The sequence below is a fragment of the Lissotriton vulgaris genome, chromosome 1_1 (genome assembly GCF_964263255.1).
Source record: "Lissotriton vulgaris chromosome 1_1, aLisVul1.2, whole genome shotgun sequence".
Taxonomy (NCBI): Eukaryota; Metazoa; Chordata; class Amphibia; order Caudata; family Salamandridae; genus Lissotriton; species Lissotriton vulgaris.
The window spans coordinates 1,009,883,606-1,010,171,963 of NC_141685.1; the positions used below are offsets into that span (position 1 = coordinate 1,009,883,606).

The 288,358-nt window shown below is 45.8% G+C and overlaps 2 protein-coding genes across 3 annotated transcripts; both read left to right on the forward strand.

The window, feature by feature from the left end:
* The first annotated feature begins 16,286 nt into the window (after window positions 1-16,286).
* On the forward strand, window positions 16,287-235,836 carry MAP2K7 (mitogen-activated protein kinase kinase 7). Of its 2 annotated transcripts, XM_086961246.1 has the most exons (12): window positions 16,287-16,443; window positions 80,369-80,416; window positions 106,581-106,725; window positions 107,985-108,051; window positions 115,354-115,467; window positions 116,286-116,405; window positions 118,311-118,418; window positions 122,120-122,299; window positions 153,775-153,855; window positions 182,802-182,944; window positions 228,724-228,769; window positions 229,292-235,836. In XM_086961246.1, exons 1-12 carry the CDS (start codon window positions 16,287-16,289, stop codon window positions 229,427-229,429), a joined length of 1,347 nt encoding a protein of 448 aa, XP_086817372.1. In that variant the 3' UTR covers window positions 229,430-235,836. The 2 variants fall into 2 exon arrangements, with proteins under 2 accessions (XP_086817372.1, XP_086817379.1); XM_086961253.1 differs by lacking the exon at window positions 80,369-80,416 and having other exon boundaries at window positions 16,301-16,443.
* On the forward strand, window positions 210,312-215,505 carry LOC147748409 (uncharacterized). The gene has a single exon (XM_086936427.1). The coding sequence runs from the start codon at window positions 211,087-211,089 to the stop codon at window positions 212,446-212,448; it is 1,362 nt and encodes a 453-aa protein (XP_086792553.1). The 5' UTR covers window positions 210,312-211,086; the 3' UTR covers window positions 212,449-215,505.
* Window positions 235,837-288,358: the final 52,522 nt, after the last annotated feature.

Consider the following 288,358-nt stretch of genomic DNA (forward strand, 5'->3'; position numbering starts at 1 on the left):
TCCTTTATTTTTTTAAAATATATTTATTAAAGATTTTTCCCTCTTTTTTACCCTTGCAGGGCACAGTACAAACTTACTTAAGCAGGTAATGACATACATATAAATGATAACCAATAAATCACAATATACATTACATTGTGACATCTACAAAGGATAGCTTTGCGGCACCGCAATACAAGAGAGGGAGTTTATTCATAACAATTGATAGGAGACCATGCCTAGAAACTGATCTCCTATCTGTCTTTCTAATTATTCATGGGTTCCCATATTTGCAGACCAAGTCTTCTTCCCCTTCTACCCTTCCTTGCGTATATCTCCGTTTCCAGATTATAAAGGGAGAGAAGTCTGGACAACCATTGGTGAAATGTAGGGGGCATTGGATCCAGCCATGCTGATGCCACACAAAGGCGTAACACTGCCATTGCAACAAATATAAAGTATTTAGTAGTACCTTCCCTGTCTACTCCTAAGATAACCCTTGATGGTGTAAGAGCAGTGTTAATTCCCAGGGATCTTTCCAAGAAGGTTTCTATTGCCATGTGCAATGGCTGTAGGCTTGGGCAGGTAGCAAAAATATGAACTGTCCCAGCATCTGTACTACTGCAGCGAGGGCATGTAGTTCCAGATGTGCCCCCCCATTGTGCAATCCTAGCGGGCGTGTAATATAGTGAAAAAATTGTTTTGTAATGTTGTGCCTGTAGTGCAGCAGAACAGAGAATATTCCTTCCTAATTCCAATGAGAGTTGAATGCTGTCCTGCCCAACACCCAGTCTCGCGACCCACTTGTTTTCATGTTTTCCTAAATCGTGCTCTCTGCTTACTATTAGTTCAGAATATATTCGTTTGATCGTGCAGCTCCCTCTGCCTGCAATGCATTCCATGATTGGATTTTTCCCAAACCCAGCAGGGCCCCCCTTTTTAGACATCAAAAAGCTCCTGACTTGCAAATATTTATAAAAAATCTTCGTCTCAAAACCATACAACTGCTGGACGTCCGAGAACTGACAGAATCCATGCAGGCCCATGAGGTCCCCGATTTTCACAACTCCGCGACGCCCCCAATCTGAGAAGACAGAGTCTGCAAAAATTGCTGTAGGAAGTGAATTGTTCCCATACAGTCGTGTACACGCATTATATCTCCCAAGTCTGCATTTTTTCCTAAATGCTGTCCATATTTTACATGCAGCCATCAGGGTCTTACATTTAGTTCTCTTGAAATAACTAGGGTCTGTGTATTTCAAAAAAACGTTAAGTGCCTCTCCCCCTAGCAATACGGAGTATAAAGTAGGAGAACCAGACGTGTGGTGAAGCTCCCCCTATAAGCCCAGACATATACTGCAGGGCCGCCGCCCAGTCTTACATTCTAAAATCGGGGACAGCCCAACCCCCTCGATCTCTAGGAAGTGACATATACTGAAGAGCACGCCTCGTCTTGCTATGTGCCCATAAGAATCTATTTGTCATCTGCTCTAAAGCAGTATACCATTTTGCCTCAAATGTTAATGGGATCACCCTGAATATGTATAACAACTTTGGTAACAAGATAATTTTTATGACGTTAGCCCGCCCCACTATGGAGAGGTGGAGATTGTGTAGTCTATCAAGGTCTTTTTTTGCTTTATTAATTATAGGCTCGATATTCCTAGCCACTACGTTATCCAAATCTGCAGATATACTCCTGAGTCCACTACTCGGCTGTCAGAGCAAACCACCTTATTGTTTTTAATTATTTGTGTTTTAGGTCCGTTAAGGGCATATCCAGAGATCCTGCTAAACACTACAACCTCTCCCTCGATTTCCCTTACAGCCTCTGTAGGGGCCGGCGTGATGATCGCTACGTCGTCAGCGTATGCAAGTACTTTACTTTCGCCGCCCACCGTCTTTACAGGTAGAATACTCCTATTAGCTTCTAGTCTACGCAGCAGGGGGTCCAAATATAGCGCGAATAGCAGTGGAGAACACGGGCAGCCCTGCCTCATGCCTCGCTTGATTTCTAAAGTCTTCGTGTATTCACCATTTACCCGGACACGCGCTGTGGGTTCTAAATTAACGCCTGTATGGCCTGGATGTAATTGCGACCGATACCTGCCCATCTTAACGACGACCAAAGATAGTCCCAGGAGACCCGGGCAAATGCTTTCTCAGCATCCAGCAGCATGACAGACATCGGATCTCCTGAGACCTCTGAGGTGTCGAATAAAGTGATGACCCTACGAATGTGTTGTGTTGTCCCTCTTCCTGGAATAAATCCATGCTGTGTTTGACTAACTAGTGTACCTATCACTTTTGACAGCCTGGAGGCCAGAACTTTAGAAAAAATCTTTGTGTCTGCATTCAGTAATGTTATTGGCCTATAAGACCCAGGGTCTGTCGTTGGTTTCCCTTTTTTAAGAATGATAACAATTCCAGCCCCCGCCCAGGATTTTGGTGTAGAGCAACCCATTTGTGCCTGTTGCAATGTTTCAATAAGAGATTTCTGCCTGAAAAGTTTTATAGAACTCAATAGGGATTTGGTTCAGTCCTGCGGCTTTACCTGCTGGCAAGCTCGCCAGGGCAGTTATGATTTCTTCCTCCTCCATAAGTGAATCTAGCTCGTCTCTACCTTCCTGCGTAAGCAAGGGGGGCGGTATATCTGCCAGATAAGTTTGGATTTGCAAGGGATCCCTTGATTGTTCTTCACTATATAGTTTGGTGTAAAATTGTCTGAACACCTCGCAAATCCCAGCTGTATCCGTTATCATGCGGCCCGTGCTATCTAAAATTCCCTTTATCTCCCCCAGCGCAGCCTTTTGCCTTGTTCGAACTGCTAAGGTGTGACTCACCCGTTCACTACATTCGTGGCAATGCTCCTTCCTTACTACGTACGCAGCTGCTGCCTTGCTAGCAATATTTTCCGCTGCCGCCGCCTTTGCCCTCCCCAGCTTGATAAGGGTTTCGTCTACGGGCGCACCTACTGAGGCCAGAGCTGCCAGCTCCGCCTCAAGGTCCACTAAAGTTTTAGTCAGCTCTGTTAACCTTGTCTGCTCCTGCCTTTGTCTAAATAGACTAAAGCTCAGGGTTTCGCCGTGGACTCCTGCCTTAAAGGCGTCCCAAGTAAAACCTGAGGCAGTGCTACCCCTATTAATATCCCAGTAGTTTTTAATCCATTTTTTCAAGTGGAGGACGTAGCCGCTATCTTTTATTAGTCCGCGCTCAAAAGTCCACTTGCCCATAGGTCTAGTTTTTATTGCGGTATCTAAGCAAAACACTTAGGGATTGTGGTCTGATATGATACGGGGCAGTTTTTCTATCTTAGAGTTTGCTACCAACCTATTTGAGACCAAAACATAATCTAACCTTACACAGATCTTATGGGGAGCTGAAAAGTAGGTTTCCCCGTCGTCTTGCGGCTTAAGTTTAGACCATGCGTCTACTAATGCGTTGTTTCTTGCCAGGCTTAAAATTGCCTGACAAACCTTTTTCTTACGCCCCTGGTATTTGTCTGTCGGCTGCAAACCAAGACCACCTATGCCGTTAATATTAAAATCGCCACCAAGGATCACTAAGGGGGCCCACGCTGACGGCTCTAGGTCTAAAAAGGAGAAGACCTCGAGATCGTCCTCTGTCAAGCCGTAGATTGAACCTAGCGTGACCCAGCCACTGTTGACCATGCATTCTATTAAAACCCACCTCCCCCACGAGTCCTCAAGTTTCTTCCTAACTGGGACCTGCTTATCTTTAGAGAGTATTGCCACTCCTCTGGTTTTGATCCCCTGTGTTTTGAGTGAGCCAAAACGTGACAGCCTAACTGCTCCAGCAGGAACCCCTTGTTTCCTTCAATTTGGTTCTCCTGTAGGCAAATAAAGTAAGCCCTCGAGGCTCTCAGCATTGTTGCTACTCGCTGCCTTTTTTAATACGGTCGTTCAATCCGCAAACATTGATAGTAATTATTCGAGTAGTCATCACTCTGCATCTGGTAACTGTACTAGCCATTCCTCCCGACCAGAATTGCTATTTATATTATTGCCTTTCAAGCCTGCCATATCCCCTGCTATCCCCTTGATCAATATGTTCCTTAGTATGTCATGTCTGTATACCAACAAGTGTCCCTCTGTGGTGTGCCCTGCAACCCTCTCCCTCCCCGCCCCCCCACCAACCCTCCCTCAGAGGCCCCCCTTACAGGCAAATAGGTCAGGCATGACCTAGGTGCGGCAGCTGTATGCCCTCAGGATGTCGCTTCCCACCCCTCGTCATTACCTTCCATTTGTTGCCATTGTGCTGACACCCTACCTTCGTGATAAATATAGTGCTATGCTGACAATAAGAGCTAGGAAACTCCTAAGAATTGTATGGGTGCTCCTTCAGGACATTTACAGTGTTCCGCCATTAACCCCCCCTTGCGCCTTCTTTTCTTTTAACTCTGTCAGGTATGCCTGAGCCTTAATCTCTGAGAAGAACATTCTAACTTGCCCATTAACCAGCACTTTTAAACGTGACGGAAATAACAAAAAAAACTCATGCCCCAGAGACTGGAAAGCCAGAATAATTTGCCTTAATCGCCACCTTCTCTCCACTGTTGCGTGGCAGAAGTCTGGACGGGCAAAGAACGTTTTACCCTCATCCGATTTATTTGCCTCTGGCCTTGCCCTGTCCATGACCTCCTGCCTGAGAATGTAGTTCCCAATGTAGACCAGAATAGCTCTTGGTTTGGAGTTTGCTGCTGCTATATACCCCTTCCTCTGGGTCAAGGGGAATCTGTGTACCCGTTGGAGCTCGATCTCCCAGTTCCATACCGATAACTCTGAGAAGGCGCCCTTAAGTAGGGAGACTACGAAGAAACGGATATCTTGCCCCTCTGCCCTTTCTGCAATCCACAAGAGTCTGACATTGTTACGTATTTGACGGTTCTCGAAGTCTTCGACCTGCGGAGTGTGTGAAGTGACTGGTGGCAAATTGAATCAGAGTGGCCGCGGTCGTTTTGATGTTCTTGTCTTGTCTTGCTTCGTGTGAGGGGGATCAGATTCCTGTGCACGTGCCTGGCTCACATTAACGGTACGCGATCCGCAGTTGGGTAGACTTTTCGGAAGCCTTACTATAAATCTCGCCCACCATCCCTACGGGATGGAATAGACGGGACCTAAAAACTGACTATGAGTGGTACACTGACGGTTCCTCCAGCAGACTAACAGACACTGATTACAGAGCAGGGTATGCTATAACAACAGTAGACACCAAAATTAAATGTGCAGCCCTCCCGCCTGGCACATCTGCCCAGCAAGCCGAGCTGTATGCTGTAACAAGAACATGCATCCTAGCTGAGGGGAAGAATGTTAATATTTACACTGATTCACGTTATGCCTTTGGCGTTATCCATGATTTTGGCCAGCTGTGGCAGTATCTTGGTTTCATAACAGCAGCAGGACGCCCCATTCAAGATGGCCCCTTAGTAAAGAATTTGCTACAGGCAATACTACTCCCCAACAGAATAGCAGTAATAAAATGTGAGGCACATACAGGAGCTACTACTGAGATAGCCAGAGGTAACGTAATGGCTGACACAGCAGCAAAAAAGAGCATGTTGCATCCAGTACAGATGGTGCCTTCAATGGTAAAACGTATTCCAAAAATACAGCTGATTGAGAGACAATTGTTGCTAGCTGATGTGAAAGAAGCACAATGGTCTGCACCACCAGAGGAAGACAGAGCGTGGATTGATGCAGGATGTGAGCCAAATGATGAGGTATTGTGGGTCCACCAGGATGGAGGTCTGTGGCCCACGCAGTATGTTCCTTCCCCTTACAAGGCTTGCCCATGGACCCACTCACATGGCTCAAGGAGGGATGAGTGCTTTGATTAGACAAGAATGGTTTGCACCAGGTATAACAGCTTTCACTGCACAATTCCGCTCCCAATGTCTTGTCTGTGCCCAACATGCTAAAGGTCGGTCCCCCGCTACCCAGGATCACTTGCCAGTACCAGAGGGTCCCTTTACCAACATTCAAATAGACTTTGCCTATATGCCCCCAGTGAATGGATTCAGATATTTGCTAGTATGTGTGGATCAATTTTCAAAATGGGTGGAGGCGTTTGCCACTAGGAAGAATGATGCAGCAACTATTGTGCGATGCTTGATGAAAGATTTAATACCCAGATTTGGGGTCCCCCAGAGCATAAACAGTGACAGAGGGGGTGAATTTGTTGCTGCCATTGTGGAAAAGATGTGTGACTGTTTGGGAATAGAGTGGAAACTGCATGCCCCTCACCACCCACAAAGTTCAGGCCAGGTGGAGAAAATGAACGCCACAATAAAACATAAATTAGCCAAAACAACTGATGCAACAGGCCGGAAATGGCATAAGAGCAACACCATCTAGAACAACTCTCTTGTCCCCCCATGAGGGATTGATGTGGCGGCCTATGTCGGTGGGGTTGAGGTTGTCTGTCACAGTATCCCAAGCAGCACTGCTGTGGACGGATGAGCAGATTTCTGACTATGCTGTAGAATTGTCAGTAGTATTGAGGCATCACCATCTCCAGGTGAAGGAAGCTTTGCCCCATCCTTTTAGTACCTTAATTATGTATGTGCTACCTGTACTGCAACAACCTGCTGACCATCCCCTCATTGCAGTACATGAGAAAGTTGCCCAGGCTTTAGGTCTTCAAAATTGCTGGATTTGTAGAGAATTATCCAGACACCCCAGCGACCCTATTGGACTTTATGAAACACCTGTGCCTATACAAAATTATGCGCAAGGAATAGGATGCCTCATATCCAATGTAACCTGGGATTGTGGAGATGGAAGGATTGGATGGTACCCACGTTGTACCATACTGCCAAACATTCAAGCCCAATACCAAGTGTCTCCTACGGTAGAATACAAAGACAATGAAAAAGCATTTCCTGTATGTTTAAAGCATCATGTTTCAGGATATAACCCAGCTTCAAGATACTTAGGACATTTAAAAAGTAGCCAGTGTCCTAACATATTAGAATTTGATAATATCACAGGGAATTGGAACATAAAAGACAGACAGTTAGTAAGTAGGAACTGGACAGCTAAGGTACGAGGAAAACAAGTAAACTATACTTTGCATTAATGTAGCATCACTGTAGATGGAGAGACACTATTAATAACACCTGATGGTCTTCTATGTGATCCATTTATTGAGCAAAAGAATAAGCATGCTAGGGCACCAAATGTGATTTCTAAAATATTATGGTCTGCCCGCTGCTCATACATGGCACCATGGGCAAATGTTACGCTTATAAATTCTACATGGATTGATTACAAATGGTGTGATCAATTCCAAAACACTTTTCCTGAAGGGGTAGGCCTTCCGCTCAGTAAATATCACACATTAGACACACAGTTACAAGGCGGAATGTATTTTGTTTGTGGCGCTAAAGCATACAAGGTGCTTCCCCGGCACTGGGAAGGCATGTGTGCTATTTCTTATCTTACACCAAACATTTCAGTCGTGCCACACATTGCAGCCCATGGGCCACTAAATTTGGGGAGTTTTGCTCATAGATATAAAAGAGATATACGTGCACCTATTCTGGAAACTAGACAAGGTCTATTCTTTGAACTAATGTGTATATGTAGTCCTGGATATGGGGTATATGATTTAGAATTGGCTCTAGTTAATATGTCTGCTGAGCTAGCTGTAGCATCAATGCAACAAGAGGTGCACTTTAACAGTTGCAGATGGAAATTAACTCAGTAGCCGTCATGACTATTCAACATCGAATAGCCCTTGACCTCCTGACACTACAACAAGGAGGACTGTGCATTTTATTAAATTCCTCTTGCTGTTATTTTTTAAACAAAAATGGAAACATAGCAAGGGATGTGACACAAATTAAGAATGCAGTTCAAATATTCAGTGGAGCAGGGAAAATTACAGATTCTGATAACTGGTCCTGGCTATGGTCATGGCTACCAACAGGATGGTTAAAGCACTTACTTTTAGGGCTACTGGGTATCTTTTTGACAATAGTGATATTTTTGTGTTGTCTTCAGTGTTGCTGCTCAATGGTACGGCAATGGTGTAGTAAAAGCATCCATTCAATTTCCGCAGTTAAAATTATACCTCCTACAGAGCAGGAGCTAGCCTACAAATATCTCCAAATACAACAGGATGTAGAGAAAGCACACAAAGAAACATTTCAATTATTGGCTATAGATATATAATATCAATGCATTGAGTATTAGTATATAATTTTATCTATGTTTGAAAAATGAATACCTCTTGGATGGGTCTACGCCAATGTATGCATGTTCAATCAATCAATCAATCATATCATTTGTAAAGCGCACTACTCACCCGTGAGGGTCTCAAGGCGCTGGGGTGGGGAATGCTGCTACTGCTCGAGAAGCCAGGTCTTGAGGAGTTTTCTGACGGTCAGCAGGTCTTGGGTCTGCCGTAGGTGGATGGGGAGGGTGTTCCAGGTCTTTGGGGCGAGGTGGGAGAACGCCTGAGGTCGCTCTTCGGAAGCGGGGGACTGTAGCGAGGGCGAGGTCGGCGGAGCGGAGCTGGCGGGTGGGGGTGTAGAAGCGGAGTCGTCTGTTGAGGTACGTTGGTCTGGTGTTGTGGAGTGCCTTGTGTGCGTGGGTGAGAAGCTTGAAGGTTATCCTCTTGTTGACTGGGAGCCAGTGCAGGTCTCCCAGGTGGGGTGTGATGTGGCTGCGGCGAGGGATGTCGAGGATCAGGCGTGCAGAGGCGTTCTGGATGCGTTGGAGCCGTCTCATGAGTTTGGCCGAGGCTCCTGCGTAGAGGGTGTTTCCATAGTCCAACCTACTGCTGACAAGGGCCTGGGTGACTGTTCTTCTCGTTTCAGTGGGGATCCACTTGTAGATCCTACGGAGCATGCGAAGGGTGTTGAAGCAGGAGGAGGAGACAGCGTTGACCTGTTTAGTCATGGAGAGGGTGGAGTCGAGGATGACCCCTAGGTTGCGTGCGTGGTCGGTGGGTGTTGGAGCGGTCCCCAATGCGGTCGGCCACCAGGAGTCGTCCCAGGCCGAAGGGTTGGATCCGAGGATGAGGACCTCCGTCTTGTCCGAGTTCAGCTTCAGTCGGCTGTTCCTCATCCATTCAGCAACGGCCTTCATTCCTTCGTGAAGGTTGGTTTTGGCGGTGTGGGGGTCATTGGTGAGGGAAAGTATCAGTTGGGTGTCATCAGCGTAGGAGAGGATGTTGAGGTCATGCCGATGGGCAACGTGGGCGAGCGGTGCCATGTATATGTTAGGGACTAGCCTACCAGTGACTGAGTGTGCAAGTATGCCACCCATCACATTGCTGTTGTTGCAGATGACGTCCTAAGTGCGACAGGTATGCCCAGACGTGCGTCCCTTGCTCACTGTGCCACAGGACTCAAACTATACCTCACTGATTAGACATAAGTAGGTCACTCGTCTGGGTTGCTTGTGCCCCGTTCTAGAGGGGGTCTCATCTGGCAAGTTCTGGAAAAGCTGCTCTCATGAGGAGAAGGGTTGATACTTTTTTTGTGGCGTTTTATATAGAACTAGCCCCAAAGATATCAGAGCACTTTACATTAGCATCAGTTGCTTTGCAGACGGACACATTCATTACGTCGAGCATTATATTGAATATGTGTATGTACTTTGTGGGCTCTGGAGATCAGCCCTAGGGCTTGTATGTTTCTGCTTGGGTTTTTTTTTCCTGTTCAACAGCCTCTATTTAACTGTCTAGATAGAACAAGCATTTGCAATGCAATAGGTCTCGCATTAGGAAAGTTAGAGCTATTGGTATTGTAAATGACAATTTTTTTATTCATGTGTTGGTTTTGAAAATAGCTAAATTAATAGCTTTGTCATTTACAATGCCAATACTTTCAACTTTTGCAAATGTGACACCTATAGCATTTGTAATGCAACATGTTTTGTATTTACGTGATTTTGATGTATTGATATTACAAATAACAATGGCTTTTAAATTTTTTTAATAATTAATACTTAAATAAAAGTTTTTATAATGGCAATAGCTTAAACTTTTGTAAATAACTTTTGTGAAGATTATGTTCAGAACATATTTGAACCAGTTGTTGTTGAATGGTTGCACAGATTGATGCTGTGGTGGAGCGGAGTGATGTTGTGGTGGCGACGAGTAATGCTGTGGCGTTCAGTGATGCTGCGGTAGCGCATAGTGATGTTGTGGTGCCCCTGAGTGATGCTGTGGTGCCCCTGAGTGATGCTGTGGTGGTACCATAGACAGATAGAGGGAGGGCGATAGATAGATAGATAAATAGAGTGAGGGCGATAGATAGATAGAGTGATGGCGATAGATAGAGTGAGGGCGATAAGATAGACATATAGAGTGAGGGCAATAGACAGATAGAGTGAGGACGATGGATAGATAGATAGATAGATAAATAGAGTGAGAGCGATAGATAGATAGCTAGAGGGCAATAGATAGATAGCTAGAGGGCGATAGATAGATAGAGGGTGATAGATAGATAGATAGATAGATAGATAGATAGATAGATAGATAGATAGATGGCGATATATAGCTAGATAGATAGTGAGGGCGATAGATAGAGTGAGGCCGATAGATAGAGGGTGATAGAGTGAGGGCGATAGATAGATCAATAGATAGATAGATAGATAGATAGATAGATAGATAGATAGATAGATAGATAGAAAAGAGTGAGGGCGATAGATAGATAGCTAGATAGATAGTGAGGGCGATAGATAGAGTGAGGGCGATAGATAGCTAGATAGATAGTGAGGGCGATAGATAGAGTGAGGGCGATAGATAGATAGCTAGATAGATAGTGAGGGCGATAGATAGAGTGAGGGCGATAGATAGAGGGCGATAGATAGATAGATAGATAGATAGATAGATAGATAGATAGATAGATAGATAGATGGCGATATATAGCTAGATAGATAGTGAGGGCGATAGATAGAGGGTGATAGAGTGAGGGCGATAGATAGATCAATAGATAGATAGATAGATAGAGTGAGGGCGATAGATAGATAGATAGATAGATAGATAAATAGAGTGAGAGCGATAGATAGATAGATAGATAGATAGATAGATAGATAGATAGATAGATAGATAGAGGGTGAAAGAGTGAGGGCGATAGATAGATGGATAGATAGATGGATAGATAGATAGATGGATAGATAGATAGAGGGTGAAAGAGTGAGGGCGATAGATAGATAGATAGATAGATAGATAGATAGATAGATAGATAGATAGATAGATAGATAGATAGATAGAGGGTGAAAGAGTGAGGGCGATAGATAGATAGATAGATAGATAGATAGATAGATAGATAGATAGATAGATAGATAGATAGATAGATAGATAGATAGATAGATAGATAGATAGATAGATAGAGTGAGGGCGATAGATAGAGTGAGGGCGACAGATAGATAGAGTGAGGGCGATAGATACATGTGTGTGGTTGTGTGTGTGGTTGTATGTGTGTGGTTGTATGTGTGTGTGTGGTTGTGTGTGTGGTTGTGTGTGGTTGTGTGTGTGGTTGTGTGTGTGGTTGTATGTGTGGTTGGGTGTGAGTGTGTGTGTGGTTGGGTGTGTGTTGTGTGTTTGTGTTAGTGGTTGTGTGTGGGGTTGTGTGTGGTTGTGTGTGTGGTTTATGTGTGGTTGTGTGTGTGGTTGTGGTTGTATGTGTGGTTGTGTGTGTGTGGTTGTGTGTGTGTGGTTGTATGTGTGTGTGTGCGTGGCTGTATGTGTGTGTGCGTGGTTGTATGTGTGTGTGCGGTCAGAGAAGGATGTATGTGGAAGAGAGCAGCAGATCAGCACAGCAGAAGAGAACAGGGAGTTAAAGAAGGAGGCGGGTGGAAGAGAGCAGCAGATCAGCGCAGGAGAAAATAACAGGGAGTTAGAGTAAGAGGTGGGTGGAAGAGAACAACAGATCAGCACGGGAGAAGAAAACAGGGAGTTAGAGAAGGAGGCGGTGGCAGGGAACAGCAGATCAGCACGGGAGAAGAGAATAGGGAGTTAAAGAAGGAGGCGGGCGGAAGAGAGCAGCAGATCAGCACAGGAGAAGCAAACAGGGAGTTAAAGAAGGGGGTGGAGTGGAAGAGAGCAGCAGATCAGCACGGAAGAAGAGAACAGGGAGTTAAAGAAGGAAACGGGTGGAAGAGAACAGCAGATCAGCACGGGAGAAAAGAACAGGGAGTAGAGGAAGGAGGTGGGTTGGAAGAGAGCAGCAGATCAGCACAGGAAAAGAGAACAGGGTGTTAGAGAAAGAGGTGGGTGGAATAGAGGAGTAGATCAGCACAGCAGTAGAGAACAGGGAATTAAAGAAGGAGGTGGGGTGGAATAGAGCAGCAGATCAGAACAGGAAAATAGAACAGGGAGTTAGAGAAGGAGGCGGGGTGGAAGAGAGCAGCAGATCAGCACAGGAGAACAGAACAGGGAGTTAAAGGAGGCGGCGGGTGGAAGAGAGCAGCAGTTTAGAACAGGAGAAGAGAACAGGGAGTTAAAGAAGGAGGCGGGTGGAAGAGAACAGCAGATCAGCACAAGAGAAGAGAACAGGGAGTTAAAGAAGGAGGCTGGTGGAAGAGAACAGCAGATCAGCGCTGGAGAAAAGAACAGTGAGGGCGATTGAGTGAGGACGATAGATAGTGAGGGCGATAGATAGAGTGAGGGCGATAGATAGATAGATTGATAGAGTGAGGGCGATAGATAGAGTGAGAGCAATAGAGTGAGGGCGATAGATAGATAAAAGATATAGTGAGGGCGATAGAGTGAGGGCGATAGATCGATAGATAGAGTGAGGGTGATAGATATTGTGATAGATAGATAGAGTGAGGGTGATAGAGTGAGGGCGATAGATAGGGTGAGGGCGATAGATAGAGTGAGGGCGATAGATAGAGTGAGGGTGATAGATAGAGTGAGGGCGATAGATATGTGTAAGGCCAGATTTGTTTTAAGCCACGCCCTTAATTACATTGACCACACCACTTTGAGAGACCCCCCACAGTTCATCCCACTTAAAGCCTTGCTGAAAGGAGCACCCCAACCTGCAGCCTTTATCGTATAAGCTCTGCAATAAATGTGTGCACGTGAGCTCAAGCAAAGCCTGCGGGTTTACAACCACCTTTAGAGTTTCAGAAAGACCACAAGCCCAGCTCTTTCTGTGAGAATGTAGTGCTCCGATGTTAAATGGGAGAAGCTTTGCAGATTTACTGCTGATGATGAGGTTGCCCGGATATTGTTTGTATATTTTGCTCTGCCATGACACCACATCTTCACCATGCATAATCATCAGTCTCTTCCAAAGAAGTTGTCAAACAAGTGGGACATCAAAGTGCTACCCTGTTTGTGAGTTCGTGTGTTTGTGAGTGCATGTGTTTGGGAGTGCGTGTCTTTGTGAGTGCGTGTCTTTGCGAGTGCGTGTCTTTGCGAGTGTGTGTCTTTGCGAGTGCGTGTCTTTGCGAGTGCGTGTCTTTGCGAGTGGGTTTGTATCTGGAGCCCGTGATTGATTGAAATGGAGGGGGGAGGGAGAGCGGTGGGTGAAAGCAGAACCAGCGCGCCGCTTTGAAGTCCCCATAAAGCCTTTCATGACGGATGCCAGCAGCGCCGAAGGATTGTTTGTTGCCTTAGTAGCTCATGAGCTTAGAATCCTCCAGGAATATGATGGATAAATAAAAATCCATCAGAAGAATCATATTGAAAGTGTCTTTCGGTTACCAGTGTATATTAGTGTTTAATAACGAGCGGGGGAAGTGGGAAATGTACCTCTCGTATCATCCTGTGGTTTGGCCAGACTCTTTAATTAACCCGTTCTATGCTCATGACGGAGCCGCTCCGTCATGAGCCTCGGTTGATCTGTGCTCATGACGCAGCGGTTCCGTCATGGCCCGCTCGGCGCGCCTGCGCGGGGCGAATTTCGCGCCTGCGCTGGACGTTCCATTGAGCGGGCGGGGCCATGACGGAACCGCTCCGTCATGAGCACAGCTCAACCGCGGCTCGTGACGGAGCGGCTCCGTCACGAGCATGAGAGCGCCGCTCGGCCCCCCCGCCCCCTTAGCGCTGCGGCGGAATTCCCACCGCAGCGAAGGGGTTAATGGCCAGTTGTGTCAACATTGCAACAGAAGTGGCTTCCATCTGGCGCCAAGGGTCACAAGCGTTGATTCTTGGGAGGGGAATGAGGCCTTGTCAATTGCTCCCCTCCACCGCCATCCTTGTTGGGCAAAGGGAGGGGCTTAAGGCTGCAGCCAGAGGCCACCATCCTCACAAACACCTAAACCTTGCAAGAAAGAACAGCTATCCCCACTAAAAGCCAAATAAATGTTGTGTAATCGTGCCATAGACGTGCAGTCAAATGCGCTCGCCACTCTCTTTGAAAGCGTTTATATAGGAACACTCTATTAAGTAATGAGCTTTGCAAACTAAACAAGTAGCAGTGCTCCAGCTGTTGGTGGCCTTTTCTTTTACCAATCATCATTTTCGGGATAGAGCAACTGAAGTGGACTAGTACTACACTTCCCAGAATGCTTTAGGTTGCTAATGAAAATTCAGCATTGAAGAGAGAAAGAGTACTTGGTGACCTGTAGTCTTGTGCTACGATTATGCAGAAAAGAGGTGAAGACGCCTGCAAGGGGGTTCGAAGGACACAAGTAAAAAGAGGGTTCTTAGCTTAGAGGGGGAAAATTGAGCGAAAACGCAGCAAATGAGGGCAGGAGCAAAGGAAGACAGCAGGGTGTAAATTGTAGAAGGTGAGGGTCCATGGAAGAGATCCACTGAACAGTTTACAAACATCAGACTGGACAGAGAGTGGAGTATATGAGGCTGCCGAGTGGAAGGAGGGGTTGGATGGGAAGTGGTGAAGAGTAGGGCTCAGGGGCTCCATCACCTCGCTGGATTGCTGGAATGTGTGTGCTGCCCATCATGGCTCCCGAGCACCCCCAAGACCCATAATTATTTTGATAATAAATAAAAGCAGATGCAATGGACCAGGGTGAGGGTTTCGATAAAGAAAAAAATCTGAGAAAACAGAGAGAAAGACGTAAGTGAAACGTGAAAGAAAGAGAATAATTGTACTGGAAGAAGTGACTGGAATACATGGAAGGGGAGAAAATGAGAGTGTGAGAGATTGACAAAGCAGGGTGGGAGGAATCAAGAGACTGAAGTGAGAGAAGTGGGAGGGGAGAAGAGCCGGTCAAACTATAGGAGATTGTGAGAGATGGGGAAAGTAGGACGAATTCGGAATATACAGGGAAAAGGGGGGGTAAAAAGAGCAGGCGTAAAGAGATTGGGAAGGGGAGACTGGTGAGTTTGAGAAGGACAGACATAAAAAAAAAACAAGCTCTTGGCATTGCTGTGGCGGGGGAGCGGCAGCCTTTGAAGTCTGATGCCGAGGCACAGACAAATGGTGGTGCGCAATGTGCACGCAGGGGGCGGGGGAGCGGCAGCCTTTGAAGTCTGATGCCGAGGCACAGACAAATGGTGATGTGTTATGTGGCTGACGATGGGTGTGCACGCGCATAGATCAAATAAACTGTATGCGACTTTTCTATTCCGCTTACTATAATCTCGCCGGAGCAATGCGCAAGCGTATTGGCTCAGGCGAAAACTAAAAAGACCAGCAGGGGTCAGTAAAATACCAGAATCACTTTAGCATTCTCTAGATTCCAGTCCATAGAAATTGTCTTCGACGCGCACCTGTAGGCAATAATATTTTTTTCAAATCTTGTATTTTCAGTGATAGGACCACCGAAGACCCTGATTTAATATTAATAACAGAGCTTTGGACTATAACATTTCCTGCTGAAAGGCAATTTTTCTCTCCATGTGTTTACATACCCGGCGTGTCACGCAGTTTGAAGCTTACTTCCCCTCCATGTAGAAGAACAGTAGATATTTCAGCACCCAGGCTAATATGCTGCTTAGCTTAATACATATAAGGTCGCAAAGGGCTGGATAATGTACGCGCGATATAAAAACGTATAAATAGAATAAAAGGAACTAAACTAAATCCAATAGAATCTTACTGCCATTTTCGTCTTCCTTGACTGTGCAAACAGGCATCAGGAATGAACGTTTGTTTTGAAAACGCTCACGTTGTTCCCCGGCCACAAGTCACACTATTACTATGCCAGGCAAAGGTCAACAGCCACCATTGACCTAATTAAACAGACCGTAGAGCGACACTTACATTCACTAGACTCAGAGAGGCAATGCATGCGTACACTGCACGACCTAGGACAGACTCGTCCACGCAGGCGCAGTCGTTTGCTGCCGGAATGGCAAGTTTCGCATGCGTAGGAGCCGCGTCCGGCCGGGACTCGAGCGTTCGCGCAAGCGCAATGCGCTGTTTGTTTATTATTAGTGCGCGGCGGAAGATGGCGGCCTCCTCTTTGGAACAGAAACTCTCCCGATTGGAGGCCAAACTGAAGCAGGAGAACCGGGAAGCTCGGCGAGGACGGATAGAGCTGGAGATCAGTCCACAGCGATCACGTCCCAGTGAGGAGACGAGAGGGGAGGGACATTAGGGGGTGACAGGGGAGGGCCTTTACAGTGACGGCAGAGAGAGGGTCTAAAGGGATTCTGGGGCTCTGTATGCTATAAAAAGAGGGGTCTAAGAAAATGTACCTGGGGCACGCTTTACGGTCAAAAAGGGGATAGTTGTGGTGGCTGAAGGAGGAGCTTCAAGGAGGTTGTGATGGGCGGGGCCGAAGTAGGGCCTAAATGTGAGTGGCTTGAGGTGTAGCATGAGGTGGGCTCTAAACCGGAGGCCTATTCTATATAGGTCATAGTTGTCAAGGTTTTAGATTGCTCTATGTGACATGTTCATCATTTCAGTGTTATTATGAGTGGCATTCAACGTCTATTAGTGACACTTTCTCGCGAGCAAAATTGAGCAATGAGGGAAACATAAATATCAGAAATTGCATCCATTTGAGCAACGAGTAACTCTTGGAAGATCTTTAAACTGTGCAAAGCACCCGAAATGGAGGGTCACTCTGGGACCCGACTGTACCAAATAGGATGTGAGCATAGCTGCAGAGTTTGCAGATTGTTTGTTTATGTGTGACATTTCCATGGTTTCAGTGCACCTGTCAGTGACATTCTGCTTGCAAATGTGTGACACTCCGAATGACATTTTTTGCAAATAAAACCAAGCAATTAAGTCCATAGAACGAGATAAATATTAGAAATGTTGCCCTTTTAAACAATGAGAAGAGATCAGAAGACCTTAAACGTGGTGCAAAACCCCTGGTTACCAACCCGCTGTCACTTCAAGATATGACATACTTTTTGCTGTTTTATATGGTGTCAAAATGACCCAAAGTAATTGATTGCTTCATATGAACCCCAGTTTCATTACACGAGGTAACATTCATTTTTTAGGTACTGGGAGATTAGATGATTGCCCAGAATCACAGAATGTCGACCCAACGTTGGGACTCAAAGCTGGTTCTCCAGTTCAAAAGCACTGCCTGTAACGTCACATCGTAAATGAGAGCAGTCATCAAATGTGAAGTGTTATGGGTCGAATTGGGATTTTTATTAGGGGAGAAGTGGTGCCTTCTTATTTTCATGCTGCTTTTCTAAAAAAGTTTGTCCTTTTGACATTCATGAAAACAGAAGCTGTTTCGAAAAAACAAACAGCTGGGTTATATTTGGCTGTGATGCCCTGATGATTTTGGGCCTGTGAATATTTATGCTTATGTTCACAGGTATCATGGATCCATAATATACAATTGACACAAAGTTTTAGAGAACAAATGTTTCCCAGATGTCAATAAAAAGATGAAAAGCAGATTATATTTTTCTAAACAGTCTGTGCCGTGCTCACCTGGCTGTGCCCAGAAGTGCGTTCACATTTGTCTGCCAGGCTGTTCATGCTGAACATGGTTTTGAGCAGCGGCTGGGCATGGAGGTCAATGGGCTGCAACAGGACAGTGCTAATTGTACCTGCTAGTGATGATTACAAGGGGGCCGAAATCAGCATCTGGTAGCTGTTGGTCATACACTACAGTGCTTAGGGCTGGCTAGGACTGCTTGTGTCGTTTCCATCCCAAAAGAGGGTGATGTCCTGAGCTGACCCACAGCCAGGAGAGTTGCCCCCCCACCCGCAAACATACCATATCCAAATGAAATAATTATGTCCAGGGCCTGGGGGATTCAGAGAGAGCCATAGTATTGCTCAGTCTCCCCTGCGTCCCTCACGCTGCCCACACATACACACCACTGAGGGGGTGCGGGCATTGCACCACTTGCATGGGCTGCAGGATCAAGTTAAAGACTTGATTCCATTCTAGAGACTGGAGCTGCCACCAGGACTATTGACCACAATTGGCCCAAAAAACAACAGAAGGCTCCACAAGATTGATGAGACTGCCTGGCGGTACTTTTTTATTACCTTTTAACTCTTTCTGTCACTGACTGATGCTGCTGCCGGAGCCACGTGCCCTGTCCCAGAGACCGGGAGACTCAGTGCTAGACCAATTTAATCTAGGTTTAGCATTCAACTTCGTCTGGTTTTGGCATTTTCATCACAATCCATAGTATTGCGGTATTGGTTGAAACAGCTAAGGCAATTTCACAATTTGTGGCCAGAGCAGCGAGGCAGAGATACTTGGACCGCGGTGATCCACTCCCGCCGGGACCATGTACTATTAATTGATCTACCCTGCACAAATTGTGAAATTGCCTTAGCTGTTTCAACCAATACCGAATACTATGGATTGTGATGAAAATGCCAAAACCAGACGAAGTTGAATGCTAAACCTAGATTAAATTGGTCTAGCACTGACAATAATAAACACAGCTTTCGGACCTATTTTCTGAGCTTTTGAATTTTGAATCTTTAAATTGATGGAAATTAAATTCAGCCGTCCATTTAAGAAAGCTCACCACGTCCTGATGACGATCTAAAATTGTTTAGATCGAAACGCTGTCGACCCAATCAAGGAAACTCCCCTACTTCATTGTATATAATTTTGTGGGATATACCCTTGTTTGTGACACTTTGTATATAGTTTTATCTTAATTTTTCGATCAGTCCCTCTAAGCACTTTGTCACCCGTGTGAGCACCTGAAAAATATATGTGTACTAAAAAACATAATAAAGTATTCTATTTATATGTTACCATACAAAAAACTCTCTCCCAGGATTGATTCAAGCAACATAGTCCTATCCTATTCTACCAGGACCTTTTGAGGCCACCACAAACCATTGTTTTTTCTTAAAAATACTGTTGGACTTGGCACTTCTGGCAGGTTCACCCCTAATCTTTTTGCTTTAGATCTGTGATCTGTGTTAGTGATATTTGGGGCTCTGCGCACTTTTTCCCTGTGTCCCAGAGTAAAGTGCATGCATGTAGTTAGGCTGGCCTGCTCTCCCATAGGGATACATGGGGAATGTCTGTGTCCCTAGTAGTTCCTGATGCGTGGGGAGTGCAGACTCGAATTTGGTATGTGCGAGCTCGTGAGAATGAATGCTTCGCAATGATGTATGTGGCATGAGTGTATGTTGTGTTGAAATGCCACTTCTAGGACTTGGCATAGTAATGTAAAATATGCCTGGCCTGTGATTGGCTGGAGCTGGCTGGTGAGCCTGGCTCCAGGGAGGCTGGATGGGTCTGCCCGGTGGTGAGTGTGAGATTAGCATGTTGATGGCTGGGGAGGAGTGCACCTGGTCCCTGATGGGGCTGGACTTTCCCCACACAATGCTGGCTCCACCCCCTGTGGTGCGACTGATGACCCTAGCCCTGCCAGTGAATGAAATGGGTGGTTGGGCTATCAAGGGTACTTCAAAACCAGCTGCGACTGGTTTCCCCCCACCCTGCACCTACAGACAAAGGAATTGACAGTATAAGAAGGGGCTGTGCCCCCATACAATTTGTTCTGCCTTTGGATCCTAGCTGAGGGGGCTGCTGCTGCTGCTGGGGCCAGGAGGACAGCCACTTGGATTGTCTCCCTGCCTGGAGACCCAGTGAGCTCGCACTGGCCCAGACTTGCCCCCTGCCTGCCTCCAGACCTTGCTGGAGCCTTGCTTTTGCCCATAGCACTGAGAGCGCTGCTCTCTTGCCTTTCAGCCCTGGGGAGCGCTGTGATTCCTTGCCTAGCGCTTGAGAGCGCTTTATTTTGTCCTCTGGCGCTGGGGAGCGCTTTACTTTGCTCATAGCGCCTGGGGGCGCTTTATTCGGTTCCTAAGCACTTGGGAGCGCTTTTTGTGCCGCCGGTGCCCACCCGGCATTTGCCTGCTTTAATTGCCGATTTTTGGCAGAGCGAGTGCCCACCTCGCTTTATATTTTATTTAAAAGCCGGTGCCCACCCGGCATTGCCCCGTTCTTGGATTTTGATTTATCACGAGGGAGCCCACTCCTCGGATACTGACACCTCGCCTGCCTGCCTGAAACGGGCCGCCGCGCTGCCCGCGGCGACCCGGAAGTGGTTGGCCGGCCGGCCAATCCCTGTGCGGCCCGACCAAGAGACCCGGAAGTCCCGCCCTCGGCACTGCGGCGCGAGGAGAGGAGAGAGGCTGCCGGTGCTCGCGGGGCTCCCGTGAGGAGTGGAGTGCCCCGCGCTGCCCAGAGGAGGAGCCCTCCCGCCAGCGAGACAGCCGGTGAGTGGGGCTCAGTGTGCAGAATCGGGGAGGAGGGCGTCGGGGCACATTGCCGGTGCCCGCCCCTCCCCTTCAGAGTGAAGAGCCGGGGCTCTTGGGGGCAGTTGTATTAATCCTGAGTCCCCCGTGAGGGACTCCAACGAAGCCCGAATTTGAGATTGGAGCCCCGAGGCTCCTTGGGACAATCTGTTCGTCGAGCCCGAGAGGCTCAGAGCACTCCCGTTTTCGAGCCCAGAGGCTCCCCACGCCCACAGTTGTTCGTCGAGCCCGAGGGGCTCCCGGCCATATTTGTTTAGAGCCCCAGAAAGGCTTACAGCGCCGTTTGTTCTTTGAGCCCCGAGAGGCTCCAACTCCCAGTTGCTTTAAGAGCCCAGAGAGGCTCTGGGGCCATTTTCATTGTGTTAGCGCAGAAGCTCTAAAGTGCCAGCATATTTGTTTTGCGAGCCCTGAGAGGCTCTTAGGGGACACGAGTGTGGTCGGAGCCCCGTGACTCCCACGCTGTGTTTCGCCCACCTGTGTTCTTGAGCCCACGAGGCTCCAACGTTGGCATCATCTGTATTTACACCTGTCCAGCACTTAGTGGACCGTTGCTACGTTTAGGCTTGTGTTCTTGGCTGCCTGCGCAGCCTTCCCTGACATTTGGACTCGGGGCATTTCAGCCCTTGCGTGGCCAGTTGGCCTGAGGGGCAGTTCTAGTGTTGTGCTATGTGCACCCTGCACATTGTAATTTACTTGCTTATGTGATTCCTGCGCAAATGTTCTACCTGCACCTCTGAATGTGTTTTAATGCCTCATGTGCAATTGTTTATGTTTTATCCCCTTTGCTAAAAGTGACCTGCTTAGAGGATTGTTTATGTCCCATTACCTTTGCTAAAAGTGACCTGCTTAGGTATTTTATGTTTTATCCCCTTTGCTAAAAGTGACCTGCTTAGAGGATTGTTTATGTATTACCTTTGCTAAATGTGACCTGCTTAGGTATTTATGTTTTATCCCCTTTGCTAAAAGTGACCTGCTTAGAGGATTGTTTATGTATTACCTTTGCTAAATGTGACCTGCTTAGGTGATTGTTTAGGTTTCCTTCCCTTTCCTAAAAGTGACCTGCTTAGGTGATGGTTTTCCTTCTATAGGTCCTGATGATAAGGTCCTAGTTCCCTGCGTGATTTTCCTACAGTGTTTAGGGTTGCGTAGCAGGTATTTACTCTTTACCAGTGATTACTGGTTGTGTGCTACATTTACTATTTTAGTGCTACAGTCATTATATGTTTATGTGCTAAGTGTTATACCTACAAGTATTATTTCTAACAAGTGCCTACCCCTGACAGTGGTCCATGTGGCCCTGTCCTGTACATAATCCCTTGTAAATTCTGCCCGTGCCTGTTGGCACATTGTAAAGTGTGTGTGTGTTATCTAATGTGTTTTTGCTATAGTACAAAGGCTATTTTTTATATAACCTTGTGTGGAGTTTCCTTTGTGGTGGGCCTTGGGTGTTGTTGCTGGGTGCGCGCGCAAACGCTTTACACATCGCCTCCGAGATTAGCCTTGCTGCTCGCGTCACGTTACCTAGAGGATGAGCAGGGGTTATCTTGGTGTGTAACTCCCTTGCCCTGACCTTAGACATGGTGGTCTCTGACTGACTTTGGCCTGAGCCTTGGCCAGCCCGGGGTCCCGGGTCTAACAAATACCATTTGAAATGGATCTCGCATTGTACGAGTTTGGGCTCTTGGCATTGTAAATGACAATGCCTTTTATTTATGTTTTGGTTTTTAAAACAGAAATAAAAAAGGATTGTCATTTACAATTCCAGTAGCTTAAACTCGCATAAATGGGAGACCTTATTGCATTGCAAATGCTTATCTTCCTTTCTCCCGTCTTTGATGCACTTTTCACTTCCTCTCCTTTGGCTATGGATCGCCAGTTGCTCCACTTTCCTTCCTGGGTAAGGAATACACTAAATTTACTATTATTTTCCTGGCACTTCGTGTCTCTTGTCACCATGGTACCCAGACATGTAGTATATAATACAGCTCACACCGCTTCTTACTCACACTGCACGCCATAATGGCCGGGCATGTCTGTAACACATTATACAGACAAGGAGTGGACCTCAGCCAGCGATACAGCATAATCCGGTTAGAAATAGAGCCAACATGCAGCACCTCTACAGTTTCTGAGGGCTGTATACGTTTTGTTGCACTTAGATTTGGAAGGATGAATCTGACTTGTAGAGGGGTGGGATTCAAACTCTTGCCTCCATAGGCAGCACCTTTATGAGCGGTGAGTCTTCAGTTCTCTGAGCCATCCTGACAGCTCGATGCATTGTTTACCCCACCGCCTTCCCCAGGTACTTTTAAGAAAGCCCCACAGCTGTTTGCAATTTACTTCCACCCACTATTTGCAGTATGTTGACAAGTTGCAAGTGATTTATTCTGGTTCTAGTTGGATGGATGTGCTTTTTTTTGTTTTTGTTGTTGAAGAAATTGAAAGACAAGCAGACTAGTGAAAGTCCTAGAACCAAAATCAATGTTTTTCTACCTGTTGTTCACAGTATAAATATGTGAAATGTAAATAGAAAGCTATCCGCCCAGGTAGTTTAATAGCCACATTTCTTTCAGTTTCACACAGATTTCCTTAAACCAGTCTTAACTGGTCAACGCACTACTCTATCTGTAGGACCTTCTAGTTCAGACCAGAATATGTTATATTATGAGATATGTGTCCTTGTTAGAACTGGTTCTTGGTTACAGTTGGTGTTTTTATGTGAGTAATACATGTCTTCTATTCTTTCTCATATATAGTCAGTACCAGGCGGCCCGACTTATCTATGGCCTGCCTAAATATCATCGGGCCACCCCTTTACTGCAGGCACTGCACTGGCTGCCGGTGAAAGAGCGGGCCCTGTTCAAGCTTGGGTGCCTCACCTTTCAGGCTAGAATGGGCACTGCACCAGACTTCATCTGCTCGGCTATCAAGCCTTACACCCCAGGGAGAGTGCTTCGCTCCTCCCACCTGGCCCTCTTAACTGTCCCCCGATTCAAAAAGAAAAAGGCTGGCGGCACCAAGTTTTCTGTTCTGGCCCCTGTGTTTTGGAACTCCTTGCCCGCGGCACTCCGCACAACACCCTCCTACACTGAATTTAGGAAAAACCTCAAAACCTTCCTTTTTTCTCGTGCTTTTGCTGCCTAACTCTCCTCGTTTGCCATCCCCTCGCAATCTGAAGCGCCATGAAACCGCATGGTATAAGTGCGCTATATAAATGTTTTTAAATTCAATTTAAATTCAAATAGTCAATTACTTGTAACCGGTAATGTGAAATGTACAGCAGAGTGATTTACATTTCATTTACTGAGCCTAAGCTTTTAATTTTATTTACTAAGCCTATTTATTTTCTTTGCATCGTGGCAGAGCGCATCTGACGGGCATATTGAGGAAGATACAAGTAAAAAATGAAATGTTCTTGTGTAATATAATTGGTACTTGTGTAAAGTGAGAGGTTGTGGCCTTGGGGCCCGAGCTGCCGACTTTGGAGCTGTGGAACCAGGTTGGAGCCTCGGCGTCTGCTAAGCTTCCTGAGATTTGGGGCAATTCACTTAATCTCCCAGTGCCTACCAAAACATTAATGTGTCCTTGTGTAACATAAGTGGCGCTCATGTAAAGTGAGCCAATACATTACGATCGAGTTTGCGCTATATAAATCTGCAGAAAAAGAGCACTCCAATCCCTTTGGGTCGAGTTGGCACTATATAAAACTGCTTCAAACTAGAAGGCCTGGGAGGAGCATGAAAACCAACGTTGCTCTCTGGTATCTTGTTAATGGTGACGACCCCAAGCTTTGTCCCGAGAATGTTGTGGTTCGTTGCCCCTTTCATCAGGTACAAGAGAGTCCCTGCTGTCTCCACTTGCCCCGGAAGAGCAATTAGCTTCTGTGGTAGGGCGCCATTCATTGCTACTTAGACGTGTCATCTAGAGACCAAACCGGGCTCTGTTTGCTGGCAGGCGGCGACATTCCTAAAGTGTTTTCGCACAGTCACACCGCGTGTGTCCTCTGCACCGTTAAGTCAGTGCACTTTTACTTCTTTCTGCCCATGTGCATTTGTAAGTACTAAAAATACAGACCAAATCCAGTGGATATTTGTGGCACAGCAAATAAACATTGGAAAGTGCTTGGGCGGGGGAACCCCTAAAAATGTACACCTGAAAAAATTATCTCAACTGTACACCCATAGGTTGATGAATCAGTTATAGAATTAACCCTCAATTTTATGAGGACATGTATTCCAAAGAAAAGGCACCCTACAATATAGCAAAATGCAGTCAATCAAGTAAGCACAGACTCAATAATTGAGTTCTAGGGCAAGAATAAACCGCATTTGCTATGCAATAGGTCTCACATTTGCGAGCGTTTAAGCTATTGACATTATGACAGTGCCTTTTATTTATCTGTTTTAAAAACCAAAACATAAATAAAAGGCATTGTCATTTACAATGCCAATAGCTCAAACGCGAGACCTATTGCATTGCAAATGCTAGTCTTATAAGTCTCTCATTGCTGCGGAAACAATTTGTCCATCACACTTATGCTCATTTTATCATTGTGAATGAGCCCAGGCCGGCAGCCTGGAATAAGCAGACCTAAGTAAATATCATGGGGCACACGGCGACAAAGCAAGCAGCCAAAACGTTCTCTGGCTGTTTTTTTTGTTAATTCCTGCAGTGAATCATTGCACATGAAGGAGGAGGAGGCTATAATGTGTGGCTATTGCATTTTAGTATGTTATATCGTTGGGAAATCTGTTGGAATGCTGGGGTAGATGGCAATGTTTGAGGGGGGAGTTAGACTAGGGTGGAAATTGATATGGGGGAGTTAGCTGTGGCTTAAGCAGGGACTGGGCATAAGCTATAAATTGGGGGTGTTAACTAAGGATCAGAGTGCGAAGCATGAGCAGGTCATTGAAATGGGTTGGCATAGGAGAAGGGAAGGGGGTCCTGATGTTTGCCACTTTATTTGGAAACCATATTTTCAGTATTAAACTGACAGATACATTTTTTTTCACATATCCACTCACCATTCTCTGTAATGCTCATGTATTTATTGCCATGGTTCAAAGATAGCGGTCAAACATCTACATTCTAGTAATGAAAAATATGGTGGTGATCCAGAGAGGATAGTAGGGTCCAGTCAGATGCAGAAACGAACAGGTGGAAACTTTACAGAGCGGGAGAAAATTGGCCCAAGGAACAAAAATAAATAGTTTAACAGGAGGAACATGTTTGTTGGGGAAGTTGGGAGAGGGACATTCAGAGTAAAACCTGTGACTTAAAGAGCACACACCTAAACGAGACCTATTCTGGATTCCTCTTACTACCTACCTCTCCCAAACCTCTCCCTCTCCTCAAAATACTATTGTTACCCACCAAAATCCATCTGATGATGTTCATAAGCCGCCATGATTTTGCTTATTTATCTTTTTCCTTCGATTTTATAACGTTTTATGCTTATTTATTACACGCTGTCAATTGTATACATTTTATTTAAGTTTTAATATCTGCATACAATGTTATATTTTATGAAATGTTCATACTTCACTTCCCTTTTTGTTTTGTTTCCTTTCCCCCCTTGTTTTCCTTTTCCATGATTTAGATATAGGTGTATATTGATTCCGTTTTATTATGCCTTCTCAATTTTATTTTTGTATCTCATATACCTTTCATTGATTGCGTGTATTACATTCTGTATTCTATGCTATGTTTTGGTTTCAATAAACTTGAACTTAAAAAAAAAAGAGCACACACCAAATGGGGACGTAAGGCAGGGAGAGGGTAGCAACGTTGGATGAAAGCTTGTGGGGGATGTAAGGATGTGATGAGATTGAGAGGACAGAAGAGGAGATCTGTTGATATTTTACAAATATTGGTTACCACGCTCTCATTTGAGACGCAAATACAGGCATTGTATGAAAAGTGGTCTGGAAGGCAAATAGTTACGAGGTGGGGGAGACTTCATGGTTTCTCTGGGATCCCAAGATCATTTAATATTGTAGTATAAAGAACAATTCATTTTTGTAGCATGGCTTTTGCTACAAAACGGGTATTTATGAAGATATTGCAGGTATGATAGTGTAATGTGAGGGATAGTATGTGTGCAATATCAGGAAATGTACTGACGGATATAAATATAGCAGTTTTGCATAGTATTCCTTTGAAAACTGCTTTTATGCAAGTTTTGTAGTTCATGCTTAAAGGTCATCTTTTCTCAAATGTCTGGTCTACTGGGTCAGAGTATTTTCCGGGGTATGCTTAGACTAGATCTGTGTCAACACTGTTTTGGGGTGGTGTGATTTCTTCTCGGTAGTCTTTTTCGGGACTGGGAAAATCTTTGGGTTGAAGATCGCAATCTCTTAGTAGGGGGACGTCTAGAAAGCCTTTGGCAGTGTCTGGGTGGGGGTGCATGAAGAGAAGCACAGAAAAAAAGCAATGAAGATAGGAAACATTGCTGTGGTTGATGATAAAGGGTTAGGATTGTTGATAGGGGAAGAAGCTGATGGTGATGACTGGCAAATTACCTCAATGGTGTATTTTCTTTTTGTGACATTTGTTGGTCCTGTGTGTTCAGTTTTCGTTCCGTAATACAGTGATGGCCCGACTCTGCTAATAGAAGGTTTTATATGCGCTTGTTTTGCTCCCACAACACAGTGTTATGCTTGCGCTGGTATCCTGTGTGAAGCATGTTGTAATGTAGATCATCAATGTTCTCATGTGACAGCCCACGTAATAGTGATTAAATGCCGCCCCTCCCTTTTTGGTATCCATTTAAACTGCAAAATGTATCCGATCTAAAATATTCCTATCTAAATTCTTGCTTCACAAATTATTTCATACTGTTACCAGGTTATTTTTATTGTTATAAATTGATTATAGTAACCGTGTGAAAGCTCTTTTTCCCTTTGTTGTATAGAAAAAAGTGCTCAATTAAATAGTCACAAAGTGTGCACCATGAAAAGCTTCTGGTGATGCCATTATTCAAATACACCACAGGTGATTGATTGCCTTTGCTTCTCAACATGTAACTGGGAGTGATGTGCGAAAATGGTGTAATTTGGTTTTGCGTTCTAACCAACATTTCTCATAAATGTGAAATGCAGAAACTGCATTTGGTGCTATATTTTATCGCAGAAAGCATCCTTGCTTCCGTTTTGGGCACAAAGATGCATTTTGTGATCGCAAATAGAACAAAAAAAACACAAACACTGCGAACAAGTAGCCACTCGTGTTCATTTCCTTTGTTGTTCCCGTACACTTAATAGTGAAATTTGTAGAATTTCACATAACAGAAAATTCTGAGAGATTACAACTGCGTGATGTAATTTGCCTGTATCCAGTAACTGGTTTAACACTGATATCTGCCTGCTGAGAAGTGGCACCAGAATTTAGAAAAGCTAAAGAGGGTCTCCGGTTAAAAGCATTTAACTGGCAGTGTATTAGCTGTGCCATTAAAACTATGCACAAGGCAGAGTTGGCTTCAGGGCCACCTTTATCTTAGCTACCATATCCAGAGAAGCCCTCCTCAATGCACCTAAAACCAAGCTGTGCCATTGAGTTGGAGTCCACACCAAAAGCTGTTGCAAGCCACTTTGGTTAACCTTAGATAAAAAGGCCGGAGGGTTGCAGGAGTTGCCCAAAGAAGGTCTATCCCCTTGATTTATGCCAACATTGTGAAGTGTGTATTCGAGACAAAAAAATTGTGTGCATTTTCATAAATCACACAACCACACACAACACACACAACCACACAGAACCATCCACACAACCACACACACACACTACCACAACCAAAGACACCCACAACCAAAGACACCCACGCACACAACCACACACACAACCACACCACACTCGCACACACAAACACAACCGCACACACAACCACATACACACAACCACACACACACACAACCACAAACACACAACCACACACACAACCACACCCCACATACAACCACACACACACAGCCAGAACCAACCACACACCCACAACCACGCCCCCACAGCCACACAAAACCACACACACCCACACACACAACCATCCACACAGCCACACACACACACAGCCACACACACACACAGCCACACACACACATAGCCACACACACACATAGCCACACACGCACACAGCCAGCCACACACACAACCACACACACACACAACCACACACACACACACAACCACATACACAACCACACACACATGCAACCACATACAACCACAAACACACACGCACACACACACAATCACACACAACCACACCCACCCACACACACCCACACACACCCACACACACACACACACACCCACACACACACACACACCCACACACACACACCCACCCACACACACACCCACCCACACACACACACACCCACACACACACACACACCACACACACACACCCACACACACACACACACACACACACACACACACACACACACACACAACCACAACCACACACACCCACACACACACACAGCCACACACACAGCCACACACACACAACCACACCACACACACAACCGCACACACAACCACACATACACGCAGCCACACACGCAGCCACACACACACGCAGCCACACACACACACAGCCACACACACACACAGCCACACACATAGCCACACACATAGCCACACACACAGCCACACACACAGCCACACACACAGCCACACACAGCCACACACACAGCCACACACACACACAGCCACACACTCACAGCTACACACACACACAGCCACACACACACACAGCCACACACACAACCACACCGTCAGTGCACACTTTCATCAGGCACAGACACCATCAGTCGTCAGTGCACACTTTCACTGGGCACAAACACCACCACCGTCAGTGCATGCTTTTACCGTGCAAAAACACCACCAGCTGTCAGTGCACGCTTCCACGAGGCACACACCACCAGCCGTCAGTGCACGCTTTCACCAGGCACACACCACCAACTGTCAGTGCACACTTTCACCAGGTACACACACACCACCAGCCGTCAGTGCACACTTTCACCAGGCACACACACCACCAGCCGTCAGTGCACACTTCCATCAGGCACACACACCACCAGCCATCAGTGCACAATCTCTACAGGCACACACACCACCAGCCGTCACTGCTCACATCAATTGTTAATGCATCCACAATTAACTATTGTAGCAATCGCAGTATGGCACACTTTACTTTTAAACATATTCATCTAATGCGCAGCATGCCACCATTGCTACAAAAATAAATACACTTTTTTGGCCTACAATTTATAGACTTTTGTGGCAATTGGTGTTGCAATATTTAGCAATGCCATTAGCTCAAACTTAATTCATGCGAGACCTATTGCATTGCAAATGCTTGTTAACATTTGTGTTATGCTCTGATTAGCACGGCATCCCCCATTATTGTGTTGGTTGTATCTTTTACCATCTCCATTTGATTTTGTATACTAACTGTCTCAGGTCGTTGTCTACTTTGTGCTGTTATTAATCTGTAGGAGTTAATGGACATCATTAAAGAGCAAGGAAGTATCAAAGAGTTGTCTGATATACTGTGTTATAGTCCTCCTTTATGTGATTGACATTCTGAGATGTTAGTTAAAGAGATTTTCAAAGATTGACTTGGTGTTTCATCGTTTGTCGATATTATTTTTTTGTGCTCAAATTATGTGACTGATTGGGACCTGCAAGATGGACTGTTAGAGGCAGAAGATCTCTCAGTATGCTCGTCTGGTTAGTACTGAGCAGAAAGTAAACATACTGGCATATCCTTTATCTGTGCCATCTAGTTGACACTAATATTCCACACTGCCTTTCATACATTCAATACCCGTCCTATTAAAGAGGAGGGATCAGGTTATTAATTGACATTATATCATATGATGACATGAGGAATGCCAAACTGATACTGGATGGACAGCCCTAAAGACTAGATTAAATGTTCTTCATCTTGTGGATAGATTTACACACTCTGGTAGATATAAAGAACTGTGACTTTATGTTAAATCTGAGGGATCTGGAGGTTAGAGTCCCATATGTAAATTGCCAGGTCTCAGGTCTTCACATGCAGAGTGACAGTAGGTACTCTATAGTGATCATTGAAGAGGTGCAGTTATATATTCCGTTGGTATTTCTAGGTGGCGTGGTTTGATGCTTCCCAGTTTGCATTCAATTTCAGTATCTATCCTCATGGTATGGTGCTTCATAGCTCTTGGCTATGCTTATACTGGTAGAACAATTATTGTTCAGGGTTCTATACCTGGGTCAGCAGTGGCTGTAATTATCTTGGGGCATCTACGTATTCATGTCTTAAAATCTTCCTGGATGATATAAATAGTCTCCCAATGAGTTCCAACGCTTGGTGGCTTCTACTGTGCAGTGGATGCTCCTCTAGATTTGTTATGGTATGGTAGTATGATGACCTGTGATGCTAGCTTGGAGCACCATGCCCTTTTTGTTTGTTTTATTTAAACGTAATTGCCGTCATAGTAGTTCTTCTCCTTTGGGGGTTCTAGGGAAGATGCAGAGTGCTTTCAACATTGAATGCCTAGTGATAGGTAGTCAGTGAAGTGTTTACTGGACTGACATCATGTGTTCTTTCAGGGGTTTAGGAAGAGGAGGAGTCTTGCGCCGAATTTTGGATTATTTGCGTATTATGAAATGGGGTTTCCAAAGTACAGACAATTGTCATAGGCAGGTTTGAGATCAGGAGATTGCTTTTAATTTTTTTTATACAAATCCTCTGCACTTGTTCAAAAGTTAATACATAAAGTTACATAAAATATCACAATGAGGCTTGTCTTTATATTTTCAGATGTCTAGAATTCCAGATCTTTAAGCCTATTTAGCCAACATGTGTTTCGTCACTGTTACAGGGGATTACCCCGCGACTTCTTCAGGGCTAAGGGAATATATAAACAGGTACTTGTTCGTGTATGCAGTGGTAGTAAGAACAGTTTACTTTTCAAATTATTGACAAGGTGACTTGTCTAAATTTCAAACAAGTGAATAGAACTGTGTGGAAATCCATGTGAAACTGGTGTTGTACATGCTTCTCGTACAACTTCTCTGTGCATCCATATATCAATGGGGGAAAGAAAGAACAAGCAAATCCCCCAATCGTTTGTTATCGATATAAAACATACTGGTACAGTTGGTGCTTGAGACTCCCTTATAGGAGTAATCCTGTGGTTGGCAAGGTGCGGGCATGCAATCAACCTGTTTAGTTTTATTATCTATTTTGTTATATTCGTGGCAAAGTAGTGCTCCCTCATGCTGTCACTAAATAGTAAATACATGCTGACTATATTGTGTACTCGAACATGTATAAAATAACGTATTTTGTCCTTATACAATACCTTAGGTCCGTTTTAAATCGTCTCTAAGTAACAGAAAAGGGCACATCAGCTAAAGAGTAGCAGTCGGTCCATTCTATTGAGGTATACTAGGTACCATGAAAGATATCCCTAACTTAATTCCGGTGATAATTCCAACCCGGAAAGGGTTCCTGTAAGTTCTTCTCCTGGAGAGGTAGACCAATCAGTCTTGTGCCCGGAAAGCTAAATATGCTTCCAAATGTAAGGGAGATTCTTTCAGAAGAACTGCCCAGTCCTAACGTAAAATTAACATTGTATTAGCATTTTTATCCCTTAATCCTCTGTCCCGTATTGAGACTCTAGTACGGCTGTTTTATCATTCCTTACAGGCAGCATTAGGTAGAACCCATCGGATCTCCAGGCCGTGGCGTGTTCGCCGTGCAAATCAGCAGCCTGCAACCGGCCACCCCTGCGTTGTCTTAAATATTGAAGCATGAGGGCAGACTAAACCAGTACTGAGCCAATTTTGGGCGCCATCTTGAAGTGGTATATCTGGACCCCCGGGGCACTGGAATCCCGAACCCATTTTGGGCGCCATCTTGGAGTGGTGTATCGGGCCCCCCCTGGGGACTGAAATCAATATTATTGAGAACTAGTGGAATGTCGGTGGCAACAGGCTGGTGGAAAGCCCATAAGATTAAACGCTATCTGGTAGTAATCTGTATCTGCAGGTGCACATGACAGCATTGCGGTGCACTACCAAACAAGTGTAACATTTGTGGCAACGTGCATGCAGTGTTTACACTTAAGTACATACTTGTAAGAAATTTCTCTTGATATCCAAGAGGTTTGTAGTTCTGACCCAAACTAATCAACATGATAGTGTGTTTTGTGACCTGTGACTTGTGACAATATGATAGTGAATTTGGTGACATAACTGGGTGAACCTCATTTAACTATACATTCTTAGACTTGTTACGGACAGTGGCAGTCAGTCTCAATTCTCAATAGTATCAGATTTAAAGCATTTTAGGAAGCCTAATGCAATGTGAAAGTGAATTCTGTGACATAGCTAGGTGAGGACAGTAGCATTTACTCTCAATTCCTTATTAAACTTACTGATAATGGGCGTACTCTATAAGCTGTGATGATGGCATGGCGTAAGCCAGCCAGTGTTTCAGTTCATTTGGACGTGGGTACGGGCTAATCCAGAAGGAAGTATTGAAGTTCATTATGTTCAAGCCCTGTTCAACACTTTAAAGTCTCATAATCCATAGCGCCTCTTTCCTCCTGGGTGTTAATTCCCTATTACCTTCGCTTGGGTCTTTGGGTGTAACATCAAAACCATAAAAGGAGAACGTTCCATCTGTGCTCGGAGAGTTACATTCAGCTAAGTGTGTGACTATCGAATATCTGCTGCCCCCTTGCTTTACAGCCCTCATGTGTTCCCCAGTGCGCTCTTTGAGGCTCCGGATGGTACTTCCAATGTATCTTAGACCACACTTAAACTCAATAGCATATACTACATATTTTGTGTAGCAGGTGATGTTCTCAATTTTGTACACCCTATGGTTAGGTCCCATAAATTCATTCTGTCAGTGGCCCATCTGCACATGGAGCAGTGGCCGTATTTGAAAAAGCCCAGAGTGTGTTGGGTAAGCCAGTTTGGTGTTTGTTCCACTTTTGGGTAGCTAGGGCTGAGAATATTTCTTAAGAATACACCCCTGCGAAAAGTAATCTCAGGGCGTAATGTTTTAAATCTCGGCAGTGTCTTGTCTGCCATAAGTGCTAATTTCTACGCATACTGTGTGTTTGCGTGCTTGTTAAAGTCCGTAATTAAACGTACTGTTTTGTTCTCTCTCTCTTCTGTTTTGATTTTAAGGGTGTCTTGTTGACTGAGCTTAGAGATTCTCTCTTTGGCCCTATGTATAGTTCGCTTAGCATACCCTCTGCGTGAGAATCTAGTGGCCATGCTCTCTATACAATCCTTAAAGTCCAGTTCTGCACTACAATTGCGCCTGCCACATGTGAATTCGCCGTATGGGATAGCAATAATCTGGTGACCTGGATGTGCACTTTAGGCATGAAGGGTTGCATTACAAGCTGTTGGTTTCCTAATTAGTCTGCTTTGGATATTATTATCTAGAATGAAGAGTTCAACATCTAAGAATGTGAGGTTCCACTGACTGTACTGGAAGGTAAATCAGATGTTTTTGTCATTGCTAATAAGGTGTGTGAAGAATTCAAGAAGTTTTTCGGTGGAGCCTTTCCAAACCATAAGACTGTCATCTATGAATCTGCCCCAGAATAAGATAGTCATTCCAGTTACTACCTCATTTACTCCAAATCCATTGTTCTTCCAGTCTGCCCATTAATAGATTAGCATACGAGGGAGAAAACTTTGAGCCCATAGCCACCCCTTGTTTTTGTTTATACCACCCTTCCTTGAAAAGGAAGACATTGTTGTCCAGGATAACTTCTGTCATCTCTAAAAGCATTTCAGTATGCTCCCAAAGTCTGGCCTATCTACAGCCTACAATTTGGCGTAAGGCCTGTAGTCCAAGGTTATGTCTGATACTTGTATAAAGTGCTATGACGTCTAGTGTTATGAGTGTCATACCATCCTCCCATGTAATGTCTGTGAGTGTGCTCAGAATATGCTTGGTGTCCCTGATGTGTGATGGTAGGTTGCTGACAAAGGGCTGTGGGAACGTATCCCCATACTCAGAAATCCTTTCAGTCGGCCTGCTATACCAGGTATTATTGGCCTGCCAGGGGGAAAAGGGAGATTTTTGTGGCGTTTGGGGGTTCTAGGCAGTCTAGCATAAGGTGGGTGTATTTATTTCTGTCTAGGAGGCATTGGTCATGCCATCCCTTGAGTCTGGTGTTGATGTGTTATACATGGGACCAGCTAGGATTAAAAGGTAGAGTAGCATGTTATATCATTGAGCTGGGATAATATATCCTGCTCATAGTCTACACAATTCATTAGGACCACATTGCCCCCCTTATCCGCTTCTCGTATTGTGATCCCCTTATCTGACTGTAGTGCAAAAAGTACCTCTCTCTCTCCCTTTAGTGTAGTGAGGCACACAGGGAAATAAATGAATTTTCATGCAAACTCACCCCCAGCCTCATGTATCTCTGGCTGTATTACAGGACTGGTGGTCTGAGCTCCTCTTAATATTTTTGGGAGCTCTGTATCTGTTTGGGTGTTAGGGGTCTAGTTTCAAACACACAAAGGCAGCATTGAAAGGACAGGAGTGACAAAGTGTGCCTTAGGTGTTTTGCTTGTCAAAATTGTGATGTAGCGCTCGTATGCTGCCTGTCTGTTGTTTCAAAGCGCTTTGAGACACTGTAAGCATGCAGGCACGACAAGACCGGACTCAGAATATACAGTGATAGTGTACTATGTATGTAGGGGTACGGGCTGTGCGGTAATATTGTCACCTAGAGTACCCAACCCCCCTCTGTGGGTTCAAAGCATCCCAGCCAGCAGGATATATTCTGGTTGTCAATCTGTCCACCCCAGCTGTCAAAGTGCATTAAAACCAGACTCAAAATGTCTCTGGCGACAAGCAGCGTCTCTGCAGTGGGGTGGCATATAATCTTGATACACACGGGTCTACCGGCACAGGAGTTGTTTGCTGTTACAATGATCGGGCAACCGTCACAACCAGTCGCTGTTCATGGGGAAGGGCATAAAAGTTAAAAAATATTTTTTTTAAATCATACAAATCTAAAGTTATCTAACCACGTCAAAGGTAATGGTGTTTCACTTCCTGGTAGTGGGCAGGCCACGGAGGAGTGTTGGAACCGCGACAGGCGACCGCGAACACAAGATTCTCAATCAGTGTTCAGTAAAGCTCTCTCTACCTTATTTCTTTGCGTAGATTTGTCTTCAAACAATATTTTGTGTTCTTTATTTCGGCAAAGAGTTTGGTGACGTCTTATCAGTGTGGCAACAGGATAATACATAGAAAGAACATTCATATAGTCAGGTATCTATTTAAAATCCAACACAACATAAAATGCACGGACCACGGTTTTATTTACCCACTCTTGATATGATTTTGAGTTTGCGAAATATTGCAGGTATTTCTTATTTCCACGTCGCGCCAAACAAAGATGGCGTCGGCCTGTCCACATGGGCCTTCTTAAAAGTGGACAAGGCAGTAACCCAAAAGCCTGATGTTCAATCATGCGTCAGCGTTTAACATAAACGCTGATGCAAGCCAATTGAAAACAAGGGCGTGGCTTAAAGTTAGCCTTCCAAACTGTATCGATTCCAAAAGGCCCTCGAATGCTAAATCCAGGTGAAACCTTAAAAAGTATTTATCGTTCTGGATTCGCCATACCCACGTCCAAATGAACTGAAACACTGGCTGGCTTATGCCACGCCATCATGACAGCTTATAGAGTACGCCCATTATCATCGCTACTGTTCTTGGTAGACTATGTACTGTTGCACTACATGACTGTTTCTGTATTAATGAAGTGATTTTCTCGCACTGGATACCTAATTTGCTATAGACTATATACTGTGAGGAATTGAGACCTCAAGACTTAACATGTTGTAGACTATGTACACCATCACAATTTATAGAGTTCTCCCATCATCATCCCTATTTATTTTGGTAGACTATATACTGCTGGAATATATGACTGTTTCCGTATTAATGAAGGGATTTATTTGCACTCGATACATACCATGTTGTAGACTATGTGCAGTGAGGAAGTGAGACCTTGAGACTTAACATGTTGTAGACTAAGCATAATAAGGAACTGAGACTAAATGCTACTGTCCCCACCTATCTATGTCACAGAATTCACTTCCTAAAATGCTTTGGATACGATACTAGCGAGAAATGAGACCGACTGCCACTGTCCGTAACAAGTCTGAGAATTTATAGTTAAATATGAGGTTCACCCAGTTATGTGAAGAAATTCACTCTCATGTTGTCACATGTCACAAAACACACTATCATGTTGATTATTTTGGGTCAGAACGACAAAGCTCTTAGATATAAAGAAAAATGTCTTACAAGGATGTACTTATGTATAAACACTGCATGCATGTTGCCACAAATGCCACACTTGTTTGGTAGTGTGCAGCAATGCTGTCATGTGCCCCTGCAGATACAGATTACTAGCAGATACAACTCAATGGTACTCATTTTATCGACTTCAAATGGATGAAAGGCTGAGATTTGAACCTGTGACCATGAGGTCGAACACAGGCCCCTGCAGTGGATGCATTAGTCCACTTAGCCACCAGATGTGCCATTTTCTGTTATTTAGAGACTACTTGAAACTGACCTCGGGTATCGTATTATAACAAAATATGTTTTTAGGTCGAGCTATTTATAGCTCTGAACTATTGTAGTTGAAACAACCCTCTTCAACAAGTGGATTTCTCCCAATGCATGTTGTCAACTGAAGCGTGAAGCTTCGCCAGGCGCGCACTATGCTTGTTCCCTCCCACTCGCTTGCTCCCCTGCTCCCCCGCCTCCCCACCCGACTTGAAAGGAAGCCTCGCACACCAACATTTGTCTCTCACACCACCAGACATCAAATCCTGCTGCTCCCCCGCCCAGCCACCCCCACAGCAATGCCCATATGCTCTCGCCTCCTGTCTCTCCCCCTCTCTCTCACGCTCTCTTCTTCCCCCCTCTCATTTACTCTCCCTCACACAATTGCGTACGTTTACTCTCCCTCCTCCCCCCCCTCCCATATCCTCTCCCTCCAAGCCCGTGGCCTCTCATTAATGCCCACTTATCTTCCCTTGTCCTGCTGCTTCTTAATCGAGTGCGCTTAATTTACCTCTGATTTTTCTCTCACTTGCCCTTTCTCTCTCTCGCCCTCTTCACAGCCCTCTCTCTCATTAATCTTCCGCTGTTTCTCAGACTTGTTAATAAGACATGCTGCTGTTTTCTTTCTTTCTACCCTCCTTTTCTCTTCTCTCATTTTCTTCTCCCCTTCTATGTTTTCTCTCCCTCGCTAGTCGCTACGCCCTTCACCACCTGTCTTTTTTTCCTTCATCTCCTCTTTCATTCTCTCTCGTTATCTTTCCCTTGTCTCTCTTTCCTTTTCCTTCCATTTGTGTAATTTCCTCCGGTTTCTTTTGGTCTTGTTTGTGTTTTTTTTTTAGACACGGAAAAATGAAGTGATTTGCCCAGAATCACAGGGTGCTGCTCAGTTTCAAAATCCGCGGCTCTGGCGTAAGACATCCTACGCTTTTATGCAAGAGAGCAGAATCTACTACAGATTAGACAGGGACTCTTTCCACTCGGCTATGATTTCTGTCGCTCCCTTTCCATTTTTTTCTCCCATGCAATTCAATAATGCTTTATTGACAATGCCAGAGCGTTTAAAATTCACAAATAAGGGTATACTTCGCATCCGATTTTAATAGCCCTTTGATGGTGCTTCAAAGTGGAAGGTATTTCACCTCTTCCTGCCTCCTTTGAGTTCTTATCAAGAAGTAGACTGCTTTGGATTTATGAAAGTGAAGGCTGGTGTCCCCGTTGTGCTTGTACTCGGACATGATGTCGAGACACCTTCCGGGCTGCCTGGCTTATTGTTATTCTCTCTCCCTCTCTCCCTCTCTCCCTCTCTCCCTCTCTCCCTCTCTCCCTCTCTCCCTCTCTCCCTCTCTCTCCCTCTCTCTCCCTCTCTCCCCCTCTCTCCCTCTCTCCCCCCTCTCTCCCTCTCTCTACACCCTTCAACTCCACCCTCCAACTCCACACTCCAACACAACGCCACAGCACCACTCGGCGTGCAGCATCCCTCAACGCCACAGCACCACTCGGTGCGCAGCATCCCTCAACGCCACAGCACCACTCGGCGCGCAGCATCCCTCAACGCCACAGCACCACTCGGCGCGCAGCATCCCTCAACGCCACAGCACTACTCGGCGCGCAGCATCCCTCAACGCCACAGCACCACTCGGCGCGCAGCATCCCTCAACGCCACAGCACCACTCGGCGCGCAGCAACCCTCAACGTCACAGCATCCCTCAACGCCACTGCATCCCTCAACGTCACAGCATCCCTCTACGCCACTGCATCACTCAGCACCACTGAATGCCACAGCATCACTCAGCACCTCTGAATGCCACAGCATCACTCAGCACCTCTGAATGCCACAGCATCACTCAGCACCACTCCACGCCACTGCACCACTCAGCACCACTCCACGCCACTGCACCACTCAGCACCACTGAATGCCACTCAGCATCACTCAGCACCACTGAATGCCACAGCATCACTCAGCACCACTGCACCACTGAATGCCACTCAGCATCACTCAGCACCACTGAATGCCACAGCATCACTCAGCACCACTGAATGCCACAGCATCACTCAGCACCACTGAATGCCACAGAATCACTCAGCACCTCTGAATGCCACAGCATCACTCAGCACCTCTGAATGCCACAGCATCACTCAGCACCACTGAATGCCACAGCATCACTCTGTGCAACCATTCAACAACAACTGGTTCTAATATGTTCTCTCAATGTTTCAAGATTTATTACAAATGTCACAAAAGGATGTTAATATTTCACTTCTGTTCTTGGATTTTCATCACAATAAAATACACTGAACATTATCTTCCCAAAAGTTATTTACAAAAGTTTAAGCTATTGCCATTATAAATTATATTAACTTTTATTTAAGTATTAATTATTTAAAAAAATCAAAGCCATTGTTATTTGTAATAATAATACATCTAAGTCATGTAAATACAACACATATTGCATTAGAAATGCTATAGGTGTCACGTTTGCGAAAGTTAAAACTATTGGCATTGTAAATGACAAAGCTATTAATTTCGCTATTTTCAAAACCAACACATGAATAAAATATTTGTCATTTACAATACCAATACCTCAAACTTTCCTAATGCAAGACTTATTGCATTGCAAATGCTTGTTATACAGGTTCTAGTAAACAATATAGTCCTTATGTATTAACTATTTAGTGACAGCATGAGGGAGTCTACCTCTCCAGGAGCAGAACTTATAGGAACCCCTTCGGGTTGGAATTATCACTGGATTTAAGGTAGGGGATCCTTCATGGTACCTAGTACACCTCATTAGAATGTACCGACTGCTACTCTTCAACATAACATAACAGGTGTATTTGTAAAGCGCACGTTCACCCCAGCAACAAGGTATCTGAAATAACAGATGTATATTGTTACCCAACTCAGTGGTACTCATTTTATCGACCTCAAATGGATGAAAGGCTGAGTGGACCTGCCGACCGCATGAGGGAGCACTACTTCGCCACAAATATAACAAAATAGATTATAAAACTAAACAGGTTGATTGCATGCCCGCACCTTGCCAACCACAGGATTACTTCTATAAGGGAGTCTCAAACACAAACTGTACCAGTATGTTTTATAGGGATAACCTAAACGATTGGGGGCTTTGCTTGTTCTTTCTTTCCCCCATTGATATATGAATGCATAGAGAAGTTGTACGAGAAGCATGTATAACACCAGTTTCACATGGATTTCCACACAGTTCTATTCACTTTTTTGAAATTCACACAAGTTACCGAAGTCACCTTGTCAATAATTTAAAAAAAGTAAAGTGTTCTTACTACCCTTGCATACATGAAGAAGTACCTGTTTATATATTCCCTTAGCCCTGAAGAAATCAGGGGGTAATCCCCTGTAACAGAGCCAAAACACGTTATGGCTAAGAGGGCTTAAAGATCTTGCATTAAAGACATCCTAAAATAGAAAGACAAGCATCATTGTCACATTTTATGTAACTTTATGTATTTACTTTTGAACGTGTGCAGAGGATTATTTTATATAGCATAAGTGGTCTGCTGGCCACACACGAGGGGATCTGATAGTTTTTCCCTACCTTATGCACCGTGCCAGATTACCTGCCTTAACTGATTTGTACTTGTGATAGACCTTAGAGCGCCATTTTGCCTATTGCTGACCACAGACTGTATTACTAAGCTTTTAGTTTTTGTTGGTATCTCAGTTATAGGAAGATTTTTCACTGCATTGGTATTCTGTAAAAGGAGCCATTTGTGACCTTGTTGGCATTTGATATAAGGGATAGATCTGAGCCCAGGGTTTCTCCCTTCCCTTGACACAACTAGTGATGCATCTAGTTCCTCGTGCCACATGTCAGTGGGCTGCTTTTAATGCCTTTGTCCACAGGTCATGATCTCAATCTTTGTAGTGTTGAGCTTTAGGTGTTTCATCATCATCCATGCTTCCTAGGCACAAATGAAATCGCCAGGTCTTGACTTGTCGAGGTCATCTCAGTTCTCCATTTTTAGTATGATTTGTGTCATATGCATGATTCTAACATGTAAGTGTGAATGATCTAATCGGGTCCAGTAAGGGGGATAGCTAAATGTTAAATAGGAGAAGAGCGATGATTGACCGCTGACCAGTGCCACAGTGTTTCATACAAGGAGTGGATACGAAAGATGATATGAAAGACAAGCTTTGTCTGTCTTTGAGTTATGAGGCAATCGATTTAGGGTGTGTGCAATTTATTTTTAATTTTTTCTCAAAGATAATGTAGCTGCACAGTAATGTACGGCTGTGAACGCTATCAAATACTGCTAAAAGGTCTTGAGTCGTCCCCATACGAGGGCTGACTCTGTGCCTCTACCTGTCTGAATCCAGGTTATTAATCAAAATAGTTATTTTCTGCAGTAAAATTGCAGAGATGAGTTAGTGTTCTTTCAAATAATGTACCTAGGAACAGACTGCTGGCGATTGTCCTGTCGCTTTCTGGCTGGGATTGGTTGAGATTCCTCTCCTTGTAGAGTGGTCTGATAAATGAGGCTTTTAACTGGGGTTGGATCAGGCCTAGTTCTTTCTTAGTTTCTAGCCGATTCCCCCTGCATAGTTTGTGGAAAGATTAGCATTTAAATATTTTGAGGGGAATATTTATCCTAGGTCTGAAAGTGATGCTGATGACCTGCTTGTGTTAATACGATCATAGATTTGTTTAGCAGTTTTGTCCTTAAGGCACTTTTCTGTCTTTTACATTTTTGACTTCAGTTTTGTTGAGATTTTTCCATAGACTGCTTGTAATTTGGGGTCTCTGCGTTTGGCACTCTTGTGGGAGTCTGCTAGTATCTTGTAGCGGTCCTTTGATGTAGGAGCCTGTCATGTTTGTCCCTTATTTTCCTCCACTTTCATTGTAGAATATTGATTTAATATTTTTTGCTGATCTTGTCATCAAGCGATGTGGCTGTCTTCTTTCTGTTCATGTTAGTGGTATCTCGTTGTCTAGTACAGCAGGAATCCTATTGTAGAAGATTCCATATTGATTGGTGTGTTTTTAAGGTGGAAGTTAAGTTTTTAAGTGGTGGAAGGCCCAACATTTTCCTAGTGTCGGTCATTGGATTTGTTGTTTATGGTAGTTGCTGTCTTTAAGGCATTATTATAGATTGGTATGTTAATCGTGAAGGTAATGGTGCGGTGGTTGCTCCAGATGATTGGGGTGTTGTCAGTCACTGTTGTCCCAAGGAGGTGAATGTGATGAACCATGTGCAATTAGAAAGTTAAGTCAGATGTGTTTTTTTGAGGTTGAAAGTCTTAAAATTTGATATGTTAGCAGCAGTTGTTAAATATTTTATTGGTAAACTAAGTTTTGAAGTCTCATGGGATGTATGGCTCCAATATTTAAATGTTGCATTGCTGGGAGGTAGTCTGTAGTTCAACTGGAACAAGTTATGGTTGGACTGAGATGACAGCTTACAAGGATTCACAGTGGCTAATGCTAAATTCTTAGAAGTGAGATATTTGTTAAGGTTTCTTGTGAAGTACTGGTGGTGGAGGAATGGACATGATTATGGATGTCAATCATGAGACGTTGCTGTGATAGATTGCCTACTGGGCTGCATGGGGCGGGAAGGAATGGCAGTGGAACATTCTTCCTGAAAAACTAGTGTTCAAGCGGTTGCACTTTATAGTAATCATAAATAAATGAGAACAGGTACCTATGATCACCATGGATCAGGAGCTGAATTTGAGATTCAAGCAGATAAACACCAATACCATATACATTTATATTTTGTTTAAACCTTGTAATAACCACAAACACAAGAAGTTTTTAAAGCTTTATCTAGTCAATATAATCATCATATGCCATGAGAATGAAATTCACACAGATCAAAACATCTATAACCAAGATTAGAGAAATAGTATAACTATGAATTAAGGTAAGGAGCATCTAACATTTAGGAAAAATAAAGGAAATGGGAAAGAGAAGGAACATGCTAATTTTGTTTCACGTGACTAAAGGTTGGGTAAGAACAAGGGAACATTCTACTAATAAAATGCTGATTTGAGTATACTAAACTATATAGAAGAAACAATTCTCTCAGGATGTGTTATATTTCTGTAGGAAGGGTAACAGTGGAACATATTAGATATGCAAAACAGTTCAATGTTTGAGTAAGGGTAAGGAGAAGATAAGGAACAAACTAGAAAAATACTTTCGTGAGAGTCAAATGTCAGAGATAATTCACATAGGCAAGATTGCTTTATTAAGGAAAAGGAGATAAAGATTTAGATAGACAAACACCCACATATATTTATATTTACCTAGGACAGAATGAGGACTAACCCTGGCCACGGGTCAGGTGGGAAAGGCGGGAAAGGACCCTCAAGGACTTGGAATGCCAGTAGGCGAGCAGGTACAGCTCATGGACAGTCAGGACAGGATCACCCAAGGATTTGGATCAGGACTGGGCTCCCCAAAGGGTACGACCAACACCTGCAGCTTTGGATGCAACGCCTGCGCTACGCCCTCTCTGCAAGGAATCTGCCAATAACCCTGATTGGGTTTTCGAATCTCCCAGCAAAGTGCTTTGCCAGCACTTAAAGGTTTCTCCACCCCAGACTAAGTTTGTGGAAATTACGGACAGAGTGCTCCGCAGCTCTCTGTATCAATCACCTATAGAGTTCGTAGGGTCAGTGACAGGTCAGCTATTCGGACAAGTCGGACAATTTCTCTAGCTAAACCTAGGCCAGTTATACTGTTTTCGGGTCGATGTACCACCCACAAATGTTGCAAGTGAAAGGATCCCCAACTTCGGATTGGACAAGAGAGGCGGTTAGGTCATGACACCACCTATAATTTGAACTTTCCCAGAATTAATATTCAGTTTTCGAACCCACCCCTTACATTCCAGTTCCCATGGCATAGAAATTCAGAAAACAATAGCGTATACATAAGTTATTACAATTGTATCAAAATTAGGTACAAGTCAGCTTCGTCTTGCTGGGTAACAGGTCGATTCCCAGGAGCATCTTGGCTTGGGCTGCCAGCTGGCGGGGTTCCACTACTGCAAGGTTCATTTCCCCCATCACGTGACAAGTACCACACAGGCTTCAAAGATGGAGTGGCTCACCGCTCCTAGGCCCACAATGAGCAATACATGAAAAGTAAGCGAAAACAATTTAGAAACACAGAAAAATTGAAGACACTGTATACCATGATTGGCTTCACTACACCCCTTACTTTATAATATCTATAGCATTAGGAGTTAAGCAGAACGAAACAGCTGAGCAAAAGCAGCGGTGGCAAGCAAAGAGCATGTTAGAACAAAGCGGCCATATTAGCAATACTGCGCATGAGCGAAAAAATCCCTCCAGAACTGCGAGTGCGTCACATCACATGGGTATGACCGACACATGCGCAGACTAGAATCCCGCATAGCAGCGACCATTTTAGCTGCAAGTGTAGTTAGCATTAGTAAAGACATAGGCAAGCCTCATTAGGACACCCACGTGTAGTGTAAAAGTGCAATATTAATAAACAAAACAGGTTGATTATGATATTACATTATGCGAGGTTCATGAGTTCAAGCAAGTCGCGTAACGTGCGAATCCTTGCTCCATCATTCACGACACCGACTTCGTTACTTTCTACAATACTTAACCCAGGAATGAAACCTAAACAAAGGACAAGGCACATTTGGGAAACTAAGCACCACCTTTGAATGGTACGTCTTATGCAGCAATGTTATCTCACTGTCACACCAGGATTGAATCAGGTTAGTTTTATGTCCCTGTTATTCAACTCCTATTGGCGTCCCCTTTATTCAACTCATATTGCCAAACAGTATGTTCTAACCAATCAAAACAAGTAAATGTTCAAAAGGGCATACATTCATGGTATTTTGTGTTTTATTGAGCCACAGTGGGCATTCTGAATATCCTCTTGTTTTCATCCATGATACACAGAACATAACTAATTACCCAAGTAGGCACTCTTTCCTTCAATGGTTGATTTACTCCACAAACTTCCTTACAAGCTGCTGCAATCTCCTCTGTATATAGTGCTTAGTCTCTACCAACAACTCCTACTGTGCTCCTGTAATTCTAAAAATTTGAACTTTTTTTTTACTAAAGCATAGAAATACGTAACATTTAAAAACATTGCATTAGTTAAGAGCTAGCAAGCAGCATCGGAGGTGACTAGCCTTCTTAGTTTTATTTTCCCTGGCTCCCCCTCACTGTCTTTGGTATGGAATCTATAGCACTGTATGTCCTTGAGTTGGGATCTCCCTTATGTGCTTACTTGAAATGGCATGCTGTAGGATAATTTTCCTCTAACTACTTAATTGCCCTAAGATGTTATAGTATGCGCCTGTGCACTGGCAAGATTGTGCTGCTGATGTATGTTTTGGGACAGGGGCAACAAAAAGAGCATAAGCTGCGTTATCTTGCAGTTCAATGCATGTTTTATCTGTACACTCTCATTGGTGTTTGTGCTCAACTCGGTGAGATTGATACTGTGTTCTCAGGCTTTGGACTTAGTGCATTTAGTAAAGCCTATCTTGGGTCCCATGTATTTTATATGATCACATGCCAACTTAAGTACATCGGAATGACCTGCAGGAAGGCAAAAATATGAATAGGGGAACACTGCAACAATATCCGATGTGGCAAGATAACATGAATGAGCAACCGTTTCCACACCGAAAAAGATACAGAGAACGACATGGAGTAGATATTTTTGGAAGCACTAGATCAGTTTGACACGAACGCAGAAAGAATACTCTTTCAAAAAGAGTTGCGATTTGTGTCCCGACTCAGGACCTTTGACAGAGGCCTAAACGATAATATACCCTGGTTGGCATTCGGTAAATAATCAGAAGGTCAGCAACTGAATACAACAAATACTGGTGACTAGTACAAAGCACTTTTCCCATGGAAAAACAGCCCTGAAGTCAACATCGCAGAAGGCCAAATATCCTGTACGCTATACTCCATTACAATGTATAGAACGAGTCACAGCCCAGACATATCCCAGAGCGCCAGTCTCTGCATGAAACACCACAAACATCATGCATTTAGAATTATAAACCTCTTGCGATGATGTTTACCGGCCGCATTTCCAATTTCCACATCCAGAATCAAACGATTTCGGGAACTTTTTTGCCTATTTCCTCACATGGGACGATGTCAAGATACCCATCTCTGTTAACAAAACCGTGGGAACTTATGGACCTTTTTCTAAAAACTATCCTCTATACCCCCCACCTGGGAACAATTCGGTAATTTAGGGAGCGTTTTGTATGGGCTTAAAAAAATGCCCCGTACACCAGGTCATCCTCCCGCCAGGACGGATGAGGACAACGTAGGTCAAGTCACGGGGGACCCATCGATGACAAGTGATTTATGAATTTGTGGAGACGCTGTACCTATCACCATGCTATGTAACTCTTTCGCTACATAATGCATATCTTGCTGCCACTCACGACAGTGTACATCCTAAACTACACAGGGCGGAACGTCTGCGAGACGTTCCTAGTTACCATAAACCTTAATGTTTTACCCTGCTAAGACAACACATCCATGCACTAGCCCTCAAATTTATGTGATACATATTTTTGCTGCCATGCACCATGGTGTACGTCCTAACTACACAGGACAGAACGTCCTCGTGATGCTCCCCTTAATGTTTTACTTTGCTAAATCATCTCATCTATGCGCTAGCCCTCATATTTACAGGATGTATATTTTGCTATCATGCACGTCTTAATTACACAGGATAGAACATTCTTAAGGCACTCCCACTCAAAAACTTAAATGTTTTACTGTACCAAGATAACATGTCTATGCGCTACACCCCCCATTCTTGCGTTTCTTCATGAAAAGAAATCTTGACATTAATGGTGTTTTTATTCTTATTTTTGTGTAATGTATTTTACCGTTCCTAATTTGATATTTTATAAAACTGTTAATTCCTTTACCATCACACTCGGAAAGATTGCCACCATTTCTCATATAAATGTAGATTGCCAGAAAATAACCTCTCCACAGGAGACATTTTCTGATATTTATCAAAAACACGTAGAAAGGTTGTAGTTGTGGTCTGCCATTTTTTTTCTCTTGGTAATAGAATTTGGATTTCCTCTGTTCATTATACAGCGTTCTTGCCATCAAGATTTGTGTGGGTCAGTGGCAGCCATTCACATTTAAATGACACAGAATAAACAGGAGTTTTGAGATCTCTTGAGGGCTTAAAAGTGCAACATAGCTTTGAAGTTATGAGCTTGGTGGTTACCCAGATTGCTGCCACAGGATAATGTGTTGCATGGCTGAACACGAAAAAGGTCTCAAAAGCGAGACCTATTGGCTATGCAAATGCTTGATTTGTGACTCACCACTGTCTGCCTTTGCACAAACCTGGAAAGCATAAGCATACAATACGCTTTCTTGTCTTAAACCTTCATCTGCTTTGCTGAACGCAAAGACACCACAGATAGATCGCGCAGGAATCTGAATCAATTTCTGAACCACTTTGGTGGATTTCCGCTGCATGTTTTATGGAAAATAGAAGATTGTTGGGTGCTTTCACCAACACATGACTGTGTATAATCGTATTAACCTTTGGCTTCAATGTGAATGGACGACCAGACCGTGAGCATTGAGCTCTGCTTCAAAATAATGAAGTCACTATCTGGTGAAATTTCTAACCAGGCCGACAACCTATAATTGGGTGGGGGGGAAACATGAATTTGTTTTCGAGAGCAGAGCAGTTATCTCCTCTGCTGCCTGCTTTAAGGTGCCATGTACTGCAGGCAAAGGTCTAATGGAAACACCAGTAACATGGTATTAATCAATCAATCCTTCATGTAGCTACTGCCCGATGGTAGTCAGTTGGAAGCAAAATTGCAATCCATTGTACTGGTAATACAGCAGAAGGTAGTTTGGAGACTGGTGGGCCCAATCAAATCATCCTTGCAGCTTTTCAACTCCAGACGTAGTGCTTAACTTGTGCCGATGTCTGCGGGTGGTGTGTTTTAACATAAGTTTGACTTGGAGCAAGGAAAAGAGGCAGAAAATGGAGAAAGAAATGAATGTATGGAAAGAGGGAGAAGCGGAGGTTATGTGAGATGAAGAGAAAGGAAGTGTTTGGCAGTGTAAGAAGTCTCAGGAGGTGCCATCAAGACTTTGTGGTCTTGGTATTCAGCAGTCCTTACATTGGAGTCCTAAAAACTTTGAGCCCCAGTACTTATTAGGTCTCGCCTAGCGTTGCTGCACACATGCGGAGCTCGCTCGGCGAGATTTATTGCTAATGAGTAGTTTCAGAAGAGGGCTTGAAGCCCCGCCCCTCATTTCCATTGGCCGGCGTCACCGTTTATGATAAACGGTGGCCTGCCATTGGAAATTAGGGTTTTTGGTTGCCACCCTTTGGCCTGCGATCCAGACTGGGTCGCCTGTTTCACGGCTGTCGTAAAGCACTTTCTTACTTTATGGGGCCATGTGTTTAAACGCATGGCCCCATAAAGACAAGAGATAGATGCTTGGATTTAAGAATAGCCTTCACATACATGACTGCGCAGTAATGGACGTTAGCGCCTCTTGAAGGGGACAATGTGGTAAACAAAAGTACCCTTTAAACTATATCCTCGGTGTGGTACAAGAGGTTACAGAGGGAGCGTCCCGGCCAACCCTCCGATACAATTTGCTCTTTTCTCAGCCAAAGGTTCTATTTAAGAGGCAAACTTTCACATTACATTGGTTATGAAACATAGAGGCACAGGACTTGTAAATAAACCCCAGAATTCGGAGGCAATTTCTGCGCAGAACCTAGGCACGTACGTTTGGTCTTGTGAGAATGCACCTTCCAGACCGTTTGCACTAATTATCTGCAGTGGCTCATCTCAGAGGGAAGCTGGGCAGCTCGTTGTTGTCACCGGCCTCAGAGTGTCACATGCCGTCACAAAGTCGGAAAAACGTTTTGTGAGTAGCTGCAGTGTTGTGGACCCCGTCCCTCCAAGGTGAGGCAGCTCCTCCCTGGGGCAAGGCTGGCACCGGTGTCACAGCACCTCTCCGGCACAGTCACCCAAAGGAGGGCGGCAGGCCATCGGCAGCCTGCCCTGCATGCTTATCAAGTAGGGAGAGGCGTGGAAGTCAGTGCCCGGAGGCCCTTCTCCGCCCGCTGGATAAGTGGGGTGGCCCAGCTCGTGCTGCTTGCACATCTGCGCACACCATGGAGCCCTGGGCGCTGCTCGAGAACGATAAGTGCCCCCCCCTGCACACACACATACATACTTCTGTGCAGGCGGTACCTGGCTCCATTGAGGTGCTTCAACCATACAGCGGCGAGCGCACCGGGGTGAGGGTCAAACCGCAGGATGAGAGAGTATCTCGGGTAGGAGGAAGTGTAGCTCTGAGGGAGAGGGATTCGTATCAATTGTGCAGCTGGTGCAGTTGAACCGGGATCCCAGTGTCCGAAGTGCGCAATGGATCTCAAATATGACCAAATAAGAGGATGTGGGGGCACATTCCCTGGGTTGCACTAGGATGTACAGCATATTTGCTTAGTCAATTTGGCTAGGGTCTCACTGGCGGGAATAAGTAGCGCCTGGTGAGGGTATTGCCCTCTGTGAACTGTATCCTCCTCTGATAAATGAGGGCAAAGGGTAAAGTGGGCAACACTCCTAAAGGGGATCATCATGTTTAGGTAAACTGTAACGCTAGGCAGAAGAGCATGCTGGGAGGCTATGGCTCCAACAGATTATATTTTCACTGGTGCTATTTTCTGAATAATTTTCGAATTCCGCGGAAAGCCAGAAGGGACTCTCCGGTGGTAGCACTAGCAGTTATCGCACCTTTTGGCACGTCGAGGCTGAGACCAGCCTTTGGCACATCCTTAACCCTTTCCTCACTTGGGAGTCTGAGGGCGTCTGGACACCGCTTTCGTGGACGGGCCATGGCCTGTTGAACAGAGTGGGGTCCCGCCTAAGAAGACATGCAACAAGGCTTTGCACAGCTGCCAACAGGTTTGCACCTGGAATCCTGAAGCAGCAATACTAGCAGATTTTGATTGAACCCTAGGTACGGAGGCTGGCGAGGGACAGCAGACCCTGCAGTCTAAATACAAGGCATGTGATACACAAGGCTTTAATGCGGAGTTAATGCCCTACTCTGCCTCTCTGATGAGAGGCTGGACGTGGAGCGGGATGAGAAGGCCAGAAAGGGAGACACTGACACACCTCGCACCTTCAACCGTGGGGCCGTAAGGGCACACTGAGTGTAACCGAGGCACTCAGTTATGGGATCTTTCTCGATATCGCTCCTGTCTGCCCCCATCCGTTCCATCTTTTCTTTCTCACTGTAAGTCTTTCTCTCTCCTTCTTTCCCGCTCTCTCCAGTGTCCACCTCATGAGGCTCTCACTCTCCCTCCCCCCTCTTCAGCCCAGCGTCCACCCTCTGTCTCCTCCGCTCATGTTCACCCCTACTTACCCCATCTCTACTCCGTCTGTCTGCTTCTCGTTCGTCGACTCTCTTCCTTTAATGCTCTCACTCTCATCCTCCACTTTCTCCCGGTCGCTCCACTTCCCTCACCTACTCTCCTCACCGGTCTCCCCCCCCCCCCCCCCCCCCCCACCATTCCCACCAGCTCTTATTTCCTTCACGAGCAGTAAAAATGTGCCAGGGAAAAATTAGAAACCAGCATTGGCATAGCCAATAGGTCTCGCCTTTGGGACCTTATAAGTGTTCAATTTTGCTGAGCACAGGGAGATGAAGTGATTTGCCCAGAATCCAAGAGTGTCCAAGGGAAAGTTATTTGTGGGTTGGTAATACATTTTTATTACAGAGTGCTACCAGGCCCAGACAATGAATGCAGACCGTGTAACATCGGCAATGCGAACACAGTCCACCAGACAGTTCCCAGTAAATTGCACTCTGTACAAAGTCCCAGGCTCCTCGCCCCCTCCCCTCCAGGGTGGAATCTGGGGTTTTTCCTCTCTTCATCACTGTATAAGGGGCCTGGCTGCACTGCACTTCTCCCAGCTGCACAGCACCCTGCTGCTGGTTCATTGCCAGGGAAGACCAGATAGCGCCTTGCACCGAGTGAACCCTCCGGCTTCTTGGAGCTAACGCACTACTGTGCATTGTAGGCGGGCCCACGTAAGGCGAGTGGCGCCGGACTGCAGGAACGGGCCTGAATCTTTCACACCAAGGGCTTAAATTCATTTTTATCTTCCTCATAGTTCCTGGGAGGATGGGTCGGGCGCCTGATTCACTGGAGACCCCTCCTTTCACAGGTAAACAGCACGTTTCCTGTCTTTTTTGTAAAGTTTGTATTCGTTGCTATAGTCATGCATACACCAGAGGCGAATGGTGCACTTGAATCGGTGCCCTAAAAGACGTCTATTTCACCATCACCTTTGATTAGGTGTTTTGACCCTCGGGCTGTGCCTATGCTGTGTTGTATGCCGGTGACGCAACAGGCAGCACGAGCTAGCCAGCCAAAGGATGGATGGCACATAACTGTCCAAAACTAAATGTGCTTAGAGAAAGTCCCTGGTCCAAGGAAAAGAAATTGTGTGCTGGGACAACAAGGTCTGGCCGACCGTCCTAGGTTATTTTCTGTTGGCTAAATAAAAACAAGCATTTGCAATGCAATAGGTATCGCATTCGCGCAAGTTTGAGCTATTGACATTGCAAATAACAATGCCTGTTATTTTTGTTTTCGTTTTGAAAACAAAAATAGAAGGCATTGTCATTTACAATGCCAATAGCTCAAACTCTCGTAAATGCGAGCCCAATTGTATTGCAAATCGAAGTTTTTTTTAATGAAGTGCTGCCCCAATGCACTGTAACTTCTAAAATTCATATTTTTAAAGACTTATCTAAAGCATCCACTGAAATCTAATCAAACACTTTAAACCATGGATTTCTGCACCGCTGAAAGCTTCTCTGGAGGTCTGGACATGCTGTGTTGGGTGGCCTTCAGCAACGGCACGATCGGCAGACAGTGCCTTCTGTTCACCTTGGATATCTGTTTTCCATCTTTGTAACTAATATCTCGCCGTAGACTAAACAGAGAGCGTATGTACTCACCCCGCGATCTAGCCTTCTGCATCGACGTACAATCTTTCGCACTTGTTTTTTTCCCTTCAGAGTGTCTATTGTGGACTGCTGTCTCTTTTCATTGAACTTCCCAACAGCTGGACACGCATAAATGTGCAGTCTTATACATTGGAGAATCAAACATCCTGCTATTTTACCCATGGGATTACATTTCATGAAACCAAGTTGAGCAAGGTCACTGATTTTAATAAGCCCTCTAAAGTCTGATCTTGGCATAACTGTAAATCGCCCTCCTCAATGCAAGGTAATTTGTTCTGCCACAATAGCATGCACATGCTATAAGTTTTGGATGACGTGAGCTGTTCTGTCCCCATAGGCCACCCATTCACTTCACAATATTTGAACTGACAGTCACTCTTTTTCAGATGACTCAAATCCTGGCTTCTGTGAAATTTCTGACCCGGAGTGCAGAGGCGTGAGAGGTGTAGATTTAGATGCTTTTGGCTTGAGGGTACTTGCTTGATGTTTACAAATGGGGCTGCTTAAATGAATCGAGAATCGATTTATGTACGGCCAGGTGAGTGATTTATGAAGTCTGCATTTTGCATCTGATGGCTAACACTTGTAACACGTGTGTGGTATATATATATATATATATATATATATATATATATATATATATATATATATATATATATATTCAATGAAAAAACCATAGGTTATAGGCCATATATAGTTAGGAATTAGCATTTACAAAACCTTATTTTACTCGCATAAAACCATTGAAATTCCATATATAGTTAGCTAACTATAAGCGCTAACTATATATCGCGCACCCGCAATCCACTGCTGATGATGTCACATATTACATCATTCATGACATGGTCAGTGACATCACTGATGACATCACTGATTACAACATCCAGTGACTGTATGTTTCTGTAAAGTTAAAATATGTTTCACATATTGAAGAATGAGTGGATGTATAAGTGTCTGGATGAAGAATTTAGTAGGTGCATGACTGACTGTATGAGTGAGTGATTAAATGTGTCTCACTGAGTGCATGGGTTAGTGACTAAACTGTCTTAATTCGTGCATCAGTATGTTTGTTGTTGTGTAAACTGCTGCTTGTGTTGATCAGTAGCTATAAGAGTAGCCATATGGGTTATTGATTGGTTGCCCAAATATTTGAATGGGAGGCTGAGTGTGTGTGTGGGTGGCTGGGAGGTGCGTGACTCTGTGCATAGATGTGTAAGCAGTTGATTCACTAGGAGTATGAGTTCAAGAGTGCATGTGGAAACAGCTATATGAGCGGTTGACTGTGCATGGGTGTGTTGGTGAGTGAATGGATTTCTCATTGCTACATGTGCAAGTAAGTACGTATGTAAAACACAATACATGTGAGAGTTGAGATATATAAATAACTGAACATAAGAGCCAGTGAATGTGTGAGTGGCTGTATCGATCACTGTGAGCTTGTATCAGGGATTATATAAGAGAGTAAATATGTGTTATTATATGTTTGAATAAGTAAGATGTGTATAACTGTATAGTTGAGGAAATGGAGGTGTGATTGATTCTTTGCATGACTGACTAGGTGTGTGAGTAAGTCCATGGATGAGTGACAGTCTGTGAGTGTCTGTTTATACTGAGTGTATGTAAGGTTATATTAGAGTCTGAAGAGGTTCATTGTATTATCACATGAGTGATGTGATCAGTGATGACAAATGAGATGTCATCAGTGATGTCATTTGAGTTGTCATCAGTGATGTCATTTGAGATGTCATCATTGATATCATTTGAGTTGTCATCAGTGATGTCATTTGAGATGTCATCAGTGATGTCATCAGTGATGTCACTGACCATGTCATGAATGATGTAATATGTGACATCATCAGCAGTGGATTGCGGGTGCGCGATATATAGTTAGCGCTTATAGTTAGCTAACTATATATGGAATTTCAATGGTTTTATGCGAGTAAAATAAGGTTTTGTAAATGCTAATTCCTAACTATATATGGCCTATAACCTATGGTTTTTTCATTGAATTTTCAAGGTTTTGTAAATGCAAATTCCTAACTATATATCCACTATAACCTATGGTTTTTTCTGTGAATTTCATTGGTTTTTTTAATAGCAAATATGAAAAGCTTTAAAATGTCAAGTACGTGATAGATAAAAACATTTTCATATTTATGCACGCTGATGTGCTTTGAACGCTGCCCCCCCCCTCCCCTCTTTTGCCTTTGTTAGTACTCTCTCTTTGCAGATACAGAAGGGTAGTTAACGCAGGCCTTTACCCCCGTTGTAATCCGTCGTACCTCCTTGTCTCTCCATTTGATTGATTGTTGTCCAAGCATTTACTGTTTTAGAATTGGTTCTCTTTGGATCATTCTCTATTTACAAACAAGCACAAAGTCGCAATACTCTGTTTAGTCTTTGCAGATAGTGAAAAATCGTGTAAAAAAATAAAAGTAATCGAGCAAAATCAGTAGGCCACTAATTGGATCTCTTTTTGACCTCGCTAAAATAGAAATATTAGGAACAACCCTTCTTGAGAAATACGAAAATAGTGAGATGAACTGAGCTCCACACCATGAGGGCTGCAAGACAGCTCGGCTCCATCACCCATCCCGCACAAAATAATGACAAACCCTATGCAAATATTAAAAATATAGACAACACACCAGCAAAGAAATAGGGTAAAACATTTTATTAAAAAACTATTTACATAACGTTGGTTTATAAGATGATGTCAGTAGTGGACCGATGTGTGAATAGATCGAAAACAGCACAAGGCTCCAAGATCCGGATAGCAAGCTCCTGGATGTTGGGTGCCATAGTTTAGAGTTCTGAATTTCAGCCTTTTTCAATGCCTGTGCTTTGTTGAATCAAAATGGCGGCTTGACACAAAGCTGACTCAAGCGTTGTTACTGATGCTATGCAGACCAAAACTGGTTTTCAGTTTGTACATTTTTCTAGATTTTTCAATCCAAGTTTGGTTGACTTTGTAGAACGATGGCTTCAGATTTTCAACATACGGTGTAGTGGCGCTGACTGGGAGGGGGCGCTTCGCTCCTGCCCCCTCCCCAAGTAAGATTTTCATACGTGAAAGTACGTTAATGGTTTTGGTCCCCGAGATGCTTCGATGTCACTACCATTCTCAAATAGCATAAGTTCTGGATGTTGGGTGCCATAGTTAAGAGTTCTGAGCAGCGCTTGTAACACTGTCTGAAGCTTATTTCCTCCTACTGCAGCTTCACTATTCTCAAAGTAAGTGAGTGTCGTTTGTGGACCTGACTGCATTAGAAAACAATATGATATGTTACCTTCCTAAACAGCTTGACGGAGGCCCCTGAGGGGCGCTGTGATGGCCATGGACTCGGAGAAGACGCTTGGCTCCGACACCCTCCCCAAGTCTTATAGCACTGGTGTAGCCTGAGATCGCCCCCGACATAGGCGGCCGGCTCCCGGGGTCCGGCGGTACTTTTTGCCTTTTGATGACTCTTCAATTCTGGACCTTGTCCCACAATCCGTTTGACCTGAAGACAAGCTGTAGTGAGGCGCCCCTTTATCGTTTTAGTTGCCATTCCGCCCGCTTTTGCTACACTGTGCCTCTTCCGCCATTCAGCTGTTTTCCGCCCGCTCTTGCGACTACAGCGTCTCGCTCACCATGTAGTTGAGATGCGCCCGCTCTAGCGGTGCAGCGATAGGCGGCTGCCACAGGACTCTCAAAATGGCGGCCGGCTCTTCGGTTTTGGGCCTGGTCCACTAAAATGGCCCTGGGACACCTTGGAACTCGGACGCTTGTCTGCTAGGGCTTGGATCCCATTCTCGAAAAGCGTCCCCTCAGCCGTGAAGATTCTACAAAAGTCATGGGGGCCTCCGACTCCCGCAGGCTTCTGGTGGGGAGCGGCTGCCATGATTGCTCGTGGAATGGCCACGACGGAGCTACGAGATGGTAGTGGTCTCATGCTGACGCCAGCTTTAGTCTGAAACATCCAGAAACACTGTAGACTACCAATTCGATCAGTTCCGGTAGCGCCCCAACATGACCCGGAAGAGAAGAACTTGCCCTCCCCTCTTTGACTGATGGTTCTTGTTGCCTGTCCCCTCTGTTGTCATTTAACAGAACTTTTTGGACTGCTGAAAGGGGTTGTGTTCTGAACGCTGGTTGGTGGAGACATTTAGACTATATTCTTGACCTACGTTGTCGCGTAATGCGTTTTATGACACGCCGCGTTAGCGCACCCAGAAGTGATCCGAGGCGCGGCGCGCAGCGCGTAACGTAAGCATAACAGGTCATGTGACTTGTTAATAAAACTTTTCATTGGTTCATTTTACTTTTGTTAATTTAATGATGAAAAGCTTGGTCATATGACCTAAAAATTACGCTTTTTATTATTTTCGAACAATATTTTTTTTTCAAACATATGTTATAATATTCCAGGCTAATGTACTTTCCCGGAAAATTTACAACTGTCTGGCAAGTAAAATATATTCCTTTTTCGAGAAAAAGGGCGTTTCTTCCTTCCATGACGGAGCCGTTGAGTAAAAGAGATTCGGCCTGCTGTCTTAGTCGCCGATGCGCCTGATTATCAGATTCTTATCGATCACTTTATGTTGCAGACATGAAAAACACAACTGCCCTTGACCATTTATCTTTACTGCGTTCCTACATATTATACCTTTTATCCGTCATGTAATTGGACTGCTTTATTTCACTTGCCTTTTACTGATTCGAAAACAGTCACTAAAAGTAAAAACTTTACAAATGAAAATACTACTACCGTGTTTTGTTTTAAAAACCTTTATTGTGAAAATGTCAGTATACAAATACGGGCCTATAACCACGTGGGCCGGCCACGGAGCAAACTCAAATCGTATATGATGAGGAGACATTTACACTGTAGAAGAACGTAACGAGCAGGCCATTAGGTGACAAGAACAAAGGTGTCTAACAGTTGCGGTATCGGTGGACGTACATTTTGTAATTAAAATACGACAGGGCCACTTACAATAACATTTTCTAGATATACATTTGCGGGCAAAGAGTTACGAGTCCCATTTATACCGGCGCCATTTTGGGCGAGGCCGGGCAGGTCCAAGATATAGTCAAAATGTCTCCACCAACCATCGGCCAGACCAGAACCCCTTTCGGCCCTTTATGTTACAAGATGATGTCTTCCATTCAGAAAATATTGGTGGCAGCATTTTGAAAGGAAACAGAAACAGCCGTTCTCCTAGTGAGTTTCACATTGTTACATTTAGGAAGAATGTTGAAGAGTAGTATGTGGAAAATCTGAAGCCATTTTTCTACAAACTCTCAATCAGACTTGGATGGAAAAAAAAACCTGAAGAATGTACAAACTGAAAACCAATTTTTGTCTGTATAGCACCAACAGTAACGCTTGAGTCAGCTTTGTGTCAAGCCGCCATTTTCATTCAATCAATAGCGTCCCCCTGCACACATTCAGGGACCTGGTCGTGTCTTCAGATGAAACGCATTGTAGGAAAAGAAGCAGAAAGGAAAAGGAAAAAAGTTCCGCCGGACCTAGTGAAGCTGCAGCAGGTGCAAATAAGCTTCAGACAGTCTTACAAGCACTGCTCAGAACTCTCAACTGAGGCACTCAACATCCAGGACTTGCCATTCGGATCTTGGCGCCTTGTATTTTTGTTTTGTTTTTGATGGAAGGGAAAGAACAAAAAACAGACATTGAAAAAGGCTCAACAGTGCAGGGCGCCTTGTGCTGGTTCCGACCTATTCACACATCGGTCCGCTACTGACATCACCTCATAAACCAACGGGGCACCCCACGCCGACTTTCGGCGCAGCATTGTAGGATGGACACACCAGTGCGGCAATTTGATGGACACCACCTCGGTGCCATCCAGATCTCGGCGCGTTCATTCATTCAATAGCGTCCCCCTGCACACATTCAGGGACCTGGTCGTGTCTTCAGAAGAAACGCATTGTAGGAAAAGAAGCAGAAAGGAAAAGGCAACAAGTTCCGCCGGACCTAGTGAAGCTGCAGCAGGTGCAAATAAGCTTCAGACAGTTCTACAAGCACTGCTCAGAAATCTCAACTGAGGCACTCAACATCCAGGACGTGCCATTCGGATCTTGGCGCCTTGTGCTGGTTCCGACCTATTCACACATCAGTCCACTACTGACATCACCTCATAAGCCAACGGGGCACCCCACGCCGACTTCCGGCGCAGCATTGTAGGATGGCCACACCAGTGCAGCCACTTGCTGGACACCACCTCGGTGCCATCCGGATCTCAGCGCGTTCGAGTCACTGTGCCGGAAGAGTGACCGGAACTCAGCTGAACACGCCGTCTTTCGGCGCAGCATTGTAGGATGGCCACACCAGTACGGCAATTTGCTGGACACCACCTCGGCGCCATCCGGATCTCGGCGCGTTCGAGTCACTGTACCGCAACAGTGACCGCAATTCAGCTGGACACGCCGTCTTTCGGCGCAGCATTGTAGGATGGCCACACCAGTGCGGCAATTTGCTGGACACCACCTCGGTGCCATCCGGATCTCGGCGCGTTGTGCTGCCTTCGGCCTATTCGCACATCGGTCCGCTACTGACGCCGCCTCACGTGCCAACGGATTTTCTACGCTTTTTGTAGCCCTATGTCGCATAACAGGTCATGTGACTTGTTTATAAAACTTTTCATTGGTTCATTTTACTTTTGGTTTCCTAAAGATGGAAGGCTTGGTCATATGACCTAAAAATAACACTTTTCATTGGTTTAGAACATTTTTTTTTCCCAAACGATGAAAGCCCCACCTTGTTTCTGGATCATTCAGACTGAAGCTGGCGTCAGCATGAGAGCACCACCATCTCGTGGCTCCGTCGTGGTCATTCCGCGAGCAATCATGGCAGCCGCTCCCCACCGAAAGCCTGCGGGAGTTGGGAGCCCCCAAGACTTTTATACAATCTTCACGGCTGAGGGGACGCTTTTCGAGAATGGAGCCCAAGCCCTAGCAGGCAAGCATCCGACTTCCAAGGTGTCCCAGGGCCATTTCAGTGGACCAGGCCCAAAACCGAAGAGCCGTCCGCCATTTTAAGAGTCATGTGGCAGCCGCCTATCGCTGCACCGCAAGAGTGGGAACAACTCAACTACATGGTGAGCGAGACGCTGTAGTCGCAAGAGCGGGCGGTAAACAGCTGAATGGCCGCCACCTGGGGAGGCCCGTTCACGCCGCCTCCCCCCCCCCCCCGGGCCGCCGCACGCCAATTTTTGGAGCAGCATTGTAGGATACCAAAACCAGTGCGGCAGTTTACTGGACATCACCTGGGTGCCTGTCGTACATGTTGTGTCAGCCATGTGACACTGGACACAGACCGCTACTGACGAGGCCTCCCCCCGCACCACCCGGGACGCCCCACGCTGTTTTTCTGTGCTGCATTGTAGGATCCCTAAACCAGTGCGGCACCCAGGCGACATCACCTGGGTGCCGTCCAGAACTCTGCACGTTGTGCTGCCTTGGGACTATTCGCACAACAGACCGCTACTGACGAGGCCTCCCCCCGCCCCACCCGGGACGCCCCACGCCAATTTTCGGAGCAGCATTGTAGGATCCCTAAACCAGTGCGGCACCCAGGCGACATCACCTGGGTGCCGTCCAGAACTCTGCACGTTGTGCTGCCTTGGGACTATTCGCACAAAAGACAGCTTCTAACCATTGTTGCTTTTTGTGTTAATAAATGTTTAAATGTTTTTAGTTTTTGTTCTGTTCATTATCGTTAAAAGTTAATAAAGTTTTATAACCTTACTTTGTTGGAGTGTTATCTATTTTTTGAAAAACGGGTGAATGGGGCCTTGAATCGGGTTATTGTTATGTGTGGGCTTTGGAAGTGTGCTGCTGCAGGATCGGACATTTCAAACTCAAATGCACGTTCTTTTTCTTACCTTTCCGAAGCATGGAGCGCAATAGCAAGCAGAGAAAGGGTGATGCACGTGTTGAACACTACCTGACCTGGCAAGTTGCTGGCAGTGCCCCCCCGCCCGCTCCTGAAAGAGGGCACACACACACCGCCGCCCCGAGTACTTCAGAAATCTTTAAAAGACCATGCGCTTGTTCATGAGGCTTAAATGGTTTATCACCTCTTCTAGAACCCCTACATCGACCCTCTGACGTTTCATGGAAAAATTACCATGTAACACAATACCAAGCCCTATCAGCTGAAACCCCCAAGGAATCGTGGGGCATATTAGCAAGGGGGTTTATCTCCGCTTTTTTGGCTTTAAAAACCATGAAAGCGGAGATAAAATTATTTCCCTATTATCAAGCTGTCGCTAACACCAGTTAGTGACACCTAAAAGGAGATAGCGACCATCTTGGGCCCGGCTTTGCATGTCAGTGATACTTATCACTAATGACATGCAAAGTGGCGTGCCAAGATGTTAGCGACTGGAAACAGTCCCTAACATCGCTACCTTCTATTACCAACTTTTGGAGATATTCGCACTAAGCGCGAATATCTCCAAAAGCTAACACCTGCCCTGAGCAGGTTTTAGCCATGTTATCCAATGGGAGGTGGATAACATGGCTAAGAGCATTAGGTCGATAATACATGAATATCGCTGACTTTTCTGCGATAATAGCAAGGTTTATCTGCGATAAAAATCGCCGATGTGCGGCGATAATTTTTGTCTCTAAACAAGTTATAGACAAAAATTATCGCTAGTTGTTAGTAATATGCCCCCGGGTTTTTGCTTGCAGAAATCGGGAGGCGGCAGACTAGCACTGAAATCAGTACTCACACGCCTGAATCAGGAGGATTGGCATGTCTGAATTCTCTACAGCTGGGGCCATAAACTACATCCGCAGGGGTAGGTGATAGCCTGGGACCAGCCTGGCATCTAAAATGGCTGCCGTGCACGACAAAATTGTGGCATTCGAAAAAAGGCAAGATGGCGCAGCCGCTGGAAGAGATATATCAACATATATCAGCCTCCTCAGCCACCCTCAGGAAACATAGGGGATTAGGATATGTCTCCCGCACCCCCTTATACCTAGTACTTTAATTAACGAAGCACAAAATGGCGAATTCCCGTTTCGCTACCAGTTTGCGGCCCAGTTCGCGGCCCGTGAAGCGCTTCTACCGTGAAAAATCATTTTTTTTTTATTTTCCCCACGGGACCCTTTAATAACCCCAACAACATTCCTAGGGGGTCAAGAGGGGGATACCTTGCCCCCTTTCATTAAATTCCCCCTTAGTTTTTCACCTTTTCTTCTCTCTCGATCCTACCGAGAGACAAGATGGCGGCCGCTCCGGACTGTCACGCAGCAAAAAAAAATAAAAGCTCACGCACAGCCGCTGGAAGAGATGTATCAACATATATCAGCCTCCTCACCCACCCTCAGGAAACATAGGGGATTAGGATACGTCTCCCGTACCCACTTATAACTAGTAATTTAATTTACGAAGCACAAAATGGCGAATTCCCGTTTCGCTACCAGTTTGCGGCCCAGTTCGCGGCCCGTGAAGCGCTTCTACCGTGAAAAATCATTTTTTTTTTCTTTTCCCCACGGGTCCCTTTAATAACCCCAACAACATTCCTAGGGGGTCAAGAGGGGGATACCTTGCCCCCTTTCATTAAATTCACCCTTCGTTTTTCACCTCTTCTTCTCTCTCGATCCTACCGAGAGACAAGATGGCGGCCGCTCCGGACTGTTTAGAATGTTGACAGACACCGGAGAGCCAATCAGCTTTCTGCGCGCAAAGTTCCGATAAGCGAAAAGTAAGCGGACCGGATCGCTGCCCGGAGCGCTGTTACAGATATATATCTTGATTTAAACGTTAATTTCTCAAAAACTACTGGAGCACATATATTGAGACCTAGCAAAGGCACATCGGGCTAACAGTCCCTACAATTTTGCCAAGTTTCGTGCAAATCCATTCAGCCGTTCGAGCTAAAAGTGAGTCCAACCGCCCTATGGAAAACTCAATGCAAAAAACGCGTTTTGGGACCCCCCTTTTTTCTCAGCCCCCCCTTGACGAAACCCCACCAAATTTTCAGGAGCTGCTCAGAAACAAAATGTGCCATTTTCCTGAAAATTTCAGCCGATTCCATCCACAAACGCCAAAGTTATTAGACATAGAATTTTCAAAAGTCCCATAGGGAATTTATCCTAACTATATATACCTACTGGCGAACGCCAGTAGGTAATATATATATATATATATATATATATATATATATATATATATATATATATATATATGATCCATAGTGAATTGCTGCAAGATCTTTTCGTTTAGAACGAATCCTTCAGGTTTTCAGCAGCTAATCAGATCCTTTCATAATGCTAGAAAGTCCTTATCGTGTATAAAGGTAAATGATTGTTAAAGGAGGGTTCTTATTATGGATATATACAGTTATATATTGGTTACACCACCCACTTACAGATTTCAAACACTGTTGTTTGAAGGAGGCACTCCAGGGATAACATTAAATCGTTTATTTGTCGCAACTTCCACTAGAGTTTTTGCCAAGGCCTTCATTGTGTGAAATATTACAGGGACGTTATAGTTGTGCTCCGATTTCACTCATACAAAACCAGTGAAATTTGGCAGTTATATTTATCTGAACTAACTATAACTTACACCCTGCAATGCAATGCTTATTACCTCTCATATTGCATCACTCATGGCTGTGGTCTGTGACATCACTGATGGCTTGGTGGGAGTAGTAAAGCTCCAGCCAAGCCAAAGCAAACAGCCATGTCCTGGTGGTGGGCACCCCTGGACATAGCAAGGGTGGTGGTCCCCAGGGTCATCTATGGCTCCCCTCCATTGCGGGTCACAGCTAAGCAAGGTGGTGGTCCCCGAGGCTGCGAGGAAAAACGCAGCCCCCCACTTTCATTGTTACCATTGGCCCCGGGGAAGATGCCGGTCCCTGGGGGTTGGGGGCATGGCCCTCCCTGCACCACTTTTTTTTATTTTTTATTTAATGTTCTTTCTTGGACCCGGTTCAAGCTGAGTTCCAAGATTTCTGCCAACACTTCTGGTTTGAAGTGGTGGCAGTCAATCAGATCTCTGCACGAGATCGGAAGGGGTCGCGGATTATGCACGTCTCTAGGTATACAACTGGAAACTTCTTTAAATTTCTCTGCAACTACTAAACAGATTTACACCATTTAACAACAAGCATTTACAATGCAATGGTTTCGCCTTTTGAAAAGTTTGAGCTATTGGCATTGTAAATGACAATTTCTATTTATGTGTTGGTTTTGAAAATAAATAAATAAATGGCGTTGTCATTTACAATGCCAATAGCTTAATCTCTCGCAAATGCGAGACCTATAGCATTTGCAATGCAATAGGTCGCATATTTACGCGAGTTTGAGCTAATGATATTGCAGATAACAATGCGTTTTATTTATGTTTCAAAAACCAAAACATAAATAAAAGGTCTCTCACACTGCTGTCTCTCACACACTGCTGCCTCTCACACACCATGCTCTCCCACACACCATGCTCTCCCTAGAAGACTCACACTGCTGCCTCTCACACACCATGCTCTCCCACACACCATGCTCTCCCTAGAAGACTCACACTGCTGTCTCTCTCACACAGCTGTCGCTCTCACACTGCTGTCTCTCCCACACACACACATGCAGAGAGCGACACACACAGCCACACACATACAAAGAGCCACACACACAGAGAGCCACACACAGCCACACACATACATACAGAGAGCCACACACACACTGCCACGCACACAGCAGCTAAACCCTGAGCAGCAGCTAACCCCTGCACAGCAGCTGAGCTACCCCCTGCATACTAGAGCGAGGCAGGTGCAACACAAGAGCGGAGCCTTTGTTTTCACCACCTGTGTTTCCACACAAGTCTGCAGAGCACGACTGGCGCACTGATCACTTTAGCACAGTAGCTAAAACCTGCACAGCAGCTCTCCTCTGCATAGCAGCTAAACTCTGCACAGCAGGGCGAGGCAGGTGCAGCGCAAGGCTACGGCACTCATTTCCACTCAAACACCCCATCTATTTCTACACAAGTGTGCCGTGCACTGCTGTCTTCCTATCCCTATCTGACAGCAGCATCGCATCACTCCAACATCAATAGTTCACTCCACACTCTGGAGGCAGCTGACTAACTTTGGGCTTCAGAGTAGCGTGGCATATTTTTATGTAGGTAGCCATTCTAGTTAGGTGCGTATTATTTCCTATATTTACCTGATTGTTATTCTTGTCCTATGAAGGGTGGCAGGTTTTGAATTTCCTTCCTGTCCCAGTTTTGAAAATAGTTGAAAGTAACATATCACATCGCCATCTGAAAATTATAGAGATTTCACTCAGTTATCTGTTCTGCGATTAGTTTTTCGTGATTTCTAGAATGAAAGCGATACTATGATGGGTCCAACTGTTTACATGCTGTAACCTGATATAAGTTATTCTGGGACCTGACATAAGTTGTTTTTGGATTTTGTACCCCTGGGCTGCCGCACGTTTTATGAGCATGCAGCACGTATATGCGGTGCTATTGCTGCTTTATACAAGACACCGAATACCATCAGCTAGTCAGCGCTGCTACAAAAGGTTTAAAAAAAAGTACACTTCTGAAAGGGCAGAGCGCCGCCTAAATACAATGTTGCTGTGGGGCGTACTATATACTAAGGATTGTACACATTTATGTACGTCGCGTGCACCCTATGATGGTAGCAGTTGGAGGTGGTAGCTGGCAGCACAATGGCATGTAGCGATTCAACATACAAGTATTTTTTACGGGCGGAAAACCTCTTTAGAAAGTATCACCATGGTGCACTCAATTGCAAGATGATCATAAGCCCATATACGTCAAAAGGACAGCAGCAAAGCGCCGTGCTTGAGAGTCTGTTTACAGCGTTATACAGCGCTTGCGAGTTAGATCTAAAAAGAGCGCTGTGTCCTAAAACTTCCCCTTACCTTTTTCGTTTAGAATGCGTTCTGCTACTGGGTGGTCCTCCGATATGCGCACCGTTGCAGAAACGCTGTGAGGAAGTCACCGGTTTAACAAGCACCTACGAGGACACGGGGGGGCGGGAGGGAGGCGGGAGAGGACACGGACGGCGGGAGGGGGCGGGAGAGGACACGGACATCGGGAGGGGGGCGGGAGAGGACACGGACGGCGGGAGGGGGGGTACCCCTGGGCTGCCGCACGTTTTATGAGCATGCAGCACGTATATGCGGTGCTATTGCTGCGTGCTTATCGCTGTAATCACTTTATACAAGACACCGAATACCATCAGCTAGTCAGCGCTGCTACAAAAGGTTTAAAAAAAAGTACACTTCTGAAAGGGCAGAGCGCCGCCAAAATACAATGTTGCTGTGGGGCGTACTATATACTAAGGATTGTACACATTTATGTACGTCGCGTGCACCCTATGATGGTAGCAGTTGGAGGTGGTAGCTGGCAGCACAATGGCATGTAGCGATTCAACATACAAGTATTTTTTACGGGCGGAAAACCTCTTTAGAAAGTATCACCATGGTGCACTCAATTGCAAGATGATCATAAGCCCATATACGTCAAAAGGACAGCAGCAAAGCGCCGTGCTTGAGAGTCTGTTTACAGCGTTATACAGCGCTTGCGAGTTAGATCTAAAAAGAGCACTGTGTCCTAGTTTAGAATGCGTTCTGCTACTGGGTGGTCCTCCGATATGCGCGCCGTTGCAGAAACGCTGTGAGGAAGTCACCGGTTTAACAAGCACCTACGAGGACACGGGGGGCGGGAGAGGACACGGACAGCGGGAGGGGGCGGGAGAGGACACGGACATCGGGAGGGGGGCGGGAGAGGACACGGACGGCGGGAGGGAGGCGGGAAACGTGCACAGGACAGCGAGGGGAGGGGGGACGGCGGGAGGAGGGACACGGAGGAAGGCAGGACAGCTGCAAGCACGACCCGGCCTGACCAGATTCGGGGGCGTTCCCGGCTTTTGGCTGACGTAGCATGACGTAGCCAAAAGCCAAAAATTCTCGGGAACGCCCCCGAATCTGGTCCGGCCATGACGGACGCCTCTCTGTTCCAATGGCTAGCCTCCATTTATGGAGCTAGCCAATCGAACAGAGGGGCGTATTCAAGAGTCCTTACTGGAAACTACAGATTTCTCTGGAGGCGGAGCTTACGCTCCGTTCCCCAGCGAAACCTAAAAAGGTGCTTTCTGGACCAACCGCTACCTTTCTGCCACATTTGGTGTACTTCCTTTCAGCAGTTCGGGTTGTAGCTGTTTGAAGTTTCTATGAAAATTAACATGGGGAAAATGCGTTTTGGGACCCTTACCCTTTTTAGGTCGAGCCTGGCGTTAGCAGTGCGAAGCACTGCTGTCGCCAGCAAGCTCTATTGTTAGGGAATTGTCTTGGAGATGGGCACGCGCAGAGCTTTCGGCGATTTCAGCAGGTGTACGTGCACGTACAGCCACGCACTGTGCACATCTCCTGTCCCCTTCCTTCAAGCTAGCATGCAGTTTCACTTTCAGTTATTTTTTATGAGAACATTCTTGCCCCATCGTTGGAGCTGCCCGCAATGACAGGTCCGCTCAGGAAACAAATCTGAACACTGTGCCTTCATAGGCACAACCATTAAACAAATGGAGAATCCCCCACTCACCCGGTCTGCTGGGGGGGGGGGGACTCCTCCTCAATAGCAGCTGGCTGCGGCGCTTTTCCTGAGCCCTCCAGCTCCTCTGCCAGCATGTTACGGGGCTCTCCCCTTAGGCATAGAAGCCCCGCAGTGCTATCAGCTGGTCTGGACCCAGGACTTCAGCTCCCACACTTCGCTTTGGCGCCGGGGCTCCCTCTTAACTACGAAAGTTAGAAATGGCGCGCATGTACGGGCAGCCCCCGACCTCCCAGGTCTCCTCCGAGAGCGGATACTGAGCTGCTTTCTGTTTCTGTTGAAGGTGTCGGAGCGCCTGTCTTTAATTTCTGGGACTTGTAGTCTTGTGTTCGAGGCATATGAGCTGCAGATTGTACACTATGCATTAGATCGCCACCTGGTGTTGGGCTCGGATGATTGCAGGTTGTTGTCTTCTTGGAAGAAGTCTTTGTAGTCACGAGATGGGTGACTCCTCCCTTGGGCAATACTGCGCATGGGCATCGGCTCCATCCTCAGATTGTTTTTTTCCGCCACTGGGTTCGGATGAAAGTTTCTCCGCTCCGGCTAGAAAAACACTTTTCAGCAACTTCGAAGTGCAGAACTTCCTCAAACTTCTAAAAACTACCCTCGACATCGACTACAATATTTTCGACGCCATCCGTTCTATTCCGGTCCTCGACGCGGGCCGTTGGGCCTACCGACGCCGTGCGGCCTACACCACATGGAAAGAACTCCGTTCAAAAGATGCCCGGTATGTCGAGCAAAGTTTCCACATAGCGACCACCACGAGGTCTGCAACCTCTGTCTATTGCCGGAACACGACGAGTCGACCTGCACAGCTTGTGCATCCTTCCGATCGAAGAAAACCATCCGGGATCGGAGGGCCCGTCGACACGAAATGAGGAGATCAGCTCCAGCACCGGAAGACATCTCCAACGAAGAGGTTCCCCTCGTTCCCGAAAAAGACTCACCCGATCTCCAGATCGTATCAGAGGCAAACGACTCAGATGACTCCATTCCATCGGGTCAGCCCGTGAGTACTACTGCCCCTGCACCACATATTCTGCCCAAACTGAAGGCAAAGGTCAGCACTCCGCCCAAAGGGCCCAGTCGAGACCGAATACCTGCTTCGAAAGCCCCGCCTTCCAGCCCGGCTCTGAAGAAACCAACTAAGCCTTCTAGTGCCTCGACACTGAGCAAGCCTCTTCCATCGGCACAGATGACTCGGCGCCGAAGCCCAAAGACCCTTCGGCACCAAAGCCTAAAATAGTACCGGCACCGAAACATAATGACGTACCGAAACCGAAAGAAGCACCGGGTCCGAAGTCGTCCACTTCCACATCTTCGGCGCCGAAGAACACAAAGCCTGATTCCGAGGTGCCCAAATCCTCGAACATGCCTACAAAGCCGAAAACGACACCTTCGGCACCGAAAACTATGCCACAGTACTTTATAACACCTCCCAAGGCTAAAGACACACGACAACCTCCCCTGGTACTGAAAAAATCGACGCCCAAGAAGGTTGTAGAGGAGGAGGAACTTTTTCGACCAGATCCTCGACAAAAGAAAATCTACATCGACCTAAAGACAGGTCATTTAGGTGCTACACCTCACAAGAAGAGACCAGCAGATGCACCACCCACACTTGTGGTTCCTGCCAAGAAAAAGGACTGTGCAACATCTCCTATGCACCCTTCCTCTCCTATACCTCCCCTTCCTTCTTCTCCTGTTCCTCCTCACATATCACCTTAAATCTCTCCTGTACATTCTCCTTTATCATCACATTCCCCACAGCAGAATGATGATGAATACAATTTGGGGGGAGGGGAGGACATTCAAGAACCTGATTCATACCATGTAGATGAGGGTATATGGGACTTTTCAAACCCAAAAAAATTGCCTATATGGAACTTTACAAACCCACAAAATGTGCCTGACATTCCTGAACCGCAGTCATACCCATCAACACCTTCCCCTCCAGAAGATACCATTGGTTTTGGTCATCTGTTAAACAGAGCTACTGTTTACCATGGAGTCCCTATGCATTTTGATGACATTGAGGAGGATTTTCTCCTAGATACCTTTGAGCAGTCTCAGCGGTCTGCTCAAATTCTTCCCATGATCAAGGGGGTCATCAAACATGCTCCAGAGGTATTTAAAGACATGTACACACTAGAATATTAAACCCTAGAATCGAGAAAAAATATAGACCGGCACCCACAGATCCAGTCTACATTAAAGGACACCTACCACTAGACTCATTAGTTGTGGCCAATGCTAGGAAAAGGGCAAACTCTCAAACTTCTGGCGAAGCATCCCCACCTGACAAAGAATCAAAAGTAATTGATGCGTCAGGTAAAAGAATAGCTGCACAGGCTACAAACATTTGGCGTATAGCAAATACAAAAGCCCTCCTCTCTCGTTACGATAGGGCTCATTATGATCAATTAGAAAAACTACTTGAGCACCTACCAGATTAGTACAAAGATCAAGCAAATGACCTTATGCAGGAAGGCAAGCTAATATCCAATGCCTCAATAAAATGCGCGCTAGATGTCGCAGACACAGCATCTAGAGCTGTAAATACCTGTTTCATACTTAGGAGACAGGCGTGGTTACGCATTTCAGGGTTTAAACAAGAAGTGCAAACCACCATTTTAAACCAACCATTTCATCAGAACCATTTATTTGGCCCAGAAGTAGACACTACACTGGAAAAAATTAAGAAAGATACCAACACCGCAAAGTCTATGGGGGCTTTACAGTCCACACCAGCTAGAAGCTCCTTTCGTCGCTCCTTCTACAGAGGAGGCTCCAAACAAACTGGAGCAGACACTACAACATCTTTCAAATCACGAACATCCTCTAACAAGGGATACTTTAGAGGAGGATACAGAGGCAATAATAACAAAGGAAGAGGTCGGGGTAACAATAGCAACCGATCCTCTTCCGCCACAAAACAGTGACTTCCCTCTGCTCCCACAACAGCATTCCACTCCTGTAGAGGGCAGATTAACACAGTTCCTGCCTGTCTGGAACTACATTACAACAGACGAGTGGGTAAGACAGATTATCCAACATGGCTACTGCTTAGAACTTGCAGCAACCCCTCCAACTATACCTCCCAGGCAGCGTCCAATGTCTACAGACCATCTGACTCTGCTTCAACAGGAAGTTCTAGCACTTCTACAGAAAGATGCTATTCAAATAGTTCCTTTAGAAGAACAAGGAACAGGGGTTTACTCGCTGTACTTTCTAATTCCCAAGAAGGACGGAACACTAAGGCCAATTCTCGACCTCAGGCTCCTCAACCATTACATACAATCAGATCATTTTCATATGATCACTCTACAACAAGTGCTTCCACTGCTGCAACAAGGCGACTTCCTTACAACACTAGATTTAAAGGACGCCTACTTCCATATCCCCATACATCCTGCCCACAGAAAGTATCTAAGGTTTGTACTGGAAGGACAACACTACCAGTTCAAAGTCCTTCCATTCGGAGTGAGAACGACACCACAGGTATTCACAAAGTGCCTAGCAGTGGTAGCAGCACATCTCAGAAGACAACAAATACATGTCTTCCCTTATCTAGACGACTTGCTCATAAAAGCCAAGTCATTCAATCAATGTGTACAACACACACATCAGACAGTTCAAACGTTGCACGACTTAGGGTTTACAATAAACTACACCAAGTCGCACCTGCAGCCTTCGCATGTACATCAGTATCTAGGGGCTACACTAAACACGTCTACAGCCCTAGCGTATCCCAGTCCTGCCAGGATACAAAGCATTCAAGCCTTAGTCACCACTTTTCAACACCAACAGTCTCTGCAAGCCAGGGTGTTCATGAGACAAATAGGCATAATGGCATCTTACATCTTCATAGTACCACACGCAAGATTGCAGATGCGTCCACTACAAGAGTGCCTAGCACAACAGTGGAACCAAGCTCAAGGTCAACTTAAAGACCTGGTGTTGGTCGACAGCTGCACGCATCGCTCTCTGCAGTGGTGGAACACCAAAAACTTGACAAAGGGGCGGCCGTTCCTCGAGCCTTTTCCGCAAGTAGTGTTCACAACAGACGCATGCCTCACAGGATGGGGAGCCCATCTCTTACATCACACAACTCGGGGTCAATGGACCAATCAACAAAAACTGTTCCATATCAACCATCTAGAGCTGCTGGCGATATTTTTAGCACTCAAGACTTTTCAACTTAAAGTACAAAACAAAGCTGTCCTAATCCGGACGGAAAATATGACAGCCATGTACTATATACAAAAACAGGGGGGGACACACTCTCTGCAACTGTCCCAGCTTGCACAGAACATTTGGAGATGGGCCATTCCTCAAAACATACATCTGTTAGCGGAACACCTTCCAGGAGTTCACAATCAGATAGCAGATCTGTTAAGTCAGCAGTCACAACAGATTCACGAATGGGAACTACATCCGCAAGTTCTTCAACCATTTTTCCAAAGTGGGGGCACCCACACATAGATCTGTTTGCCACCCACGAAAATGCAAAATGCCCAGCCTTTTCCGCCAGGTTTCCACACCCACTGTCCGAAGGCAATGCGATATGGATGAACTGGTCAGGCAGATTTGTGTACGCTTTTCCGCCTCTCCCACTAATTCCATTAATAGTGCGCAAGCTCAGACAACTGTCTCTCACATTGATCCTAGTAGCTCCCACATGGGCACGCCAACCATGGTTCACCACACTACTAGATCTCTCTCTAGTTCCACATCAAACGCTACAGCTCACACCCTCCCTGTTAACACAGAACCATGGAGAAATCAGACATCCAGACCCAAACCAACTGAATTTGGCGATCTGGCTCCTGAAGTCTTAGAGTTTGGTTATCTAAACCTACCACCAGACTGTATGAACATCATTAAAGAGGCTAGGAGGCCTACTACCAGAGCGTGTTATGCCGCTAAATGGAAAAGATTTGCCATCTATTGCAACAATAACCAAATTGATCCCCTGGATGCTTTCATCCAGAATATCATTTGATACCTTTTACATTTACAAAGGTCTAATTTGGCATAGTCTTCCATACGCCTGCACCTTGCAGCAATTGCAGCCTGTCTACAAAACAGGCAACTTCTGTCTCTCTTCAGAGTACCCGCAATCAAAGCATTCATGGAAGGATTAAAAAAAATAATCCCACCCAGATTGCCACCTTCGCCTATGTGGAACCTGAATCTTGTCCTTACAAGACTCATGGGGCCCCCTTTCGAGCCTCTACATAAATGAGAACTGCAATTCCTAACATGGAAAACAGCTTTCCTTGTTGCCGTTACCTCTCTCAGAAGAGTAAGTGAGATACAAGCTTTCACTATACAAGAACCATTTTTTCAAATACATCCTAATAAAGTGGTTCTTAGATCTAATCCACAATTTCTTCCAAAGGTCATCACTCCTTTTCACCTAAATCAATCCGTAGAGTTACCTGTGTTTTTCCAAAACCCAAACTCTGTAGCGGAAAGGGCTTTACACACATTAGATGTTAAAAGGGCTCTTTTATACTATATCGATAGAACTAAATCCTTTCGAAAGACAAAACAACTGTTTGTATCTTTCTCTCCTCCACACAAAGACAACCCCATCTCGAAAGGTGGGATTTGCAAGGTGGATTGTAAAGTGTATACAAATATGCTATATTAAAGCTAAACTTACATTAACAGTTCCTCCTAGAGCGCACTCCACTCGCAAACTAGGAGCCTCTATGGCTTTCTTAGGAAACATACCCCTAGAGGACATATGCAAGGCAGCAACATGCTCTACACCACACACCTTCACAAAACACTATTGTAAATGTGGGTGTACTTGTAAAGCGTACTGTGACTCCAAGGAGTATCCTGGCGCTGAAGACCGCTGGGGAACCCGTCCTGGTTTTCCCTGTGAGATGGTCCCTTTCTGGGTATCTCCAAGGTGAAACCAGGCATCCCCGGCGTCTGTGGGGGGCCGTTGTAGAGATGAGGCAAGCTTAATGCCCAGAGTTGCTGAGTATATTCCCTGGTTAGAGTAGGCACTGAGGCGAGAATTATCGAGTCCGTTTGACCCTGGTCCACGACCCTGCCGCGTCTGGAATTGAACCCTGGTCCCGGGCCGTTCTCTGCTTACGGGTCTGCCGCCTCTAACCAGTGAGCCACACCACTCTACACTCTATTGTGTTGACGTGCAAGCCAAGCAGCAAGCTGCGTTAGGCCAGACTATCCTTAGAACTGTCTTTCAAACTACTGCAACGGATACAGGTGGCCACGGCTAAGGGAGACACTGCTGCACAATCGATGCTTTGTATACAATCTGCAGCTCATATGCCTCGAACGGAAAATGCTATTTACCAGTATGCATCTGTTCTTGGCATGTAGAGCTGCAGAGTTGTACACGCCCTCCCGCCTCCCCGAGACTTGTATCCGTTCCAGTTGTTCATCTTACTTAGATGCACACGCATGGACATCCTTCTTTTCTTTACTTCTACTAACTCCATCATTTCCCATCATGGCGAAAAACAATCTCAGGATGGAGCTGATGCCCATGCGCAGTATTGTCTAAGGGAGAAGTCACCTATCTCGTGACTACAAAGACTTCTTCCAAGAAGACAACAACCTGCAATCATCAGAGCCCAACACCAGGTGGCGATCTAATGCATAGTGTACAACTCTGCAGCTCTACATGCCAAGAACAGATGCATACTGGTAAGTAGCATTTTCCTTAAAGAGCTTCCTAGTCAGGATCGCGCCACGGCTCACTTCCCTGTCAGCCTCGGAGGTTAATGGTTCGCTCTTTTCCATAGCCCCCATATGCTGTGGCTGACTTTAGAAACTGCACGCACTTCACTTTCTACAGTTGCAACGCTGGTACTTCGCACCAGACTCGTGAAGCTGTGACTATAACACATGAGCCCGACTTGTGAAGCTGCACCGACTCCCCTCAGCGGCGACCCTTCCACCTGAGCCCGACTTATCTAGATGTCCGACTGTCCGCAGCAGTAGCCCAGGTACCAGGGCTTGTGTTTTTTTGCCATAAATTGCATTTGTTCTTTGTCGGGGGTGAACGGGATGCAGGTGCTCTTTTAAACGTAAAATAAATCTAACATACGACTTGTTTGAATGACGCTTGGATTTTTAGCAATCGCTTTGAGTTATGTGACATAACTTTAATGGCAGCAGCCCCACTTTCAAAACTGTTCTAGTGCCTATGCCACTGACGCGCAATGTTCAGTGGAGGCCCGCACAAAACCGGTCTCTCGCGCAAACCCCCCCCTCCCTTCTTTACTAAGTATCTCTCCCCCGACTTCAAATTACGGGTACAGCAAGTGGGCAAATGTCTGTCGCAACCGGTGCAGGAGTGCACAGACAGCAGCTTAGAAAACTTCTCTCGTGCACAGAACACTTACAAGGGCGTCCGCTGTGCAAGATTGACTCAAACACACACACACATGTCCTCTACCTCAAGAGCACGCTTCCACAAACGGGCAGTTCCTCTTGAACATTACTTATTTTTAACAATATGTCACTTTAAGCCACAAGACACAAAACCGGTAATTGGATATAACACTGGGACACTTTCGGCCTTGTCCGAGAAAAGTATGTGAATGATTTATTTCTGCTCTTTGACCCCCCTCCAGCAGGGAGTAGAGAGGTTGTGAAGTTAAATTACAACCGAAAGACAGATGCTGTGGAACGCATGGGGCAGATGGATTTGAACAGGTGCTGAAGAAGACTTATGCGCCCTCCTGTGAGGGCGAGTGCTGCAAGAAACATGCTGATTGAAGGGAAACCTGGCAAGTGTAGTCTAGGAGAATCCTGTTTTTTACCTGGCCTTTGATTTTGCTTCTGATCAAGAGTCCAGGAAGGTAGATCGCAGTTTCTGTGTGAGAAAAATCGGTCCTTTTGTAGATAATATTTTGTGGTTTCAAGCCTGTGAATCGCAAAACCAGAGAATGAAACCACAAAATACCTTTTGTGATGTACAAAACACCTTTTGCAATCTGAGGCCTCTTGCAAACTCGCAAAGGCGGTTGTGTGACTCCAGTTTGCAAGTAGGGTGGCACGAATCAGCGATTTGTAACTGCAGTTTTGTTCATAAACTATTGATCAGAAACTGACCTCCGATTTGAGGTGACTTCTGTGTGGGATAGGTTACAATTTGAATATTGCGTGGTGCCAATTTTGGAGCAGCAGATAGTGGTGTAGGAGGACCATCAAATGTCTTCCCAAATGGGAAACAGTTTTTTCTAAGCAGGAACTGGACCTTTAAGGGAGATGGACTGGATTAAGTAAAATAAATGTTTCCTTTTCAGGCGAGAAGCCACTGGGCACCACGCAGGGTGTGGGGGCGTGGCCTGCCGTCTGCGTGCGCACGCGGACGGACAATTCCACCGAGGCTGTATCGTTTATGGCGAATGGCGGGATAATACACTCACATTTAGCCTCTATTTCAGATATGGCGGAATATGCGTAGCAATTGCCGCCAGGGTCGGACTGGACTATAGGCAGCGTCCCAAGGGCTGGTGTTAGTTGCAGATTTATATTGCGGGAACTGGACCCGAAGGTATCAGAGCCTTTACCTGAGCACCAGTTGAATGCTTAATTTGACCTGGTGCTTTCGGTGCTCAGCACCAGCATTGGTTTCCGGTGCTGGGCACGGCATCTAATTGACAACGCCATACTTAGAACAGCCCACCACATGGTGGCACCTGCTCATCTAATTTAGAGATGAGCAGAACAAGAGTAGTTTGGGACTACAATGTACATTAAAATGCCCTCTATCTATCTATCTTTCTATCTATCTATCGCCCTCACTCTATCTATCGCCCTCACACTTATCTATCTATCGCCCTCACTCTATCTATCGATCTATCTATCTATCGCCCTCACTCTATCTATCGCCCTCACTCTATCTATCGCCCTCACTCTATCTATCGCCCTCACTCTATCTATCGCCCTCACTCTGTCTATCGCCCTCACTCTATCTATCGCCCTCACTCTATCTATCGCCCTCACTCTATCTATCGCCCTCACTCTATCTATCGCCCTCACTCTATCTATCGCCCTCACTCTATCTATCGCCCTCACTCTTTCTATCGCCCTCACTCTTTCTATTGCCCTCACTCCATCTATCTATCGCACTCACTCTATCTACAGCATCACTCAGCACCGCCACCGCATCACTCTGCACCACCACCGCATCACTTGGCACCACCACCGCATCACTCGGCACCACCACCGCATCACTCGGCACCACCACCGCATCACTCGGCACCACCACCGCATCACTCACCACCACAGCATCACACCACTCACCACCACAGCATCACTCAAGGGCACCTCAACATCACTCAAGGGCACCTCAACATCACTATGCGCTACCACAGCATCACTGAACGCCACCGCATCACTCGTCGCCACCACAACACCGCTCAGCGCCACCACAGCATCAATCTATGCAACCATTTAACAACAACTGGTTCAAATATGTTCTCTCAATGTTTCAAGCTTTATTACAAATGTCACAAAAAGATGTTAATATTTCACTTCTGTTCTTGGATTTTCGTCCCAATAAAATACACAACATAATCTTCACAAAAGTTATTTACAAAAGTTTAAGCTATTACCATTATAAATTACAATAACTTTTATTTAAGTATTAATTATTTAAAAAATGTAAAAGCCATTATTTGTAATATCAATACATGTAAGTCACGTAAATAACAACACATATTGCATTACAAATGCTGAAGGTGTCACATTTGCGAAAGTTAAAACTATTGGCTTTGTAAATTACAAAGCTATTAATTTAGCTATTTTCAAAACCAACACATAAATAAAAAATGTGTCATTTACAATGCCAATAGCTCAAACGTTCCTAATGCGAGACCTATGGCATTGCAAATGCTTGTTTATTTTTTTCTCCCCATGCTTGACAGATCACCATGAAATTTTCAAGACAGCAGCGGAAGTTAGTGTCAAATTAGTTATGAAAATTTGCGAAGATTCGTCAAACATGACAAAGTTCTTGGCAAGTGAAAAAACGCTCTTCCTATGGAAGCTACATCCTAACTATAACTACCTACTGGCGACCGCCAGCAGGTGATATCTCACACACAAACACACACTGAAATCGAAGTTATGGTTTGTTTTGTTAAGACTTTTGTTTAACCACCCCCAAAATAATTGCAGGGATGATTATGATACAAAACCTAGATAATGTTGAAATTCACCAATAAAAGTGAGCCTCCTTGCTCCCACCACTCTTCATACTCCTCTTATGCCCTTACACTGATTGTGAACTGTTATTGAGGCTAGAGCTAACTTTTATTGTAGTCAACATACTGTTAGTGCCTTTACTAGGCCCTGATTTAAACATGCCTCTCCCAAGTGGCAACTTGGCACGGCCTTTGGCCATGCCCAGCATAATGTGGGGACAAGGTCTGGCCTTCAGCCAGATCATGCACTTCAGCTGAATATTCCAGATTCCCTACGTGCTACCATGATGTAATTGATGTCCTTTTTGATGCAGTCACATAATGTGAATTGTCATTAGCAGTATAGGGTAATGAGGAAGCAGATAATTATGGTAGCATTGCTTATTAGAACTTGTCAACTTCAGTGAATTTATAGCTTTAGTTGTGCAACATCGATTCAACAAAATGTAACTTTTTTAGGTCTCGCCTGACAAAAGGAGCGGATGCGCTGCTCTCGCCATTGAGAGCACCTTTTGCAATCAATTCTGGCAAGGGGCTTTCGTGCACGCATCTGGATGGACAATCATTACTGTTCTTGCCATTTGTCCATAGCAGACAGCATGCGCGTGTCCGTAGGGACTGTGGACAGCCCAACGCCATTTTGCATCTTGCATTTTGATGTCCTAGCATGTCCTAGCAACGGAAATGTAAAGCACTAAAATTTTAAGACTGCCGCCAATTTTAGTGATCGAACACTTCCGTCACCCCTCGGATGCAGTTCACTAAAGCTCACCCGAACTCACAAAGCTCTAACACGATCTCCTTATGTAGTCCACCCCTTATCACCTAAACCCTAAAAATCCGCCGCTCTCCGGGGCACTGTCCGCCTCGCTCCAAGCCCTGCGAGTGCACTACTGGGCCCATGAGCTTCGGAGTGTGCTTGTTCACCTTCTTCGAAACTTTCCGACCCCCTGTGCTCCACACACCCCTCTCTCATCGGCTGCTCTTTACAGTTGTCACCTCAATGCTGCCTTCGCGTCACACACTCTCCTGTAAAAGGCGAGTCTCTTCCTTCCCCCCAGTCCTGTGCCTCAGATCAGCCCCCCGCCTCTCCCTATCACAGGCTTGAATGGTTACGCCCCGGCCCCCGCCACTCCCCCCACACACCACTTTCCAGCAGTTTCTCGAGTGAGTGGAGGGGGGCTCGCCCTAAAACCTTCTGGCTCAGTGTGAGCTAAACTTCGCTGCTCCTCTCGCCTCCTCCCTCATGTGCCCGCCTCCTCCTCCTTACACTAAACTTCCCCTTGAGAGGCAGCGGTAGCATGTGACCCTCCCACCCTGACGCAACCAACCACAGACACAGCAAGGCGGGTGTGGGATCAGCCCGCAAGCCGTTCCCTGCAAGCGCACGCCACTGACAACATACACTCCGGTCTCTACAAGCACACACCACCAACATTCATTCCATTCCCTGCTTGCGCAAATCCACCAACATTCACGCTACTCCCTGCAAGCACACACCACCAACATTCACTCCGCTCCCTGCAAACACACACCACTAACATTCACGCTACTCCCTGCAAGCACACACCACCAACATTCACTCCGCTCCCTGCAAACACACACCACTAACATTCACGCTACTCCCTGCAAGCACACACCATCAACATTCACCCCACTCCCTGCAAGTGCACACCACTGACCACATTCACTCTCCCCCTGCAAGCATAAACCACCAACAGTCACCGAACTCCCTGCAAGCACAACCACCAACATTCACTCCGCTCACTGCAAGCACACACCACTAACATTCACGCTTATCCCTGCAAGCATACACCACCAACAGTCACTGCACTCCCTGCAAGCACATACAGCTGACAAACATGCAAGGCACACTACTCCCTGTGCACTCTAACACGCACAGCACACTGGGATACTCTTTACAAATACATACCTACTCACAGCTGAGGCGTCCTTAGCCACCCACTTTAGCAGCTGGGGGGAGGTGGTGCCAGGTTGGGTGGTGGGGGTGCCAGAAGGTAGTTCTGTGTAACATAACTTTATAACTTTTAAATTGCTGTTTAAGGCCGCGTTGACTTTGATCAGAAGCTCATACACTCCAGCTCTTGCAATGGAAGGAAGGGAGAAATGGTGGGGGAGAAGGAGGAATAAAGAGAAGGATGGGGTCGAAGGAGTGCTATAGAGGAGGATAAAGAGGTTGATGGGTGGATGCCGAGATGAGTGGCTAGAGAGGAGAATGGATGGGTGGTGGGATGCAGCGAGAGAAGCAGGTATTGGGAAAGGGATGGATGGAAAGAAGAGTGAATGACTAGAGCCAAAATAATGGGAAGAAAGAAAGAAGGAAGGAAGATAGATGAAGGAGGCCAAGATGCACGCATAGATAGAAGAAGGAAGGGTGTATGTATGCAAGGTAAAAAGGAAAGGTGGATGACTAAAAAATGAAGTAAATACAACATTGGAGTGTAACAACATTAACTGTTGCATTGCTAAACACTTCTAAGATCCGAAAGGCAAGACCTATTGGCTATGCCAATGCTTATTTTAACAAATGTTTTGCTGTCCTGAGTGACGAACCATGGCTTCTTCTTTCAGCATTTTTCAATGACATTTTTAGCATTTCTAAAGATGTACTTTTGCTTCCTGTGATTACACCTCGAGACCCTACTGTGCAAGGCCTTTGATAGTGCGTAGTAACTAGTTGCTGGTCATACCCTTCGGCAATTCACTGTGCCTACTCATCTTGTCCACAATATTCATCGCGCTCATCCGTTGTTGGGGTTTGCAGCACCTTTGGCTATTGGCTAGGCCTTTGTGTCTCATCCCACACACACTGTTTCCCAGAGGGGTCAAATCCCTGCTCTCCCTCTCTTTGGATACAGAGTCTGCTCTGCACGATCTTAACCTGTGCAGAGCGGCCTTGGATCTGTCCCCTGGACCTCCTTTGTACACCACTGCCATTGCTTGTTCAAGGAAAGGTATGAATGGAAAGCTGAGCTGTGAAAATGTGTGGCATCCTAGAGTTGGCATAAAAGTAGATATTGTAAACTTACATTGCAGACCCAGTTTCGGGTGGGGAAAAATTGCTGTCCAAGGGTGTGACCTCCTCCTCGCCACTCCATCACTGCCAGTGGGCCTCATTCTCATCGCTTGCAAGCCCTGTGTCTGCATAGAAGTTTAATTCTTTTCCTTTTTGGTTTGTTTTTGAAGAAGCAGATTTCTTTCTGTTGTGATTTATCCTGTCTTTTTGTTTCTGTTCCCCCAATCCAGTTATTGTGGTCACTCTAAGCCCAGCCCCCGCTCCATCCCTGCGAGCAGGTACCAGAACTTTTTATCATTGCTGCTTGATGTCTCCTGCTTTACTGAAGGCTGCTATCTCACATCTCCATGTGCCATGTGTTCCTCCTGCACCCAATCCCCCGCCCCGTGGCCTCTCTCCCTTCTCTGCTTCCTTCTCTTAAAATTGTTGTCCAGTTCCAGGTAACATGTAGAACGTGTATCCCAGAAAGAGGAGGGGAATATTCTTTCATCCATCTTGGCCCCCTTAAACAAGTAGCTTTTAATTTTTCATAGAAAAAAATCCTCTTATCCTCTGGATCTCCTGTTTTTTGTTTACTTCTTGCACTGCAGCATGTCCTGATTGACCTCTCTTTTACTACCATCTGCTATACATCACCTTCCTCACTATCTCATGGTTTACTTGGCCTTACTCCGCATCTCCTACTTTACTTTTCTTTGCTCATTAGCCCCAGATTTGGAAGTCCTCCTTCAGTGTCATCTGCGTTATCTTGCATTTTCCACAAGACCTATTTTTTACATCATTCCTTCCTTATCATTTTTCTTTAACTCTCATTTCTTAGCATGTCATCTTTCTTTGCCTTTCCCTGTTTAGTTTCTCTTGCCTTTCTACGCTGTTCCCAGCATCACTTAATCTACCTCTTCTGCTTCACTGCCTCCAGCTTTACCCTTCCTTCTTTAGCATGGTCTTCTTTACCATCACATTTCTACTAACCTTCCACTTCCTAGCTTTACTACTCCTTTTTGATTTCTCTCACGCTAATTCTCTTCCACTAATTACTGCTCTTTTTCTACATAACTTCTATACCTCTAGTCCCGAGGTTTCCCTTCCTTACCCGTTCCTCCGCATCTCCTCCTTCAGTATTGCAAATTCTTCTGTCTCAGCGTTTCTTGCCTTACCACTCATTCCTCAAGATCTCCTGCTTTGCCTCTACGTCTGCATCCTCTTTTGCCTTTCTCACTCATTTCAGTTTTTTCTTTCTTCTTTCATCTCCTGCTCTTTCTCTGTGTTATGAGCTGAGCGTCTTCCAATTTATCTCTCCTTTCTCATCTCATCTCACTTAAACTTTCTTTCTAATCTCTAGCCTTCTTTTTTCTCCCTAGCTTCTGTTTTATCTTTCCTTTCTTACTAGAACATGCTTTGTCTTCTTCCTATATATCGCTTATTTTTCCTTTCCTCCACAGAAACGTCTGCTTTATTCTTGCTTTATATCTTCATTCGAATCACATTATTTAACTCTGCTTCCATCCTCAGCATCTCTTCTTCTCGCTAAGCAATTTCTGCTCAGTGCTTTTCCTTTTACCTGTTCGGCTGCTCACACATTCTTTCTCTTCCCTGTCTGACCAACTCGTCAGCAGTTTCTGCTGTCTTTGATTTCCTATGTTCTATATCTCTCACCTCTATTCTACATGCTGTCTTTACCGAAGTCATACATGCCCCTTCCTCAGTCCTTTGCACTCCTGTTGTTCCCACATATCCTTAGTTTGTGGCTTTTTCTAGTTGTCTATTTTGCCTTCATATCTTATACAGTCACTGCTCCTGTTTTTAATCAACATCTGCCTTAATTCCCGTCAGAAGTTTATACAGCTACTCTGGCTTAATTTACTCAGCTGTATCATCATTTTCTCCAGAGCAACAGGAAAATTACTGTTAAGTTAGTTGTAGTTTAGTGTTACTAAATTACTGGTAAATAATTTGTATCCATGTACTTCATTTTAATGTAGGGATATGGTTAATATCACTGTAATTTGTGGAAAAATAAAGAACGGGTTTGGTTAGAATAACTTTAAATATTTGTTTTGTTACATTTCATTTGAAATAAATTGGGGACCTCTATGGTAATGTTCATTTTAACTTTTAATACAAATACATTGAAATAAAGTGTACACCTGAAACAAAGGATTAGAATAAGGATTATAATTTTAATTTAGGTAAGAATGAATGTAATAAAATGTACTTTGTGTTCATTTGATTAGATGGAGTTTATTTTTCTACTGGGGTACGTTTTGAGTTTAAGTAAGGGTAGTTGGACTCTTTAGGATCACAGTAAGGGTTTGCTTTAATTGAAGTGCATGGATTATGAATTGGTTCACCATTCGTATTAGTGTATTATAATAAAGCTAATCTAAATTAGTGTAACGTAATTTAGAGTTCGATACGTTTTACAAAAATGTATTGTTATTTTTATTAATAAAACAAAGTTGAATTCAGTTTACTGTGGCATAAGCAGTACTGTTATTAAAATGTAATATATTTGAAAACCAGGTTAAGCCATTGATTAGTATTATGAGACAGTTAGGGGACCACATGAAGGTAGGAAAACCCTGGCAGATTTGGACAGAATATTGTTGTGGTTGAGATTCCTCTAGCAGTGTTTTTGGTATCTTTGTAGAATAAGGCCTGCTCAGACCCCTTCAATAATCAGCGCCTCTCTTAGCCACTGATGTTCTTCAGTATCCTGTACCTCTCCGTGTTCCTCTCTTGTGTGCCCCTTCTCGCTTACCATCCTCGTGTATGTGTGTGCCTCACTCTTTCATTACCTTAGTTTTTCTGTCTTTCAATTTTTCACTTCCTAGTTCTAGCAGTCTTTTCTTTTCACGATTCCCCTCACCTGTATGCAATATTGCTCTATCCTTGTCATCCTCTGTTTATTCCTTCCATTTTCTATTCCTTACTCTTTTGGCTACTTCTTCTTTTTCCATTCTATTTGTCATTTTCCCTTCCTCCTATCCTAGTTTGAGAACATTTCCCTTCTCTGTCACTCTTCCGTTACCTCTTCTGCAACCCTCCCTTCCTTCCACTTTTTTTTATTTTCGGAACTTGTGTGGAACCCGTTCCTCCCCTTGTCTCCTCATTTCGCACTCCCTATGATTTGTCCATCTATCTTGGCCTCAGGTTGTTTTCGCTCCTTGTTTGTCCTTTGTGATAACATCTCACTTACGGTGTACTTATGTTCTGCTCTGCTTGCATACTCATCATAAGCGCTAATCGTGTGAGACCCTGGAGCCCCTTAAAAAACCTCACCTTGCAGCATGTTTTTCTTTGATGGGAGATCTGGCAAGGCGACCAGCTAGTGGATGCATGGACGTGTTCTAGTTTAGCATGCAGCTTTGGCATGGAGGCGAAGGTGCATGACCTTTATTCCAGGAACTGGAACCTGAACAGCCAGTGAAGAAAAGAAGCATCCTGGCCTGGGAGAGTGGCACCTAAACTGGGCCCTGCAGTGTCCAGGAGTCCAGGAGTAGTGCTTCTGCAATCTTTCATTGAAATGCAGTGTAAATGTCCCCTGCCATAACACCATTGACTGGATATTATTATTTTAAATTTTATTAAATCTATTGCTTGACTTCATATGTGGCCTGCTGTACCCATCACCCCTCCTTATTTCCCAGAACTTTGTTGTTCATCTTCTCCATGGTTCATTTACTCGGCAGTGGAAAAACTGGGAACTGTATGTTTTGCATCAAATAATTTCCATCTCCTCTGTGCTAAGGGACGTAGATCACTATTCCTTACTCTGATTATGTTGATGCTTCTTAAGCATCTCTTGAAAATAAGGTCAGCAGCTGGTGGGAGACACTGGGTTGGGGGGGGGGGCATGGGACGGGTTGGCGAGGGGCTGCAGACTATTGGATCCGAGGCATTACAACATTTGGTGTTTGCTTAATAATTAAAGGTAACAGTTGAACGTGCATGGATATAAAATACCATCACTTCCAGCATTACGTAGGCAACAGTGGAATATTCCTGTTTAGGAGGATGTGGTTTGACAAATATATTAATGGAATATTTGACTACAAGAAAAATACGACCTAGTGTATCCTGCTCCTCACATATTGTCACATTTGAGCATGCTGGTTTACAAGTTGCCTGCTTATTTCTCCTTCAAATCTGAACTCTTTCATGGATTACAACAGTAGAACTTTGCAAGCTGTGTTTGTACCAACCTTTCAATTTGTAATTGAGATAATACATATATACAATGGTTAGCCATTAAATTGGTTAGATTTATAAACGGAATATAAACTAATGGCTCCTTTGTGCCCCAGGCCTTTACACGTTTGTCTAATTTTTAGGTCTCGCAAACCTAGCGTTGCAGCGCGCATGCGCTGCTCGCTCTGCAATGCTTATAGTAATTGAGGAGATTTCAGAAGTGGAGCTGTAGCCCCGCACATAATTTTGATTGGCTAGTGTCACTGTTTATGCTAAACGCTGGCTCGTGATTCAGAATGAGGCTTCTTAGTTACCACCCTGTCTCCTTCTCCGACGGCACATCCGGACTGGATCTTTTACTTGCAGCGTTATACAGTCTCCTTTAACTAATGAGTAAGTACTCTTTTTATTATTTGGGTAATGACGACAGCTTGTTTCAGTTGCCTTTGGCAAGGGCAGTTGCGTGTTTATTTTTGCATCGCACTTCCACTTAAAGTGAAAGCGTGAAGCAAATATAAACATGCGTCTGCCTTTGTGCAATGGCGAGAGCTTGTTTGTATAGCAGTGCGTTTTCACGTTGACATGGTGCCTGCCGCCCCACTAAGTACTTGCGGGATGCCAGAACTTGCTCTCAGTAAGTGCTCGGGGTTTTTCCAAACTTAATCTTTTCTTTGTCAGATTCTTTTTGGTTTTGTTAAAGCTAAACTTGAGCCTCCATTTTCTCTATTCTTTCATCACTGTTTTGGTTTCTGTGATGCATTTGGGAGTAATATCCTCCTTTAAGAGACCGATGATTACGCCCATCGGGAGTCATTCCACTCTCTTTGTGTTGTATGTAAATGACGTGCTAAAATCCAGACATTAAAAGGGCATCCTAGTATATTTACGTTGGTTCCGCAGGTTTCCATTCATTTAAGGGGCTTTGGATTGCTTTCAATTTGGCAGGTCTTCAATTTAAAAATATGATGTTGATAATTGAAACATCTAAAACATATGCATTTCTCTCGTGTTGTAGATCTTTCCCTTTTTTTATTTTCAGCGCAGTCCTCTTCGGGCGCGCTTGTTTATTTATTTAATTATTTTCTTGCAACGGGCCTCTGCAAGCGGGGCGTGATTACAGGGCTGTGTTTTCCTCGTCCGAGTCAGGTGATCCGCTCAACTGTTGTGCTGTGGTGTCGACATTGCCTCTGGTTTCCTCCGATACTCGGGGGTGCTACCTCTTTGAGTGTGTGGATGTCGGGATCACAATTACTACCTCTGGGAGTCTGTGCCCGAGCCGGGGCACCAGATTCAATGAGCTCTGCCTTGCTTAGCTAATACATTGCCTCAGGCGCTTCTGCGGGTAGTTCTCCTGCTGCGGGTGTTACGAGGGCCTCGGGTGTCTCCTCCTCCGCTAGCGTGGGGATCTAGGCCCATACTGGCTCCCGGATCCGGCGTCACCTCATTCAGGGGCACTGTCCTATTGCCCAAGGAACCGCATGCACCTACGGAGCAGGTCGTGGCGTTCCTGGCTCCCCGCTGGTCACTCTGGCTATTTGGGGTGCTTTCCCTCCACATGGTAACAATCCCACCCCCTGGTCACTAGCCCTCCAACAACCCTGCTCTTCTCGCTTCTAACCACGTGCGGTCCTGGGCCCGAATCGACACTTGTGCCCCAGCCCTTTGTCTTCGCTGCGGGTCACAGGAGCGATCGTGGTCTCGCACTTCTCCCTATGCGGCTGTCTCTGCGATTTTGCTCAGTCTCCCCTGCAGTGAAGGTCCTTGATTCTCTCGGCGACACTCAGCAGCTACCTCCACACCGAGCCTGCTCTCCTGGCCTCCAGTTGTACCGCCAGACCCTCCGGGCCGCCTCCTCACACTGATGTCTTATGTTATCACTGCACCCACTCTATACCTGGAGGTGGGTCAGAACATCTTCCACTTTATTCTGCCGTCTCAGAGGTGGGGGATTTTGGCGAACTTGTATCTGCCCAGCTGGTGCACCTCTCCGTGGTGCTCGTTACCTCCGGATATCGATTATGCCTTTCAGGTCTCCACCTGTTTTGGTCTCCCTTCTGGGTTTTACCAGGTCCGATCTTACAGTGCCGGTGTTTTCTTTCCTCTGGCAGCATATGGTGCCTCTGCCAATTCAGTACGTTTAGTACAACGCAGCTTCAGGGCTCAGCAGGCATGCCACAAGTGGGGCCTTTCACTTTCCCCTGCTGTCACACATCGTTCTTCAGCTTGCAATACGACAGCCTCATAAAGGGCAGTAAGCGGAAACCAGGGTCCACCCGGTACCACAGCATGTGCACACATGTTCAAAATAACCAATATCATTGAAACATGTTTATTTTCACCAACATTGCCTAAGCCTACTAAGTTTAGGTACAGCCGGCCACGAAACACAGGATGCATTAGATATCTTTGAAGATATTTCTCCAATCCTGCAAAGTGTATGTTGTTTTTAATATACTGAATTGAGGATGAAACAATGGTACTGCTATAAGCGTGAAAGCAGATTTTTGTTATTTGAGCAGCTTTGCTTTTATTGCCTTGTCTTTGCGAGCAGAGTGGAGAATATTGGTGTGCCTGTATAGAAGCACTAGGCTCTGGAATGCACAGTGAATATTTTAATGTGCCCATTGTAAAGGCACTGCTGTTAACTAGAGTGCATTGGTGATATTTCTTGTGTTTTGTAAGGATTTAAGGATTGGACTTGAAACAGGTGCTTCCAGCCCTGCAGTTATAATCTTAACTTTTCAGGCAAAAACACTCAATGATTTCTAAATAATAAGTGTAAAAGCATTGATATAACTGTGTTGTTCCTGCTTACACTTCACATGCTTTACATAATCTTCCATTCCCCATGAGCGTTTCCTATTTCCAGGATTTAGTTACTTTTTTCAGTCAGCATATTACTCTTGTCTCTCCTCCCTCATAACCTATTTCCCATTTTGTGGTGCTCCAGTGCTGCGAGGTCATACAAATGGCATGGCAAAAGCACCATGCAAATATCATCACTCCACTGCAAAGAAAAACGAAAGTAAAAAGAATTGTCATTTTCAACACCAAGAGCTCTAGCTTTCATAAATGCGAGACCTGTTGCATTGCAAATGCTTGTTATTTTCAGGCATGCTCCATGTTACTTTGAACATCAAACTTCTCATATGAAGCCAATCAGTCTTTTTTGTTTCGGTGCCATGCAGAGCACCCAAAGTGAAATTGATTTGGACTCCTGATATTTTAGACTCCAACATAACTACATACCTGCAAGGATCTTTGGGAGAAGATTTTTTTATTCCCCCCCCCCCCCCCCCCCCCCCCCCCCAAATCGCAATCATGTCACTGTCGACCACTGAAGACATATTTGCAGTGTGTTTAGAATTTCCTGCAGTCAATGGAATATCATCTTTTGCCCAAACAAGCGTTTGTTTTTTCCCTTGTCCTGGAGAACTGTTACAAAGAAGTGCACAAATGCAGAGCATTTGCTACATTAAGCCACATTATAGGGCACTGTAATATACCAATAGCATGTGGTGTTGCTTGCTGGCATGGCTGTGATCAAATGATACGAAAAGTCTGTTGCTTCTTTTCTGAAAAGTCTTCTTGTACCTACTAAAAATGCCTATTATCCTGCTAAAAAATGTCAGAAAGATCCGCGGAGCACTCCAGGCAAATACTGATATTGTGAATGCTTTCCTAGGGCCTGATGAAAAGTACTCAGTGCCTAAGCCTAGAAATAACGTTTGTAAATTATGATATGTAATCCCTTCCACTAAAAGTTGGAAGTAATATGATTTTTATTTTAACGATTCACTTTAATTCCTGTTGGGGTTCTTTGTAAGTGGACGAGGCCTACCAAAAAGTCCCTGGGGCTTGCTAAAAATCATTGACATTGGTGCAGAAGATAAACCATAAATGCAATACATACAATAACAGCATAAGAATCAATAAAACTCTCATATATCTATATCAATACCGAAAATGTTCAACTGGGAACAATTTTAAAATTAATACCAGACACGATCTACAGAAGCTCGTTTGGACTCCCATATTTTAAGTCCCCAAAAATATTACATCATCATCTGGCTATAGGATTACCCCAAGCTTGTACAAACAAGTAATTCCTTGTTTTGACTGCCACAATCAGAAGACCCCCAAAGGCATGACAATTTGAGTCAAATGATAATAAAATACGACAAGCATTTACAATGCAATGGTTTCGCCTTTGGAAAAGTTCGAGCTATTTGCATTGTAAATGACAAATTTTGTATTTATGTGTTGGTTTTGAAAACAGATAAATAAATGGCATTGTCATTTACATTGCCGTTAGCTTAATCTCTCGCAAATGTGAGACCTATTGTACCCTACGGACGAGCTCAGCAGACAGCAATTACTACCTGACACACACACCCAGAGCCACACACACACACACACACACACACACACACACACACACACACACACACACACACACCCAGAGCCACACACACACACACCCAGAGCCACACACACCCAGAGCCATACACACACCCACACACCCAGAGCCATACACACACCCACAGCCACACACACACCCACACACTAAGAGCCACACACACCCACACCCAGAGCCACACAGTCAGCTGTCAGACGATTAACTGAGTACTACATTATGGCCAAATTAACTTACGTTTTAAAAGTTTGGTTGCCATCAGATTGTGCTGTTTCATAGGTACGAAAATGTATATAACTCATACTCATTTCATTGACCTTGAAATGATAAAATTCCCAGTAGAGGACAAAAAAGTCAGAAAACTATAATCTGCAGAAACCTGAAGATATTTCTGTGGGAAAGTGTCAAATCTGTAGCGAGGATGGAGAAGAGTCCTCTTAATGTTTTAGACCAATGCGAAAAATAAAAGTATATAAAACTGCGCCCACTGTGTGTCTCAAGGAGCCCTACAATTCTAGAACGTAAGGCACTGTATACCTTGGGTCTCTCCTCGCTTGTGAACAGCTCTCTTTGGCTACAATGTGTGCATGCGGATGAGAAATCCTCCATCTTGCTCGCCCGTCTGTTCCCACACTTCGGTCAACAACTTTTTATGAGCTTTTGAAAGGTTATATGCACCCTCGCCGTTTTCCTGGAAAAACCTTAGCGTTCATGCCTAACCAAGTGCGTGCCCTGGTAGTTAGAAGAGGTAGGGTGACTAGGGCTGAACAGAGTCACTGCATACTCTTAACACACACACAACCATTCAGGCTGGCCTGAACTCGGGGAGCTAATGAAGAATATCACAGACCCTCGTCCGCACCTTTCTGAAGCTGCTACACAATCTATCTATGCAAGTAGATTTAGGCAGATCTAGAACCTCTGGCAAGTAATTGTACAATTTAGTGGAGAAAATGCAAAATATTGACAGTCCGAGGGGAACTAAGAAATCAGCTGTAAACTCAGTAAAACGCGTTTTGACAGTCCCTACCTACGAGTTTTGGCTTGAAGGCATATTTGCAAGGGGCAACCTCCTTTGTGGCTTTAACTACCGTTTTACTGCAAGTACCGTTAACGGCCACTGTCGGTGACTGCTCAGACATTCACAATGTTATGGGAAGCCAAATGGAGAGGTATGCAGGGCCGGACTGGAAAGCAGCATAAGATGTTCAGAAGTGTTCAAACCAGGTAAGCGGCAGTAAAAAGGGGGGGGGGGGACATAGGAGCATGGCTGGGACAAGGCACCTCATGCTACTCCAGAAGCCGGCCCTGGAGGCGTGGGCTCATCGCCTCCGGCAATGGTCAGAAAGGCAAACTGCATTGATCTGTCGGAAAGTTAAGTTTACTATCAAGTTAAAGGGTGTCTGTCTCACCAGATTTGCGTTTTATATAATTGGGCAGCTGCCACGCCTTCTTTAAATGGTGGTTTGCGTGAATAATACTATATACTTTAGCTCACGATCCCAGGAAGCCACGTTCCATTTCTATTTCTTTTGACTAAGCTCACGTGCGGTTCTGGTTTAATCACCTAAGGATCATGCAACTTCCAGATATAGGGCGCGAACAAGATGACTCACGACACGGTCAGCGCCACTGCCCGATGACAACAGATTATAATCGCCGAATTTCATTAACACACTTGTTTGCTGATGTGAAATCAGGTAGAGAATAATTCCGTATCCGTTGGAACTAGATGCTTTGAAATGTATAGGCTAACATATTCTACGTGAAATGTATTTTTACCTTATCTCCCACATACCTAATGTGTGTGCCACTGGTCTGTTTGTGTACATCTCAAATTGCACTGTCAGAAAATAGAGTATAGGTGCACCACATATAATACATTCAGGAAAAGCTGATGCGGACCTCCATAGATGCCTGCTTCGACAAGGACAAGTCAAGCAAAACCTCTTCCAAAATGACGGTCTCAGACTGATGAGATGGACCCTGGGATGCGTGCACTCGGACGGGCACACGGACAGCGGGCGGGGGGTCGGGCACACGGACAGCGGGAGGGGGGACGGGCACATGGACAGCGGGAGGGGGGGCGGGAACGGGCTCACGGACAGCGGGAGGAAGGCGGGAACGGACAGCGGGACATCGCGCAACCCACCCCTGCAAAGGACACTTCCAAAATGGCAAAAACAAAGCTTAAAAAAAAACACGCCCACAGCCGCATGACGTGGGCAAAAGCCTAAAATTCTCAGGAACGCCCACGAATCTGCTCCGGCATTGACAGACAGATCTCTGTTCCAATGGCTAGCCTCCATTTATGGAGCTAGCCAATGGAACAGAGGGGCGGGACTACACACTCATACTCTAGACAAAAGATTTCGCCTGCGCGAAACCCTTCTTGCGCAGCTTTCGACAGGCGAAACCTAAAAAGGCAGGACTACGTGTCTGGCTATGACTCTCATTTCGGACTGGGACAATACATCTCTTAAGTATCTTGGAATAACATTTGCAGAAGAACAAAAAATGTGTGCTACCTTGTCTAGCTTAATTATCATTTTGGCCAAATTCACAAAAATCCCTAAAAACTGCCCCTTTGGGAAAAAACCAGCAAGTAGGAAGGCTATTGTGCCAGACTTGAATCTTAGCAGAATTATCTTTCTTAACTGATACCAACCCATGACAGGTATCCATCCCCTTTCAGTTTTTTAGGGGAAAGTGGCAACCTCGTTTTAGAATTTTTTATTCATTCACTCTCCACGTGCACTTCTTAAATATAAAGGGGCCTGGCAGATATATTTTTATCCGCCTTCCTGAACATTTGTAGGTTAGTTTGGAAATTGATCACCCGAGTCTTTTCACAAACATCTTCTATACTTAATCAAGGGATCTGTCACCACTGTTCCAAAAAGAGGCAGCTAGACGGGATTTCGCTGTTCTGGGTTGCTGTGGGGTTGTATTAAAACGATTCCGAAAACAATGTGATGGTGAGATATATTCTGTCCTCCACAAACTCCAAAAATGGCATGCATGTAGAATGGTGGAGCTACTGGAGTACCCACAACAAACTTCGCATCAATGTTTTTCCCTTACTCTAAATAAATTTCACATTTGCATAGCTTAAAATCCCTGCCTCAAACTCACAATGGATATGTATTTGGCTTTTTGTACCTTTAGTTACTAGACTAGTGATTTCTGCTTCATTCTAGCCTTGAGACTACATAAAGCGGCGGCTTCTGACTGAAGGAGAGCATTGTATGTCACCTTTGACTCAAAAGTCATACAAGATACGGCAACGCCTTCACAGAATTAAGCACATTGTTCCCATTTAAATATTTTAGATTCAAAAAGCTAAATGCAAAACTTTTTTTTATAGAAGCTACATTGTTTCGAATTGGATCCCGCGTACAGTTAACTGGTGAATTAGAGAATAATAATGTCAGTGTATAGCAATGGAGGGTTATACTTACTGCCACGTCTTGGTTTGTCCTTGCCACCTCTTTCAAAATGTCTTCCAGGTTGCATTTATGTACAGAGTGAGGTTGAATGGCTCCAAGACGCAACCATTTCGAACCCCTTTCATAGAAAAAAAAATTATATGTACAATGTCCACTAACTGTTTTGGATTCACAGTGTTCTAGTATTCTGCGTATGCCTAAGATTTATCAGTCATGTCAAACAACATAACTGCCATTATTTTGCCCTGTTTACACTGTCAAATGCAGTGGTCAGATCTTTAAAAGCTAAATGCAGACTTTAGCGTAATTCATACCTAGCATGTAAAGTATAAGCAGCCTTTCTATATTTTCTAATCTCTGCCTAGATCCAAGTTGTTTCTCCACAAAAATACACGTCTTGTTGCGAAATAAGCACTCGGCTAGTGACTTTAATTGTATCTTTGTGCAGGAGATGGGGCATTAATACTTAAGATGACCATTGTTTTTGCCTTGTTCAGTGATAGAAATAATGCTAGATTTCGACTGTTAATCTGGTATTGGGTGATATGTCAACATAAAGCTGTTAACCAGAGGCCCCAATGTGGGCAGTGAATTTATAAAGGTGTGTTTATAAAGCCAGTTATGACGAGGGTCCTTTTTACTTAGACCTGCATGTATGGATTGTGGTAACTATTTCTAAGGAAAAAGACCAGGAAGTCATTTGTATTAATGCTACAAAAAACCTTGATTAAAGCAGGATCCATAAAGAGAAAGTGACACTCCAACATAGTTGCTTGAATATTCACATCCAGAGCTCTTTCTCCCTTAGGATATATTGCCAATTGAGTAGCGAGTTCTCAAAAAATCTAACACATTTTTCCTATGAAGGCCGCAATTCCTTTCTCCCAAATTTCTTCTTCGGAGTTCCTTCTCTAAGCAAAATGCAACATTTATATTCTCTTACTGAGCAGGATAATTCATTGGAATCTCTTAGGGCAAGATGTAAAGATTTGCATTTCTTATCAAACCACTTTCTAGTGGCGGACTTAAAGCTTCTGGTAGAATGGGCATTCGGAGCCATAACCACATTTCGTGTTAAAGCGTTGAAGGATAAGATTAGCCCGGAGCCATTTGCATTGTCGTCCAAACATATATCGTAACTATATCCAAAGGCGTGTACACGGTTCCTCTCGAAGTATTAGGTGTGGCACCTGCTAAAATTATTCAAGGTGCCAAGTGGAAAAGCACTAGAAGGACAAATCAAGATGGGCTAGTTGATAAAGCATCTGACTACTGTTAAAATACATACAGGTATCCTGTTGAATGGGGAACGGTCATGTTTAAAAAGCAGATGGGTCTGTTGAAGAGGATCCTGCTGAAAAATTGTTGGGGGTGCTAAAACCATATTGGGGTGCGAGAGGCTGCTGAAAAAGCATCTATAGTGTTCTGAATAAGTATGCTGGAGCATCCGAAAAAGCATCGGAGGGTCTGCAGAGAAGCGAGTATTCCTTTGGTCAGCAGTCAAGTGTCCAGCTTTTATCTATTATTCTACCAAAAAGTATGTAGCAGTCATCTTAAAAGCAGCAACAGCCTTTAGCGGTACTTATAAGTAGATTTTCAATGTGATCTCTAGGTCTTGTAGAGTGAAAACAATACTCCTACAAGCTAGCCTTATGGTTGTGACTAGAAGAAAACGCAGGTTTAAAAGGATAAAACTGAAGAATAATGGTTTATGAACGAGCTTACGTTCTTTTCATTCAGCTAATATAACCGTAAGGAAGAAGCTGTCCGTATAGGCAAAACTTGATTGAGGTTTAATTGACTCGCTTTGTTAGTCAAAGTGCCACTCAAGAACTACTCGCCATTCCCTGTTGGTATTTATTGCTGTACAGGCAGAGACATGTCTTGGGCAAGAAGTAAGAACCGAGAAGTGAACTAAAGATTGCTTGTGGTTATGAGTGTGTGTATGCTGTGTAAACCCTTTTATGTTAACTGCCTCCTAAAATTAAGCTTCCTGCACGTGCAGTAGTGTACAAACTTTGAAAGTATGAGGGTCTGCTGCTACAAGTCTTATACTGGCTGTTTCCGTATTTTGGAATACGAAGCTGTCCATTAGGAGACTCAGGGGGTCTAACTTTATTAAAGATTGAAAGTCCTGAGGATGGCCTTGAGGATTAATCAACAATAAGGCCGAAACGTCGACACATCAGTCCACATCTCTTCTTCTCTTTTTGTTTGATTAAGTTCTATACAACGTTATCTTTGGTTACAGTGACATAGTTTTGTTGTGTGATAACTTAAAAAAGAGTGGACTACAACGCAAGTGGATTGAAAAGAACAATTTATATATGTCTTGTCCACTTGTACATTTGCTGATTATTCTTTATTGCTTTTTAAAAAAAACTGTACCCCATGAAATGAAATTTGATATATAAAACTTTTTTCATAAAACTATTTCCCGTGTAGCATTTTCTATAGTGAGTCGTTACTACTTTGTCAAAGCAATGATTGTGGAATTGGATAAAAAACAGGTTCTTTAATTAATTTAAGTTGATCTCAAAATTACTGCCAGTCAAGCTTGATCAATTTCCTGTTTCCAAAACATTTTTAATTTAACACACACAAAAAAACCCTTGCAAGCAATTTGCATTTACTATATCTTAGCCCAAGCTCGCAAGGGTATATTGGGTCACCCACTTCTACAAACTTTCTGACACTCTAGCGTTATGGTAGTAGCTGTCTCATCCCAAGTTTTCAAGCATTTGTGGATTTCAAGTAACAAAACCGAGATCACTTGTCACATTGTGTAGTTGTATGCTGCAGAAATGAGTCGAGCATCTTAGCTAATCTTTTCTCCACTGTGATCATGGGCCACTCGCCTGACCTTGTGACTTAGTGAGCAAGCTGCTCTCTGCCCGCTGTACGTTGGCCTTGGAAGTTTGAAATGGATTTGATCTAGAACATTGAAGTATGCAGGTCTTTGGTTGCAGGAAATGGGTTTATTAAGCATATATAGAAGTTCCTACCCTTCTTCCTTGTTGGCTTTCTTAATTGTGAAGATGCACTTCAAATCCTGCTCTCTTTGGGCATGAGTGCAAAATTGTATTGATGTTTGATTTTGTCCTTTATAGCGAAAGGAATGAATCTGACATTTGCCCTACCAGGTGTAGCAAACCCCTCACTTATGAGTTTGGGTGGCAAACCAAACCTAGCCATGTGCTTGCTCCTGGCAAAACCTATGTGAGTAAAAACACAAAGTGCTGTGATCCAATCGTCTTTGCCGTACATGCTCTAGTCTTGGCATCTAAGAAATTGGCATACCAACCCTATGATGATCATTGACACTTGTGACTGATTACCTTCCTCTCTACCCTCTGTGTGGCTTTAAGATGTCAAAAGGTTAAAAGATGCTTTATTCAATTTTCACAACTTGATGTGTCGATAAGCACCAAAGGTTTGTCTGGTTACCTCCCATCTCTGTGTTTCACTCCCATATCTAATTCCACTTGTTTACTATCAATTAACATAACGCATGACCTGAATGTTTCCTGTAGATATGGCCCAGGTGTATGATTTTCCTCTTTGGAGAATTCTATTTGGAATATACTTCTATAGCAGGTTTTTATGATCGTAGTAGCCCACCAATACAGAGCACCTGGCTTCTCCTCTATGCACAAGGCATGTAACTAATCTTGATTTCCTAGTTCAGGTTTTAAAGTCTTTATTTCGATTATTAGCAATCATAAAAGACATATTAAAATACAAAAGAATATAACTGGTTCATTTAAAATATCCAAAGGAAATCAATGAACATAATTATTATTTAGACACTCACAAAAATACATAAGTGCACAAACAAAAGAGCATTTCTTAACAAGTGAATAAAACAGGATTAAATTTCAATTAGTGAATAAAAAAAAAACTGAATATTTTATGTAGAATTTAAAAAAATAGGAAAAGACAAAAAATATTTAAAAAGTTAGGATTACAGTTCTAGATCGCGAACAAAGAATGCAGTTAATAGGACATAGTCGTAGGGTGGTTTAACAGGTGTATACTTAAACTAAACAGATTATGGCAAATAGCAGAACGACTTTTGCACTTGGCGCTAAGACGAGCGCTTTTTTAACCTAAGGAGCCAAGCCCAGCCCAAGTACTTTGCCAAGGCTACCACAAAGACCTCTGAGGTGTTAGTCCTGAGCACCTGTATGGCTTCCATTGCTGTTTTATATGGTAAATTTTGGAACAGAGGTTTTAGCCATTTTTTCCGAGGTGCTCCATACCTAGGACAGGCAAAAAGGAAGTGACCTTCTGACTCAATATGACCTAAGCAGCACATACAATAAGGTGATATCCCTGTGGACCATTTGTTCAGAAAGATGTTTAATGGCAAAGCGCCCACTCTAAACTGATGGTACAATTTCTTATCTAGCGGTCGGGAAATAACATCCCAGTATGGCTCTCTCAATAGGTCAATTTTGAATGTTAGAAACCTGCCTGTGAGGTCATTTTTATTGGACAGCATCACTCTTTTTAGGCGGGTAGTGGCCCAATATAGAGATTTAAATTCATCTTTAGGTGGGAAGGGATTAGATTGTGGGGATGACCAAAGATGTTCCAAGCCCATGTCTATCAGAATTGTTTTTACAGCAATGAGCCATGGTATTTTCCCTGAACCCCTGATGGACCTAACTTCTGACAATTCCTTTGCAAAAAGGAATAAGTCTGGGGATGTCCATATTCGTCTCCACAATGCCACTAACCTAAATCTTGCCATTTCATTTATGGGGGGGGTGCCAAGATCTAGGCAGAGAGGGAGCGAGGGTGTAGACTGTGGAAGGCCCACTAGGTTTCGGAGGAATCTACATTGAGTTTTATACAGATTAGACAAGTCCATATGACCCCATAGATCTGCGCCATATAAGATGGCTGTAGAGATTTTAACATCATAGATCTTAAGGGCCGGCAGGACCCGTCTAGTGATTGATTCCTTCTGCTCTTTAACGAGACAGCCAGTAAGCCTAGCAAGTTTGAGTTGTTGCATATTGATTTGATCCTGCCATCTCAGACGGCTATCAAGGGTGACCCCTAGATAGGTCATGGTATCAACCTGTTCAAGGTTTACTCCATTCATCTTCACTGAACTTCGGACTGGGTGGTTTTTTGTGAAGACCATAAATTTTGTTTTCCCCACGTTGACTACCAGGTTGTTGATGGCACAAAACTCCTCAAAGCGGTCCAAAGCCCGCTGTAGTCCGCTGCGTGTTTTAGAGAGGATTAGAGTGTCATCTGCAAAATGAGTAGCGGGAACCTCATCCCTGCCAACATTGGGGCATCAGTGGGAGTATCCAAGAAAAATTTAACAACTTGGTTGATAAAAAGGAGGAACAGGGTAGGGGCCAGGACACACCCCTGGCGGACGCCTCGGGTTACGGGGAAAGTTTCTGTGACTTGTCCCTGACCCCCCCACCTCACCCTCGCAAAGTTGTCCTCGTGGAGTCTTATAATAAGGTCCAATAATTCGGGTGGGCATCCCAAAGTTACCAGCACACCCCACAACCTGTCCCTGGGCACCAGATCGAAGGCGGACTTCAGATCAATGAATGCAGCATAGATGTTACCACCACCTAACCAAACCTCCTTCCAATAGATCAGGCAGAATCTAAAAACCTGATCTATGGTGCTCATTCCCGATCTGAAGCCCACCTGCATGGGGGACAGGATGTTCTCCATTTCTATCCAACCCTGGACCCTTCCCAAAACCATACGCGCCACTATCTTTTGAATCGAGTCGATTAAACTGATAGGGCGGTAGTTTGCTGGAATACATTTATCACCCTTTTTATAGACTGGAACTATTTCTGCCCCTTTCCAGGATTTCGGGACTGTAGCTCCAAGTGCCAAAGTATTAGCTATTCTAGTGATATACGGGAGCCACAAAGTGGGATTAGATTTAAAAAGATCCGCCGGGATTAGGTCCATACCGGGGGCTTTGCCTCGGAGAGTAAGTGCCAATGCCAGCTCAACCTCAGCAACCGTAAAGGTGAGTTTCCCGCTTTCTGGGGTCTGCGTGAGTGGATTGCCTGAGGGATTTGAAGTATCATCGTCCCCAGCTCTAAATTGGGCCGAGTAAAATGATACCCAATCCTCGAGTGGCACATTATTTCCGGGTGTAGAAGAGTCGATGTTTTTGCCCCATTTAACCAACTCCCAAAACCTTTTCTGGTTATTAGAGGATGATGCCTCTAAAAGATCTGACCAGAACTCATCCTCCCACTCCCTTTTGGCTTTGCTAAGGGTTTTTTTGTAATGGAGTCTAGCAGCTCTCACTTTAACCATGTCCCGAGATTTAATGGCAGAGATGAGAGCTGTATGTGCCTCTCTACAGTCCTTGTTATACCATTTTTGGGGCAAGGGATTAGTTTTAGTAACAACTTTCCTACATGGTTTGGATAGCATTGATTTTAAGCTGTCAAAGCACTTAATATGAACACCCATCACACTATTTGCAGCTCCAATCTCCACCCCCGACATATCTATTTGCAACATTTCATCAAGTGCATTTCCTACTACAACATTGATATTATTTAATAAGCATTCATCTTCTATAACCTGTGACCACTTCAATCTCCTCCTATCATTGGTAAGTAGGACATCCCCTGTATAGGGTGCAGATGGTTCCTCCCTTCTATTTAAATCCGGTGTCTTCATCGATAGGGACAGTGGGTTATGATCGCTTTCCGGGCGCTCTAAAACTACCATATCAATTAAGAGAGCCCAATGCTCCATGTCCAGTAAAATATAATCAATTCGGCTTTGCCTATGGCCATTATCAAAAGTGCTTTTTCCCTTCGCATCAGAGGCAGAGCGGGCGTTACATGCCCTGAACCCATTTTGTAAGCAAAAGGCCGTCCAGGACACTGCAGCCTCTGTAGCTTTAGCCATCTTCTCCACTTGTAAGTCTGGAATACCCCAAGCAGAATCATCTGCCATAGTCCATGTGTCTCCCATATCTAGCACAGGTTCTATAGTACAATTTAGGTCCCCAGCAATGATGGTAGTGATACCTCCGACCATTTTCGTTATCATGTGATCAACAAGGTTCAACAGGGGTGGGCATCGACCGCCAGGAAGGCCTCTAGCATAGATGTTAATAATATTCATAGCTTGCTTGTTCCCTTTGTTTAAAACAATGGATAACAGATCCTGATTCTCCACTGGGAACTCTGTTGGGTAAAAGCCCAGGGATTGTTTCACCCAGATTAACAAGCCACCTGCGGCCCGCCCTTTACCTCCTTTAGTTGCGGGTTTGAAAAAGTTAGTATAGCCCAGCTTATGGACAGGTTCCGTTGCCCATGTTTCCTACAACAGGATAATATCGTAGTTGTCCATAAAACTTGACCAATCCGCAGACACAAGGCGTGCCTTAATACCCGCTATGTTCCAGGACAAAATTTTTAGACGGTCATTCAAATTGCCTGGCAACAAAGAGTGTAAGGGCTGTACAGATCCATGAGCAGCCCCTATATCATCATTATCCACTAGATGCTTAACACAGTCTACCGGGGCAGTGATTTTCTCCTCGATCTGGGACCCCTGGGTAACTACGTGTGGTCTAGGGCTGTTTGGCAGATATGTTCGGCCTCCCTCCCCGTCAACTAGATTGGTCAGTTGAATTGGGCATACCACGTTATAATCACTGGGGACTTGGGCAATCACACTACCAGTCGGAGACTCGCTAAAGGGATTGTTAAGTCAATCTATAGCTTCCAAGCCAGAAAGGGGGCCAAAATGATTAAAGAGAAAGGGGCGCTGGCAGTCAATCGGGGTCAGTACCATGGGATGTCTTGCAGCAGGACCTTTACGGAACAGAGGATAGGATTGGAAGGGTATATGCCTGCGCGGGTAGAAGTAGGATAAATCTAGTGTTTGTACATCCCCCTGCCTTGCAAATCTGGGTACTCGTTTAATAGCATCTACTACCCATGAGTCTTTGAACGATATAAGGATACAGTCTCCTTCTAGATCTTTAGCCTCAGGCCCCACCCAATCTACTCTCCTCACATACAATATCTCCGTAGGAGTGGAGGGGGGTAGCGGGCGATTTTTGTTCAGCCAAAAGGTGACTTTATTACGAAGGTCACCATATGATTCCCTAGATCCTGGTTTTAATGGTGCTACGCCTGTCAAAACGATGGTGTGTAAGGCCGCTTCGGGTGGAAGATCAACACTGGGGATGTTTGGCCTTTTACGCCCCCCCTCCCTGCGACTGGTAGAAGCAGTATTTTGAGTTCTTGAAGAAATTGGTGGACGATTTATATTAGATTGTATTTGAGGATCCATGTGTTGGCGCCCAACCATATTTTGTTTAGCCTCTGTTTTCGTTTGGGGCTTTAGTATCTGAGTCTGAGAACTAACACCTGGTTTAGAAGAGATGGTAGAAGAGGTATTGGTTTTTTGACCCCCTTTAGCTATGGTGTTATTTATTCCTGTCGTTTTATTGAGGGAATTTTTGCCGTTTTCCATATTCTTACTAGTAACCTTATTAGGTGCCTTACTTGGTGCTGGTGCATTAACAGTGCCCTTATTATTTAAGCCACACAATGCTTGCAACATTGCGTGGTTTGATTGGATCAGACTCTCCATACTATCGATCTTTGAGGTCATGAGCCTAGTCCGCTCCAGGACTGGTAAAAGTAGTGTTTTAAACATGGCCTCCATTTTTGCCAGCAGAGCCTCATCACTATTGAGGCACATGGGACATGTAGTGGAGGAACCCAAAGCCAAAAGTTAGGGGCATAGCATATTATTATTGTTAGGCACCGAGGGTTTTAGCAGGTTTAGTCGGGGCTCGGGCCCCTGGCGCCATTCCCCTTGGACTGTATTTGCTTTATTGGGTGTCATATTTCTTTCCCCTGACATTCTAGAATCCCGTTTTCTCTTTTTGGTATTGGGGGCAGAGTTGGATATAGGTGAATTAGCCTTTACAACAGGATTAGAGATATTGGATTGATTAAGAAGAGGAGTTCCGGATAATTGGCTAAAATCCTGCTCCTCATTAATCACAGAGTCATTATCCTCCATCCCAATCTCCTGCGTATCTTTAGAGTCGTTAATACTAAGCCTTTTTTCCATTATTCTGTCTCTTGTGGACAGGCTACCCCCAATATTTTCTATATGGACTATTGCGTCCGTAGAGGTGGTATGGACACAATTGAAGGCAGCATGGGGTACAGATGGTGCAGGGGAGACAGATGTAGCTAAAGCCCCCAGCGAGGATCGTTTTCCACTAATCAGGTCTATTGAGAGCCTTTTCTCAACCATGGCAATTTCCTTTTCTAAGATGCCAGTGGCCCGGGTGATAAAAGCGTCCAAGGGGCCAGAGACGACGCCATTAGATGTGTTGATTTGTACAGTACGTTCCTTCCCTGATCTTAATGGCATTTTGGGTGGTCTTCAGAACGTCCAGGGGGAGTGGGCCTGGGCCGGACTCTGCCGTACTCGAACGGCCTCAAACTGCCCGGTCTTCGCCCCGGCCGTTGCCCCGCGCGCGTCCCGCGTGCGCGTTGTCCACACAAGCTATGAAGGAAAAACAAGAGGAAGGGGCGGGAAGAGGACCAGCTGCGGCCGATCCACGCCGCTAGGAATGCTGGTCCTCGCAGTCCCGCCTCTACCCCTGTTGACCAGATGACAGCTTGCAAGGGGCGCGTTGGTGCTCAAAGCACGTGAAGGGAGGCAGAAAGGATGTTCCCCAGAGAGAGTCTAAGCCTACGAGCGGCCCCCGCGAAGCGGGGGCCGCGAGGCGTGGCGAAGTGGCCAGACAGCAACAACACAGGAACAGCGCTTCTTTGCAGGAAGGGTCCCAAGGCTCACTCACTCCACACAGATTTTAAAGGGGAGGAGGAGGGGGCGGGAAGAGGACCAGCTGCGGCCGATCCACGCCGCTAGGAATGCTGGTCCTCGCAGTCCCGCCTCTACCCCTGTTGACCAGATGACAGCTTGCAAGGGGCGCGTTGGTGCTCAAAGCACGTGAAGGGAGGCAGAAAGGATGTTCCCCAGAGAGAGTCTAAGCCTACGAGCGGCCCCCGCGAAGCGGAGGCCGCGAGGCGTGGCGAAGTGGCCAGACAGCAACAACACAGGAACAGCGCTTCTTTGCAGGAAGGGTCCCAAGGCTCACTCACTCCACACAGATTTTAAAGAGGAGGAGGAGGGGGCGGGAAGAGGACCAGCTGCGGCCGATCCACGCCGCTAGGAATGCTGGTCCTCGCAGTCCCGCCTCTACCCCTGTTGACCAGATGACAGCTTGCAAGGGGCGCGTTGGTGCTCAAAGCACGTGAAGGGAGGCAGAAAGGATGTTCCCCAGAGAGAGTCTAAGCCTACGAGCGGCTCCCGCGAAGCGGGGGCCGCGAGGCGTGGCGAAGTGGCCAGACAGCAACAACACAGGAACAGCGCTTCTTTGCAGGTTTCCTAGTTACTTTTCTTAGTTGGATTTACCAGTTAGTCAGTCTGTGACTGGTAGTTGATCTAATTCTTTAAACCGAACTAGATTTCAGGGAAGGTTATTAGGATTAGGATTATTCAATCTTTCTGGCACCCAGAGCATTTTCCATTTATAGGTGGCAGTGGAGCAGTTAGTATTATAGAAGTGAGTTTGATAAACCTGCCTTTTTTTGAGTTTTTAAGGGAGTCTGTTTTTAATGTAGACCTCCTAATTAAAAAGGGTTTGGGGATTTCTGCAGCGGTATTTCCATGTGTAATCTGAGAATTTTATTTTTTTAGTTTCCAGTATGCAGGATAGCTGGAGTAAAAATACGTTCTGATTAGTTCCGGTTTTGCTTTGCGCTGTAGTTATTGCAATCCACACTTAAAACTGCTTTGGGATAAAGCGCTTGACGAACTTTTCATATCTAAGTCCCACTTAAGAGGGCATGGCACTCGAATTTTCAGAAAGCGCCTCAACATGCTTCTGGAAGAGACGGGTCCATTCACATGCTGTGAACTGTTTTCAGCTAGAGATGAGCAGGAAGAATAGAATATCAACATTATATGAGTCCTGGCTGCCCATGAAGGGAATGCACAGATGTCTGAATACATCACAGCAGCAGTGGACACAAGTGAACATGAATAGCCTTAATGGAGCACTGTGATGGTAGGACCTATATTGAATTGTAAGCTGTTATTGAGCAGCTTTCTTGATTTTCTATAAATTATTCAGTGTTCCATTTGAGATTGTGAGCTAAGACACATTCCCCAGTCAGTGGGAGCATACATACATAATTCAGTTGCACATGGTCTGAAGACCGTTTTAGTGTGCATACGTTGTCTACAGGGGGCACTGAAAGCACCAAGATTGCCAGAAAGCACCAATATCCACCCAGTTATAAACTAAACCAGATGGAATGCAGAGGTTTCTGTTTTTGGCACCAGTTTCGATGAATAGCCCATACATGTGGATTATCCATAATATGATCTTGTCTGAATTGTGCACCTAGTCTAAATGGTTGAGTGGTATGAGGCAGAGTTCGGTAAATGACACTGCATGAGTGCACCTCTGACTCCTTGCCTGTTATTTTAACAGCCACTTCGTGAAGAAGTGGGTGTGGTGGGGGTCATGTAAACGAAATTCTCCATATGGTTTATGCTACCAAAGCAGGGCAGGCACACGCAGAGTGCAACATTGTCAGGATGGTCATGTGCACAATAAAGTGTGGGTTTGTTTCCTTGAAAACATATTACTCGAATGGATAAAACGTGTAGCTTTACTGTTCAGGGAATGGAAGTCGTTGGTAGGTATGGCACATAGTGCAAGGCTCCCCTATAGGCGCACAGCTGAGTGTCCGTTCTCCCCAGGAATTATCTCTTTAGAGAGCATTTAAGTTCCTGGGACCTTTTGGCATGACTCCGCCTTGGGATAACTTTGGATTCAGGCTCTGTACACATGCAGGAAGTTCCCCCTCTCCTGTACAGGGAGGAAATTGAATTAAATACCTAATCAACCTTTGACATCCCTATATTCATTCACTCTTGTTCTTTTAGTGCTAACCTACAACAATCACACACAACTGTTATTCGTAAGTAATAACAATCACTAGTCCGCTTCACTGAAACTATTACTTTATTATGTAGCACATAAGGAATTGAGCATCTTGTGTGGAATTGAGCAGTAAGGAGTAGAAAAAAAATCAGATGGCAGTCGCTATCCCTGTTGATTTTAAAATGCATTAGTCAGGCGATTTCCTAAGTGGGTGACTGCTAGAGTGCACTCATGACTACTCGTTAACCAGAGTCTAAATTAAATCTATTGAGGTACATAATCCGTTGGATTGATTGGCAGTGCTGGCTTGAACATCTCGTTTTGGGCACTGACCCATTGGCTTCTCACAATGGAGACTTTGTGGGGGTAGTACTGACTCCATAATATCATTTTTAGGTCGAGCTGACGTAGCATTCATGCAAAAGCATGAATGCTGTCAGCAAGACAACTAATGTTATCCGTATTTAGGAAAGTAGACAGCAGAGTGTCACGTGCTTTCCCAGTGTCGGATTTCACAGCGGGAGCGAGCGCGCTTGCGCAGACCGCAGGGCTTGCATGCAAACACGGCGCGCACACAGGCAGGCCCCATCCCCTGCACGCACAGGCACACGCGCGCGCACACACACACGCAGGCACACACATGCAGGTACCCAGCCCCCCCGCCCCCTCCCCTCTTACCTCACCGGAGTCGGGCTCGCACCATCTGCCAAGGGAGCCCCGCAGAGCACTCGAGCTCCTCTCCCACTCTACCAAGAAGCGGAGCTCTCCCCATAGGCATGGGGCCCTCGCAGTCTCCCCGCTGGTTTTCACCCGGGCCCCCTCCTGGGACCCGGGACTTCATGCGGCACTTCTCTTCTACGGGCTCGCGCTCGTCCAAACGAAACGAAACTGAAGAGTGGCGCGCATGCGCAGGCAGCCCCCGCCCTCCCACTGCTCACAGGCCGGCAAAGAGCTGATGGCAGCGCAGCAGAGGGTGAGTATTACCTCCTCAAGCAAGTCTTATTGGTTGGTGGAATTTATTTCTCTCTCCTCCCGCCTCCTTTGAAGAGGGTGGTCAAACGTGTGGTTCGCGCCCACTGACGCATGGATTCCCCGCCCTGCTAACCCCAAACAAATATTCTGAGTGGATGAGGTCTGGGAAGTAACTGTTAAACTGTAGTCCAATCGGAGCCACACATCATAAGAAGGAGGTAGCAATACGAGGCACACATTGGACAACGCAGATATTATTTCTTACGAACCATCAGCCAATGTTTGAAGGTTGTTGGTTTTTACTACGCTTGAGGTGGGTGGCTGGTAGCTGTCAATGGCGTCCCGCGTGATGGGAGCGTGCGTTGGTCTTCTCTTCAGCCAGGGCTACTCGTTCATGGAGCTCTGGGAGAGGGTAACAGTAGTTTTGACAGGAGCGAAGTCTGCTATCATATGTGTACTTCGTGTATGAAAGACCTGTTCATGTATCGTGCAGGTAGTGGGCGTTCAGACAGCTTACATAATGGGTGTAAACCTCATAGATCCGAAGTCCCACTCAAAACGTGTGCTGATTTTGTAAATAGCAACCTATTTCTTCGAATATAAACGTGTTCTTCCTATTATGCACAGCCCGTTGGCTTCATGTCTTTTTTTTTTTTTCTATAACACACAAGTTCTGAGCTTATTTCTCCTGAGAGCACTTTTCGCAATCTTTTTTTGCTAGCTGAAGCAGTAAGAATTCTCAGTTCTTTTAAGGACTCGGAGGCTAAGATTATTCTTACTCATTCTATACTTTATCTTTTTGTAGCAGCCAATAAACAATCATCATTTCATAAAGCAGCAAATCCTATGATGCTTGCGCAACAAAACTGTGCAAGGCCAAAGTCATTTGGTGTAATGCAGCGGAAGCGTTGGGTATTTTTGTCAGCTCACTTATCCACACCAACCACCAGGGCTCGAGTCACAGGTGTACGTAAATAAAACACATATTGCATTACAAATGCTATAGGGGTCACGTTTGCGAAAGTTTAAACAATTGGCATTGTAAATGACAAAGCTATTTATTTCGCTATTTTTAAAACCAACACATAACTAAAAAATGTGTCATTTACAATACCAATAGCTCAAACATTCCTAATGCGAGACCTATTGCATTGCAAATGCTTGTTTGTAATTGTGCACAACTGTGTGCGCCTTAAGATACGCTACAGCTCATACTCTTATGATTTACAAAATTCTTTAAATCATTACTAGCGGGCAATTTAAGGTGAATGAGATGAAAATTATCTGCATAGATTTCCACTTGTTCTCTTTATGATTTCCTAACTAAAAGTTCTGAGATTTTGACATTCTTGTCTCCCTCACTTTCTCATTGTCTTTTTCTTTGTTTTTCTTTGCCACAGCATTGCAGCTTACCCTAGCAAATGATAACAGTAGCCGCTCACCCTCCTCTGAGAACTCCCCTCCTAACCACACCCACCCCCCTCGACCACGCCACATTTTGACTCTCCCGCAGCCCCACCACCAGATGCAGAGGAGCTTGGAGAGGTAGGGCGAGCCACTGTTTACGCTCGGATATTGCACGTTTATTGTACTTTGCCTGATGTTAAAATAGGTCCTCTCTGACGCCCAGGTTGTGACCTGTCTTTCCCCGAAGAAGTTCAGGAATTCACTGGTTGCTGTACACCAACACCTGTCCAAGCAGTGTACTCCCATAAATAGTATTTGTCTTCTCTTCTAGAAGCAGAGCAAAATACACCTAGTGCAGCACCAGTCATTCAGATGTGCCTTGTCTTACACGTGTTTTACTTGTATATACTATATGTTTAGTAGTGAAACTCCCACTTACTGGCAAGAACCAATTCATCTTGACTCAGTCACAGCACTTTAGTTTTCCTTCCTCTTTATATGTGGTTGACACAGACTGTACGCTCTGTGGCACTCTCCCAGCTCCTGTGTTCCCTTGAATCTTTTCTCATCGCAAGGTTTACAAAGATGGATGTCTTTTTGCAGTTGACGGTGTTACTGAACAGTATGCAATGCTGTCACTTCTGTACAGAGAGATTATTGATACTTTAAACTGTAAAGACTTTGAATCGTAGGAATAGAATCTTAGACAGTTCAAATTTGGTCTCTGAAGAAGTTGGAGCCATGAGGAGATTAAGGCATAGGAGGCTAAAATGGACTTTAACTTGAGAAATGGTGGGCACCAAAACTATGAGAGTCCCTGGTAAAAAGGTTTTTATTATGTAATCATTGCACCCAACAATTTCTCTCTCCATAGAATTTTCTTTTTGGACAATGATCTCCATCTGCTGTGGGTGGAAAGCACCCTTTGTCCAACAAACTAGTATTGTATGTGAACAACAATAGTCATTAAATTGTCACCTCTTGTGGGGCAAGAGTTGTAATTTCTATAAGAGACTATTGAGCAGAAAAAAATTAGGTGGGAATACAGTGGAGCCACAGTGGGACAATGCCAACAGGAGCTTTATGCCAAATATGCCTGGTTTGCCTATGTCTTAGAAAAAGAGCAGGACCAAGAACTTCATGCTTCAGCAACCAGCGTTCAAAAGATTTGATGGCTTGCAAAGTGCGTTACCATCATCTATAAATATCATAAATGTAGATATATGTACAAACGGAAAGAGAAGAATAAGAATATATCATGAACATTATTTAAAATGATGTGTAAACTGGCTTTCTTTTCTGCTTATATTGTAAACTATTATTTTATTCTTGCCAGGCCTAATATTTGTATAATGGAGAAAGTTGATCTTTTTGGTGTCCCTTGTCTTTCCTTTCAGTATTGAGATTGACCAGAAACTTGCAGAAATCATGAAACAGACTGGGTACCTGACCATTGGAGGCCAGGTGAGAAAGGCTTTTCTCAGCTCCTTCCTGCCTGTTGAGCATTTACGCAGCTTACTGATGTCTCTTTGTTTCCTTTGCTTTGTTTTTACACTTCTATACACCTCCAACTGTTACTCACTACTCTTCTCAGGCTCTGTTACTTAGGAGTATTAACACCATAAAGACCACCCTCTGTCCTCTTTAAAGTGTTTAACATAAGTCCAGGAATGCTGTATACATGCCATCCAGCCAGTGCCCTAACCCGAATTTAATTTTCGTAGTCGGGGAGCACCCTGTAAGTAATTAAAAGATTATTCTCCCCTGGACACCCTTGATTTAAGCATATCCCAGTGAATTGCACAATTCCCTCCTCAATCAGTGGATCTTCATTAATACTCCGAATACTCTGAATCATTAGAATATGACCTTTCTTTTCCATTGCTTTGTTTTCTTGACTGATATGATGCAGATGAGTGTTTAGGAACTCAAACTGACTGATATTCACAGGGGATGTACCAAAGCATTCTTTAATAGTAGGCTTAGGACATTGTCAAGTCCAAAGATTTGCACACCAAGCCAGTGTTGAGGGAAAAGTCTTATTGGTACTGCCTTATTTTGAACCAGTCCGGAATCTGATCTCCAGTATTGTGTTGTAGGCAATTATAATCTTTGTCGCCAAACCATCAGACAGAAACCTCTTATGAATCCCACACATGTCCGCCTTTCTCCTGAAAATGAGAAAAATCCTTGTGAATTAGGTGATTTGTACGTATAAATCTTTCTTCCATAATCTGTCCTCATTTACTGAGTTCTTGTTGCACACACTAGATGTTACAGCCTAAAAATGTTTACTGTAAAAGGAGTTCCTTTGTTCACAGCTATTCTCTTTGAACACATGTTTTGGGGTTAAACAATGAAATAAGATTTTGTGTAATCACTGAAAGATTGGTGATCCTGATGGAAATTTATTGTATTCCATACTAACAACATGATCGATAAATAAAGATATGTTTTAAGTAAAGAAAGCTAATTGGCACACACAAGATTAAGGTAATCATTTCAGAGCTGATATGCGATGGATGAAGGTAAATATTGCATCAACATAGTATGCCCATTTTGTTAATGCTTCTAATGTGGTATCAGAGGTCAAATGATGCAGCTTTGTAGCACACAATAAATGATACAAGTTGTTGGATAAATCGATGCATAAAAAAACTGTGTGCAGCAGCTTGGGGCTTCATTATTGAATGCACTCTAGGTGTTAAGAGGATATGTTGACCTTTCCCAGAGGGTATTAAAAGATTAGAAAAAACGCACCAAGATGTTTTTTTTGTGTATGACATCTTTTTCCCTTTTTTGGACAAAGCCTAACAGTTTGCTAAAGACATCTTTGAGACTTTCAGAAAGCTTACCTAAGAATGCATTCCGCCAGTTTCTTACCATTAGTTTTGAGGTTTCTAACTCACGTTTTCTGGCTGTCTGTTTGCTGACTTTGCTTTTGGCTGTCCAACTTGAGTTCGTCCCTCCAGTTGCCCAAAACCTGGTTTACTGTTGTCTCCCACGAACTCGCTTTCTGTAAACAGGCCTTTAAATCTTGTGCATTCAAAGACAGAGGTCAAATGTGAGCCTCTCTTTCTGAGGGAGCTTGGTGTTTTATTTCTCTGACTTCAAATTGAGAGAATGTATGCGACCGTCCTACTGAGTATCTATGTAAGAGTAGAGCATGTACAATTAATTTTTTCTAGCACACAAAAAAAGAATTGTGCTGATGTTTCAGGAAATATATCCGAATTAATACAAATGCAGCACACTTTTTTTTCGTAATTCTGAATTTTGTGGTGGAATCAAATATTTGAATACGATCAAAACACATCAATACAGTAGGTGGTGACATTTGCACACATTGTGTGCAGTAAGACTATTTTGGTGCAAACTTAATCGTCATGTCAGTTGAAAATGTGTTGTCTGTAATGGCAGTGCACTATCACACTGCGAGTACTCCACACTATGCCACTCCACGCGCTTCCACTCTGCCATGCCTCTCCATTCTAAAACACTCCACTTTGCGACTTGCCACTCCACTCCCCTCCAATCTAAGACACTCTACAACACTTCACTCCACTGCAATTTACACCACTGACTCTATGATACTAGGTAACTCTATGCCCCCCACTCCAATCTACCCCACTCTACTCCAGTGTACTCCACCCCACTGCCCTACAATCTACCCCACTTTGCTACAATCTACCCCATTCTATCCCACTCCAGTCTACCCCACTTCAATCTTTACTCCAACCTACTCCACCTCAAATTACCCATCCCGACTTACCTCACTTCACTCTGCCCCACTCTAAGCTAATCTACCCCACTCCAATCTGCTCCATTCCAATCTACCCCATTCCACTCAATCTAAACCAGTCAAGCCCACCACACTCCAGTCTACCCCACTCCACCCTAATCTACCTCACTCCACTCCAATCTACCCCACTCTGTTCCAATCTGCCCATCTACCCCACTCCAATCTACCGGAGTCTACACCAGTCTAACCCACTCCACTCTAATCTGCCCCAGTCCAGTTTACCCCACTCCATTCCAATTTACCTACTCCACTGCAATCTATCAAACTCCTCCACAATCTACACCACTCCACTCCTCCCTACCCAAATCTACCCCACTCCCGTCTACCGCAGTCCACTTCACTACTTTCCAATCTACCACACCCACTTCAGTCTACCCCATTACACTCAATCTAACCCAGTCAACCCCACACCACTGCAATCTACTCCACTCAAATCTAAACCACTCCAATCTACCCCATCAATTCCACTTAAACTGCTCCACTCTAATCTGCCCCACTGCAATCTACCTCAACCCAGTCCAATTTGCCCCACTCGACTCTACCCACTCCATTGCAATCTACCCTACTCTAATCCACCCATTGTATCCCACTATACTCTAACGTACCTCCCTACACTCCACTCTACACACTCCACCCCAATCTATCTAACTTCATTCCGATCTAGACTCCACTTCAATCTATCTATCTTCACCCCAATCTAGCCCACTACACTCTACCCTACCCAACTCTGATTTACCCAGTCTACCCCACTCTACTCTACCCCAATTTACCAAACTCCATTCTACTCTACCCTACTCCACTACACTTCAGCCTACCACATGCCACCAACTCCACCCCGATCCATCTATCTCCATCCCAATCCTATCTATCCTACACCACTCCCATCCCAAACGACCACACCCCAAACTACCCCAATCCAATCTGCTCCAATCTACTTCAGTCTCCTCCACAGTAACCCAATCTACCCCACTTGAACCCACTCTAAATGTCTCCTCTTAACCCCACCCCAATCGTTTAAATTCCACTTCAATCTACTCCACTCCTTTCTACTTCTCTCACTTCAGTCTAACCCACTCTATTCTACCCCACTTCATCCCAATTTACCCTACTGTAACCCACCAAATCAGTCCCACTCCAATCTATCTTCATTCCTCTCTACCCCACCCCACTCCATCTCACTTCGCCCTATTCTACTGCACTCCAATCCAGTCATCTCTATTACTCCCACTGTACTCCAACCTACCCCAGTCCACTACACTCTTCCCCTCTCCAATCAAGTCTACCCCACTCCACCCCAATTTACCCACTCCCTCTCAGTCTCCCCAACTCTACTCCACTTCTCCCCAAGCTACCCCACGCTACCCCTTCCCCAATTTGCCCCACTCCATGCCAATATACCCCACTCCAAACTACCCAAATCTCCCCCCCACTCATTCCGTTCTACTCTACTATAATCCACCAAATCGAACCCCACTCCAGTCTACCTGACTCCAACCTTTTCTTCCCCAATCTCCCCCACCCTCCTTCACGTTTTCCCGCCCCTCCCCAACTTACCCCAGTATATGCCACTCTAGCGTGGTATATTGGGGTAAAATAGATCTGGTAAGTCTCCCCTACTCCAATCTACACTACTCTACCTCATCCTACTCTAGCCCAATCTACCCTATACCACTCGATCCCAATTGACACCATTCCACTCGATCCCAATCAACCACATTCCACTCTGCCCCAGTCTACCCCATTCCACTCTATCCCAGTCTACCCCATTCCACTCTATCCCAGTCTACCCCATTCCACTCTATCCCAGTCTACCCCATTCCACTCTATCCCAGTCTACCCCATTCCACTCTATCCCAGTCTATCCCATTCCACTCTATCCCAGTCTACCCCATTCCACTCTATCCCAGTCTACCCCATTCCACTCTATCCCAGTCTACCCCATTCCACTCTATCCCAGTCTACCCTATTCCACTCTATCCCAGTCTACCCCATTCCACTCTATCCCAGTCTACCCTATTCCACTCTAGCCCAGTCTACCCTATTCCACTCTATCCCAGTCTACCCTATTCCACTCTATCCCAGTCTACCCTATTTCACTCTATCCCAGTCTACCCTTTTCCACTCTATCCCAATCTACCCTTTCTTTTCCACTCTATCCCAATCTACCCCATTCCACTCTATCCCAATCTACCCCATTCCACTCTATCCCAATCTACCCCATTCCACTCTATCCCAATCTACCCCATTCCACTCTATCCCAATCTACCCCATTCTACTCAATACCAATCGACTACATTCCACTCAGTCCCGCTCTATCTCAGTCTACCCCATTCCACTATATCTCAATCTGCCACAGTCCACTTTATTCCAATCTACCCCACTCCATGCCACTAACTTTTAGCCATTTTGAACAGCAACCATACTGGTGTACATAATGGATAAAACACATTGCCAAAGCCAATAGCTCTCTCATAGGCTAGACCGATTGGCTTTCCCAATGCTTGTTTTTTATTTGTTAGTCAAACCTCTGAATTGTTTGTGGCCAGGTGAATGGTTCAATTTAGCACAGCATATCATATGAAGGCTAGCAGACTTCTAAAGAACGACCTAAAGCACAGTCTACTATATGTAAATTGTTGGTTGCTGCTCTTCTCAGAATTACCTCCTGTAAATGAATTGTGCAGGACTAACGCATTGCGATTGGGCCAAACCTTTTCAGAAACTACTCTATGGTTATGGCATTAGCTTTACCACTTTACTCTTGTGGTTCCCGAATATTATTGAAGATTCTACAAAAGAGAAGGAAATGTTACTTACCTGTAATCTTAGCTATTCGTTCTGTGACTTTTCATGAAATTGATGAGCCGCCACTCATCTGCACTGCTCCTGAATCTTGAGAATGTGCGTGAAGTAAATGGTTGAGCTCTGACCAAGAGCTTATTGTTAAGCCGCACATTCTGTGGCTTTAAAGCAGCATAGTTGCTTTGTGAAGTTTTAGTCCCTTACTTTTTGTTTTAGATGTCAGGCTACCTTTCCTTTTTTTGTGTCTGTTTGAACTTGGATTAAAAGCAACTGATCCCATCTGAGGTCCTCTGCACACGCTGCATCATTCAAAAGTATTGCTCCTTCGCTATCCTCCTCTTAACTATAGTCCAGTGATAGAGATTAGAAGAACCCTGTTCCCCTTACACTATTTTGCCTTTTGCAAATGTCGGGTCATTTAAAGAAGAAATGCTGCCTGTAGTAGGTCTGTGCTTTTTAAAGTGTGACTGGAGTGTTTCCAATTGCATTTGCTTGTTCTAATAATTACACATACCTCCTATTAACATATGTACATCACCACTTGAAAATGGAGGAAATTATTCAGTTTCCTTACAACACAAGAATAACCCAACCAACAAAGCTACATTGATAATTAATAACTACTGCAATAACCACTAACTTTGGGCTACCGTGCAGAGTTCTACCTGCCAAAAATGCACTTCAATGCCTTGTCGGGTATTAAGCGCTATATAAATACAATTACAAATACAGTAAGTGTGATGGCAGGGCAACCTACATACTTGCTGATGGTCTCCGTCCTCCATCAGATGTGACAGCACACTTGCACCGCAATGAGAAAAGCAAAGGGCTGAACAGGCCTGTGAGTGGAAGCAAAGTCCGGATCATTACCTCTTGAGTATATAATTTCTAACTGCTCTAAATGTAATTTAATCGCAATTGATTAATCCATAGCATATACTGTGGGGTTTTCTAATGCACCAGGAATATAAGTGTAGACTGCTCCATGCAAAACGTTCACCAGTCTGATCAGGAGCCTTGAACCCTGAAGAATAGGGTTGTTCTTAATTCTTGTTTTTGAAACTTCAATGAACAAATATAATTATTGTAGAGTCTTGAGTGAAAAATGTATTTTAGAAACACAAAATAAGAGCATAGGTCGGCAATTTGTTCCTCTTGAGCTGCTACTAACTTATGCCCCACAGCCCAAAATGCTGCAAAAACCAACACATTTTCTTCTGAATGTTTGAGGTCCTCATTTGTTTGTTGCTGTTAAACGAGATTCGATATGAACATATCCCTGCTCAGGGGAGCATATTGTGAATTGGAACTGGAGAATTTTTTTAAAGAGAGTTTACACTTTCCAGTCCCCAAAACGCACCCACCTAAAATATAAATACTCTTTATTTATAACCTTTCCAAAAGAAGTTGAGGCAAAATATGTCCATGCCAGTATATTTATTTGGGTACACGTCCAGTTAGATTGTGTGAAGGTATTACTAATGCACTTAAGTTCTCCTGTCACAGGTTGTTAATTTAAAGTTCGGGTGCACTATCTATTCCGGACATATGAAGTATAATTCCCATATCCACCTTGGTTTATGATGTAGCATCTCTCCCGTGTGCTTCAGACACTTCAGATTACGGTGTTTCTTTGCTGTCTCCCTTGGAAGGCAGAATTATTTCCATCTTCTCTTATCATGCGTCTCTCTGCACTGAAAGATCGCCTATGAGTCGCTTTCAGGGATGCGTACAGTGTGAGGGTTTACATTTAGTGTTCCCAGGACATCTGTAAGTGACTAGTTATCAAGGCCCTCTTGTTCAACGTTGCCAGCAAGGTTTGGTGGTTTGTTCCCTGTACATGTAAATTGAGATACTCTATTGCATGGTTCCCGTGCCTCTCTTACATACTGTTCCTAAAGGAAGACCACAATGAGCCTGCTTCACAGAGCTTTTTCTGAGTAGTTGTGCTTTACTGTACTTTGGTTAGGGCTAGGAGCAGTTTTCTCATTTCTCATAATTTAAGCCCAATAAAACTAGGAGATGGGTTTGCAGTTGGACACACTAAAGTCATCCAATCTTTTACAGACCTAGGCCATAGTTTCGTCTAACATCTATTTTGGCTATTAGTAAGAAGTTATGCAAAGTTTACTTTATACTGATCATGCACATTTTCTCTGCAGCGGTACCAGGCAGAGATCAATGACCTGGAAAATCTTGGTGAGATTGGTAGTGGGACTTGCGGGCAGGTCTGGAACATGCGCTTCAAAAAAACTGGTCACATCATTGCAGTAAAGGTAAGTGACTAGTCTGCACCATCTTTTAGACACAAGTCCTTATTTGAGAAGCACTACTTTTTGCTGGAGAGATGAGAACGGTGCCTGAAAAGCAGAATTAGCTTGAGCTGCTGCAGACTGAAAAAGATAAGTAAGGTAGGCAGATGGCAGAGGAGATCAGGAAAAATAAAAGCTTAGGAGCTAGAGAGACCTTGATACAATGTTTCAAATCTGCTTGCTTGTTACTAGGGTGCTCATGTTAGACATCTGCCAAGAGCTCCATTGTCAAATTGATGGCTGCCGGAGTTCATGATCGTGGGGACTTCTGCTCTGGTTAGGGTTGCTGCATTTTCTCAGTAGATAAGTTGTAGATTCTTTGTTGAAGGGACATTGTTCAGGAGTACCCACAATCACAATAATGCACAGGAAAACATTATTATAAAGAGATAAAACAGCCAAACTAAGGTTACAGGCATAGTAGAATCACAGTATGGCTGATACACATATTTGACAATACCCTAAGACTCGTGTTCATATCTGTCTTTGTAATCTTTCCACTTGTTCAGAATTTTATGATCAGCATGTTTATACGTTGGGATACTGGGAAATAATTGTACGTTTATCTTGGGACTCTCGATACTGTTAGCACCGTTTCTGATATTGGGCACTAAATAGTAGTGTTTCTGCTCTTGACTGCCTTGGGCTCTTAAAGAGCACGGAATTTCCTAGGAATAATGAGTAACTTCTTTTCCTTTCCTATTTTGGACTCCATGTGTGCCACCTCTTGCTATCTGTTTCCTCTTCGTTTAAAGCAAATGTTTGTTTTTGGATTCTTGCAGCAAATGCGTCGCTCAGGAAATCGAGAGGAAAATAAGAGGATCTTGATGGACTTGGACGTGGTGCTGAAGAGCCATGACTGTCCATACATCGTACAATGCTACGGAACGTTCATTACCAACGTAAGGCGAGCACCGTAACCTTGTCTGTGGGACAGGTGACTTGGAGAGGTGTGGGAAATTATCCCCTTCATAAGGCCGTGTCTGTGGCATTGTGTGTGGGACTAGTGACTGCAAAGTTGATCAACTTGAATTCTTAATGTAAATAAAGCCTTCAGACATTTCTTGCTGTGCTAGAGACTGTGATCTGAAGGAAGTGAGGGTCAATTGTCTTTCTTTACCAATGCTAGGAGAGCCCCCTGGTTCCAAGAGTAACGTAGCATTGACTGTGGGAGTGGTGACTGGGTGTCATGGGAAAAAATCATTAGTGTGAACTGGCTGCTGAAGCATTGTCATTTTGTAGGCGTAGAAGGGGCTAGGTTTTGTGAGTAGTAGGAGGACAGTGTCCTGGTACCACATTATCTCGAAGACTAGTGACCGGGAGTCATAAGGACCTCCATCAGTGACCCAAGGAGAGCACTGAAGCATTAACTTGATAGGTAATAACAAATAAAATAGGAAGGGACCCAAACCATCCTCTGTGTGCTAGTAACTGGGAATTGCAGGGAAATGCATGGACTTTCATCATAATCATAAGAAGATTGTTGAAGCATTTTTTGCATGATACTAACTGGGAGTTGAAAGACACTTCTCGCTAATGCAAGGAAACCCAACATTTGGAGGGCTACTTACTTCGAAAAGTAGGTCCACTGTTTTATTGTCCTTTTAACATATTAGGTGATACCTGTGGCATAAACGATAGGCCTTTTGCCTGGAAGACGTAGAGCCCATAATAACGTAAGAAAGACACCAAAGCATTGTCTGGGGGTGGAGTATAGTGACTTGGAGATGTGAGGTCAGTTAGCATTAACTTAAGCAGAGCCTACAGCTATGCCTGTGGGTTAATGGGTACGAGACCTAAAGATTTCAACTTTATAAAAAAAAGACTGCCAAAATTCAAGGGTTATTTACTGGTAGTTGTGGAGACCTCCTTACTTAAAAACAGGAGCATACATCCGAATCGAGCCGACTAATGACTGTGAGAAGTAGTAGAGCCCATTCAGATTGTCAGGGCATTGAGGGGGAGAACAAAAGTACCTCTACCTTGTTTAATTTGGGGGGGGTGAAGAAAAACTGAAAATGGATTGAGCAGAACTTGAGCATCTGTAGATCTTTGGAAAGGGGAGGAGAAAATCTTGTCACATGGTGAAAGAGAGGAGAAAATGAAATGGTAAGACAAGTCATATATTTTAGAGTGAAGCAGTGCTTTTGTTTTTCTTTAAAGGAAATTTGTCAAGATTACCGATTGTAAGATTTTAAATACAGTAGTCACCTGAGAGTGCCAACTTGGCATGTATAGAAATAAGGTACTTCCCAGGCTGTAATTTAACCCCTTCGGTGCTGCGGTAATTTTTGCCGTGTGCGGCAATTTTCAAAATACCGCGTTACATGACGAGCTCAGCTCGTCATCAGCACACGACACCCGTGGCTGATGACGAGCTGAGCTCGTCATCAGCATCGAAGGGGATAATGCCAGTTGAGCAGGAGTCTAGTCAAGGCCAGAGGCATGCAGAATATTGTAAGTAAGAGTAAAATGCTAGCAGAATATTGTAAACAAAAGTAAAAAAAGATGCAAGCTGTGATATGGATTAGTTATCAGAGAAAATTTGAATGGTCTCCGGTTTAATCTGATCCTTTATGAAACTTCTTAACTGCCAAGTAGGGAAAAGATGTTTGCTGTGACTGAGTTCAACTTGCTATCCTGAGAACTGGATACCATTTAATGTGCTAGTTCTTTGTGGAGTTCTCTCTGCATCATCTTGTGGTGGGGGGTGAATGGGAGAGGCAGCATTCACATTGTCTTCCTTCAGTACTGCACTGCTTTGCGCCAGGAGTGTTTCTAACCATATGTTATTTTTTCCTGACTAGACGGATGTTTTCATCGCCATGGAACTAATGGGTACTTGTGCAGAGAAACTTAAAAAGCGAATTCAGGGACCCATTCCTGAGAGGATTCTGGGAAAGATGACTGTTGCTGTGAGTTTACAGATCCTAGTAACAGTGTACAGGATTCATGTTATGTGCTTTGTCTTCACGTAGGGTTTGTACCAAGCGCAGTTTGGAGTTTTTAATCCACCTTTACAGCTTTTACCAAATAGAAGTTTTCCTTCAATTTTATACTCTAATGGCCCTGTGTTGTGTTTTGGACTTGTGGTGCTTTAGTTTCATAATGCTTCTGCAGAGTGTAGGAAGTCTTGTTCTCTAATACAATGGTGACCTCACAAGGAGTAGGTGTGGAGTCAGTTGACTGCAAAGAGGAAGGATTTTTAAAAAACTTTTTATTAAACTAAACCGCAAAAGACACAGCTAAATAGTTATTATCTTGACATTGGTGGGTTACAACATTGGCATTCAATACGTTTACTTTTACAATTTGAGACATTTCCAATAGTGTGTGCCTACCCCTTTTCATTTGGTAAGACTACCAACCTTGCCTCCCGCCTGTCTTGCTCCGCCGCTGGTGACAAGCAGAATTCGCCTCTGTAGGCATTCCATGCCGCCCATTTCCAATTCCATTTTTGGGGCATCCAGTTTTTAAAGAAGTCTTTCTCCGCTATCATAGCCCTGTCCATGTCTGCCACCCAGCCTTTTCGTAGTGGTGGTTCCCCTTATTCCCCATTTTTGAGCTATATTCCCTTTTGCAAGAGTCCATCCCAAAGAGGCCCATGATTTTTCAGTTTGTGTTTGGTCGGTGTCTTCCCATATGTTTAACAAACAGTTACGTGGTGGCGATTAGTTTTTCCCCCGCACTTTCCATTTTTGATGTGACCGCTACCCAGTATGTTTGAATGACTGGGCATTCCCATATCATGTGAAAGCAGGTTCCCTCATGGGAGTAATTTTGTGATCAATGTGTGTCATCTCTCCGCTTCATCTTAGCCAGGACTATCGCTGATAGGTAGACTGTGCAGGGGTTTGAGCTGAATTAGTCCACGTATCATGGGAACAGCGATTTCCCGGGGTGAGGCAAGTGCATCTCCCCAATCATCGTCCTCTAGGTCACCCAAATCTAGCTCCCATTGTTGCCTTAAACTTATCAGTGGGCCTGGTCGATTGTTAAGCAGTTTTTTGTATATTAGTGAGCTAGCTTTCTTAGGCATAGGGTCCAACAGTAATCTGTCGTCAAGGGGGATACTTTGAGTAGAGGGCCACCCTCCGGTATCACTGTTTTTAGGACATGGCTAAGTTGTAAGTATCTAAACGTTTCAGCTTGCGCCAGCTGATAGTCTTTCTGCAGTGCTGCGAAGGTTTCCACTTCATCTTTAGTTCACATGTCTCTCACTTTCGTAATACCTATCAAATCCCATTTGTCGAATCCGGAGTAAATGCTCAAACGGCTAAGCCGCTCAGCCTCCTAGAGCAGGGTCACTTGTGTAATCTTCCCGTGCCACCCATGTTTTCTTGTGACTGAGTGCCAAATTTCTATTGTGCAGGCCATTGGACCGGTGAGTCGCAAGTGTTAAGAGTTGGTATAGACTGCCCTACAGTATTCTCCCTGTCCCATTAGCCATCTATCGGTACGAAGGAACGGGTCTGTTTGCGGGCCATAGACCCAGCAATTGATGATCGTCATTTGGGATGCCCAATAATAGAGCTTGAGGTCAGGTAGGGCATTCCTGCTGTCATACCATCCAGCTGCTCAGTTCTGTATAGCGATGGCGTGGCGCCCTCCTAGCCCAGAGCAGAGTGTTCATTGCGCTCTCAATGCTCACAAAATACTAGTCCAGGACCTTGACGTGATGCGTCAGTGGTGACATACATTCCCAGGTAGCGGAACCCTTCTGTTGCTGTGGGAATACCGTATTTTTGTGCCAATCTAGGCTTTTCCCCATGTAATATGAATAGGAGGGATTTAGATCAGTTTATTGTGTAGCTTGAGTGGCTGGCAAAACTTCTAAATATTTGGAGTTTACGAAGGATAGATGACGAGGGCAACACCATATACAGCAGTATGTCGTCTGCATAAAGGAAAATGTTGCCCTTGTGGTCCTCTGTCCATTTGAGTCCCCGTATCCAGGGGTCGCCCTTTACCCATATCACTATAGGTTTCAGCACTAGCGCGAAAATGAACATCGACAGGGTGCACCCTTGTCTGGTTCCTCTACCCAGATGAATTTGCTGCGATGTGTGTCATTTTTCCATAATCTGCGCTTGTGGCTCGGTATAAATCCACTAAATGAAATTGGGACCAAAACCCATTCATTCCAATACCGCGAATAGAAAAGACCACTCAATGGTATTAAAAGTCATCTTGGCATCTAGTGACAGCAGGGCTTCATCCTCCTGGATGGAAGGATTTCTTTTATTTTGTTTATTTAATTGACATGTCTTGAAATATTTAAGTTACAACTACATAGTAAATGTCTCATTTGTTACTATTTACCACGTTGGCTCATTTAGCAAGCACGTTACATCATCAGTATACAACTTGTACATGCTGCACTTTTGAAATCCATGTTGCTTTCCCCGCCCTCTGGAATTGGGGCATGCTACAAACACATTCCTCGTTGCTCAGTGCAATGACAAAACTTATATATATATATATATATATATATATATATAGTTGATTTGATGTCTGAAAACATAATGAGATACACATGAGGTCCCCTGTATAGGTTCTCAGTTTTAAACCGGATTCTGCAGCCTGTTATAATCTGTAAGATGTTTTTAATGTTAAGACTTGCACTTAATTAATTTGTTTGATCTGCAGCATCCCAAGGAGGGTACAATATAGGTGCATCAATGTAATTGAGTTGCCTAAATCTGTGTTGATTGTGATTAAACCCACAGGGGTTGAACACTAAAACGATGTGATCTGTTACTGGTTCATCAAAATAATGAAAGAGTTATTTTTGGGTTCAAACATTTTCTACTATTATGATTTTCTTTGTACATAGTATAAAGACTTATACATAGTATAATGTACATATATGAATTTTTGTAGGGGTTTGGAAGTTTTAACTGAAATGTAAATATATGAATTCAATCATATGCATTTTGTATTATAGTACAACCCACAATGTATTTAATATGTATTTATTAAGTGAACCCCAAGGGCACTTTGCCCTTTATTGTTTGATCGGAACCATATAGGATTTCTTCACTGTTTATGGTAACTACCAACACAGCTGATCCCATTTGAGCACTTGCACTTTAAATACCCTTGTTTGTGTCCATGACACGCTATGTGATCAAGCCTCACTGTTGGAGGCGAAACGCGTTATGGTGGTTTGCAGGCTTGAATTTTGGCACGAATAAAAGACACTGAAGAAACTGCACTTACGTGGTGGTCTCGCTCCTTTTGTTGTTCTGCGGTAAGCATATGATGTAACGGCGACTTTTGAAATATATATATATATATATATATATATATATATATATATATATATATATATATATATATATATATATTATCAGTTATGTACATTTATGTGCCAAGTTGTGCTGCTCTTCGCTCCTAACTTGGTTGTGTTAGTCTTGTTGCCATAGGTAGTCCCTTAATGGTTGCCATATGTCCCTCGGGCGAGATGTCGGGGGCTTGAAGTTCTGCGAACAACTCACTTGTGTCGCAGTGTATCATACTCTTAATCCAGCTTTTGAAAGAGAGGAAGGATTTTAATGATGGTGGGATGCTTGTGGACTTTGACAGACCGGAATTGTACTGATTTTTGTTGCAGATCGTGAAAGCCCTATTTTACCTTAAAGAAAAGCATGGGGTTATTCATCGCGATGTCAAGCCTTCCAACATCTTGCTGGATGAGAGGGGCCAGATCAAGCTGTGCGACTTTGGAATCAGTGGCCGACTGGTGGACTCAAAAGCCAAGACCCGAAGTGCAGGTTGTGCAGCATACATGGCGGTAAGCATCCGGGGGAAACCAATGGTTCTGGGCTGCTTGTGACATAGTGAGTCAGCACCATGCTGTTCTTTAGGTAGCTAGGGAGTGAGATGAAAGAATCGAGAAGAGGTGGGAAGGATGTGAGAAAGAAAAGTAGGGAAGGAAGCAGGATAGGGAAAAAAAAACAAGAGAAAAAGGTAGAACTCTTCAGTTATTTATTTTGGGGAGCATGTCTTATAACTGCTTGCCGATAATATTGAAAAGTTCTTCAATTTTTTGGGAAATCCTTACATCTCCGTTCCAAAATTATTTAGGAGTATTTGACTTCAACCATAAAAATGGAGCCAGTAGTTAAGTGAAGCACCAAACCTATCCTTTATTTCAATTCTGAGAGCAGAGTAGCCAATAGGTTTGTAGGAGCTTCATTATTGTCAGTGGGAGTGCACAGTAGGACTTTAGGAGACATTATAGGGAAATACAGGCGTTTTTTAAGAATGTTTTGTGGTCCCAAATTAGGAAGCAATCTTTTAAATGCATTACAATCTGTACAATCCCTTAATTTCCTACGCTAGATGTTCACTTTTCTTGACATAAAACATCAAAAAAGTGCTTCACTGAAGCACCGACTCGGTTGGCATGCATGTTTTTTAGCCCCATTTATGTAAACCAGTAGTCCTATTTGGGCTTTTTTAGCCAGCGTACAAGCCATTTCCTAGGTAGTTGAGATTTTACCTTTGTGGAACAGGTTAGTTTTACATGAGTAATGTTTTCCATTAATTTTCATGTGGATCACCATATATTGTTACCTAGAATCTAGAAATAAGATTTTAAAAAGTATGAAATTGGTGGGTCTTCTGTCCCTTTAACTATTCATCTAGAGGATCTATGATTTGAGAGCACAGTAGCAGTATATCTAGGAGACTTTTAGTTATTCACAGTGGGGGGATATTTAAGACACTTTTAGCTTATCTTTTTACTCAGGAGTTTGAAGGTTTCCCATCATTCAGCATCATTGAATGCATATTTCAAATTTAAAATGCAATTGTGGAAATTTGTGTTAGAGTTTCAAGTTGAAACCATGCAGAAGAACCTTTCTGCACTTGAAACATGTTGTTATGACCTACTTTCCTCAGATTTGTGAAATTTCCCTGTAAGCTGCCTGAGCTTCTGATAATTTGGTGGGCGTCTGCATTTAATTTGATTGTATCGAAAGGTTAAATTAGAACACTGACAATTGAAAAATAGCCTGTGTGGTTCTTGTTTTTGAAATTGAGCCTTTCATCTAGAGAATAGATAGTATTGCGTAGTAGGAAGGTAGATCCTTCTAGCATGGTTACTCCCACTTTTTGCCTAGTGTCAGTGTGGCTTGGACTAGTCTGACTGGGATCCTGCTAATCAGGACCTCAGTCACTGTGCTTTCTCCCTAAAATTGATTGTGGTGAGTACTTTGGTACCTTCCTAATTGACTACTGGTGTACCCTTCTAAGTCCCTATTATATGGTACTAAGGTACCCAGGGCATAGGTACACCAGGGTCTCCACCTTGAATTATGCCACCCATGAGAGACCCCTCAAACTGTGACTACAGTCCTGCCAATGCAGCCTGTGTGAGTTGGTGCTAGCTCCACTCACAACAGATATGTTTCCTTATATCTGAGGTCACTACACTTAAAACCTAGAAGTCATCCCTAAGGCAGACCTTTCAATCCTGAAGACCGGGTGCTAGGTTATAAGTGTGAGGGTGCCCTGCATGAGCAGGACACCCCCTTCAAACCCCGGAGTCGATTCTCCAGTCTTTGTAAGTGTGGTCAGCCATTTAATACATTTAGTCAATTACTAGATGTCGAACTATATATTGGCAACACTGAAACCAGTCGTGTTTGGTATCAAATATGGTGTAATCCTACCTCAACTCCAATTCCAGTGTTGGGTGTAGAATCCCATGTACTGTGGGAGCTCCCCTAGGGAGCACCCCTGTATTCCTGGTACCAGCCTTTCTGTGTCTAACAGTAAGCTAGTGCTGCTGCCGACCACAGACATGATTCTGTCCTCCTGCTGCTGATCTGACCTCGAGCAAGCGAGGGTAGAACAATAGGGTTCCAGGCATGTGGGCTGCTGAATTCATATCTGTGCATAGATCGCCGCCTAGTGTTGGGTCCGGATGATCGCACATTGTTTTCCTGGAAGAGTCTTCGAAGTATCACGAGATAGGTGGCTCCTCCCCTGGACTACAGTGCGCATGGGCATCAACTCTATCCCCAGATTGTTTTTTTCCGCCATTGGGTTCGGATGCTTATTTGTTAACTCAAGTTCGGAATTGATAAAAAACTTTCTTTTTGGCCAAAAGGCCTTTAGTTTATCGTTGGTATTGTCTTGCGATCGGTGCCCAGTTCTGTTCCAGCTCAGTTCCCGATCCGGACATCCAGAGGAGCAGCTTTTCAGCACTGAAGGCCCGGCCGACGCCAGAGGCCTTATCGACGAACCATCATGGAACGAGGCCCGTTCAAGAGATGTCCTGTGTGCAACTCGAAATATCCTCACATCGACGTCCAACCGGTGTACAACAAGTGCCTGTCGCCGGATCACGATGAAGCCAGCTGTATGGCTTGTTCTCGTTTCCGCTCCAAGAAGACGATTCGACTTCGACGCGCAGCGCGCAAGGAAGCCCAGCAGACGGCACCTGAACCGGTGAACATCTTCGATGCCGAGGACGATGAGGGTGCAGAGCGGGAGGTTCGAGAGAACCTGTCTGATCCCGCATCGGAGATCGACTCCAGCTACGGCGCTGATATTGAGATGGTCGATACTGAAGACGTCGTCGACGAGGTAGGAGACGACGATGGGGCCTTTGGGACCATGGAAGATAGCTCAAGCGAGGAGATAGGCCCAAACACTGATACTGGGGCCGAGACACTTAATAAGGCTCAGGTCGAGGGATCGCCACATGGCCTTACCCAAGATCTTCCACTGGGTTCTACAGCCTCGCCTTCGGGCCCGGCTTCGGACACTTCTAAGGAGCCACGGGTTGCCAAATCGAAAGAGAAAGCTTCGGTGTCTACGCAACCAAAAGCACTAGAGGCAAAATCGAAACCGAAAGTGCGTATTGCTTTGGTCGGCTCTAAGTCCTCTGAACTATCGGCACCAACGAAGCATAAAGGTGTTATCGACCCGGTGAGGTCGCTAAAGGGTGTCGAGCCGAAGACTGGAACACCGAAAAAACTGGTCAAAGGCGTCGACCTGAAAAAATCGGCGCCGAAGACCGTCGACACCGATAAAGGACTCGGAGCTCAGAAGGTTCTCGAATCTACGCGTCGACCAGACAAGGCTAAGAGCGGTACGAACCTCGAGTCCACGCCTGGCGGTGGCTCGAAGGAATCCGTCGAGTCGACGCAGCCGTCCGCCTCCTTCTCGAAGCAGGTGTCGGAATCGCTGAAGGGAATTAAGGAAAAGGCTTCGGCTGTCGGACCAAAGGATACTCCACCACCAAAGCCTGCCAGTAAACCTCAAAAAACGCCGGCGCCCATCCAGTTCACGCTGCCGCCGAAAGTGGTACCTAAGGCCTTCACCCCTAAGATGGCCGTCGACGCGTCCAAAAAGGTGTCCACGGGGCCGAAGCCCACAACTGCGGTACTGGTCACAAAGCATCGACCACCCTCGCTTGAAGAGCAACAGGAACAATTCATCGATGGCGACACGGGCAGACTTTCAATTTACAAACAAAAGATCACCCCGGAACAGCCTATGGAGTCATATAGAATCCCATTGAAAAAGAAGAAGGATTCTACTACAACACCCGTTCTTGTCGAACCTATATCTCCACGTGGCCAAGACACTGCTCCTGTTTCGCCAACTTACTCGGATGTGGAGACAGGGGAAGGTGACAATGAGGAGTACAGCTATCCTGTGGACACTGATCCAGAAGATCACAATGAACGGGCGGACGCTGCTGACCCAGGCGATCCACACACTGCCCCGGACAGTCATGTGTGTGCTGTAAAAACATTGCCTACTGAAGACTCAGCGGCGTTTAATGCACTTATTGAAAGGGCAGCCAAAAATCATGATGTCCAGCTCCATACTGACCCTATTGAAGTGGATTTTCTGTTAGACACCTTTTCCACCTCAGAGAGAACTGTCAAGACTCTGCCAATGCTAAAGGGTGTCTTAAAACATGCTGGAGAGATATTTAAAGAGCCCACAAGGGCCAGGGTGATAAACCCCAGAATTGAAAAGAAGTACAAACCGGCGCCTGGGGACCCCAACTACATTAAGGGACAGTTGCCGTTGTACTCTCTGGTTGTTTCCAATGCCCGGAAGAGGGCGAACTCGCAAACAACTGGTGATGCTCCTCCCCCTGATAAAGAATCTAAAGTGCTTAGAAGCATCAGGGAAAAGGGTGGCAGCTCAAGCGGCCAATATCTGGCGCATTTCAAACACTCAGGCACTCCTAGCCAGATATGACAGGGCCCATTACGATACACTTGAGACCCTGTTACAACACTTGCCAGATGAATATGAGGAGGCAGCAGAGATGCTCATACAGGAAGGAAAGCTCATATCAAATGCTTCTTTCAAATGTGCACTGGACGCAGCAGACACCGCGGCCAGAGCCATTAACACAAGTGTCATGTTAAGATGACATGCCTGGCTCAGAATCTCCGGGTTCAAGCCAGAGATACAGACCACCATACTAAATCAGCCTGTAAACCCTGATCATTTATTTGGCCCAGAGGTGGACACCACCTTGGAAAAAATCAAAAAGGACACTGAAACTGCAAAATCTATGGGGGCTCTCCAGTCGCAGCAGTTCAGGGGTGGTTCTTTTCGTCGCTCAAGCAATAGAGGAGTTTCCAGAGGCCAGCTGTCCAGGCAAACACAGTACAATAAAAGTGTCGCGCAAACCACATACACCAAACAAAGTAGAGGTGGCTATTGTGGAAACCGCGCCAAGGGCATAGGTCGTGGAAACAACAGCTCCAGATCCTCCGCCACTAACACAGTGACGCCTTGTCACTGCCCCCGACCATACAATACCGGTCGGGGGGAGACTACAACGGTTCCTGCCGGTCTGGAAATCCATCACCACAGACAGGTGGGTCAGGAAGCTTATCCAGTACGGTTATTGTCTGGAGTTAACATCCACTCCACCCAACATACCCCCAAGACACCGTCCTATGTCCACAGAGCATTTGCACTTATTGCAGCAGGAGGTAGTCCTCATGCTGCAAAAAGGAGCAATCCAGCTCGTCCCTGTGGAAGAAACAGGTACAGGAGTGTACTCGCTGTACTTCTTGATCCCAAAAAAGGATGGGTCCCTCAGACCCATACTGGACCTCAGACCCCTAAACCAGTACATTCTATCAGAACACTTTCACATGCTAACATTGCAGCAGGTTTTACCGTTACTCAGTCAGGGAGATTTCCTCGCAACATTAGATCTGAAGGATGCATATTTTCATATTCCGCTACACCCGTCACACAGAAAATACCTCAGGTTCACCATTCAGAATCAGCATTATCAATTCAAGGTCCTCCCTTTCGGAGTGACGACGGCACCCAGGGTGTTTACAAAGTGCCTGGCGACAGTGGCTGCCACCTACGGAGACAAAACGTTCACGTCTACCCTTATCTGGACGACTGGCTTATCCAAGCAAAGTCGGCCAAGCAGTGTGTCGCCCACATGTCCCACACCATTCACCTTCTTCACGATCTGGGATTCTCACTGAATTATCCAAAGTCCTACCTTCAGCCCGCCCACGTACGGCAGTATCTGGGCGCGACAATAGATACTCTGGCAGCCAAAGCACAGCCGAATTCAGTGAGGATCAACAGCATTCAATCGCTGATACAAAAATTCAGACCGCAGCACTCGCTTCCAGCACGAGTGTTCATGCAGTTGATAGGCATGATGGCCTCCTGCATCTTCATAGTCCCGCACGCGAGACTACATATGCGTCCACTTCAGGAGTGCTTGGCACGTCAGTGGAATCAGGCTCACGGACAGTTGAAAGACCTAGTGTTGGTGACCGGTCGTGCATACAACTCTCTGCATTGGTGGAATCCACAAAACCTTTGCAGGGGCGACCGTTCAGGATCCTGTGCCACCTATCATTCTGACAACGGACGCATCTCTCCAGGGATGGGGAGCTCATGTACTCCACTACACAGTGCAGGGACTATGGACAACGCAGCAAAAGAAGATGCATATCAACCTTCTAGAACTGATGGCTATCTTCATGGCGATGAAAGCATTCAAAGTACATCTGTGCAACACGGTTGTGTTGATCCGGACGGACAACATGACGGCCATGTACTACATTCAGAAGCAGGGAGGTACACACTCTCCACAGTTGTCTCATCTGGCTCAGAGCATGCGGAGGTGGGCCATTCAGAGGAACATCTTCCTCATGGCGGAACACCTCCCGGGCAAGGACAATCGGATGGCAGACCTGCTCAGCAGGTACAGCCACCAAATGCACGAGTGGGAGATGCATCCATCAGTACTCCACCCGTACTTCCAGCAGTGGGGTCATCCAGAGATAGACCTGTTCGCCACAAAGAAAAACGCCAAATGCCAAAGCTTTGCCGCCAGGTTTCCACACCCACAGTCGCAGGGCAATGCGATATGGATGAACTGGCCAGGCATATTTGCGTACGCTTTTCCCCCAGCACCTCTAATACCGCTGGTGGCACGCAAGCTGAAGCAACACTCGATGACACTCATCCTGGTTGCTCCGACGTGGGCACGCCAACCATGGTACACCACGTTTCTAGAACTATCCGTGGTACCGCAGCAAAGGCTGCACCTCACACCCAGGCTTTTGACGCAGAGCCATGGCGACATTCAGCATCCAGATCCGCAACAGCTCAACCTGGCGATCTGGCTCCTGAGGTCTTAGAATTTGGCTACCTCAACTTGCCTCCCGACTGTATGGATATCATAAGAGAGGCAAGAAAGCCCACCACCAGAGCATGCTATGCGGCAAAATGGAAGCGGTTTGTCATTTATTGTGCAGTCGACAACATCAACCCGCTAGACGCATCTACTCAAAACATCATTTGTTATCTGTTACATCTATACAAATGCAATCTGGCCTATGCTTCCATTCGTATACATTTATCCGCAATAGCAGCTTATCTCCAAAACAGGCAGCATCTCTCACTTTTCAGAGTGCCTGCCATCAAAGCTTTTCTGGAAGGACTCAAGCGAGTCATTCCTCCCCGAACCCCACCGGCTCCTGAATGGAACCTAAATGTGGTCCTCACCAGACTGATGGGTCCACCTTTTGAGCCTCTACATTCATGCAAGATTCAGTTCTTAACATGGAAAGTGGCTTTCCTGATAGCGATTACATCGCTGCGACGCGTTAGTGAACTCCAGGCACTAACTATCCAAGAGCCATTCTTACAGATTCACTCCAATAGGGTGGTGCTTCGCACTAACCCTAGGTTTCTTCCTAAGGTGGTTTCACAGTTCCATATCAATCAGACTATAGAACTGCCTGTGTTCTTCCAAAATCCTGAGTCAGTGGCGGAGAGAATGCTCCACACACTAGACGTCAAGAGAGCCTTAATGTACTACATTGATAGGACCAAAGATTTTCGGAAAACAAAACAACTATTTGTTGCCTTTTCGCCACAACACAAAGGCAACCCCATTTCCAAAGCAGGTATAGCCAGGTGGATCGTTAAGTGCATTCAAATTTGCTATCAAAAAGCCAAGCGCACTCTAACGATCCCCCCACGGGCCCACTCCACCCGAAAGTTGGGGGCCTCCATGGCTTTCCTTGGAAATATTCCTTTAGAAGACATATGTAGAGCAGCCACATGGTCTACCACACACACATTTACGAAACACTACTGTGCAGATGTGCACTCCAAACAGCAAGCAGCTGTAGGGCAGGCTGTTCTAAAAACACTTTTTCAAACTGCTGCAGCTGGCACAGGCGTCCGCCGCTAGTGGAGGGACTGCTATGTATTCTATGCACAGATATGAATTCAGCAGCCCACATGCCTCGAACCGAATATGCTACTTACCAGTATGCATCTGTTCTTGGCATGTAGGGCTGCTGACATTAATATCGCCCGTCCTCCTCTCCGGCGCCTGTAGCGGCTGCAGCACTCAGAATCACTCATAGCATGGTCATCACTCACGGTGTTACACTCCATCTTTGCCACAATGGCTAAAAACAATCTGGGGATGGAGTCGATGCCCATGCGCACTGTAGTCCAGGGGAGTAGCCACCTATCTCGTGATACTTCGAAGACTCTTCCAGGACAACAATGTGCGATCATCCGAACCCAACACTAGGCGGCGATCTATGCACAGATATGAATGTCAGCAGCCCAAATGCCAAGAACAGATGCATACTGGTAAGTAGCATATTCGTTTCCTGTAACAGGGAGGTGTGAACACCTCCCAGACAGAACTTAGTGTATTCTGCTGGGGTGGGGGCGCTTGCCTGTGCTACCAGACTGCTTTTAAGGGCACATTTGGTGTCCTCCTTTTATACTCCAATTGGAACTCCCCGTTTTCCAGGCCCTCCTCTGGGAGGGATCCCAGAAGCGTCCCAACCCTTACACTAGGGTACTTAAGGGCTTAGCTGTGGATGGCTCTTCAGATTCTCGTGGGGGAGAATACAGTCCGAAACCACTTCAGCTTCAACCGTCTGGGCATCTTGGACTATGTTGGACTTCTCCTGGAACCAAGACTGCATCAAGGAAGACTCCAGCTGTGCATCAAGAAAGACTCCAGCTATCCTGCTCTCGTCGTTCTGCCAGTCTTCTGCATCACCTGTGCTTCATCCAGGTTCTTCTCCTGGTCTATGGGCATTAAAGATACCCTAAGTAATCGCCCTTGGAGTGAAGGAGTCACTCTCCTGCATCTGCAAGCACCACAACAAAGCTGGCCAGTCTTCTGCTTCTGAGGTGAAAGGCTCGGCAACACATGTGGTGGTTCTGCAACTCCCTTGAGGCCAGCACTGTTTTCTCAGCAAGTTTGAGGCCAGTATCACTCGTTGGAACCAATGGTACAAAAGCCCTTTGCCCAGCATTGATCTGCAGTTGCCAAGGCTTGTTGACTCTGTCCTCCAGAGATCTTCAGGCTACAAGAAGCTCCAGCTTCCAGCATCTCTTCCTACCAAGGTGTTCGTCCTCACCGCATCCTCTGCACCCTGGGCCTTATCTTTGGTGAGCAGCTCGAGGTCCTCTTGCGATTCCTGTGCCTTTGGCCTGTGGGTCCTCTTGAGGATCTTCTTATGCTTTAATTGTATTGTATTGTATTGTAATTGCATTTATATAGCACTTACGACCCCTGACGAGGCGTCAAAGCGCTTTTTCGGTGAGTAGCACGCTACTCCGGGACCCATAGAGGATTAGTGGTGAATTCGTATAGTGAAACATGCAAGAATATTTTAAGTGGTGGATAGGTTAGTCAGTTATTTGGATTTGGAATGATAGCAGAATGATAGAGGAGGAAAAAGGTTTATATTTATAAAGATCTTGTTGACTCATGCTATTCAGGAAGCACATAAAGGATTAGTGGTGAATTATTATGGTGAAATATGAAGTAATTTCAGTGGTAGATATTAGTCAGTTATTTGGAGTGAGAAGGATAGCGGAGGGATAAAAGTTGAAGAAAGGTTTGCATTCATATAGCACTTGTTACCCCTGATGGGTGTTGAAGCGCTTTTCTGGCGAGTAGCACACCTCTCTGGAACCCATAAAGGATCAGTGTTGAAAATTAGTATAGTAAAATATGAAGTAATACTTCAAGCACCACACTCACACCTCCAGATAAAGGTAGTAGCCCTCTACCTTCATGAATGTAGTGCTTGGTGTGCCAATCCCAGTCTAAGCAGAGTGCATTACTGTGAGAAGCCTAGGTCATGGCGCACAAGCATGTTTGCCCATGACCAAATATCAGTACCAAGGGCACTCAGGGTAGAGGTGCCAAGCCATTTACCATGCAGGGTACTTTTCTAATCCAGAACCTTCCCTGTGGAAGTTAGTTGTGATACTTGTGCACTGACCCTTGTAACAGTGCTGGAATTAAAGAAACCATCCACCATATCCTCCCCTATGTGTACAGAAGTCTACTTGTCAGAACTGGTCACTTTTGGTCAATATTCTGCATTGGAAGTGTCACCTACAGCACCAAGGTGTCAGAGGACCGCAAGGCTTAACCTTTAAGAAATATTAACTGGGTTTTTGGGATAATGGCCAATCTTGCCTTAAAAATGGATATTCCTTGAACGTTAAGTGTTAGATGGGATTCTTGAATGATGATGTTATTAAGGCGATTAGCTGCAGCCAATGCAACACCGTGACTTGACGTGAAGTGAAATATCTGAGAGATACTGGCTTTCTTGCGGTCAGTAACTGTACTGAGCAGGCCCGGAATGATGAATGCTCAGCGCATGTGCCCTCCTGGATGAAGTCTCTGCAGATCTACAGTTGCTTCATGTGATCATTCTTGCCATCCAAAAGCAAGGCTGTGTTCGATCCTGTTAAGGTCACTCCCTCATGTCACCCTCCGAACTAACTTCCATCAGCTGAACACTAATCTGTGTTCTTCATGCCAAGGGTCTGCTCCCCTCCAAACAACAGGCAGTTCAACTTCCTTTTATTCCAGTAGATAAAAGGACTGCAGACCTTTGAAAAAGTGTTTGGGTACTACAAGATTGGAGGGGAAGCAGTCAGAGGAATGGTCCTGTACTAGATAAAGTATCTTCTATAGGTTGGTGAGCAAAATCTCATTGAAGTCCAGATGATTTACAAAATATTAGCTGCAAGGCCACATATTGTAAGTACGTTGTTGCTTGTATTAACTAAGTAGCCAGCTTTATTTAAAAATTCAAGCACTCTTCTGGTAAGGATGTCTTTCTGGGAGTAGGAATGGGGCAAGTTCCAGTGAGTCACTAGCAATTGTTTACTAAATCAAGATTTTCTCAATCAACGTGTTCTGCTCGTTAAGTGAAGCTCAGCAAAACACAGGAAGTGGAGAAGAAGAAAACCGGGTAGAGTGTAGGGAGAAAGTGGTCTGGCAGGGTGCAGACAGATTCCCATTACCCACGAACACCTCTAGAGTTTTATTGTAGGCCCCCTGGGCAAAACACATGCAGGTTGACATGTCCACAGAAATACAAGGCAAACACAAGGAGATGATGGACGGAGCGCTGAAACTTTTCAGACACTAACCCCCAGTCTCCGATCTGGGTTGAATCCATCATCATTCTTTAGCTCAATCACCAGATAAGTGTACGTTAGGTTCAAGCAGTACCAACAATTTTAAAAGTCAAGAAAACACAATAAAAAAATGCTGTTTAAAAAAAAAAAGGTTTTGACTGTGCACTGAGACACTGTTAGCCATGCCCAAGTGCATCTGCGCTGTCCCCTAAAACATGTTGAAGCTGGCTATACAGTTGATTGGCATTTTTTACTTACCTGTAAGTCCCTAATATAGGGTGCAAAGTGTATCCAGGGTACACACTAACGTGACAATGAAAAACTTGCCTTAAGGCCTACCACTAGTAACTTGGGTTTGTAGGTTTAAACTGCAAATTTGACTGTTGAAAATAACCCCTTTTGTCAGGTCTAAAACCCTCCTTTGTAATTAGGTTACCCTCTTAGTAGGCCTAAATGCCCATAAGGCGGGGTGCACAACATTTAAAAGTAGGACATGTAAAAGTTTAATGTTAAACATGTCCTTAGAGTGGCAATGCCCTAAAATACATTTTCACTTTATGAGGGTTAGCTGTTCTATAGGAAAGCAATGGGATACATTAATAAAATTACATAATGTCATCCTCGCCTACGAACCAGATAGAAAGCTTATTCTTTGACATTTCAAAATATTTATTTCAAATAAGTTTTTTAAAAAGTCACCCTTAACCTGCCTAGAGGTCTCTAGAAGGCCCATTTGCAGGTGCTTCCAATTGTCACTCAGATGCTGAATAGCTTGTTCCTGAAGTATGAATTGGCTTCAAAAGCTGGGACAAGGGGTTTGTGTGCGTGGGGGAGGGGGAGGGGGGGTAGGAAGGGTGTCCTGTTTCTGTTCCTCTGACAGGAGGATCAACTGAGCAGTGCACCAGAACCTAACTATTTTGTAGACAGAAGCAACTCACACCCGGGCCTGCCCCCTCTGTTGTTTTCCTAGTCAACAAGGCCCCCAAACCCAGTGGGAAAGGAACTGCCCCCCAGAACTGATTTTGGAGTTACCACAGAGGAAGGGTTGCTCATTTCCTTGGGCAGAACTCTAGAGTGAGCATAGGAGCGCTGCACAAGGTAATACATGCTCTACCAAGTTGGATTAAGATAGTGGGGCACTGAGGGAATGTTTGCAATTGGGCGCATTCGAACAGTTGCAGATGTGGGTAGGTTTACCCCTGGGAACTTTTAGTCTGTTAGTCAGGGAGGGGTCAGGAGTCACCACAGCCACAGGTTAGTGACCGGCATATATGTGGCACCCTACGCACCCTCTTCAGAACTCTACTGCAGCTGTGGAAGAGAGTAAAACCCTAAGGGCTGGACCTGCTCCTACTTGCACTCGGGACAAAGAAGTGTTCAAGAGTGAGTTTGGGTGACCTCCAGTTAAGCTACAGAAAAAGAAAGGTTACAAGAAGTCAACTTTCCTAAAGAAGCTTAGCTGACAACTTTCACCTGTACCTGCCTCACACCCTGCTGGTGGGTTCTGATGGAGTGAGTTGTAAACCCAAGTGCTGTTCCTGAGGTCCTGGAACCCCTGGTTGTTTTCAGTTCGTGCTCCTCCTGTCCAAACCTAAACCCTGGGTTGTAGAAACTCTTTCAAGACTTTTCGCCTGGGTAATTGACAGAAGACTGGGACCAACTTGTCAAGCTGATCTTTCAAAGGGCGCATCTCCAGTGGGCCTGACTTTGCCATAACTCCACTCTCCACAGCAGTAAATCCTATTCAGTGTGCCCAATGCCGACTGGCATGTGACTATGTTGAACGCTCTCCGGCTAAAGCCACAATGTGAAAATCTAGCTTTAAAAAAAAGAGTCTAAGTCCGAAGGTACAAATCTTCACTGGGCCCAATGCAGAGAGCAGCATCTAGTCGACATAGCTTACTTCCTGGGTGCAAATTTCAGACTCTTCCTACACTAAGCTTTTCCTACCTTCGTCAGTGGTTACATCAAGTCTTCATACTTCAGCAACTGGTCGTTGACGATCCTGTCTTCAGATCCAGGTTGCATCCTTGCCCTGCTGAGGACTTTACCTTCTCTCAAATTTTCTAAGTCCAAAGGTAACTCTTAGACCGAGAAAACCTGACCCTTGAGTGCAACCCGTGCTAAATCACAGTTAGCCTTAAGACTTACTTTTGTCCCAGTCTAATGTGGCTAGTGGCTCATGTTTGAAGCTTTGCACTTTTTGACGCTATTTTTATTTAAAACATTAAATAGTCCTATCTTTATTTTCCCTTAATGGATTTTTGTCATTTTGGTGTAATTCTGTTCATTAAAATGTATCATATTTATATAAATTGGATTAGGATTTTTTTTTATGTTGTGCTTTCAACTTCTAACTGCTTTCATGCTTCTAAGTGCTTAGACATTTTCTTAAGAATAAATCTCTGTGCCCTAGCTACCAGGGGTTTAGTTCAGATTTAAATTAGTAAAACCTTTACTGGACCTAACTAGATTAGTGATATTTCTACTTGTGATGGACTACCATCAACCTCAGCGAATAGTCCACTTTCTCACAAGAGAAAAAAAAAGAAAGAAGCATTTAATAAGCAAACATACACCAACCCTATTTGAATAGAATATAAGGAAAATTTGAATTTATAAATGTTTAAGACAAAAAGTGCCTAAAACAAAGGGTCACTGAAAAATAACAGTTTGTAGCCAATCAGAACCTAGGTGCAACTTCAGGTTCAGGCTGCCCACAACTGAGCAGAGGTCTGAGACACTGACTGGGTTGTTCTTGTCACACTTTTTACCCATGTAATTAAACTCTGTTATGCAAGTCAAAATCTTCTAGTGGGGTATGGTCCAATGCTAAAGCTGGCAAGGGTCTCTTGAAGCCTGAAACATTGTTAATTCCCCACTAAAGCAATTGACTTTTTTTGAAAACTCAATGAATAAGATGACAGTAAATAGTGAAAAACCTATTTGATCATGCCAAATCATTTCCTGATAATGAAGTAAATATTTTGTCTAAATTGCTTCAGACAAGGTTTTTTTCAAATTGTTAATTTTTCAAAACTGGCCTTTTCAGAGTAGTAACTTAAAATCAGACTTCATCATTAACAAGGACTTTAAATTAAAATGTAAATGAGTGAAAGAAACATTTCTCTATCTGATCCCAAATTGGATTTACCACCTATTAAGTGTAATAAGGTAACATAGTGTTAGTTTATGGGCGCAATAGACTTACAGCAGTGATAAACGACGTATAGGATTTTTTTTTCACTTCCAGGACATGTAAAACTTTGTATACAGGTCTCACCTTTTAAACACCATGCACCCCTCCCCATAAGCCTTTAGGCGGTACTTTAGCAGTGACATACATATTACAAATGAAGGTTTAGGCCTGCAAGTGCTGGCCTGAGACATGTTTTACATAGCTACTTTAGTGGATAGCCCAATGAAGGCTGCAAGCCACTAATAGCATTTAACTGCAGTCCCTGGGTACATGTAGTACCTTTTACTATTTACTGTGTCAATTAGGTGTAGGCAAATCTGACAATGTTCAAGGGAGGGAGCACAAGCACTTTAGCACTTATAATTAGCATAAAGGACTAAGGCACCCAGGTAAAGAGGGATACATTTAGCCAGCCCAGGTGCACATACACTGTGAGGCTATGTTCTTGTCTTTGCATTCTGTCACTTGAAGATCTGAATCTATATTGATAAAAATAAAACAATAAGTACCGGAATGCAAAGCAAAAATCAGCACTGGGTGAATGTCTTCCGCCTTATTTGGAGTTGAGGTAAAATTGAATCTCTGCTCATCAGCACTCTATTTATTTATATATAAAGGGGTAAAATCCACGAAGCCAGCAATGGCAGCAGACGTGCTGAGGTAGAGCTCCGCCGAGGACTCCCCGTTCTGACTGCACTTATCCGACCATATATCTTCGTGCTCGATGGAAACTGACGCTGGGGCGCCCGCAAGCCTGATGCAGCTCCGAGGCAAGCCCTGCCCATATTGATATTGGTGTGCTATGCTGATGCCCTCGGCAGAGTGAAGGACCGGGTGTACCACAGCATGGACTGAGGAAGACAATCCAGGAAAGATCGGGGCTAAACTCCGCCCACAAGGCCCAACTGGTGTGGCGTACTAGGATCGCGGAGATGTTTCTGCCGAGGATCGGAGCCCCACTGCGGCGCAGTGAGTACCTGGGGCGCTAGTCGGGTGTGGGGTCTCATCAAGGCCCTGCGAGGCTGTGGTCCATGCAGTTGAACCTTGCGTGTCTGGCAGCATTGGAAGCTGTGCTGCGCTGGGGCGGCGTGGGGACCGCTCTGCCCGTGAGATGTGCCCTGGATCCTGCCGCTGTATACCTGAGGCCCTCATCAACGGGGCCACACATGGGGGAGTGCTGATTGTGGATGGGGCCTTGATTGGTGCCCTTCAGCGCGACTGACCCGGACCTCTGCTGAAGCAGCCGGGGAAGGAGGTGGGGGTAACGGGAGCAGTGACTCGCGACTGGCGGCGGCCTCTGGGGGTAGCACGTTGCGGGATTAAGCTGCTGGGGGAGGCACGCAGGGGAGGAGGCACCCGGGGTCGCTGCGCCAATCGGGCTCCGCAGACAGACATTTGTGGCCCTGAAGTGAGGAACATCACTACTGGACGTGGCCTGACCATTCTCAGATGCAGGGCAGTGCTCCCAGCAGGAGACTCGCATGGAACACTGGTGATACCTAGAACTGCACAAGCACTGGTGGCAGACGCTGAAGTAGGCCTGGGCCCCCTCTGGATGAGCTTTCATAATAGAGGCATGCCATTGACTTCGGGGGATGTTGTAATTGTGAGGCCTTGGTATACTTCGAGCCTGCGCGATCTCCCCTGTAGCCTGGCGCTGGGTCCATTGATGCACGTGCCGCACGGAGGCTGCGAAGTGGGTGCTAGTACTTGTGAAGGAGCTCTGAGGCGACTGCGCACCTGATGGTGCCCCTGCAACCTATGCAGCAACCGCAGTGACGAGACTCATGTACCTATCTGCCTGAAAGACCTAGAGCCATCCTAGCGTTGGGGGAGCGCCCGTACACCAGCCCCTGCTGTATGGTCCTGAAATAGATCCTGTTGTTTGGAAGACCACCACTCTCATGGCATGATCCTGTTGGAGTACGGGTCTTTTGTATTTGTCCTCCAAGGAAGTGCAATAGACATGGGGTGACTCTCCTGCCCTTGTTGAGTCCCTAGGACCTTGCTTATCCCGACACTGCACCTTCTTTGTTTACCACATTTTTTACCACTGTCAAGGCTTATTGGTGTTCCTGCCCTACAGCGACTACCCCCCGCCCCTCCCACACACACCAGATCTCAACTTCGATGTGGGATAGCTCATGAACAGCTTCTGCTTTGCAACTGCAGCACACGGTCACTGTCCACTCTCCTGCATCTTCCATCATCGGTGGTAAACATCGGTACTCCTCTTCAAGAATCCATCCTTGGATTCCACCAAACTTTCACCTAATTCACCAGTGCCATATTTACTGAAGTTCTCCATTGTGGTCTACTGCGGTTTGCGACGTCACTTCCCACTTATGCGCCCAGCTGCCCTGGTGTAGGTATCCTGGTTTCTGGGGTATCCACGAGTGGGGTGACTCTCCAACCCTCCATCTTCCACAGGGTTCCTTTAGGGTCCTCTGCGAAGGGTCCTTCTTGGAAATGGCAACTGCGGTTTTCCCATTGACTTGTGTTGAGTACACAACTGTGTTTCCACTCTGCACACAGCCTCCGTGGGGTTCCTGGGTACTTACCTCGGGTGGTTCCTTGGGTCCCTAGCTTTCCGAGTCTTCTCGCCCAAGTCTCGACTTCGGTCTCAGTTCACATTCTACTTTCTTAGTATATGATTTGGTCTCCCCCCCCCCGTAGACCACTCTGTATTTGTGCTACTTACCTGTTCTACTTTTGAAATATTGTTTTTTTTATATATATATATTTTCTATTTACCAAGGTATGCACACTTTACATTATACAAATTCATCATGATTATTTTATATATTTCATCAATTCATAACCTTTATACATATACAGTACATATTTATTACATATCTGCCTCAGGGCATTCTCGTACCAGAAACACAGCTAAAAAAACAAAAAACAGGAAAAAAGGAGAAGACAGAAAGAAAGAAAAAAAAAACCTTTTCATTACCAAGATATATACATTTTAACAAACTCTATGGAAACCCAGTCCCTTCTTCCATATGGTTACTGGCTCCCAAATTCTCACATCTCGGCTCCTTCCTCTCCTGCCTTTCCATGCATAAATATTCTTCTCCAAATTGTATGCAGCCAACAGATTAGCCAACCAGGTGTGCATTACCGGAGAGGTTTTATCGAGCCAAGCCCTAGCTATGGTTAATCTATACACTGCCATTGCTACAAACAAGAATTCCCGTGGTGCATCATCCCCATCTGAACCAACCCCAAGAACATTCCAGGGTGAAGTGAGCCTTATTTGGATACCCAGTGACCTACCCAAAAAGACCTCTATATCCCTCACAAGTGTATGCAGTTGAGGACAGGTGGCAAACATTTGCACACTATCTGCTTCTAGGGAATTACAACTGGGACAAGAAATACCTGAGGTGCCCCCCCACTTTGCAATCCTGGCTGGTGTAAAATACAATGAAAATAGGGTTTTATAATGTTGGGATTGTAAAGGGGATGAACACAGAACTGTTCGACCTAATTCCAATGATTCCTGGAACCAATCTTGTTCGCCGCCCAATTTCTCCACCCATTTGTTACAATATTTTTCCAAGTCATCAGTTTTCCCTTTTACCAAGCTTGCGTAAAAGGATCGGATCGTACAGTCCCCAGAGAGCTTTATTTTCTCAAGAATCTCATTCCTACCAAATCCAGCAGGTCCTCCCTGCTTACTGCCTAAGAAACTCCTGATCTGGAGGAACTTAAAAAAGCCTCTGCTATCAATACCATACTTGTTTCTTAAGTCACTAAACTGAACCACCCCCTCTAAACTAAAAAAATCCCCAATCTGTGTAATCCCCCTTGCCACCCACTCTGCCATTGTTAGGTCTGCAAATACTGCTGGAGGGAATGACCTGTTTTTATACAGCCTAATGTATTTGTTGTATCTCCCCAGTCTTGCCTTCTTCAAAAAGGCATTCCAAATTTTGACGGCGGCGGCAATCGTCTTGAACCTTGTTCCTTTAAAATATCCGAAATCGATGCAATTTAAAAAGCAATTTCCCGCTTCTGCCCCTAGAACTACTGAATACACTTCCGTAGAAAAGCTGGTAACTCTTCGGACCAGATTCGCCCCTCCAATTAGCCCCTGCATATATTGTAAGGAATCCGCCATGTAATAAAGTCTAAAATCTGGGGCTCCCCACCCACCTCTCTCTCTCTCGGAAGGGAGATAAACCTATAGGCCCTACGTGTCTTACCCTGCGCCCAGATGAATCTATTCAAAATTGCCTCCAATGCATTAAACCAGCTGGCTTCAAAAAATAAAGGAATAGATCTAAAAAGGAAAATAAACTTGGGGAGAATCAGCATCTTTATTACATTAGTGCAGCCCACTAATGACAGGTGTAAGTTATTCATCCTTTCTAAATCTGCTTTTACCCTTGACATTAGAGGAGCCATATTATTTCCTACCACAGCATCTAGATTTGCCGATATCGTCACTCCCAGGTATACCGCTGAACCAACAACCCTAGCGTCATTACATCCAGAGTACCTATTCTCCACAATCTGCGTTTTCAAGTTATTCAGGCTGTAGCCCGAAACCTGTCCAAATCTTTGAGCCTCCACTTCCACCTCCCTAATAGCCCCTGCAGGGTTGGGTGTCAGAATGGCCACGTCATCAGCGTAAGCCAAAGTTTTTATCAAGCAGCCATTTACACACATTGCCCGAATCTCTGGATTTCTTTCTAATTTGCGCAGGAACGGATCCAGATAAAGTGCAAATAACAGAGGAGATGACGGACAACCCTACCAAGTCCCCCTACTAATCTTAACAACTGCTGAGTGCCCCCTGTTGACCCTAATCTTGGCCGTCAGATCTTTATATAAAGTCTGTATGGCCTTTATGAATCCCTCACCTATACCACTCCACCTCATGACAGACCATAGGTAGCCCCAGGAGACCCTATCAAACGCTTTCTCTGCATCTAAAAACAGTGCTGCCATAGGGTCTCCCAGGGTACCTGCTGCGTCAAACATCGTAACTACTTGCCTGACATGCTGCGTTGTACCTTTTCCTGGAATAAACCCATGCTGAGAGGGGCTTACCAAACACTTAAAAACCCATAATAATCTTTTGGCCAGCATTTTAGAATAAACTTTTACATCGGCGTTCATTAATGTAATCGGCCGGTATGAGCCTGGGGCCATTGGAGGTTTAGCCTTTTTTGCTATCACAATGATGTCTGCACCCCCCAGGATTCAGGAACCGAATCCCCCTTCTGTGCCAGCACCATAATATTAAACATATCTGCTAATAGTACTGTTTGAAATACTTTAAAAAATTCCACCGGGATCTGGTCCGGACCCGCTGCCTTCCCCGAATGGAGGCTACCAAGAGCCGAAACAAATTCCTCCAATTGAAATGTAGCTTCTAGCTCCTCCTTATCATCCATAGAGCGCTCCGGAGGAAGTACATCCCTCAGATATCCTTCTATCTCCACCAGACCCCCTATATTATCAGAGGCATAAAGATCTGTATAAAATTGTCTAAAGACTTACCTCACCTGATCTGCCTCTGTAATAGAGTTGCCCTGCACATCTGTAATCTCCTTAATATCGGATGTAGCTGCTCTCTGCCTAGTCCGAATGGCTAAAATATGGCCCACTCTTTCACTTAATTCGTATGCATTTTCTTTTTAGGTCTCGCCTTTTCCATTCCGCAGGAATGGAAAATGGAGAGAATTCAAGTGCTCAAAATACTCGTCAAACTGAGGCTTTTTTCTGTGCGGCCACAGGCACGCGCTTTTGTGCCATAAACTTTTTTTTCACGGGCTTTTGTTTTTTTCATTGGCTCTTCACTTTGTCCACGCCTCATTGAAGCTGCTCCCTCCGCCCACCTTCTCTCTGTCCTGCGCATGCCTCTTGCTTATCTCACCGTAGCTTGACAACATTCAGACGTGCACTCTTTCCAAGCATACCACCCTGCCTTTCACTTGCGGAAACACGCACACCAAAAACAAACAGCCCACAGACTCTCTCTCTCTCTCCCATTCACGCACGGCAACACGCACACCAAAAACAAACAGCCCACAGACTCTCTCTCTCTCCCATTCACGCACGGCACAAACTCTCTCCCATTCACGCACGGCAACACGCGCACCAAAAACAAACAGCCCTCAGACTCTCTCTCTCTGCCATTCACGCACGGCAACTCGCACAACAAACACAAACAGCCCACAGACTCTCTTTCTGTCCCATTCACGCAAACAGCCCACAGACTCTCTCTCTCTCCCATTCACTCACGGCAACACGCACACCAAGTGTGAGTAGTGGAGAAGTGTGGCTCAGGGGTTAGAGGCGGCAGACCCGGAAGCTGAGATCGGCCCTGGACCAGGGTTCAATTCCCCGCCCCGACGGGGGTTGGGCTCAATAATTCCACGGACTCGATAATTCTCGCTCCGGTGCCTACTCGACTCACGGGTTCACACTCTGCGACTCTGGGCAATAGCTTGCTTAATCTCCACAACGGCCCCTCGCGGCGGGATGCCTGGCTTTCACCTTGTGGATACCCTGCCGGGGTATCTCACAGGGGAATACCAGGACGGGTTCCCTAAGCAAGCGCATAGATGCCTGCGATGTGGGCGATTTGCGCTATATAAATACATGTACATTTACATTTACACCAAAAACAAACAGCCCACAGACTCTCTCTCTCTGCCATTCACGCACGGCAACACGCACAACAAACACAAACAGCCCACAGACTCTCTCTTTGTCCCATTCACGCAAACAGCCCACAGACTCTCTCTCTCTCCCATTCACGCACGGCAACACGCACACCAAAAACAAACAGCCCACAGACTCTCTCTCTGTCCCATTCACGCACGGCAACACGCACAACAAACAGCTCACACAGAACACAGACTCTCTCCCATTCACGCACGGCAATATGCACACGTCGACAACATTCAGACTCTTTCACATTCACGCACACCATCAGCTTCTTCCTTCTCTCCTCTCTAAGGTGGGGAGGGGGCCAGAGCAAAACGTCTGGGGCCTAACCAGCCCAGGAGACTGGAGTGCTTTCATCACAGTCGTAAAGATTCTAATCTCTTGTCGGCCATCCGCTGTGAAATGCAAATATAAACTAAAGGGAGCGAAACTCGCCTTCTCACCGAATACCATAAAATACAAGGGAAGCAACTTTAGAAACACTGTGGAAAGCACCACGTTCTTTTACACAATCTATTACATGCTGGTAAAATTGTATTTTGTTATTCTTACGTTTGTTCGTGCAAGGTTACACACCAAACACGCATAGCACCAGCCGTAAGTGCCTGCTTAGGCCATTCACACACACCAACACTGCAAATGCCTAGACATTTTACGTGTGCGGATTAAGAAAAATACCACATTTAGTATGACACAAAAAATGAGTACTAGGATTACGCGAAACACTTTTGTATTTGTATAATTGTGTTGCAAGTGCTGCTTTAACACTTGCTCACACTTTTTATCGCCATATTTTGAGAAACCTCAATCGTGAACACAAAGTGCAAATATTGTGGAACTATACACAGCCCTCACTCCCACTGCACACAGGCCTCACTCAGTGCACACAGCCTTCACTCACACTGCACAAAGTCTTCGATCGCACTGCATACAGGCCTCACTCACTGCATACAGCCGTCACTCAGTGCACACATCCCTAACTCACACTGCACACAGGCTTCACTCATACTGCACACAGGCCTCACTCAGTGCACTCAGCCTTCTATCACACTGCATACAGTCCGCACTCAGTGCATACTGCACACACTCAGTGCATACTGCACACACTCAGTGCACACTGCCCTAACTCACAGTGCACACAGCACTCACTCGCACTGCACACAGGGATCACTCACACTGCAAACAGGCGTTACTCAGTGCAAGCAGCCCTCACTCAGTGCACACAGCACTCACTCGCACTGCACACAGGCCTCACTCACACTGCACACAGGCCTCACTCAGTGTACACAGCCTTCAATCACACTGCATACAGTCCGCAATCAGTGCACACAAGAAACAATCGATGTGGAAATATATGGAGTGGAAAGCACAAACGGAGATTGGAGCACTATAACAACAAAAATAACCAACACCAATATTTACCAATCAATGGACGTTCAAAATCAAACACTTATACAGTGGTTTATGTTGGACGAAGAGGTGGACGACATTGGCGAAGCACTAATTCATTCTTTGCCTCAAATATGTGAAGTTATATTTTGTAATGGCAAAATTACTAAAATTGTTAAAGAAAAATCAGAGGAAGATTTAAGTTTAGAATGAACAATTCTAAAAAACATAAATGTACAAAGTTAAATAAATAAATAACGTTTTTTGTTTGGAAAAAATAAATATAAAAATTTCAACATATCCACTTGCATGGTCATTTTCTTTGGGGGTGGGTATATTTTTTAAACAAAACTATAAACAAGTACCACATCATCATACATACCAATAGCAGTTGCAGCTACATTTCGCCAGGCACACAAACAAAACACTAACTATACAATAGTTGTCTGACATCACTACATGTTTCAACGTGGCACACACAATAACAGGTATAAAAGATGGCTTTGTTGCTGTTGAGTAGTGCAGTAGTGTTGATGAATGAGGCTGTGGTGGTGCTAAGTACGGCTGTGGTGGTGCAGAGTGATGCTGTGTTGGTGCTCAGTGGTACTGTGGGGGTGCTGAGTGATACTGTGGTGTTGCTGCGTGGTGCATTGGTGGGGCTCAGTGATGCAGTTGTTGTGGTAAGTGCTACTGTTGTGGTGCTGAGTTATGCTGTGCTGGTAATCAGTGAACACCAACACAGCAGCACTCATCACCAGCACAGCACCACTCATCACCACAACAGCATTACTCAGCACCACACTAACATCACTCGGCAACACACCAGCATCACTCCACACCACCACAACAGCATCATTCAGCAACACCACAATATCACTCTGCACCGACACAGCAGCACTCTGCACCACCACAAGCACCACTCAACAACACCACCACAGCATCACTTTGCACCAACACAACATCATTCACAAGCGACATATTGACAATAGACACCACTCACCACCAGTCTAAAATTACACAGAACAACTCAGCACTATTGCAAGCTTCTTTCGTTCATAGAGGGCACACAACAACATTGAAAGCTTCCCTACAATACAGAATACAGTCAACTGCATTGCACAATTTAGGGTGGTGTGTCAAGTGAGCTCAGTGCACAGTTTTACAATATATTTCACCAGGCACACACACCACCAGCCATCAGTGCACGCTTTCACCAGGCACACACACCAACAGCCATCACTGCACGCTTTCACCAGGCATACAAACACACCAACAGCCATCAGTGCACGCTTTCACCAGGCATACACACCACCGGCCGTAAGTGCACGCTTTCACCACATGTTTCAACGTGGCACACACAATAACAGGTATAAAAGCATGCTTTGTTGCTGTTGAGTAGTGCAGTAGTGTTGATGAATGAGGCTGCTGTTGTGCTAAGTACGGCTGTGGTGCTGCACAGTGATGCTGTGTTGGTTCTCAGTGGTACTGTGGGGGTGCTGAATGATACAGTGGTGTTGCTGCGTGGTGCATTGGTGGGGCTCAGTGATGCAGTTGTTGTGATAAGTGCTACTGTTGTGGTGCTGAGTTATGCTGTGGTGGTAATCAGTGAACACCAACACAGCAGCTCTCATCACCACCACAGCACCACACTAACATCACTCGGCAACACACCAGCATCACTCCACACCAACACGACAGCATCATTCAGCACCACCACAATATCACTCTGCACCGACACAGCAGCACGCAGCACCACCACAAGCACCACTCGACAACACCACCACAGCATCACTTTGCACCAACACAACGTCATTCACAAGCCACATATTGACAATAGGCACCACTCACCACCCGTCTAAAATTATACAGAACAACTCAGCACTATTGCAAGCTTCTTTCGTATATAGAGGCCACACATCACCATTGCAAGCTTCCCTACAATACAGAATACAGTCAGCAGCATTGCACCATTTAGAGTGGTGTGTCAAGTGAGCCCAGTGCACAGTTTTACAATACATTACACCAGGCACACACACACACACCACCAGCCATCAGTGCACGCTTTCACCAGGCACACACACCAACAGACATCACTGCACGCTTTCAACAGGCATACACACACACCAACAGCCATCCGTGCACGCTTTCACCAGTCATACACACACACCAACAGCCATCAGTGCACGCTTTCACCAGGCATACACACACACAAACAGCCATCAGTGCACGCTTTCACCAGGCATACACACACACCAACAGCCATCAGTGCACGCTTTCACCAGGCATACACACCACCAGACGTCAGTGCACGCTTTCACCACATGTTTCAACGTGGCACACACAATAACTTCAGCTTTAAATATAAACGTTGTAATATTATGCTTCACTTTCATTCCTAATGTCAAGGACGTAATCAATTGTGTCTTTTATCACCTAAGCTTACTTTGGGGACTCTTGCAAATTCTTGTTCTCCCCCACAGAGGCACCCTGCTCCTGCGGTGAACCTTCCTAGACTGGATTAGCACATTACTATCACACACAACTTGATCATCATCAAACAACCAAGCTACAGGTAGCACCCTTTACACCACATGCTCAGACTGTGGATCGTTGCATCGTCCACAAGGCACTACACAGGAGTCCCGCAGGTCACGGATTCAGAACCTTCTGAAAATGTCAGCTTACCCACAAATAGGAAACATCAAAAAGGTTTCTACCAACTTATCAACCTAACAATAATGCTTTGCTGAGAAAAGATGCCTTCACTCTGAAGGGTACATTTGTCTGGAACTATCTTCACCTCCAATTAACACCTACAGACAACTTCCGGCGTTTAGAAAATTCACCTCATTATTAAACTAGCATGCTCTTTTTATTCGAGTACTATACAGCAAGTTTTTTACACACTATTATTAACGTTTCGCATCAACTACTTTAAAAAAAAGAATCTACGCTATCCTTTTGAGACCTAGACAAACAACTACAAAACTAAGGCCAAACAACAAAACTAAAATGCAAAAAATAAAATTCTAAATAACAAAAAAATGCACAAGATCTGTTACGCACCAAGTAAATAAAAACGGCACTAGCTAACAATCACATAACTATCTCATAATACGTACATTATTAACACCTTTAGGTAACACTCACAAAACTAAAAATGTAACCCCTTCCATGCTGATGACGAACCCCAGCCGTCATGCACTACGGTGCTCGTGTGCTGACGACGGCTGGGGTTCGTCACGGCCCGCCCCTGTTCGTGTTGTTTACAGCACACCAGGGGAATCGCGGCCGCATGGAAGGGGTTAAAAGCTAAACAATCAACACAGATAAAAGAAGGATTAATGGAAATAACGTCAACATACATTTGCAAATTAAAACAAAAAGTAACATCCACATTTGCAGTTTCCTTACATTATTCGCATATTTCGTTAATAAAGATTAAAAACATAAATGACATTCGCAAAAGTATACATTTACACACCTTCAATTAAACACTGTGCCTCCTATACTTTTCAAACATTGTCATTGTAAAAATAAACAATTTAAACCATTAAAACTTAGCACATCCAATTATTACATCAATACAATCAAAGGACATACCCCTTCTAAGTTAAAATACAGATCATATACGTAAAAATAGAAAGACAACCAATAAATACATTAAAATTGTCACAAACAAACATTATATATCAACTTTATAAACAGTTAATTAACTATATTTTAAGTAAATACCAAAAAAGTAATACAGTCGCAAACAAAAGATTTACATTTTTATACAAAAAAAATCATATTCTTTACTTTATTTATACATACTATCAATAGTACATTCTATTAAATAAATAAAACAGTTAGAAATAAAGTCTTACCTGTCTAACGACGCAACAACAGCCCAGGAACAAGAACACGCCTTCCGCGCCCCGCGATTCACGATCTTCTGGGGAATTCCACCGTTGACGCACGCAAATCGAAACGCAACGTCAAAAACGTAGCGCTCCAATTGGCTGAAATAAAACGTCAATCAAAAATGGTACACTTGCAAGAGGAAAACAAAAAAAAAACTAGACCGCTAACCTACTAAACGTAGGTTGCGTCAAGGGGACGCATTGCGTCCGCCATTAAAAAAAATATATATATACATAAGCATCAAAAAAGGCAGTCAACATATTAATAAACACCAAAAAATACGAAAAAAGTTAGATACACATTCCATATATTACATAATGCTTAAAAACACTTACACAACATCACATCTACAAATATACACATCACACACTAAACATAGCAACACTAAAATACACTCATACAGCACCAGCAAAGCATCAATAACTAACACCACAACACAACTAAACAACCACACAATACCACTCAAAAAAATACAGCCTCACTATACATCAAAGGCTCCAACAACACACTAATCTACAACACCACAGCATCAAAACACACAACACATGCATCACTAACTGCAACAACATCATTCATCCCAACACATGCAATACTCATCTCAACACATACAACACTCAACACAACACAAAACTACGCACAACACTTGCATCGCTCAGCACAGCACTTGCAACCCTCAACAAAAATAATGCTTAAATAAAAAAAAAACACAAATCACAACATCACTTTGTACTTATAAAAGACGCTCACTAAATGTATTTTATTATTACACTAGGCGGACAAAGAGGAAAAAAAATTCACACACATGTTTGCAAAATATATATCTTTATACAGATATATGGGAAAAAATAACACTCACTTGTAAACGCTCAATGTACGGGAGAGATAATACTCGGGGGAAAAAAAAAACTGGCGCACACTCTAATTACATCACTCTAAAACTCTAACGCAATCACTCTACCACCCTCACGCCTTCACTCTACCTTCCTAACTTTAACACTCTACTACCCTCACTCTACAACTATGACACCCTCACTCTACCACTCTACGACCCTCACTATAACACTCTACCACCCTAACTCTACCGCCTTCACTCAACCACCATCACCCTACCATCCGAACGCACTCACTCTACCGCACTCACTCTACCACTCTACCGCCCTCATCCTAACACGCTACCGCCCTCACTCAACCGCACTCAATCATACGCACTCACTCTACAAACGTCAACACCATCATTCTACTGCCCTCACTCGAACGCCCTCAAACACTGCCGCCCTCACTTACTGTAGCACCCTCAATAACTCAATCGCACTCACACACTCTATCGCCCAAAATTACTATATCACCCACACTCACTCTATCGGCCTCCATCACTCTATCGGCCTCCATCACTCTACTGCCCTCCATCACTCGAACGCCATAAATCACTCTACCGCCCTCACACACTCTATCGCCCTCCCTCACTCTAGCGTACTCCCTCACTCTATCGCCCTACATAAATCAATCCCCCTCAATCCATCTATCGCACTTCCTCCCTCTATCGCCCTCCCTCTATCACCCTCCCTCTATTGCTCACCCTCTATCGCCCTCCCTCTATGATTCACCCTCACTCTATCTATCTCACTCACTCTATCTATTCAATCACCATAGCATCACTCAGCACCACCACAGCATCACTCAGGGGCACAACAACATCACTATGCGCTACAACAGCAACACTGAACGCCACTGCATCACTTGTCACACAAAAAATAAACGCCACCACAGCACCACTCTGCACCACCACACCACCACTCAGCACCACCACAGCACCACTCAGCACCACCACTCAGCAGCACCACAGCACCACCAAAGCACCACTCAGCACCACCAAAGCACCACTCAGCACCACCACAGCATCACTCAGCACCACCACAGCATCACTCAGCACCACCACAGCATCACTCAGCACCACCACAGAATCACTCCGCACCACCACAGCTTCATTCAGCACCACCACAGCATCACTCAGCACCACCACAGCATCACTCAGCACCACCACAGCGTCACTCAACACCACCACAGCATCACTCAGCACCACCACAGCATCACTCAGCACCACCACAGCATCACTCAGCACCAACACAGCTTCATTCAGCACCACCACAGCATCACTCATCACTACCACAGCATCACTCAACACCACCACAGCATCACTCAGCACCACCACAGCATCACTCAGCACCACCACAGCATCAATCAGCACCAACACAGCATCCCTCAGCACCACCACAGCATCACTCAGCACCACCACAGCACCACTCAGCTCAACGACAGCATCACTCAGCGCCACCAAAGCATCACTCAGCACCACTCAGCTCAACGACAGCATCACTCAGCGCAACCACAGCATCACCCAGCGTAACCACAGCATCACCCAGCGCAACCACAGCATCACCCAGCGCAACCACAGCATCAATCAGCACAACCACAGCATCAATCAGCACAACAACCGCATCACTCAGCACCACCACAGCATCACTCAGCGCAACAACCGCATCACTCAGCACCACCACAGCATCACTCAGCACCACCACAGCATCACTCAGCACCAACACAGTATCACTCAACACCACCACAGCATCACTAGTTCAAATATGTTCTCTCAATGTTTGAAGCTTTAATGCAAATGTCACAAAAAAATGTTAAGATTTCACTTCTGTTCTTGGATTTTAGTCAATGAACATAATCGTCACAACAGTTATTTACAAAACTTTAAGCTATTGCCATTAAAAATTACAATCACTTTGATTTAAGTATTAATTATTTAAAAAAATTAAAAGCCAATTTTAATTGTAATATCAATGCATGTAAGTCAAGTCAATACAAAACATGTGACATTACAAATACTAAAAGTGTCACATATGCTAAAGTTAAAAGTATTGGCATTGTAAATCACAAAACAAAAAAATAAAATGTCATTTACAAAACCAATAGCTCAAACTTTCCTACTGCGAGACCTATTGGCAACGCTAGTGCTTGTTTAACCAGATATTTCTCAGCTGTTCTTTTGGCAATTCCTTCGAGGGCGAGGGGAGTCCTCAGGTAAGGCACCCCCAGCATTGGTGTCATCCTGATAAACCTGTGAAGTGGCAGAGTAGTCCCAAACTAACCGCTTCTCGAGGTGAGGGGGAGACCCAGACGTGCGTCTCCTTGATTTTGAGGATCTTTTCTTCTGTGTAGATTCTTTACCTGAGGTGCTAGGCCCTGAATCTGATTCCTCCTCCTCCTCCTCTGAGCTCCCCTCAGACGAAAGTACAGATTCTGAGTCTTCATTCAGGGAGAAGAATCGCTCCCCCCTCTATTGAAGCACCATCGCCCTTTTCTGGCGCCACCTCACTCGTACTTTTTGTGGGGTTATCTTTATTAGCCAAGCTAACCCTGCTGCCCCAGGTGCTGACTGAATGTCTTGAGGCATTCATTTCCGCCTCCATCAACATTAAGGCCCCTAACATATCCGCACTTCCCAGGTCTGTGGTTGGGTGTCCCCCACGTCCCCCATTGCCTCCGCCTTCCATACCTTACACCAGCTCTCCTCTGGCGTGAGTTAGTCCTGCAGTTTGAGCCTCCGCCTCCTCTGAGCCGGATCCTGAGCCTAGGCTGGGCTGTTGCCTGGCAAATAAGCTCTCAGCGCTTACTGTGTCTGTAACGTCCTCGAGGACGTTCTTTCCAGGATCCAGCTGTTCGTCTGTGTCATCGGGCTGCTCAGAGACCTTCGTGGAGAAAACTTCTGTTAGGGTAGGTTGCCGCATCCCTAAGTCTTTATTCTTAGGTTTTTCATCACCTTTCCCGGCTTTATCTGTAGTCGAGCTTCGTGGCTCTGCTGGGCCTTCGACAACACCTCTGGCAGCCGCACTCGCCTTTCCCCGCATCTCCGCTTTTTTCTTTTCCGGGGGGGGGTAATACTTTACGGATCGCTCCGAGATCTCTCCCGGCGGCTGCATCCCCCTTCAATATAACAGCTGCCCCTGCTTTTGTCGTCGGGGGATCTGACTGAACTTTCACCTTCTCGTGTCCTTTTTCCTGTCTTGCCGGCCGGGGGGGCATCTTGGGCGCCATACTCTGCTTCTTCTTAACTCCGACCACGCTCATCAGTCTTGCAACTTTTCTTTTAACCCAGACCCAAGTCAGTCTAATCCTGGGGATTTGCTTCCTGATATTGTTATATTCCTGCAGTCCTCCTAGCCACCAGTATTCAGGGGCCATCAGGCATACACAGCATCCTACTCGTAAGTTAGTCCATTACTAGGCAGGAGAGGGAATGGATGCGACTGCTCAGCACAACTCTACAGCGGCCATCTTGCCTCCCTCCATACTTTTGAAATATTGTGTTGATATCTCTAGTTAGGAGATATACCAAAGTGTTAGTAAGTGTGTATAATAAATATTACTATTTATAACCACTGTATGTGATTAGCTATGGTAAAACAAGCGGCTTAACACTCTTTCCGGGCTAAGCCGGAAGGCTGCTCTCCACAACTACCTATTAGAGCGCTTTTTATGGTTGTCTAAGACCACCAAATTCACCACAAGGGTTGTCTGGATTAGTGAAAGTTGCTTCACTTAAATAAGTGTGTACCAAATACTAGGCCAGCCTCCTACACTAGTGGAAAAGTATTGCTTGGAATTCCTGCCTCCAAAAAGGAGACTGCAGTGGATATAATCTTGCTATGCAGACAAAGTGAGATGCAGCTGGGGGGAACAGAAGTAATAGCACATGGTGGAAATGTGTTTTGTGTGGCATCATTTGACCCTCTAGGAACATCAGCAAATAAAACACTGAGTACATTCAGCATCTAGGGCGGTCCAGTGGAGTTGTATGATGTTTTTGAAAAATGTGGCGAGTAGCATAAGTTTATCTAAACAAGTCTGTGCTCGCATGAGTATGATGTTTCGAAAAATGTGGCGAGTAGCATATGTTTATCTAAACAAGTCTGTGCTCGCATGATAATCAAGCTGTGGTGGAAGTGAGGCACACTTACATTTAAAATGACATTTTGCAGCATTGTCTCTTCCCACAGACTGACACTCTCTTTTTCTTTACTTTGAACGTAATTGTGTATGCTGACTTGTTGTTCCTATTTCAGCCAGAGAGGATAGACCCACCTGATCCTACAAAGCCAGACTATGATATTCGAGCAGATGTGTGGAGTTTGGGCATCTCTCTGGTAAGAATGCCTCTCTAGCTGTCTTTCTCAGTTGTACTTGTTAGATTTCTTTCTCTTTTGTGGTGTCTGACATTCCTTCCACCTAGACAGGGAGACTCTTGCACTTAAATGCAGCTCAGTTATTAGCTGTGTCTTCCCTGCACAGAGGCCCTTGCAGAAAGAAAGTAAAAGAAGCTAACACAAGCACAATGGGTATGGTGGTGCCTCTGTCCACCAGGAAGGGGAAAGGAAGAGTCAATATCCTGAATATGCAGATCAGATGAGGTAGTCTGCGGATCTTGGGGTGACCTGAGGAGCTATGGCGCTGGAGGTGGAAGAGGCATCAGAAGCAAAGGTATTGGAACCGGATTCTATAGGCGGCCGTTCCCAGAGGGCAGCAAATGAGTTGACATGATGAAGTGTGGCCACCTTCACCGTACGTGCCTGTTCCGCGGTCACTTGTTCTTGATCCAAGCATGTGCGCAGTGCCTTGCGTCGCTGGCGCCTAGATTTTTCCTCTTGTTCTGTCAGTGGTGCAGGCTAGACCTCACGCATGGAGCCAGGTCCAGACATCTTCAGGACCAGAAAATACCTGAGCGGAGGCTTCATTAATGACCTTGAGTTTCGTTGGAAACAAGAGCTTAAATCAGAGTTGCAGTTCCCGTAAGTGTTCTTTGACTTTCATGTAGGAGCCACGCTTGCGTTGGACCTCAAGGGTGAAGTCAGGATGGGCCGCAATGGATGTGTTCTCGAAGCCCCAGGCACCCTATGTGTGGAAAAGTTGGAGGATGAGGTCATGGAAGTTAAGAAAACGTGCGATGAGGGAGCGAGGTGGTGCTCCAGCCTAGGTTGGGCGAGACATGGTGCTTCCTCTTCACAGAGAACAGGGACGGACCCTATCCCTCAATACGGTGTCCATAAGCCACTCCTCAAGAAAGAGCTAGGCTGTTCCGAGCGATCCGGCAACCCAATAAAGTGAATATTATTGTGCCAGGAGCGCCCCTCCGCTCTTGGGTGTAGGTGTGCCACTTCTTCCTGCATTGCATCAAGCCTGACCAGTAGTTCACACACCTTTAGGGGACTGTTTATTTATCTCAGATTCGTTGCTCCCTATCAACCAACTTGTGGTGGTCCGCCCTTAGTAGGCCCTCGTTGAGGGACACCGATTTATGCTTCCACAAGGCCTTTGTGTCAAGGTTGGCATGTAGGCCTTTCCCAAATTGCTCTGAATATTTAAGTGTGGATTCGAGGTGCTGCAGAGCACCTATGGCCGGCGCCGGCCGAGATGAATGGAACCTTTCCGACGGGCTTGATGGGTAGCACCCTGCTGGACCTGTTTTTCCCCATTAAGTTGTGGGACAGAGGAGAGGCACCATCCGTGTCCTCTACCGGGACAACACCAGAATTCAAAAGGCAGCTGGGGGATAGAGCGTCGCAGGCCCCACTCCTCAGGAAGAGGCAGATGAGGGAGGAGGAGAGTGTCCACGTCTGGTGGCCAGGGCCGCAGGGGTCGCAATCAGATGTAAGCATTTCCAGGGCGTCCGGTTTCCCCCGAGCACCTGCTGCTCCATGTCCCATTGATAATCCTGCAGACAAGCTGTCGGCGGAATCCAGGATCCCACAGTTAAGTAAGGTTCTCCACTGGTTATCTGCAGGCCCCGGGGCACCCAGGATTCACTGCCACTGGGAGGGTGTTCAGGGCAGGCAGGAGGGCCAACGTGGCAGGCCACACTCAGCAATGTGCAGCCACGAGCTAGAGGGGTCCCCCTCAGCAATGACTGTTGGACCCCAAGGCAGTCGACAGCCAGCAGGCCCGCCCATTCTCATCACCACCCCTGCATCAGGGATGTAGGAGAGCTGTAATAGTGCTACACCGTGCCGCATCGCTTTTGGGATGGGAGATCGCAACGCATTGTAGCCGAGGCCTGCACTAGTCTCCTACGTCACTGGGCCCCAGAGGGTCAGCAACCATGGCGGGTCCAATAAACCAGTCTGGTTGGGCCAGACCGCAGCTGGCGCCTCCGCTGACCGGGCCCAGCAAGGTGCAGAGTGCCACACCCTGTCTCTTTTGGCTGTCAGTAGGGAAAAGTTGGGTCCCCAGCAGGCAGCGATTCAAGCAGCCAGGATTGCACCGCCTACCAGGCAGGCAGGTTGTTCCTCGGCCACCTGCAGCTCCACCTTCGCCAGCCCTCAGATCTGCTCCAGCACTGTCCAGCAGGCCTGGAGTGCAATGCAGTCAGTCACTAGCTGAACTCCCCAGCACTCATCGTCACATGCTCTCCCCAATCCTGGGAATTGTGCGCTGGGCGATCTGCAACCAGGTAGTGAGCACTACATTTATTTATTTTATTTATTTTATTTTTATTTTGAAAGTTTTTTATATAGCGCGAACAAGATCTTTGCAGATATCAGAGCGCTTTACAGAAAACTAGCAAAATAGGGTAGGTACATGAAGGAGCATAGTCAATCAGATAAACCAATAGAACAAATAGACAATCAGATAAACAAATAGTACAAATAGGTGCAGAGTCTCAAAAAGATCCAAAGTAAAAATTTGGGTGAATTTATCCATGAGGATAGCTTTTACTTCTTTCTTAAAAAATGCAGTGGAGGAGATAAGTCTGGTTTCTGGAGGGAGTGTTTTCCAGATCCTGGGTGCCATTCCTGAAAAGGAGCGTTTATATGTTTTTTCCTTCCAGAAATTTTTTGTGCTTCTAGTGGTTCTTGAGCCACCAGATATTGACAGCTTCTGAGTGAGGTAGCCGGGTGAGTTGTGGTGTACAGCCCTGTGTGTCATGCAGGCAATTTTCAGATGTATTCTGGCTTCAAAAGGTAGCCAGTTCAGGGATTTTAAGTCAGGGGAAATATGCGAGTGTTTTTTTGATCCAGTGATGAGTCTCGCTGCAGCGTTCAGAGAGGCTCTTAGGGGTGCAGTTGTAGATAGGGGGAGTCCGCAGAGGGCGACGCTTCCATAGTCTATGCGAGGAATGACTAGGGCTTGTACTGCAGTTTGGAAGTCCTTGGCTGGGAGGAAGGGTTTAAGTTTCCTCAAGGTATTGATTTGGAAATTAGCTCCCTTAGTTGCCTTACTGATATTCTGCTGCATGTTGAGATTGGCGTCCAGTGTTATGCCTAAAGATTTCACTGAGTCCACGATGGTAGGTTGGACATTGAGGGCAGCTAGGTGCTTAAGCCAGGTTTGAGTGGTGGAGATTTTCACGGGAGGTGAGATCAGAAGGAACTCAGTTTTCAGAGCATTGAGTTTGAGGTGGTTATCGGCAAGCCATGATTGGGTGTTTCTGAGCGTTGAGTTCAGAAGTTTGATGTCTTCTGGGGATTGTAATTTGAGATATAGTTGGGTGTCGTCGGCGTACATGTGAAAGTGAACATTAGATGCTTGTAACAAGGTGGTGAGAGGTTCCATGACTAGGTTGAACAATGTTGGGGCTAGGGAAGATCCTTGTGGGACGCCTAATGTTACACGCACCGGTGGGGACATCAAGTTGTTGCTTTTGAATTTCTGAGACCGGTTATGCAGGAAGGAAGTGAACCACTTGAGAACAGTCCCAGATAGACCCATTCTGGTGTTTAACAGCTCGAGTAAGTTCTCGTGTTTGACGGTGTCAAATGCTGAGGAGAGATCAAGTAGGATGAGGAGGCAGGTGTCGTTTTGATGTGGGATTTGGAGGGCGTCGTCTATTATGTGTGTCACGGCAGTTTCAATACTGTGCCCTGCTCGGAAGCCTGATTGATGAGGGTTGAGGAGGTCAAACTGATCAATGTGTTTTGTCAATTGGAGTTGTATGCATTTTTCCAACAGTTTGGCAAGGGTGGGAATATTGGTAATAGGACGGTAATTGTTTAGGTCAGTAGGGTCGGCTGTTGGTTTCTTGAGTATAGGCGTGACTTGTGCCACTTTGAGGGAGTCGGGATGAGTCCTTGTTGAAGTGAACTGTTAATAATTTTGGTCCAGAGTGGGAGGAGCAATGGGATGAAGTCTTTTACAGCGTTAGCAGGAAGGGGGTATGTGAGGTGATCAAGGTGCCGAGCAGTTTGTCAATTGTTTATTCTGAGTAGGTGTCAAAGGACGACCATGCAGCATTGTTTTTTGGTTCAGTGGGTGTTATGCTGTGGAGGCTAGAGTAAAGGCTTACGTCTTTGAGGAGATCGCTCCTTATGTTATCAGTCTTTAGATTAAAGAACGCAGAGAAGTCTTCACAGGATGGTAAATCGCCTATTGTGCTATGTGATTGTTGGGGTTGTTCCTTGGATTGTGCTTTGATTAGTTCAAATTGTTTTCTTGGCCGTTTTTTTGCTTGGTCGAGCTGGAGGCTGAAGAAGTCTGATTTTGAGCTCTTGATTTTCCTAAAGTAGGCGTTTCTCTTTTTCATCAGAGTTTTAAGGTGTAGTGCCGAAGGGGCTGATCTCCAGGTGCGCTCTGCCATTCGCATGGCCTTCTGTCTTCGTTGAGTCTACGATCGTACCATGGGTTAGAATTCTTAGTGGAGACTCTTTTCAGTTGCAAGGGGGCGGCCTCATTGATTATTGAAGTCATAGAGTTGAGGTAGTGGTCGGTCAAAGATTGAACGTCAGAGGCGCCGGTAGGGGGAAGGAGGAGATTGCAGCTGTGGGAAGGTAAAGAGTTTGGGTTGAGTTTCTTCATGTCCCTTTTCCAGACCTTGGATTTGGTGGATTGAACCGGGTTAAATTTAACTTTTTCATTGATGAAGAATGTGATAATGTGGTGATCCGACCAGTCACAGGGTAGGACTGACCCAAGTTGGCTAGAGTCCTCTTTGGAGATGATAAGGTCGAGGATAGAGCCTTTGTTGTGGGTCGGGCTGTTGCAGATTTGGATGAGGTCAAGAGTGTTGAGGAAATTTTTGTGACTATTTACCACCGCGTCATTGTGATCGTTCCAATGGAGATTGAAATCCCCAAGGAAAATTTGAGTGTTTTGCCGTCCGGAATTGGTTGAGATTGTGTCCATGAGTTGTTGGGTGAAGATGAGGTTGTCCCCAGGTGGGTGGTAGATGACGTGTAGAGAGCATACAGGTTTGCCCTCGTTGATCACATCGAGGCAGATGTATTCACAGGAGGTAAGAGAGGGGGAGGTAACTCTAGTAACTGAGAGGTTAGTCCTATAAATACATGCGATTCCACCGCCTGTCTTGCCGGACCTGTCAAGTCTAATGATGTGGTAGTTGGGGGGGAACTAGAATGTCCATGATAGGTGTAGAAGATTCAGTTAACCAGGTTTCAGTCAGGATGATTAAGTCAAGGTCCAGTGTTTTGATGAGATCAGCGATGTCGGAGGAATGTCTAGGGGCAGATCTGCAGTTGAGTAGTGTGCAATTAAGCCTGGGGGTGCAAAGGGTGGTAGAGGGTTCTAGAGTGAGGGGGACTTTTTTTTAGGTTATTAGGGACGGAGCCTCTGTTGTTTTGTGTGGGGTGCCTAAGGGGGTTAGAGTGAATTGTGGGGATGGGAAGGTGTGTGGTGGCTATGTGGTTTTGGGGAACTGGGTCATAAGAGCCGAGCAGGATGCGTATGTCGTGGTCCGATAGTGGATTGATGGTGCGTCGGGGGCGGTTGGTGGGATTTCGAGCGGGGATAGAGGTCCAGTGTGGGGAGTTTTGTGTGAGAGGGTGATTAGGATGGGTGGTGGGTTTGTTAGGGGGGGAGGTGGTGGTGGGTGGGGGGTGTCTGGGGTGTGTGAAGAGTAATTCTTTGAAGGTGCGGAGATCTTCTTTGACTTGGAGGAGGGTGGACATAATCAAGTCCAGCGTGGGATTGGGAAAGGTGTTGGGGATGGGCACTGAGGGAGAGTAAGTGTCTAGGTTACTGGAGTGGGAGGGGAGGGGTGTGGTGGTGGTAGTGCAGAGGTTGGTGGTATTAGTGAGTGGGTAGGTGTTCGGAAGGGTAGGGAGGTTGGGGGGAGGGGTGTGGTAGAATTAGGGAGGAGGTTAGTGGTAAAGGTGAGGGTGTTGGTGGTTGGAGGGGTAGGAAAGTTGGGGGATGAGTGTAGGCTGGGAGTGGCGGGGTGCAGGTGAGGTAGTGGGGACTGAGAGTGGGGGGAGAAGATGAGGGATGAGTGTAGGCTAGGGGTGGCGGGTGCAGGTGAGGTAGTGGGGACTGAGAATGGGGCGGGGAGGAGATGGGATGGGAGATGGTCCTGTTGTGGGGAGGGGGAGTGCAGTTAAGGGAGGTGGAGTGTTCTGAGAGTCTAGTTGGAAGTGGGAGGCGAGGGTTATGTTGAGGGGCAGAGGGGGTGGGGGTGGGGAGGGTGTAAGAAGAGGAGTGATCTACGCCTCGGATTGAAGGGTGTGAGGTAACTGTACCGGGTGGGTGATAGAGTAGAGTACTGGGGGGGAGGAGGTGTGTGCTAGTGGTAGGAGGCGCTGTGGAGTCAAGGGAGTTAGGATTGGAGGTCAGATGGATTGGAGTTTGAGGGTTGGAGATATATTCTTTGAAAGTGGGGAACAAGTTGTCGATTAGGTCAAGGTTCCTGTCTGTGGATTGAATTGGGATAATGCCGTTATTGTAGATAGTGATGGTTGCTCTAGCAGGGAAGAGTTGGGATGGTGTGGTGGAAAGTGTTAAGCCATGGGCGGATTTCCTGGTGGCTGAGATAGTGAGTAAGGTGAGGAACGCTTTTCTCCATTGTGCTCTACGTATAGTGTACAAGATGATATCGGTGCTCTTGGCTCCATTGTTTAGTGAGAAGTAGGTGTCTACAAAGGGGGTTTCAGGGTGGGACTTCAGGAAGTTGTTTTTAAAACGTTTGGCGGTTTTTTCGGAGAGCTCGGGGGGGGGGGGTAGTCAATTTTATATGTGTGCTTGCCTGTGGGTTCCATGTTGGGAGTAGAGGTGTAGGTAGGTGAAGGAGGTTGTGTGGGTAGGTGTAGATACAGAGCTATGGTAAGTGCGAGTAAGGTGTGGGTGGTGAAGCTAAAAAGTGGGCATGAAGGAGTAGAGATTGTGACTAGTCTAAAATGTCCGATTCCTTAGGCAAGGTTAATTAAAGAGGAAAGACTAGACTAAGATGGCCGCCAAGTTGGAGAGATGGAGAAAAGTACTGTAGTCCTTTGTTTGTTATTATGATTTGAGATCAGGGGTGTAGACCAGTTTCACTTTCTAATTTGGGGCAGATCGAGGAAGTCCAGTTTCTAGCTTGCTGAGTGGGGAGTCCTATGTCTGTTTTGGAGATCCCAATGCCAGGCAGAGTTGTTGTTTAGCCTTGGGTCTGGCGTTAGCTGAGGCAGCCCTAATTTATTGAACATACATCTACAGTTGATGATGCAGGCTCTGGAAATATGAATGAAATCTCATTCAGAATCCACACATTAAAGGGGAAAAGAGGCCTCTTTCAAAGAGAGAGTTAGTGAAAATGTTATGTCATGCCAGTGCCTAGTCAGCTGTGGTGGTGCTGGCTACCTGAACCTGCTTGGACGAAGACACTAAACATCTGGTCACACACAGGGAAAGGCTGATAACATGTCAAACACAGTGCCCAATTTGTTGCCAGAGTTCGAACACTGTGCCACATTACTTCAGATTTCCAATAGAACAATATTCTGATGCTTAATGTGGTCAAGAAGGCAGCAGACACAACTCCCCAATGTCCACCACCCTCGTTAAGACTGCCTCTCAGACGTGCAGACATGCACAGCCTATAGTGTTTCAACTCCAGCAGGATGCTCAGGATAAGGTCGCTTACTTGCTCTTTGATTGCAGAAAGAGCCATTTTGGTGAACAGAATTTTCTGTGTTTAATTCTGACTCTTTTAAAGCTATGATAAAAAGATTATATCATGTATGTTTCCTGTACCTTTAAAATGGGGGGGGGGGGACATAACCTTACATTAGCTTCTCTAAATGCACCCACTGAGTAGGGAGACACAGACCAGCTCTTTGTTTAGCAGGGTGCAGACACGTTATGTGCATTGAACGTTATGAAAGTGATTGTGACTTATTCTCACTAAGTCCCAAACCCATTGTTTCTTGAATAAAGTATCAAAGCAGCACCTACAAGAGAAATTGAGGTTAACATTAAACAGCCTGCCATCAAAATTAATTGATTCTTCAAGACTGTCATATAAAACCAGTCATCGTTGGGTCATTAGTGCTTTCTTAAGGACAATGCATGCGCAAAATAGCATATGGTTGCCTTAAAGATCTCCATCAGCAGAACGTGTCAGAAGAAAGCTGTTCACGCACATAACATGCACCTGCCCCGCTCTACAGATGGAAGGACCGGCTCAAACAAATTATTTTAACACAAGCATTTGTAATGCAATAGGTCTCGCATATACGCAAGTTTAAGCTATTGGCATTGTAAATAACAATGCATATTATTTTTGTTTTTTAAAACATAAATGAAAGGCATTGTCATTTACAATGCCAATAGCTTAAACTTGCGTCAATGCGAGACTTATTTCATTGCAAATGCTTGTTAACTTTGAAAACTGCTTTCCTGGTTGCCACCACCTCCGCTAGGTGTGTGAGTGAGCTCCAGGCTCTTTCCTGTAAGCCTCCTTTTCTGTCGGTCCATCCGGACAAGGTTGTGCTTCGCACTTGTCCTTCGTTCTTGCCAAAGTTTGTCACTGCCTTCCACATCGGGCAAACTATCACCTTGCCCACTTTCTTTCCGCCTCCACAGCCTTCTAGAGAGGAAGAGAGGCTCCACCGTCTGGACCCAAAATGTGCACTCTCCTTTTATCTGAATCGCACACAACAGTTCTGGGTGAATGACCAGCTCTTTGTTGGCTACATGGGTGCCAAGAAAGGCCGGGCTGTACACAAGAGGACTATCTCTCGCTGGGTTGTCTTGTGTATCAAGGCCTGTTATTCTTTGGCTAAAAAGGAACCTCCGACAGGATTGCGCGCACATTCTACCCGGGCGATAGCAGCTAATACTACATTGGGATGTGGTGTCCCCCTGCAAGACATCTGTCAGGCAGCCACGTGTGCCTCGCTGCACATTTTTACTAAGCATTATTGTCTTAACAGTCAAGTCCATAGAGACAGCTTCTTTGGCCATTCTGTTCTCTGATCTTTGTTCGCAGACCCACCACCGGGGTTGGTATTCCTGGGGTATTTATTCCAAAGTAAGGAATCTATCACTAATGTGTTTCTTTCAGATGAACAAGTTACTTACCTTCATTAACGATATATCTGTAAGAAACATTAGGTTCGAGGCATATGAGCTGTAGATTGTACACTATGCATAGATTGCCACCTAGTGTTGGACCCGGATGTTTGCAGTTTGTTTTGTAGAAAAGTCTTTGTAAGTCACGGCATAGGTGATTCCTCCTTTGGATGATACTGCGCATGGTCATCGGCTCCATCCCCAGGTTGTTTTTTGCCGCCACTGGGCTAGGGTGTGTTTCCAGCGCTCCGTTTTGAAACCAAATTCTTTCGACGCGCAATCCTCACCAACTTTCAGAAAATAAGTTTTGAACGCTTCTCCACTCGATGCTATTCTTCAACGTCGAATACTTCAATTCCGGTCGTCGACGACGGCCTTCGGGCCTAACTAGGCCTCAACTCCAGCTCATGGAAAGGACGCCCTTTAAAAAGTGTCCTCAATGTGGGTCGAAGTTTCCCCACACCGACCTTCATGAGGTGTGTAACCTTTGCATTTCTCCGGAGCACGAGGCAAAGGACTGCTCAGCTTGTGCCTCTTTCCGCTCCAAAAAGACTATCCGGGACCGAAGAGCGAGAAGAATAATGGTTCGATCTTCAACCTCCGTTCCGGACGACATCTTTGAGGAAGGCGTCAACGTCCCAGAACAACAAGACGTCGACAGCAGTTACGAAAATGAAGAAGATTCGGATGTCGAGGACATCACCCCAGCGCAACGGGTTGTAAGTAAGACAGTCGACCCCGGCCCTTCCTCGAGACACCCAAAGAAGGCCCAGGTTACGCCCTCGAGCTCGGGTGCACACCGACACTCCGCGTCTACTGCCCCACCTTCGGGCCCGGCAAAGAAGCCAATTAAGCCTTCAGGCGACTCTGGCTCGAATCAGCATTCGCATGGTGCCGGCGCCAACTTACCGGCACCGAAAAAGACATCGACACCGGCTACGCCGACGTCCAAAGCACCGGCGCCGAAACCCACAACTCCTTCGGCACCGAAACCCAGGTCGGAACCAAGCAAAGCTTCGGATTCCAAAAAACCGTCTGAACCGAAAAAAGCATTGGATCCAAAAAAACAACCGGATCCGAAAACAACACCCGACCCGAAAAACCTTCGGAACCGAGAAAACATTCGGAGCCGAGAGACTCCGGCTTCCACGACAAAGGACATTGTCAAAAAACCAAAGCAAGCCGCTTTGGCTAGGGACCCAATAACTGGACAGTTGATTTTGGCCTCAAAGAAGCGACCACTGGACAAACCAGCTCCGCATGCAAAGAAGAAGGACATGGCTACCTCGCCTTTAAGACCGCCTTCCCCTTCTCCTCCACCTATGCCACCACCACGCTCTCACATACCACAGCATTCCCCAGCATCCTCTCATAGGGATGATAGTTCTGATGATATGGGGGGTAACATTCCTAATCCAGACACACCTACAGGATTACCTGACCCATGGGATGATTACACCACTCCAGATGTCCCAAATGTCCCTCAGGATGACTTATACCCCTTACGGCCTTCCCCACCAGAAGTCACTATAGGGTTTAACGAATTGATACACAGGGCTGCACAATATCACGGGGTAGACATACATACAGACCCTGTAGACGAAGACTTCCTGATGGATACCTTTGATAACGCAGAAAGGTCCGCATCCATCTTACCAATGCTCAAAGGGGTAATTAAACACGCCTCTGAAGTCTTTAAAGATCCAGTCAGAACTAGAATCATTAATCCTCATAAAGAAGAAATATAAAACCGTCCCTTCAGACCCAGCATACATTAAGGGGCCAGTACCACTAGACTCACTAGTAGTTTCCAACGCACGCAAGAGAGCAAACTCGCAAACATCAGGTGATGCTGCCCCACCAGATAAAGAGTCTAAGTTACTGGACGCATCAGGCAAGAGAACTGCGTCTCAAGCAGGAAACATCTGGCGTATCGCCAACACAGAAGCATTGCTAGCCAGATATGATAGAGCACATTATGACGAATTAGAGTCAATAATGAGACACCTCCCTGATAAGTACAAGGATAGGGCACATGAACTCATCCAAGAGGATAAAAACATTACAAATACCTCCATCAGATGTGCCCTTGACGCAGCAGATACTGCGTCTAGAGCAGTTAACACCAGCGTCTTACTAAACAGACACGCCTGGCTACGTATATCAGGTTTCAAACCTGAGGTACAAAGTGCCATTCTTAATCAACCTTTCAATGAGCAACACCTATTTGGACCCAATGTGGATGTATCTCTTGAAATAATGAAAAAAGATACAGACACCGGCAAATCTATGGGAGCGCTGCAGTCGCAGGCTCCCAGACGTTTGTTTTGTCGCTCATCCTATAGAGGTGCCACCAGAGGATATTCCTCAGACACAGCCTCTGCCTCATACAAAGCCCTCACACAATCCACCTACAGCAAGGGCTACCAAAGGGGTGTGTACAGGGGTAACAATAACAAGGGCAGACGTAAAAATAACAAGTTCGAGGCATGTGGGCTGCTGAATTCATATCTGTGCATAGATCGCCGCCTAGTGTTGGGTCCGGATGATTGCACATTGTTGTCCTGGAAGAGTCTTCGAAGTATCACGAGATAGGTGGCTCCTCCCTTGGACTACAGTGCGCATGGGCATCCTCTCCATCCTCAGATTGTTTTTTTCCGCCATTGGGTTCGGATGTACTTTCGTTACTCGGAGTTCGGAAATATATTTCTAACTTTCTATAGGCCAAAAGGCCTTAGGGGCGTCGGTATTGTATCTTCGATCGGTACCTACAACTTATTCCTGTTCTTTCTACTCAGGACGTCGAATCGGGCCGCGTGCCCTTCTCGACACCAAGGCCAATCGTCGATGGAACGAAGTCCTTTCAAGCGATGCCCCAACTGTAACTCTAAACACCCACACATTGATAAATACCCAGTCTGTAATAAGTGTTTATCTCCTGAACACAACGAAGCCGACTGCTTAGCTTGTGCTCAATTTAGGTCAAAAAAGACTCTTCGGGTTCGACGTGTGGCGCGACAGACGATGCAGAGGTCAGCGCCCGAGCCAGAGAACATCTTTGAAGATGACGAAGAGGTCGTCGACCCTGAGGACTCGGATCACCAGTCGGAGCAGGGGTCTGAACACGACTCCAACTACTGCGTCGATGACGAGGAAGACATCATCCAGGTAGGGGACGCCGAACCAGGCATAGGAGCCGTCGAGGACTACTCCGGCGAGGACACTGGGCCGACCGTGAGTACGGAGCCCAATATATTCGCAGGTTCAGATCCAGAGGCTCAGGTCGAGGCATCACCGGAAGGGCTTAGCCAAGATCAGAATGATGATTCAACAGCCCCGCAGTTAAGCCCGGCTACGAATATATTACAAGAGCCATCGGTACGACATTTTCAAAATCTGGAGAAATCGAAACCGAAAGTGATAGCTACCAAACAGAAACCGAAACTGATCGACATCCCATTCTTCGGACCGAGAATGGCGGATCCGTCTTAAGCCGACAAAGCAAAAACAGGTTGTCGACCCATCGAGGGCGCTTGCAAAGGTTGTCGAGGCCAGAGCTACTACTCCCATGTCCGCGATTAAGCGTAAGGCAGTCGACCCGACGACATTGACGCCTGGCAACACTAAAAAGGGACTCGAACAGACAACGGTTGTCGATCCGAAGTTACGCGTCGAACAACCGAAGCAAGTGCACACAAAGACACTTATACCAAAATCGAGACTCGAGCCGAAGAGCTCAGTCGAACCGAGGGACAAAAGCATTGCTCCAAAGCAACATGCTCCAAAGTCGACACTGGGCCACAGAAAGGTTATCGAACAACCAAAAACAGTTGGATCGAAAACCACGGCTCCAAAAAAGATCATACAGGCTACGAAAACGGTCCAACAACCTCTCGGACCGATAAAATTCGGACTTCCTCCTCATGTCAAGCCAAGGGTGGTCGAAAAAGATAGCGGATTCGAACCGACCCAGCCAAGAGGCCGAGAATGGGGGGAAAAGCTACAGTAGCAGAGGAACAGGATCCCTCAGCTGAAGAACAGTCTAAACTGTATGTCGACCCCGACACTGGCAGGGTTACCCTGTTAAAGAGGAAAATCAGGCCTGAAACTACCGTTGAGTCCTACAAGATACCTCTAAAGAGGAAAAGAGACACTTAAACATCTCCAGTTTTCTTTGAAACTATCACACCATATGTACAGGAAACATATATGTACTCGCCCACACGCACAAATGACTATGGGGAATATGAGGACAATGACCAATACAATTATCCAACGGATACTGACCAGGACACACAATCTCAGCCATGGACTGACCCTGTGGATCCTGGAGATTCTCAAACAATTGCTGACAACTCTGCATACCCTGTAAAAACATTGCCTACAGAGGACACAGCTGCCATTAACGCACTGATAGAAAGGGCAGCATATAATCACCATGTGGAGATGCACGCAGATCCCATTGATGAAGACTTCCTCTTTGACACTTTTAGCACCTCGGAGAAAAATGTCAAAACATTGCCAATGCTGAAAAGGGTGCTTAAACATGCAGAGGACATATTTAAAGACACAACCAGGGCACGGGTCATTAACCCTAGGATAGAGAGAAAATATAGACCAGCCTCGGTTGACCGTACACATATTAAGGGACAACTGCCTTTGGACTCTCTAGTTGTCTCCAATGCACGTAAACGTGCTAATTCTCAAACATCTGGCGAAGCTCCACCTCCAGACAAAGAGGCCAAAATTCTGGAGGCATCAGGAAAAAGGGTGGCTGCTCAAGCAGCTAACATCTGGAGAATTGCAAACACGCAAGCCCTGTTAGCTAGGTATGACAGGGCGCACTACGACACACTGGAACAAATCTTTCAACACCTACCTGACCTTTATAAGGAACAGGCAGAATTCATTATACAAGAGGGCAAGCTCATATCTAATGCATCCATAAAATGTGCCTTAGATGCAGCAGACACAGCAGCCAGGGCTATCAACACCAGCGTCCTGCTCAGACGACATGCGTGGCTACGCATCTCCGGGTTTAAAAATGAAGTTCAAACACTTTACTTAATCAACCCGTTAACCCTGACTATTTATTTGGTCCTGATGTGGACACCATACTGGACAAAATGAAAAAGGACACCGAGACAGCCAAGTCTATGGGTGCCCTGCAGTCACAGCAATATAGAGGCGGTTCCTTTCGTCGCTCCGGCAACAGAGGAGCTCCGAGAGGAGCCTCAACACAGCAAACCTCTTATACTAAAAGCAACACGCAAAACACCTGCAACAAGAACAGTAGAGGTGGATACCGTGGCAATAGCACCAAGGGTAGAGGACAAGGAAATAACAGCTCCAGATCCTCCACCAACACCAAACAGTGACTTCTTGTCGCTGCCCCCAGACCATGTAAAACCGGTCGGGGGAAGACTACAGCAGTTCCTGCCAGTCTGGGAAACCATAACTACAGACAGGTGGGTGAGGCAAATTATACAACATGGATATTGCCTAGAGTTAATGTCCACACCACCCAACATACCCCCAAGACAGCGTCCTATGTCCGCAGAACACCTACACTTATTGCAGCAGGAAGTCATCAGCATGCTACAAAAAGGGGCCATAGAACTAGTACCCTTAGAACACCAAGGTACAGGGGTGTACTCTCTGTACTTTCTAATCCCCAAAAAGGACGGGTCTCTCAGACCGATTTTAGACCTCAGGCCCCTAAACCAATACATCTTATCAGAGCATTTCCACATGATCACTCTACAGCAGGTGTTGCCACTGTTGCGTCAAGGAGACTTCCTCGCAACATTGGACCTCAAAGACGCATATTTCCATATACCTATACACCCAGCACACAGGAAATATCTCTGGTTCACAATTCTAAACCAGCACTACCAATTCAAGGTCCTCCCTTTTGGGGTAACAACAGCCCCAAGGGTGTTCACCAAGTGCCTGGCAACAGTAGCTGCACACCTCAGAAGACAGCATATCCATGTCTATCCATATCTGGACGACTGGCTAATACAAGCACAGTCAGCCCAGCAGTGTGCCAGCCACATGTTGCACACTATTCACCTCCTGCGCGATCTAGGTTTCTCGCTGAACTACAACAAATCCCATCTCCAGCCTGCCCACGTCCAGCAGTATCTGGGAGCAACAATAGACACTCTGACAGCAAAAGCACAACCGAATCTTGCCAGAATAAGCAGCATCCAAATGCTTATCCAGAAGTTCAGGCCGCAACACTCACTCCCAGCCTGAGTGTTTATGCAACTGATTGGCATGATGGCCTCGTGCATCTTCATAGTCCCTCATGCAAGACTTCACATGCGTCCGCTGCAAGAGTGCCTAGCACGGCAGTGAAAACAGGCTCAGGGACAATTAAACGACCTAGTGTTGGTGACCAGTCGTGCATACAACTCTCTGCATTGGTGGAAACCACAAAACCTTTGCAAGAGACGACTGTTCCAGGAGCCTGTACCACAAATTGTGCTGACAACAGACGCATCCCTGATAGGGTGGGGAGCCCATGTTCTCCACCACACAGTACAGGGCCTATGGACCACGCAGCAGAGAAAACTGCACATCAACCTGCTAGAGCTGATGGCAATTTTCATGGTACATCTCTGCAACAAGACCGTGTTGATCCGGACGGACAACATGACTGCGATGTACTACCTACAGAAACAGGGGGGAACACCCTCTCCACAGCTGTCGCATCTGGCACAAGTGTGGAAGTGGGCCATCCAGAGAAACATTTTTCTCCTGGCGGAACACCTCCCAGGCAAGGACAATCAGATAGCGGATCTGCTCAGCAGACACAGCCAGCAAATGCACGAGTGGGAGATTCACCCCTCGGTGCTTCAACCATACTTCCAACAGTGGGGACACCCAGAAATAGACCTGTTCGCCACAAAAGAAAACGCAAAATGCCGGTCCTTCGCCGCAAGGTTCCCACACCCGCAGTCTCAGGGGAATGCGATATGGATGAACTGGTCAGGCAGATTTTCATACGCTTTTCCACCAGCTCCGTTGATACAGCTAGTGGCACACAAGCTGCGCCAGCATTCCATGACGCTAATCCTAGTTGCTCCAACATGGGCGAGGGAACCGTGGTACACCACGTTCCTAGAACTTTCCGTGGTGCCCCATCAAAGGCTACGTCTAACACCCAGCCTCTTAACGCAGAGCCATGGAGACATTCAGCACCCAGATCCACAACAACTGAACCTTGCATGACTGCGATGTACTACCTACAGAAACAGGGGGGAACACACTCTCCACAGCTATCGCATCTGGCACAAAAAGTGTGGAAGTGGGCCATCCAGAGAAACATTTTTCTCCTGGCGGAACACCTCCCAGGCAAGGACAATCAGATAGCGGATCTGCTCAGCAGACACAGCCAGCAAATGCACGAGTGGGAGATTCACCCCTCGGTGCTTCAACCATACTTCCAACAGTGGGGACAGCCAGAAATAAACCTGTTCGCCACAAAAGAAAACGCAAAATGCCGGTCCTTCGTCGCAAGGTTCCCACACCCGCAGTCTCAGGGGAATGCGATATGGATGAACTGGTCAGGCAGATTTGCATACGCTTTTCCACCAGCTCCGTTGATACAGCTAGTGGCACGCAAGCTGTGCCAGTATTCCATGACGCTAATCCTAGTTGCTCCAACATGGGCGAGGGAACCGTGGTACACCACGTTCCTAGAACTTTCCGTGGTGCCCCATCAAAGGCTACGTCTAACACCCAGCCTCTTAACGCAGAGCCATGGAGACATTCAGCACCCAGATCCACAACAACTGAACCTTGCAATCTGGCTCCTGAGATCTTAGAGTTCGGCTACCTCAACTTACCTCCTGACTGCATGAACATCATCAAGGAGGCAAGAAAGCCTACAACAAGAGCTTGCTATGCGTCAAAGTGGAAACGTTTTGTCATTTATTGTAACAACACCGACATAAACCCACTGGACGCGTCCATTCAAAATATCATATGCTATCTTTTGCACTTACACTGCTGCAATCTAGCCTATACGTCCATACGGATACACCTAGCAGCCATAGCTGCTTACCTTCAGAACAGACAGCACCTTTCGCTGTTCAGAGTGCCCGCAATCAAGGCGTTCATGGAGGGCCTCAAACTAGTGATTCCACCAAGACACCCTCCTTCCCCTGTCTGGAACCTAAACGTCGTGTTAACCAGACTAATGGGACCACCTTTTGAGCCATTGCACTCCTGTGAGATACAATTCTTAACATGGAAGGTGGCTTTTCTCATAGCCATCACTTCGCTTAGAAGAGTTAGTGAGCTGCAAGCCCTAACTATTGAAGAGCCATTCATTCAAATTCACGCAAATAGGGTCGTGCTTCGAACAAACCCTAAATTCATGCCTAAAGTGGTATCACAATTCCACATAAATTAAACAATAGAACTGCCAGTGTTCTTCCCAAACCCACAATCAGTACCCGATAGAGCCCTGCACACACTGGATGTGAAAAGAGCTCTGCTATATTACATAGACAGGACGAAATATTTTAGGAAGACAAAGCAGTTGTTCGTTGCCTTTTCACCACAGCACAAAGGTAACCCTATTTCAAAAAGTAGCTTAGCTAGATGGATAGTTAAATGCATCCAAATATGTTACATTAAAGCTAAACGTACTTTAACAGTGCCCCCAAGAGCGCATTCCACACGCAAAATGGGAGCATCTATGGCTTTCCTAGGGAACATTCCTCTAGAGGAAATATGTAGGGCAGCCACATGGAACACCATACATACATTTACCAAACACTACTGCGTAGATGTACACTCCAAGCAGCAGGCAGCTGTGGAACAGGCTGTTCTCAAAACTCTTTTTCAGACTGCTGCAGCTGGCACAGGTAGCCACCGCTAAGGGAGAGACTGCTATACATTCTATGCACAGATATGAATTCAGCAGCCCACATGCCTCGAACGGAATATGCTACTTACCAGTATGCATCTGTTCTTGGCATGTAGGGCTGCTGACATTCATATCACCCACCCTCCTCCCCGGTGCCTGTCGCAGCTGTAGCATTCACTCTTTTTCTTACTTTCTTGCATGGACATCTCTTACTGTATCACACTCCATCTCTGCCACAATGGCGAAAAACAATCTGAGGATGGAGAGGATGTCCATGCGCACTGTAGTCCAGAGGAGGAGCCACCTATCTCGTGATACTTCGAAGACTCTTCCAGGACAACAATGTGCAATCATCCAGACCCAACACTAGGTGACGATCTATGCACAGATATGAATGTCAGCAGCCCTACATGCCAAGAACAGATGCATACTGGTAAGTAGCATATTCCTTCTCGCTCTGCCTCCACCCCTGCCCAATGACTCCCTTCCCCCGCCCCACTCCACTCCTGTCAGGGGAAGACTCCAACAATACCTGCCAGCCTGGGAAAACATCACATCAGACAGATTATTCTATCAGGTTACTGTCTGGAACTAAAATCTACCCCCCAAACATACCACTCAAGCAGCGTCCAATGTCACAGGAACATTTAACATTGCTCAGTCAAGAGGTAATATCCCTCTTGCAGAAAAATGCAATAGAAATAGTTTCAGAGCACCAGAAAAACAAAGGAGTATACTCACTGTATTTCCTAATATCGAAAAAGGACGGATCTCTAAGACGCATCCTAGACCTCAGACCTCTAAACGTCTACATTCAGTCGAACCATTTCCATATGGTTGCACTTCAACAGGTCCTTCCACTACTGGTACTAAACGACTTCCTTGCCACTCTAGATCTCAAGGACGCCTACTTCCATATTCCCATCCACACAGCGCACAGAAAATACCTCAGATTTGTGCTAGACGGGCAGCACTACCAGTTCAAAGTGCTCCCATTCGGAGTCACAACAGCGCCAAGGGTGTTTACCAAATGCCTAGCAGTAGTAGCAGCACACTTAAGAAGAAAGCACATTCATGTCTTTCCATATCTGGACGACTGGCACATAAAAGCCAGCTCACACACTCACGCTACCATTCAACTGCTTCACGACTTGGGATTTACAGTAAATCACACCAAGTCACATCTCCAACCCTCACATGTACAACAGTATCTCTGCGCTACAATAAACACCCAATTAACACTAGCGGATCCCTCTCCAGCAAGGATAACAAGCGTACAAACTCTTCTAACAAAATTCAAGCCGCAACACTCACTACCAGCTCGAGTGTTCATGCAGCTCATAGGAATGATGGCATCTTGCATATTTGTAGTTCCTCATGCAAGATTGCAAATGCGTCCACTTCGAGAGTGCCTAGCACGCCAATGGAACCAGGCTCAAGGTCAACTAACAGACCTAGTGTTGGTAGACGGTCGGACTCATCGTTCTCTGCAATGTTGGAACACCAAAATCTTTCCAAAGGGCGACCGTTTCTAGAGCCAGTTCCTCAAGTAGTCTTAACAGCGGACGCAACGCTCTCCGACTGGGGAGCTCACCTCCTGCATCACACCATGCAAGGCGGGTGGACACCGCAACAAAAGCTACTCCACATCAACCACCTAGAGTTACTAGCTGTGTTTCTAGCCCTAAAAAATTTTCAAACTCAAGTGGCAGGCAAAGCTGTCCTAGTCCGCACAGACAATATGACAGCTATGTACTACATAAACAAACAAGGAGGGACACACTCTCTGCAGCTGTCTGTTAGCACAGCAGATATGGAGATGGGCTATACCACTAAACATCTTCCTATTAGCCAAACACGTCCCAGGAGTACAAAACACCATGGCAGATCTGCTAAGTCGACAAACTCAGCAAATCCACGAATCGGAACTTCATCCACAAGTTCTTCATCCGTTCTTTCGTATGTGGGGACAACCTCAAATAGACCTCTTTGCCACCCACGAAAACGCAAAATTCCCAAACTTTGCCGCCAGATACCCACACCCATTGTCCAAAGGCAATGCGATATGGATGAACTGGTCAAAACTATTTGCGTACGCTTTTCCGCCTATCCCACTACTTCATTAGTGGTACGAAAACTACAGCAACATTCCCTAACGCTCATCCTAATCGCTCCAACTTGGGCCAGACAACCGTGGTACACCACGCTGTTGCAGATGTCTGTAGTACCACACCAAAAACTAAACCTATCTCCACGCCTATTAACGCAGAACCATGGAGAGATCAGACACCCGGACCCAGCTCAGCTCAACCTAGCGATCAGGCTCCTGAGATCATAGAGTTTGGTTACCTCAACCTTCCCCCAGAATGTATGAACATTATCAAAGAAGCTAGACGCCCCACCACTAGAGCATGTTACGCTGCTAAGTGGAAGAGGTTTGTCATATACTGCCAAAACAACCAAATGAATCCTTTAGATGTGTCTATTCAACACATCATTGGATATTTATTGCACCTTCAAAAGTGTAACTTAGCCTACACCTCTAGTGCCAGCTATTAAAGCTTTCATGGAAGGACTCAATAGAATATTTCCTCTCAGAACACCACCTGCACCAGTGTGGAATCTAAATGTGGTTCTCGCAAGGTTAATGGGACCTCCCTTCGAACCATTACATAAATCCGAACTGCAATTTCTAACCTGAAAAGTAGCTTTCCTAGTAGCCATTACGTCTCTCAGCAGGGTTAGTGAACTACAAGCATTTACCATTCAAAAACCCTTTCTGCAAATGCATCATAACAAAATGTTTCTTCGTACTAATCCAAAAGTCATTTCCCCTTTTCATCTAAATCAATCTGTTGAGCTGCCCGTATTTTTCTCGCAGCCTCAAACAGTCGCAGAAAGAGCTCTACACACTTTAGATGTCAAAAGAGCATTACTGTACTAAATTGAAAGGACACAAACTTTTCGTAAGACAAAACAACTTTTTGTGTCTTTCTCACCGCCACATAAAGGCAATCCCATTTCAAAGTCGGGGATCGCTACGTGGATGGTTAAATGTATACAAATATGTTATCAAAAAGCCAAACGCACATTAACAATCCCACCAAAAGCCCATTCTACCAGGAAAATAGGGGCTTCAATGGCATTCTTAAGGAACATTCCCCTAGATGACATATGCAAAGCAGCCACATGGTCTACACCGCACACATTCACAAAGCATTACTGTGTAGATGTGCAAACTAAACAACAAGCCACTGTGGGCCAGGCTGTACTAAGAACTCTGTTTCAAACAACTGCAACAGATACGGGTGGTCACCGCTAGGTGTGGGAACTGCTATGTAATCTATATATAGTGTGAAATCTGCAGCTCGTATGCCTCGAACGAAAAATGCTACTTACCAGTATGCATCTGTTCTTGGCATGTAGAGCTGCAGAGTTGCACACGCCCACCCGACTCCCCGGCTACCTTTATCTGTTCCAGTATTATCTTAATTAGATACTTATCACATGGACATCACTATCTCTTATACAGCTCCACCACTTCCCTAATGGTGAAAAACAATCTGGGGATGGAGCCGATGACATGCGCAGTATCATCCAAAGGAGGAGTCACCTATCCCGTGACTTCCAAAGACTTTTCTACAAAACAAACTGCAAACATCCGGGCCTAACACTAGGTGGCAATCTATGCATAGTGTGCAACTCTGCAGCTCTACATGCCAAGAACAGATGCATACTGGTAAGTAGCATTTCCCTTATTGATAGATTCAATACTGCCCCACCCATCCTCCCCTTTCTGCAAACTGATTTCTGGGGTTAAGGTCATCCTTCCAGGACCCTAGTTTCACTGCACCAGTGGTCGGTATCTTGCATGGCTCTGCGTTCCTGGCGCGGAAATTTGCGTACAGAACTGAGGTCAGCACGCTGGCGCGTCTAAGTAGCTCCAGCAATGTCATCTCGGCGACTAAGTCGCCAACGACGTATGTGGAGCCGTACGACAACGCCTACCGACGCGCTGGGGTACTGCTGAAGAAAGCTTTCCTGATCCAGTCTGACGCCTGGTGGTTATTCTAAGGTAAGGAATCTATCACTAACTAATGTTTCTTACAGATGTATCGTTAACGAAGGTAAGTAACTTGTTCGTTTCTATCAAATGTTGACCTCTCCTCCGATTCCGATTTGTATTTAAATTAAGTATACATTTAAATACTTTATTTAGGCTAAAGGCCATAAAAGGTTCATAGTCATACAATCATTCATGAAATATTCTAAAATACATCCTACCATATATTATATAGTCTCAGTAAAAGGGTCAGAAGTTACTGATAAAATAGTTTAAAACAATGTAAACTGATCACCGTAAGGTTTCAATATTACCACCCCAGTGAGTTCTCTTTTTTTAAATTCATTAAACTTCTTGTAACACAATAAAAGGAAAATATCTTGTTATTTACACAATTCAAGGAATATTTTGCAGTCATTAGTGTATTGATCTTTAACGCGTCAAAGCTTTAACCCAGCTTTTTTAGGTCTCGCTGGTATTGCAGCCGAAGGATGCATCCAGCTGGAGACGTATAGCCGCCCGTCTGGGGGAATTAGGGACAAGAGGGTGTTACGAGCTTTTCTGCCGGATTTGGGTGCGCGAACGCGCACGTTCCGTCCCGCACCGTGCACATCCCTCCGATGTCTTGAAGTTGGCACACATGCGCGCGCATATACATACACAGACAGGCAGACACTCGCTCACACACACACACCCTTAGCCCCCTCACAGTCATCGGCCTCTTTTAAACACACACACACGCATACACACAGACTCCAAGATACATACACACTCGCACGCTCACACACATACACAGCCCCCCGCCGCCGCCGCACGCGCACACACACATGCCCCCCGCCCTCGCAGCTCAGCAACAAGGCGAAGCCCCACTCACCGGCTTCCTAGTTTAACAAAGAAATCCGTCGGCTCCTGCTTTCCCTTCCACCGACTTCTGACAACTATTAAGAGATCAGCGTCTGACACCTAAACCACTACACACCCAATCATGTGGGCAAAAACATGTTCTGTAACAGCGGGAAATCCTGTACTGCCGTGTGATTGGTCAGAGGTAATATTGCCACGGGATTGGCTAAGACGTTTTCTTTTTTTTTTGATTGGTTATGGTGCTGTATGGTTTCGGCGATTGGCTTGGAGAATTTTCTGTCCTTGTTTATTAGCTGTTGAACCCAAGATACTACACTGCAACGTTTAGTTGGCTGAGATAACGGTTGTCATTTATTCATTGGCTATCGGGCCTCAGAGCCTGCACGTGCCCTCGGCACAGCAGTTAGCTGCTGCACTTCCCCGCCTTCCGTCAGTGGGCCGGCCCCAGCGAAAGGGGTGCAGAGATGCTGACTCTTTACTAGTGGTCGGCTGTGCTTTGGGGGAGATCTGCGTGAACACGGCCAAGTGATCTCGTATGTCTGTGTCAGCCAGGGCCCAGGCTTGAGGGCATCTAGAAGACCGCAGTGGCTGAATTATCGCTGGTAAGTAGGTTCGTCACTAGGGCAGACTCACGCGGACGGGACTTATCAGCCACGCACTTGGTTCCTTGATGTGATCCGCTGCCGATAGCCACCTGCTCTTCACCTTTTTTCACAAGTTGTCTTGATTTTAGGAGCTGGCTCGCCTTGTGCTGGCGTCGCCGCTTCCGTGAGCACAGGGAACAGGCCGACCTCTCTGTCTGCAAGGTGCTGTTTCTGTCCCGCTTTCTCCCAGCACCGGCTTCATGGCCTGCGCCACTTATCCAAGAACTACGCATTTCCATGCAAGTGCTGCCATTTATAATCCGTTTAAATAAAATAATTTGTCTCGATAGTATAGCAAGGTACCCTATTTGTTGTTATTTTTTTTGTATCCCGCAGACTTCAGATCTAGTATTCTGTGTGTATTAGTTGGAACTCCAAATACACGTGACATAATCTTCTAGCTTTAAAAGGAATTTTTTCCCTAAGGGGAAACCTGCATTTTGGCTAGTCCTTGCCATTGACTACTAGCCTGGTTCTACTCCAAGGTGATGTGTTACGAGTTTGAACGCGTTTATGTCTTTAGCTAACCCTGCCCAAAATTACCATCTCGATGATTCCCCGATTACACAATATTGTCTGTAATTCTAAGCACGGTATACACTAATTTGAGTGGTTGTTTGGGATACTGTTATCGTGCTTTGAAAGGGATGGACTGTTGGGACTGTTTTCTCCAAGGTTCACGAGGCGCAGGAATAGTTAGCAGTGGCATTTATTTCCCGGTAAATTCTCCCACGCACCGGGGACTGTAAAAGCTGGGTTGCACAAGATATACGGCATCTCGTTGTGAAATTAAAATCTCTGGTTAGAGATATCTCTACTTTTTTTGCATACAACCTGCTTAATGGCAAATATATAGTCAATTTGGACAAGCATTTTGGAATTATCAGCAGATGTGTAAACCTTTTATATATGATCTGTTTACCGCAGGGGTAAGCAGCGTTTTCGTCATTGTGGAATTCTGATAGTCCATTTGATTATGTTGGGACACATTATATGAGAGTTTGGATTTTACCAATGTCTTGTGTGTTACCCCTTTAGGCAAATCTAAATGCATACAGCTTGGAAGCCAGTCTGCACCCACACACACTAATGCATTAAATCACCAACTCCTCTCCCATCTAATCCTACGCTGGGAGAGGTCGGGAATGTACTCCTGTCACAGACATCTATATAAACAAGCTTCTGGCGTTGCCAATAGGTCTCGCAGTAGGAAAGTTGGAGCTATTGGTTTTGTAAATGACAAAGCCCTTTATGTTTTTAAAATGAAAACAAAAATAAAAGTCATTGTTATTTGCAATTGTAATAGCTCAAACTCTCGTGAATGCGAGACCTATTGCATTGCAAATGCTTGTTCCTTATTAGGCCCACTATAAACAGATATCTAGATAGGGCAAATATAACCTGTGGTAATGTTCTGGCAGCCAGTACCCTAAGTCCCTCGTGGTGCTTTCTGAATCCCAATGAATTACAAAATGGTTCGATCCATTTCCTCCTAACCCTATCATATGCCGGGCAGAAAAACAGAATGTGTGCTGTATTTTCTATATTTTCTATAGACCCTAAAGTGCATATAGTGCATAAGGTCAAGAACGGTCTTCCTTACCCTCCGAGTTTGCAGTATGGCTCCTGATCTGTAATATGTTGTACCTTAGCTTTAGGTATAAGGTTCTTGCTAGGTACGGCTGTACATTGTCAAGAAACTCCTTGCGACTCAGATTTGGCTTGATAATGAGAAATTGAGATATTAACCTTCTTAATTTCGGGTCGCAGTAAAGTGCATTCAATAGATATTGCCAGTAGGTTCCCTTCAGTGTGTCTTTACAGCTTAATGTTAAACTGTGCGGGTTGGTCCAATATGATTCGAGACATAACTGTATGAGCCATTTCAAGACAAATCTTAGCCATGGGAAGGTAATGCATGTGTCAATAGCCAGTAATTCACATACACCTTCTCTGTATACTAGTAGTTCTGGCGTTCTCCACAAACATATGCAGTAGAGGAGTGGTTGCAAGGTTCCTTATACGCTTCATGTCTAAATCATGTAACATTGGGAGTGGTGTTGATAGTGGTAGCCCCAATAGTTTCCTTGCAAATTAATTTTCCCCAATTATCAGTTGTTTGGTGTCACTGGTACCCCAAAGCTCTGACCCATACAGTGATGCTGCCTGGACCTTACATTTGTATAGCTCGAGCGTTGGTGTCACAGATTTGCTTGATGACAAGCTATACTTCTTAGGAATTGCCCCTGTCCCTTGGGCTAACCTTAGTACTGAGTGGTGACTTGATGTTTCCAAGCTTGTTTGGAGTCTAATAATATGCCCAAAGAAAGTAAAATTAGTGTGGCATGTTCTATTCTCTGGTTAGTCAGCAAAAGGTTATTTTTAAAGCCTGTATGTGGGTTTATGGCCATGTACCTGGTTTTGATGGCATTTATTTTTAAACCTTTTTCAGCACAATGTCTGTTAAAACCGTTCATCATATTTTGTAGTCCCTTTTAGAGTCTGTGAGATCAGTATGGTATCGCCTGCAAAGAGCAGCAACGGTATCAACTTCCCATTCAGTTTAGGGGGGTCATTTACTTGATCTTGTAGGTGGTTTACCACGTCATTGATATATAGTGAGAACAGGGTAGGAGCAAGTTAGCAACCTTGTCTTACTCCTCTCTCTATCGGGATTGGCTTTGTGAGTTCTCCATTCATTCCCCAACGGACTCTAGCATAGTTTCCATTGTGTAGCCTTTGTATCTGTGTTACTAGGTTGGAGGGACCTTTTTGTTTTTCTGAGTGCATAGAAGAAAGCTGCTCTCAAATCGACGATTGCTACGTAGATCTGGCCCTTCCTAATCTTAACGTATTTCCAAATAATGCCCAAAAGTTTAAAAAACTTGATCTAACATGATCTAAATCCTGCCTGGTATGAAGACAATATGTTGTTGGTCTCTATCCAGTTGTTAAGTCTATTCAGTAACTGTCTGGCGTAGATTTTTTGAAGTACATCTATCAGACTAATTGGTCTGTAATTTTCGGGTTTGTTTTAGGGGTGGGCGGAATTTGCGTAATTGCGTTACACAAATATCCGCAAAACGGTAAAAAATCTCTGCGAACACGCAGAAATTTCGCAATGCTTTTTTACTGTTCGCAATCGCTGTTTGCATGCTCGGGGGGGAAATATCTCGCGAACATGCATTTGAGGACGCGAACAGGCAAAAAAGTTCGAAGTCACGGAACGCAGAATTGTGGCCAATTTCGCTTTCTCCGCGGAACGCATGATTGTGGCCAATTTCATTTTCGCCGCGGAACGAGAAATTACCCAAATTCCGCAAGCGGAACGAAATGTACCGCCCAGGCCTAGTTTGTTTGCTGCCTTTACATGAATAGGGACAATTTCAGCCCCTTTCCACGTTTCCAGTATTGGGGCACCTGCTGATATTGCATTGCTAAGAGCATTCACATATGGGACCTATACATTGTTGATCTCCTGCAGTGACAAAACGATCACCTCCCTGTCTCCCTTGATATTGGCAGGCACTCTGTCTCCAGTCAGAGCTACAATGGGTCGAAAGCTGGAATACCAGTCAGTAAAGAGGTCGGTCCAAGCTGCTGAGTCCAAATAATGCTCTGTCCTAACTGCCTGGTCCTTGCCCCCGCATGCTATGATTTTCCAAAACTCAGCCGAGTTATTAGTTTATTCTGCCTGCAAGAGATCGAGCCAGCTATTTTCCTCCCAATTTCTCCTGGCAATAGCCAATACTCTCCTATGGACATCCCTGGCCATTCTTACTGAATCTGCGTTTCCCTGTTTTATTTTTTCAAGTAAGTATGTCTTTGATCTTCTACATTCTGCTGTGTGCCATGGTTTTACCTTTGATCCCAATTTAGAGTTGGGTTTCAATTTCTTCCCAATGTTTTTAGTGAGAAGGAGTTCTAGCTTTGCAACAAGGGAGATATGCATAGATGTTGCTGGCAAATCACTTGTCTCTAGGTGTGCACCTACTACTTCGGCAAAGGTATTCTAGAAAATTGTCATGAGCTCTTTGCTACCTGTGATCTTAGGCTACTTGACGGATCTTCGTTTGTTCCCTACTAGGGGATGCACATCTTGCATGCAAGCGACTATTGGTCATCCCTTGTTAATTGGCCTATTACCTCTAAGCATAGTGGTCAATGATCACTATCATCCCTTGTCTCTATTCTGAAGCTCACTATTCTACTCCAGCTGTGGATGCTGTGCAATATATAATCAATTCTCGACTGTGAACTGCCACTCTTGAACGTATTAAGAGAGGCTTTTTCGTCCCCTTTACGAAATAACCTTCCATTGCATGCCCTTAAACGGTGTTCTATACTGAACTGTACTATCTGCCATGCGGCATTAGTGCAAGGTTTAGGTGGCCCTGCCACTAATTAAGGCAACCCGATGGCTGTGTCCTCTTCTTCTGTAACCTTTTCCAGTCCAATTAGTGGCTCATAGGCACAGTTAAAATCCCCACACACAACCACAGTATCACTAGGACCTACAAGATCCAGGGGGCTATCTAATGTGTTGATGGTCTCAGAATTTAAAGTCTGCCTGATTGACCTCTCCTCTTCCTAGTCTTGGCAGCTTTGATTGGCTTTGCTAACAAACTGTACTGTGTGCATCATATAATCTAGAAGAAGCTTCTGCTACCACATAAGTTTCCTGGAAAGTACTGTTCTTCTTAGAGCTGGGTCAGTGCTCTTAAATATCCCTTTAATTGGAAACAAATACATGGATGTTTTCTGGCAGCCAGCGCTGTCACCTTTTAGAGGTCTCATCTCTCTTGAAATCTCAGTGTGTTTTGAGGAGAAGGTTGGGTAGTGCAGCTGCTGAAACTTCTCCACATACTTTCTGTGGACATTACACACCATAGGCAGCTTGTGCAATTTTTTCTATTAACCAATGGGGTCCTTTGAGTGACTGATGAATGTTTACATGCTTGAACGACAGATTCTGTTTTCTTCCTCACTCTTTTCTTAGGAATCCTCTTCAACAAAGTTTGCGAACAGGACGGAACTATCCACACACTAGAGTGGGTGTGCAAATATTGTTCACCTAGCTCCATAATAGGATTACACTGCAGTTTGACGAAGTTCCCTGCCAGTAGGCAAGAGACATTGCAACAGTTGAAAATGTCCCTCCTTTCTGAGTCGCACCTGGGGCCGCCCTCTATTTTCAGTCCTAACTCATTTGCTCACCAGTGCTTTCTGTTTTTCATGCAAGCATTTGTGTTTTAAAGCTCTTGTGTGGTCATGTGTTGTGTGGCCCTGTCTATTTTCGGGTAATTATTCACTTTTTCAGGATGCAGACTGGTGTCTATTCTGAATCTTTGCATTTCCTTTCAGGTGGAGTTGGCAACAGGTCAGTTCCCCTACATAAACTGCAAGACTGACTTTGAGGTGCTCACAAAAGTGCTTCAGGAGGAACCCCCTCTGCTCCCCTGTAACATGGGCTTCTCTCTTCACTTTCAGTCCTTTGTGAAAGACTGGTGAGTACCAAAAGCAGCCTGTGTAGAACCTTTTGTTTACTAGTCCTGTTGTCGTCATTAAGGATTACTCTTTTGCCTTATTATGTTTACATCTTCAGTGCAACATCTTTTTCTCACCACTGTTGTCTTTTTATTATCCTTAGTTTTCACTCACTCTATTGGAATTTAGTTTGGTCACTAGCCACTGACTTAACAGTTCATTAGATAGCCTTATGCTTGTTGGGAGGTTGCATGTGAAACCGATCTTCGTTGGTGCTGATATAGATTTGTTTGTGTTGCGCCATAGTCTGCCTCTACTTCTGTCAAAGGACTTGGTCTACAGCACAAAAAATATTTTGCTGCCTATAGGTGTATCTCTGTATGGAAACAGACTAAGACTTTTCCATGAAGCAGATATGCTAAGAGGGCTACCATAGGCACCCGGACAGTGTTTACGCTGGTGACCAAAGTTTTTTTTTAGGAAAATTCTACTTCTGTATAAAGCCAGATTGTACTAGATCCTAACAGCCAGAGATCTGTCATGCAAGTTGTTTGTTTTTTTCCTCATTTACCGTCCATCTTGCTTTGAGTGTACATTCAGACCGTCCATACCCACACTCAGCAAACTGAGCGGCAGAGTTTAAACTCGCCCACCTACCGGCACTAAGACTTGCTGATGTGTACACCCACACGCCCACTGAGATGACTCTATTTTACAAGCTTCTGGAAGCTAGATGGCCTTGTCTTAGAGGCTCCCCGCTTATACTGGGAGTGGTCCCGACCTGGCCTTAGAGCGTTCAGGCAGCATAATCATAGGACAAACAATTCACAAAAAAGATCCCTGTACCAAGGACAGATAGTGTTGTCTATCTACTCAACATGAGTATACACTGTTCTGGAAATATTACTGCAATTTACCAGAAACCACCCCCTTTCTCTTCACAGTGAGGTGTGTTTTCTCTAATGTCTTGCTGTCCACAATACACCAATATTTGTATCTAAAAGGTAAAGAAAGTTTCAGGGTGGCAATCAACTCAACGTGCCCAAAGATGTCTGCCCTCAATCAGACAGTACATCCACCCACAATCAAACAGATAAGGAAAATAAAAAAATTTGTGGTGGGAAGGAAGGCACCTCACGGGCGAAAGCTTTCTGTCTAGCACCTCTTTTCACGCATCTTTTGCTTTTGTGTTGTACTTTTTCCATGTTTTGTACACTCATTTCTTTTGGGATTGGAATGGCAACCGATGATGAGAAAGGGGCATAGAATTGGTAACATCTGCCAAGTTCCCCGAGGGTTGTTCGCCCGTGAGGTGCCTTCCTTCCCACCACAAATTTTTTTATTTTCCTTATCTGTTTGATTGTGGGTGGATGTACTGTCTGATTGAGGGCAGACATCATTGGGCACGTTGAGTTGATTGCCACCCTGAAACTTTCTTTACCTTTTAGATACAAATATTGGTGTATTGTGGACAGCAAGACATTAGAGAAAACACACCTCACTGTGAAGAGAAAGGGGGTTGTTTCTGGTAAATTGCAGTAATATTTCCAGAACAGTGTATACTCATGTTGAGTAGATAGACAACACTATCTGTCCTTGGTACAGGGATCTTTTTTGTGAATTGTTTGATTAGAGTGGAGGGCGATCCCTTTTGTACCTTTTTGTTCCCTCTGGGCTCCTTTGTATTATTGCAGCATAATCATAGGACCCAAGAAGGAGAGAGAGAGAGAGAGAAAAAAAGTCGCTTCTCCGGGTTTCATCGTGATTTCAAAATATTCCAGAAAGTTCTCTTCTTTTGGCTGCCAGTTCTCGATAGATCCAACTTAGAATTCGCCAGGACCTAAGATTACCATTCCAAAAAGGAAGGAGGGACAGGTTCTGTCCATTTTATGCATATTTGTCTCCTGGCCAGGAGCACAGCGTTAAAAAGTAGCTATCTGGTTTGGCCTCTAACATTCTCCTGAAGGCCAAAAAAGACCAAAGATATATCAAGGATTAGCGGGATTCCAATTAGGTCCGACATAAATTTGCCAAAACTGTCCCAAAAAGAGGCCAGAGCTGGACAATCTTTAAACATATGTGTGTCAGAAGCCAAGGCCAGACCACATTTCTTGCAACATACGGGCAGCTCTTTGTCAATTTTAGAAAAGCTTCAGCGGGGTAAAGTAAACCCTGTGGATGGTGTACAGATGATTCCTTTTTAGCCATGCCGGCTTTACTATATCATATAGGAGTTTACACGAAGTCTGCCATAGAGTGTCGCAATCTTGGCCTGGTAAAACACTTCCCAATAGATCTTGAGCGAGTTTGAACTCTCCGTCCACTACCTCCAACACTGACTGGCACCAGAAGGAGACTTCTTTCTTCCCTCTAGGTCTGGTCACAAGATTGAACTCTAAGTCGTTGCCTTCCCCTAATAAGCCACCCTTGGAAGTTTGTATCTGAGCCTGAATCCAGCTAGCCGGCTGGAGGTATGTGAACCAGTGAACAACCTTCACTAAGAATTTTTCACAACGAATACTTTTACCACGCATACTTTCACTCCGCATTCTTTCTACGTACAATACTATCACTTCGCAAGGACTAATTGGAACTCAGTGACATCTTGGGGCACAGATTGGGGAGTCTTTGGGTAGCAGGGGAAGGCTCTAGTAGAGGCCCAAAGACTACGTACTGGAATGTGGGACCCACTGGACTGTCATGTGCAACCGGACTGTTGTGAGCTCCTACACAGAGAGAATACATGTTGGCCCGGTTACTGAAGTGAGAATAACCTCCCCCTTCCCGATTCTCTCCTTGATTGGAGCAGACGGGAGGATGGATTAAAGAGGAAATAATTTAGCTCTCTGGGATAATCTGGTGAGTTTGTACGAGGCTCATCTATGTGAGGAAGTACAGTCTCATAAAGAGAGCTGTCCACCACTGTCACGGTGAGCTATGTAACTTAAAAAGGAGTTAGCAGACGCACGGTGGAATTAGCATTTTATTCTTTTTATCAGAAGAGTGGAAAAAAAAGTCAGAAAAAAAAGCAGACTTACTGTCTTAGTCGACACTGAATGCGGACACTAGATGGTGCACTGCATACATGAAAGAAGACAGTGAATTTATATTCTCTCCATGCAGTAATAAACGAAGACAAAATTGGGGGGAAAAAAGCATTTCTTTGACTTTTATTATTGTTGTAAAAGGAAACGTTATTAAAGAAATGCGTGGTAAATGTAGTTGTACATGTTTAGAAACATTTTTAGTTGTCATTCCCTTGTTATAAAAAAATGCAGAGTCATGGTATCTGCGGACCAAAAAATGCGTTGTGATGGTATGCGGAGTGTTTTCATGCGGAGAAATGTCATATATTCATGTGAACTTAGATAGACCTGGCCGAAACCTCTCACTAAGTTATTCCCATGTTAACATGTAGCATCTGAGATCAGGTCCCCCTAGACTTCTAGGCCCGATTCTCTTAGCGGGACTGCTAAACTATCCGACAAAAGCCCCGTCGACGACTAAAATCTCGTTGACGAAGAGCCCGTCGACGACTGGATCATCTAAGAAGAGTCCATCGACGACGCCCCCGTCGACGACAGCCCCGCCGACGACGGCCTCTTCGACGAAGACCCCATTGACGACGGCCTCTTCGACGAAGACCCCATCGACGACGGCCTCTTCGACGAAGACCCCATCGACGACGGCCTCTTCGACCAAGACCCCATCGACGACGGCCTCTTCGACGAAGACCCCATCGACGACGGCCTCTTCGACCAAGACCCCATCGACGACGGCCTCTTCGACGAAGACCCCATCGACGACGGCCTCTTCGACGAAGACCCCATCGACGACGGCCTCTTCGACGAAGACCCCATCGACGACGGCCCCGTCGACGAAAAGTTTTCAGATCAAGACCTATCATAGGCAAGACTACTCCAATATTTCTCCACTGCTACCATCGCAGATTTTAGAAACATATGTGGAGGAGGAGGATTCTGAGGAGGATGACGGAGATAATGAGGGTCCCTTTGGGATTGCACGTTATCCATCCGAGTTGCATATAAAATGCCAGGATGAAGAGGACGAAGAGGATATTCAAGAGCGTTACTACCAAGAGGAGTTGCCTACACCTTTCTATAGACAGCCATACCTCCACGTTCGGAGGAGACCAGTCCTCTTCCTCCTTCGCTGATGCAGGATTTGCAAGCCATGTTGGCTGACGATCGCCAAAAGTTCCCACCGACACCGTCTACGCCAATTGTACCTCCGGTACCAGCGGACGTACCTGCCCCTCCTCCACCGCAGCCTCCAGTGTCACCTAGACACACTGCAGAACCTGCACCGTAAGAGAGTGGGGATACTTCCTCTTCGGATGAAGAGAGGAAGGAGAGCTGCCTCAAGACAACACTCCTGCTGATCTGTGGGATGATTACGTAATACCCATGCCTTCGCTTCCTCTGCCACAACCCTCTGATTCTCCGCAGTCGGACTGCTTTTTACACGATTTTAAAGAGGGATATAGGAGGATTACCAGGGCCATACCCATTATAGACTTTATTTGGCAGGAAGGTCTTAAAATTATGAAGACACCCGCTTCCATCCCTGCAGTACTTCCTCGTATTGAAAAAAAGTACAGAGCACCGCCAGAAACTCCATCCTGTTTGGTAGGCCACCCGCGTCCAGACTCTGTGATATCCCAAGCCGCTCAACAGAGGTCCAAAAATCCGTCCACTCCAATCTCTACACCGCCGGACGAAGAGGGCAGAAGGTTGGACCTAATAGGCAATAAGTTTTCCATCAATGCTGCATCCTCTTTCAAAGCAGCGAATTCTCTTGCGATTCTTGCTCGCTATGACCAACAGATGTGGTCGGAGCTGTCTGAATTAATTGAATTTATACCGCAGGATCGTCAACAAGAGGCACGTAAGATACTGCTTGAAGGAGAGAGAGCAGCTTCAGAGAAAATAGATTGCGCCCTAGACATCGCAAATACTAATTTCCGTCAGCGGGTGCTGCAGTGCTTAGACGCCAGGGCTGGCTCAGAGCAACCTCCTTCAGACCTGAGGTGCAAACAAAAATCCTCGATATGGCTTACGACGGGGACTCGCTCTTCGGTAAGCACATAGATGATGCCTTGCTCGCCATCAAAACAGATACGGACACCGCAAAATCGCTTGGTAACCTGCAATACAAGAGAGGTTCTTTTAGAGGAGCAAGGGGTCGTGAATTTTCTTCCAGAGGGAGTTACCAAAATCAACAGAACAGGCAATACCAAACGCAGTACAAGCAACCGTATTACCAGCCATCGTACCGACAGTCTACTTCCAGTAATTTCTCTCGTCAGGGAGGGAGACGCAGATCAAACAATCAAGGATGAGATGCAAACAAACGTCAATGAGCTAGGTCGGACGCCAGTCCAATATCCTTTCCTTCCTGTGGGCGCGAAGATCTGTCTTTTACCATCAATGGCGGAACATCACATCGGACCAGTGGGTCCTCGACTTAGTAGAAAGAGGACACACTTTAGAGTTATTAAAGAAACCACCTACGACCCCGCCCAACGGTCCCCCGCCCTCGTCTTCACTTATTGTTCAAAGAGGCCTTAAACATGTTTCGCAAGAATGCGATAGAGAAGATTCCAATCACACAGAAGGGAAGAGGATTCTACTCTCGTTTCTTCCTAATAAAGAAAAAGTCGGCAGAGTGGCGCCCGATTCTGGATCTGCGCAAGCTCAACAAATTCTTGAAGAAACAGAGCTTTCACATGGTGGCATTGACAGATGTGCTCAATTGTCCCAACAAAGGAGATTTTATGGCTTCTCTGGACTTGGAAGATGCTTACTTCCATATCCCTATACACCCCAAACATCGCAAATACCTTCGATTCACAGTGGCTGGGGTCCACTTTCAATTCAAGGTGCTTCCATTCGGCCTGAAGTCGGCACCAAGAATATTCACCAAATGCCTGGACCCAGTTTCGGCAGCATTGAGGTCTCAGGGGATACAGGTCTTTCCTCGACGATTGGCTGCTCAAAGGACCATCGAAACAGAGCACAAGACAGGCGGTCAGAGGCGCCCTTCGTCTATTCTCAAGTCTAGGCCTCACTCTAAATTCAAAGAAGTCACAATTGCAACCCCAACAGGTGTTAACCTTTCTGGGAGCCTCACTGGACACTCAAAGCTGCAAAGCCATCTTGTCTCAGGAACGTCAGGACAGACTCCGAAGACTGGCAAGACAGATCTCAGCAAAAAAGTCACTTTCTGTCCGGATATATGCGTCTCTTCTAGGTATGTGCTCTTCAGCAATCAACCTAGTTCCCTTTGCAAGACTCAGGATGATGCCACTACAGGAGGGATTGCAACAACAATGGCAACAAATAGGAGGATCTTTCGACGATCGCATAAAATTGACACCCAGAATTAGGCAAGCTCTCCAATGGTGGTCGAAAGAAAGCAATCTGTCTCGGGGCCTCACATTTCTTCAAACTATCCCGGAGTTCATTCCGACTACGGATGCATCAATGGAGGGATGGGGAGGCCTTCTTCAGGACCTCCAGATTCAAGGCCGATGGTCTCATCAGTATCGGCAGAAACACATCAACAGTCTCGAATTAAGAGACATTTTCCTTTCTCTGCAAGCGTTCCTTCCGAGAATTGCAAATTCTTCAGTACTGGTGGGTACGGACAATACCACCAGCATGTTTTACATAAGCAAACACGGGGGAACGAGATCTCTATCCCTATCGCAAGAAGCTCAAGAAATGTGGGAGTTGATTATACAACACAGCATAACACTCAGAGCGGAGCATGTACAAGGGGTTTAAAACTCCTTAGCCGACAACCTCAGCAGATCCCTCACAGGTTGCCACGAATGGGAGCTGGAACAGGAACAGGTGAACAGGATCTTCCGAAGTTGGGGCACACCAACTCTGAAACTGTTTGTGACACAGCAGAACAGCAAATGCCTGTACTACGCCAGTAGATTTCCTCAACTGGGGTCAAGAGGGAATGCCCTGTCCATGAGATGGTCAGGAATCTATGCATACGCTTTTCCCCCGATACCGTTAATACCAAGGATTCTGCAGAAGATGAAGAGGGAACATTGCACTCTCCTCCTCATTGCTCCTCGCTGGCCGAGGCAGTACTGGTTCCAAGAACTGCTCCTGTTATCTCATCAACCTCCAATTCGTCTCAAGCTGACTCTTTCCATGCTGTCAAGGGAAGGAGGTCAGATTCTGCACCCGGATCCTCAATCGCTGCACTTGCATGCCTGGCTCCTGACTTCTTAGAGTTTAAAGATTTCCTAATCTCGGAAGACTGTAGAGCAATTCTATCTTAAGCCTGTGCTCAGAGTACTATCAGAACGTACTGTTTCAAATGGAAACGCTTTTGTTGTTGGTGCGAAGCAAATAATATCCATCCTCTTCAAGCTCAACCTGAGGATATTCTACCTTATTTACTTTCTCTAGCCAAGGCGGGCCTGGTATTCTCTTCTATTAAGGTACATCTTGCTGCCATAATGCCTCTCTCGCCTCCAGCGAGATCCCTTCAAATTGGAAAGTGGCAGCAGTCAGACCCCTACAAAAGAAAGCTATCAAAGATCCATCTACTCTTACCAACCTATGCCCTATCTCGCTTCTCCCAATTCTATGCAAACTGACCGAATCCTGTGTAAATAAACAACTGATGACTTTTCTGGGGGGTTTTAGGGCACACCACTCTACCGAATCAGCCCTTCTTTCTACCACCGAAACCATTCGAGCTGCATTGGATCAGGGCAAGAAGGCCGTCCTGATCCTTTTAGATCTCTCTGCAGCATTCGACACGGTATCCCATGCTATCCTTTTTACATCGCCTAGCAAACGCGGGCATAGCATCAACCGTTCTCGAATGGTTCAGAAGTTTTCTAGCACACAGGCGTCAGGTCACCCTGCTGGGTCAATTCCGCTCCGAGGAGAAAATGCTGACAACAGGAGTTCCGAAGGGCTCAAGCTTGAGCCCCACGTTGTTCAATCTTTATATGGTTCCCCTGATCAAACTAATCTCCTCGTTTGGCATTGACTCGATCGCATACGCCGACGATACCGTGTTGGTTCTAACATTGGACAAAAATGCTTCGAATGCTGAAATCACTCTGAAAGAATGCCTCTCGGCAGTATTCGCATGGATGACCAGCAATCATCTAAAATGTAATTCTGCTAAAACAGAAATAATACCTTTTGGCTCCAATAACTGTTTTTCTCCTCAGTCCTGGTGGCCTAAGGAGGCAGAGGCTCCACCCAATACTGTCAATGCAGTGAGAAATCTGGGGGTTAAATTTGACAACACTCTGTCTTTTAACCAACAAACCAGAGAAGTAGCTGGAAACTGTTTCAATATTATCAGAGGTCTGAGAAAATTCTTTAAGCTGCTCCCTCTGAGTGCTAGACGGACTGTTGCATTAGCACTGATAACATCTAGATTGGACTACTGCAACCGTCTGTATGCAGGGCTAAATAGATCTGCCCTGCATAGATTTCAGATGGTGCAGCATGCGGCGGCTAGGCTAGTTTTGGGTTGGGCAAGAACATCTTCAGCCTCTGCCGCGCTAGACTCACTGCACTGGCTCCCAAAACAAAAGCGTATTTTGTTTAAAGTTCTGATAATTTCCTTTAAAGCTTTTCATCACCATCTACAAAAATACTTTAAACAATATTATCCGGTACGTGAACTGAGATCATCCTCATCAAATCTGCTTACCGTCCCCAAGTTCAGGCTGACGACGGAGGGAGGAAAATCCCTATCTGTGATTGGCACTAAAGCATGGAATAAACTACCCCAATCTCTCCGTGCAGCCAATACAGCACTAAGCTTCAGGAAACAACTAAAAACATGGATCTACTCACTGCCAGACACAGTATGTAAAACCTTAATATGATCCTTTCCCAGCTTTCTCGAACGGTCTAGTTTCGGTCATCTGCTAGATATAGGAAGTCTCAGCGCCAAGATACTCCCCGGAGTGGTAGTGCGCTATACAAGAACCCAATCACATCACATATCCCGATTCAGAAGAACTTCGAACAAGCCTTCACTATGTTCTTCTTCTCTGATAAAGCAATTTCTGAAAGGATTGTTTCGAGCCTTTTCTCCAATTCGACTTCCACCTCCTGAATGGGACCTCAATATTGTCTTGTCCCAATTAATGAGGAGACCTTTCGAGCCTATTCATAAAGCTGAATTGAAATTCCTAACCTGGAAAGTGGCTATTTTACTAGCTCTCACTTCAGCCCGGAGGGTTAGTGAAATTCAGGCTTTCACCATTTCAGAACGTTTCCTCCATTTCTCGAAGGATTATGTCACATTGAGAACAAATCCGAAATTCATTCGTAAAGTACCATCTCAATTTCACTTAAACCAGCCGGTGAAGTTGAAGACGTTTTTCCCGGATCCTGTCACACCGGCAGAAAAGGCCCTGTACTCTCTTGATGTCAAACGATGTCTAAAGTTTTATCTTCAAAAAACTAAGGACATAAGAAAATCTAACCAGCTATTTATTGCTTATGGACATGTCACGCTAGGACAATCTGTGACGAAAGCAACTATAGCTAGATGGTTATCCTCAGTGATACAATTCTGTCATGAAAAGGCTAATAGACCTCTAGTTAAAAGGTCAGAGCACATTCCACCAGAATGATGTCGGCGTCAACAGCTTTATTTGCTGGAGACACGCTGGAGAACATTTGCCGAGCTGCTACATGGAAGAGTGTCCATACTTTTACAAAGCATTACTGTTTGCAGTCGGCATTACAGGATGATACGGCAGTTAGAGAAGCGGTGCTGCAGCATCTTCATTAAGGTTAGACTTTTTAAAGGTCTTTCACATTATATTGCTGGCATAGGAGTATGTATATATACTGTAACGTTTTGATTGTCAAATGCTGTCTTTACTATGAACTATATTATCTAATGTGATTATTCCTTTCAGAAGGTTTTCTGCATATATGTATATTTAGACTTTAGTGCTCTATAACCTTCCGGTTGTGTGGGGGATATGTAGAATGACGCTTTGTCTCCCACCTACCGCAAACGACGGATATGGTTTTACAGCTTACTATTCTGATTCAGGCATGTGCATCTATGAAAGATACCCCAATACTGGATAAGAAAACAAGTTACTTACCTGTAACTACAGGTTCGAGGCATGTGGGCTGCTGAATTCATATCTGTGCATAGATCGCCGCCTAGTGTTGGGTACGGATGATTGCACATTGTTTTCCTGGAAGAGTCTTCGAAGTATCACGAGATAGGTGGCTCCTGCCCTGGACTACAGTGCGCATGGGCATCGACTCCATCCTCAGATTGTTTTTTTCCGCCATTGGGTTCGGATGTCTTTGAATTCCCTCTTGTCGGAATCGATAGAAAACTTTCTGGAGACCAAAAGGTCTTTAGTCTAATACGTCGTTATAGTCTTTCGTTTGGTCTTAGTTCTTCCAGCTCGGTTCCGAGCCGGATTCTCTACACCCGCGTGCTCTCGACGCGGAAGGCCCAGTCGACGCTCCAGACCTATCGACAGTCTATCATGGACCGAAGTCCATTCAAGAGATGTCCCGTCTGCAACTCGAAGTATCCCCACATCGACGTCCACAGGGTGTGCAACAAGTGTCTGTCCCCGGACCACGATGAAGCCAAGTGTATGGCTTGTTCACGCTTCAGGTCCAAGAAGACGCTTAAGCTTCGACGAGCTGCGCGCCAGGGGGCCCAGCATGCTGCCACGGCGCCTGTGGACATCTTCGATGCAGGGGATGTCGAGGACGAATCTATCCAGGACATTACTGAGTCGAACCCCACGTTGGACGTCGACTATGACTACGACGCGGATGCAGAGATGTTCGAGGCCGAAGAAGTCGTCGACGAGGTAGGAGATGACGACGGGGCCCTCGGGGCCATGGAGGATAGCTCGGACGCAGAGCTTCCTCAAACTGACTCTGGGGCCGTGCCAATTCATAAGGCTCAGGTCGAGGGATCGCCTTCGGGCCTTACCCCGAGATCTTACTATGGGTTCTACGGCCCCGCCTTCGGGCTCGGCCACGGACATTGCTGTTGAGCCACACCCTGGCAAAATGAAACCAAAAGTGAAACCTACGGCCTCGACTCCAGACACTGCGCAGGTGCCGTCCTCGAAACCGAAAGTGCGCATCGCTTTGGTCGGCTCCAAGGCCTCGGAGCCCTCGGCGCCGAAGAAGCCAAAGATTACTGTCGAGCCGAAGGCTCAGGTCAAGGGCGTTGAGACGAAGTCTGCCGCGCCGAAGACTAAAGTGAAGGTGGTCGAGCCGAGCGCGGCGGCGCCGAAGACGGTCGACACCGGCAAGGGCCTCGGCGACCCAAAGAGGGCTATCGGCGACCCGAAGAAAGCTATCAGTGACCCGAAGAAACGGCTGGATGACCCAAAGGTTCTCGTGACTCCGCGTCAGCAGGACAAGGCCAAGGGCAGCGCACCCCGAGAGTCGACTCCAGGTGAGGCCTCGAGGGATTCCATTTAACCGGCGCGCCCATCCGCCGCGTTCACCAAGAAGGTGACGGACTCCCTGCAGCGCATCAGGGACGGGACCGCGTCGGTCGGTCAGAAGGATCCTCCGCCTACGAAACCGGTGGAGAAACCACTTAAGGCGTCCACGCCCATCCATTTTACGTTGCCGCCGAAGACGGCGCCGAAGGCTTTCGCTCCTAAAGGCGGTCGCCAGCGTGCCCGAGAAGGTCTCCTCGGCGCCGAAGTTGTCAGCGGTGGTCCCCGGCCCACAACCTCGACGACCTTCTGTGGACGAGCATCAGGAACACTTCATCGATGCCGAAACGGGCAGGCTTTCCCTCCACAAGCGGAAAATCGCCCCAGAACGCCCTATGGAGTCCTACAAGATCCCTCTCAAGAAAAAGGACTCTGCTATTACTCCCGTCTTGGTGGAACCACTTTCCCCATAGACTCATAATGGTTCGCCCACTTACTCTGATGTGGACGCTGGTGAGGGGGATGATGAGGATGAATACAGTTACCCTGTCCATACAGACCCTGAGGATACCAACGAACCCTGGGCCGCTGGTGGTGACCCAGGTGATCCTCAATCAGGACAAGACCCTCAACTATTTTCTGCAAAAACGTCCCCTACAGAAGACTCTGCAGCTTTCAATGCCCTCATTGAGCGGGCAGCTAACAATCACAACGTCCAGCTCCATGCTGACCCTGTGGCTGTCGACTTCCTTTTTGATACCTTCTCAGTCTCAGAAAAGACTGTTAAGACTCTGCCTATGCTGAAAGGTGTTTTGAAACATGCTGGCGAGATCTTTAAAGAACCTACCAGGGCGAGGGTGATAAACCCTAGGATTGAGAAAAAATACAAGTCAGCGCCTACTGATCCTACCTACATCAAAGGACAGTTGCCCCTGGACTCCCTTGTCGTCTCGAATGCCCGGAAGAGGGCTAATTCTCAGACTACGGGTGATGCTCCTCCCCCAGACAAAGAATCCAAGGTCTTTGAGGCATCGGGGAAGAGGGTAGCAGCACAGGCAGCCAACATATGGCGCATTTCTAACACACAAGCGCTTCTGGCGAGGTATGACAGGGCACACTACGACACATTGGAGACCCTGTTGCAGCACCTGCCTGATGAATACAAGGAGGCGGCTGAGATGCTGATTCAAGAAGGGAAGCTGATCTCTAACGCTTCAATTAAGTGCGCTCTGGACGCGGCTGATACCGCTGCCAGGGCTATAAACACTAGTGTTATGCTATGGCGACATGCCTGGCTGAGAATCTCTGGATTTAAGCCTGAAATCCAAACCACCATCCTTAACCAAACAGTCAACCCAGATCACCTGTTTGGCCCGGAGGTTGACACCACCCTAGAAAAAATTAAAAAGGACACGGAGACTGCAAAATCCATGGGTGCCTTACAGTCCCAGCAGTTTCAGGGGTGGGTCTTTTCGTCGCTCAAGCACTAGAGGCGTTTCCAGAGGCCAGCTCTCCCAGTCCACGCAGTACTACAAGGGCAACACTCAATCCACATACACCAACAAGAGTCAAGGTGGATATCGTGGTAACAGCGCCAAGGGCAGGGGTCGTGGAAACAACAGCTCCAGATCCTCTGCCAGCAGCAAACAGTGACGCCTTGTCACTGCCCCCCGACCACACAACACCTGTCGGGGGGAGACTCCAGCAGTTCCTGCCGGTCTGGAAGTCCATCACCTCAGACAGGTGGGTCAGGAAACTTGTTCAATACAGTTATTGTCTGGAGTTAACGTCCACTCCACCCAACATGCCCCCAAGAAACCGTCCTATGTCGGCCGAGCATTTGCACTTATTGCAGCAGGAAGTCACAGTTATGCTGCAAAAAGGAGCAATAGAGCTCGTGCCTGTGCAAGAAAGAGGCACAGGGGTCTACTCCCTGTACTTCTTGATACCAAAAAAGAACGGGTCCCTCAGGCCCATCCTGGACCTCAGGCCACTCAACCATTACATCCTGTCGGAGCACTTCCATATGCTGACCCTGCAGCAGGTGCTCCCGTTGCTCAGTCAGGGGGATTTTCTCACAACTTTAGACCTAAAGGATGCGTACTTTCACATTCCACTGCACCCTTCACACAGGAAGTACCTCCGGTTCACCATACAAAACCAGCACTACCAGTTCAAGGTTTTGCCTTTCGGTGTCACCACGGCACCCAGGGTGTTCACAAAGTGCCTGGCGACAGTGGCGGCGCACCTCAGGAGACGGAACATCCACGTCTACCCTTATCTGGACGACTGGCTCATCCAGGCAAAGTCAGCCCAGCAGTGTGCCGCCCACATGTCCCACACCATTCACCTCCTGCACGATCTGGGATTCTCACTGAATTACCCAAAATCCCACCTCCAGCCCGCCCACATACGGCATTATCTGGGTGCGACTATAAACACTCTGGCGGCCACAGCTCAGCCGAATTCAGTGAGAGTCAGCAGCATTCAATCGCTGATACAAAAATTCAGACCTCAACACTCGCTTCCAGCAAGAGTGTTCATGCAGTTGATAGGCATGATGGCCTCCTGCATTTCCATAGTCCCGCACGCGAGACTACATATGCGCCCGCTTCAGGAGTGCTTAGCACGTCAGTGGACTCAGGCTCACGGGCAGTTGAAAGACCTAGTGTTGGTGAGCGGTCGGGCATACAACTCTCTGCATTGGTGGAATCCACGAAACCTTTGCAAGGGCCGACCGTTCCAAGATCCTGTGCCACAGATCATCCTGACAACGGACGCTTCTCTCCAGGGATGGGGAGCTCATGTACTCCATTACACGGTGCAGGGTCTATGGACGCAACAGCAACGGAAGATGCACATCAATGTTCTCGAACTGATGGTGATCTTCATGGCACTCAAAGCCTTCAAAGTACATCTGTGCAACAAGGTCGTGTTGATGCGGACGGACAACATGACAGCCATGTACTACATTCAAAAGCAGGGAGGAACACACTCTCCGCAGCTGTCTCATCTGGCTCAGAGCATGTGGAAGTGGGCCATTCAGAGGAACATCTTCCTCATGGCGGAACACCTCCCGGGCAAGGACAATCAGATGGCAGACCTGCTCAGCAGGCACAGCCACCAAATGCACGTGTGGGGGATACATCCATCAGTACTCCAACCGTACTTCCAAAGGTGGGGTCATCCAGAGATAGACCTGTTCGCCACAAGGGAGAATGCAAAATGCCAAAGCTTCGCCGCCAGGTTCCCACACCCACAGTCGCAGGGCAATGCGATATGGATGAACTGGTCAGGCAAATTTGCGTACGCTTTTCCCCCAGCACCTCTGATACCGCTGGTGGCACGCAAGCTCAGGCAGCACTCGATGACTCTCATCCTGGTTGCTCCAACGTGGGCTCGCCAACCATGGTACACCACGTTTCTAGACCTGTCCGTGGTACCGCATCAGAGGCTACGCCTCATACCCAGCCTTCTGACGCAGAGCCATGGCGACATTCAGCATCCAGATCTGCAACAGCTCAACCTGGCGATCTGGCTCCTGAAGTCTTAGAGTTTGACTACCTGCACTTGCCTTCTGACTGTATGGACATCATTCGGGAGGCAAGAAAGCCCACCACCAGAGCATGCTATGCGGCAAAATGGAAGCGGTTTGTCATTTATTGTGCAGACCACAACATTAACCCGCTAGATGCATCTATTCAGAATATCATTTGTTACTTTTTCCATCTGTACAAATGTAATCTGGCCTATGCTTCCATTCGCATACATCTATCCGCGATGGCCGCTTATCTCCAGAACCGGCAGCACCTCTCACTTTTCAGAGTGCCTGCCATTAAGGCCTTTCTAGAAGGACTCAAACGAGTCATTCCTCTGCGGACTCCACCAGCTCCGGAGTGGAACCTCAATGTGGTCCTCACCCGGCTGATGGGTCCTCCCTTTGAACCACTGTATTCCTGCGAGATTCAATTCTTGACGTGGAAAGTGGCTTTCCTCATAGCGATTACATCGCTGCGGCGAGTTAGTGAACTACAAGCACTAACTATCCAAGAGCCATTTATTCAAATTCATTCTAAAAGGGTAGTGCTTCGCACTAACCCTAAATTCCTTCCTAAGGTTTTGTCTCAATTCCATATTAACCAGACTATTGAATTGCCTGTTTTTTTCCAAAGTCCTGAGTCATTGGCGGAGAGAATGCTCCACACCCTTGACGTCAAGAGGGCCCTGATGTATTACATCGATAGGACCAAGGATTTTAGGAAAACTAAACAACTCTTTGTTGCCTTTGCGCCACACCACAAAGGTAACCCCATTTCCAAGGCTGGTATTGCTAGGTGGATCATTAAATGTATCCAGATCTGCTATCTGAAAGCCAAGCGTTCCCTCACCATTCCAGCAAGGGCCCACTCCACCAGAAAGTTGGGGGCCTCCATGGCATTCCTTGGAAATATTCCTTTGGAAGACATATGTAGAGCAGCTACATGGTCTACCACACACACATTTACAAAGCATTATTGTGTTGATGTGCACTCCAAACAGCAGGCAGCTGTAGGGCAGGCTGTTCTAAAAACACTTTCCCAAACTGCTGCAGCTGGCACAGGCGGCCGCCGTTAATGGAGGGACTGCTATGTATTCTATGCACAGATATGAATTCAGCAGCCCACATGCCTCGAACCGAATATGCTACTTACCAGTATGCATCTGTTCTTGGCATGTAGGGCTGCTGACATTCATATCGCCCGCCCTCCTCCCTGGTGCCTGTAACAGCTGCAGAATTCACACATACTTCTAGCATGGTCATCATTCACTTAGTTTCACTCCATCTTGGCCACAATGGCTAAAAACAATCTGAGGATGGAGTCGATGCCCATGCGCACTGTAGTCCAGGGGAGGAGCCACCTATCTCGTGATACTTCGAAGACTCTTCCAGGACAACAATGTGCAATCATCCGGACCCAACACTAGGCGGCGATCTATGCACAGATATGAATGTCAGCAGCCCTACATGCCAAGAACAGATGCATACTGGTAAGTAGCATATTTGTTATACAGTATTGGTATCTTTCATAGATTCACATGCACCCACCCTCCTCCCCGGCAAGGCAGTTCTTTATTAGGCATACATACTTCTCACTTGTGCTAGGAAAATCTGAGGAGAACTGCCTCTGCTGGGAAGGTTCTAGAGGGTGCTGAAAGCTGATTGGTTGGAACTTCTTTTTCAGTTCTGTTTATATAATGAGGTAGATAGGCTGCTAAGTTTTGGGCCTTGTTGGGCCTATAGTCTTTCAGCCTACTACAAATAATTTTCTAAGGCACTGCTATTGTATATATTATTACCGTGGGACTCCCGCATCGACAACGGGGAATGATTCAGCCATGTGAATCTATGAAAGATACCACTACTGGATAACTGTAGTTACAGGTAAGTAACTTGTTTTCTTATCAACCATGTCAATGCAAACAAATGAGGTTGTTGATTGTCTGAATTTAAAACACCCCATATGCCCTCATATGAAATTGTTTAACCTTTTGTAACAATTTTCTGTTTAATTTTCCTGTACACTCCTGGTACGTTTTGTAGTAAATCTTCCTTATCCTCATCAATATCTGAAATACCAACTTAAAAATGCCATGGAGTTCGCAAGGCATCAGTTCATGGCCACCCCCAAAACTACTCTTCTTCAGGTGTCGAGAACTATTTACATGGCAATTTTTGCTCTCAAAGCCAATCCCGTATTTGATGCCATTTGGAGCCAAGGAAGTCCCCTCCCTTATGGAAGTGAAACCTCTTTTCAGGTCGCCCTTCTGCGTACACTTATTTCTCTGGGAGGTGCCCTGTGTTTGTTTTGCAGATCAGACTTTCTGCCTCTCAGATGTAGGTCTTTAAAGTGCTTTATTTTGGGAAAAGTCTCTGTAATCGGATAAGTAAAACTAATGCGGGTTGGCATTGATCCCCTTCTCTCGGTTAAAAATCCTAGAAGGATTATACTGGCATTGCTTTCAAATGTTTAATAAGTCACATGGGCACCTCGCTGGACACCTTTTTTCCAGTCTGGTTATTTTCCGGACTGCAGTGGCAGCATGCACATCATGTGCCCCTGCTCACACTGCTCACTTCTCACTAGTGGAGAAGTTACTGCATGACGTCATGCCAGGTGAGCGTTGTAGGGAAAAGAAAATCCTTTAAAGAGTCTTTTTCTCTCTGGATTTCCCTACTCTTTTTGAAACTCAGGAGCAGCAACACCGTTGTGTTGTCACCAGGGCTTTAAGTGGAAGCTTTTCAATATTATATACAAGCCATAGTTGCTGCTTATTTATCTTGCACAACTAACCACACTTGACAAAGCCAATAGTCCTGACTTGTTGTAGGTATGATGTTACTTGTATCATACATCTGGATGCAATGACAGAAACAGCAAAATACAAGTCAGGCAGCACACTATGCTAAGCACAGATTTGTAGCTTAAAAGTTTTAAGCCACACCCTTAATTATATTGGCCTCACCCCTTTGAGAGACCTCCCCTCCCCCTTATTGTTCATCCCAGTTAAAGCCCTGCTCTCACCAAAGACTCATCAGAGACAGTTGATGTGCCCAGCTACAAGACTTGACAGTATAAGGTCTTTGGGATGCCAGGCATTAATCTCTGCACATCAGCTACCTGGAGCTTCAGGCAGTCTCCCTAGCATTAAAAGCTTTCCTTCTTCACCTGTACCACAAGGTTGTCCTACTCTGGGTGGACAGTATGAGAACCCTGTATTATCTACAAAAACAGGGAGGGGGCACGGGTTCACAACTATCACCCCGTCTCAAACCATATGGAACTGGGCTCTTCACCACAATATTCACCTGTATGCAGAATATCTGCTGGGACAGACTGCTATTTTGCAGACCGGCACAGCATGACGCAGCAATATAGAGTCCTCCTTCCCTGCTTTCACTGGTGATGGTTTCCTCAAATCTACTTTTTCGCTATAGCAGAAAATGCAAAATGGCTAAACTTAGCCTCCAGGTATCCACACCCTCTATCCAAGGGCAAGTTAGTCTGGGATATTGCTGGTTTGGAAACTCAGGCATACATCTCTCACCATAATCCTTGTATCTCCCACTTGCATGTGTCAGCCCTGGTTCACAATACTACTAGATCTCTCAGTAGTTCCATGTGAGAAGCTCTCCAACAGGTCGATCCTTCTCAATCAAAATCCAGGGCTAATCAGACACCCAGACCCCAAAACGCTCTAACAAGCAATTTGGCTTCTAAGGTCATAGTTTGACTACCTTATCTTACCACCAGAATATCTGGAATTTTCTCAAAGAAGCATGCAGATCAACAACTAGAGCCTGTTATGCTGCAAAATCGTTTTTTTGTTTGGTATTGTCAGTCAAAACAAATTGATCCGTTAAAAGCCACGATGCATTACATTATCTGCTACCTACTTAATTTACAAAAGGCAAATTTAGCCTACACTTTCAAACGGTTACACCTCGCTTCAAAGGCTGCCTATCTCCAAAATAAACAGTATCCCTCACTATTCAAATTCCAGTCCTCAAGGTGTTCATGGAAGGAGTAAAATGAGTTATTTCACCTTGGGTTCCTGCAGCACCCTCTTGGAACCTTAGCATTGTTCTCTCTAGACTCATGGGTCCCTCCTTTGAGGCTCTTTAATCAATCCCCCTTCCATTTCGGTCGCGGAAATGGCATACTTAGTTGCCATTTCCTCAATTAGGTGTGTTAGTGAGCTCCAGGCTTTAACCTTAGAAGAACCATTTTTCCAAAATACATAGTGACAAGCTCGTTCTTTGTACCAATCCTAAATTCTTACCTAAGGTAGTCTCACAGTTTTACCTCAACCAGGTCATTGAGCTCCCCGTTTTTTACTTCACCCAGATTTTGTTGTGGAAAGAGCTCTTCATACCCTAGATGTAAAAAGAGCACTCATGTTCTACATTATTATTATTATTATTATTTTGAGATTTGTAGAGCGCCTGGTGACCCGAGGGCATCCCCGCGCTATAATACTGTAAACTCCAGGACAGGCGAAAACCAGGAACTATTTGGGGAAGATAGAACTAATAGATAGATAGAACTAAAACTTTCAAGAAAACAAAACCACTCTTTGTGGTCTTTTCTTCTCCTAAAGGCAACCCAATATCCAATTCAGGCATAACCAGATGGATAGTCAAATGCATTCAAACTTGCTACATTAAGGCCAAAAGACCTTTACTTATTACTTCCAGAGCCCATTCCACTCTGAAAAAGGGAGCCACTCTGTCCTTTCTCGGAAATATTCAGATAGCTGATATTTATCATCTAGCTACATGGTCTACACCACGCACATTCACCAAGCACTACTGTGTGGATGTTTTAGCGCACCAACAAACCAATTTAGGTCAGGCAGTGAATCATACCCTTTTTCAAACTACTGCAACTCCCACAGGCAAGCCACTGCTTCTTAGGAGGGACTGCTTTACTATCTATGCACAGGATGTGTATCAACAGCCACACATGCCATTGAACGGATTATGTCATTTATCCTGTAAGACTCTGTTTGTGGCATGTAGTGCTGTAGATTCACATGCACCCTCCCTCCTCCCCAAAAGCCTGTGGCCTTTGTAGCATTATATATTTACTTCATTTATTTACTTTTAACATGGACATCGATTTTCTTACACATTCCTTACACTCCTTTCTCATCCACCTGCAAGAAAACAATCTAACAAAGTAGTTTATGCCTAATATCACCGAGAGAAGTCCCTCTTTTGACTCGAAAGACTTATTCCAAGAAAAACAATGTGCACAACTCCAGACCCAACACTAGATGGCAGGAGTTTGCAGAGCATATGAATCTACAGCACTACATACCACGAACCGAGCTTACTGGGTAAGTAACATCCTTCTCCTTTGCTCTGAATACATATGGTGTCATCCCATTCCTGGATGCTTATTGCCTCAGTAGCAATGTTCACCCTGGTATGTTAGAATATCATATTTTCAACCTGTATCTTTCTACAGTCTTCCCCTCTTCCACACTCACAGCGGAAAAAAGAATCTGATTATTAAGCCAAGGCAAACGGGCATTGTGGACTTTTGGTTGCTGTCAAAGGCTCTGCTTGACGCTCAAAAAAGGAAAAACCTCGTGATAAATGTGTTTTTTTTTCTGACCCATTCACTAAAGGGTGGAGTTATACAGACATGTGAATGCTTGAAAATGATAGTTACAGGTATGTTACCAATATGCATTGAAACTGCTAAATCCATGTTGCCATTAGCAGACAACAGAAGAAATAAACGCTTGTAGGTTCTGGCAACCAGTCGTACCAACATGTCAAACATTTCAACAACCACTTTTAGCACAGCATATTCAAAACTCACAAAGTCAGCTATTAGAAGAAAATGTTTTCTAGCAGTTCAAAGCTTAGCATAGGAGACCTCCAGGAAGACGTTCTTTCTCGGTCCAACAGCGATTCCATTCTCATATTCCAAACACGATGCAGCTGTTGGAGACAGATTAATGACTTTTCGTTGGAGGGAAATCACAACTGATAAATAGGTATTTACACTGTGGAGAAGGTATGTGTGTAGAATGTACTAATCTCAATTTTGTGAATCAGTGACTGTTGGACGTTATGGTGGCATTCCTGACCAAAGATGGCTCTTTGAGATCGATCACAGACTTACCTATTCTGAACTTATGTTTGAAATGAACACCCATCAAATGACAGCTCTTCAACAGGTGATTGTGCCATTGCAACAAGTGGATTTCCTGACAGCCTTCAGTCTAAGGAATGCATATTCCAATTATCACAAGGGGGTTTCTGTGATAAAATAATTAGCAGTGATGTGAAGTGTCTTGCTGCAGTGGCTGCTCATCTGCTTTTTTTACAAATGTTTGTGTATCTTTAAGTAAAACTTTTTTGGGGGGTGGGGGAGAGGGGTTACATTTGTTGACACACAAACACCCCAACCACCACCTCAAGGGCTTGTTATTTGATTTGATTTGATTTGAATTAGACTTGTATAGCGCAACGAATGCCCGGAGGCGTCTTGGAGCTGAGGACTAGACAGGTAAAGAACGAGCATATAAGCGAGCTTAGAGGTCAGACTGAAACAACCACGTTTTTACTGGCTTCCTGAAAGTTTTTAGATCTGCGCTATTTTTAATTGTTAATGGAAGGGCATTCCAGGATTTGGCAGCTCTTATCAGGAAACCTCTGCCTCCCCAGCAAACTTGTTTGAACCTGGGAATTTGAAGCAATTTTTGTTGAGCAGATCTGAGATTCCTAGATGGAGCATAGACTTGTAAATGCGCTCTCAGGTATAGGGGACCATTCCCCAGGAGTGCCTTAAAGATGATACATAGGGCCTTAAATACTGTTCTCCTCCTGACTGAGAGCCAGTGCAGTGTATCCAATTGCCGGGATACCAACTCAAATTTTGGTATATTCAAAATCAGTCTAGCTGCAGCATTCTGCAGTCGTTGTTGCTTTTTTATGAATTGAGCTTGAATCCCCAAATACAGCGCATTGCCATAATCCAGCCTGGAAATGGCAAGAGCCGTTACAACTGTTTTTAACGCCTCCGGCGGAATGTAATGTAATATGGGATTCTTGTAAAGCGCACTGTTACTCTACCCGAGTGTTCTGGTGCTGTAGACCGCTGGGGAACCCGTCCTGGTTTTCCCTGTGAGATGGTCCCTTTCTGGGTATCTCCAGGGTGAATCCAGGCATCCCCGGCGTCTGTGGGGGGCCGTTGTAGAGATGAGGCAAACTTAATGCCCAGAGTTACCGAGTGTGTTCCCTAGTTAGAGTAGGCACTGAGGCGAGAATTATCGAGTCTGTTGACCCCTGGTCCAAGACCCTGCCGCGTCGGGAATTGAACCCTGGTCCTGGGCCGTTCTCTGCTTACAGCTCTGCCGCCTCTAACCAGTGAGCCACACCACTCTACACTCTATTGTGTTGACGTGCAAGCCAAGCAGCAAGCTGCGTTAGGCCAGGCTGTCCTTAGAACTGTCTTTCAAACTACTGCAACGGATACAGGTGGCCACGGCTAAGGGAGACACTGCTGCACAATCGATGCTTTGTATACAATCTGCAGCTCATATGCCTCGAACGGAAAATGCTATTTACCAGTATGCATCTGTTCTTGGCATGTAGAGCAGCAGAGTTGTACACGCCCTCCCGCCTCCCCGAGACTTGTATCCGTTCCAGTTGTTCATCTTACTTAGAGACACACGCATGGACATCCTTAGCCCAAACGCTGGAAGACAAGCAGTTAATTTGGCTCTCAAAAGTCAGCTTGTGGTCAAAGATAAACCCAAGATTTTTTTCTTTAGAGACAGGTGTAGGACATTCGCCCAGCTCTGAAGACCACCACTTGGGTGACCATGCCAAGGGGTCAGTACTCAACAGCAGAATGTCTGTCTTAGTGCCATTCAGCTCGAGGCAATTCAATTGCATCCAAGCATTTACGTGGTGCATACAGTTGTAAAAAAGATCTGCAATATCATCCACATTATTGGTTGCTGTGACGACTACCTGCATGTCATCTGCATACGATATTACCCTGAACCCATATTGTCTTATTATTGCTGCCAGTGGAGCTAATAAATGTTAAACCGAGTGGGGCTAAGCGCGGAGCCCTGAGGTACTCCACATTGCAGATTGTAGGTTTGGGAACTGGATTTCTTAAGTTCGACTCTAAAAGATCTGTCAGTGAGGTAGGACTTTAGTAGAGCCGTAGCAGAGCCCAGAATGCCCACTTTCGACAGTCTGGAGATTAAGATGTTATGATTGACGGTATCAAAGGCCGCCAATAGATCTAATAGTATCAAGGCGGCCTTATCGCCTTCATCCAGTGACTTCCTAAGCTCCTCGCTAGCTGTAATTAAGGCGGTCTCAGTTCCATGGCCTTCTCTAAAACCAAATTGTGATTGATCAAGTATGTTATGGGTAGAGATATACGCTGACAGCTGGGTGTTCATCAGTTTTTCCAGGACCTTAGAACAAAACGGGATTCTGGAAATTGGTCGATAGTTGTTAACATCAGCCGGGTCTAAATGAGGCTTTTTCAACAGTGGGAGTACCGACGCTATTTATTGTTATGTTGCCAAATGGAAAATATTGGCAAATGACTGCATAAAGGTAATCTTTGTTGGGTGTAGGGCCCCTTTATTCATCAGCACAAGATTATAAAATACTGTGTGCACTTTCACAAGTCTCAGGCTTAGCTTCTGCTTTTTGTTCATGAGTAGCTGTACTGGCCACATGCTTGGAAAACAACGTTTCAGTGTTCAAGATCCCAGTCATAAAGGTATTTATGGGGGAGGGTGGGTTACAAAGAGCATTTCACCAAGAACACAGTTTTTTTTTTAATTTAAACATTTCCCTTTAAATGGGTAACTGGTACACCTTGTGAGACGTTACATTCTAAATACCCTGCAGACTCTAACTTCTAAAGTGGTATTTTTAGTGGCTATCACTTCAATATTCAAAGTTAGTAAATTGACGTTCCCAAGATTCATGTACACAAAGAAAAGGTAGTTTTGCGCAAATGCCCAATTTCATCGCTATGGTGATCTTGTCCTTTCATGTTAACAAGGCGCCTTAACCAAAATGTGTTCCTAATCCTCGTTGACAGATGGGAAGGACAATCTGTCCTCCCTGTTCAGAGGGTCACCCCTATCATTGTATTGTAAGTGTATTTATATAACGCTTACAACCCCTGACAAGGCATAGTCCTTTTTCAGACCATATCACACTACTTTGGAACCCAAGATTAGTAGTTAATAGGTTAGTAGTATTTTTTGCCTTGAGTATTAGTTGTTAGGTTTGTGCTCATGATTTTTGCGTGTTTAGTAGAGTTTTGAATAGAGCTAGAATTATAGGAATGAGTTTGAAAAGAGGGAGCTTAGAGTAGAGCTAGAATGATAGAAATGAAGTTGAAAAAGGGAAGTAAGTAGTAGAAGTTTTTTGTACGTAGTGGTCGTGTGTGCTTGTTGGGGGGCATGGCTAAAAAGTAGGGGTAAATGTTTGAGGAGGATATTTGGGAGTTGACAATTAGGTTTGGGATGAGACAAAGGGAGGACAGATGAGATTTTTTTATTTTAAGTAGCAAAATGTATACATACAATACACACGCATGATGTTTGGTAAAGTTATGTTTGCTTGATTAAACCTCTCTATATCAATACTCACATGTACATTGAAGTGGCAACATTTACATGGTCTGCTGTCCATATTTATCTTGTGCATTTCTTCCGGTTTTAAATAAGTGCAAACAACTTCTTTATACATAAATATACACATGCCACTTAATTGCTGTTACTAGAAGTAGGCATAACCCTCCTATATATGCACCTGTATGTACATGGAAGCAGGAATTTTGACGTGGTCTGATAAACCCATGTATATTGGGGTGAAGTAAATAGTTTTCCCGTTATATAAATGGATCGACTTCTAACCGGAGTCATTGTTCAAAGTACAATTACATGTTTTTTTATAACAACATTTCTTTTCCATACTTTGAGAAGTGTAGTATGTCATGTTTGATTATACTGTTGTGGTATATGCTTGAACTGTGAGTGTAGTCATCATGTTTGGAAGAGACACCGCTTGACTAATCTTCTGAAGTGGAGATAGTTGTCTGTGGGCCTTATGTACGAGGGTAGGTAACTTCATAGATTGTTGCTTGAACAGAGAAAGATGTTCCACCCATATATTTTTCTTGAATTAAAGCAGAGTTTCCGCTGTATCGTTGCTGTAATTGCCTTGCAGATGGAGGTGGGACTTCAAGCCATCAATGCCTAAACTGCCATAAAAAGATATTGAAGGGGTTGGGTCTAGAGAGGGGAAAGCCACTCCTCCCCTGACCAAAAGGACTAATAGATTTTGAAGTCGAAGCCTGTTGGTAACACAAATTTGCAAAATCTATAATGGATAGAAAGTGCAGCGCCTCCTCATACGAGCTGGAAATCCTCTCTGGGTAGGGTATTCAGCTCCTCAGCTCTTCATTGGCTGTCAGTGGGAAGAGAGACACTATTATGTGACCCACAAAGACATTTGCAAGTTGGCAGGTCTGCATGCACAATATTATGTAATAATGTTCAATAAATCACAATTATTACAGGTGCTTGTAAATTTATGACCTACATTCTTGAAACTCTTATGCTTTAAATGAGCGCTCTCACCGTACAGATTACTGTTCATCCAGGAAGCAGCTATAGCTCTGCAATGAAGTATCCTCCTTATCATAACGCCAACACAAGGAGTATTAGAGTCAACACGTGAACAACCCTGTCTTGTGGACTACCTGCTTGTAAACAGATGATCAGCAGTTACCAATGTCCAGTCTGTATATTCTAGATTCTAGATAGAAAAATAACAGAACAGTTGAAGTACGAAGTGCGTCGTAGATGCAGCTGGTGTAGGTAGCAAAATCACAGGCTTTGCGGCTGCAAAAATACACAAAAGCTACTTTGCCAGTCGGAACAGTATTTGGGGCTTAGAAAGTGCACATACCGAAATGCAGCAATAGAGACCTGCTTTACCTTGCACACAATCCCTGCCGTTGCAGACGTGTGACTCGAGCACACAGTGCCTTCTACCTCGCGCACAATAATCAGGCAGGAGTTTATGCAACTTCCTGCAAATGTGTATCTAACGCACTACTGCTTGGTACAACAGTAGCATTAAGGACCGGTGCAAATCACCGACTGGTTGCGACGTGCCCCTTCCACAATGCTTTGCAATACACAGGTGCTCACACGCACCTAGCACGATGCGCCATTTATTTATTTATTTATTTTATGCGTTTTTATCTAGCGCGGACTTTACCCGGAGGTGTCAGAGTGCATCACTATAGGAACAGTAATGATACATGAGGAGAAAATTACAAGTGAACAAATTACAAAAGCAAACGTTAAGTTACATGAGGCAAAAGTGACGTGTGCAAGTTACAAAAGCGTACAAAGTACAAGTAGAGGTATAATACTGCAATAAATGGCAAACACTCAAACACAAGAACAAACGTTACGCAGGCAATGGTGGCACTTGTGCAAGTATCTAAAGCAAACATAATGTAAGAGGTAGCAAACTGTGCGTTACAAGAGAAAAGTGACATGTGCCTGTTACAAAAGAGTACCAAACACAGGTAGAAGGATAATACTGCAATAAATGGCAGACACTCAAACCACAAGGGCACACTGGGAAGGCACTTCCATAGTCATGGAGAGTAGAGTTTTCTATAATGGAAGGTCTTCCTTCAGATAATAGAGAGGGTGTGAATTAAATTTGGAAATGTCTTTGAAGGAGGAACTTTGAGGTCAGTTTTGAAGGCCTGTGGGGAGGTGGTGGTCAGGAGCTGAGGCGGAAGTGAGTTCCAGATTCTCACTGCGTTGCCTGAAAAGGATTGGGCCATAGATCTTTCCTTATTGAAAGTGGGAGGTTCAAGCAGTAAATTTTTTGCATTACTTGATGATCTAGAGCCTCCAGAGAGTTTCAGTTTATTCACCAGGTAGCGAGGAGAGGAGGAGTGCAAGGCTTTGTGGGTGAAACAGGTAGTCTTGTAGATAGATCTTGCCTCGATGGGAAGCTGGAAGATCTGGTCACACTTAGTCGTATCATTTTGCTTTGAGAAGTTATGATTACACTGTGAGGATGGTTGTATTAATAGTAGTTTTGCAGCGTGAATCTTTCTGGATTCACTATGCTGTGCATATTCCACAATCTGGTGGTTGGGTCCAGAATCGTGGTCTTTTTTTTCTCTTTAGTTTTTTTTTTTTTTTTTTTTTTTTTTTTTTTTTGTAGCCCAGGTGGGCGTCGACGTCCCACCTTTTGGTGTACCTTCGGTGACGTCGGCATGCTTCCGGCGGAAGCTACCACCCTTGAGCGCCATCTTCAGATTCTTTTTTCCGCTGTTGGGTCTGGATTGTCACGTGAAGCTCCAGAAGTTTTGGAGGAAAAAAGGAGGAAATACAACTACTATTCAACGGTAAAGACCGGAAAAGATTGGGAGAAGAAGACCATCAGAGAGGAGAAGACGAAGAAAGAGAAGAACGTCGAGATCTTCGACGTCCTTGGAGGAATGCGCACACAGGGGGCCCCCTGAGCGCAGGGATGTACAAGACTCCATTTAAATTCTGCTAAAACTGCCACCACAAGTTCGCTCAGAAGGACCAGCACCCGGTCTGCAACCTCTCCCTGCCTATCGACAAGCCGAAGACACTCCGAGTTCGAGAGAAGCAGAGGATAGCTCACCACACGATGCAGGGCAAGGGCCAGGCCCCAACACTTTACGAACTGGGCCTCCACCGATGACGAGGACAACATCGCCGAAGGTCCAGATGACTTCACTATCGCAGAGACCAATAAGAAAACGCCTGACAAGGTAGGAGAGTCTACGACCCCGAAAACTCCCACAGGCCCTCAAAAGCCAGAGGCAGGCAGAGTCCAAAGCCTCGAAAGGAGCACCGGCGCCGAAAAGTTTGGCGGCCGAAGCTGCATCCTCCGAAAAAGAGCCCAGCGGATCCTTCGAGAAGGACTCCCGGAGGCCGAAGACTGGCGAAAAGCAAAGGTCGCCAAAGCAAGCCCCCGAAAAGGGGTCTTCGACTTCGAAGGGAAAGGAGCTGAAGAAAGCTTCGACGTCGACGCCGCCGCCGAAGAGAGCAGCCGAAACGCTTGACGACTACCAGGCCGCGGAGATGCTGAGAAAGAAAAGAAGGCTCGAGGACGAAATGAAGAACATATTCCAGAGAAAGAAAGACTTCGACGAAAGAATGAGAAGTTACAAGATCCCCTCGAGGCCGGCAACGTCCGTCGCTGAGGTGCAAGAGCACCAGGAGTTTGACGTCGAAGAGCTGCCGAAAACTCCGGAGCTCTCAGAGCACGAAGAGGAAGAGGACCTCTATTATACAGAAGGTGATTACGGGGATCAGCAGTCAAGCTACGGCTCAGGTTCCTCGACGGCCCAAGACCAGGATTGGCAGGACATCAAGGCCGAAAACCCGGAGGAGGCTGTGGAGACATATCCTTCGAGGCCTTCGCCTCCGGATGACATCGGGGCATACAACGAGGTCGTCAGGAAGGCAGCAGCAGCTTATGGGGTTAAGCTAGAGGAGGAGAAGCCAAAAGCAGATTTCCTGCTGGAAACATTGCTCCCCACACAGACAAGAAGCCAATTCCTGCCCATGCTGAAAAGTATCACAGATCAGGGGAAGGAAGCCTTCAAGGACCCGGCTACATGCAGATCAGTAACGCAGAGGACGGAAAAGAAATGCAAATTCTCCTCCCAGGACCCGGCTTACATCAAGGGGTCCGTCACAGCAGATTCCTTAATCGCTGCGACGGCCAGAAGAAGGGCCAGCGTCCCAACAACATCTGGGCCTCCACCTGACAAGGAAAGCAGGAGGATGGACCTAACGGGCAGGAAAATAGAGAGAAACGCCGCAACGCACTGGCGGATGGCGAACTCAAACGCCCTCCTGAACAGACATCAATACCAACATTGGGATGAGATGGGGCAATTGCTCAAGCACCTACCGGAACAATACCGTGAGAGGGCATCACACCTTGTGGGAGAAGGGAAAAGCATTGCTAACTTGTGCCTGAAGACAGCCTTGGATCGGGCTGAAACATCCAGCAGACTGATGGCTATAGGCATCACAGAGAGAAGGCAAGCCTGGCTCAGGATCTCAGGCTTCAAAGCTGAGGTTCAGAACAACATCCTGAACACACCCTTCAATGGTGAAACACTGTTCGGAGCCCCAGTTGATGAGAAGCTCACACAACTGAAGAAGGACAACAAGACTGCAAGGTCCATGGGGGGCCTGCAATTCAGGGGGATGAGAAGGGGCACTCCTACGTGGAGGCCGAACGGCAGAGGTGGAAACCAGCGAGGAGAATCACACCAGGCGTTCCACCAGGGACAACAGAGTGACAACCAAGGTCACCAGGGCCAGCAGAGGCAAAACTGGAACTACCAGAACAGGGGACAGTCCTTTTGGTCAAGAGGAAACGGACGAGGACAGAGAAAGAGAGGCGGTGAACAACCCCCCTCTAAGTGACTGCACACGAGAAAAGGTGCTCACCCACTCGAACCCTCCGGGGGAAGAGCACGGAAAAACAAGGAGGAGAGGGCTATACGGACAAGACACAAAAGAACATGTAACTCCAGTAGGAGACAGGCTAAGATTTTTTCTCCAGGAGTGGAGAAAAATCACCACAGACAAGTGGATACTGAACATCATGCAGTTCGGATACTGCATAGAGCTGCTAAAGAATCCACCAAACAGAAAGCCAAAGAGAAGAGAGCACTCGGGAACAGAGCTGCGATTGCTCCAAAAGGAAGCTCAAGAACTACTCCTCAAAGAGGCCATCGAAACGGTCCCATTCAAAGAACGTAACGGGGGAGTGTACTCAAACTACTTCCTGGTACCAAAAGTGGACGAAAGCCTAAGACCCATCCTGGACCTACGGTTCCTAAACAAATATGTAAAGACCCAAAAATTCAAGATGACGCCCCTACAAGAGGTCATCCCACAGATAAAGGTCGGGGACTTCTTGTCCACCATAGACCTCAAGGATGCGTACCTGCACATCCCCATGAACAGGCAGCACAAGAGAACGCTAACAGGCCTGGGATTCTTCATACACTGGGGAAAATTCTCAATGGAACCGTAGCAGGTGAAGATCTTCTTGGGTGCTCAAATCGACACCGTCCAATGCAGGGTGTCACCCAGTGAAAAGAGAACACTCAGCCTACTGAGGGAGAAACGTCACTACCAGAAGGGGCGTGCTCCGACAGTGAGGACAGTGAGCAAGATCTTGGGGATGATGGCGTCATGCATACACCTGGTCCCCAATGTACGCCTACAGATGAGACCGCTCCAAGAGTGGCTACAACAGCAATGGTCACAAGCTACAGGAAGTTGGGAGGATCTAGTGGTTGTAACGCACAGGGTGCAGGAAGAAATAAGGTGGTGGACCAAGGAAAGGATAACAGTAGGGAAACCTCTAACACCACCGGACCCAAAAGTGACCATCACCACAGACGCATCCCATAAGGGATGAGGCGCACACATGAACAAGCTCAGAGTGAGGGGCCTGTGGAGCCCTACAGATGCGGTCAGACACATCAATTACCTGGAGCTGAAAACAGTCTTGCTAGCACTCAAGGCCTTCCAGAAACACCTGTACAGCCAGAAGGTGCTGATACAAACAGACAACACCACAACAATGTTTTACATAAACAAACCAAGGGGAACTCAATCATTCCCCCTGTCAAGCTTGGCACAGGAAATCTGGAGATGGGCAATACCACTCAAAATAGTCCTGCTAGCCATACACCTGCCAGGTAAGGACAATGTAGAAGCGGATTGGCTCAGCAGGCAGACTTCAGCATCCCACGAGTGTGAACTCAATATACAGGACACAGAGAAACTATTCAGGAGGTGGGGCACTCCGACAATAGACCTATTTGCAACACGCCGGAATGCAAAATGCCAATACTTTGCATCCAGGCAACCAGAGGCACTATCACAGGGGAATGCCCTATGGATAAGCTGGTCAAAAACATTTGCCTACGCTTTTCCCCCCGATACCACTGATCCCCAGGGTTCTCAACAAATGCATGATAAGCAACATGACGCTGATCCTGGTGGCATCACAATGGGCCAGGCAGACCTGGTACTCTCAGATAATGGAGATGGCGCAGGGGCCCCCCACAAGTTCTCAAAAAGAAGAGACCTACTCTCCATGGAAAACGGAGATGTTCTACACCCAGAGCCGGAGAGCCTCAACCTCACAGCCTGGCTCCTGAGGACTTAGAGTTCGCACATCTAAAACTACCAGAGAGCACCCTGAGGGTGCTGCGAGAGGCAAGAAGGCCCAGCACACGCAAATGCTATGGCGAAAAATGGAAAAGATTCACTCAGTGGTGTTGCAAGAAAAAACTACACAGAAAACTGACCAGGGAATCTACGGTGCTAAGGTACCTCACGCACCTAATAAAGGCTAAACTAAGCTCATCCTCGCTAAGGGTACACCTGGCAGCTATTGTGGCATACACAAGAGGAGAAACAGGGAGAAGCTTCTTCACATCTCAAGTCGTAAAAAGGTTCTTGGAAGGGGCTAAAAGAATAGCGCCACCAAAAAGAATGCCGCCGCCGGCTTGGAACCTGAATGTAGTACTGACAGAGCTCATGAAAGCGCCTTTCGAACCTATCCACAAAGCATCACTGCAAATGCTGACTATGAAAACAGCTTTTCTGGTAGCAATCATATCGCTACGGAGAGTGAGCGAACTGCAGGCTCTAACACTACAGGAACCCTACATCCAGATACACAGTGACAGGGTCGTAATGAGAACGGACCCGCACTTCATGCCGAAGGTGGTGTCAAGGTTCCACATGAATCAAAGTATTCAGATCCCTAACTTCTTCCAAAACCCCACTACAAGCGCTGAGAGAGCACTCCACACTCTAGACGCAAGAAGGGCAGTGATGCACTACATTGAAAGGACAAAAGGACACAGGAAGACAAAACAGTTCTTCGTATCCTTCGCAAACAGCTACATGGGTAAACCAGTGACAAAAAACACCATAGCTCGATGGATCGCACAGACAATACAATTCTGCCACAAGCAAGCGGGCCAGGAGCTAACAAGAGGGGCACAGGCCCACTCGACCAGGATGAAAGGAGCAACAATTGCCTTTCTGGCCAACACACCAATTCAGGACATATGCCTGGCGGCAACATGGGCTTCAGTGCACACGTTCACTAAGCACTATTGCGTGGATGTACAAATGAACAAGGAAGCACAAGTAGGACAAAAGGTGCTTCAACATATTTTCAACAACCAACGCTCATCTTCCACCCAACCGCCACAAAAGTAACAAAAACCGCTACAAAATCTATGCACAGCATAGTGAATCCATAAAGATTCACGCTGCAAAACGAATAGTTTCTTACCTGTCGGTGTAGTTTTGCAGCTTGAAGATCTTTCTGGATTCACTAGCGAACCCACCCGCCTCCGCCAGAAAGGTGAGGCTGGAAAAGAAGGTGGAAACGCATAGAAAAGGAAAGAAAGTTGAAGCTTACAAGATACGTGAAAAAGAATTACGTTTAAAAAAGGATTAACAAACATAGCCATGGATTCACTACAAACACAAAAGAGAAAAAGAGACAGAAAAAGGAATCCGAAGATGGCGCCCAAGGGTGGTAGCTTCCGCCGGAAGCATGCCGACGTCAACGAAGGTACACCAAAAGGTGGGACGTTGACGCCCACCTGGGCTACAAAAAAAAAAAGAGAAAAAAGACTACGATTCCGGACCCAACCACCAGATTGCGGAATATGCACAGCATGGTGAATCCAGAAAGATCTTCAAGCTGCAAAACTACACCGACAGGTAAGAAACTATTCGTTTTACCCTGTTCAGTGTAACTACAGCATTAAAAATTAAAGTTGTTAAAAAGAAAGCTTTAACTGGAACTGAAGAACCGCTTGCGTCTTTCTGTATTTTATTGCTTTTATTGTATTATATTTAATAAATTCTAATAAACAATTTCAACACAAAAACAAGCATTTACGGGGAGCGTGGCTAGCAGCCGATGATGGCGGCAGCAAACTAGAGAGGCTCCCGTAGCGAGGCGGCTTCCCGCATCAATCCGCATGCCTATCCGCTCAACAACGAACCCAGAAGGGGTGCCCCGGGTCCGGTGACCGAACGACATTTGAAGGAGAAGTTTGGGAGCGTTGACGCCCCGGGAACGGGAGGAAACAACTACCTCAACTACCTCAGAGTGCGGCCTGGTGGCACGAGTGCAGCCGCGGTGGCTGAGTTGGGACCTGCCCGGACGGAAGTGGAGCATTGTCAGCGCTGTCAAGCGGAAGTGCCCGCAGACCCACGACAACGGAGCTTTAAATTTGCAGATCCTTTTAGATCAAATAAGAGATTGCATTATCGCTCCGACGTCAAAGCACTACAGTGGACAACGGCGGCGATAAGTGTAACTGAAGTTGGAAAGTTAGTACGTAGTCGCCGCCATCTTACATCTCGTCCGCCAGTGTTGGTACGAACTCATCACCGGAGGGACTAGACGCCATCAGTGAATCGCAATCAACGACTGGCGCGTCTACCAACTAAGAAGACTGGACACCCACGAAACAAGGGCGGCCTAACAAACCATCCGCCGTGATTGCTCCACCAACGGCACTCAGTTGCTGACTGAACACGCCAGCGAATCACTATGGCGGGGAAAGGACTCCGAGAAACCACCACTCAGGCTAAGCTTGATAAATTCGCTTACGAAAAACAATCACTCTCCCAACCGGAGCAGCGCAAATCTATGGGCAAAGGCACGGAAGGTGACGGGGCAAAGAAGGCTACCCTGGAAGATGTCTTGCACGCCCTGGCGCAGGTACAGGCAACGGTGGGAGCGACTGCTACAGAAGTGACCCTGATACGAGCGGACCTCCAGAAGATGAGTGAAAGAGTGAAGCAGGTGGAGGTGGTAGCTAAATCATTGGTGGAGGATGTCTCAGATCTACAGGTCGCAATGGAGAAGCTGCAGGCCGACAATAAACTGCTCAAAGAAAAGCTGGACGATCATGAAGGACGCTCCCGGCGGAACAACGTCCGCATTTTGGGGGTCCCGGAATCTGAAACCAAAGGGGCCATGGACTTGTATGTGGAGGATTTGATAAAAAACCAACTAGCCCCCAAGGGACTCTCTAACTTCTTCACGGTGGAACGAGCCCATAGGGTACCTGGAGGAACACCTAAGCCAGGGGCCCGCCGCGTCCGATCCTAGCGAGACTTTTTAACTTTAGAGATCGCGACACGATCCTCCAGGCGGCCAGAGTGGCACCAGCCATTCAAATCCAAAACTCGCGGATATCCTTTTTTCCGGACTATACAGTGGAGGTGACGAGACGGAGGAGAACTTTTCTGGAAGTGAAAAAGACACTGCGCGAACAGGAATTGCCGTACTCTATGCTGTTCCCAGCCCGGCTACGGGTGGTCGCCGACAAGAAAGTTTGTTTTTTTGACTCCCCCGAGGCAGCAAGAGACTGGCTTGAAGGATGGCGCACAGTAGACCGCACGTCTGGTCGACAGCGCAACAGACAACAGAACGATAGCCGGCCTGGCTCACAGACTTCAGTTGGAAGAAGCGCAAGTGCATCGCCGACGCAGGACCTGTCCGGGGCTGCCGGGGGCAAATAATGTCACCAGGCCGTGAAGTGTTTGGACACTGACTCCCTCCCACATTGGTTGCTCATACAGGTCGTTAGTGGACGCCGGCCTGGGTATTCGGAGGGCAGCAAGGGAGCGGAGCCGCCTGCTTTGGGAGACACTCTCCCCCAACGTGCAAGTACTCTGTTTGTGGGATGGGTCAAGCGCTCTGCTAAGTTGGGGTGGCGGGCAGTTGAAGGTCCGTTAAGCAGGGAGGCAGGGAGGGTAGGGGTGGGGGGGGTTGTTCTTATTTCATTGGAAATTCACTTAGTCGGTCAGGCACTGGCGTGTATGGCGTAACTAGAATGGTGTTACTGCAGGTACGATTGATTCTCTTTGGACGGTTTGCATGTGGCTGCGTGATTAAAGATGGCGGATGAACAACTAGTTGCCGCGGGGAATGATGGGTCACGGTCGAATGGTTCCTCCCTTAGAATACTTTCTTGGAATGTAAGGGGTCTAGGGGATAAGGTGAAACGCGGCCTAGTACTAACCGAGCTGAAACGGCATAAACCCCAATTAGCACTCTTGCAGGAAACACACTTGGTGGGAGGGGCTACTAAGGCCTTAGATAGGAAAGGATACAAGATGATTGTGCATTCGGAGTTCTCATCGGGTTCCCGAGGTACGGGTGTCCTGATTAAAAAATCCTCACACTTCATTCCAATGAGCACGAAAACCGATAGTCAGGGATGCTTCGCAGCGTTGCTGGGACAATGGGACGGTCGTCCGTTGACAGTGGTTTCAGTGTATATCCCGCCGTCCCTTCACTCAGTAATGCTTCCAGCCCTTGGTGATTTTTTGTTGTCTCTCCCCGAGAGTGATGTCATTTTGGGTGGGGATTTTAATGCAACGGCGGATCTACAGCTTGATAGGTTTCCGGTGACCGCTTCACCTGGGGGACCCTCCCGGCTTCAGCGATTCCTAGTGGCACTGGGGTTAGTAGATATTTGGCGTCACGTTCATCCTCATGTCAAACAGTACACGTTCCATTCCACAGTCCATAACAGTCTTTCCCGGATTGATTACTTTTTGGCTTTAGGGGAAGGGATACAGCGCGTCGACACTGCTGACATACACCCTCGAGGCATTTCAGATCATTCCCCGATAACTCTAACCATTTCCACCCAGGCAAAATCGCGTCACCGCATATACCCCATTCAGGCATCATACCTCAAAGTCCCAAAAATCAAGAAGGCTCTTCAGAAGGCTACGGAACAATACTTTGTTGAGAATGTGGCAACTGTGGCCTCCTCCGAGGTGCTCTGGGAGGCCTACAAGACAGTGCTAAGGGGGCAGGCTATAAGCTCAATCGTGGCCCATAAGAAGGAACAGGCAGCTGAACAGTCTACACTTGAGCTCAAACTGCGTGCAGTAACAACTTTACACGAGGCTGACCCTACAGAGGACACGGCACATACCCTTGCACTCCATCAGCGATTGTACACAGACCATGCTCGTCTCACAGTACAGGGGCACATTACCGATACACAGAATCGGGTATCTGACGTAGGCGATAAGGCAGGAAGGATGCTGGCCTGGCTTGATAAAAGAGGGGGTAGTTCCAGAGGGATTCAACAGGTGAAAGATAGAAATGGCGTGACACAGACCAACCCTGAACAGGTAGTGGAAGCACTGGCGGCCCATTTCGAACAGGTGTATACTCCTGAAAGGGAGGTGACCGCGATCATGGCCCAGGGTGCACTGAGTGGAATAGATATCCCAGTATTACAACCGGAAGCAGTGGCCGACCTGGATGCGGCAATAACTACCGATGGAATACAGCTTGCCATACGAGCACTCAAACCCGGAAAAGCTCTTGGTCCAAACGGCATTCCGGTGGAATGGTACCAATCCCGATCTGAAGACCTTAGTCCCTACTTGCTCAATATGTATGAAGAATGCCGTGAGAAGGGGGTGCTTCCACTAGACCAGAGAACGGCCACTATCGTGGCAATACCAAAGCCTGGTAAACCACAGGAAGAATGCTCCTCTTACCGCCCCATCTCCTTACTGAATGCAGAAAGCAAAATCTTGGCTAAACTCCTGGCTAACCGGCTGATGGCTTACCTGCCTGATCTTATCCATCCAGATCAATCGGGATTCATGCCTCATAGGAACACTGCACTAAATCTTCGTAGGGTTCACGGGGTGCTGGCGAGGGCAGACCAGATTCGTGACAGCGCAGTTATACTGGCCCTGGACGCGAAAATGGCTTTTGACCTGGTGGAATGGGCCTACCTTTTTGAGGTGTTGTCTTACATGGGCTTCGGCCCGAACTTTATATCATGGATTAGGCTATTATATGCGGCGCCAGTGGCACACGTGGTAGCAAATGGCCACATTTCGCGCACATTCTCGCTGGGGAGAAGCACCCGGCAGGGCTGCCCCCTATCTCCCTTGCTCTTTGCGCTAACCCTGGAACCACTGGCTAATCGCATAAGACAAACACCCTTGATTAAAGGGATACAATGGAGGGAGGGGTGGGAAGACCGCCTGTCCCTATATGCAGACGATATGCTGGTATATTTAACAGATCCCGAGCAAGGAGTACCGGCTCTTTTGAATCTATGCGACGAGCATGGCAGGTTTTCGGGATACACCATTAATTGGAACAAATCAGAGATGTATGTACTGAGAGGCCAGATCCCGACGCTCGGACCAGACTGCCCCCTGAGATTGGCCGGTTCCTCCTTCAAATATTTAGGAATCCATGTCACGAGGGATCCACTGGAATATACGAAATTGAATTTAGTGCCACCACTGGAACGCCTTAAGCAAGACGTTAAATTCTGGGCGGGGTTACCACTGACCATGCTGGGGAAAGCAGCACTGTACAAAATGATGTCGTTGCCCCGCTTTCTGTATATCCTAGATAACACGCCCTTTTCGGTGGCACCGGGATACTTTTAAAAAGGTAGCCGTGGTTGTTTCGGGGCTGCTGTGGGGCAATCGACCGGCACGTATAGCGCAGGCTAAACTATACAGAGGCTGGTACGATGGGGGCATTGCACTGCCGAATCTGCACCTGTATTACTGGGCGGCGCAACTTAAGCCCATTAATCAATGGTTACACGCCTCACAGTCTGACCCGGCTTTTCAAGCAGATAGGGCGCAGCTGGGCATTAACAACATACTTGCCCCACTCTATGACCGACGAAAAATAAGACTCTTATCAGGACCCACTAAACTCACTGTGGAAATCTGGCACGTGGCGACGGCTGCGTTGGGCTGGAAGGGGAAAATTACCAAACTCACCCCGCTCTGGGACACACGCGCCTTGGGTAACTTGAGATATAGCAAGGGCTTCTCCAACTGGGATTCAATTGGAATATCCACGGTGGGCGACATGTGGGAGCGGGGTGAAGTTATTTCATTCACCCGCCTGAGAGAAATATATGACCTAGGGCCACACGAATCAGATCGTTACGTACAAATACGTCATGCTCTGCTCGCGGCCATCCCCTCCGGGTCGACTCTACCAGAGTCCTCCCCGCTGGAGGATCGCCTCCTAACTGACTTTATGGTGGAAAGAGCGACATCGCTGACTTATCGTAAGCTCCTGAACAACTTGCCAGACCCGCTGGCTCCCCTGAAGGAAAGGTGGGAAAGGGAAGTAGACGCCCTAGATGAACACGAATGGAATGAGGCATTAGCATCACCGAAAGAGGTGGGCATCTCGGCTAGGATGAGACTCGTCCAACTCAAGGTCCTCCATAGAGTATATTATACAAGAACACTACTACACCGCATCCACAGAATACAGCACCCTTTCTGTCTACGTGGCTGTGGGGAGGAGGGTTCCTTTTTTCACACGTTTTGGTACTGCCCACGCATACAAAATTACTGGCGGCAAATACTGCGCACTGTATCCCAGACCCTTGAGATCTCGCTCCTCCCAGAACCAAGGCGATGTCTCCTAAACGTGTGGGAGCCAACAGATTTACCCAGACATAGTCGACTCTGGGTGACGTTGGGAATGATTGTGGCGAAGAGAGATATTGCTCAGCGTTGGGGGGCGGCAGAACTGCCAACGAAGTCGCAGTGGTGCATGAATATGGACAAGATAATGATAACTGAGAGGGCGGTATACTTAAGCCGTGCGTGCCCAGGCAAGTGGAATAAGGTGTGGTCCCCGTGGAATGTGTACCGTGGCGACATATGTGACCCGCTGCCGGAAGATGATCAGTTGGAATCGGATGATGAGGGAGGGGTGGAGTGAAGGGTGATGGGAGAGATAGGTATACCATATGGGTTAGGAATGAGGGTGGGGGGATTGTCCTCCCTCGCTTCGGATAAGGTCCTTGGACAATAGATAGCAACTTATACTGTCCTATGAATCTTTCATACAGCTAACCTGCACTATTACTTTTCATTGACCGCAATGTGATTTCCTGCTTGTTCTTTTTGTTCTTTTCAACAAAAAAAAAAAAATGAAAACCTCACTTAATTTGCAATGTGATTTTGGCTAAATACCTTCAACTCGATTTCGTGATGTGCCTTTTTACTATAGCAGCGTAATTACTGTGTGGACTTCATTTATGCATGGCTATCACTGCTCTTTCTTAGCGGCCGGCCCCTCGGGGTTGTAGGCGACTTGCTGTGTAACTATAAGAAGGTACAATAAAGGTTTAAATTTTTTTTTAAAAAAATAAGCATTTACAATGCAATGGTTTCACCTTTGGAAAAGTTAGAGCTATTGGCATTGTAAATGACAACATTTGTATTTATGTGTTGGTTTTGAAAACAGATAAATAAATGGCATTGTCATTTACATTGCCATTAGCTTAATCTCTCGCAAATGTGAGACCTATTGTACCCTACGGAGGAGCTCAGCAGACAGCAATTACTACCACACACACACCCAGAGCCACACACACACACACCCAGAGCCAGCCACACACACCCAGAGCCAGACACACACACCCAGAGCCACACATTGCCAGAGTACCTAGTACTTGTCCAGTTCTGCAGGCCACGCCCAAGTACCTAGTACTGTGTTTAGTTCTGCAGGCCACACCCGAATACCTAGTACTTGTCCAGTTCTGCAGGCTGTCCCAGTAGTAGGATGTCTCGAAGGCCACGCCCCCAGCAGCGTCTGATTGGCCTAGAGGGCAACCTTGCAGTACTGGAAGGGCTGGTCAGCGAGTTCAGTTGGTGGGTCTGTCTTTAATGTTGATTTCCCTAACATGAACATAAACATTACCTCCAGCAGGCACAAATGCATGCAGTCCCACACACTTCCAAAACAGCTATACAATGTTCTTTTTGCAAGTTCAAAGCGGCCCCAAATTGGAAACGTGGGCTACATTTGTATTTACTAATGTGGCTGTTTGGATTTTGCCCTACCCAGGCCAATTTTCTGTCCCAGTCCCAAACTGCGCCTGAGATACAAGCACTGAGTCCAGTTCAGCCAGGTGCCTGTTGTATGAAGAGCTGCAGGCCACTGCAAAATGATCGATCCTAGTTTGAAACAAATTTCAGACGAAAGGATGCTCTGCTCATCCCATAAGAAATACCTACAAATATTGTACTTGTCTGTATGAGCCAGATTCTATGTTACGTGTCCAACACCCTCTTTTTTCCTGTTCGAGTAGCTTTCGAATTCCACGTTTTACAGTTTATTTTAGTTTCAATTCAGTGGCATCTATGTTTAACAATAAAATACTGTGCTCTGTGAATATGTAAAATAAATTGGTCTCCTTTTGCCCCCTTAACAGAGTTAGGCGGACACGCACGCCTCACAGATGTCAGACCTGCCACTCACACCCTTGCCCTTTGGTGAAGCAACGCTTTGACGCCCTCTTATTTGGTAATCAGGACAGATGTTATCTTCTAGGAGCTACGCGGTGCCTCCTTTCTGTTGGCGCCCTAGGAGTCAGAGAAAACGCGTCCTCAATGTAAGCAGGCGCTGATTGGAAGGGAGTAGCGTCACAGCAAACAGATAAGGAAAACAACAGATTGTATTTATCACACGTGTTCCATAATGCGCAGAAGGACACGTCACCCTACCTTGCCGTCACTTTAGAGTGCGTCACTCATGGATAATCTCTAACGCTGCTGGTAAATTCCAGCCAGAAATAACTTCCTGAGAGAACTGATACGGTCTCCTACTTGTAACTATTAGCTCGTTTCGGGGCAATTATAATTGGGGAAATGGTTGAGATAAGTAAAGAATGAGTAACGGTAAAATAAAAAAATCAAAGGACAAAGTAAATAAAAAATAATTAAGACATCAGTTACTTTCAACAACTTAAAACGATGTCCTGAAACATTTACAAACACCAGTGCAGAAGAAACTACAAACAGGTGATCTAAGCTAAGATTGCTCCGTTCTAGATGTGACGGGTATTTGTAGTTTGCGTGGGACTGCTGCTTCCATACATTTACTGCCAAATAAAACAAATTCAATTCTTGACGCTCATCTGTGTGTGGTTGGTTGATTAAAAGATGTACATTTTCGATACATAGCTGCCTCTGTTTTTCGAGCCCTCTCCTTACGCCATACTCTATGAAGTCAGTCAATGCCCCAATGCTGTGCTGCCAGGCCACAATTCAGATTCAAGGGAAAGCCCAAATTAGCCTGCCTACTACAATGTGTAAACAGGACATTGTGTGTCCTGCATGCAGATCAGCGCGGCTTCATGTGGAACCGCGCCGAAGCGTCGGATGGAACTGAATTGTGCGCTTATTGTTAGTGCTTTGCAGCGCATCTTCGGGCGAAATTGTATGTGGGGGTTGAACAAAACGGCAATGAAGAACCTACCAAAATACTTGAGAGGACGAAAGGGACTGCCAACAACTATTGTACACAGGCGCACAAACAATACTGATGGGCTATTTTACAAGGGAAGGGGGATGGCTGGGTGCGCCTACCCTACAGACGTCCAGTGTGTGTACGGTGGGGAAAGAGGGGCAGCTACTCGGACAAAGCGACGGAAATTGTCTAACTCTTTAATAACCCGTGTGCCTCGATGGAAGCGCACTTTCCAAAAGAAACCCCGAGTGATACGAGTCTCAGCTCAGTCTTTTTCCAGTCGCTGAACTCTAATTAAGAGAAGTGAACTGCCCTTTGACGTGACAAACATATAGTGTATGCTGCCTATGGATTATAGTTAGGTGCACATTTTACACAACCTCAATAACCAGCATGCCGGCGCCTACACAAAGAATACTGAAGAAAAGAGAAAGGCGCAGGCGCTATTGCTACAGCGGACAGATGAACCATGTGTGCAGGTCCGATAACGAGGCATTCTTTCATTTTGGGGCTGGAGGAGATGCTTGTGTTAATCTAGAGTAGGAGCTAGCTGTGGAATTATTAACAGGTGCAACACATATCACCGATCCCGCTCCGCTGTCACGCCTAGTACCGAAGAGGGCATGGGGCGCGCATGCCACCGTCCTGTGGATTTTCTTTCAATATGCAGCAAAGAAGAAGAAGAACGGAGCCCGCTACCACCACGGAAGACCCAAGAAACACTGCACCAGGCAACCTCTCCGAGGAAATATATTACATGCACAGCATGCACAAGGCTAAACCCCTTCTTGCATCGCAGTCAGTGTATGGGAAGCCTGTTACAGAAAGGACACTTGTGGCCGACTAAAATGCGTTCCTGTGGGCAATTGCGTAACACAAAACGCTGTCCGTTAACTGAGAACAGGTGGCACTGAGATTCCAGCACCTCGGTGCGCCTGAAGAGGGCTAGGCTCCTCGGCACTGCTGGAGCTTCAGGAGCCTACCCCTCTCCCACCAGGACCGGATGCCATCAGATTAATTATGCCAATCACACAGTGCCACCCAGGAGGGCAGGGCAACAGGAAAGCAATTAGAGATCTTCTTGCACCAGAGTCCAGAGGGAGCCTGGGGCAAAACCGGAAACCCGGCAGGGTGGGAGCATTGGCCGGGAGGAAGCAGGGAGTGTACACCACGGACCGTGCATCAATCAAAGGTGCACCAAAGAGCGCGGCGGCCTCAGGGATCCGCCAATCGCGGTTTAAGGAATAACTTGGGTGAGCCCCTAATCCAGAAATGATCCTATTATGGAAAATAAGAGCAACGAAGTGCATGGAAAGGAATACAAACACAAGGTCATTTTGGGATTGGGGGGGCGTGTTTTTCGTGCTCTCCCCTTCCCATTGGCTGGAAGGTAAAATTCCAGCCAATGGGAAGAGGAGGGGCCGGACATAAAAAAAGACACGGAAACGCCCCCGAATCGCGTTCCAAGGGGAAACAGTGACTGACAGCCAATCTCTTCCAATGGCTAGCCTCCATTTATGGAGCTAGCCAATGGAAGACAGAGGCGGGACGAAGCCCCATACTGTAGGACATAAGATTTCGCCCTGGGCGGAGCAACTGCTTCGCAGTGCTACGGCCAGGGTGAAACCTAAAAAGAACCGCTTTCGTCCTGTTCACATTACTCAAGGGAGCCTCTGTAACTGCCAAGCGGATCCCCTACCCCTCAGAGGAGGCGGAAGTGAACTTAGACCTGATACTAATCTCCGAAAAGCAAACACCCAGGAAGTAATCGAGGTAGTCAGTTTGAACTTTAGCACATGGCTTACTGCTTGTGACCTGTCTGAAATTAACCAGGGCTCTCCAATGATGGGGCTGTTTATCACCAGTGGCGGCAGTCTCAAATCATGCCCGCTAGTGAGAAGTGATCCTAGTTGTGGCATGAGTCTAACCGGGCATAGAGGCCCGTGGGCTGGGTAGAGGGGCATTTCATGATACCAGTCAAGGAGGAGGACTCATGCACCCTTTCTTCTCTTGTTTAGCAAAGAATTTCATCACACTGAGACCATGCCTTATTCCTGTGAAGTTTATATTAAACACTAGAGAAGAGAATATGTACATCTCATAATTGTGCTATAAAATCTGATCGATGATAGCCTCTGGAGAAGTAAGAGAGCTCAGCAGTTCCACGTCATTGATTGGGCTTTGAATTGTTTCAAATTAAGTTAATGTGCTACTAAACAAAGTTGTTGAGACTTATGGCCATTATAGCATAGTTCATTTCTATTTAAAGTTGCCAGGGATTCCCAGGCTGACAACTGGGAATAAATAAAGCTTATGAATATATGAACGGTTACAACGCGGGATAGGTTAAGCCTGGTAAATAACTAATTTCTTCCTGCTCCCTAATCTGTTAAATGGGAGTTGGCAGTCGACCACAACGCTGGAGCCACATAGCCTTTCTTGGTAAAATGACAGCATTTCTGTGCAATACTTCTACCAAGTTTACGTTCAGATTGCATATAAAACAGATTTCGCTCTGGACAATTTCAGATAGTTCTGGCTTTTATAGATTCCTCCCACATTGGACAAGCCACTGACTTTGTCTTTTATTGTGAGCAGGAAGGTTGGATGGACATGGGCTTCACAGGTTCCCTCCTCCAACACTCTAGGGGGCCCCAATCTTTCAAAGGAGGCCCAATTCAGTCTTCGTCCCATAAATATCTGTGAGACATGGGAGACACAGGGTCCCTCATCACATTCTGCAGGGGTGAAGGGGGGATCATTTCGCGTTACACCGCTGGGGATAGGCCTCATTGCTTCCTTTCGGGATGTATATGGTGTGCCCTGCCAGAACACAGAGGCCAATTCCGTGTTAGATGCATAATTGTTCCATGCCCTGAGGCCAAAAATCACCATTTTGGGGCACTCTGGAATGCATGCTCCCCGGAGTCGTCCAGGAGGCATGTTTATTTCCAGCAGTCCCTTGTCCTGAGGGATAATCAGAGTAAATATTATTGTTAAGGAAATTGTGTCTGTTGGGATTCAGGATACTGCTCCAGGTTGTAGGGCTGACTATTGAGGATGGGAGGAAAGATCCTCCATAGCATTTAGAAGGTACGAGGAAAGGGGAATGGTGATACGGATTACTGCAAGGACCTGTTGAGTGCAAAGATCGTTATGTAACCAATATAGAGCGTTTTTATTTTGCTGCTTTTTTTTCTTTAGCCCCAGATGGACCTAGATTGGGAACATATTGTTTATTTTTTTAATTTTTGAAAAAACTTTTTTTTTAACAAGTTTGCTCTGATTTACGTGGTGTGGGTAATATATGTGATAAAGATACTTCATAAGCAGAGTACTGGGTACAAAACCTATTCTCACTACTTGTTGCTGAGATCCAGTCATGTGAAAGTTCACGGGAACTCACTCTTTCTGCGCATACTTCCCCATTCTAGTAAGGAAGATATTGCTAGTTAATTCTAAAGATCCATTAGTAATCTTCTCTCTAGCACTAGTTGTTCGTCCACTTATAGATGCATGTATTCATCATTATGCATGCATGCTTGTATGTAATATCACAAATCCTTGGAAAAATAAAAACATAATTTAAGGTGCAAAAAGTGCATTTTTTTTTATTTTCTATTTTTAGAATGGAAAAACAAAAGGAAGCTGATCCCAGCCTCAAATAGGAAAAAGAACTGTATTCTCATTTTAACACAGTTTTCCAAGAGTCCAGCACAGTGGTTCTCGGTCGTCAGTTCATTTTCCCAGTTCTGAGTAGGATCCCTGAAACAGTTTTTCATTTTTGCACAACTTGACATATTCTGCCTTTACGTTCATTTCAACAATTTTTCTTCTTGAAGACGTCGGAAAAGAAGTCTGTTTGCCCTCTACTCTCTGCTGCGAAGTCCCTCTCTCTAACAGGAATTCGGTCAGAGTGCAGATTAGTATAAAATCTGGATAAATTCTTAGATTCTTGTTTCCATTATAAAAAAATGCGCTTTATTCTGATAGAAGAAATAAGAGATGTTGATTAACCATTTGTTGCCTTATGGGTACCACAAGCCCAAGAATCCTTTCGGGGGTTACTCCGGTCCTTCTCTGGTCTACAGCCAACAAAGGAAGCAAAAGGGCTATAGTGGACTTTTCCCCTATCGTAATTATTTCTGGTCCATTTCTGGCTTACTTGACTACCATTTCCTTGACCTTAGGAGGTCATTATGCCCAAGGGGCATGATTGTAAAGCACATTGCCTCGGTGAAAAATTGATATGTGGGATCATTTGTTGCAGGTAAGCAATTTTATTCATAACATTTACCTTGGAAAGCACCTTCCTGTGCGTTTATGGATCTTTTTTCTTTTACTTGTAGCCTTACTAAAGATCACAGGAAGAGACCAAAGTACAACAAACTACTTGTAAGTATGCAGAAAGAGGTGACTGGGCACTGGTGGCTTTTGGGCAGAGAGCACATCTTAAAGCTGGAAATTGAGCTTGTTGCGGGGTCCTATGTTATTGCGCTTTCTGATCACTGTCCGACATTGCTGAGGGTGTTCTCATACTGCTGCCAGAGAGTCAGTTGTGTTGGTTTGTTATAGGAGCCCCGTTCACATCCAATTTAGCCATTGACATGGCTCAATAGAGGTTGTGTGAGAGCAGAAGAGAGGGATATGAAGCCTCCTTCTTCCTCCTTATGATCGTCTAAATTGTGTTCTGTAGTTGAATACAATAAATTAGACCAAGATCACTACTACTTCCTGGTTGGTGGGGAGGAATATTGGTTGCCCTCGGGAGATATAACCATCTTTGATCCAGCCACACTCGTTAGTTTTAAAAGGCTGCTATCCAAACTTCTGCTTTCTTTGTTAATGTTGTGTGTGGCTAACCATCCTAGTCGTTGAGAGGAGCACATACCAAACTCCTTTTGTTTTCCTCTGCAGGAACACACCTTCATTAAGCATTATGAAACACTGGAAGTGGACGTTGCCTCCTGGTTTAAAGATGTTATGGCAAAGACTGAATCCCCACGCACCAGTGGCATCCTCAGCCAGCAGCATCTGCCATTCTTCACCAGGTAGCCTGCCAGGACCAACAGCTTGGAGCAATGGAGGGGAGGATCAGGCTAGTGAAGAAAGTAGCATTGGAAAGAGCCAGATGCCATCTCCTCGTCTTCTCCGCAAAACTGCCACATCTAGAAAACCGTATGATGGAGGCCAAAGAGCATTTCACATCACATGTTGTGTGCTCTGTCCTCCTCTCAGTATTTTCACTTTAGCTGTGCTCTGGTGTGTGAATTTTCGCTTCCGTTATGGCCAAGGTAGAATGCCTCGGGCATTGAGAAGTCGAGGTGAAAATTTAGAGGAAGAACTGGCAAGATCTTTGCTATATTTCAGACAAGCTCTACTCCCTGACAATACAGAGTGATGGAGGTAGCTCTGTAATCTCTCAGATTTTTCTCTGGTCTTTGCTGCTTCATCATCGGTCTGATAAGCAGTGCAGGAAACCTGCTCACTCCTCACAAACACACATCGGAGTTGAAAGACAAAACCGAGAAGCTAACAAGTGCAAATGAACACACGTCTTCATTTATTTATTATTGTTTGGACGTCTTGGTGGCATAGGCTCACCTACATACCAGCATTGGGAGACTTTTAATTTCAGTGTCTTGGTGCCTAGCTGGATTGTGCAGACACTCATGATATTGATTATGTCCGAGGGTGGGGTAAGTGCACCTGCATACTAATGTGTGGGGGCGGGTCTTCTAACTTCTTCGGCAATAGAAGTGCACCTATTACTGTGCTAGTCAGGTTCTGGCTTAACATCTCTTAGGAAAGTCATTGGCCTAAACAGGGGCCTTTGAATTTAGTTTTGATCCACCAGTTCTTAGTAAGCCGGAGAGTTCAAAAGAAGACTCTTTTTTTTATCACAGTTGGGACATGCTTTCACTGCTAGAGGTAGTTCTATGTTTACTTATATTCTTAGTCACAGACCAGTGCACCTCTGAGTAGGAGTTTCTTTCAAACCTATGAAAGGGCAAGAAATGTCAGTTTTGCTATGTACTGAGTATTTGCTCGTTAAACCTCAGGTGTTCTTTTTCGATTGGGTTTTGGAGTGGGACTGGATGGTCATGGAGGAGTGTTGCCAGGGTTGAAGCCCAGCCCTTGCCTCTGTTTTACCAAAGCAAACCCTGGTCTGCTGACCCGAGAGGAGCAATTTTATTCTCCTTTTTGGAGAGTGACTGTTTCCATTGTCAAGGAACTTCATCATTGGTTTCACCACAATTTCCCTCTAAACAAAGTACTCAGTTTTGTACCAGATTGAGTGTGCATGCTGAGTGTGAGCCTGGCAATTCCAAGTTTCTGAAGGTCCATGGCCCACTTGCAGTTCGGGTTTGATATTGCAGTTATTGGTGAGAAAGTTGTGCCTCGATCACACCATCTAATTTAAGGAAAATGTACATTATTAATGGCACTCAGCTCATTTCTCCGTATTTAAAAGTATTGTTTGTCTTGAGCAGTATCTTCGGCTGAAGTTGAGGTTCGAGTGGAAATGTACATTAGTTTTAACAGATCAATTTTTTTCCATTGAGCCTCAATGGCTTGCTTGAAAGTCTTTTTCTGTCGTCTTCATGCATTCCATTCCTAGTGTTGAGAAGTGAAATATCTGGAGATATTTTCAACTTTTGGACATCTAAGTTCAAAACGTATGCGAAAACCATGTGGTAGGAGCAAAAGCATGGTTGATGATCACAAGTGGGATTTCAGTAATTTCCAGCAAAAACCTGTAAGCGTCTCCTTGCCACTAGTAAAAGGGTGACACGCCAATGTATTTACCCATCCAGTTAATTACAGTTATAAAACACACACAAGCATATTTTTATAACCGTTTTGGAAACTGAAGTGAATGATTAATAACCGTTTTCAATGCTTTAATATTGAGCTGAAGTTTATTAACTCAAACGCGAAAGTATCAGTGACTGGTGTTGGGATTGTCAGACCGTTTGTGTGGTGAGCGATTAAAGATGACAATACTTTAATCAAAACTCTAGTATGTGATAACAAAGGTGAAAGTAGCAGATGCTAGTGACGTAAAGATTACCACATGGGCAATTTGCGTGGCGAGCAATTGCAGGTGTCCAATGACCTTTTAGTGTTCAGTGTTAATTAAGATTCTCAACTTTGAGATCTGGAACCGTGGGTGAAAACGCGTTTTGAGAGAGGAAGGCAAATTAAGAGATAAGCAAGAACTCTAGATAATGGAGGTATGAGTGAGATTTAAAGTTGAGAACGGCCCTGCATTGTGTGAAATTGCTCAAGGATCAAAGTAACATGAACCTTCATGGAAATGTGGAATAATGGGATTAGGTTCTAAAGGGGATAGATATAAAATAATGGGGTGAAGAAAGCATATGTCCAGGGCTCAGAAAGACAAAGGCAGCGCAAGTGGGACCTGAAATTAGGTTATGCTTTAAGGAGAAGAAAATGCAGAAACTCCAGTTAAATGAGAAATGTTTACGTTCCACAAGGACAGATACTGGAATCAAAGTTACGTTAGTCGAGGGAGGCGGTCTTGAGATCCATTTCCTGTCATGGAACAGAAGTGGCATTGTTGGCAGAGAAAGTTATTGGAGGTATGAGTAAGTTTAGACTGTGATAGAACAAGCACTAGATTCGATATGCTTTGTGTTAAAAATGAGAAAGGATTTATTTACGTTTAAACAGGAAGAGGAGCTAGGAAATTGGAGGTGGAGGCTCAAAAGGCAGGAACCAGGAATTAGAGCATTGGGTAGGAAGCTTTATACCAGTTAGAGTGAAGGGCATCTTCGCAAATATGGGTGGATTTCTAATAGGCAGGATTCAGGATTAGAAAGCGAGAGATGGTGAACTGGTATATTGGCCATAACGGTGTGATGAGAAATGTGTGTGATGACAGTAAGGAGTGAAGCCGCAGGATTGTTGTTCAGAGTGAGGTTATGATTAATATGGAGAGCAAATGGAGAACCAAACAAACTGAAAAGGCAGAGTAGATATGGTGTTCAAGTCTAGAAATGTGAAATAATGCAACATGCAAGAGCCTTCACCCAGGAGGATCCTGGAAACCTTACCATTTTGTGTATGGCACTAGTCTGCTGTAGTAGGTATTGGCTTTTGTCTAATTTAAGACCTCAATATGCAGATAGAGGGTGCATAAGAAGGTTGAGAGACTTAACTAGTACTATTGACCAATTTCCAGGTATTAAATACTTTCGTAGTTAAGCCTGCCAGTGCCATCTTTTCGCACCTTGCCACGTACAATAAGTTTCCCTTCACTTCCTTACCAGGGCTTTCGATAAACTATATGCCCTGAGAGATTCCAGATTAGCCTGATATGATTAATTATGGGCTACGTTTTGAAGCATCTGCTTGAAGTCCAGTTCTGGGGAAAAAAAAGCACTACAAGCGGCAAAAATGTTTTTCAAAAAACAAAATCTCTATGAACCACCTAAAAAGTATTTGTTTCAGCTATTTCAGCAAGCACTAAGCAATTCTTCTTTACCACTTTTCTGAAAACTTGCCCACAATCCTAAAATTTAGCATTATTAATTATGCAAGTATGATAGCATGTGAAACATGTAGAGGTTATGTTCATCTTTGAATCTGTCTGTCTCTTCAGGAAGCTCTTGCGACCTTGAAGTAGTTCAGCTCTGCTCTTAGAAATCAGACTTCATCATGAAATCTCCTTTGATATCCTAAGTACTCAATATCTCCACCTACATGCAGCATCCTGGAGCACTTGCTCTCATCTAGTTATCTTCTGGAGAGCACATGGCATTTTATATACTGCCGAAAGACCATGCCCACTTCTAGTTGGTGGGCTTTTTGGACACTTTCATTGTGTTAAAAAAGTCGGTCTTCCTTTAATGTGGGCAATCACATTATTTGGGAATTATGTTAACGTTTTCAGCACCAAAGAGCTAATACAAAAATGGAGAGCCTGATACTCTGCAATATGGCATGGGTTTGGTATGTAAAAGCTAGCTTCAGAGGCCAGGAGTAAGCATAAAGAATTTGTGGTATGTGGACACATGTAGACGAGAGAACCTAGGGTGAGAAAAAGAAATATGAAAGTGAGAAAAAAATTAATGGGGGTCAATATCAAGTGCTAGAAATCCATCCCTGTGGAATGTGACAATTGTGGAGTGAATTTTTTTTAAGCGGACAGTTTTAAGGGGTAGCTGCTGGTGGTTCGAAATGAGGACCTGAGAGTGTGGGCATTTCAAGGAGTGGGTTAGAAATTAATAGCAAATAATTGAGGTCTAGAGCCAGAAACCTTACTCTCTTCGTTATTGAAATAAGAGACACTCTTCATACTGGAGAGAGGAGGATTGATATGGTTAGGAAGAATGATCAAAATTTTGAGAGGTATTTGAGAAAAAAACAAAGCGATGTGAAAGTGAATCCCTGAAAGCATTGATGAGAATGAGAGATTGGCCTGGGTGGAGAAAGTGGAAGTTGATATTGTTGAAGGAGGAGTGGCTTGACCACCTGGTAATGGGGTTTTGATGTTTGTGGACCAATAGATTCTAGACCACAGGGGAAAGTTGTAAAGTGAGTGATGAAAGTAGGTTAAGATTTCATTTTGGTACTTGTTGGAAATGATAATACAACCATCCGACCTTGCTTAAAATAAGTGGTAGAGTGTGTTAGAGTAGGAAATAGCTATGCTATTGAGAATTTATTGGACACGTAGCATTTTCCATGTCATGTAGATGGAAAAGTTGATGCAGGATTGTCATTTCGTGAGAGAGTTAAAGAAAAGACATGGGTAAGTCATTGCTATGTAGAAGTTGCTGGAACCGGTTGTAAGGACGGCAAAATATACTAATCTTGAGCAGCCCTGCAAGTCTGTAAGAAGGTTGGTTGCTAAATGTTTTGCAAGTAGAGTTGAAGATAATGGAACCCGACTGGTTGGGTGACAGAGTGTGCAAGCACTCTGGAAGTTCTTCAGCTAAGAAGCACCAAGTATGTGATAGTGTTTCATATTGGATGGACTTGTCGAGATCCATGAAGAGGAAATAAGGAAGAAGTTTATAGCAAAGGTGGTCTTGAACTCTTAAGTGAGCTTATGCAGCATTAACAGTGACTGCTCGGCCTTGTGAGATCTTATTGAGGCAGGCCTAGGTTGTATAAAGCCCAATGTCTTATTGGGATTACTTTGAAGCAACGGATACACTCTTATGTGGCCCTAGTGGCACTGCATCAATAATTAGTTGGAGTTAAATACAGAACTAAAGTGGTAATTACAAGTAGGTAGTGGGCAATGCAACTGCAAGTGACACATTTAGCTTTGATTACTTGTGATCACAAGTTATAACACTTCAGTGTCCCAGGGAACTATTCTTGTAAGTTGCTTCCATCACAGGTTAAACTTTGGTGAAAAAGGAGGGGAAAGGATGTGATGATGGTGAGAGAAAGTAGGAAGTCATGGTTGAAGCTTCGGATGTAGCTTGAAAAGGTGAAAGACATGAATGCTTTTAATGAGAAAAAACGTGAGAATGATTAAATGTGAAAAACGTAGTTTTATTGGGTAACACAAAAAGTGAGAAATGTGAGAAACAAAAGTGAAACACAAACCGATGCCACATTGCTTCACTGCAAATGCTAAATGTAATCCAAAAGTGAGACTCTCTACCCACTCCTAATTTGTAAACAGTTATTTACTCTAAACTTACTCTATGGGCTTTCTCTGACTTCAGCCTTTCTCATGACATTTGTGTGCATGTTCCCTAAAACCTTCCCCTAATCCCTTTCCCTAACCTTAAACCCTCTAGTACCTTTTTTCATGACCCTGACTGCTGTCTGTCTTTCTATCCCTAATCATTTCCAGGACTTTTCAACGTGTTTCCTCATTAAACGTGTCCTCACTTTTTGTTTCTTCTATTGTTTCCTCTCTCACTTTTTTTCTCTCTTGCTAGTGGCCTGGGTTTTTGCTGGAAACTGCTGTCTGGAAGGTACCTTTCATCTTCCTCTTTTGAAGAATGCATTTCTATTCTCACTTGTGGTCCCCATGTGTACCTTGTGGGGAAATGTAAGATGTTAATCCCTCTCGCCCTTGAAATGTCCTTAGTCCTTTTTAGTTTGAAGTCCCAAGACATTTTAGTTGAGCTGCATCTTCTGCTGCATTCCACAGTTGTCCAAGTTTACCCAGTAGGGGTACTGTTGAGGCGCTGCCTTTCTCATCATTGATTCTTTTTAACTTGTGGGCGTCAGTTAGGATGTTAATGCTACCAGCTTAAATAGCTGTTTTTTCTGTCTGTATTTGCCTTTTTCATAATTTGCCCCCATCACACTTAGACAAATATTTTCTTATGACACTTAAGTATCCTAATATGAAGGAAAATATTTCATTTTCCATCTCATAACATGTTCCAAAATACTGGTTGTCTTTGACTTTCGATGATTATGTTCCAAAGTGACACAGAAGCAGTAGTGCTAAAAAAAGAAAATGAAATAAATGTAAACAGTACCAGTGATGCGTCTTTGAACACATGTAGACAACACGAGGGCTCCTCGGAATAGGTTTTGTTTGACAGGGCCGATAATGCAGTTAAATATTCCCCTACTTCCTTCCTGGCTTATAAAATATTTGTCCATTTTCACACTTTGTGTTTGAAACAGAGATGCAACTTGGGCATATTTTTTAACTTTAAAAAAACATTCCACAAACGTGTATTCAGAGTAGACAAATTGTTTTTATTTATTTATTTATTTATGTATGTGCACAAAGAAAAAGTTTGTGACGTTGTTCAGACATTTATTCTACAGAGACAGAGTTGAGTCTAGATTTGATACACAATCTTGGTCTGTGCTGCCCCCCATTTTATTTAGATTGCAGTGGCCCCAGCAGAAGAGAAATGAAGCCTTCCATGATGGGGCATATTTAGTGGTGATGCACAGTTCCCGAAGAAGGTTGGGCTCAGGGGTCTTTATATTGAGAAAGAACCATCCTTTTCTTATGTATTTTAAGCGGGTTTCTTTTAAACCTCTTATGTAAACCAAAGTTCAGAAATGTTGGGTTTGCGTCTGGTTGATTGACTTGATACATTATTTGCAAATGTTCATTTATTTGTTATTGCCTCCATAGGTAGAATTCACTCATACCCCTTCTGCTACCACACCACACATAGAAAGCTTGATTTTATTTCAGCTGTTGTCTGGATGTTTTTTTCTAATGCAGTGGTCTTCAAACGATGTAATGCCACAACCCTCCTCTTCAAATAATATAATTGCAGACTCATCCAAAACAACAAGCAAGTTGAAGAATTTCAGGGTGGGCAGGTCTTCTAACACAGATGCACAAAACTGATTTGCAGTATTCTTTTTGGCTTAACACTATAAATATCTTCAGTGCAAAACAAAGTAAGCAGGCCTAACATTTTATGTGGGAATGCTGAATAACTGGGAATTTTAAAACCCAGAAGCAATATACTGTTTCACTTTTTTTGCTTGCAGTATGTTCCGTTTGTGAAATTACAAATATATTGTAACAAGAGTAGCCAGAATGTATGAGGGATAGTAGTAGTTTAAGTTGCATCTTGCCTTTGTTTTCTTCACGTTGTCATACCCACCTTGCCATTTTCCACATGTCACTTATGAGACCTTCAACCTGTCCTGGCTGTTAGCCAAGATGTTTATGCCCTTGCTTACATTGTAAAACACAAACCTACAAGTTATAAAATGGAATGTGCTGTTAAAAAATCCTAGTGCTGGTTGATGTTGTTGCATGGGCTAGGTGGCTTCTATGAACATAATTAACATTTTGAACACTGCAGTTGTGGTTGGGTACCCCTTTTAAATGACACTTATGTAACATGCAGTTGGCAGACAGCTCATAAAAAAAATATGCGATGTGCGATCTTTATGATCATTGAGGGGTGAGGTGTTTTGGGAGCTCTTTTTTAAAGTCCTTTTCCCAACAAGGTTATGTATGACAAATGTCTAAGTCTACCACAAAAAAGTTTTTCAGCATGATGTTTGTCTGCATTCTTACAGGCTAAGTGCTCATCTTTGCACCCATTTGGCATATTTTCATGGAGTTTCACTAGGGTATTCCATCTCGCAGTTTAAAGACCACTGCATTCTAATATCTGGATTCCCAGCTACATCCACAGTGCCCACGTGAATTATTTCAATGCATCCATGCAGTGACAGGAGCAGACTACTCCCGAATCAAGGCATGGTTGGTCTGTAGCTCAAATAGAAGTAAATACTCTTTTCCAGCTTTTAGCACTTTTTTGTTATTCGTGATGCTGTTCACGGAGTGTTGTGGGTCTATAGTAGCTTGCATTCAGTCAGATGAACTTTGCATTAAGATCACACAATTATGCAGTCCATTAAATCGGCTGCCTTCCAGGATCCGAATTTGTTCACTAATACTCTTTTGTGGACATGGAGGATGCAGCCTGTGAGCACTCTTCTTTTACGACTTGTCCTTATTTTACGCTGTTTGTTTTTGCTTGGATGTGGGTCAGTGTTTCTCCCTCCCCCATGTCACTGCGCTTCATTATCACAAGTATGGCCCTTGCACACTAGTTGGTGTAGAAAGGGCCTCATCAGGAGTGAGGATGTCCGTTTTCCTTATTAGAGCAAAATGTATTTATATACATGCTCTTGTTACACATGGGCACTGTGTGTCCTAAAAATTATGCCTGAGTTGCGTCCTAATGGCACGACTATGCTCATTAAATTGAGTACAGTTTTAATTATATGCATTAGATCTGTATCTTCTCTGATTCAGTGTAGGTGACACTGGAGTCAGTAGTAAACTGGTGCTTCCCTGAAAAGTGCAGAATGGGGCAAGGCTTAATTGAACTGCCGTCATTCAGATATTCTAGATGCTTGGTGAGTAGCATATCTGCCTCTGCATTCTTATCGGCTGCGAGGTCCTAGCCTTAGGCTGTCCTTTAAAATTTTCCCAGGTTCTATGGATGTTTCTGAACTGTTTTGATCAAATATTATTTTTTGCCACGTTTTTAAGATTCGTTTTTACCTCCGAGGGATGCACAGAAGTATCTTTTTTCTTGCAACATTTGAGGCTATACTACATACCCATGGCTTTTCACCCAGATTTCAATAGATAATATGTACAGATCTATTATGAACAAATATGATTGCAGTTTAATTTAAAGTATGGCAGGAACCCTTGCTTCTCTGACTTGAATAAATGAGCTAATTAGTGACTAAATATGCACTTATAACTTTAATCTGGCCGCTCATTTATTCTGAATGTCTTCTTCATCCAAATACAGAAGCTCACAGGGAGGCCCACTCATTTCCTTTGTGAGTGCACACCAAGGTCACCTGTGCTTCAGAAGTCCCTAAAGAAAAGCTACTAACTGAATGCTTGAAATGATATATTTTCTGCTGGATTATCAGTGAGGAGATAGAAGAAGGTGACCTTGGCAGTATTTGCTAGATAGATTCCCTTATCGTGATGTGGTCAAGCTGCTCGCTGCTCTAGTTAGTCCCCTGTATTCATTGTTGATCCATCCTTATAGCTCAACAAATGTGTATTGAGTGGGAAGGCCTACCCTAATGATTGTCTGCAATTATTCTGGCAAGGACTGATTGAATAGGTTTCAGCTGAATCTCAGGGCAGACTTTTGGGATGGGTAACACAGCTTCTTTCAATTTAGTGATACAGTTGGCTGTTGCATCCAATTTGTGTTTCCACCGATAGAATCTTTGTAGCCAAAAAACAAAGGCTCCTTTGTTTTTTGTTAGGATTGGGTCTTATGCTTAGCACACACAATGTCCTTGCACCTAGACCTTAGGCTTTCCACTGTTTTATATCAAAGAACAGTCCCAGAACATTCTTGAGCAATACCAACTGTTTATGTGAACCAAGATAGGGCATGGTGTTGAAAAAGGCTGGGCTCAAGGTACCAATTCTCCCTTGAGCATTTGCCCAAGTTAGTAATTCATTTTTGGAGTTTTAATTCAGGAGGTAGATAGGCCAGATAACACTCAAGAGTACCTTAAATCGGGTGCTGATAAAGATAATCTAATACTAGTTCAGGGTGTTTGCTTTATTTAAGTCTATGCAATGCTGATCCATATCCTTTCCTTGACAAAGGTATTGGTCAGAGAAAGGATAGTATCCATGATGAGGAAGGCTGTGTAATGGCTTGTGATGGGCACTGCTGAGACCTTGTCTAGTCCAAAAATGGCCATCTGTACCCTGTGATGTAATGAACATGGATCGCCTATTTGACACTGGTTATGTGTATAAAAGTAACAAATGTGAAGTAGGGTGGTTTGTGCTGAGGGGATCCTATATTGGATTCTTTATGTTTTACTGGGTTATCAGTTGTAGTTTTTGCAGCATGAACTTATCCTAGGTTCACAAGCTGCGCATTATTCCACCATTGAATGGTAGGGTCCAGAAATCTTCCTTGTAAAAAAAATAAGTTTACCTTTGGGTAATTCGACTCTTGAGGATGTTGCACATATGCTCAGAGCTTCCCATAATGGGCTCACCATCTTCAGATTTACTTTAATGCTTTTTGGTTCAAAAGCAAGGCGATAAGTGGGCAGTGAAGAATACTTGGTTTATTCTTTTGGAAGAAGAGCTGGTGCTTGGCACCTACTTGTTCTGCCTGTAACTGTTCTCACTCAATAGTATATCTTTACCCGGTGGAGCAGGCCCATGCGTAAATTCTGTTGAGTGGCCTTTAGGGGCACTATCCATAACTAATTGAAATGAACACATTGGCCATATATTGAATACCTCCAAATACATCTAGAATTAAAGCCTGGACAATTGAACTCGTGGCCAAACGGACCAAGCAAAGCTTCACTTCTGGTGTTGGTGCGTAATTTTCATGTTTTTTAAACATTGTTTTCTTATTCTTAACTGGAGGTTGGCCATTGACTCCTACGTGAACATGCTAAGATCAGTTTTTGATGCCCATCGGAGCCACTGAAACATAACTGCATGCTTCAACGGAGGGAATTTTGTGGTCATCATCCTTGCTCACCCATGCAAGCGAGAACCTGCGTGCCTTTAATTGAAATCAAACCCCTAACCCGCTAAATTATGTGTTGAAATTATACTTAAAGTTGTATGAAAAACCTTTCCCTAGTAAAGCCCAGCCCTCTGAATCTGAATGTACTGTGTGGTTACACTGTATGTGACCATGCTCTTACAGGTTGGTGGCACCATTGCTAATACAATAGCCATGTGTCCTTTTTTGTGGATGGATGTATTCTTCCCTGTTGTGGAATTAACTTTCATCATGTTGGAATTTAGTGACACACGTGCTACTATTTGCGAACTTCGAGCGGGAAGGTGAGAATATGCATAGATTGAACCAAAAAACTGTGTAAGACGTAACTGTTCAGGATCTGACTGCCCTTTCAGATACTCTATTTGGCTAGGGCATGTTAGGAATTTCCAATTTAGGATTAGTCGTTTACACATGCTCAGTGGGTGGGGGTGGGAGTAAAGCCAGTCAAATGAATGGAAGAAGAAAATAACATCACTTTTCACTTCTAGACGTTTTGGGAGGGAAGGGGTGGGTTGGTGAAGATTAGGGTGAAATATCTTTTTGCTGCTGCTTTATTGCAATTCTTGTGCTTGTAATTTTCATTATTTCTGCTGCTGGGATAGTGTTAATGAGGCTTTACTTAAATGCCTCCACCACAAGGTCCTGTTGCTCTCCGCAGGCGTATGAGCAGACTAGAACAAAAGGGGAGAATTGTTTATTTTTATTAACAAGAGCCGACTCTCGGTTCATATTTATGGGGACGTTGTGTCAAAAATTAGGCTTGAGATTTTGTAAATCTTGGCTGATGCAGTTTCGTGGCTATGCTTCCCCAAGAATTGCGCAGGGAAATAGTTTTATTTATTCATTGGAGAAAGCCAGCCTCCACCTCAATGGCACTGGATGAACAAATGGGCCGGAAAGTTCCGGATGGATTTCCTGTTAACTTATATACATGTTTTCACAGTAGCAAATTTTAGGGGGGCGGGGAGTGGGTAACAAATGCAGTTTTATTGCATTTCTTTTAAAAGAAGATTGTTTTAATTTAGAAAACACAATTTGTTTATATTATTTGTAACTTGTGCGGTTAAATGTTTTAATCGCCAAAATGTACGCTGTTTTTTGTGATGCATGCTTTGAACTGGGGAGGGGGTAAAGGGATTACGTCTGAAAAGCCAAAGCTAAAGAAAATTGTTAAAGGGGTAGAATTCTATATCAAGGGGTTAATATTTCACTGTATGCTATATATTATATTATGTAATACTCTTAATTGTTCCCATCATTCGGCATGTTAAGTGATAGAAGCAGTTTTGGTTTGTACTGAGCAGCGGTTTGGCTTGCTTCTTGGTTCCAGATAAAGATGTACTGTATTCTCCCAGAGTTAAAAGTCTTCTTTGGTGTGATTGGCTCAATTGTGTGGTGGGGGTTGAACAGGGGCTTTGCGCATACTCATCAGTTATGCCCAACTATCAAATTACTGAACTGTTACGCATAAGAAAAAGAGAGACATGTCTTCTGTATTGTGCCAATGGTTTAAAATATGTCCTTAAAATTGTACATAACTGCCTACTTTTAAATTCATGCTATACATATCTTTAAAAAAAAACTAGGAATGGCCTGTTGATATTTTAAGTATCCAGTAATTCTCCAGCAAAGGTTTTTTTATCTGAATTCATAAACAGAAGATTTTCTTGCAGGTTGTATTTTGTTGCAGGTTGTCAGAACACAATTTAAAATATTTAATATCTTATTTGAACATAATGTGGCTTGAGAAAACAAGAATTAAGAATCCAGTATTGTTGTCTTTTCTTTTTAAAATGTGGCAAACTACATTTCATTAATAATAGGATCCTAAAACAGCATTGCAACACTGAAACAAGCATTGGCAACAGTTGATGTTGTTGCACCAAGGATATTGTGCTTCATAACTAAATACGTATAAGGTTTCAAAGGCGAGACCTATTGGCTATGCCAATGCTTGTTCTTCATTATCACCTCAAAATAGATGTCTTCAGGATGTGTGCTGTACAAAACCTTCTCCTGAGTTTGATTTCATAAACCATAATGTGGCTCATGTACAAGAGCAACCCAGGCCACCCAAAGCCATACATGGCAACATGCTAAATGTAGTAAGAGGGCGATTTTGAAAAACAAATCCAGGGAGAGTGAGAGGCTAATTTTCCACAATGACATACATTGAAGAGTAGGAGATTTTAGCAGGAGACCCCCAAAGTAAAGCCATTTTGGGCTTAAAATATTGTGATTCTCCTACTTGAATCTGGTCTGCTGGAATTTATGCAACGGGTGCACATAACAACGGACGTCTCACTATTGGCATTGTTGTTGGCGGGGGGGGGCAAGAAGGTTTCTAAATGCATGTTTGAAAACTATCACTCTAAAAATACTTAATGCACTGACATCATCTTATGTACTAAGGTGAGACGGTTCTGTATGTAGATGAAATTTAAAAAATATATATTTTGAAGAGAATTTGCTGTATTTTTACACATTGTATTTTTACAGGTTTGCTGCAAGATGTCTTTAAAAGTTTAGGTCATTCCTAAAATTAAGCAGCCAGGACGCCTTAATGACTTCCTTTCTTTAAGTTTTAAAAAACTGTGTGCCTGGTTATTTAACATTTTGTGCTTCACACAGGTTTATAGTGCAGTGTACGCTTTTTTTCCGCTAATGTTACAAGTACAAACTTGACCATAAAGGTATTGGGGCGCTTTATATTAGCACCAGTCACTTACATTCATCAAGGACACAATAATTTAGCTTTTTTTAAGCGCGGGGAGATTAATTTGTATGCCCAGAATCACAGAATGTTGAGCTGACCCCGAGTCTGGAACCTAGTTTCCTTCCAAAGTCAGCAACTCGGGCCTTTACGACACATCTTCTGACTGAGGACGTGTGAGTTTACATATTGTGCGGTTAGTGCTTGCGTGAGTGAGTGTCTACGCTAAGGACCTGGTGCCGTGGTCGCTGACCAGGCACTGTGTCCTGGGAATTCTCTTTCGGCCTTTATATGATGGTTATTGTTATCCTCCTATGTAGCAGCATGAAAGGCCCTCCCAAATGAAGGCTGCTTCACAATGTTTCCCTTCAGCCGGGAGGGGAAATGGAGAGAGTCCAGCCTGCCTTCCTGTGATCAGATGGCGTCGAAGTGCATGAAAGAGAGTGAGGGGGTGAACGGCTTCTCTTTCTCTCTTGCATCACCTCGGCACAGCATAACCCACTTAGTTCTGTCTGGGTGGAGGGAGGAGGAAAGGGGCTGGAAACAGCCAGACGGACCCGGCCAGAGAGACGGGAGGAGAAAAAAAATGCAGCGCGGCCGTGAAAGTATATATTTATTATTGATCATGCCATTTAAGTCGAAGTGTGAAAAGCAGCGAGTCTCCTAAGACCCCCAATGCTGTCCGGTGCAGGGTCACCTTTAATTCACCTTGGATTTGCTATTAAAATAATGAGGCAGGCGCTGGAAACTGGAAGACAAGAAAAAGGTTTATTTGTCATGAAGAGACCACGTCAACTGCAGAAACCGGGATGTCTGAGGGAGGTGTTCTGCCAGCAACTCCTTTAGCTCTTCCTTTTATACAGGTTTGACTCAATACATTTGTTTCATCAACATGGTTACACAAGCTTGGAGTCCCCCGCACCGGGCGGTTGTCACACAAGCCCAACATTATTCTCCTCCCACCCAGGTCAAAACAGACAATCTTATCTTGCAGCTGGACCTTGCTTCAGGGTCTAAAACATGCGAGACCGGTCAGATCTAAGAGTCAGTTCTGTTGATAAAAACATGTCCCATTGTTGGCAAAAACAAGTCTTGCTGTTTGCAGTGCAATAAACCATGTTTGCAAGAGTCTATTTGGTGTTTGGAACCTGTTTGTGTAAGAGTGTCCAAGGGTTTGCCTGTAAACAGATGAGAGGAAAAACGAGTTTGTGGCAGCAAGGGGTGTTGAGGTTTTGTCGTGGCAATAGAGTTTATAGCCCTCAGCACACATATCCGGTTTGGTCAGAGTCAGAAGGATGCTAGCAAGGACAGGGTGAGACAAAGGTGACCAGCAGAGTACAAAATGGCTGTGATGGATAAAATGGCTGCAGCTTACGTGCACATAGAAATTCCCACTAAACAAGATGGCACAGGCAATGTTCACAATCGTCATTTTACTTTTAACAATATGGCTGTGGTGAATATAAATGAACACCGCTTATGTACACCTAAAGTTTATCGATTTTAACAGAAGCACCCTAAATACAGGCCCCGGGTTTTAGCATTTATGCTTTAATGTTTGGAAACTGTAAAACTATTTTATTAACTCGCAAAATCAATCTCTCTTTTTTTTGTTTGCACTAAATTCCGAACTAGAATTAGGCAGTTCTGTGCTTCACTTGTATGCATGAATTTCACATCGGTCTTGATTGATGCAGAGTATTTTTGTGCACTTGTATGTCCTTTGAAAATATGTTTTTTTAACTTGGATGCATTTATCAGCGGAACACTGAGCACCCGGAAACTGATCAACTGCCAGCACAGAAGTAGGGTTAAACGAAGATTAATTAAAAGATAGGCAGAGAGAAAGCAACTGAGGTAAAGGAGACAGCGAACACAGACAGTGAGAGAGCCGCACAGCCGCGAAAGTGAAAGTGATCGACGCTCGCACACAACGGCAAAATTGAAAGCAGGCTGGTGAGTGGTGAGCGATGTGCACAGCAAAAGTGAAAGCAGGCTAGCGAGTGGTGTGCAATGTGCGCGCACCATGACGAGAGAGGAAAGCCAGATGGCGTCTCTGCTCGTCATTGTGCGTGTAGCCGCACGCTCTATGCCAGCCAAAAAGCTGTGGTCGGCTTTTTAAAGACTACACAATAAATGTCTCACCAGAGCAGCTCATGCGCTTGCTCAGGCAAGACCTAAAAAGGACAACTAATACTGAGACCCTAAGCCTATGTCTAGAGGGTTAGTTGCCACTTTGATGCCAGATTCTGTTCTGTCCCACCATACCCTGCAACCTTTTTGAATGTGATGAGTGTGAAGGGCGGTTTGAATTTTAAAATGACCAGTTTTAATAGTAGTTGGTGGTGTTTTAAAATGGTTATCTGTGATTGTTGGGCATTACTTTGAGTGGATAAGAAGGGAGTTGCAAGTTCCAGGGGACCAGAAACCTTACACTCCTAGTTATCGAATATTTTCTAAAACTGTTGTTTGAGAAGAAACTTTCTTCACAGTGGAGAGAGCAGTGGTGGCTCATTAAACACAGGCGCAAGGGCTGCCCTCCCGCCCCATTAATAAACAGAGCAGCAGAGAGCAAATAAAAACACATCCTGCTACTACTGAAGCAAAGCTCACAACATTACTCTTTTCTTACGTGTGTTACGCTCTGCTTAAGCGTGTTTCCACCAATAAACCTTTTTATCCTGCATGTTTCTGGGCACTCTCTTCACCTTTCGTAAATCATAGTTGCTAACGCTTGAAAAATGTTTCCAGGGAAACTTTGAAGCACAGCTGTCACTCACTTACTTAAAAATGTACCACACCCACTGCCCCAAAGCTCCACCCATCCCACATAATTAGCATAATTTAGCTCTGCCTACCTAAAATACTATATACAGAAAGGTGAGCAACCCAATATACCCTTGCGGGCTTGGGCAAGATTTGTAAAAGAAAAATGGCCAGCAAGGGGTTTTGTTTTTTCTAGGTTTTTTACAGCACTATTAGGACTTGTCAAGGTTTAATCACAGTACCTAAACATGAATTCAATCAGTGGCTGTTAAATTCAATTCAAATGAAACAAAAATCATAAGATGTTACCACACTAACATCCAGCTTAGGCAAAAGTGCTCAATAAAACAAGGAACCAGGGTTTAATGTCTAAAAGTTATTATTGAACTTCAAGGCAAAATATATAAATTTCTGTACAAAAACAATGAACAATCATAAAAAATAGGGTGCATACATGGATATAATAAGGACATTCAAGGTCTTGGTTGCTTTTCCTTGGACATATCCAGATTTAAGTCCAGACTGCTATGTCACAGTAGTTGATTGGTTATAACTCAAAGTCAGAAGAAAATCAAAAGATGACTTGAGACAAACTAGGCAGAATTGGACTGAACAGGTCGACGTTTCGGTCTTATTATGGTTACTCTTAAGACCATCATCAGGACTACAAAGTGGTATATACAATTGATGACCCTTTTTTACAATAGAGACGGTGTCAGTGAAAGAATCTTGGTGGCACCGGTGCTTGAAAATAGTGGCGCTGAGGTTAGGCACAGAAATGAATCAGTAGTGCCAAGAGTACACTTGCAACGAGTTAAGCGAAGCAGTGGATGGGATCTGACAGTCAGTCCACTTTAAGTTGAAGATCAGCTGTCGCAGAATAGAAGTTCAGAATAATCAGCGATGGAACGTCCATAAGGTACGATCAAACCTTATGGACGTTCCATCGCTGATTATTCTGAACTTCTATTCTGCGACAGCTGATCTTCAACTTAAAGTGGACTGACTGTCAGATCCCATCCACTGCTTCGCTTAACTCGTTGCAAGTGTACTTTTGGCACTACTGATTCATTTCTGTGCCTAACCTCAGCGCCACTATTTTCAAGCACCGGTGCCACCAAGATTCTTTCACTGACACCGTCTCTATTGTAAAAAAAAAAAAAAAAAAAAAAGGGTCATCAATTGTATATACCACTTTGTAGTCCTGATGATGGTCTTAAGAGTAACCATAATAAGACCGAAACGTCGACCTGTTCAGTCCAATTCTGCCTAGTTTGTCTCAAGTCATCTTTTGATTTTCTTCTGACTTTGAGTTATAACCAATCAACTACTGTGACATAGCAGTCTGGACTTAAATCTGGATATGTCCAAGGAAAAGCAACCAAGACCTTGAATATCCTTATTATATCCATGTATGCACCCTATTTTTTATGATTGTTCATTGTTTTTGTACAGAAATTTATATATTTTGCCTTGAAGTTCAATAATAACTTTTAGACATTAAACCCTGGTTCCTTGTTTTATTGAGCACTTTTGCCTAAGCTGGATGTTAGTGTGGTAACATCTTATGATTTTTGTTTCATTTGAATTGAATTTAACAGCCACTGATTGAATTCATGTTTAGGTACTGTGATTAAACCTTGACAAGTCCTAATAGTGCTGTAAAAAACCTAGAAAAAACAAAACCCCTTGCTGGCCATTTTTCTTTTACATACCTAAAATACTGTCACAGATTGTCACTTGCACTATAAAATAAGCAATGTGCTTTTAAAGTTCATACATACACTCAAGACCAATCACAACACCTTCCCAACAGTCTCAAACAGCACAGTGACAGACATTGAATGGCGCTCAGTGCGCCTCATTCTCCACAGCTTCCCTCACAACCACTGGCCACCACTGCCCCTCATCTCTCCATAGTCCCTCTGTCGCCAATATTTTATTTGTATTAGAGCTGCTCATACCAGTGCAGGGTGTTGGATCACTTATCAGACACTTTACACAGAGACAAGGAATCATGTATGTTAATCAGTCTAGGAAATGTTCAATAAAACAATGAGGATAACAAGGTATAGGACTTTAAGTAAAGATCTATAGCCAGTTAAGTCAAACAATTGACGTAAGCAGTTCTAGGTCTAATTCAAGTATGTACCCACAAAACAATCTCACTTAAAACATAACAAATAAACCAAAATTGTCACACATAGATATAAGAAATTCTTTTTGCATTTTATTATTCAATATTATTTTTAAATTGTAGTTTTTGTTTTGTCTTTTTCAGTTTCACCCAGACAGATTTAATTTTAAATCGTTTTGATATCAAATATAGTATCCATTTGTGCATTCATATATACATAAAAAATTACAACATCTAAAGAACCATATACAAGGATTGATGGGGGCAATGCGGTAGATGTAGACTAAGCACGTTCCGGCATTGCTCCCTTCATCAGGAAACTGTCTATTGCACTGAAATGATATACGCGTAGAGTGGACTCTAAGATATGGATCCAGTATATGAGTTGATGGCGAGCGAATCAAATGACCACCATTTATAGATTAACTTTTTTTTTTTAAAAAGAGAGCTGCTAGGGAATATAGCTATTCCTAATCAAATGTCCTTGTTTGGCATCAATTGTCTGCGACCTAATGATTGCGGGCCACCATGAGGAATGAATAGTTCACTAAATACGAGGTGATCCCAAATTAGATATTTCAAATTATGTGCACCAGGAGGGAAAGTTCTCCCAATAGCTGTGTTGTGGTACAGGATATCAAGCGGGTAATGTCTTAATGATCCTCTGGAACTAGATCACGCTAACCTGGATAGAGTAGTTCCATAAAGGCTGCTATTATCTGAAAGAAACACGTTAGTATTAGATTCCTTACCTTAGATTATCCCCAGGCGTCAGACTGGATCCGGAAATTTTTGCGTAGCAATACCCCTGCGCGTCGTTAAGCGTCGTCTCTGGCTCCGCGTCCGTCGTCCGCGTCCTCTGCACCGGAATGACGTCGGAGTACTTAGACGCCGCCCATGCGCGCAGACGTCAGTTCTTCTTTTTTCCGCGCCAGCTAGCGCAGATCCGGAGAAGCTCTACCCCTTAGTCACTTTTTGACTAAAACTTTTTTGATCATTTTTGATCTTCAAGTCGTTCTCGACTCTTCAGGTGCCGGTAGGGATGCCCTGGTTCAAACCCTGCTCGAAGTGTAGTCGACTGATGTCGAATACCGACCCTCATCGCCGGTGTCTGCAATGCCTAGGCCTCGACCACGACGACCGTTCCTGTTTCGACTGTCGAGCTCTGACGTCGAAGGCTAGGCGGGAGCGGTCCCGCAAGCGGCTCGAGCTCCGGCAGTCGGCCCCGCGCCATTCGAGGTCCCGGTCCCATGGGAGGTCGAGGGATCGGTCGCGGGGACGGAGCCCTCGCAGCTCCGGAAGTCGGCATCGGACTTCTGGTTCCTCCTCAGGTAAGAGGCATGAGAGGTCGGAGCGGCATCATCGCTCCTCCGACCGCCCCCGACGCTCGCCCGACGCTGCTGGGGTTTTGGGTGGCACCACCCACGCAGCTCCGCAGAAGTCGCTAGCGCCGCATCCTGCCCCACACCTTCGGGTCCCTGAGCAGGATGCGACGCCGGAGGAGATCGAGCCGTACCTCATGGCCATGAGGTCGCTCTCTTCTCCACCGGACCCCACGGCGCCTTCGGGCCCAGTGGGTCCGGCTCCGGGGCCTAGCGGGTCGCGTGCTTCGGCCCCGGTGCCGCAGGCCCCGGTCGGATCCGGGTCGACGCCGGTCGACCTTAGACCTCACCGGCGCCACCCCCAAGGGTGTCACCACCGGTGCCGACTTCGGTCGACGTCGGTCCCAGTCCTTCTATCAATCCTGTTCAGCCACCGACACGGCCCCGTTGGGCGCCGTACGAGACAGCTTTGGGTACTTTCTACTTTAACAAACAGGCCCGATTGTTGATCCTGGCTACCAGGCATTGGGTGACGAAGAGGACTGGGAGGGGTCTGAGGACCCTCTGACACGGGAGTGTCAGGACCAAGCGGACTGGACAGAGGAGCTTGGGGAGGCCAGTGGCCTGGATCTCTCTCCAGACACTGGTTTTGTCTCCCCTCCGACCGTGGCTATGGAGGAGGGGGCAGCCTATAGCGTAGTACTGATGTGGGCGTCTAAGGCCTTAAACCTTGCGCTCCCCTCAGCGGCCGTGAGGACTAATCTCCTCACTGAGGTCCTCAAACCGCAGTCAAGCTCGGTCGAGCCTCTGCTGCCGTTCAACAAGGCCTTATCTGACGTTCTGCTGGGCACCTGGTCCAAGCCCGCCTCAGGACAGCCTGTGGACAGGAACGTGGCCAGACGCTACCGCCCGGCTCCGGGTGACCCAAGCTTCCTGTCGACCCATCCAACCCCCGAGAGCCTGGTTATCCAGGCCTTTAACTCCCAGACCGCGTTCCCGTCGGCCCCTCCCGACAGGGCATCCAAGAGGTTTGAACAATTTGGCGCTAGGCAGAGCGATGGCCACGACAGTGGCGGTCAGACGCCACGCCTGGCTACGGTGCGCCAATTTTTTGGCCGATGTCCAGGCTACACTTCTGGACATGCCGTTTGATGGCCGTCGCCTGTTTGGCGAGCAGGCAGACCACGCGCTTGAGCGCTTTAAGGACTCCAGGGCTACGGCCAAGTCCTTAGGCCTCTCGGCCCCGCGCCAGCAAATGGGTGCTTTTCGTGGCCAAGGAAGGGGCGCCCCCACACGGACCGTCAGCCACACGCCGCAACAGAATCTTCAGCGAGGTGGCGGCCGTGGGAACCGCCGGGGAGGCGGTTGGGGTCCGCACCCGCTCCCGCAGCATTCGCCTCAAAATCTTCCTAGTCCGATTTTTCAGGCCCCTGTGACGCCAGTGGGGGGGCAGGGTTCGCCATCACCTCTTCCACTGGCGCACAGTCACATCGGACAGGTGGTGCTGCAAATCGTCCGAAGGGGCTACTCCCTCCCCTTCGAGGCGACCCCTCCAGCCATGCCACCGCAGTACCACCGCGTGTCGGGGGACCACTTGCAACTTCTGCAGGAGGAAGTTACGGCCCTCTTGGCCAAGGGGGCCATCGAGCGCGTTCCTGGGCCAGAAGTAGGGTGTGGTTGCTACTCCCACTACTTTCTGGTACCCAAGAAGGGCAAAGGGGGCCTGCGCCCTATCTTGGACCTGTGGAGCGTCAACGGCTTCCTCCGGAAGGAGAAGTTCAAGATGTTGACTTTAGCTCAAGTCTTGGCTGCCCTAGACTTGCAAGACTGGATGGTGGTGTTGGACTTGCAGGACGCCTACTTTCACATCCCCGTCCTGCCGGCCCACCGACGTTACCTGCGGTTCACGGTAGGCCTCGAGCACTTTCAATTCACCGTGCTCCCCTTTGGCCTTACTAGCGCCCCACGGTTGTTCACGAAAGTGATGGCGGTGGTCGCAGCTCATCTGCGCAGGTTAGGGGTTTCAGTCTTCCCCTACCTCGACGACTGGTTGTTGAAGGCGGGCTCGCCCCAAACAGTCAACCACCTCCAGGTTACGGCGGATCTCCTGCACCTGCTGTGGTTTTCCATCAACGTGCCGAAATCACACCTGTGCCCCTCCCAAAAGCTCCTCTTCATCGGAGCTGTTCTGGACACGGCGCAGTTTCGAGTTTATCCTCCCGAGCAGCGAGTCCGGGATATTCAGGCTTTGATTCCGATCTTTCAGCCGTTATACCGGGTTTCGGTCAGGTTGACGCTGCGGCTCCTGGGGCTGATGGCTTCCTGCATCCTTCTGGTGCATCACGCCTGGTGGCGGATGCGGGCTCTGCAGTGGGACCTGAAGTTTCAGTGGGCCCAGCATCAGGTCAACCTGTCCGACCATGTCCTGATCTTGGAGGGTGCTGCGAGACCGCTGCAATGGTGGCTCACGGACCGCGATTGGGTCAACGGCAGATCCCTCTCCTTTCCCCAACCGGAGCTCGTGGTGGTGACGGACGCGTCCCTCCAGGACTGGGGAGGCCACTTGGGAGAGGCGGAGGTCAGAGGCCTCTGGTCTCCGGCGGAGTCCCGGCTCCATATCAACCTTCTGGAGCTGCGGGCGTTTTGTCTAGCACTGAAGGCATTCCTCCCCTCTCTCCGGGAGAGTGTAGTGCAGGTGTTCACAGACAACACCATCGCCATGTGGTACTGCAACAAACAGGGCGGTGTGGGGTCCTGGACCCTCTGTCAAGAGGCTCTGTGGCTCTGGCAGTGGCTGGAACATCAGGGCGTGACCCTGGTGGTTCACCACCTGGCGGGTTCTCTGAACGCTAGGGCGGACGAACTCAGCCGACGGTGCTCGATGGATCACGAATGGCGTCTGAACTCGGACGTGGCGCAAGGCATCTTTCTGCAGTGGGGAGAGCCTTGGTTAGATCTATTCGCCACCGAAGAGAACGCGCAATGTCATCAGTTCTGCGCGTTGGAATTTCCAAGGCGGCACTCGCTCGGCAAAGCATTTCGTTGCGAGTTGAGTTGCGGTCTGTTATACGCCTTTCCGCCTATACCACTTCTGCCCAGAGTGCTGAAGAAGATCAGGTGCGACCGGGCCCAAGTCATCCTTGTGGCTCCGGACTGGGTTCGAAGGTTCTGGTATCCCGAGCTACTCAATATGTCAGTCGGTCCCCCGATCCGTCTGCCTCTTCAGGAGGACCTTCTGTCGCAGAAGCAGGGGACGGTCCTCCACCCGAACCTGTCCAGTCTCCACCTCCATGCTTGGACATTGAGCAGCGGCAGTTGAGGCCATTTGACTTGCCTCCTGAAGTTTGTAATGTTATTCTGGCAGCCAGGCGTCCCTCCACTAAGTCGGTGTACGCCTGCCGGTGGAACAAATTTGTGGCATGGTGCACAGCAAAGGCTGTGGATCCCCTTTCTGCCCCTCTTTCTGAAGTTCTTCTCTTCCTTCTTTCTCTTGCCCAGCAGGGCTCTGCTCTGGGCACTATCAAGGGCTACCGTTCTGCCCTTTCGGCCTTCCTAAGGCTGCCTGATCAACCTTCTTTGTTCAAGTCCCCTATAGTTACTCGTTTTCTGAAGGGCATCACGCACATGTTTCCTCCTGTCCCTTTTGTGATGCCTCAGTGGGACTTGAACCTAGTTCTTACTTTCCTGATGTGCGCTCCCTTTGTGCCACTTCACTCTTGTCCTCTCCGTCTTCTCACCTTGAAGACAGCTTTCCTGGTTGCCATCACCTCTGCCAGGAGGGTGAGTGAGCTCCAGGCTCTCTTGCAAACCTCCCTTCCTGTCTGTGCATCCGGACAAAGTGGTGTTGCGTACAAAACCATCTTTCCTGCCCAAGGTAGTCTCTGCCTTCCACGTCGGGCAGTCCATCACCTTGCCCTCCTTCTTCCCGCCTCCGCATCCCTCAAAGGATGAAGAGCGGCTCCATCGTCTGGACCCAAAACGTGCGCTTTCATTCTATGTGGATCGCACACGCCAGTTCCGGGTGGATGACCAACTCTTTGTTGGTTACGTGGGTGCGAAGAAGGGACGGGCGGTGCATAACCGGACCATCTCTCGGTGGGTCGTCTTTTGCATCAAGGCGTGCTACTCCTTGGCTAGAAAGGAGCCTCCAGTTGGACTGAGGGCCCATTCCACTCGGGTCACGGCGGCTACTACTGCCCTGGGTCGGGGAGTCCCCCTGCAGGACATTTGCCAGGCGGCTACGTGGGCCTCGCTGCACACCTTTGCGAGGCACTACTGCCTGGACAGTCAGGTCCGGAGGGATGGCTTCTTTGGCCGTTTCGTCCTCCAGGACTTCCTGGTGTGAGTATTGGTTCGCAGACCCACCACCAGGGTTGGTATTGCTGGGGTATCTATTCTAAGGTAAGGAATCTAATACTAACGTGTTTCTTTCAGATGAACAAGTTACTTACCTTCGGTAACGATATATCTGTAAGAAACAGTAGTTAGTATTAGATTCCTTAACGCCCCACCCATCCTCCCCGTTCTGCGAACTGATACCTAGGGTTAAGGTTATCCCCCTTTCAGGGCCCTAGTTTCTTGGCACCAGTGTTGGTTCTAGCATGGCTCTGCGTATCTGGCGCGGAAAAGCTGTGGCTAAGAACTGACGTCAGAGCGCATGGGTGGCGTCTAAGTACTCCGACATCATTTCGGCGCAGCCGACGACGGACGCGGAGCCAGAGACGACGCCTAACGATGCGCAGGGGTATTGCTACGCAAAAATTTCCGGATCCAGTCTGACGCCTGGGGATATTCTAAGGTAAGGAATCTAATACTAACTACTGTTTCTTACAGATATATCGTTACCAAAGGTAAGTAACTTGTTCATCAAGGGCACCAGGGACATATTATCCTGGAATTCGAAAAAACTGGGTATCCACGAAGGGTTCTGCTAAGCATCTGCCGCCCGCGCCTTTACTTGTTGGCCGCCATGATGCAAGATTACAAGGTAAAGGAGTCACATGTCACAGATACTAGGAGGCCGTATATTTTATGTTTAAAGTACTTTATTCAGCATGACACACCAAGACAAATACACAATGCAATCTGTGGAAGCTGGAAGTATCAAGATCCTGGCAAAGGGCTAGTAGACGCAGGTCACATGTGTTAATCTAACACTGCAGTAGGAAGAATGCATTGTCCCAGTATGACACGACATTTATTGCAAACACCCCCCAAACCCCAACTTCCAACTCCCCTAACCCAGCCCCCCCCCACCCTCCCCACCCGTCGTCCAGTGCACAAGCTCCATCCAAAGCGTACATCAAGGCCGCCTCTCACGGGGAAAGGGAATCTCGTACCGGGTCACTGGTCAGGCGATGCCGGGCTCGTTAGCCTCATGAGGCGGAGGTATTTGGGACAGGTAAGTTCCCTAAACTCTGTGAGCAGTAAGGAGTGAAATGGTTGCCAGAGTTCGTTAAATTGCGCTATGTCCCCTGCCACCACGAGGGACAATTTTTCCATACCCAGCACATGCCACAGCCTATGGAGCCAGCCTGTGATGGTGGGTGTTGTGGTAGTGCGCCAATGTATCAAAATGTTCTGGACCGCTGAACCTAGGGCGATGGCTATTTGCCTACCTCTACGGGATCTGAGGGGGTACATCAGCCCATTCGGGAGTCCCAGCAGGGTGTATGCAGGGAAGCGCGGGAGCTCAATACCAAAATGAGCGTCTATTTCATCCAGCACCTCCTTCCAATAGGCGGCCAGGAGAGGGCAGTCCCATAGAATGTGCGTGAGTGTACCCCTGTGCCCGCACCCTCGCTAACACGTGTCTTCCTTACTACGTCAAACTTGTGAATCCGCTCAGGTGTGTAGTACCAGTAGGTGGAGACCTTGGTCAGTGTGTCGGTGAGGCCCATGTAATATGCCGAGTGCCGCGCTCTATAGGAAATGTGTTCCCACTTCTTGGGGCTTAACGTTCTCCCTAGCTCTCGCTCCCAGCGTTCTCTCCCGGGGTTGTAAAAGTGCATTGGAGGATGTTTTAAAAACCCGTAGAGATCCGTGATCAGTTTAGAATCCGATGTACGTGACAGCACCCATCTCTCATACAATGAAAGGTGTCTATCTGCCGTCTCTTTCACCTGAGGTTGAAGAGCCCAGTGGCGGGCTTGCATATAGCGATGTCGATCAGTCTCAGGGAGAGAAAATTCCTGACGGAACTGCGGAAAGGGGACAACTCCTTCAGGGCCGTACATGTGGCACAAAGCTCTGCACCCCGCCTGCCGCCAGTGTGTGAACGCCCCTTTTTCCATTCCTGGGGCAAAGTCTGGGTTGTCCACTAACGGCGTGAGCGGCGACGGGAACATGGTACGGTCATACTTGATGCAAGTGGCATCCCAGACCCTCAGAGGCACCCTAGTGATAAGAGGCGTACAGGTTCTTAGGTCGGTGAGGCCGGCGTAAGAAGGGGACTTCCTGCAGAGGCCTGCCAGCCACCGCCTGATCCTGGAAGAGCCAATGGTTATCAGACTCCCATCTGCACCATTCCACCAAGTACCGCAGCTGCGCGGCCTGAAAATATTTACGAAAGTCAGGAATTCCCAGCCCCCCCGCCTCGGGAGCCAGAAGTGAGGGGGCCCTGCGCATTCTGGGTTTTTTCCCTTGCCATATGAAACGCGCCACCTCCGACTGCAGTTGTGGGATCCAGCCGGCCGGAGGCTGGAGCAGCAGAGCCCTGAATAAATAAAGAACGTGCAGTAAAACCGTCATTTTAATAGCTGCAATCCTGCCCAACCAAGAAAGGATGCCACGGTTTCATCGACCCAATTCCTCCCTAATCTTTGCCCCTAGAGCTGAGTAGTTAGCCGAAACCATAGCCGGCAACGTGGGGGCTATCAAAATCTCCAGGTAGGGTATCGCCTCTGACGACCAGAGCATGGGGAATCTATTCTGCAGGTAGGTCCTAGTGGCCGGCTCCAGGGAGACATCCAAAGCCACCGACCTCCCCATGTTCATCTTAAAGCCCGCGACCGCTCCAAAGGAGGCCAGCTCCTCTATGCAGGCCGGTAAGGCCGACTGGGGCGTAGCCAATGAGAAGATGACATTGTCAGCATAAAGGCTGATAGCGTGCGTGAATCCTCCCATCCGTATCCCCGCCGGATTGTCACACACTCGCTGAGCAAACGGCTCCATGTATAAAGCGAAGAGCAGGGGCGTGAGTAGCCATCCCTGCCTAGTGCCCCTTTCGATGGTAAAGGCCGCAGAAGTGTACCCATTCACGCGGACCACAGCCGTCGGCCCCCTGTAGCAGTTGAGGATCATGGAGCGGAACTTTTCCCCTTAGCCCGCCTTCACCAGGACCCGTTCCAGGTAGGGCCAATGCACTCGGTCAAACGCCTTCTCCGCGTCCACTGCTAGCAACATTCGTTCCCCCAGAATCCGGGAGGCCTTCTCCAGCAGGTGGACCACCCGTTTTGTATTGTCGACCGTCTGCCTCCCCGGTACAAAGCCCGCCTGATCAGGGTCGATAAGACCGGGTAGGTGAGGTGCAAGTCGACTGGCCAGGATCCCCGTGTAGAGTTTTAAGTCCACGTTCAAAAGGGATATCGGCCTGTAGGAACCACAGTGTTTCGGGTCCTTCCCTGGCTTAGGGATGACCGTAACGGAAGCTCGCAGGAGGTCAGGCGGGATGGCCCCTGGTTCCGCAAATGAGTTAAAAAGGCGAGTAAGGATAGGGGCTAGCGACGTGCAAAACGTTTTATAAAAGAGCGCGGTGTAACCATCCGGGCCCGGGGCCTTGCCGTGTTTAAGTCGAGCAATGGCCGACACCACCTCCTCTATCTTAATCTCCCTATTCAGGTGTTCCGCTTGCAGAGGATCTAGAGAGGGCAAGGCGACCGAACCCAGATAGGAGGCCATGGCTGCCTCGTCCGGCGGTTCGCCGGTATAAAGCTTCGCGTAAAACCCGCGGAACACGGCTGAGATACGAGCATCTTCTGTTTCCACTGCCCCTGCAGAGTCGATAATCTCCCTCACTAGCTGGCTCTGACGTGCAACTCGGAGCCTATTGGCCAACAGCTTACCACAACGGTCTCCCCCTGTATAAAAGGCGTGGCGCAGCCGGAGTGCCGCGTACTCTGCTCGATCCAGATCTAGGGCTGCTAGAAGCTTTCTCGCTGGCGCCAGATTCTAGATGCCCCTGTCCTGCGGTGTATCAGTTCTAGCTCCCGGGCTCTGTCCGTAAGTTCTTCCCTCTTGGCCCGTCGTTCTTTGTTGTCGGCCGCAGAGATCGCCAAGAATTCTCCCCGAAGGACTGCTTTCAGGGCCGCCCACTGTGTGGCCCGGGTGGTGTCAGCGTTATCATTATGGGCCAAGTAGTCCCGGAGCGCCACCTCAATACGGTCCACCACGACTTTCCTATGTAACAGGGTATCCCGGAGGCGCTATGTCTTCGAAGGATGAGCTGCGTGGGGTAGACACAGCGTGGCCTCCACTGGAGCGTGGTCCGATAAAGATAACACACCCATGTCCGCCCCCGAGACCAGCGCCTGCACCGAAGACGTAACCAGAAGATGGTAAACTAAGCCAAAGCGGGTACCTCTAGAGGGACCTATATTTCTTTTACAAGGAATAAATCCTAGTAACCAGAAGATGGTCCAGCCTTGCATATGTCTTATGCGCGTGGGAATAATAGGAGTAATCCCTGTCTGTGGGGTGCATATGACGCCAAAGATCCAGAAGGTCTACCTCCGCTAGCCGCGCTTTACAGCAGGCTGAGAATTCCCCGACCTGCGAAGAGTTTTGGGCTGATCTGTCCACAGTAGAGTCAAAGACCATATTAAAATCTCCACCGAGAATAATATGCCTGTCTGACGAGGCAGTGATATCCTCCACCGCTGACTGCAGGAAGCGTTCCTGCCGATCATTAGGGCTATAGAGTGACCCGATAGTGAATGTGAGTCCCCTTATCCTGAACCTGTGTGCTAGCAATCGACCCTTCTGTTCGGCAAACTTAAGGAGATGATCCCCTTGAAAGTGTCTAGCTACCAGAATTGCCACCCCCGCAGTCTTAGTAGTGCAAGAGGAGAAGAATTGGACCGGGAACTTATGTGAGCGTAGCCTATGCGTGTCCTGTGGTAGCAAGTGTGTCTCTTGGAGGAGGCATATGTCCGCATGAGCATTCTCCAAGAGGGAAAGCACTACCCTCCTGTTGACGGGATTATTCAAACCCCGGACATTTAGGGTCACAACCTTAAAAGTGTAAGGGGGCATAATGGATTATGTGTGTGAAAGCGCGGTTACCCTGACCTAAGGCCACAGAAGTCATGGGCACCCACCCCGGTGTCATAAGCAAAACGGCAAAGAAAAAATGGTATGTGGGCATGCAACGTCCTCCGCCAGGCAACCTGCAATGTGTGGCCGACTCCAGTGTATCCGTTAGCTGCGCAGCGCGTTGATCAGCCGTCACCCTTCTCCCCGTAAGCGCGCCATGCCCCCATCCAGCCAAGACCCAGCAAACGAAGGCTGTGAACGCGGCAATTATCTGCGTGGTGCACTGGATGACCCCTTTTCCCTTACCCAACTCCCGGATCCCTCCCTGAAACTCCCACTCCCCAACTAAGCCCCACCTGCAGCCCCCACCCAACACCCCATTTCCCCCAAACTGTTCCAGAGGAACCAATGTCCCAGTCTGGTCCATAACGGACAAGTCTGTGGAAAGTCACAGAAGTGGACGTCCAGCCACTACGCAACCAACCGCTCCCCCCTCCCCCCTCTAGGCCCCCAAACCTGCGACATCAATAAAGCGATGTTGACCTCCCCCCGGAGTTCTTCTTAGGCAGTCAGCGCAACTTCACCGGTTGCCGTATCCCTGGCTACTCCTCTCACTGCGCTATCCATTTCCGCCCGGATAGTAGGTGAATTCGGTCTTGCCGATGAGGTAGAATGCCGGCGGCCAGGGACCGACTGCCAGCCATCCCTGGTGACACGTCTGCGTCGTGGGGTGGGCGCGTCCTCGTCAGTTGCTGTGATGCCCAGCACCCCGCAGATGTCCTGAAGGGAGCGCAACTGATGCAGTGTGCCATTCCATCGGAAGATGAGGCGAAACGGGTGGCCCCACGAATACGGAGTGTCATGCTCCCTCAGGAAATCAGTCGCTATCTTAAAGGATTTGCGTTTCTGCAACGTGATCACTGAGAGATCTTGGAAGAGGGCCACTCGGTGACCCCTAAACTCCAGGGAAGGCTTGGTCCGGGCCTCACGGAGGATCATCTCCTTCAAGGGATAATCCGTCAGGAAAGCCAAGAGGTCGGTGGGGGGGGGAGGGGGGGTGCTGAAGAACGGCGCCGCAGGCCCTCTCTATGTGCCCTGTCTATCCTGATCAGAAAATCGGTTGGCTCACCCAGTATCTCTTTGAATAGGTCACGCAAGTAGCCCGCAGCGTCCTCCCCTTCCTCTCCGAGAGGCACACCCCGGACCCGGATGTTGTTCCTCCGGGACCGATTCTCAAGGTCCTCCGCGTGTGATTGAAGATCGATTTGCTGGTCCCGGAGCCGTATCACTTCCTGCTGGAGGTGCGTGATCTCTTCATCTCGGGCATGTCCGGCTTCCTCCACTGAGTTCACTCTTTCACCCAGGCTATCGACTTCCCTCCGAACTTCTCGAACCTCCCCCGCCACTTCCTGCTTCAATGTTTGAAAGTCCTCATGCAGGGAGCTGAAGAGTGACTCAAGAAAGGACCTGGTGACTGGCGGCTCCCCTCCACTCGCCCCCTGGGAGCCGCTCGATTGTCCTGGGGAGTGCTGTCCCCGGTCCTGCCTTGCAGTGCCCTTGTACAGCATGTCCGGTAGGGTGCACTCACCCTTCCTATTTCCTTTGATGCCGGCCATTCCGCGCGATATACTGGATTCCCTGGTCACCTGCCGGAATCCTAAGTGGCCGCAGCCTTTTGCCGCTCCCCCGGGCCACTAGTCAAGAGGTCAGCACGTCTCTCTCAGGTCCCCTGTGCTCCTACGCCGTCATCTGCTGACCGCACTCCCAAAAATCCGGCTGTCTCCTAAGTTGTCTGCGCCACTTGCCAGGCCTGCACCGGTCCTCGCTGTCTCACCTGCAAGTAGTGAAGGCGCGGGGCATCCCGCGACTCGGCACGCCACTCGGTAACCACCTTGCGCCACCTCCTAATTCTCCAACTGCGTCCCAGACCGCGCTGCTACTAACCACAGCCCCTCAGTCCAAGCGAGGGTAGGGCGTTTTCGTTGGCGCAGTCATATACCGGGGGTCAGGTCTGGACAACCACTTTCTCTTCGCGCCGCCTCTCCTCCAGTGGGCCGGGAAGTCCACTCGCAGACCGGGCCAGCAGGCACTTCAAGCTCTCCTAAGCTTTGCGGGGGGAGAGCCAGGCGGGGTCCCCCAAACTAGCCAGCGAGGCCCCTCGTCCACAGGCACCTCTGGAATCGCAGGCTGCAGCCGCGGCGTCGCGTAGGCTTCCACGCCGTTAGGCGCCCAGGTCCCTAGCCGAACAACTGGACCTCCCACTCTGCTGCCTGGTCCACGTATGAGAAGGAGGGGGTAGAGCTGCACTCCCCTCTCAGGCCCTCCAGCAGCCCCCGGCGATCGGGGGCAACACTAAGCCTCTCTGGCTTCCTGAGGCCCCTCTTTGCAGGGCACTCGGCTCCAACAGTTCCAGCCTTGTGGGGAGGACCGCCTCCGAATTGGGCCCCACGTCCCGGGGCCTGCTAGAACTCCAGGCTAAGCCCGATCGATCCACTGCAGCAGCCGGTACAGTCACACAGGGGGGGCCCGGTGCAGCTACCACCATGCACGCAACTCACTACCGTCCCCCCATCAAGTCCAGGGAGCTATTCGCCAGGCAGGCTGCTCTATAGTGGGGCCCCCTCCCTGCCAGATAACGTGGGGTGTCGACACTGCAGGCAGGATCGATTCCAGCAGGAAGGAGCAGGGCGCGACCGTCCGCGCAGACAGGGGGCCCGTCCGCCCCAGGCCCCTCCGGAGCGAGGCCAAAGGCGCAGGCCGCAGCCGCGGCGTTGCGTGATTCCACTCCCCCAGTGGTGGCTCAGTAGGTGTGAGACGCTCGAGGGCCCTCTCCCCCCAACCGGGGTCACTCACGTCCACCAAGATTCACTCCGGTTCCCCTCCAGTACCTCCGGAGGAGCGAAGCAGGTCGGTCGGGGGCCCCTCCTAGCGCCTTCTAGGTTCGGTGCACGGACCGCGACCCCAGTCCAGCTCTGCGCCCGGTCCCGGGCCTGCACCCTCCGCGCCTCAGCAATTGCGCGACCAAAAGTCAGCCGTCCGGGCCCCCGGGAATCTCCGCAGGACCGGGGGCTTCGCGCTCTCCTCACCAGGCGAACTCTGCAGCCGCGGGGCACTCTCCAGGCTCAGACCCCGCCACAGGGCATACTTGGCTCCGCCTCCGGCTAAGGCCGCCTCTGCACTCTACCTCGCTCCCGGGGCCCTCCGATCGCGGCACCAGGTTTCCGCTTCTTCCGGGACCGACAACCGGGGGTCCCCCTCACCTTCCGCTGCCAAGTGGTAGCAACGTGGGGGAAGATCAGCTAAATTTCGACGGCTTAGGGGCCCAGGCTCGGAGGAGATCGCGGTGAATGCGACCACTCACTCCGCCATCTTGGCCACGCCCCTCGGCCGTATATTTTAAGAGTGTTTGGATTGGACTATGCTCTGGGCTTTACTCGAGCAAAGGGGCGTGACTTGCAAAAAACAAGAAACTGCCCTACAAATAACATGTTTTGATATAATCAAAGTCCGTCGTGTTATGGAACATATCCGCTTTATATGGACTGCCCAGTGTGAAACTGACAATGGGGTGACATGTCGGAGGGGATCCCTGCATGGGACCCTGCAGGAGTTTAACTTACACACTGCATCCTCCTAGTGATCTACATTCCACATCCGGCCAGCTACTGCCTCCTGCACCTTGCCGGCCATGAGCCGCTGTTGTAGATGATTCTAGGACTCTAGTAAATATTCCCGATGTCATGCCCTTATGTGGTTATATCAAATCATACCCTTATATAGGCATAAGAATCATACCCATATTAAGACATGGCCAATGCAGTTCAACTACGGCAAGGATACTCCCATAGACTCCTAGAAAGCACAACGCGTTCTTAAACAAACCAAGCCTTCAGCAGCCCGGGAATTCCCCCTGCTTCTGTATTGATTTGTCCTAGAACTCCTGGAGTCCTGAAAGAACTGCGAGTTCTTAGTGAGGTCTTATGTCCAACCTTACGTCAAACTCGGCACCCTCCAGGTATAAATATACCAGCATCTTCCTTAAGCAACACAGTGGTTTGGAACAGATCGGCTATCTACTTGCCCGAGGACCTGCTGATGCAAGTGCCGAAGGAAGCCGACCCTCCCTGCTGACGCACTGAGAGAGACGCTGTCTTTTCTCCTGCCTAGAAATCCAGCTCCAGGGTTTCCCTGTCACCCTTGCAGGTTGCTGGGAGATCGAGTCCTTAGAAAGAGATACAAGACCTACTTCATTCTATAGCCAAGGTACAGAGCTGATTAGACCCATAGAGAATTATTGATTCAGATTCTTGGCAAAAACGATAACTCATCTACTCCTTCCCTGTACTAGGCTTAGGTTAGGTACACCGGGGTAGGCGTATCTTAGAAACACCAGTTGAGTAAGTTTAGTCATTATTTTATCTTTGTATGTATTTTATCCATTTTAAGTATCTTATGGCTTAGAAACCATATAAATGCTCATTTTACTGTACGCACTTTACTTTATGACAAGCATTGCAATTGTGGCAATTCACTTCTCTTGCATGAGTAAGTAGACTGCTCAATAAATAACCTTTTTATTGAAAACGCCCGTCTCTCTATTTCTCTGCACTCCTGGTGAAACTAAGCATGCACGATTGACTGAGTGAAATAGCTATCTATTGTTTCCGCGTCTCTGGAGATATACTCCTTATTCTGGGGGAGCAAAGTTGTCATGTTTATGCTGTTGTCAGAAACGAATCCCTTCTTGTCTATTCAGGAAAGTTAACACCTTCTTGTTTACTCAAGAAAGTTTCTAGCAACCTCTGAGCTAGCTGGCATTTCATAATTAAGTCTAACATATTCAATAGAGACCTAGTCAACCTCAGTCCTACGTCTACACTGTCGTTTATGTTATTCCAATGCGCAGACCCTATTGGGAATATAGGAACTACACTACATGGCGCCCAACATTTGGTAAGGCGATAATTTAACGCTACATACTCGAGTAACTCAGTCGTGCTTTTCACACAGACCCATTCTTTTCCGTAAAAACTCCAATAGACGTCTGGAGTGGGTAAAAGGTTAATATCCGCCGGGAAATTAGTAGAAAGAGATTCCTATGTATTAGTTTTTGGTTTAGTCCACGTTGAAGGGTACAGTGTTCCAAAATATTGTGCACCTAATCTTTGTTTCCTTGAAACTTGCTCTGCAAACTTTCATAAGCAATGTCAACTAACGGCGACAACAACGAACCCGGTGGAGCTGCAGTAGTTGCGACTCAACCAGGTTTTGACGTTACAGGGTTTAATGAAACTGACCTGGAGGCGAAAAACATCCCGGTAAATGTAAGGAAGAGTGTAACTAGAAAATGCTGTATCATCGAGAGGTGGTACAGTAATATTTGTGGTAGAGGCACATGAATGTCGGCAGACAGAGGTATTCTATTCTTGGATACATTTTCCAGCAGCAAATGCTGTAACACACGAGTTCCACTACTACAAAGCAGGGAAACCTCCATCGGAATACGTTCCTTTTGAGGACGTTGAAATTCCACTAACTTACCAGGAGCATCAGCTCTGGTTTAATGGCGCCCTAAAACATCAAAAACACATTACCAGGCTTGGTCCACTAGGTAGAGCAGGAGCCACATGGACGGTTCTAGCCAGCTATACACCACATCCTGACATTGAAGAAATGTCAGACAGAGAACTTTTAGTTCAACTAAAACAATTAATTAAAATACGTAGACAATTGGTACAATATGTCATGCGGACTTAACAGTCCAACCTGCTGTAAAAATTCCACAGCACACCCCTCACGAGGGAAACACTAATAAAATTACACCACAGACTATACAATCAGTCATTGGCAAATTACCCGCAAAACGGGAACAAATTCCGTTCTGGTTAGCTCAAAAAATTACTCCAATAGAGGCAGCATTTCCTGATACTACCCCTCACGAAAAACACAGAATTCTGACCATCTGCCTACCAATGGGGATTGCACCACATGTGGAGGACTATGACACTTGGGTAACAGTCTTTGCTTCAATCTACACAAAAACACAAGCTGTTCAGTCTATTGCGGTTATACCAGACGTACTAAGACAGATTCAAAATGAATACGGCCTGCTTTAAATCAAGGTATGAAATTACTGAAAGACTTTAAACAAGTCTCGGCTATACTACTAGCCAACATAAAAGGAGAAGCAGCATCCGTGGCGATCCGCCAGAAATTAAAAGAAACAGATATAGCAGAACAACCTTTTGAACTTGCAAGAATAATTGAAAAATCCTATGAAGAATTAGGTAGAGACAGTTTGGGTGGGAAACCACTAAAACCACAACTAACAGAAAATCCTGAAAAGACTTTCATTAAAAATAACTTAATAACTCCTAAAAAGAAGTGGGAGGGTAATAAACAAACTACTCCCAGAGAAAAACTGTTTCAGACCAGATGAAGGTCTCCCCAACGGAGAGATAGATCTCCAGACCCGGGGGGTAGGTCTCCACAACGGGAGCCCTCTGAGAAAAGATATAACCTTAGAAATAGGGAAAATTTGAGAAAACCTGACAGATATCAAGATATTGATACACGTCCCTCTCGATCTTTTCAGACTTCCTCACAGAAATCGGAAAGAAAAGGACGGTCAGAACATAAAGAAGAGCGCGTCAATTCCAAAGACAAAGAACCTGCTCATCAAAGTAAAAAATTACAGTTTCCCAAAAAGAAGGTAGCCAGTATTAAAGTAAAACATGCTGAGGATTCTGAGGACAAAACTCAAGAACGGAGAATGGGCCCAGACAACGCTAGACAGCGCAGCAGAAGTGACCATACTCGCAAGATCCTGATGAATCTTCTGGAGACAGGGGACACGAATGAACACATTCAAGTGGAAGCTGCAGATACCAGAGTTAGTGTGCCCCATATATTATATGAAATAACATTACGTATAGAAGGGGGACAAAACTAGGAAAATAAAAGGTCTCTTTTGGGAGAAACTATCTAAAGGTTATGATATTCTTCTAGCAGAAAAGGACTGGCCACCAGAGTTTGTCAGGGAGTGCCCACATGGCGAAGAAATGATTATGCCTGCATCCTCAAATCACATTCCAATTCATAAAAAATACACATATGCTAGAAAATGGGCAGTGGCCCAAGCTCCTGCATTATATAAAAATCATGTAGGTTTGTATGAGGATTCTCCTCACCATAAAATCCCGTTAAATAATCAACCTACTGCACAAAGGCAGTATCCTGTTTAGCAAGAAACTAAAAAAGTCAGGGAGATCTTAGATCAACTTGAGTACCAGGGGGTGATTGAAACATGCACCTCACAAATGAATAATCCTTTGTTTCCTGTATCCAAACCAGACAATTCATATCGTCTAGTATTGGACTACAAAACATTTGCAGTACAAAATTCACACAGTGCAGCACTGATGAATAACATTGTGCGCTAAAAATATAAAACATTAGATATTTCAAATGGTTTCTTCTGTCAAAACATTCAAGTTCAAGTTTAACATTTGTATAGCGCACTACTCACCCAGAGGGTCTCAAGGCGCTTGAGGGAGGGGGGTACTTTACTTATCGAATATCCACGTTTTTAGTTGTTTTCTGAAGGAGAGGTGGTTCTGTGTAAGGCGGAGGTGGGTGGGGAGGGAATTCCAGGTTTTGGCCGCTAAGTAGGAGAAGGATCTTCCCCCCCCATGGTGGATCTATGGATGCGTGGAATTGCGACGAGGGCTTGATTGGACGATTGTAGTTGGCGGGTGGGGGTGTAAAAGGACAGGCGCGTGTTGAGACATTCGGGTCCTAGGTCGTAGAGGGCTTTGTGTGTGTGGGTGAGGAGACGGAACGTGGTTCTCTTGTTGACGGGGAGCCAGTGGAGGTATTTCAGGTGACCGGAAATGTGAGCTTGGCGGGGGATGTCTAGTATGAGTCTGGCTGAGGCGTTTTGGATGCGTTGGAGTTTTTTCTGTAGTTTGGCTGTGGTTCCGGCGTAAAGGGTGTTTCCGTAGTCCAGTCGGCTTGTGCCCAGTGCGTGGGTGACCGTCTTTCTTGTTTCGGTGGGGATCCAACGGAAGATTTTATTGAGCATACGTAGGATGTTGAAGCATGATGATGAGACGGCGTTGACTTGTCTGGTCATCGAGAGGGAGGAGTCCAGGATGAAGCCCAGGTTATGTGCGTGGTCCGTAGGTATGGGTGCGTTTCCCAGGGCCGGTGGCCACCATGAGTCGTCCCAGGCGGAGGGGGATGAACCTAAGATGAGGACTTCCGTTTTGTCCGAGTTCAGTTTTAAACGGCTGTTCTTCATCCACTCGGCTACTTCTTTCATCCCTTCGTGTAGGTTGGTTTTGGCGGTGTTTGGCTCTTTGGTGAGGGAGAGGATCAGCTGGGTGTCATCTGCGTAGGAGATGATGTTGAGGTTGTGTTGGCGCACGATGGATGCAAGGGGACTAATGTATACGTTGAAGAGGGTGGGACTGAGTTGATGATCCTTGTGGTACGCCGCAGATGACTTCGGTGGCCTCTGATTTAAAAGGGGGGAGGCGGACTCTCTGGGTTCTTCCGGTGAGGAACGAGATGATCCAGTCCAATGCTTTTCCTTGTATTCCGACGTTGCTGAGGCGTTGTATAAGGGTGCTATGACTGACTGTGTCGAAGGCTGCGGAGAGGTCAAGTTGGATGAGGGCAGCTGTTTCTCCGTTGTCCAGTCGAGTTCGAATGTCGTCTGTTGCTGCGATGAGGGCGGTCTCGGTGCTGTGTTTGGCTCGGAAGCCGGACTGTGAAGGGTCGAGGGATTTGTTGGATACGAGGAAGGCGGCGAGCTGACTGTTGACGGCTTTCTCAATGACTTTGGCAGGGAATGGGAGGAGCGAGATGGGGCGGTAGTTCTTAAGTTCAGTGGGGTCTGCTGTGGGTTTCTTCAGAAGGGCGCTGAGTTCGGCATGTTTCCAGCTTTGCGGGAAGGTAGTGGAGTTGAGGGAGCAGTTGATGACGTCTCGGAGATGGGGTGCGATAATGGAGTCTGCTTTGTTGAAAATGTGGTGCGGACATGGGTCGGTTGGCGATCCTGAGTGGATGGAGTTCATCAGGCGGATGGTTTCTTCAGTGGTGAAAGCAGGTATTTGACCGCTTTCTCCAGTATGGGGGCACAAAAGCAATTTTGTCGTCTCCCACAGGGATTCAAGAATAGCCCAAGATTATTTTCAGCCTGAGTAACAGAGTTACTACAAATGTATGATGATGAGGCATTATCCTATGTCGACGATATCTATCTAACAGACGATGACCTGGACACTAACTTGAAAAGAGTGAATACCATAATACTTGGGTTCGCATCTGAAGGGTACAAATTTAAATTTAAAAAGTCACGAATTGCCCACCTCACTGTCTTATTTTTAGGATATGAGTTATCAAGTGAAGGCAAAAGCCTAGCAGACAACTTCTTAGAGAAGTGTGCAGTACTACAAGCTCCAAAAACGCTGAAAAACTTACAATCAATTCTAGGTTTCCTGAATTTCGGAAGAACTTACATTCTAAATTATGCAGAGAGGGTTAAACCGCTTTATGAACTAATAAAACCTGATTTCAAAGGAATTAATTGGACTCAGAAACACACAGAAATCTTACGATCATTACAAACAGACATGTTAACTAAAACAAAACTGCAAACAAGCGTAAACTAACGCAACCTTGTAATCCGAGTCATCCCAGGACGTTGCGGATTTACATACCTAACCTCTAATGAGGGAGAAACGGTACCAACAGCTTACAAATCACACTTGTACACACAAGCTGAAATGAAATTCAGTTCCACTGAAAAGATTCTAACTGTGGTACAAACTGCTGTAGCAAAAGAAAGAGCTCAGGCACAAGGTAACCGCATAATAATCGTTACACCGATACCTGCCCTAGAAGCAGTAACAAGAGCAAGCATTCCGAATGCTAAAGCCTTACATCCGAAATGAATACAATGGGTTAATTCTCTTGCTGCATCAGATGTAGTATACAAATTTGATCCTAACTTAAAAACGCAAGAATGTCTCCAATACAAATACGAATGTCCTCTGCCAACTGAAATTCTACCTCTGGAACATTACGGCGTATAATATATACAGACGGTTCAGCACAACCCGTAGTAGGGGGTAAGCAAGCATATAGTGCTGCGTGCGCGATTGTTAAAGGTCGATGGCACGAAAGAAAATTTAGACCATTGGTCACTAAAACTCAATCACTTGGAGATTGTACAGCTCAGCGAGCTGAATTACAGGCTTTTAAAATGGCGCTTGAAAATACCGATCGCGAATTCCCCCACACTAATAGTGTGCGATTCATATTACTGCGTCCATTCTTACAATGAATACTTACAGAACTGAGTTCAAAATGGTTTCAAAGATGCAAAAGGTGGCACAATAAAGCATAAAATGCTCTGGGAACAAGTAGTTCTTTTACAGAAAGAACTACAAAAGACTCCCGTGATACATACACTGAGTCATCAGATTGATGGCGTTCACGTTGTAGGGAATTCATTGGCTGATGAGGCCACGAAGGCGGCTGTGCAAACTGCTTCTGTAGCTGCAATCACCCGGTCAAAAACAAAAATAGACAGCGAAATAATACAAGCTGTCAGTGCTTCAGTAAAAAACAGTAATAAGACACTCCCAAAAGGCTTTCCAGTAAAGTACTCATACAAAACTGATGCGAATAATGTTCCTTTTGCCGTAATCCCTGGTGTGGGGGATAGGGCAATTCCAAACATGGAACACAGATTAGGACTAATTTTAGCAGCACATGAAGGGCTCGCCTCTGCACATGCTGGTATTTCTGCCACAATATCATTATTAAAACAGAGATATTGGTGGCCACGTATGAGAAAACAGACTAGAAATTATGTTCTAGAATGTGAAATATGCCAAAGAATGGAAGTATCAACAGTAAAACGACCATTACAGACGCCCTTTCTGATCTCAGATAAACCATTAGCGTGTGTTTACCTGGACCCCTGTGGTCCTTTGCAAAGGGATGGCAACTATAAATATATCATGGTCGCAGTGGATTCCTGCACGAGATTCATTTGGATGTGGCCCCTGCGCTCGGCTGACGCCAGAACTGTTATAAAAGATTTGCGAGTCTTTATCGGCACATATGCAATTGGCATGCTACATTCTGACCAGGGTCCTGCGTTTAGCTCTCGAGCTTACAAGGAGGCCATGACCAGCTTGGGCATTGCATTGTGGTACTCTAGTCCATTCCATCCTGAGGGAAATACGGTAGTGGAGAGAAAAAACCGTGACATAAAGCAATCTATAACAGCGAGGGTATTAGGTTAGGGTGATGGGTGGGTCAAACATCTAATAAGTGTCCAACGTAGTCTTAATAATCTGCCAAGGGGAGGAGCCAAGCTCGACATCGTGATGGCCGCACAGTAGCTCAGCTCCGCCGACCTCCCTGCCCAAACTTGACTATCCTGTCGCACATTCTGCCCAAAAAGGATAACAATTTATATACGAAGTCCTGCTGTCACTTACCATCCATCCTGGTGGATCCGGCGCTCAGTGGGTCCGCAGCGGCGTCCTCCCGAGAAGTGCGGCCTCCTTGGGGTGGAGACCGGGGCCTCGCCTTCAGCGAGTTGCCGGCGAGACGGTGTCGGCGGCGGCCTCGGGTGGAGGATTGGGGCCGGCCGGAAGATGCCGATGTGCGAAGAGCCCGGAGGCAACTGAACGCGCCTGGGACTACCGTCCGGTGTTCCAGAGGTGGTGTGCGGCAAGTTGTGTGTGGGGGACGCCGTGTTGGTGGCTCCCCCCTTTGCTGCCTTGTCCGGCCATTCCGGACTTCATCGCTCGGAGGCGGAGAGTGATTCCGGCAGAGCGGTGGCGCTGGCAGGTCCCCCTCTTTTGGTGGTTCTCATTTCTGCACCGCGGATGCTGTCTGTGCGCTTGAGGGGGATCCCGCGGGGGCCCTGCTGGTGAGCCAACCCCTGGAGTTGGTTTCGAAGGGACGCTGCCGTACTCGCAAAATGGCGGCTGATGCCCTATCCTGTGGAGCGCCCTGGGATGCCGATTCCTTGCCTCTCTACTACGCTGGGGCCTGCACTGGTGAGCCCAAACCCACGATTGGCGACGTCCTGCAAGCGCTGAAGATTTGGCAACTGACCTTGGCCCAGGACTCTTGTGTACAGGACAAGGTGATGACCGCCATTGCTCCCGGGTCGTCCCTTGGGGACGCGGATGGGCCCGAGGTGGTCGCTGATTGTTCCCCGCTTTCTGGTGGGGGTAGCGATGTTCCGACACGTAAGCGGGTGGAACTACTGGTGATCATTGACACTGGTATACATGACTGCCGTAAACAGATTTTGCATTGCCATCGGCGGAGGAGGTCCCATGGGTTGCTTCCATTGACCGTCCAGCGACTCCTCCACGGCCTTTTCTCATCGCTTTGTCTTGTGCCCACTACATCGACGTACATCGTGGCGTTAGCTAAGAAAGGACTGGGGTGAGCCTGGTGCTCACTCCGGAGGACTACTACTCGGTGCATGGAGTTATGGACTGCCCCAAATTGTGATAATTTATCGATTCCTTAATATGTATGGCTACCCGAAACCTTGCCAGTTTGGTTTTGGACTAAACTAACGGTTTGTACAGGCGGGGGGTGGGGGCCGTGCTCCCTGTTACATGATATCCTCTCCCCAGGCTTTCTTTTTTCTCTTTTTCTTCCTTTTTCCCTTATTGTCTCATTCTATATTTCGGGTTCATTATTAGGGCGACAGGCACGCTGCTGGGGGGGGTAGGCCGTAGCCTTCTGCAGGGGTGCACGGTGGAGTGGGTGGGTGGATTGGGGTCTATTAGATAGTTACTTGTTTCTATGGCTCTTTTGTGTCCTTTTCTTGGGTCTCCATGACTGTGCGTGAATCCCGCGGGGTGAGTTACTGGGGGGGAGGATTAGGTATTATATAAAACATGGTACCTTCGGCTCTGTTTATCCTGACTTAGTTGCCCCGCCCCTAAGCACGTTTGCTATTTGATTATTGAGCGCCATTACCGCCGTGGGGCGGGTACAGTAACGTGGAGTCCCCTTATTCCCCTTTTTTTAGAATTTCTTTTGTTTCTTTATTTTCCGGGTTGGGTTGTATAATGATTGCAACTTTATCTGTCTCCCTGATGGTTGTTAATGTTATGGGAGTGTGGATCTGTTTGTCTCTGGGTACACGAGGTTGCGAGTGGACACTACCAATGAAGAACTGCAGCACCTATGGTTTGCATGCCTTGGACCTTTCTGAGTACTGATCTGTGGATTTACTATTATGATGTAGTTGGTTTTGTTCCCCGCCATGTACACCAGGTCGCTTCTTCTACAACTGATCCTTTATTCTTTTAATATATATAAAATGTAACCTTCTCTGATCCTATGTCGAGTGGTTCCACTTAGCTAGTATCATGGACTCGCAGCGTTAGGTAATATCGCTTCACCACTCCGTGCCTTTAATTGATAATGGTGCTTTCCAGTTTGTTCCGTGGCCGGCCCCCGGGTTGTAGGCCCGTATTTGTATGCATCCATTTACATAAATAAAGGTTTTCAAAAACTTAAAAAAATAAAATAATAACCAAGAAATTCTCTGGGTGGAATCACTCCGTATGAACTTTTGTTTGGTACAAGAATAATAATCGAAGATCTCGATTGTCAGACTTCAGTGGTGGAACAAAAAGCGTTTGATATCAAAGATCGCTTGGCTGTTTTACAGAACTTGAATGAAACAAGAAGAAGTCTAAGTAACACAAAGCTAAAGCCAACGGCCACTAAAGAGAAACCACCTGTCCCAGCAAGAACTGTCTGGATTCCAAAGATTGGGGATCTGGTCAGAGAAAAAATCGAGGTAAAGAAGGAATATGGGCCTTCTTACAGAAAAGCAGTTCCTGTCTTCGCTATCAGCAGAACAAGATCAGTCGTACTACCGCCCCTTGCTGGTAAAAAGAACAGAGTTGTATCAATCAACCTAGTAAAACCCCACAACCATGTGGCCAATAATAAGTAGTAGGCCCAGTGGACTCCCAAGAAGTAGCAGAAGACCAAACCTTGCTACAATTCAAGAGGTTCAAACTGAGAGACTAATCACAATTGATAAATCTCCAGTGAATAAAAAACGACTATGCAACAAAGCCATGGAACTTGTGCCTCTTGAAACCCAAATTGCAACAGTTCGTCAAGAAACACCTGTCTACAATGATGTAGCCTCGGACTATTCTAATATGAAAAAGGAAGAAGCAACTACAAAGATTAATAACAATCCTGATGCCATACAAACAATTGACAGAACTGCATCTGGCTACTTCATCAATTTCGATGACTTTTCTGATGATCCAAGTGAACATGAAGACAAGCCAGCAAACAAAACTTTCAAAGACAAAATTACAGAACTCTTTCATCCACTCGGGGAAACATATCTGATTTCACCGTGGATTGAATTGTGGATTGTGTTAGGTGTACTTTTCCTCCTGCTCTGGCTCATTTTGGTTCTAAGCTTGGGAAGGATGATTGATGGAAAATACAGTACAATGGACACAGCAAGTCAGAACATCAACTTGGTTCTAAAACCTCACAGATCCTCTCACATTGAAAAAAGAGAACTATCATCAGTGAACATCACAGCCATTCCTATATCTGGTGGTGTAGCATGGGACGCTACTGATTACGACATCTATGGCCCGGTTGAACTCTTGAAATATCCACATCAGTTCAAGATTTAAGTGACTTTGTATCACCTAGTACTTTCTCTGATGATTGGGACTTTGAAAATATTAACAATATGATGTCAGATTTATAAATGTCATCTAAATATACAGAACATGATTATTTACAAGGTTCATCAAATTATGAAGAAATGTATTGCTATAATCAATATGGGCATCACTATTTGCATAAATCGGCAAATCCTAAAAATGTTTTATGTATAATCAATGGGAACATTGTCCAACTCCGCCAAAAAGCAGCTCAAAAACATTTTATGAGAAATTCCCATACTTTTCAGGGTTTAATATCACTGATCCAGAAACGTTTTGTTTTAAAATTATGAATAAGACCGGAATGAAAAACATGCTGACAAATACTAAACTGATTTATTCTGAAAAATTTTATGAAAAAATGTCTACGTTTTGGTTTTGAATTTTGGAAAAACAACATTGAGACAAAAACTGTCTGGGGTACAAAAGTCTGGCAGGTACAAGGTTTGGAATCATTATTCAGAGCCTGCATGATCCCAGAACAAATAATGTTCCTGAATGACACCATTCAACAAACGACCTGTCTTGGCCTAGCCAGGATAAAGGACTTAAACAAACCGTCTATACCAAAACCCATACCTGATAGTAATAGCACTACAGAAGTGGAGATAGACGTATACCATATTTTAAAACATAACAGAACACCTCCTAATTAGAACAAATGGTTGATCTGGCCCACAGACACTAATAACTGTCAAGATAGATTCCTGAACAAAACGCAGGGGTTCAAACAGAATAGGCCAGACCAAAGATATTCCCAGAGACAACATCCAGGGATAATAACAACCTATAGTGTAGGAAAACTATGCCTCGAATGGCTACAGAAATCCACACTACCTGAAATTAAGCAACACTTGACTTTACTTAAAGAAGGTGCTGACTTGCGAGATTTCTTACTGGGACCTCGCAAACAGCATCAAAAACTTTTCATATACGGCGGTATATACGCAGCTTACAATGAAGCGTGGAAAGTAACGCAGATTGAAACTGCAAAAAAAATACGAGAAATTGATCATATTAATTTTGAAAAATCGCTGTCTATAGTGGACAATGGGTTAACGACTCTGTCCTCCTGAATTTATTCACTGGACAGCATTGTATCATCTGCTATTGATATAATAGAACAGGATATGCTAATGTTACAACATGGCCAGTCCCAATTACATTCTATTGTACAGTTAGGCTGGGCGTTACAAAATCTGTGTTCAGGCTACGTGCCATGGCGTCTGATAAACACAGCATCATTATTTTCTATCTTTAACCTTACTGATAAACAAATCTCTTTGGAACAAAGAGGGGCAGACAATACGGTGCTGAGCACTGAAAAACTAGAAACATTACCATTGACAGTCTCCGAAAGACCTGTCATTGAATGGATAATACATGGCACCATTACAATTCCGATAAGGACTTTTCAGTTTCAATATTACCAAAAATATATACCAGCAGGCCTGTATGAAAGGTTAGGTAAAGGGTACATCAAGTCAACCTGGAATTTACCTTACACACATAGATGTTGGAGTGGGGGCAAGAAAGAGGTATTCCTTAGTGGTAACAACTGTAAAAATTCACTAAGCGGTACACTTCTGGGTCAAGGAATTAACTTACGAAGGCCTGCAAAGGTTAATCAAATAACCTTTCGTGCCACCTGCACGGCACCCCTGCTACACAGATAGAGCCTTTTTTCAGACAGCTTTCCAACGGCAGCTACGTTCTAATAAATGACCACAGCTGTTGTGGCATGGTGCCAGAAACGGCCTATCTCGTGAGCGTTACTTCCAGGGTCACTTGTTGCATGCAAGTATTGTATCCAAACAGCAAGCTAGACATGGAGGCGGCAATATGGCCTTCTTTGAATATCTCTTCTATTCGAATTGATACTTTAAGCAGAATGAAGTCTATTCTTTTAGAAACAACTGTGCCTTTAACCTCGTCTAGAGAAACGTATGATCTGCAAGTTGCAAGGAAAGCAGCAGAGATACATACATTATTATCGACAAATTGCCCCGTACATTTCGTAGAAATGTTAAGCCAAATCTTAAACATTTCTGATACCAGTGGCATCGCACATGTATTTAAGACATTCTCCAGTATTACATCTTTCATAGATTCACATGCTTGTATCTTCCCCGTTGTCATAGTGGGAGTCTCACGGTAACAGAATGACCAAAGCAGTATCATAGAGAAGACAACTGCATAGAAAAGCCCATAGGGACTGTACTATTTGGTAACCAGACCTCCCCATTGTTTGGTCCAAAAGTCAGCCAATCAGCATTTCTGCCCTGCCCTCACACTCTCCAGCAGAATCTTCCTGCCTCAGATTTCCAACCGGCTTCGTGTGAGAAAGGAGTCTCCCTGAGCTCTGCTCAGTTTGCTGTTCCTGTGTGAACTATTGACCTTTTGTTTTCACTGTCTTATCAACTGGATTAAGTATTGTGAGTACCTATTTCTTTCATTATGGCTGAAAGCTCTAAAAAGAGGCTTTTCAGGCCTTGCAGATCCTGTGGAAAGGCTAGGCTTTTCTCTGAAGACCCTCACAAGGACTGCTTATATTGTCTTCATCCAAAGCATGTAGCCAAGGATTGTAAATATTGTAGAACCTTCTCTGCTAAAACTCTGAGGGACAGAGAGGCTTGTTTGCTGTTGTGGCTTCAAAAGAAGAAGGCCGCATCAGATTCAGATTCTGGTGAGGAGTCTACTAACTTAACACCTAAAAAGAGAAAGGCCTCACATTCTGAGGAAAGGGTGGAGCGTAAGAAGGTTAAATCAAAGGGGAAGGAGGTGTCATCTCTCCCTCATACTCCCCTCAAGAAGCCGTCAGGTCAGAAAGGGGCAGGGTCTGCTCTGTCGACCAGCTATCTGGTTTCTACTGTAAAATCTGTGGCAAAGACTTCAGCCCCGTCGACGACTTCACCGTCGATGACGACTGTTTCGACGACGGCAGGTGCGTTGACGACAGGAACTAAGGCAGTGTCGAGGACGACTATGTCGACGAGTTGGATCATCCCGTCAACGAGGAAACCGTCAACAACGACATCGTCGACGACAGGATCAGTGACGAAGTCGTCGACGGAGACCCCGTCGACGATGGCTTTGGTGACGACGGCTCCGTCGACGATGGCTATGTCGACGACGACTCAGTCAACGAAGAGTGTAATTTCAACTGCAAAGGCATTTAAATCACCACAGTCGAAGACTTTGATCTCCATTCACTCATTTCAGTCGTCGAGGGGTTCGGCGACCATAAGCAAATCTGCAGAATTCACTTCGTGGATGCAGATTTCGCCTCTACCCCCATCTTCTTTGCTGGAACAGGATTCAGAAGGGGAGGAGTCGTCCGGAGTGGCCTATAGCCCTTCACAACTTAGGATAAAAAGCCAGGACACAGATGAAGAGGAAGTGCTTTGCTTTAAGGAGAGGGCTCATTCTCCATCTTCAAGGTATGAATCTATCCAGGAGACTTGTGACTATGGTGAGGAAGATGAGCAACAAAAAGAATCGCGAGAGGAGTCGCGAGAAGAGTCAGCCTCCATACCTGTATCTCTGGTTTCTGACCTGAGGTTCATGATTAACGACTATTATCGTCGTTTTCCAGAGGCGAATGCGCCTCCGCCATCTACGCCGGTGCCTACAACAGAGCCTCCGAGGACCCAAACTACTCCTCACACGCAGGCTGTGAGATCACCACCAGTGGTAACGATCAGGGACGATCTGACGGACACCGATGATGATGAGCAACCTGAGGAAGGTGAACTTATACAAGATTCTACGGGGGGTCAGGAATGGAATGAGTAAATTTTGCCGTCTGCCCCTTCACCTACTCTGCCGCCAACCACTTCTCCTCCTCAGGATATTGGAGGATTCCATGACATTATGGAAAAAGCAGCCAACAGATTTGATCTGGAAATGGAGGTTAAAGAAACTGAATATTTCTTATATGATTTCAAAATTGACGCTAGGAAATCTGCTCGCTCAATTCTGATTAGTCCTCACATTTGGGAGGAGGGCCTAAAAATTTGAAGACACCGGCTTCCATTGCGGTTTCTGTTCCTAGAATTGAAAAGAAATATAGAGCACCCGAGACCGGAGTCGGTGGTGACGCAATGGGCACAAAGGAATTCAAAGAATCCGGTTTCTACTTCGATGGTGTCGCCAGACAAAGAAGGACTGAGGATGGATGGAGCCGGGAAGAGGTTTGCGGTCATGGCAGCCTCTACTATTAAAGCAGCCAATGCTATGGCCCTAATTAGCCGTTTTAACAGGCAAATGTGGTCGGATTTGGCACCCTTTCTGGTTGCACTACCAGAGGATAGGAACGAGGAGGCAGCTGCTATCCTCCGCGATGGGGCAAAGTCGGCCTCGGAATCCATTGACGTTGTCATGGATGTTTTCTATATGGCCTTCAGGCAGATGGCAGGAGCAGTTTCACTTCGGAGACCGGGTTGGCTGAAGGCAACATCCTTTCGTCCGGAGGTGCAGGTGAAGATTATTGACATGGCATTCGACGGCGAAAATCTTTTTGGCAAACATGTAGCTAGAGAGCTGGGATCCCTTCAGCAAGGAAGGTTCCAGTCCTTTCGAAAAAGAGGTGCAAGGGGTCAATTTAATCAGAGATCTTCATATCCATCCAACAGAAATCAGCCCTATAACCAGCAAGGATATAGGCAATACAATACAGGCACTCAATATAGGCCTTCCAACTCCTCTTTCCAGCAGCAATCTAGGGGCAGGTCCACCAATAGAGGAAAGAATCTACAATCTAACAGACGACAATGATCTCATGCCGGCGCTCCCCACACAGCAGATCCCAGAAAACGACCGCTATCTGTCTCTCTTCTTCGACAATTGGATGTCCATAACATCGGACAAATGGGTTTTGGACGTAATAAGCAGAGGCCATACCCTAGAGTTTGTGCAAATGCCACCAGATCATCCCCCAGTGCTCAGACACTATCAACATCATCAGGAGCTGCAAAAGGAAGTCCATTCACTCTTGCAGAAGGGGGCTATAGAGGAAGTACCTCAACAACACAGAGAGAAAGGCTTCTATTCGCATTTCTTCCTCATCAAGAAGAAACAAACTACGAAGTGGAGACAGGTATTGGATTTGAGGGATCTGAATCAATACATTAAAAAAATTCCCTTCCGAATGCTCTTGTTACAAGAGATTCTCCTAATGTTAAAGAGGAAAGACTTCATGGCTTCGTTGGATCTCATGGATGCATACTTCCATATCCCAATTCATCGGAAGCACAGAAAATATTTAAGATTTGCTGTGGAGAATCGCCATTTCCAATTCAAGGTGTTGCCATTTGGCCTCAAATCGGCCCGAAGGTGTTTACCAAGTGCATGGCCCCGGTGGCGGCCCACTTAAGGTTAAGAGGGCATTACATTTACCCATATCTAGACGATTGGCTGGTGACAGGTCCATCATTCACAAGAGCCAGGAGGTCCCTTCAGTGATGCATCCGCCTGTTCCATCGGTTAGGCCTAAGAACCAACTTGGAAAAGTCTTCACTGATTCCAGCTCAGGGCATTCAATTCCTAGGGGCATGGATATGCACCAAGGAAACTGAAGCATACCCGTCCGAAGAAAGGATGAGGAAAATAATGGGCCTCGCAACATCCCTTCAGAGAAAAAGGTTCACTTCTGTGCTGATGTACAAATCCTTGTTGGGGATGATGTCCTCTTGCATCCCACTGGTTCCAAACTGCCGTCTTCGACAAGCAGTGGGTTTAGTCCAAAGGAACCTTCGAAGATCGGATTACCATCACTCACCGTATGAAGGTGGCCATGTCATGGTGGAAGGTTCAGAAGAACTTGAATCAGGGTCTGAATTTTGTACCTCAGAATCACAAATATGTGATGACGACGGACCTTTCGTTGCAAGGATGGGCGCGCACCTTCAGGAGCTGAAGATCCAGGGCCACTGGTCAGAGTGGGAAGCACAGCTTCACATAAATATGTTGGAGCTCTAAGTGGTGTTTCTCGGACTTCAAGCTTTCCTGCCCAGAATCCAGAGCTCGTCGGTGCTCATTCAGACAGACAGCACCACGACTATGTTTTATCTTCTAAAGCAAGAAGGAACAAGATCCAAACAACTTTCTGCGCTGGTGCAAAGGATTTGGAAATGGCTGATAAGCCACGACATTTCTATTCTGGTACAGCATCTACAGGGCATCCTCAACACACGGGCAGATGTCCTAAGTCGCACGGTGAGTGTGTCGCACGAGTGGAAACTGCACGACACTCAGCTTCACAGAGTGTTTCAAGGATGGGGCACACCAACATTCGACTTGTTCGCAACCCGGGACAATTCGAAATGCGATCAGTTTGCGTCCAGGTACCCTCAGCGGGATTCCAAAGAAAATGCGTTTCACATAGACTGGACAGGAATGTTCGCTTACGCGTTCCCACCAATTTCCTTAATACCGCAAGTGCTTCGAAAGATGAGATCAGAACCATGTCATGTCATTCTGATAGCACCAGCTTGGCCGAGGCAAGCATGGTTTTCAAATCTGCTGCAGATGTCAAAAGGCAACAAAGTGCAATTCCCGACATTGCAGAGCCTCCTATCAATGAGCAACGGCCAAATTCTGCATCCAGACCTAGCATTGCTAAAATTATCCGCATGGAACCTCATGAGCGGGAATTCCAAGCCACGAGCATTCAGCAGGACTGCAGACAAATACTATTGCAATCTAGGGCTATGTCAACCAACAAGACATACACAGCAAAATGGACATGCTTCTGTCACTGGTGTGCCAGTCAAAGTCTACATCCGTTGACGGTACCCCCAGAAGGTATTCTACCTTACCTGTTGTCGTTATCAAAGGCAGGTCTGTCACATGCCTCGTTGAAAGTGCATTTGGCGGCAATATCAAGATTCAGGAGGATGCCAGATGAGGCGTCTCTCTGGTCTCACAGACTGATAAAGGAGTTTGTCAGAGGGCTCTTTAGAGCTTTTCCACCCATTCAACGGCCGCCAATACCCTGGCATCTCAATACAGTTTTGGCGCAACTTATGAGGCCAACATTCGAGCCTATACACAAGACAGACTTACAATTCCTGTCATGGAAGACAGCCCTGCTACTAGCTCTCACCTCGGCGAGGAGAGTTAGCGAAATTCAAGCCTTTTCAGTCGAAGAGCCTTTTCTTCAATTTTGACAGGACAGAGTTATACTACGGACAAATCCTACATTTATTCCCAAAGTTCCTACTTCTTTCCACCTTAATGAGCCAATTATTTTGCCTACTTTCTTCAGCAATCCCTCGTCTGAAGCAGAAAAAGCTTTGCATTCCTTGGACATTGCTAGATGTATGAAATTCTACATTGAACGAACAAGAACATTCCGCAAATCTAAACAGTTATTTATTGCATTTGAAGGACAGAGGAAAGGGCTCCCTCTGTCAAGACTGAGTATCGCCAGATGGATATCATTGGCTATCATTAAATGTCATGAAAAATGCCCATTCCACAAGAAAGATGGCGACATCAATAGCCTTGTTTGCAGGAGTGTCTCTACCTGACATCTGCAGAGCGGCGGCGTGGAAGAATGTGCATTCATTTACCAAGCACTACTGTCTGGACACTGCGTGGAAAGAGGACACGGCAGTGGGACAAGCTGTTTTGAGGCGTCTATTTCAATAAGGTATTCTTTTGTTCTCCATTAATACTCTATACAGTGTATATATATATATATATATATATATATATATATATATATATATATATATATATATATATATGCTGTTGTTATAGATGGTTTACAATTACATTTCTTTCAAGAACTTGCACTGTATGAGATAAGGGGTATTGGGGTTTTTATTCCTATCTGCCCTGTGTATTTTCAGATCATGTTCTAACAATTTTTCAGCTGCAGAACTTCCTTCTGGGTTCTATCCTGGAAACGCTGCAGGCTTTGTGGGTACTACTTACTACTCTGATACAAGCATGTGAATCTATGAAAGATGTAATACTGGAGAAGGAATTAGTTACTTACCTGTACACTATAGTTCTCCAGTATTATCTTTCATAGATTCACATGCGCCCATCCACCTCCCCGTTTCTCAGGCAGAAACTGTTATCTCAGTATTTATCCATGTCTCTCACTTGGGGCCGGAAATCTGAGGCAGGAAGATTCTGCTGGGGAGTGTGAGGGCAGGGCAGCAATGCTGATTGGCTGATTTTTGGACCAAAAAATGAGGAGGTCTGGTTACCAAATAGTACAGTCCCTATGGGCTTTTTTATGCAGTTTTCTTCTCTATGATACTGCTTTGGTCATTCTGTTACCGTGAGACTCCCACCTTGACGACGGGGAAGATACAAGCATGTGAATCTATGAAAGATAATACTGGTGAACTATAGTGTACAGGTAAGTAACTAATTCCATTTGTTCGGGACTGTTAGCACCCTTTGAAGCAGTCCTGAGAATCTTCCCGAATTTCGTGCACTCTGTGTTCGGCTGCCTGCCTCTCATCTTGGGACTCGTAGCAGGAATCTTATTTTTGTTCCTTCTGCTCCGATATGGCAAGTCAAGTCACAGACAAAACTCAGGCTACAATGGAAGACACGATCCTAGCAATGCAATACCGAGAGCGGATTACTAAAGTCCTCGGCTTGGCTCGACTAAGAGATCTGAATACTACCTGGTTTCTTTCATTCAGACCAATCTGGCAAGATTGCATCTTACCTGTTCTACGATGCCTGCTATGCGGAGAAGAATGCCTGTTAGACGTCGGTCTCACACTTCCATCAGCAGTACCTATGGATATCGATACTTTGCTTGGTTCGGTAACGGCTCATGCAACGTGTTGTCCCCAGCGTCTACCCATTCTGATGACGGCATTCGTTGAGACCTCACCATTACGATTAGGTGGCGGTGAGGTACGAGATGAAAGCGGCACACAGGTACAACCTTCTGTGAACATTGCTGATCCAGATAACGCTGACGGTAATGCATCTCACATATGCTCTATTTACTCTTTTTTGGAAATGGCCCAACTTTCACCTACTGTTGTAGACAACTTTTTTGCCAGCCTATCTGAATTAATGTTCTCTCCTAACAACGAGAATAACTGTTGAAAAAGCAAGCACATGGCGTTCCCTGAAATCTGAATTTGGCCTTTAGTTTTGGTAAACAGAACCTAAAACACTTTGGAACTATATTTTTTTTCCCCCAGAGAGCAAAATTTATTTTTTCCAGTTCCCAAAATATTTACCTTTTTGGCACGATACTCTGCTTAAAGTAGAACTATTCTTAGAGAACAAGATTTCTATTTTTAGAAACTCTAGAGACAATATTTACTTAGTCTCTAGCACATGTACAGTCTTGTATAACTATGTGATGAAATGGTCTCGACCTTCTCCTCTGTATTAAGAGCCATTTCATAAATGTAAATTTCGTGATTCATTCAGTCAACATTTTAAATGTACTATATATGCATTATCTGAATGACACCACTGCTTACATAAGCGTACAGTATAATACTCATTTTCGTGTATATACCATTTCAAATGCATTTTATGTATTTCGGGGTGGGATGGAAAACACATGCATAGATATGCTTAAACATTGCTTAGTATTTAGTAATGATGGACATTATACGTGGAGTGGGTGTTGTAGATGATTCTAGGACTCTAGTAAATATTCCCGATTTCATGCCCTTATGTGGTTATATCAAAACATACCTTTATATAGGCATAAGAATTATACCCATATTAAGACATAGCCAATACAGTCCAAATACGGCAAGGCTACTCCCATAGACTCCTAGAAAGCACAACGTGTTCTTAAACAAACCAAGCCTCCAGCAGCCCGGGAATTCCCCCTGCTTCCGTATTGATTTGTCCTAGAACTCCTGGAGTCCTGAAAGAACTGCGAGTTCTTAGTGACGTCTTATGTCCAACCTTACGTCAAACTCTGCACCTTCCAGGTATAAATATACCAGCATCTGCCTTAAGTAACACACAGTGGTTTGGAGCAGATCGGCTATCTACTTGCCCGACATCCTGCTGATGCGAGTGCCGAAGGAAGCCGACCCTCCCTGCTGACCACTGAGAGAGATGCTGTCTTTTCTCCTGCCGAGAAATCCAGCTCCAGTGTTTCCCTGTCACCCTTGCGGGTTGCTGGGAGATCGAGTCCTGAGAAAGAGATACAAGATCTCCTTCATTCTATAACCAAGGTACAGAGCTGATTAGACCCATAGAGAATTCTTGATCAGATTCTTGGCAAAAACGATAACTCATCTACTCCTTCCCTGTACTAGGCTTAGGTTAGGTACACCGGGGTAGGCGTATTTTAGAAACACCAGTTGAGTATGTTTAGTCATTATTTTATCATTGTATGTATTTTATCCATTTTAAGTATCTTATGGCTTAGAAACCATATAAATGCTTTTACAGTATTATTTCATAATTCTCATTTTACTGTACGCACTTTACTTTATGGCCAGTATTGCAATTGTGGCAATTCACTTCTCTTGCATGAGAAAGTAGACTGCTCAATAAATAACCTTTTTATTGAAAATGCCTGTCTCTCTTTCTCTGCACTCCTGGTGAAACTAAGCATGCACGATTGACTGAGTGAAATAGCTATCTATTGTTTCCGCGACTCTGGAGATATACTCCTTATTCTGGGGGAGCAAAGTTGTCATGTTTATGCAGTTGTCAGAAACTAATCCCTTCTTGTCTATTCAGGAAAGTTAACACCTTCTTGTTTACACAAGAAAGTTTCTAGTGACATCTGAGCTAGCTGGCATTTCATAATTAAGTCTAACATATTCAATAGAGACCTAGTCAACCTCAGTCCTACGTCTACACTGTCGTTTATGTTATTCTAATGCGCAGAGCCTATTGGGAATATAGGAACTGCACTACACCACTGTGTTTTCCGGCACGCAGATGGGACTTGCCGAGGGTTTAAATGAGGCCTGGGCGGCAAATTCTGTTGCGCTCACGGAATTTGTGGAATTTGGGTAATTTCGCGTTCCGCGGAGAGCGCAAAATTGCCCAAAATTCTGCGTTCTCAAAATGCGTGTTCGCGAGATATTTCCCCCCGAGCACGCAAACAGCAATTGCAAACAGGAAAAAAGCATTGCGAACAAGCAATTACGCGTGTTCGTGGAATTTCTGCGTGTTCGCGTAGATTTTTACCTTTTCGCAGAGATTTGCGTATCATGATTATGCAAATTCCGCCCACCCCTAGTTTAAGTCTGGTGTCCTTACCTGCCGGCATTCTGACCTGGTGTGGGACGTCCCCGGCGGCCGCTCTACCCTGCTGGCCACTCTCACTTAAGGGTCTCTCTCTCTCTCCGGGAGGTTATGCCTCTCAGCAGGAGCCTGTACACTTCCCTTTCTGTCTCTCTCCATCCATGTGGTCTTGCACATTGAGCCGGAGCCAGGCCTCCTACTGCCGCTCTCTTCCTCTGTCTTGAAGGCATCGTGCAGGAGCTTGCTCCAACAGACTAGAAGATGGCAACAGTAGTTGCGTAGACCGCCCATGTAAGGACGCCTGTCATCGCCGAACCCCCTGACTCTCGTCAGGTGTAGATCCACCCAAGCCAAGCCTGCTAAAGTGGTTTCTGCTGCGATAATAAATGGCCGTGCGGGAGACGTAGCCATTCAGAACTTTGGATTTCTGCGCGTCGCACCAGGAATGGCTGAGGTCTCTTCAATGGTCCTATCTTGGACCATTTTACATTGCCGGGTCTGTAGGAGGATAATGAATTACCTAGGACAGTCTCCAAATTGCTGGTAATGTCCCAGCAAACAAGCATTTGCAATACAATAGGTCTCGCATTAGGAAAGTTTGAGGTATTGGTATTGTAAATTACATATTTTATTTATGTGTTGGTTTTGAAAATAGCGAAGTTAATAGCTTTGTCATTTACAATACCAATAGTTTTAACTTTCACAAACGTGACACCTATAGCATTTCTAATGCAATATGTGTTGTATTTACATGACTTAGATGTATTAATATTACAAATGACAATGGCTTTTATTTTTTTTTATAATTAATACTTAAATAAAAGTTATTGTAATTTATAATGGCAATAGCTTAAACTTTTGTAAATAACTTTTGGGAAGATTATGTTCAGTGTATTTTATTGTGATGAAAATCCAAGAACAGAAGTGAAATATTAACATCTTTTTTGTGACATTTGTAATAAATCGTGAAACATTGAGAGAACATATTAGAACCAGGTGTTGTTGAATGGTTGCACAGAGTGATGCTGTGGCGTTCAGTGATGCTGTGGCCTTCATTGGTGCTGTGGCGTTTAGTGGTGCTGAGCGATGCTGTGGCGTTGAGTGATGCTGTGGCAATGAGTGATGCTGTGCCATTGAGTGATGCTGTGGCATTGAGTGATGCTGTGGCGTTGAGTGATGCTGTTGCGTTGAGTAATGCTGTTGCGTTGAGTAATGCTGTTGCGTTGAGTAATGCTGTTGCGTTGAGTAATGCTGTTGCGTTGAGTAATGCTGTTGCGTTGAGTAATGCTGTGACGTTGAGTGATGCTGTGGCGTTGAGGGATGCTGTGACATTGAGTGATGCTGTGGCGTTGAGGGATGCTGTTCGGTGCTGTGGCATTGAGGGGTGCTGTGGCATTGAGGGGTGCTGTGGCATTGTGGGGTGCTGTGGCATTCAGTGATGCTGAGTAATTCTGTGGCGCTGAGTTATTGAGTGGTGTTGAGTGGTGCTGTGGCGTTGAGTGGTGCTGTGGCGTTGAGTGGTGCTGAGGGATGCTGTGGAATGAGTGGTGCTGTGGCATTGAGTGGTGCTGTGGCATTGAGTGGTGCTGTGGCATTGAGTGGTGCTGTGGCATTGAGTGGTGCTGTTGCGCTGAGGGGTTGTGTTGGAGGGTGGAGTTGGATTTTGAGGGTGGAGTTGGAGTCCGTAGTTGTAGTTTGTGGGTGGATTTGGATGTTGGCGTTAGAGGGTGGAGTTGGATGGTGTTTTTGGAGGGTGGATTTGTAGTTGGAGGAAGGAGTTGGAGTGTTGAGTTGGAGGGTGCAGTTGGAGATTGTAGTCGGAGGGTGTATTTGGAGTGTGTAGTAGTGCTTGGATGGTGGATTTTGAGGGTGGAGTTGGAGGGTAAAGTGGTGTGCTGGGTAAAGTGGTGGGCGGGTAGAGTGGTGGTGCTAGAGTGTAAGAGTGTGGGCGCTAGAGTGTGGGCGTTAGAGTGGAGGATAGGGTTGTGGTCATAGAGTGGTGGCGCATAGAGTGGCAGAGTGTTGATGGAGAGAGTGGTAGCAGTAGAAGGCTGTACTGTGTGTGAGAGAGAGATAGTGTGTGTGTGAGAGAGAGAGAGAGAGTGTGTGAGAGAGTGTGTGTGTGAGAGAGTGTGTGTGTGAGAGAGAGAGTGTGTGTGTGTGAGAGAGTGTGTGTGTGTGCGTGAGAGTGTGTGTGTGAGAGAGAGAGTGTGTGTGTGTGCGTGAGAGTGTGTGTGAGAGAGTGTGTGTGAGAGAGAGAGTGTGTGTGTGTGTGTGAGAGAGAGAGTGTGTGTGAGAGAGTGTGTGTGTGTGAGAGAGAGAGAGAGAGTGTGTGTGTGTGAGAGAGAGAGTGTGTGTGTGTGTGAAAGAGAGAGAGTGTGTGTGAGAGAGAGAGAGTGTGTGTGTGTGCGTGAGAGTGTGTGTGTGAGAGAGTGTGTGTGAGAGAGAGAGAGTGTGTGTGTGTGCGTGAGAGTGTGTGTGTGAGAGAGTGTGTGTGAGAGAGAGAGTGTGTGTGTGTGCGTGAGAGTGTGTGTGAGAGAGTGTGTGTGAGAGAGAGAGTGTGTGTGTGTGTGAGAGAGTGTGTGTGTGAGAGAGTGTGTGTGTGAGAGAGAGAGTGTGTGTGAGAGAGAGTGTGTGTGTGTGTGAGAGAGAGTGTGTGTGTGTGTGTGTGTGTGAGAGAGAGAGAGTGTGTGTGTGTGAGAGAGAGAGTGTGTGCAATCAGGCAGTGCCCGATAGACTGGTCAGACAGATCAGTCGGGGGCTAGTTTAAGCAGTTTTTGGGCCAGTTTTATTACCAGTTGAGCCAGATTTTAAGGTTAATTTCTCCGATATTACAATGAACAATGTTTGCAGCAAACACAAATGCATGCAGTCGACCATTCCTTACAAAATACCTATATTGCTGGTCTTTGCAAGTTTAAAAATAGCATTGATTTGCAAATGTGATGATGGTAAGCGTGTCTGAAGTGAGATGTGTGTGGCATGCTCTGTTTAATGTGCTGTGCTGAAGGTTTGCGTCTTAATTTGATGGTAACTGCTGCTGGAACCTGTGAAGAGGTCTATAAATCAGCGGAGCTGCGACAAAAGGGTGATTACAGAAGATAAGCTGTAACTTACCTTTAACATCAACGAATCGGGTGGTAATTACAGCACGTGATTTACTTTTTCCCACCACATTATTTAGTCAACTCTGCTGCATAATTTGAGCCATCCCTGCGCATAATTCCAGCAGACCTGCTTATAGTTTTTCATTAAACGGCACTGGCCCTTTCACGAGTAAAGCTTTGAAAGTCCACCACCACCAAGCGAAAAGGAAGAGCAAACGGCTGTCCGAGTGCAGAGAAGTACAGTAAATATTCACCGCCCCTCAAACCAATCAGTTTCTCTTTTATCGAGCAGCGCCAAAAAAAGAGTGATTTGACAATGTGAGCATTTGTTGACGGAAGGGAAAGCCTTATCTGCCGAGTTCAGTCCCTGCGAGTCCTGGACCAGGGCATGCTTGGGATGTGCTTGCATCGACAGCTAGTGGAACAGTACAGTGGGTTGAGCACTTGCTGTTGTGACATGCATGCAACTTGCAGACCACGGGCAGGAATGTCGCCATGGGTGTCTCAGTTGTTCATTCCACTACAACAGTTAAAATTTAACACTGGAGTTGATACATTACTAATTAGAGCTATGCAGTTCAGTGATGACAGAGCAACTGCAGACACCGAAGGACTGCAAATGGAGGGTCTGGTTGTGCTTAATAAGACACCATTGTCCCGGCTGCGCAATCCATCCTGCCACG

Bases quoted from the DNA above. Each gene is read 5' to 3' on its own strand.
- MAP2K7 (XM_086961246.1), top strand. From the start codon at position 16,287: ATGCGCTGTTTGTTTATTATTAGTGCGCGGCGGAAGATGGCGGCCTCC. The intron at 108,052-115,353 runs GTGAGAAAGGCT...TTTTCTCTGCAG, and splicing joins ACCTGACCATTGGAGGCCAG to CGGTACCAGGCAGAGATCAA. The intron at 115,468-116,285 runs GTAAGTGACTAG...GGATTCTTGCAG, and splicing joins GTCACATCATTGCAGTAAAG to CAAATGCGTCGCTCAGGAAA.
- LOC147748409 (XM_086936427.1), top strand. From the start codon at position 211,087: ATGCTGAGAAAGAAAAGAAGGCTCGAGGACGAAATGAAGAACATATTC.